The sequence below is a fragment of the Lepeophtheirus salmonis genome, chromosome 5 (assembly GCF_016086655.4).
Source record: "Lepeophtheirus salmonis chromosome 5, UVic_Lsal_1.4, whole genome shotgun sequence".
Lineage (NCBI taxonomy): Eukaryota > Metazoa > Arthropoda > Copepoda > Siphonostomatoida > Caligidae > Lepeophtheirus > Lepeophtheirus salmonis.
This window is the reverse complement of record NC_052135.2, coordinates 15803799-16092156: the sequence shown is the minus strand read 5'-3', so window position 1 is coordinate 16092156 and position 288358 is coordinate 15803799. Positions and strand designations below refer to the sequence as shown.

The 288358-nt window shown below is 29.5% G+C and overlaps 2 protein-coding genes across 13 annotated transcripts; one reads left to right on the top strand and one right to left on the bottom strand.

The window, feature by feature from the left end:
- Window positions 1-41609: 41609 nt before the first annotated feature.
- On the top strand, window positions 41610-46232 carry LOC121118920 (steroid transmembrane transporter SLC22A24). Its single transcript, XM_040713517.2, has 9 exons — window positions 41610-41951; window positions 42017-42123; window positions 42838-42945; window positions 43005-43263; window positions 43315-43486; window positions 43564-43690; window positions 43780-43888; window positions 43960-44171; window positions 44228-46232. The coding sequence occupies exons 1-7, from the start codon at window positions 41714-41716 to the stop codon at window positions 43876-43878; spliced, it is 1110 nt and encodes a 369-aa protein (XP_040569451.1). The 5' UTR covers window positions 41610-41713; the 3' UTR covers window positions 43879-43888; window positions 43960-44171; window positions 44228-46232.
- A 50414-nt stretch (window positions 46233-96646) lies between these two features.
- Window positions 96647-214312, bottom strand: LpR1 (Lipophorin receptor 1). Of its 12 annotated transcripts, none has more exons than XR_011780025.1 (18): window positions 214029-214312; window positions 208734-208850; window positions 163626-163748; window positions 146786-146914; window positions 133224-133450; window positions 124064-124355; window positions 123809-123999; window positions 122401-122479; window positions 110874-111174; window positions 108008-108226; window positions 107605-107959; window positions 107098-107296; window positions 106840-106971; window positions 103033-103163; window positions 102751-102975; window positions 100967-101012; window positions 97522-97603; window positions 96647-97466 (listed from the first exon to the last, which is right to left on the bottom strand). XR_011780025.1 is itself a non-coding variant. In XM_040712144.2 (18 exons), exons 1-16 carry the CDS (start codon window positions 214093-214095, stop codon window positions 101469-101471), a joined length of 2826 nt encoding a protein of 941 aa, XP_040568078.1. In that variant the 5' UTR covers window positions 214096-214312; the 3' UTR covers window positions 96647-97603; window positions 100967-101012; window positions 101467-101468. The 12 variants fall into 12 exon arrangements, 10 of the variants coding, with proteins under 10 accessions (XP_040568078.1, XP_040568080.1, XP_040568077.1 ...); XM_040712144.2 differs by adding an exon at window positions 101467-101507 and having other exon boundaries at window positions 96647-97603; XM_040712146.2 differs by lacking the exon at window positions 100967-101012 and adding exons at window positions 145251-145512; window positions 145594-145643 and having other exon boundaries at window positions 96647-97603; window positions 145707-146914; window positions 214029-214257.
- Between the last annotated feature and the right edge of the window lie 74046 nt (window positions 214313-288358).

Below are 288358 nucleotides of genomic sequence, written 5' to 3'. Positions count from 1 at the left end.
GTTTATCCAGGCAAACAGGAGATGAACGGCTTCAAGGTTAAAATTGTAACAGGATTGCCCCTTATTTTATGTAGACCAAAGGTTCCCAACCTTTTTGTTTTCTCGTACACTGAATTAAAGTGTTTATAAATTATTATAAGTAATGATAAAAATCCAGTGTAGAATGGGAATTTAAAAAAAAAAGACACCCAAAATTAATATGGTAACCCTTACTATTAGAAGATTTTTTTGGAGGAGATAAAGAATAATGCTCATGACGCAGGCTCACACCCCTTCGCCCTTCTTTTGTTGAATCGTTCATTTGGCAAAAACTTTCCATCGCCGTTCATTCGTTCATTTTTCCGTTGAATCGTTCATTTTTGAATTATTCATTCAATATTTATCGAGTATAAAAAATCCAAACTTCCAAATAATCATTATTAATATATACAACCCTTTTTGTTCCTCAATGCATTAAAATAAGCCTCAAGGGCGTAGCTTACTAAAAGCAAAACAGACATTCCTAGAGGAATAAAATGGTGTTCAATTTATTAAAGATTTTTTTTAACAGTCTCAACATAGGCAGTTTTTTTTAGGGCAGCCTCATAAAGTGTCTAGTGGAATAGCTTATATTCCAGGCAACCTCTTATTTTTATTTTTAACAGCTTCCCTCCTTTATAAAATAGCTGAGCATACATACTTTTTCAGAGTAACCTTATTTACTAGCAATGCCGACCCGTCCCATAAAAAATATAGGTAAATGCTAAGGGTGTTGTTCATTCAGGGAGTGCTATAATTGGTATGAAGAAAAAAAAGGTGAGCCCAATCCTAACCCGATTTTTGGGTTGGGCTCAATTTTTCCACTATCATAATTGAGCCCATAAAACTCGGGCCTGGTTGAGGTTTAATTTTCAATTGTGAGGCCCAGTCGGATTTCATTTTATTATTTTCTGGTTTTTAATGATATTTTCAAAATGCTGTAAATTCCTCCTGTGAGCTCATTTCCCATATACCTTTAGTGGTTTTATTTTGTCTATAGTATTAGCCTCTCCAGAAAGGTAGGTTCTATTTTTATTATTGTTGTTTGAGACACTAATGCTAGACTTTGGGATGGAGGGTGCTTGCCGTGTGAGAGGACAAAATTAGTATCGAATAACTTGTCTATATTTACAGTTACAACCCAACCTGAATGCATTTCCTCGAACCATTTAAGAACTACATTTCTTAGCATGAAAATAATAAGAGCATATCAAAGGTATACAGTATATATATATTCGTGCAGTTGTAATATCTATAATTTATTTAGGAACAATTGTCTACAGATTTCGTTATGTACATAGTTCAACTTTATATTTGGCACTGCATTGATACTGGGTAGCATTGTACGTTTGTACAAAACTAAAATTGTGTTGTTAGAAATAAATGAGGCATAAATTATAGACAGTTCCTCCATTCTGATACATTATTCTGTTCTGACAACGTGAAAGGGAGGACGCAGGAGAGACTCATTTTTAAGAGAATCAGTCTGTCCTGCGTAGTTAAATACCAGTGACAAATTTAACTAATTATTTTGCATATTAACGGATTTCATAGCCAAGCTTATTTAAAGTAACAAGATTTTTGAAATACAACTAAGTTTAGAGGCACTATGGAAACATTAATCCTTATGTAAATAGGGGTCATAAGTACAATTCGACTAATCTCCTATTTTTTGTGGCTATTTAAGTGAATAAAAATGAGCGTTTTCCAAGCGTAGTGAATTTATATCCCTTTCCATTGAACTACCAATAACTTCAGTCAATTTTTTAGTTAGTTTATTCTGTTTATTAATCTTGTGTTGTGTTCAAACGCAAGCCTCTCTGTTCCACTTGAACAATAACAATAGTTCCACTATGACGATTTGTCAATAAAGTACAAATTGTGTGGTTAGACATTACATAGAAAGTAATCAATGTACCTAGTAATTGAATGTTGATCACACACCATCAGATCTATTATTTTTCCATATACACATAAAACTATATTTTAGCCACCATCAAAGATAATAATTATAAATATACACATAATCCAGAAAAGAAGATGTAGTAATCTTCGGTAAATATGGACAAAAAGTGTCCCCTTTTAGACATTAAGAAAATGAATGTCAAAATAAACTCCGTTCATATTTTTCCCCGTTTATCGTTCTTTTTTTCCTTCGTCGTTCATTCGTTCAAAAAATGAAAGGAAAGCTTAAACACGGTTCGATTTTACATTCGGCGTCCAAGCCTGTATTGAAATTTAATTAAATCAGCTACAATCAGCTGTGACAAGGGAGGAAGGAGAAAAGGATATAAACAAGGACATTTGCTAGAATTACTCCGATGTCGATTCCCAATTCTACTCTGAGTCCGACAAGTACTTACAATTAGAACTCTGCAACAAATCCTCAGGGTTACACTCCGTCTTTTATGACCACAAACGAATATTCGCTCAGGTTTTGAATATAATTAAATCTATTTAGGAAAGGATGTTCCCTACACAAGAATTAAATAATAATGACAACTGCTAAGGAAAAGATAATTCATTCTTCGGATTACCTATTCCAAAAACAAGACCAACTTAAAAATACTCCTGATTATAACCATTAGATGTTATTAACTGCAAGATAGCGGGGCAGGTATGATGATTGATGACGTCTCCGGCATATATATATGTCACAGATTGAAATTCGGTAGAATTGTTGATTCTCCTAGGACAAATTACTATCATGATCTCTACTAGGATAATCAATAATTCTACTTGTAGAGATTACAATCCTTTTTTCTCCTAGGACAAATTAAAATTTTACTGATGGAGATAGTAACTTTGAATATTTGAAGAGGTTGCGTGTTTTCGAAAATATGATGCCAAGTCATACACTCTAAAATTCAAATATACAATTTGGTATTTCGATTTTTTGAAGCAATCCGCACTTATTCTCAAAAAATTAAATTTTTTAAAAACTCTTTCAAAAATACTAAAACTAAAAAATTCCAGAATCCATAACTGTTTACAAAAAATATTTTTTTTGGAGAATAATATACAAAACTCCCATCTGTTTGCAAATAATAACTTTTTTTTTTTTAAATTAAAAAATTCCCAGCTTGTCTCTAAAAATAAATTTTTCGGAAAAAAATTTTAAAAATTAAATTTCTAATATAAATTTTTTTTTTTTAAACTTCAAATTTCAAAAATACATAGTTATTCAAAAAAAATTAAATTTTTTCCATCACTAATATATATACTATCATCCATCTGCAGTGACTCGCTGGTAATTCCTCATTACTTGCAGGTGCATACTAAATATTCTATTTCGATTTTTATATAAATATATTTAGTGTGTGTGTTTGAGATATGAATAGATTGGACTACTCTTTTCTAATAAAAAGGATGTTGGAAAAAAACCATTATATGTGATTTTTTATTTATAAAAAACCTTTTATAAGTACGACCTGTGCCATTAAAGTAAATGATGGTATTTTTTTTTACCCTTTTCTTTCATTTTATGTGTTTTTCTTCTATGTAAATCGTACAAATGGTTTCATTTCGTTGTATGGAATGATATAGACAAATCAATAGGAGAAATGGATTGAAAGGGAGGCAGAGTAATATAGATATTGGTTCTATATGCTTGAGTAAAGATGTTTTTAGTATTACAATAATCTTTTCCTCAATACTTATAATATAAACATAGGGTTGTAAATTTTTGAGCATTTTTTAGTGTGCGAGTTTTGCTGTTTCCAACTTGAACATTGTTTATTTATTTAAAAAAAAGCTATTATCAGTAATCTTTCATTATGGAGGAGAAAAATATCAAAGTATAACAGGTGGGGGACAGTTTATTTTTTGGAATTTTTTTGAAAAAAAATCACAACTACTCACAAAATTTTAATTTAAAAAAAAAAAAAATCGAAAGTCTATGACTATTCACCACAAATTAAATTTTTGTTAAAATATATTTGCTGAATTTGATTATTATTTAGTTAATATTTCCATAAAATTATACATAATCACGGTTTTTTATTTTATATTGGGGGAGGTATGGGGGGGGTGAGGTCTGATTGAGTGTCTATGGACCATTAATGCGGTCAAAAATTATTTCAAGGACTATTTTTTTTTTTTTTTTTTGGGAAATACGTATTTTGGAATAATCATTTTTTTTTCTACTGACATCGAATATTTCCCCGAGAGAAATGATTTTATCTTGTAGAAAATACATTTCAATTTTTCCCCTCAATAAGTAATCCAATTTTAATTGACACCCTATTTTGTTCAACTCAAATAATCCATAAGGAAGTGTTTGAATCATTATATCTTATTTAATCATAACACTATCATTTAAAGTTACTAAATATTCATTTATGCTATCATGTTATTTTGACCTATTTCTATAACAAATTTAAGAGAGGGGTTTTTAATTTGTGAAATTGAGCAGTTTAATTTAAGCCCAACTTTTCTAATACCCACAGCGGGACAGCTTTTTACCGAAGAAAAAAAGATTTGCACGTAAATTACTTTTTCAAACCTGAAAGCGTGTTTTGAACCGATTTTCAAAATTTATTATGACCAATTCACGTATGTTGTCATCATTTATGTTCGCTTAAACTTCAATCAATGTGTTTATAATATTTAATATTAAAAATATAGTTGTTGAGGGCATATTAATTAGCAAAGGTCACCAAAAAGGTCCTATCATTAATTAACAATAATAATCATTTATCTGTTATTCATTTTTATTTATGATTGACATAAGTCGATATAATATCCCTTTATATATAAAAACAATACATTGTAGAGGGTGCTCTATTATTTGGGACGTCTTTCAAGGACCAAAAACAGTAATAGGGTATATTTGAATTTCCATATTAATAGAAAGGATATTGGTTTTATTAATATGTATCGTGATACAACCATAGGATAAGTTGTTTAATATTTAACGCAACAATTTAGATAAACGGCTTCAACGCAACCTTTGTTGGGTTGAAGTAAAATTTTAATTTCTTTGCATTACATGTAGTTACTTATAGATTTAGGGTACAGCTTAAGGCTTGCATGCATTGATGAATTGATATAATTAAAGTAAAAAAATAATTGATCCACTTTATTTCTTATGAAAAATTAGTTTAAAATATAAATATATTGAAGTATTCTCAAATCATTTCAAATGAAGAAAGTTAAATAAGTACGAAATAAATTAACTTAATCTTCTTATAATGGTCTAAATGGAAATAATTAACTATATAGAAATACATTCATTAATTATACCCATATATGATTTCCTTTGTAAAATTCATTTATAAAGGAATACATTGAGAGTTCATTTAGGTGCCATAGGTATTGTTGTCAAGATATCAATATTTTTGAACCGGTTCCAGTACAAAAATTAGTATCGCTATTTCAATATATTTCATTTGAATGTTCCTTTAATTGGTCAGATGGAGTTGCAGTTATTAAGTATATGTATACATGAGAGTATTTCAATCTATCCATGTAAATTAGGAATTGTATTTAAAGTCTATAGAACATTCACATAATATATGTAGTGTTCAGCTACACGAGTTGATCTCCAATGATATATTGTACCTTTCAGTTTTACTTTGTAATTTTATATTCATCCAGAATTTGCCCCTTCATATCAGAATAATGCGTGCTGCTTGGGGTATCCTCATGTTCTTCAACAAAGAAATCCAGGACTCCTTCGTGAATCGCCGATATTAGAGGATTATACCTTTCAGACTCCTCCGTGACACGATGCCAATTGAATTGCACTTCGAGGCGCCGGAACCATGAGTTTGGCTTGCTTGACCAGAAGGGACAAATCTTAAATTATCCTACCATCTGAGACACTTCAAAAATTGGCTTAGATTTACTCATTTCGGGGTCACCAGTTTAGTGTTTCTGGAATTGAAGGCCAGCACTTCCTTATTTCAGTATCCAAATAAAACTGACCAAGAAAAAAAAAATCCCGCTGTAATTGTCCATATATATGAAAATAGAAATAGGAATTTATCAATTTCTTTTTTTTTTGTTTAGTATTAATACATCCGTCAACAAAGTTAAACGAAGGTTATGCTTAGGTATTAGTTAGTTTGTCTATTGGTAACCAGGATTTAGGTAAAAGTTAACGATCAATTTTGATCTAACTTGGTACAAAAGATTATTCATGGTCATAGTAAGATTTTGAGAAATCAATAATCAAGGTAGCACAGAATCTTAAAAATACGTAATTCACCATAACTTAGCAACATATTGAGATACGTAGATCAAATTAAAATCCTTATTTAGGTTTTATACAGATGCTTCAAATAGCAAAAAAAAAAAAAAAAAAAAATCGATAAAGGAAAAATTACCATAGGCGAAGGTTTGCATTCTACAGAATGCATATTCTAGTTTTTATATATTAATTTTATACATTATATACAGAGTGGTCCAGATACATTGTGAAAATCTTTAAAGGCTTATAACGAACGAACTATGTAGATGGGATAGAACCATAATTTTTATTTATTTGAAAGCTACATTTCATTGCATTAATTGATTCATAATGAATTTCACCTCTCTTGATAATCTCAGTCACACAGTGCCAGAAGCTTTAGCAGGTCCGGGCGACCTCGTGTGGCTTCAGCTTTGTCATTATAGTTGTTCTGTTTTTAAAATTTTATTTAATCTTAATCCCATGGATGGAGTAGCCCAAGGAAGAAATTACACCTTCCAACAAGACAGTGCACTTGCCCACAAGGCTAAAAAGTGCAAATTGTCTTGTCTTGTCCTCACTCTTGGAGCCCAGATTTTTAGACTGCAAACAGCCCAGACCTGAACTCATACAATTTATCTCTAATCTCTAATGAGGGCCGAGCATGAGACCTGTGCCAAGTATCATTCGTCTGTAGCAGTCAATTACCCGTAGAATGGCAATCTGAACGAGATTGCCCGGCCCATTAAAAGATTCCGGCACCGTGTGACCAATGTTATACAGAATGGCGGATCTCATTATGAATAACTGACCCTATCTAGTTTTTTCATTATCAGCCTTTAAAGATTTTGCAAGTTGATATGGACCACCCTGTTTACTATGGATGTTAACATTTAAGTTTATAATTAGGTCCCTTGAACGAAAATCACACTCATTAAACACTAATAATATTTAAGACATATTATTTAAATATTAAAAAAAACATGAGTAAAATATATTTATAGCATCGAATTTTTTTAAATCAATGAAAAATATGAATACGAATGGAGTTGGCCAAAATGCCTACAAGATTTCATTCATTTTTACACATAGTTTTCATAATATTTTCTGGAAATATACTCCTTTTTTGGAAAAGACTATATGTAGTATATTCACATAATATAGAAACAGACAAACCTTGCTTTATTAATATATGTCAATGATATACATCAAAGTGCAAATTGTATACAGTGATAGTAGAAAGCTGTATTATCTGGAATTACCCGGAGTAATTAGGTGTCAAAAGACAGACAAAATTTACTTCAATAATATAGAACAGGGGTCACCAACCTTTTTAAAGCTGAGGGCTACTTTAAAATTTCCAAAAGGCTTGAGAGCTACCAGCTCAAAAAATATTCACACCAAATTTTGTTAGGCAACCATACTATTCGTAACTTGCCTTCTGCACTATCTTCCTGGAAGAGATCTGCCTCTGTGCAAACATCATATCATTACTTTTAGGGGAAAATTGCCCTCAAACCACATCAACTAGTAGTTTTCTTCTATCTATACTCCTGGGGAGATAATTCTGCTTGGGTCGATCTAGTTGCAGTACACCACCGTTTTGTTTTGTTTTTTTAATTTTTCTGGTGTATCATTTAATTGGTGAGATGGAGTTGCACTGATTAAGTATAAGAAAACATTATAGTATATCATTTACTCTATCTAACATAGGAATCTTGTGTGAAATCCATATACAACATTTATATATATTATACATTTCTTTCCCTAGGAATAACCGGGGTGTAAACCTACGTACATTGGGTTCAAGAGAATAATTTCTCCCTAGCCCGTTGTCCATGAGCTACGTTGATTCCATTTTCGTAAGTTCACCTCTAAATAAAAACGTTCAGAAATTACAAAAACAAATTATATTCGCTTACTCTAAAATTCAACTGCATCATTAATCAAACATCTTACAACAATTCAAAAAATAACTTATTTAGAACTGCCTGTCAATCCATATCCTTTTTAAAAATCAGTGATTCAAAAGCTTTAAATATCCTAAAAAAAGTCATTGAAACAAAACTCTAACTATACTTTAATAAAAACCATTATGATCAAAATGAAATTTCATTTTATTCTCGACAAATATTTATTTATAATAATTAATATATATTTAAAAAATAAAAATAAGTTTAATCTGAAGAAGCTGTTTTGTCTTTCAGTATAATGTTAATAATTAAGAATAACAAATAAATAATAAACATTGAACGTCTTGGAAAGACTCATAATCTCCGTTGTGATGTAAGAACTACTACATGGTATCTTTTTCTTTATAGATATACTGAAAGTTGAGTCTCCTTTTTTTTGATGAACCAGGTAGAATTTTTTTTCTAGAGCGCTCCTTCGATGTGCTTTACCTACACACGCTTTTTGCTAAACTATACTTAAAGTTACATCCTCTTTTTTTTTACTTTATATACCGGGCCCTACAAAATGGATGTACCACTAATCAACGTGAGCAAACTTTTGCTCCTCCTGAGTCTCAATTTAGTCAATCATGATAAATGTCATTGTCATTGATTTTTCAAAAAAATCTCAAAAGTACATGATATATTCTTTTAAAAAATTAATCCAAGCTATCTCTGTTTAAACTTCGTATGACGTCATTGTACTTGAAAATAGATATGTTGTAATGTTATAAACAATTTATCTGTGAAATCGGTGTAGATCGATTTTTTGGACTGACCTGGACCGAATTTTTATTTGAGACTGGTCCAGACCGAGCTTTTTGTTGGACCAAATTTGTTCGGTCCAACAAAAAATATAACGAACTCAGACCGGTCTAGGATTTCCAGACCGAACCCCAAAACTACTGTATATTAAATGCAAATGCCTGTGTTTGTGTGTGTGTATGTTTGTCCGGGAATCAAGCACAAGCCAATCAATAGCTAAAAATTGAGTATTCAATTTTTTCTTTTAAAAAAAACTAAATTTCACAAATTTATAAAAAAAAATATACTCAAATTTTTCCCCAAAATTTTTTAATTTTAAAGTTCGTCAAACCAAACCATAGAATTTTTTTGAAAAAAAAACTCAAAAATTCCATTTCAAATATCAAGCTTTTTGGACATTAATTTCGAGCAAAATTAAATTTTTTAGAAAAAAAAATTGAAATATTAAATTTATTAGGAAAAATTTGAAATATTAAATTTTGTAGAAAAAAATAAAATATATATTTGATTCAAAAAATATTTTTTGAAATTATAGATAAAAAATTTATACATTAAACTTCAAAATTTAATTTCTTGTTGCAAAATTTCAAAAATTCATAGTTATTCACGGAAATTTTAATTTTTGTTCAAAACATTTGCAAAATTAAACTTTATTTATATATTTATTATATTTTTGCTATATACAAAAAATTCCACTTTTTGAAAATAATTATAAAATATTATATTTTTTCCTCTTCTGCATAATTTACCCGAATGAAAAGTTTAGAGTATTAGTGACGAGCGACACAAAGAATACTTAAAGGTATTGGAAGGAATTACTCCAACTCTGAGTCCAATAAGGACCAAAAACTCCTTAGTTGTACTCTCCATCTTTTACAAGCGCACACACTCGTGCTTACTTTATACTTTACTTTTATCTTCTCAAACATTAAAGAACAAGTAAATACTACTTTGAAAAAAAAAACATTTTTCGCAAAAGAAAACAACTTAAGATTTACAACTCTAACTATAGTGCTCTTTCCTTTCTAATCTATATATTACCGATTTTTTTTCGGTCTCACTATGTAGACCAATTTTTATTTTGGTCTCAATTTATGGACCGATTTTGTTCGGTCTCATATAATATGTGAGACCATTTTTTTTTTTCTATATCAACTGTCATTGATTTTTCAAGAATATCTCAAAAGTATACGATATGTAGAGCAAATACTGTAAATATATAAGAGACGACGGGATCGAAATTAATCCGAGCTATCTCGCCTGAAACTTAGTATGACGTCATTGTACTTGAAAATACATATGATGTTATGGTATAAACAATTCATTTGTGAAATCTGTCTAGACCGGGGTTTCCCGAACCGAACCAGACGAAAATTTTATGAGACCAGTACAGACTGAGCTTTTTGTTAGTTCAGCCCAACAAAAATTATAACGATAGCAGACCGGTCTTGGATTTCCAGACCGAAACCCAACACTACTATATACCCTCTGTGTGGGTGTGTATGTTTGTCCGGGAATCAAGCACAAACCCATTAAACAAGAGCTTAAATGTTTCATGTAGGTTTTTAAAGGCTCAAAGAATGATTCCAAAATCAATTTTTTGGCCGTAAAGGCCATAGTGGCCTTTACATAATTTTTTTTCCTTTTTTCTTTTACTAACTATTTCATTTTAAACAAAAAATAAAGAACATAAACATTTACGAGTTATTCTTGTTGCATTAAGATATACACTTTAAAAAAAAGGAGATCATAAGGTTTGGAGAAGAAAAAAAAAAGGAAAAGAGGATACGACAAAAGATTTTTAAATATAGTTCAGCTTGAATATTTTTTCTTCTGTAAACCTTATAATCGCCTTCTTTTTTTTTAAGTACGTAAAGATACAAACCAACATGCAGTGATAATAATTCTTAGAACTTATGTTAGTTATTTTTGTTTTAAACATGAAACATAACACGTTGTTCCCTTTAATATTTCACAGAGACTTTTCCCAAAAAAGAAACAGAAAAAGGCGCAAAATCATCTGGTACTTAGCCAAATAAGTCAGTTATACCAATATCTATTTATCCCTTAAATAATACTAGACTATCATTGTCATATTATATCTTCCACAATTTTTAGAAGGAATTTTATATTCATAATATCAAAATCTTTTCTAATATTTTATTCGATATTCCTCCAAGACTATCGATGTCAGATTATTTATCCACAATTTATAAAATGAATTACATATATATATATATGTATATTTGATAATCCTATATAATGTTTTTATTTTTTATTTGTGTATGATAGCCAAAATTTATTCAGAGAAATAATAAAATTGCCAATATTTCTCTGTATATATATATAAAAGATAATGGTTATGTGTTTAGATGTCCTTTATATAAGTTGCCGTACCATCCAATCCAGGAGGCTGAAATGGGTCCCCCTTTTGAGCTTGGACAAGCTAGAACGAGAGGGGGCATATAAGCCGGGCTTATAGTATATCCAAAACACAAAAACCGTTTTTGCAGCTCAAGGAGACTAGATAGGAGTTTTAGTTATTTATCAAAAAGAGATTTGTGTTTCAAAAAACACCTATACGAATAACCACGTTTTCTAAATTGATTTAAAATTAAAAATGGGTATGGACAAAAAATAAATCGGTGAAAATTGAAATTTCGCTAATTTCAGGTGCAAAAAAAAAAAAAAGAGCTTCCAATGGAATATTGGATTAGTAAATGGAATAAAGTTTGTAGAAATTTGTCTGGAGATTGGTTTTCATATAAATTTGCCAAATAAAAATTGAGGTTTAACTGAAATATCTGTCATTTTCTGGATAATTTTTCAATTTTTTTCATTTTTCATTAAACGTTAATTTTCAATGTTTTAAAAGGAAGTGCAACAAAACAATACATTTTGGAAATGAAATTTTAGAGCTCTATCAACACTGAATAGTATTTTCAATTTCCAGAACATTTATTAAATAATTTTTGCAATATTTGCAAAAATGAACCATGTTTCATTTTGGCCAGACCAAATTCCTGGGCTGAGTAGGAGAAGTTTGTTTTTTCGCTAATAAGTTGATTTTTTTCACAAAACAAGATCAATTCTCCGTTTCAGTTTTTTAAGGTATGGGTTATACATTCGAAAATGCCCCAAAAATTAAAAATCCAAAGAATGAAAATGGGGAAACCTACAAATATTAAATACTAATTAAAAAAGGGAATTATACAGAGGATTAGCGAGTTTTTCTTAGTATTTATAAATAAAATATATAATACGGGTACATACTAGTACTTATATAATACTAGTTAAGGATTACCCAGCGTTACCCAGGATAAGGAGAGAGATATAAATCAGATTGAAAATAGTCAATTAATTAAGAAAATAAAAAATATATTCAAAAAATACTTCTATACATATACTAATAATTATAATAGGAATGTTTCGTTGTTGTCCAAAAAGATCCTAGTAATTCTAATCCAAAAATCCATAGCTATTGACATGAAATTATTTTTTTTGGAAAAAAAAAATTTGAAATTTGAATTTTCAAATATTTAATTTTTTTCAAAAATCTATAGCTATTCAAAGAAAATTAAACTTCTAGTAAATAGAAAAAATTCTTTCATTTGATGGGGGCTACATCCCCTCCAGCCTACCCCCTCCAAACGCCCCTGTTATATTAAAGACAAATATCCTAAAATTTTATTTGCAATTGCCTTAAAGTATTCACACATTTTATTTAAAAGTATCCCTATGGAAGAAAAGACCATATAGAGCGGAAACTGAAGAGAAAAGATTCGCAATATTAGTGAATACAAATTGATTTGGAAAAATATAAAAGATTAAAGAAAAAAAAAAAGTTGCCTATATATAAAGCTCTTTTTATTAGTAGGGGAAAGTAATTCTGCAATTCAAATAAAATTTCAATGTTAATTAATTTTTTAGACTGTTTATGCAAATTTCTACATATTTGAATATGACTGTTAAATACATTGTTAAATAAATTTATTATCCGTTAAGCTTTCTCCCCGAAAAAATATTTATACAAATATATAAATAAATGCATAGATAATGCAGTTTTGATAATATGTAGTTTGTTAGCCATGCGTTAAGTCTATGCGATTTATTGTAGCCTTGAGTAACTGTAAATCAATTTAGTATGTGCATTGTACGGATATACATGCATGGTTCTTCATCAGTTTTAAACCTTTTAATTTAGATTCAATGTTTTTGGTGCCAAAATAAAAAAAGTGCAAATCAGTGTAGCCTTCATAGAGGTTACATCAGAGATGCCTCCATGATTTTTGGTAGAGTTACATGAAGTCGAAGGTCAAGGCTTGGTCCTACGAGTATAATAGTACCCATACTGTGATACGTAATAGAGATAGTATCAGATAAAATCCCCCCCCCCGTTATTTCAAACTAGAGGTGGCTGTAAATTGAAAGCATTTACTCGCGTGTAAATAATTTTGTACTTGGCAATATGAAAAGGTTTTCTTAATTGTTATAATTACTCTTTAACCCTTGAGGAGCAAACGACTAAGTATATGGTAACTATGTATTCGTGTGCTTAGAAATGAAGAAGAGAAACACTAAGAATTTGTGGTAGATTTATATGTAAAACTTAGTGTTGGACTAAAAGTAGAATTCCCACACATAAAACTTTTCTATTCACTAGCAACCTCAACTGATGAAAGCAAAGGAAATTTTTGGTAAAATAGTGTAGCCGTTCGTTTTTTTAATATTCCCAACTATTAACGTAGTAATTATGTGTGGATTTGTTAATATTTCAATATTATCATAGATAAATGAATAATATTCATTGAATTGAAGTCCTTGATTTATATTTATTAATGTAAAAATAAAAATCATATTTAATACCATACTACGTAGAGTTACCTGCTTTAAATCGATTACGACTCGGCTCTTAAAAATTAATGAAAATAGCTGTATTTTGTTTATTTCAAAACTTTAATATGTTTGGGAAAAAAAAAGAAGAACGGGTCTGCACAGGACAAGATTACTTTTAATTCCCATATTAAGTACAACATATATTTAAAATATATTCATCGTAAAAAAACTCTTCCTTTTTGAGAATTTCAAATATAATAATTTTTTTTTTTATTTCAAACACTACAAAATCCCAATGAATGGGCAATATTGGCACTAACTCTTTGTTTGTTACATAAAGGTCCGTAACTAGGATTTTTCTTTGAGAAGAAGACTTCTTGACGTATAGTTTTTTATATTTTAGGGAAAACAAATTTGAGAAAAAAAACTTTATGAAAGAGGCAAAATTTGACTGAATAAACTTATTTTTAGAAACAACAATTTGAAAAATAAATAATAATTATAATTTCAACAGTTAAAAGTTTCTAAATATGATATAACTTTTTTCATCATTTCGACAAAAAGCAAAACACAGTTTTATATACATTTAATGGTTACTTTCTAAATTATTTATAGTGAAATGGGTATAACTCCCCGCCTCACATAAACATAGTTAGAGACTTTGTTGAAACACTGCTTAACTTTGTAAACAGATTGGGATTTAAGTGCAATGAATTTAATTAAAAGATTACCCAAAGGCAATGTATCAAATGCCCATATTGAGCATTAACGAATGACATATTATCCATAAATATGTATGTATAAGACAATTGCTATATATTTTCATGTTATTATTATTTAGCATTATATATAATGCAGATTTCTTAATAAAGTAATGGTGTCTATCTAGTATTTAAACAATTGTAAATTATATAATATAGAATCTATATTATACTTATTTAACAGTTCAACTATTTGTTTGGAGCCAGTTTTCCTTGCCATAAGTTCTTATTTTACCGTTTTATATGTAGGTATAAATATGTTCAATGCTCATGCATACAAAACATATTCTTTGAATATTTCTAGTCGCAGTGGACCCAAGTGTATACCCTTTGAAAATCCCCAAAAGAACTATAACTACTGAACATTCTACATAAATAAATTCAGAAAAATGGAAAATAAAATGACTTAATTTATTTATTTTTTGTTATGCAAACTACAAATTGCTTAAATATTTACTTTGTTCCTACACTTCTGATAAGCCTGCATCTACATTTACAAAATTGAATACGAGCGGCATTCATGTCAGAGAAAGACCCTAAATTTAAAAGTTTTGTTATTTAAACTGATCCAGAGCTTGCCCCTTAAAAGTAACTCGGCTGCCATTCACACATATGTAGATGGTTGCAGACCATCGCTAGTTCCTGATACTCCATTGCAATGATTGAATTAAAGTGTTGGTGCCTTAAAGTTATGCACAATATCGAGATGAAGAGAAAAAACTATTACCTATGTGCAAGATTGTAAACTCTTCTCTGGAAAGATTAATTATGACACACTGATACTCCCACGTGATACTGAAAAAAATGGTGCATAATATATTGGCTATTCGGCCCATTATCTCATTTGATAAAGACATAAGTGCTGTCTGGTCAAAAATATAAAGTAATGCTACGCATATAAAAAAAGATATACTCAAGTACAGAGAATGAATTTTTATTCAAGTCTTTTTTTTATTTATTTTTATGCACATCATCAGTTTAAAAAATGGTGTTTTCATATTCAGCAATGACAATTCCTTTTTTTTTTGAATATATCAACCATATATTTTCTTACTTTTAATGTTTTATATAATATATAAAGTAAGTGTGTACAATATAGGGTGAGTTGTTTTGAAGGGGCTTCTTCAATTATTTTGAATTTTGAAATCAAAGTATCTGGAAAAGGTGTACATTGGTAAAAAAATGACATGTATAAACTTTTTATTCAGTATTGAGGATGTTTAATAACTAATATGCTAGAAAAAAATTGAAATATTATTAATTTTTTACTCCTGGTGTATAAAGATAAAAATAACAGTACATTTAAAAGATAATACCAAATTTGTGAAACTATTTGTTTTTTCGATAATTAACTATTTGATCATTATAGGTTTAACATAGAAGTTAAGTTGTTCTGACCATAATTGTTATTAGTCGAAGATATATTTAAAAATTCACAAGATATGTATAAATAAAGATTTGGCTGAATTGGGGAACTTCTAAAATACGTTAAATCGTTCTGAAATTTGGGACATAATAATAGTCTTTTATGGTATTACAAATTTCCCAGTACTACCCATTAAAATTTATATTATATAATACCACCCATCAATAATGATCCATTCCTTTTAATTATGATTTTGGCCCACTCTTTTACACAATACACAAAATATGCATACTTTTTTAACCACTGAGAAAGAAATAAATGGACTTGACAAAGGTTTTTTGATTGGGAGTTCAGGATAATACATTAAATTAAAGTAGTAGATTAAAATATTCAGTTTGCAAGAATGAATGTCAGCTATAGCAAATGGTAGAAACAAAGATGTGGTATTACTATGAGATATAAATGCAATAACATTTGAATTTTGATTAAGATATAAGCTTGTCGAGTGCAAAGCAAGAGCTTATTCAAATAGTATTGGTGGCAAGATGGATAATATATATTTTTGAATATCCAAGTACTTTTCCCTTTATAATTCATGGCGACAATGGATTCATCCTTTCCTCTTCTTCCCTTCCTCCTTCATTACTTGCACTCAATCCTCTCTTTACTCTAATATCTGAATGTTTTTTACATTAAAATGGCTGGAAAAATGCAAATAAAGGTCAAAAATGCATAAAATGCTAGTAAAGGTCGAAAATGTAAAAAAATGCAAATAAGAGCCAAAATGCAAATAAATTTTATTTGCATAATTTAGACATTACTAGTGATGAGGAATATCATAGAAAACAAATGTGACGTAATATTATATCACTTTTGTTAGCTGATACCTTTGCTCAATCCTTCCTGCATCTTGTCACCTATATGTATTTATTTTTCTCTGGATATAAAATATACATACATGTATAGGAAGTTTTATGACTAGTATACTGAATATGTATTTAAGAAAGAACAAAGATAATAGAAAAATTTTATGGCTTTGAAGTATATACTATTTTTATATACTCATAAAATGACTTGTTTTTGTAGTTTAAATGTATATATTAAGTTATGTTTAATTTATTTGACGATAATAAAATGAAACTAGCACTTTAAATTATTTAAAAGTATAACTTTTTCTTTTCATTTGAGGAATTTTGTTCTAAAGGAGTGTAAAGTCTTGTCTTTAATATTAGATAGACGACTAAATGTATACCTCCTTCAACGACGGAAAAGTAATTTTGATATCAAATTACGGAATTTTTAACGGCTAAACCTAGCAAATTATAAAATACTTGAGCTGACCAACGTTTGGAACTAGCTTTAGTGGTATAATGCCTTCATGTTTGTGGATTAACATTATCTACTCCAGACTTTGTTAATCTGCATTATATTAATAGGGATGTGATTTTTGGAGAGTGTAAGGAGAAAGTTGGATCAAGACTTTTGATATTACTGAATTAAGACCTTTGTTAACATCAGCTGCCTGTTATAATATTTTGAGGAGAGAAAATGAATTATTACTACATTTAAAATAGCATTATTGCAAGGGAAATATTATAGTTATATTTAAATATCTATGCATTATTATTTTATTGTGTGACAAACAATATTTGGAATTAGATATCGCTACCTTGAGTGGAAATTGCAAGCTATCTAAATCTCCTCACGTAACTCACTGTCAATTTAATACTAGACACAAAACTTTATCTATATCTTAATCAATCTTGTAGGTTCTATTACTATAGATTTTTGAAAAATATAATAAAAAAAAGGCAAATGCAAAAGTTTTCCCCCAAAAAATATCAAGAAATATCTATTGAAAAATCACAACTTTAAAAAAAAATCTTTAAATTGTTTTTCCTCTTCTATTCGCTTAACGGTGTTTTTTCTCTAAAAAAATATTATCCCTACATTACTGAGTCAGATATTAATATTGTCAATTGATATGTTTTGAAAATAGTCCGTATTTCCATATTAGTATGAGGTTGTTTGTTGATAAACTGGTAGACTCGTGTGGCATGTAAAGTAAAAAAAAGTATTTTCGTGAATTATTTGACCTCTCCGTCTTTTTAGGTAGAACTGTGTAACTAATGATTGAACATATTGATTTCAAAACATAACTATGTAGTTTCAACATTAAAAAGTAAAAGTCAAAAATTTTAATAAAATACCATCAAGTTTGCGGCTTGTATTTGAAAATCAAGAGTAAAAATGGGTTAAAAAGACCTATTTTAATTCATACAATACTTACAATGTACATGCAATTAAAAAAGTTAGGAAAAAGTATATATCATACATAAGTGATGGGAAGATTAATCAGAATCGGAGAATTGAGTACATTGTATGGAATTGGCATTGCAAAAATAATTTTTATTTGGCGATTCAGATTCTTATTTATTACTTCATTAAGAAATATTCACTCTTTACAAGGAAATTATATATTTTAATTTTTTTGTCAAAAATTTGATATTTAAGGGAATTTTTCATATATTTTTTTTACAAAAATATAATTTTTCAAATTTTATCCCAAAAAATTAAATTTCTATGAGGAATATTGTATTTTTGGAATTTTTTTCCTAAAATACAATATTTGAATTTTTTTTTTGTGAATAGTTGTGGAGTTTGAAGAAATTTCAAATATAAAGTTGTATATTTCAAATATCTTTTTAAAATATTTAATTTTCAAAAAAAAAATCCAAAAAAGTTAATTTTTCACAAAAGAATTTTAATTTTTTGATTTTTTTTTGGAAAAAAATATCCAAAACCCAGGCCTCTCTTGAAAATATAATCCTGTGGAAGCACCTGATAGCAAAATCGTCCCATCACTAATATACATATTATGTATCACAAAAAAAAAAAAACTACTTTTCCAATCGGATTCGTTATTGGATATTGAAGATTTAGGTTTATGTTCTAACAGTTTTCTCTCGTGGAAGTGATCGGATATCTTTGTAGTACAAAGAGTATGTTTTACTCTTGCTAAAAATGCCTAAAGAATATGGTTTAACCCAGACGATGAAGCTCTCGAATGAGTTCGCCAACGTTGTCGGTAAGAAGGAAGCTTTCAGACCCGAGTTCATCTAGTTTGTTCTTAAGAAGCACAATCTCCAGGATCCCGAGAAGAAACAGTACTTTAACCCCGTCAAAAAGATGGTCAATATTTTAAGAGAGAAGACAGCATTTGTGAGGACCAAGTTCCTCAAGGTGCAGCTTTCTGAATAAATATAGATAACTACCAAAACTCCAATGCGCAAAATTGAAGACACAAATTAAACAAATACAAAAAAACAACATCGATTTCTTACTCTCTAAAAATATCTACTTCGGCCGTCGTTCTACCCCGTAAACAAATTACAAACAACAATTTTGTCTCTATTTTAATCAATATATTATAATGATTAACGTCAATCTATATCTACAATAAATATACATTATATGTTATCAGAAAAAAAAAGATTTAGCTTCATGTTCAAACTTGATCCTAGTTTATGTGGTTAAAGAAAGTTTTATCTTATTTTGTTACGTCTAACAAATAGTTTTATTCTCTGAATTTTTAAAGCCAATAAATTATTCAAGGTTAGATGACAAAATTGGTAATACAAAATTTGCTCAACATTTATTGATAATTTCAAAAAAGTTTCTTTTCTATATACAAAATAGTATGTTAATGTATGGCGAGATTGTCTTCCAATAGTAAAATATATTTTTCAGAGAAGTAGTTATATCTGTATATTTATTATTTATGTATGCAAATTATATTTAAAAAGCTTTAGAAAAATTGAAGGACACAGTGAATTTTTATGCTTTGCTATCAAATTATATGGCATGTTTAGAGATGAAATTAAGAACTCGTAGTTTTATAGGTTGATATATACATAAGACTGTTTCAAAATGTGGAGTCACTGTGGAATTTTATGTCAATGATTGTATATTCTTTGTAGATGAATCAGTCTATAACAATGCAGATAAATAAAATTTCGAAGAGGTTGTTATTCACAGAGCGAATTGGTTTAAAGATTTAGTCATTGTGAGATATTAACACCACATTTCAGTGTTCCTTAATCATTCATACTTTTATTATTCATTAAATAATCATTAAAATTCAAAATTTAGTGGGAGCTCTCATGGTCATTTCACGCCATAACTTCCAACAATTTCAAAAAAGTAAGCTATTAACAAGTGTTTTTATGGTATATATATACTACATATTTATGTATGAAAGTATGAAAATTTGAAATCAAACTTTAGAAATATGGCATCTAAATTTAGCAAAATCAAATATATTTTCTAAAAAAAAAAGAGCCCCGAAATTTAATTAAACTTTCACATTTACATAAATAACTCGCCCATTTTTTATCCAATTATGTTGATTTTGAATAATCGGTCAGCAAATAAAAAAATATGAGCACTTTTCCATTTATCCCCGAACAACCTTCTTAATAACCTCGTAGGTGATATGTTGGTTGACAACTTTATTTTATGGGTGTTTTAGTTGTAGATGTACTAGTCTAATAATTTAAAAAAAAAATAAAGTAACGATTATCCAGTTTGTAATAAAGATCTTTTTCGATTTTGAATTATAATTATTTGAAAATCATGAATGTGACTCTAGATAAGATTCGGATAAAAATACATGTGCAGCTTAAGCTCAGCTCGTCATGTTAAAAAAGAAAAGAAAGGAGAGTACATATATAAAATTTTGAATGGGAATTTAGATGAGGTTTAGGAATAGATGTGTGTAGCTAAAGCTACGTGCGTCATATGAAAAGGAGAAATTAAAAGGATTGTAAAGACTAAACAGTTTATAGCATGTTAGTTTTTTTGTTGTTTGCCACATGAACAATATTTTTTAATGTCTCTAGCTGCTATATTCTCTCTCCTCAAAAAGTATTAAGTAACTATGTGCGACTGTGTTTTGAATGACGGGGAATAACACTGATGATTTTCTAGGGAGTTATCTTCTAAATTAATAAAGCGAATTAATATTATAAAAGCAAAATTTGTCTGTTCGTCACCATTTAATAACTCTTAGTAATGCACAGTACTAATAAAATAAAGTTTGAAACAAATAAAGAAAAAAATGTGATTTTCTTTGTACGTTGTATTGCCATTTAGCCATTAGCCATTTAGGCATTTAGATTCTTCAATTGCAATGTTTAATATTATACGAGGGTCATTTGAAAAGTCCGTGATAATTCCAAGAGATTACACTACTAGACCGTATTGATGTTATGTTTAGTTATTAGCATCTCTTGAAAGAACGCACGCCATTTTTCTGCATGATTTGTTCATTTCATTCCGTTTGTCATTGGTTTGAATCGAGGATTCAGAAATAAAGATTATGGAAACTGTCTTTTGGATTCGCGTTATACCTGTACTTTAAGTTGAAGTCTGGAGGCCTTTGGCTAGAATATCCTAATGAAAATATATTAATTCAAAGGAACAATGGGTAGATGAAGGTCTATGTATATACCAGGATATCCATCCAATTAATCAGTAAATTAAAGGACCAAGCCACCAATATATTTAGCATTTAGATTACACTGTCTACATAGAGATACAATACATGCTTCATTTCTCTCTTTTACTTAGATCTCTTTATTTAATTACCCTGGGCATCCTTCTCCTCCTTGATGTTTAAATATTCATTGGTTTGATGTTACCTTTTTTTACTATTTAAATAAAGTTATGATTTTTATAAAACACATTATATTTACAAATTATAAAGTTTTTAACTCTATATGGTTAAAAAAAAAAAAAAAAAAAATTGGTCATAGTTTAAGTATTGTTAAGCTTTGATAGCTTTTCAACTTGATGTATTGTACTTGTCTATCATTGCTTTGGCTTATGAGATATCGGTAATCAAAATTATACTTTTTTCATCTTTAAGACTTCAGAACTCAGAGTTAAATTGAGCTACAGATCACTAATTTCATTTCTAAGATATTATTTAAAAAAAATTGCAAGCCAAATTTAGTAAAATCCGTTTCCTAGTGAAAATTTATCATTCAATGTCCCATTATTCTTCTACATGTTCGAGTATGTATGTTATAAATAAAATAATACGTTAATTTTATTGACCTTAAAGTACCATCAATGGAAATTTTTGGTACTTTTAAATTTTATTTGCAGTGCTTCGAAAGGATTAATAATAATATGTTACCGACAAAAATTTACCTTTGATATAGTAGACTCCGAAATATACTAGTTCTACATATTGATATAGTAGACTCCGAAATATATTTTAAAAGCTTTCAAAGATTTTACAATCCCCAAATTACACAGGGTTGTCCAATTTGTATTTATAGAGTCTGGGATGTAAATATTTTGCAAATATCGATGGATAATACCTAATAACATCACCTCCATCTTTCCATCCAGAAGATCTTGGTTTTGTGTAAAATTCATTTTAAAAAGAGATGAAAATAGTCCTTTGCTTGTTTTTTCGTAATTCTACCTATTTTTTCTTAACACTATTTTATTGTTGTTTTGTCAGTTTCTATAAACTTGTTTACTCCTTTTTTGTCATCGTTTTAAGTGTATTGTAATATTTTGTTTTCTTTTTTTCTAGGAAAGTAATTTTATACTTAAATGTTTATTGTAAGATGCAACTTTTCTAGATAAATAAGGAGGGGGGAAAAGTTAATTAGTTGTTGTATATTATATGAATATCATTGCTACTATTTACATATGTTTTGACACGATTAATATAGTTATGTGTTGCTCTATTTACAATTATCAAACCTATAAATACTCCCCTATATAATTTATCAGTATTTGTGCTTGAGTAACCTCCGATTTCTCAAATACATCTGCCCATTTTCACCCTTGACAATATATGACCGATGATTTTCACGAATAGAATCGATAATTGCAATAGAATCTTATTCTCCCTTAATAGGATTCCGAACTTTGATATGTTTTCCAACTTCAAGCATTGGTATAAACTGAGCTCCCATAGAATTCCTATTTCTAATCTGCTTTCGTTTTCTCTCCGCGATCTTCATTATAGAGTCAGATATTCTTGGATTGGTGATTCATGTGCAGGAATCAAAGTTCGGAGTTATCTTCGAAATAACCACTCTACAGGTTAAAGACCCCCTCCCCCTTGGTGTATTCATCCACTCTAATATTGACGATTTAAATTTTTCTATGTCGACATTCCCATTTCTCCAGCATTTTTTAAGAGATCTTTAATTCCTTTAGCAGCTGCTTTAGCATGCCTGTTGCTTTAGGGATAGTGTGAACTTGATTTCTCATGTTGCATTTTAAAATGATTATAGAATTTTCTGTCTTATATAGATTTGTATTGTGGTCCCCCATCGGTTCTCAAACGGTTTGGAATTCCAAATATCACTATGTGACCTTTCAACGTACCGACTACATTTTTATATTTGGAGCCTTGTGAAATTGGATCCAGGAAGGTTATTCCCTGTATCGATCTACATAAACTTGTAAATATTTCCCTCCATATTCAAAAATATCTGCTGGCGTTGCCTCATATGGTCTCTTTACAAATTCTTCAATAATTGTCTCACCAGGCTGACTATTTCGAAATCGTTGACATTTTTCACAATTCTAAATTTTTTGACTGACATCATTCTAAAAATTGGGCTAATAGTAAAATTTTCTTGCTCTTTTCTTTGCTCTTAACATCCCCAAATGGGGTTTATGAAGTCCTTCGAGCCCTTTGGGACGGATTTTCCTTGGCATTCTAATTGTACAATTGACCATTAATATTAATCTTTCTCTACATTCTTTCTCAACAGATAAAAGGTTCTACATATTCTTGTAAAGATGCGATGGATGAATTCGTGGTAACTTTCTGACGTCCTTTCCTTCTAGTAATGATTTACTAACTATTATATTGTCTTCGTCTTCTTTTACAGCGTTAAACATTTCCTCCAAGACATTGCTTTCTTTTAATATTCTATAACAAATAACTTAGCATTTATTGGGTCTTGAATTTCTTTTGACACAGATTTCTCAATTTGAGCTTTTTTCAATGCATCTGCGATAAAATGAGTCTTTCATTCTAGGTTGAAGTTGTGTGGGGCTAATTTTTTTTTACAAATCTCGATATACGTAAGTTATTGATTGCTCCCATATCAGTTTCATTAATAATACCAAAAGACTTCTTGTGATCCTTATTGATTTTAAATTATCTTCCTAAAAGATAAATTTTGCATTTTTCGATGGCTCGAAGTAAATAAAGTATTCATAAGTTGCTTATCTTGATTCAGTCTCAAGTATAAATCTTGGTTCGCAGAGTACCAATTTTAGACATCGTTCTTCTCCTTGCATAAGTGCATGGCATAATCCATGTAGTCTTGAAGCATCGTGCATTATTGTTACTTGCTTCTTTGAATATAGTGAGTGAGGATTGGTGATGTACATAATATATTTTTTACTTTTTCAAACACCTTTGATTGATCACTTAACCATTGGAATACTTTTTTGTAACTTAATAATCACCCTAATTGAGTCATAGGAAGTACAACATCCTATCTTGGTTTACCAAACCAAAAAATACTTTGAAGCTGTGAAATATTCTTGGGTTTAAGGAATTTAATGATTGCTTCAATTTTACACAGATCCGCTTTAATACCGTTTTTCTTATTATGAAACCCGCAAATTTGATTTCTTTTCCAATTTGTATCTTATTTGGTTTCAATATCATCTCATTTTCTTCATATATGCTCATAACTTTGTCCAAGAGGTCCTTGACTTCTTCCCATGTCTCTCCATATCCCAAAATATCATCAACTATTTTATGAATGTTTTAATACCTCTCATTGCAGAGTCACCTCAGGGGCTATATTTATCTCCTGAAAGTTTAAACCAATTGGAGCTCTTGTGACTTGTTTTTTCCCCAATAAGTAAGAAATGTGGTTAATGCTTTGCTTTTTTCATCCAAAGGAACTTGCCAGTAGCCTTTTGATCCATCCAGAGTGAAACATATTTTTGCATTTTGAGATAATGGTATTTTTTTTACTTTGTTTGGTGTATGAAAGGGCTGAATTAGTCGATCTACATATTTTTTCAATCATCTATAATCCATTACACTTCTAACCTCACCCGGAGTCTTCTTAGGAACAATATACATCGGACTTGTCCTTTATATTGGCTTTTCAACTGGTTCAATGATTCCTTGTATCTCAATTTTGCTTAGCTTAACTAAAGTCTATATGTATGTGGGATTGAACGGATTACCAGTGTTCTAATAGGCATTCCATTGGTTTCAAGCAATCGTAGACATCAGAAAGAAGTATCCACTTGTATTTAATACGGAAGATATGATTTTCATAATCATTTGTATTTACTGATTGAATTGAAAAAACCTAATTATGAATGTGTTTAATATTATTGGGAAATTCCTTTGGTATCACAAATAAGTCTCGATAAATGTCATTAAAGTAACACTTCATCGATAGTAGGGGACACACATCCTATGGTGTTCACCTTGCGGTCTTGAATATCGATTATCATACTCACAGCCCCTTAAAAATTTAAGGGTTTGATCTCCTGTATTTGACCATTTGCCTTCGATCTATATTCAGCTTCGCTGCTTTTTAAAAACTTGATAGAACTAACTTCTCAATTGCTCCAGAATCGGGATTGCATTTAATTCAAATTCTTGACTCACGGTTTTTTGTATTTGATAAATTTTTATTTTAATCATTGGAGTCGGATTTTGAATTTCACTTGCTTAATTCCAATTATTTACATTTTGACAATCTCAGTTTTTTTATTTTTTGCAATTTGAATTTTTCTTCTTATTGTGTTCAAAATGTCCTATTTTATTGCTTGAAAAACATTTTTTATTTATTGGTGGGCACTCATTTTGGCTATGACTCTGACCTCAACATCTTTGACATTTTTGTACTGGCGTTGAAATATATTTTTTATAATTATTCACCTTTGATGTCTTGATATGGATTTGAGTGTCAAATTGATCTTGTTTGATATCTGCACTTTCCCATGATAAAAACTTCTCACAAATATCCTGTAGAGTTGGTTTCTTCAATTTAAGTATTTTTTTAGAAGATTCTTATTCTGTAGTCCTACTACAAGACGAATTCTCAAATGGTCTTCAATAGCGCAATTTTGGAGCTTTTCTTCCTCTGCTATCGCTTTTGCTCGGTTAAAAAAAGAAGCAAAATTTTCCTTTCTTGACTGAATAAATTTATTGAAGTCAATTCTCGGATTCAAGACGGAGTATTTTCTTGGTAATGGCATTCAACCAATCAAAACAAGCATAAACACATTTAATGTCGCCCATATCTAAGAACTGTTCCAGATTACCCCAACAACACGAAGAAAGACAATTATCTAGATATCCTCGCTGCTCATCCAACAGGAATTTAGAATTTAAATTCGTAGAATAGAATCTCCGGAACAACTTCATCCAGTGCTCTTTACATTAATAACAAAAATAGTCCAATTTAATATATAAGGTATGAAATTTAATTATTCCTTAATTTATAGGTTATATTTCCAAAAATTTGATATACGATAAATACTTAGAAGTACTTCCAAAGGATTAATATAAACGCTATTCACATCATCGTGCTCTCTTGTCTTTAAGAATTTGAATAAGAAGCTGTAGATCGGATAAAGAGGTTTAGTAATCCAAATCATTCCGCAGATATCTGGATAGGATTATAAACAGATGGATTTCCGAAAGTTATCTGACCTTACGGATAAACTTTCTGATTTGGCTTCTTGACATTCAGTTGGGACTAAATGATTCATCAGTTATAGCTTTGAGTTCGTTTAGCGTCCTTCATTTCCTTGCAAACTCAATTAAAAAATAGCTAACTCTCGTCATTTCAAATTTTGTTAGGGGATTTCTACATTCTAATTGTGTAACACCAATATTGGGTGTTTTAACTTGGCCATTACTACTTGATTATGCTATGATTTTTTTCCGGCAATAAATTAAAATTTTATTGGTATTTGAAAGTTAGTCAAATGATATACCATTAAGGGATATCATGACCCTTGTACATATTTTGGTATATTTAAGTTAAGTTACCATACTGGTTTATAAGGGTCTATTTAAAAAAAAGTATTTATTGTATATACTATGTAGTATATAATATAAGTTCTATTTAATTTCTATGTAAATTTTTTAAATCCAAGAACATTAAAAAAAATGTGTTTGCTTTATAAAAAATAAAATGAAAGCTATTATCAGTATTAAAATCATATACTCATATTCAAATTTTATTTGCCTAATTTTTAATTTACTAGTACAATTAATACGGAATAAATTAGTATTTTATAAAAATAATCTAATTATCAAATACAAGTGTTAGTACCTGGCATTGCCCGGAGTATTTCGACTAGAGATGGGACGATAAATCGGAATCTGAGAATCGGGTGTTTTTTCTGGAATCGGAAAAATAATGTATAATTTGTGATTACGATGCATATTTATTATCGATATTTTACAATTTATTATTTTTTTAAGTTATGGAAAAAATAGCACCTTTCCCCAAAAAAATTATGAAATTTTTTTGCATCTTACTAGAAAATTGTATCTTTGAAATTGTTTTTCAAAAAATTGAATATATATTTTTTTTTTTTTTTCAAAAAAATCAAATATTTTTTTTTAAATTTTCTTTTTTTCTGCACAGCTGTAGATTTTGGAAATATTTTCAAAAATTATTTTTGTGGATTTGTTTAATTTTTTTTTCAAAGATATTTTTTTCAAAGAACTTATTTTTTGTGAATAACTTTGGATTTTTGAATTTTTTCCAAATATTTAATATTTGAATTTTTTTTTCAAAAATGGAATACTTATATTTTTTTCCAAATAATTTAATATTTGAAATTTTTATCCAAAAAATTTTATTTCTTAAGAACAGCTGTCAATTTTGAGTTAATTATATATTAAGTAAAGCTTATATTAAGGGTGGATTTTGTAATTTTTTTAAAAATAACTTTTTTGTGAACAAGTGTAGATTTTGCAGTTTTTTCCAAAAATTCAATAATGGACTTTATTTTTTTGAGCAGTTGTAAATTTTAGATTTTTTTTTTCCAAAAAAACAATATTTGAATTTTTTCAATAACATTTATTTTTATTGTGAATTTTAGAACTTTTTTTTACAGTTGTGGATTTTTCAAAAAATTTTAAATATCAAATTGTTTGATGTATTTGAAATTTTTCAATTTCTTTTCAACAAAAAATTATTTTTCTGAATTTTTTTTCCAAAAAAATTCTAAAAACGGAGCCCCCTAAAATATTTTCCTATGGACACCTCTGATAGCAAACCCTTATTTTCTAACTATTATTTACATATTAAAGAATCGGAATCGGCATTTCTAATTTCTACTATTATTCCATCGGAATCAGCATCGCAATTACTTTTGGAATCGTCTCATTATTAATTTGAAGTAGACTAAATGACAAAATTTGCTCCAATAATCAGGCTAGGAGATCGAAAGGAAAATTAATGAGCTTCACGCTTTTCGTAAATTTTAAATAAATGAACGATGAACGGGAAAAAATGAACGGCGTTCATTTTTATTTTTTCTAAATATAATTTTTTTAAAAGATTATTATAATAACCTTGATTAGGAGTATAATTATTATTTTTTTTTGTGGGTGCTTGGAATAAAATAAATACATATTGAATCATTTTTCAAATAAAATTTATCAATTTCTCATTCATTTATTGGGACCTTCAATTTTGACGACATTAAGTACTATTTACTGCACACCCGAGTAGCTAAAAAGAATATTTTTTTTATTTTTGTTTTTGTTGAATGAAGTGGAATTTTCAACTTTCAGGCGTTAAACGTTTGCTAAATAACAAAGCGAAACTTCTTTATAACTTTATAATTTTGATCTCTTAAGATATACATGATCTTTACCCTTCTTGTGGCTTAACACTTCGAAAGTACATTATCTACTAATAGATTAGTAAATCCCAATGCCAATAATTATATGTTATTGAAAAAAATAAGACCTATAGAAAACTTATTACAACTGATTTTTTGTGTAATATCACTTATCGAAAATACGAATGTGCAAACGTAAAATATTTGCCAATTTTTATGAAATTCTTGAGTTGTCCTCAGTATATCAACCCTTAAGGCTATGCAAATGGCCAGCAAGATCGAAAGATGTTGGGACAGAGGTACAAATTACCTTGACCCCCCAAAATGAAATGGTATCTTACTATAAATATACCCATATATCATCTTTATACAAAGTTTTAATGAAATTGTTAGACCTTTAGAAACTTTATTCGTAATCCTTTTTTACAATCAAGAAATAATAGTCACTCTTTGGAACTTTATTTAGAAAATATAACTATATGTAAATACTCAAAATATAAAATATGCAGCATTTTATACGCAATTCCTATAACTTAAATCCAAATCAGGTCATCTTTTTTGTAAATTTATTTTATACACTGTGTTGTCCTACTCACATAAAAATTACAATATATACATTTCAGTTGTTGATTTTTCTATCACTTATTTCCCATATTATTTCTTTGAATTGGTTTGTGTTGTGGGCTGTTGTAGATTATTAATATTTAACTTACATATAAATAACTACATAATTAATGTATATTATATTTTGTAAAATTTTGTAAGATAGAATATATTTTGTCAGTTTATTAGAGAACGTCAAACCCATCATTACATGGCACAGCTGGTAGTGCTATAAAGCATATCTATTAGCATCGTGAAACTTGTGGTTCAAGAATAACTCCTATTTGAAAAAAACATTCAAGGATGACATATAATAATGAGATCAAATTAACCGAAACCCAGAAGTCTAGAGAAGCACAGTTAAGATTATTTAATGCACAAAGAAAATATATAGATGAATGAAGAAAGATCTAAAAGATATTAAATAGACGCTAGGAGATATACTTATGAAGTGGAAATCATATTATGACATCCATTCCAATAAATTAATGGAATTAGTAATAGGAATTCCCGTCTGAGTAAATCATCCAATTTCAAAGTTATGCGACAAATTTGTAAAAGTAATTTCACGGAAACACCGAACATATAAAATTTATATGGAAAACGGGAAGGTATATTGGATGATTAGACGGTTTTTAAGAGTCGCCAACCAAAGTGGAAAGACCAAGGAGTGACTCCGAATATACCAAATAGAAAAATAAATCTCGATACCAACCCAAAAGTATTGTATATAATATAAATTTAACTTGAATTATTTATTTATTTACAATGGAAGGAGGAGAGGTTGTTGTATATTATTAATATATAACTTCCGTATAAATAACTATATAACTAATGTTTATTATATTTTGTAAGATAGAATCTATTGTCAGTTAATTAGAGAACGTCAAACCCATAATTACATTGATATTAGTCCTTGTTGAGTTCTGAACTGTACCCTACTTATGTAAAACAATAGTTCTATGTATAAAGGAGTAAAAACTTGAGTCAATTCTCCTCTTTTTTTCAATATTTGTATTTAATTACCCTGCGTAACTAGGCTAAGGAAAGAGCGGACCATCACATTCACAATGGTCAAAATAATTGAAAATTTATTCCATTATAATAATAATTATAATATGAATGTTTCGTTGTTGTCCAGAAAAATCCTGATAATTCTAATTATTTTCTCTTTAAATTATTTAATAAAATGTTTGGAAATGGAAAATACTTTTTAGGATAGGTTCGAATCTAAAATTTTATAAAAAAATGCATCGTTTTGTGACATATCTTCAAAAATATGGAAAATTGGCGTTTGATAAAAAAAAAGAAGAAGATACCTCATGAAAAAATATATTTTATTAACGAATCCAATATTTCATTGTAAGTTGATTTTTTTGCGCCTAAATAAAACATAATCGTAATTTTTACAGATTTCTATTTTTTGCCCATAACTTTTTTGATTTTGAATAATTTTAGAAAAAGTTACTGTTCGTATAGTTTTTTTTTTTTTTTTTTTGAGATGCTCATCACTTTTTGATCAATAACTCAACTCCTATCTAGTATCCTTGAGCTGAAAAAAATGTTTTTTTGTGTTTTGGTTATAGGATAAGCCCCCCTTAAATGACCCCCTCTCCCAAATCGTAGCCCCGTCTTAGCCTGACCAGGTTCAAAGAGGTACCAATTCAAAATGTCAGCCTCCTAGGTTCAACTACCTGGACATGCATAAAAGGCACAAACAAATTTTATTTTATATATATAGATAAGATTTAGCTATTTGTTAGTATATTAGTTTTTTTTTTGTTTTTTTTTACCAAATTAATTTTTAAAAACGTATTTCATACGAATAGAAGGCTAATTGCACCTTATATAATAGATTAATACATACCCTACTTTTAAATATTAAAAAAAAAATCATATTTTTAAGCAAAAATTATGCGAATTATTTATACAAAAAGAAAACATTTATTTTCTTTTTATTCGTATTCATTATTATATTATTATAGTATTATTTCATTATAAGGCGTGAATTAAGATATATACAGATTTCTAAGATTTTTTATTAAATACCTATGTGTGATGTTTACTGTATGCCTAAACCCATGATTAATTTGATATGCCAACAATTTGTGGTAGGATAAATCATATACACAATTGATAAATATTTTTGAAGTATCAAATTATTTTGTCTTCATGCGTATTGTTTTATAATATCCTTTTTGAATGTTCTATAACTTGCTATGGACTCATTTCAATTGAATCATAAACTAATGGTAGTACCCGGTATTACCCCCAGTAATTAGATGTCGAATGACATACAAAATTAGTTTAACTAACATAAAAGATAACTCCCTGACAAATCCTCAGCGGTACTTTCCGTTTTTTCATTCAGCTGCTCAATACTTTTGGGATTTTTAAAAAAATATGATGTGATAAGGCAAAGACTAATTTAATCTCTAGAGCTCTCACTAGGTGTACTTTATCTACACATGCTCGTTGCCAAATCTCATCGAAAGTCACATTCAAATGTTGATGAAAAAATGTTAGATAATACCACATTGGTCTGTATTGCCCATCACAACTCTGAATTTGGTAAGAGCCTAAAGGTTAACAGTCATACAGTGTAAAATGTCATAAAACTTTTGGAGGATTGAAAAGCTTTGGAGAACGGCTTTGAAGTGTTAGACCACAAAAACAGCTGCTAAACATGCATTTGATCTGGTATTTCACTCTTCTTTTCTTTATTGATATTTCATATTTTATACAAACCTTAACATATACTGTATATGATTTACATCAGGGAGCACAATAGGGATCATTACATACCTTTTTTAATGTGACGCAATGAGAAATGGGTACGTATACTCGTTGCTAAAATGAGTTTTGGTAAGACAATCAAGTAAATAAACAAACAGAAAAATGGACAGCTTTGTTTTATTTATATAGATGACTCAAGAGAAATTTAATTAGATGGTCAATGTATTTTTTAATTTGCTGACTTGCTCAAAAAGATCAGTTTTACAAGTTTCTAGTAATTTAAGATTGTGTTATGTAGACTTTATATGGTGCTACGTGATTTAATTATAAGCAAATTCATTTTTTATTCCCTGTAAAGTTCATCCCTGAACAATTCATTCTCACTTTGAAGAGGGATATTTAGTGACGTCATACGGTTTATGTTTCTAAACTAGTTAGTAGTTTTTTTTTGTAGGGACGTAGAGGGAGTAGGTAATAGTCGATAGTCGACACTGATGATGAGTGTTGGATGGGAGACGGATAGGAAAGACGTATGGTTTTTATGGATTATGAATGACGTCATGATAAATCGATAATAGGAAGTAGGAATGGAATCCCGATCCGTGTATATTATTAATAGTTTGGGAAATATAAGTAAATTCTGTCTTCCTTTGCTTCATCGTCCAGCTCCTGCTCCTTCTCATAAATCCATAATCATCAATTTCATCATCACATTTTCTTTTCCTTTCCTCTTTTCACAATTCAAATCTACGAAACAAATGGCAATATGCTCGTGCCCCTTACTCGCTTATCTAGGATCACGTAATCTCACTCTGGATTGAATCATATAACAATGGAGACGAGGATCATCATCGTTCATAGGATCATACTGAGCCACGTAATGGATCCATAGAAACCTCATTCATCAGATTCACATCCAATCCCAATTTTTTAGACGTTAATATCTAGGTTTTTAAGCATTGGAAGAAACCCAGCGAATACTACTGCTACGGTCCGTTGCGAAGAATCATTGGTATTCATATGCAGTCCATTTCTTCATCAAAGGCAATGAAGAAATACTGAAATCTTTACTTGTATCAAGGATTGTGCTAGAGTTACACAACAAGATTAAGATGGTGACCTCGTCCATTAAAGTCTGCATTTGTTAGTGAATGTGATATATAATATCTTTACATAATTCATTACCTAATCACAATAATAGATTGTGTTGTACTCACTTCGACGCTTCCTTGTCCCTCAGGAGTAAATTATCTTGCACTCTTAGGTGTTTAAATATATTTCCCTTCTGTATTTGCAATATATGTCGATAACATAAAGTTATAAAAACCTTAACAAAATTAAGATTTAAAAAAACTAAAATATCTTTTTTTATGTATAGAAGTCTATTTTTGTAGGTTACATTAAATTATACTTATGAACACATTTAAATTATTACCCAAAGTCTTCTTAAGTGAGGACAAGTACTTCATATCACTTTATTTCATGCAATCTTTTTTTGTCATGACTAAGTTATGACAGGCGTATGATTATTTTTTTCATTTTGATACAAGTTATTTTAGATTATGTAGAGTAACAAAGACTGTGAGGGAAAATGCCTGAAATAGAAGTCTTTATTCATTGGAATAACAAATATACTTTAGTCTAAGTTTTTTAAAAGTTTTATCCAATTTTTTTTTAACATAATTTACATCTGAATTAATTTAATTTCGGATTGTAATAGTAATTAATACTTGGAAAAAAAAACATTTACTACTCTTTTGTATGCGAGGATCAGTCTTCAAAGAGGATAACTGTATATCTCTTACTTACCAAAATCACCATAATAAATAATTATCAAACAATATCCTATATATGAATATTATTACATTTGAAAAACCAATAAAACCAACAGGGTCGTTCTATATTATTACAGGGCTATCTGTGTAGGGTTCTAGTTCAAACACTGGTCACATAATAATTTGAAATACTTGAAAAAATCATTTCAAATAATTATTGATGTTATCACATAATCTTTAAATTTGATATGTGCATCTAGAATTACGTAGTAAGGAGGGGTTTTAATAAAAAAATATACTATAATCTATTTTCTGTTTTTTTTTCGACATTACATTTACCCTATGTACTTATCGTGTCAGTGATAAATTGTATAAATTCTATCCATTATGCCACACATATCTTTTATGACGCGCAAGAAGCTCTGGAAGCTTGAATGGTAATTTCTTATGATCACACCTTAGAGTCTGGACCTGACATTAAGTGACTATCACCAGTTATTTATTAAGACGTCATTTATAATCCATAAACACCATAAATCATTCATATCCGTCTCTAGTTCATAGTTCATCTCCAGTGCCGACTGCCCACTCCCCAGCACTCCTTCTACAGCACTAAACAAAAAATAATAACTCATTTACAAACATATTAGGTAATACGTCACTGAATATCTCTTTTCATAGTGGGAAGGAAATGTCTGGGGATGAGTTTTACAGAAAATTAATTTAATAGGAATGAAATTACCGGTCACCCTTCATACACGTAATACAAACTGATGAAAATCCGGTGTATTTTTCAGCTTGCCCGTTTTTTTAGAATTGGTAATCTGAAGAATGAAATTTCTTTTCATTAGCAGTTGTCATTATAATTTAATTCTTGAGTAGTAATCGATTCAATTATATTCAAAACTTGAATGAACATTCGTGTTTGCTCATAAAAGAAAGAGCATAAACCTGAGGATTTGTTGCAGAGTAATAATTGAAAGTCCTTTTTGGACTCAGAGTGGAATTGGGGATCGACATCAAAATAATTCTAGAAAATATCCTTGTTTATTTCGTTTTTTTCCTTCTTTCCGAGTCAACGCTGATTGTAACTGATTTAATGAAACGTCATAAATATTATTCTTTCTCTCTTCCAAAACATTCTTCAAGTTGTCAGGGTTTTCATATTGATTTTTGGTTTCTTTTTTCAAAGTGCCCATTCTACGTTGAATTTGTATCATTAATTATAATGATTTATGAATACTTTAATTTTAATGCAATGTTTGTTTTATATTAATTATATTTTGCATATTTATTTTTGCCATTTTCTCGGAAGTTAATAAAAGTGAACAGCATTAAATGCATCAATATATGTAGTAGATCAAGAAAAAATGTAATGCTGTTAGAATTATTACATTATAGTTTGTTTGATTTTTGCTTTAAGAATAACAATATATTTTTCTTGTAAACTTAAATCATAATACATAAATGACATACTTCCAGCTTCCTTTTAAGATTTTATGTAAGGGATTGAATATTTTATAGACATCTATATTAAAAAATTTCAGCGAAAATAACATCAAATATTGTTCGAATGGTTAAGAAATGAAAGTGAGAATTGAGCTCAAACAGTCTTTAAAAGTCTTTGAAAATTAAATTTATTTTACCAGAATAATAATTAATTAATTAAGTTATTGTAAGAGGTTCATTACAATATTGTCTTAATTCAATGTTATCTTTCATTTCATAAGTCATAACCAATGGAGTACAGGGTAGGGCAGCAAAACGTGAACTGTTAATTAATGTTTATTTTTTCATTACTATGAAAAGGTTTAGTGATTATTTTTTGATATTCTGTTTCTGCCGTTCTTTTTACATAAGCAAACTAAACCAATCATTTAGTCATTTCATCATAATGAGGGAGCAATAAGCAAAAAGAGGGCGCATCTAAGATCTCCTAGATGCTGGAGATGATGTGATGAATATTACGCACATTGTTAAGTGTTCTAAGATCCTGTTTTTTTGTTGTCCTTTATTGGCACGCATTTAAACATTTACAATCTTATTATAATTTACACAATATACTGAAAAATAATTCGTTAAAACATGTAGACAAACCAAAATTAAAAAGACCATTATAAAATATGGCACAATCAAGAATATTTAAAATAAATATTTTAGAACAAACATCAATTGGACGATGAACTAAAAAAAATAAAAGAGTTGAAAGCTTCAATAAAATATTTGCATAATGATTAGCAATATTTAAAATTCCATCGAAATTGTCTGTTTTTACTGTCCGTAATTAATAGACGGTATATTACGTTTTTATAATAATCACATCAACTCTCTCATTATTTGAAGTAGAGAGGAAATCTTCTTTACCCCAGTTGTTTATTGAATAATGTACTAACCATTTTAATAACTTCCCTATAAATTTTAGATAAATATTTACATTCCCACAAAATATGATCGGGTGTCTCTTTTGAACATTGACAGAAGAAGCAAATTCCCCTTTCGTCATTAAAATACTTAGAAGCAACCTCGAGAGTCCCGGAGAATATTCTGTATTTAAACCATCTTTCGTTCGAACTAAAAAACTTATTCGTGTTTGCCTTAAGGCTTTCATAGATATGTTTCTTAATGCCGCGTCGTTCCAAATATGCGTTGAATGGTGCTAGGTATGGTGTGTACACACGTTTTTTTCAAGTAGGAAGCACTTGTATAACATGATTTCTGTCTAAAATGGACAAGAGGACGTTTTACTCAAAAGTTTGTTCCAAAAATAGATGAATAAAAGACAAAAACCATTTCATTCGTTAGACAATCTATCAATTTAACATCTGCAGCAATATCGGAGTTTATGGTACACACAGCATTTTGGTTAATGCAACCTCTAGTTAGCATCTCCCATCGTAAAGATATTTCAAACTTTTTAACTACATAGTAGCACCATCACAAAAATTTTTAAAACGCTCCGAGTATACTGACAACACTTTAAAAACATCCAAATGTCCCAAATGTGGGCTAAGCTGAAATTCCACGTGGTTTAGCTTAAATAATTCATTTAAATGAATTTTCCAATAGTCTTCACACTCCTATAACTTTCTAATCCAATAGAAAGTTCAGAGTTTTCCATAGAAAAACTAAATCCTCCACACCGAGGTCCCCAAAGTTTAATCAATTATAGACTCTTTGGTAGTTTATGTTTTTTTGGTCAATAATTTCAAGTAGGAATCTTCTGGACATAATAAATATTTCACTAGCGATACTTTGGTTGAAATGTGTAACTCGGAAGAGGTGCGTTACTTTAGGAATTATACAAATATTCCATGCCCTGATTCTATTCCATACTTTTAAATTGAAAGAAGAGAAATAAGAAGCCGCCTTCCTAATTCTCTTATAAATCTCTTTCCCATTCATTTTGCAACTTCCTTGTTCTATCCAAGATCTCAAGAGTTGTAACTTTGATTTCAATTTAAAATGAAGCTAAGATTTTCCATGTATCCCGTTATAAGGACTGATAATTATACTTTCCTCTTCATTCAACAACAGACCAGATAATTTAGAGAATGAAAATATGACCCCAAACGTGTTTTTTAATTGATTTTATTGTCTTATACGGACTCCCGCAAAATATATTCTTTAAGTCGTTTGCATAAAATAGACATTTCAAATTTGTTTGTGGCAACTGAAAGGCTTTTATTCCATCTCTAGGATATATTTCTTGTATTAACCTATAAGGTCTATCAAGGCATATAATAAAAAGCATTGGGGACAGATAATCTCCCTGACGAACGCCCCTGTTGTTCGAAAAATATTCTAATTCGTTTTTGGATTTAATCATTGTACGAGTACACGCTAGGATAACTGCAACCATAGGAATTATAAAATCACCAAATCCTTTCCGGTACATCGTTTTAATTATGACTCATGAGACAAAGTATCAAAGGGCTTGGCAAAATCCACTGACATCTGTTCTACGAGCCTGGTTATTAAGTTGGCAAGATTAAAAAATGGAGAAGACTTTTTCAGGATGTCAGGAAGTGGAGGCCATAATTGAAAGAGTTCCTTGTTAAGTTGGGAGAAGAATATAAAGGAGGATCCCACTAAGTCGATGAATCGCCTCTTCAACGACTTCTATGTGGCTCCTAGGACCATCAGGAGAGCTATAAAGTACAACTTAGGATTAGTTTCTTTCACAAAGACCCTACGCCATCTTCTGGCAGAGAACATTAAAGCCAGGAGAACCTCCCCACCCGTCTTGGACACGTGGCTGGGGGTCTTCAGAAGTGTCTTCCAAGCAAACAACCCGATTGTTCTGTTTGTTGAAGATGGGGTCTACAGTGAATGTTTTTTTCATCCGAGAAGAAGATCACATGGTTGCCATGATGCTTCCGTTCGTTTATGAGGTGTTTGGCCGCTCCAAATGGACATCTTGTTGCTGTTGAGACATTCCACGTACCTCTGGGACTTTTCCACCCGCGGCCTTGATCGCCATGGACAAGTTGGAGGGAGCCACTGACTTGGCCTCAAACACCTTCTTGGCCACTTCTGGGGTTCAATTGTCCTGCCTTCTACTACTCGGCTTGATTTTAAGGTTTCCCCTCATTCATGAGCTTTGTTACCTTATAGACGGCGTGCTATCGATCCCAACGATTTTGACAATTTCAAGTTTGCAGTAGCAGGTGCAAATCAAAGCAGAAACCTGATTTATTTTTGCTTCCATTTTGGTTTACAGAAATGATATATGTGATTGCAATAGCTCATTCGAAAGCTTACAAAATCAGCTGTTGCGCGAAATATTGGAAATTTACACATTACAATTATTATACCTCGATCAATTAATCTTTAGTGGTGGTACATAAATTTCGTACGACCCTGTATACCTCGGCAACTAGGTTGTGCACGTAGTCAGCAGGTCCCTAACGTGGATTTAGAGAGCCAGATCAGATACATTGAGGTAGGTCTTTACAGGTCTTCTAAGTTTGAATTTATTTTTTCCGTAGATTTGTACATCCAAAAGATTTGTATCTATATTTGAATATTATTATACATCTTTGAATGCATCATTATTAACTCTGATTTTCGTCTATATTGTTCTTTCACGGCAAAATATGGCTCTGAATCGTAACATTATCCTAAAAACGTGATTTTTTTAAATGGTTCAATATACCAAATCTAGATCATGGAAGGTTTTATTTGTCATTTTCGTATTTTACTACTTACCATCAAAATAATAAACATGTCATCATTTGAATTATGTTGTTCCGCTTCATTATTAGAAGGGACATCTTAAATGTCAAAATAAAAATTGAAGAAAAAAATTAACCGGGGGCCTACAGCTAAAACTCCCGAGGCTTAAACATTGGGTTGTCTTTACTTTGATCCACATTTTTTTCTATTGGTTAACCATTTGAATTAATAAAATTTTAAAAATTATAATTTTTTTCTTGCTTAATAATGTATATTAATAAGTATGTATATTTATCGGTGGAATTGGTAGTATTGAGCCGATTCCAGTACTTCAAAAAAAGGCTGATTCTTGCCAATTCCGATGCATTACTACACACCTAATATATATATTAATAAAAATGCAAACTAACGGTTTTCTTATTGGATGATAATTGGTTAAAAATGAGGACCTTTATCTTAAACTTTTATTGCATATATTTATAAATCCTTCTTTTTTTCATATTGAAAAACGAGTTGTAATCTTTGATATGTAACAAAAATTAATTTGTTCAAGCCAATAACAAAATTTGACAAAAAATACTTTTAATGTACTACTTTTTGACATAAAAGTGAACTTCATGACTTCCATTAGAACCCAAATAAAAAATAATGGTGTTGCATTATGATTTAAAAATATTGATTTGATTGCAGAAATATGTCCTTTTATTTCGGAATTTAGGAAAAACAATTAAATTTTGTATACATATAAACTGTTTTATAATTGAAACTTGCTCTATTAAAGGCATTTTTTGATTAATAAGAAAAATAAGTAATTAGCAGAGAGGAAGAGGATAATAAAAAATATTTTCTCCTCCGTTAGATGACACTTGAATACTTATAATTATAATCCAAAGGAAATAAGCCCTTTTATTTACGTTTACATACGTGTACCTTTTAGATTTGATTAAAAGACACATTACACTATGCAGTGAAACTAGTATGTTGTGTTACCTCATTTAATACATCTTGCAAGTATATAAACAAATAAAAAATATTATTACTTTTATTATTATCGATGACTAATACTGTACATTTCAATAGCCTGTAGTTCCTTGCCAACAATCCTGTTTTAAGTTAGTTCCTTACTTTGGAATACTCACTACGTTCAACACTTAAATTGCTGTACATTTGTGTTCCTATTTCACTGATTTACATAATCCACCTTTGCATAGTCAAAATCTATGCCAGGATAAATTGTAGAAATTCAACTATGGGTTTAACCTCTACTACGGTTAAATTATTTTATACATTTACGCTGCACAGGTAGTAGTATCCTCATTAGTAAAGAGAGGATCCTAATGAGGGTTTTGAGAGTGAATTTATCTGATCTTTATTACTCATTTGTAGGGGCGCCACTGGGTGAGGGCTGAAGGGGATCTAGCCCCTCAAATTTTAGGAACTTTGCTTGTACAAGAAAATTCAATATTTGAATTTTTTTACAAAATATTTAATTTTTGAATTTTTTTACAAAATATTTAATTTTTGATTTTTTTTTCTTAAAAATTTAATTTAATGCGAACAACTGTAATTTTTATTTTAATAATTGTGGATTTTTGAATTTTTAGCCCAAAAGGTTGATATTTTACCTATTGAATATTTTTTCCAAAAAAATTGGTTTTATTTGAAGAATTGTGGATTTTCCAAACTTATTTTTCAGAAATTTAATTTTTTTCTTTAAAGATGTGGAGTTTTGAAATTTATTTCGAAAATATTTGATTATTTGAATTTTTTTTTAATTCATATTTGTTTTTACAAAAATTTAATTTTTTGATTTTTTTTTTTCAAAATAATTCAAAAACCAATACCCTGTTAAAATATAATCCTGCAGACGCCTCCGATTTGTGATCTATAATATAAATATTATTACATCTTAATTCTTAATGTTCTACAATAAATAGTTAAATAGAATTCAAATTTTAAAAGTTATCTGTTCTTCAAAAATATTATTTAGTATAATTCTCTTAAGATTTGACTACCACTAGATTTTTTAACTGCTGCTACCGTCTTTGACAAAAAAAATCAAATTGACATATGACGGGTCGAATTCATATATAATTATAAGAGTAATGACTAGTATCATATATTAAATCTTAATAACTTCAAACAATAGCAAATATATGTAGGTGCAGGGTTAGGGGAAGGCATGCTTACTTTCTGAAATTTTGTAAGAAAAAAAAATCCCAAAATTTAAATTTTTTGGGTAAATATTTCAAAAAATTAATTTCAAATAAGAAATTAAAAAAACAAAACAAATTAAAATATCCATAGGTATTCACAGAAATTTACATTTTATGGAAAAAAATTAAGAATTTTTTTTTTTCCCTGTAAATTGGATATTTGGGGAAGGCTACTGGTATTTTGGAAACATTTATATGGATAAAAATAAATTTATTTTTTCTTTCATCATGTTGGTGAATATTTCAAGTCTATGGATTTAAAAGAAAATCTCGTTTATTCAAAAAAAAAAAAAGATGACTGTACCTTGTGATAATAATTACTGCTTGCATTATTCACGGAGGCGTGAGTACTCTATGCAGCTATGGATAATGCAAGTAAAAAATGGGTACTCTAACAATTAACTTCCTCATAAAAATGAAGATATAGTTTAAGTTTAGTAACAAATAGTAATGTCACAAGGAAAAAATACAAATTTTGACTTCACTAAAAAAGGTGATGAAGATTGCAAATCTAAGATTGATGTTTCGAATCCAGAATATCTCATGGACTTGGCTGGAAGCTGGAACAAATATCAATTTTTTCAAACTACTATTTTTGTCATTGTTGTCATTTTCTTCACGTATAGCCATTATCTTCCAATTCTTTACCTATACGTTCCTGAGCATTACTGTTTGATCTCTGGAGGAGGTAAAACTTTCTTATAGTAGAATTGAAATATTGAAATATAATACCTATTGGAGGTTCCATTTTAGAGAAACATAATTTGACTCAAGAAGACTTGAATAATATTTTTATTCCAAGGATTAAAAATGAGTCCCGCTACGAAAATTGTCTGCAGTATGACGTGGATGTGCTCCGGGTAAGATAAACAAAAGTTCATAAATAAATACTTCTAAAAGTGTTGGATTCGAGCTCTAACTCTACAGTTCGAGTATTTAAATATTGAGTTGAGTTCAAGTTTTTCTGCATTGAGTCCAATAGAACTTGAGTTCGAGTAACGCCATATGGCAAGGAGCAAATTTTTTGCATTGGATGATTATAATCTAAGCTAAGCAGTTAAGTCAGTTTGACTACCTCAATAAGGCATTCCATCAATTATTAATCAAATAATATAGATAATTTTAGAAAATATGTATTTAGAAAATAAGAAATTATTTCAAAAATTGTATTTATATGATCACAATAAAGCATAAGTTAAATTAAGTTAAGTCCTTAGCAGCAGTAAAAAAAGACACTCTCGCTCAGGACTGAAGTTGCTGGATTGTAAAAGTATTTCAATGTTGATCAAACAATTTTTGAAAGGCCTTTTTTCCTTCTCAGTTCCGTCACGTCAATATCCTTTAATGCAAGGTAGTTGTAGAAATGGATGAAATTAATTTTTTGTGGTGTTTAACATATACTCGATTATTTCTAGTTTTAACCGTTCGAGTTTAAGTTGAGTCTTGTTTTTCAAATAAAATTTTGGGAAAGGTAGAGTCATTTTTAAAAAATGTCTTCCCTATTAATGTTGATTTTTTGAATTCGAGTAATAAACGAAGCCAACACTTATTTCTAATGTATCCTTGAATAACAGATCCTTGAAAATGGAATTCGAGAGCCCAATTCTAGTTGGCCACTGGTTAGCTGCCAAAACGGATGGCATTATGAGTTTGAAAATTACTACAATTCTGTAGCATCGGAGGTAAAGATAGAAAATATTAATTAATATGATATGGGAAAAGTAAATGACTCTCTATGAAGTTTAACTTTGTTTGCGAAAACTCTTGGAAAGGACCCTTGACCGAAACAGTTTACTTTGTTGGATCTTCACTCGGAATGTTAATGTATGGATGGATTGGAGACTATTTAGGAAGATACTGGACTGTTATCTTAAGCAATTGGTTTGTTTGCTTATGTGGAATGGGATTAGGATTCTCAAATAGTTATGTTATATATACGTTCATTCGTTTTCTAATGGGAATATCTACTGTCACAACCCTAACGTCTTTTTTTGTTCTGGGTAAAGCATTTTAATTATAGTATAAACCAATTTTATTTATTTTCATATCAGCTATGGAATACGTTTCTAAATCAAAAAGGACTTTCATCGGAAACTTTTCTCTTGGATTGGGAATTGCAATTGCGGGTTCCATTATGCCAGCATTGTTTTATGTTTTAAAAGATTGGAGACTTGTGAATCATGCCATGTACGCACAAGTTTCACTCACATTCTTGTTACCATTGTGAGTATTATGTATTGCCAATTCTATTGAGCTCTGTCTACTAATATGTAGGTACTTTGATTCACATTGTGTTTTAGTTTTATTCATGAATCTGTTAGATGGCTCCTTGAGCGTGGGCAGTACAATAAGGCTGGTAAAATTCTCGAAAAAGTAGCTAAATTCAATGGAAGGACATTGGATAAAAATATTATCCTGGAGCTCAACGTGGGTTCTGTTTATACTTTATTAAGATATTTTGTCAATTCTTCCATTTGATTTTTCGTTGTTTTTTCTAAATAACTATACATTTTTAGAGTCGTGATAACGAAAACGATGATGAAGAGACAAAAAAGTTACCAGTATCCTTGAATTGTTTAAAACTCCAAGACTTCGAAGGCACATCATTACTATGATAGTACTTTGGTATTATTATTTTTATATAATATACATTATACATTGACTCAATTTTGATTTTTTACCTATTCAACTTCTAGGACACTGGTCAAGGTGTTATTTGAAACACATTTACGAAGTATTAAAAACTTGGAAGTTCATGTTTACTATAGTTTTGCATTATCTGCCTTACTAGAATTTCCAGCGGACTTACTCATCATCTGGACAATGGAGATGTTTGGTCGAAGATGGATGTCAGTAATTACACTTGTTCTCTCCGGAATACCAATGCTGATAGCAGTTTATTTTGAAGGTTTTTATTTACATAACATTAAATGAGTTAAATCTTTTGCTTTCCACTATGTATAGTCAACGAAGGAGATGCACTAATTCTGATGGTTCTTAGTATGATTGGAAGATTCTGTTGTACCATGGTTATTAATGTAGTTATGCAATTCCAATTTGAAATATGTCCAACAGATCTAAGAACACGTGGCTCTGGACTGATATTATTTGTAGCAGAATTTGTGGCTTTACTGGCTCCACTCATAGTCTTCTCTTCTAGCATATATAGTTTTCTACCTAATCTCATCATGGGAGTTGGAGGAGTAACTGTTGGATTTTTGGCTCTAACCCTTCCTGAAACTTCAGGAATAGAATTGCCCGCCAATGCTAAGGAAGGAGAAGATTTTGGATTAGATCAAAGTTTTTTTGATGTTCCTATTTTTAGGGGAAAATCTTAATTATTATTTTACAATAAGGCTTCCTTCTAATATTAAACCTTTTCTTATTTATCAAGGATCCCCCCCAAAAAAAAAAAGTACATATTCTTTTAGTTTAGACAGGAGATGCTAAGATATGAAAAGTGCGTTATTTTTCTTTTTATATATATATTTGTATCCAAAATTCATATTTACATATTTCAATTAATAAAAATAGATAAAAAGCCCCTCTAATAAACTAACAACAATTGAAATAATACAAATAGATTTTAAATATTTAAGGCGTTTTCGATTCCTCAAAGGCATGATGTTAAGTCTTTTTAAAATATTTCCTTTCCCAATCCATATTTCATGGACTTCCTCATTAAAGAATTATCGATTAAACTCCATAACTTTATATTCGTCAATTTTTTTTTGCGATAAGGTGTACGGTTAAATGATATTTCACAGCTTTAATAACTTTAATTTGCTTATTCTTCTTACTTACAAGAATAGGCTTTTTTTTTTAAATGAAGAGCAGGTTCTTTTATAAAATTTGACATTTCTCTCCAACTTTTCTTATATATAGTCTTCGTTTCTAATTGCAGCGATCCTCGACTTGGTAGATACTATAATTCCAAAAAGGGATGTCGAGTGGGTTACCCAATTATGAATTTATGGTAGACACCATCAAATGCTTTCACAAAGTCAAACATAAGTGTCTCAAAGTCTTTATTTTCTGAACAGTCAATGACATATTGGATTGAACGATGAATATTTTCTATGAGACTTGATTTAAGGATATCTGTTTGATTTGGGGAGGTGAATTGTGGGAGTAATTTGACTATTCTATTATTTAAAACATGTAGAAGATATATAAATCTGTCATCTTTTATTTCTTTAAATTTCCATCAACGATTTTTCTATGGGATCAGTGCCAGAGATCCGGTGCAGATGAAATCTGGAACAAATCCCCTTTTAAATATATCTTTATAGACCGCTTGAAGAACAAGGCTTATCTGTGTATTAAATGATTTATAAAATTAAAAGGGCATACCTGAGGGCCCTGTAGACATGTATTTTTTATTTTAGTCGCTGATAAAATTAGTAATCTCAATTTGTGTAATTGGGTCGTCTATACCCTTAAATTTACAACTACTTTGATTATCTGGTTCTTCATATTTAGGTCCCAAGGAGCATTGTAAACCACTTCAAAGGTGGATCCACAAATCAATCTGTAGATGTGATGTCTGCATGTCAGTTTTAAAACTTGACATTGAAGATTATTCCGAATTCTTAGTATCATTCCATTGTCAATTCCGCTTTTTAGTGAAGTAGAATAAAAAAAAAATCTAGAATATAATTTAAATTGACACCCTATCCTTTAGAAAATAATATATAATATTCATTATAGATGAAGTAAAATTTTTTAGTGTTTCAATAATGTAAATGAAAGGACAATGATAATTGATAACCTGATTTGATTTAAACAGAAGAATATAGTTGGGAAGTAAATTTTAGTAACTCTACACAATAGATTTGTAAAATTTTATTTGATATCTTACTTCTTAATTATAAAGTTAAGATAATGTGTAAGTTTTGTTTCTCGAGGACTAAATCATATACTACCTACAAATAAAAAATATATGGTATTTATTATATGAACGATGACAAAAGCAACCAATTTCATAAATGTTCGATATTGTACAAATTTTTTGGTATTCTTAATAATCAATTGTATGATACCATTGTGCAAAGATATTTAAGTGTTTGCCTCACATAAGATTTTTTTTTAAATCTTAAACCTATTCAAGTCTAACAATTATCATCATATATACCTATCATTAGAATGTATTTCCTACTCTAGAACCAAATTGTTTGTTCTAATAAAATGAAAAACAAATGGATAATAAATTTATGTCGACACTCAATAACTATCCTATTTATGCAACATAATTTGTTTAAATTTAGAAACATTATACTTATACAAACAATTTGTGGAAAGTTTTATTTGATGATATAATTATACATAATATATTTATAATTTTTTATTACAATGAGATATTAGTTTTGAATCTTATATGCTTATTATATTGCTCTGATATTTTCTTTTATCAAAAAAGAGGATACATCTTTTGAGATATTTAAGGTGGAAAAATAGGATCCATTTCCAGGGGCGTCCGCAGGGTGTGAGCTGGAGAGGTTTTAGCCCCCTCCATCAAATTAAGGAATTTTTGGTTTTTTACTATAATTTTATTTTGATCAGGATGAATAAATTGGACAAATTATGCAGCAGAGCAAAAAAATTAATATCTAAGATTAAATTTTGAATTTATTTTGTCAAAATATTAATTTTCTGTGAATATCTATGGATTTTTGAAATTTGTCGTTAAAAATTTAATATTTTAATTTTTGGCAGGCTTGGACAGTGAACGGAAAAACAAACTGTGTTCACTCTTTCTATTCATTTTGTAAACGAATGAACGACGAACGAAAAAAAAATGAACGAGGAAACGGGGAAAAATATGAATAGTGGTCATTTTGACGTTCGTTTTCTTATTGTTCATAAGAAGTAGCCTTTAGACTATCTTTTCCAAAGATTACTACATCATATTTTCTTGATTATGGGCTTAATTGTAATTGTTATCTTTGATGGTGGCTAAAATATAGTTTATTTAGTCTTTTTTTTTTCAATCCGTTCCTTCGTTTAATTATACAATATGAAAGTACTTTTTTAAATTTTTAACCTCTCTTTTTTTTTCAATAATTATCTTTTACTATTTAGAGAGAGTCCGAATATAATTGTATACTCGAATTTCCTACACCAAAATCTGCAATCTATTAAAATATGATATTTCAATAAAACAGCACAACTTTCTTAAACATCAAGAGAATTGAATGACATTTTCAGGAATTTCAGAATACAGTATTGTTTAAAAGTTGACATTTTAAAATACCTGCAATTAATTGTATAATATGAAATTCGAGTATATGAATATCTTCCCACGCTCTCCAGACAATTGATGATGGATATTGAAAAAAAGCAAATTTTAAAAATGAAGACAAAGTACTTTCATATTGTGCAGTTATAAAGATTGAAGGTTTGATTGAAATTGAAGTACGTCTCAGGATCAGATTAAATAGAAAACTTTATAAGATATTAGATAAATAAATGTTTTTATTCCATTATCCCCTTATTTAATCCATTACAACATATTTGTGACTTTGAAGGCTATCTTGACATGATTTATTTTCTAGTGAATGGTGCAATTAAACAAAGCAATGGATTGAATTTTTTTAGACTGGGTGAAATATTAAATATAAAAATATAAATGACATGAATTTGATTTTTCCCATTTAAGTAAGGAATGGGAATCCCCAAAACACATCTATACTTCCATGCACGCATCTTACAAGTTTTTTCTTCGTAAATCGGCATTTTGTAACATACCTACTTTATTTGCTCTATTTTTTGGGAAGGTATTATACATATATAATTGACACTTACATTTACATTTTCATCGTGAACTCCAATCCAAGCTACACTCCAAAACACTATGAAATCAAACCGTCATATATTTGGGAAGTTGCCCACCAATAATTATTTAATAAACTTAGAGAGATACATATATCTTTAAGGCCTGGTAGCATACACAGCTTAATTAATGGGCCTAGTAAGCCGTGGAGGATTTATTATTGCATTATTAAATTCAAATCATTTGTCTAAAACTATAATCCGCAGTTGCGAGTCTTTGAGTACCTACATAATTCTAATCGATTTTATAGCTTCATCTTCGAGTTAGTTAGATTTAGTTACTCATTTGTAGGCATCAGGCAAAGCCAGTTGAAAAATATAAAATAAGTTAATGGAGGACGTTTGTATTTAAATTTCAATTATATATTATTACGATCAACCTTGGAATAGAATAGGGCCAATCCGAATCAATATGGTGCCCTATGCAAAATATTACCCAATAATATCTATATTCAATATTATGCTGTTACACACAGCTCAATATATTAATTGCCATAGAAATTTTCGCCAATGCAAAATATAAAATTGAACTATGAACAAAAAGAAAACTGTAGACAAGTGTTACAAAAGAAAAATATTACAACTCCACAAATATATGTTTAGTGGATACCGTTGATATGCACTTATTATTTCCATACTAAGAAATGTAGTTATTAACTGGTCGGAGCAGTGCATTCAGGTTGGGTCAAAAATATAGACAAGTAATTCGGTACTAATTTTATCCTCTCACACGGTAATCACACCAAAGTCTAGCATTAATGTACCCAACAATAAATAATAATGGTAAAAAAAGAACACGCCTGTCTGGAGATATTAACACTAAAGATCAACTAGGACCACTCTGGGTATATCAGAGATGAACTCACTGGAGGAATTTAGAACATTTTTAAAAAATCAGCAAAACAATTAAAAACCAATCAAAGGCCTCTCCAAAAAAAAATCAACCAGAAAATAAAAGTAAAATCCGACTGGGCTTGACAATTTAAGGCAGACCAGACCCTAGTTTTATGCAACTTGGCTCAACTATAATGTTGGAAAAAATAAGATCGGTCTGAAAGTCGGGTTAGGTTATGGGTCACCTTTTTTTTCCATGCACCCATTATAGCACCCCTCAATGAACAGCACACATATCATTTGCATATAGCTTGTCTATACCACGGGTCAATCTTTCCATTATATAAAGTTACTTTCATTAAAAATATGTCGGTTCAGATATTTCATAAAGGTGGGAGGCTATTGAAAATAAATTGGAGGTTGCATTGAATAAAAGTACTGCCTTTATTTTGAGGATATTAAAAAAAAAAAAACAATTTGAAGGAATTGGTCACCATTTTATAAAATGGAGAGTATCATTTTAGAACCCCTGGGATTACTTTCTTTGCTTTTAGTAATTTATGCCCTTGAGGCTCATTTTTATATATTACGAAACGAAAAATTAATTAGTATCTCTTTAGGTTGGACTTAATATTTCATTTATTCATTAATGGAATAAATAAAAATTCAAAAATGAACAATTGAAATGGAAAAAAAAATGAAGGAATAAACAGCGAACTAAAGTATTTACAAAATGAACAATTGAACGGTAAAAGAGTGAACGGGTACAAAAAGTTGTCCAAAAATTTCTGCCCTTTTTCGAAAGATCTTAAGGATGATAAGGGAAAAGTAAGGCCATAATTGGAATCAATGGATCCAATTAAACCATTACGATGTTGTGACATTTTGGCATTTTTTTTTTTTTTTTTTATCCTGATGGTTCAGCCATTTTTATAAAAAATATTGAACTATAACAAAAGAAAAAAAACAAATGATTTATAATTAATAGGACATAAGATAGCTTTAAACAATAAAAAAGGAGTCCACAATTCCTCGTTGGGATGCTTCTGTGCTTCTTCTCTAGTGCTTTCAACCAAATTTTTGGTTTTATAAGAAACTTTGTAAAACTGTGTTGTCGAGTAGGAGCCATATTCTTTCATTAACTATATCCAATTGATATGAGGAAAAAAGCCAGGCGACATTTCAGCGGCTCCAAAAACCTCATGTATCCATCCATTTGATTAATCATTAGTGATATTTAATTGAAAATAATAAATTTCTTGCTATGGTCACCTCCCTGCCTCCTACTATAGGTCCGAAAGTCCATGCCCTTACCCTTAATTTTAATTTCGTAAGGATCTTAGATGCAAGATGCCTTAAATCTTTCCTCATTTCACACGACGTATAAATATGCAGTTGCGTGTCGATTTCACTACATTTAAAAGAGCAAAACCTTTCCTCTTTGTTTTTACCAATAAAATTATTGCATTAAAGTGTCTTGCAGTTTATATAAGCTTGTAGGTTTCTAGCTACTATGTCTTTAACACTTTTTAAAGATTGAAAAATATTTAAGATTTTTTCTTGTCCTTCTTTTTCATCTAGTCCTGTGCAGTGTAATCTAAATAACAGACATGAGACAGTCTTACTATGGTAAAATATTTTAAACTTTAAAAATCTCTAAGCCATTGCTGCAGATCTTGGTAAGAATATATTAAAAGATGTTGCCAATTTAACAAAAAAAAAATGGATATTCAGCTTGTTTATGATTTTCATAATTTGAAAGGCTAGGAGTTTATTAGGCCCGTCTTCCTTTAATTTGACCACAAGATCCTCATCTTTGATGATTCCTTTCATTATTGCCTTCCTTTCAATTGCTGCCCTCTCCTCTGGTCACACGATTTTTCTTCCTCTCCTCTTCGCCAAAATCTCCTCCACCCTCACAAACAAAAGGGGTGTTTGTCTGTCTGCGCTTTTTGGCCCATATAAAGGTTTCCTCCAAAGTATGGAATGCCCTAAAGTTCCAATCCAAACGATAAAAAAGGTTTTCAGATCAAAATAAAATTAGTCTTAAATCATGTTTGTATTAGAAATTTGTCATCCAAGGCCCATCCTCTTAAAAAATTCATAGAAACATTTTAGAAAAGATCTTCGCAATTATTCTCTCAGGAGAATTGAGCCCAAAACCCAAAACCCAAAACCTTTCCAGTCTCCAGTTACGTAGAATATGAACTTGGAGTTTACATAAAAGTTCCACCAGCATACCCTCTTGGAGAAATTCATATTTGAAGCTTTGATTATTTTTGCTTTGCATTCAATCTTTCTCATCTTTTCCATTAAATATTTCGTGTCTGCTCCTAGACTTGAGAATGTTATCTCCAACTGGTTTATATGGTCGACAACCTCACATCTAGCCATGGTTTTTAAATTACACTTATTGGATTCAATATCAAGTATTTTTGTTTGATCTTTGTTGATATTAAGACCAAATAACTTTTTAAAACGTTCCTACAGTCTCAGGCATAACCTTGCTTTATTCTTCAGTTCATTTTCCAGCATTTTGGCTGTTGCACAGAGTTGGTAATTACTGCCTTTGTAAATGCTATTTTTTGTAGTTTTTCTTTTTTTTAAATTATGCATATGTACTGGTCTCCAGATGGTTACACCATCTTGTGGTTTAATTTTTTATTGATTTACTCACACCCCATTGGTAAACTGATGCACTTTACTATAACATTAATGATAATGATGCCTTCCAGAGGGCGCTTAGAATTTGGGGCTTTTCAAGGACCGATAACAGAGACGGGACAAGAAATATTATGCATCTTCACTAATTAAAGTTATCTTGAATATAAATTAGGGACATGTAATTTTATAATTATGACCCAAGTCTTTGGAAGATATTTATAACGGGTATATATGTAAATACTCATTTCAAAACACCATTTCGTGGACTCAATACCAAAATTAGAGTAAAAAGTTATTTTTTGACACATATTAGATTTATGTCTCACATTAATTACCGACAGAAAAATCTACAATAGAAAACATTGACCCTGTATATTTTAAAACAATTATATTGACTTTTGTTCCAAAGCATAATTGTATATGATTATTATTTATTTAAAACAAAGTGTTTAAAATATAAAAAGAGCTTTCTTTGAACTTGCTCATGACTTTTTTTCCTCCCATAAAGAAGAAAAAAAATTTGCTCATCAAAATCGTTATTCATCAATTATGTATTTTTACAAAATAGTTCAGGATGGCCCATTGAAAATATATACGTTTAAAATATATGTCTTCTATTATGTATAAGAATGTTTGATGGTGGTACTGTATTAAAAAGATCTCATTAAATAAATTCTATCAACAGCTGTTTAAAGTAATTACCTACCTACCTTACTCTAATCGCATCTTTAAAAGTGTCAATTTATCTTTTCTTTTTTTTTATAAATATATCTGTTGACAGGATTTCAATTATGTGCCCCTTTATATTTTGTTAATCACAATCATTCAAGATATTTATAAAGATTTTTCAGTAGGTGGACTATTACATCGAATATAAACGTATTTTTCCTTGATATACATAGGACAGGTAAAAGATATGAAACGTAAAATACTTACATATATGACATCTCAACATAAAAGCAGCCTGGTATAAGAAAAATACATAAGAAAGAGTCTTTTTATACCTATTATACACCCTTACATCTGGAAAATCTTATTTGTTTGTATGGGGTTGTTATAGGTAAGGTTTTACATTTTTCATTTTTTGCATTTGCTTTTTTTAAATCATAGTTTATCTATTTCTGTGCTATACATTCTATATTAAATTTTGGCTGCATCTAATTGAGGAATTAAAACCGTGGCTTACATCCAAAAAATTTGTTTGTATAATCGGAAGAGCAGAACTTAATCGAATATTTAAGCTGATAGATTGATTTTCACGCAAACAATTCCAGCTTACTTTTATGTTGACACGCCACATATGTTATATTGATTATAAATGGTGGGTGTGTATGGAAGTAAACACTTGCACAAGTAAATGTTTGAAATTAAAGGGGTACATTTATATAAATATTTGCTTTATGACTTTTCTTCATTGAGATTTATATATTGCTTTCATGTGATCTCAATATTTTTAATGCTTGCTTTTTGTGGGCCTAAATAAACAAATTTTATATTACTACTTTAACACTTTTTCATTAAGATTAAGGAAAATGGAAAATTACTACATTTTAGACAATATTCCGATTTTTAAACATTCATTAGTTTATTAAATCTCTAAATTTTTTGTCAAAAGAAAGATATCAAAAGGGGCTTAAATTTGTATTATGTTAGTATGAGCTGATAATAACATTTTTTATTTACAATTTTGCCCTTGGCATACTGTTTGTAATGTTTAAAAATCGGAATATTGTCTAAAATGTGGTAGTCATAAAAATGCCTTCAATAATGTCATAAAAATATTGTACCTAACTTTAAGAGAAGATATATTTGCTGACAAATATCACTATAAAATATAGTTATCCTTGCTCGCTAATACGCTATAATTATCAAAATAGGGAGGTATAATTCATATCATGCTTTTAATAAGATATGATTTTTTTTTAAATTTAGGGACATTGCAATTTAGTCAAATTTCTATCCTAAATAATGTTACCTACTTTTTGTAATTGTAAGAGGTTTATTAGATTTATTTTGATAAATGTACCGACTAATTTTATTCAATGAAATTTAACCTCTGAGCCTTTTCAACAGAATAGTTAATTACATCAATTTACTTTTTGTCAAAAAGAAGATATAAAAATACCTTTATTAGTTAGTAAATAGATAGCCAATTACTGTATCACTCATCTTTACTTAATAGTAGGAAAATGTAAACAATTAAACAATAAATAGTTTGAGTTTAACAAATCAATGTTAACTACATCAGTGACGGAACGGCACAAATCAACAAGAGAGATTATGCGTAAATTTTACTATCTCTATGTTAAAGGTTTACAAAAATCTATTTAAAAAGTAGTTATTTGTTAGGGAAATTTCGGATTTAGCATTTTTTATTAGAAAAATAAATTTTAGATTTTCTCTTTTAGATAGCTAACTTATTATCGTGCATAAAAAATAATTAAAATTTTGCTGAACTAATAAAGATTTAATCAAATATCTGTGAAAATGAAGCCGTGTAGAAGGCGTTTTAAAACATTGGAAGTTTTTTAGGAACAGGGCTGATTTTAAGTACTATTATAACGATTTATACAAACCTGTTAGTTATAGAATATATATATATTCAATTGTTTATCTTACTACTTTTTGCTACTTTAAGTTTCCTCAAAGTTAATTTACTAAATTAAATCTATATCCTGTTAAGCTGTCAATAATGGTATCCATAATGCAATATACTTAAAAATGTACCGATGCATCGATATAGGCACTTTTTTGAAGTATTGTAATCGGCTCAATAATGCCCATTCCACCGATACCTATGTATAATTATTTTTATGGATAATAAGACTTATTTGAGCTCATTTTTACGGACAAAATTACGGTTACAAATCAATAAAATAGCTTGACTGGACGACGTCCTTCAAACTAAAGGACTCTAGGGAAAGAGCGGTCTAGGGAAAATAAACAGTTCAATCTAAAAACAAGACTTTGTTCATAACACCAACATATTCGAAAAATACATTAAGGGGGAGTACAAAGAAAGATTATACAAATTTGCAGGTTTGTAAAGCAAATTTACTTGAAAATAAGAATATAGAAATAACTATATTTTTAGTGCCCCATACATTTGAATTGTATCATGAGTTGTTCAAAAAGTCCGTAGCGGTAAGAGTTGGGTTGAGCGGTTGGTTTACTCTGAAACCATTAGATCACTTTTACTCTAAATATTTCTTTTTTGTATGTTTGTTGAATAATATTGTTTATAACAGAACTGAGGTCAAGTCCATATTTTCTGGGTCAAGTTCGAGTAATCAGTAATCGTCTTGGGTCCAATAAAAAAACACGAGTCCAGACTTGAGCACTGGTTTATATATATTTCAATTCCTAGGGCAAGCTTATAAAACTCAGTTAGGAACTGGAGACAGTTCAAAACTTTTTGATCTTAACTGAGCCGAACCAGTAAAACAATAAACAATATCCTTTTTTTAGTGTTCAAAGATTTTTTTTTTTATCAGAGCGGCAAGGAGCGATGGGTGAGGAGGCTAACTTTAAATATATAACAAAGAAGTGGTGTCAAGCTCCCTATTATGAGCCAACCAAAAATTAATTGACTCTTGAGCACAGAAAATAATTAACTTTTTATATTTTAAATTTATTAACAACTAATTATGATTGTTAAATTTATATATTTTTTCCTTTCCGTAATTTATAAAAGTTAAACTTCAAACAAAGTATATAATTTTGTTATTTGTTAATAAAATTCCTTTATACATAATAAGGAATCAGTACTAGAATTGTCCATAAAGATAGTATCAGAATCAGTTGAAAATTTGGTATTGGTGCATCCCTACTTATAATGAATTGTCCAACATTTGTGGAAAATAAATTAATGGGGTATGAACGCTGTTTACTTGCATTATTTTGTAAACAAAGCGGCATAGAGTGACGTCAACTGACGCTATTACAATATAACTTACTTGAAGATGTTTTATATAGTATATGTAAGCTACTCACATGAAGGGTAGTTTTTAATAATTTATGTTGCACCTCTAGCTACAAATTTTCACAGCACTTTGCAGATAACATTTTTTTGTTACTTCAATTAGTTAAATGGAGTGGGATTGATTAAGAATAAGTAAATATTATAGCATTACAATTACTCCATCTGATCTAGGAATCGTCTTTAAAGTCCATATATATTAATTTCCTTCTTTAAGACGTAAACACAATGAATTCAAGAGAATAATTTCTCCCGAGGGTATTATCCATTACGTTACGTCGTTCCATATATTTTTTTAGTTTGTCCATGCCTATTACAAAACTACTTACCTTGAGTCCTTTTTCTTTCATCAAAGTATGATTAGAATATTCAACAAAAAACTAAGCTGGGATGATTTTTTCTTAGGGTTTCTATTTATTCATTTATATCTATAAATCATTCGGAGGTGTCGTAAATTTCAAAAAAATTCGCGTTTCGTGATTCTATTTAAGATGCCAGATCGGAACTAAGTTAATAGTCATATATTAACTAAAGGCTCCGTACTGTAGATAATATTTCCAGTTATATCAATTCATCCCTAAAATTAATCATATGAAGCTCATAATTCACCGAAATAAGACAATTAAATAATTAGCCGTGTATATTTAGTAAATAAAATAATACATTGGGAAATTTTCTTTTTGTTAATTTTTGATTAAGATACACATGGACGTACCGGAAGGGGTGTCAGGGAGCTCACTTGACGTCCCTGGCGTCGATATCATTTTCCAAACGGAAAAGGCGGGGGGAGGCAAGAAGAAATGAGGCTTGCGAGCATTTGTTACTTTATAAATTCTTGATATATATTGGTTGCATAATTTAGTGTTGCATAAAAAATGTGTACAGGGCAATAAAATATTTTGTTTTGTTCTGATTTTATCAACAATAAAACTAATTCATATTTAACTGAGTTGTTCATTTTGTAATTTGAACAAATACACTCATACACGTATGTGATTTAGAATTTCTTATTTTTTCATCACCCGGTACATGAATTGTCGATTTAGATAGTCGTTGGGCTTAAAATAGGGAGTGACGTCCTAATGTTAGAGTTCCAGTACGTCTATGTTCTTGAATACTTATTAAATTTAGTAAAGCCCGAATTATTCTAACAAAGAGAGGTTGAAAGATATAATGTGGATTTACTCCTGAGTGTCTGCAGGATTATATTTTGGTGAAGGCTAGGTTTTTTCAATTTTATTTCAAAAAAATTCAAAAAATCAATATTTTTGTGAAAAAAATTTGAGAAATTTAAGTTTAAATTTTTCGAAAAAAAAATCAAAAAGTAAGATTTATTCATAAAAATTTAAATTAAATTAAGGAAAAAAGAATCACAGCTATTCACAAATGTTATAACTTTTTGAAAAAAAAAGATCAAAATACAAAGCTGTCCAAAAAAATTAAATTTTTTGGTAAAAAATTTGGAAAATTAAGCTTCAAATATTAAATTTAAAAAAAAATCCAAACACCGAATAGTTTTTCACAAAAAATTAAATTTAAAAAAAATATTCACAGCTATTGACAAAAGTTATAATTTTTTGAAAAAAAAACAATCAAAAATTCAAAGCTGTTTATAAAAAATTAAATTTCAAATATTAGATTTAAAAAAAAAAAAAAATTCATCATAGTTTTTAAAACTATGCAGTACATCCAATTCACCAGAACTTTATTTGCAATCCCTTGTGCTAACGATACAAATTGACCATTTTCTTACGTTATATTTACAACTCTTTTTTTTTTAGCAAATGAAGTTCATTTATCTAAAAAAAAAACTCACTAACGAATTTCTTATTAGTTATATAATAATTGTTATTTAAATTTTAAAAACTATACTTAATTATGCACCAACTTTTTCTTTGATAATATATGAATAGATAAGAGAACAACGAGAGAAGCAAAGAAACCACTCTCACACACAAAAACCCAAATTGATAATTACTGACTTACTTAGGTATGTGCATTATTCATATAAAATAGCAAGCAAAAGGGATTGAAATAATACTAGTGTTGGGTTTTTAGTGGGCCGAACTAATTTGGTCCCTGAAGTAGTTTTTTCTGACCCAGTGTCTCTATAAATGAACTATTGAATACATCATGTGTGTTTCAAAACTGTTATCAGTGACCCATAAACCTTCATATGAAGTTAAATATGTTGTTAAATCATATTTGAACAAATCAGAAATCAGGAGTGTGGAGTAAATTGGTCTATAGATTGAGATAAAAAAATCGGTTCATCTTTTGAAATTGATTAAATTTCGGTCTACTTTCTCAACCAAAATATCAATTTGAATTGGTGTAGAATAAAATCACAAGAGACAGAAACAACACTAGTAGGTACCTATTTCTTTCATCACTGTTGTTAAATATTTTAAAAAATGCAATGGACATTTGCAAAAAAAATCTTCAAAGGATTATTTTACATTATATGATATCTGTATTTATTTCTAGAGTTTTTTTTGTTTTTTTTGCATCTACAAAAAAAAAAAAAAGAGTAAATATGTATATATACTTAAAATATAGAAGTGTTTTACGGTGTCAAAATAGGAATACCGAGTGTGGAATATGCCGTGTTTATTAGCTTCATTATATATTATATGTTATGTATGTATTTATTTATGTCTGTTTATGTTCTTATTATTTGTTTATCGGCATCTCTGATGTTTGTAGGACACGTGTAAATTATAGAATAAAGTTAGTTAGTATTAAGTAATACAAGACTACACATGGTGTCAAGAGTAAAACGAAAAAAATCAAAAAAATTTTTTTTTTTTTTGCGAATTAGGAGTGCATTGGAATTGTTCCGGGACAGAATATGGTTTCAAATAGTAATAGCTTACCTCCTGCGAAGCCATTGGATCCCTCTGGCAGTGCTAGTGAGAATTTCAAGATGTTTCGCCAACAATACAGGATTTATGTGGTTGCCACAGGATTGGACAAGGGGTCCAAAGAAAGAAGAAGTGCTACCAGGACACAACCCATACGTGAACCTCTGAAATCTACTATTGGATGGTATAGGGCCCAGAGCAGGAGAAGGCGTTGGAGGATATAAAGAAGAGTCTCACTAGTAAGCCGGTCTTGAAAATATACGACTCGTCGTTAGAAACGAAAGTCTCAGCGGACGCTTCTTCTTATGGATTGGGAGGAGTTATCATGCAAAAACATGAGGATAGATGGGCGCCAGTGGCGAACGCTTCCAAAAGTATCTCAGAAGCCGAGCGAAGATATGCTCAAATCGAAAAAGAAGCTCTAGCGTCAACTTTTGCGTGTGACAGATTTTTAGATTACATTCTGGGTAAAGACATTTTATTAGAAACTGATCATAAACCGTTGATTCCGTTATTGTCGACAAAGGATTTAGATCAACTTCCAGTAAGGATTCAAAGAATGAGGATGAAGCTAATGCGATATTCTTTTACGCCAATACATGTTCCTGGTAAAAATTTGAATACAGCTGATACACTTTCAGGATCTCCAATAGATAACAAGAAAGAATATACTTTTTACGAAGAATTGGAATTATATGCAAATCATATACTAAAGGAAATACCTATCACCAATAGCAAGTTGGAGGAAAGTATACATCATCAGCAAGAAGATGAAGTTTGTAGACAAATTATGATCTATGCATCAGAAGGATGGCCTGATAAACATCTTGTTAAAGGACTTGTTGGACTATATTACGCTTATCGAGCAGAAATGACAGTTGTAGGAGGGTTGTTAATGATGGGAACTAGGGTAGTGATTCCCTCTGCAATGAAATTGGATGTGTTAGATCGAATACATGAAGGACATCAAGGTATTGTCAAATGTAAAGCTTTGGCTCGGAACACGGTATGGTGGCCGGAATTCATGAAAAATATTGAAGAACTTATTGAAAATTGCCGGAGATGTCAAGCCAACAGGAAAAATCATCCGGAACCGTTAATGCCAACAAAGCTTCCTCAAAGGCCGTGGCAATATATCGCTACGGATGTTTATGAAGTAAATGGGAAACAGTATATTGTTCTTGTGGACTATTATTCAAGATGGATTGAGTTGGCTACTTTACAAACGACAACATCGAAGGAAGTCATTGATAGGATGAAACGGGTATTTTCTAGATTTGGAATCCCAGATCAAGTTAGGTCCGATAACGCCAGTTATTATACATCAAAAGAGTTCAAACTATTTACCAATGAATATGGTTTCCGTCATCTTACAAGCAGTCCTGGACATTCATCAGGAAATGGAGAAGCAGAGAGAGCAGTCCAAACTGTTAAAATACTTTTATCAGGCAGCAAGGACACTTATTTAGTTCTATTAAATTATAGAGCTACGCCTCTCTCCAATGGATATTCTCCAGCTGAGTTAATGATGGGAAGAAGGTTAAACACAAAAGTTCCTGTAGCTGCATGCCAGTTATCTCCCATAGTAATACCTAGTCAGGCTCCTTATCAGTTGGAGGAAAATAAAAAGACGGCACAGAAGATTAATTTTGATCGAAGACACACAGCAAAACCTTTGATTACTCTTCAGAAAGGAGATGAAGTTGTAATACCAGATAGAAGACAGTCTGGGATTGTTATAGGAAATTCAACACCACGTTCCTATATCATTGAAACGGATACTGGCTCGTATAGAAGAAATCGGGTCCATTTAAATAAGATGCCATCTCCTCGCCTAGAAAATTCTAAATCTACAGAAATTAATCAGGACGCAAAAGATCTAGGTCCAGCAGTTCTAAAGGAAACTGTTACTAAGTCGGGACGGGTGTCTAAGCCCCCAGCGATCTACAATGATTATGTTTAAGGTTGAATTCATTCATAGAAAGGGAGATGTGGAATATGCCGTGTTTATTAGTCTCATTATATATTATATGTTATGCATGTATTTATTTATGTCTGTTTATGCTCTTGTTATTTGTTTATCGGCGTCTCTAATGTTTGTAGTACACGTGTAAATTATAGAATAAAGTTAGTTAGTATTAAGTAATACAAGACTACACACCGAGTGGTTATTAAAATCTGAACACTTTGCATTTTAAAATAATTTATTAATTAACAATTGAAAGTCGACAAAATTAATACTATAAATATATGTGTGTCTGAGCTCTCTTAATCATTAATGCAGCCACCCTTAGTGGCAATGGCAGATTCCAGGCGGCGGAAGGCCTGGCACAAGCTGTGAATGCAGGGTGGATGGTTGGGGGGGGCTTGGTCTAAAGTATCAAAAATAGTTCAAAAGAATTTAAAAGACTCATTCAAAATAATAAGGATATGAATTTTTTTCCTTGCTGGTGTCAAAAGTGACCTCTCCACCCTGACGAGGCTTTTTCCTCCCACTTTTTATAGCTCTCTGAAAAGTTTGGTGTGAACCCCAGAATAACTTGTATGGGGCCTCATAAGCATGAAAGGATTGGTGTGGGCTGTTTCTTTAACTCCTCTGGGTCTAGTTTGGCCTTTTTGACAGAGCTCTTCCTTCTTTCCAACGTTTCGGACTTGATGACGGTCGTCCTGCTTGAAGTGCACAAATGAAAATTCATCGATCAATTTCAAGTGTCATTTTCTCAACTTATATGTAAGCTAGAAAGCTCAAGTTTGTTTTGTTTTAGAATTCATTGTTAAATATAAATTAATTTCAATCCCTAAACCTTCATTAATTATTAAATTTGTAAGGGTTCAGATTTCAACGGACAACCGGGTAGGTATTTCGGTACTTTTCGATAATTTTTTAAAATATAAATACATTAAGGAAAATCACATTGCAAAATGCACATTGACATTCAGATAGACTTGTTAATCGTGAGCATTTTCGTTAAATAAAAAAAAAACCCGAAAATTATACTGGCAACCCTAACAGTTTGAAGAATATTTGAGAGGGGAGCAGCCTAGGTGTTATGACAACTAATTGAATTAGCTACAATCAGATCTGAGGTGACGAAAATAAACACTAGCCCAACTCCTTACCAAGCAAGAACAAATGCAGGAATTACTCCGTTTTCGATCCACAATTATACTTTGTGTCCAACGGGGGCTTAAACTTATAAATCCTAAAGAAATCCTCAATATTCATGAATTCATGCACTTGTGGCTACATTTTATACTTGAAGGATCTCTTTTTAAGGATAAAAGAATAATGATAACAGATTTATTAAATAAAAGAAACCACTCTTCAGGTTGCAAACAAAAAAAAAAACATCTCGTAACTTTACTTATATACTTACTTTAGTTAGAAATGCAGGGAAATCTACAAGGGTTACGCTGGAGGGTCCCTCCCCAAATTAAGAAAATTTTGCTTTTTAGAATAAAATTTCATAAGCCGATCCTCCCCCAAAAAAAAAAAAAATATATATATATATATTCCTGCAGACGTCCCAGAATTGGGACTAGTTTAGAAATTTGATGACGTTTTTATTATTCTAAAAACTATTTTTATTATTGCTTTTTAAATATATAAGCGATGATTTTGTTTGGAGTAAGAGTGGAGGCTCATAAATTTGAGTTTTTTTTTAATAACGTAGGGGCACATGCAAGTACCGATTCAATCACTAATTTAGTACAGTATCGTTCTAAATGTTTCAGTACCGCGGTACCATTATAGTACCGGTATACAGAACAACACTTGTAAGTATTCATTCCTGTTTGATACTGTGTGATAAAAAAAACCATGCCTCATACTTTTAGACGTCAATCTTAGTCTGCAAAGTAGACTTGGCCTGACATTAGATAGTTTTCATTTGGTAGTTTATTTTTCTAATTAAACGCTAATTTCTAAAGATGTTAAATACTAATTTATATATATATTTTTGAACCTGACATTATATATAGTTAGGTATAAAAATTACTTCATTAATTAGGATATACACTCTTGAGTATTATTGCGTCATCATTGTTAATACTCTATTATTACGTGATTCAACTCACTAAGAGGTTATTAATGAATCAATAAATTATTTCGAGAAGAGTTGATAAGAAACAAATAATGGCCAATGGATATGATACTTTAATTTAATAATATACCTTTGCTCATTAAATATGTTTACCTATGTAGGAAGTAACAAATAATTAATATTTTATTTTTATACTAAAATTGACGTCTATTCCGAAATAGCTTCCCTCCACAAAATTTGAAATTTTATTTCCAAGGCCTACAATATTAATTTTTATAATCATCGGAATGGTGCCTAGACAAGTTTGAGCACTTATAGGACAAAACTTTCGGCTTCCCTCTTCACATGACCTTAAACTCCTTAACATTGTAATGAAGGGTATGGTCGAATGGGAGCCCAATACAGTTTTTGCTCTGCAGGTACTTCTTGATGGCAGCCACGGGGGTTGCGTGAGAAAAATATTCTCGAATACTTTGTATATATTAGCTACAAGTTCGTGACTAGCTTTCTTCAGTAAGTTTTTAAATAATTTTATTAAAATTGAGAATAATTTATGCCGATTTCTAACAACAAATTATTCTTAATAACCCTTTAGAGATGTTGCAATTTGCATTTGAAATAGTTGAAATAGATTACCATAATTTAAGAATATGAAATTGACAAATTTTATTTGAAAGATCCTATCGGTCACAATAATTTTTTTTTAAATTGAATAAAGAGTGATAACTTTAATTAACAATTCATGTGTATATTCATTTACCTCACAAATTAGAATGCAAACCCTATCATTAACTAAATATGTATATGAAATGTAAGTATGTATGAGGAAAAAAAATAAATTGGGTGATTCTACTTTTCTAGATTTGTGTTCAAGATTGTTTTTATGTTGATGCACCAAAAATGTTTTTATATTTGATACATAAGTATGTAAAATTAAAAAGGGTTTCACTTTAGATGTGAAATATTGTGACACTATGAGCCAAATGCATGGCTATTTTATCTTTTAATATAGTTTTATTTATTGATATATAACTTAAGTATATGAAGAATAAAATGTGAAAAATTATGAATAAAAGAAAAGTAAAAGGGAATTTTACCAACTCGAATTTTAATAAATGAAGAACCTATATTGGCGAGTAAATATGTTTTGCATCACCTCTTTAACTGTATTTTTTAGACAACAAGAAAATTTTAATCACAAAATTGGACACATTTGTGAAAATCCGTTGTTGTTACTTTTCAAACAAGATATTGCAAACAAACATATTTTATTTCAGGACAAACAGGTTAGAAAAAAGGTGAGAGATTGCAACGTTCACCTACGCCGGCCAAGTCACCTAGCACATCATCTAGCAGGTCAGGGTCAGCCGGCACACAGAGCACGTACCTCAGCCCGTTATACCCTGGCAAGTGTAATCCAAGCCTTACCCACTCTACCAAATCAACATGGCCAACCTCTATCTGGTATAAGGGGTGGAATAAGGTTCAGCTACATTTTGTATATACATGTGGCTTACTGACCCCACTTGGAGGCTATCATTGCCGCCAATGTCGGCCAAGTTCAAAATTAATGCCTCTGTATGATGTCTACCAGAGAATACTAAAACAATTCGAAGCGCGGCTTCAAATTGTATTCACTTTGTTTCCACGCACAGAAATAATTATTATTTCTTAGTAGAACAAAGGGAACGTGGTTCAGAGTAGTTAATTAATTTTATATTAATTGGTTTAGTTATTAACTAAATTAATAATTTATTATGGTGTAGCAGTGTTCTGCTTTTGAATACAAGTAGGGCCTGTATGCATTTCAAAGGATCTTGAAAGACTAGGCTCGTTTTTTCCTAAATTACACCCATCTCCTTGTAAGACTTGTCAATTCAACTAATTTAATACGTTTCTCGTCAAGTCTTAATAATATTGTTATAAATACGGAAGTGGTTGAAAGATGATGATATCCCATCAAAGTGGTCCAGTCTGGCAAGTTACCTCTCATCACCAACTCCAAGACCAGAACATATATCAACTAGCACCAAAAAATTGCAGTTGGAGAATGAGAGGCAAAAAGCTCTGTGGTATGCAATGTATACACATCGGTCAATAAGTCCCAAACTAGATAGGAAAGCAACATTTTTTCGCCAAATTCATTTTTATTCATCATTATAATCTTCTTTTAGAACGATAAGGTCATTCCAACGTTTCTCTAGCTCTTTGATACCACGGGTGTAGAACGATTTATCGAGACCTTGAAAATATGCTTCAGTTTCGACAATCACTTCCTCATCTGATATATTTCCCCTAGTTAAACCTTATAAAATGGAATTTTTCCACAAAAAATTGCATTGTTATTTTTTATATTTATAATTGTTTATTGTTTTTCTAAGAACACTAGTTATCTAAAGCTATCAAATGTAATACTTAAAGTTCATAAATAAAATAATTATTTTTTTATTTGATAATTTTAAAATAGGTAACAGTAATTTAGTATTTTCCCTCTCTGTTGTTCAATATCTTGGAAAATATTTTCATCAACTTGCAAATCTTTTTCACTGTTTCTCTACTTATATTTCTAAAATTGTTATTAAATTTTTCAACGATGTCATGAAGAATTTTGCAGTGCTAAGAAAATATAAAACATTTTCCATTATCAATACAACAAAAGAAACATTATCAAAATTTATTCGACTGAATGACTTTATTTCAAATATTATATTCTTATCATTCCATACGATTTAAAAGCTATTATTTAAAACTAATGTAAAATAGTAAATAATATGCTAAAGGAATATGGAACGTAATATATTGAAAAAAATGGTGTAATTTGTCCGAGTATAAAATGAAAATATTAATTTAAAGTATAAATATAATTTATATTAAGGTAAAAAATCGATTAATTTAAATCTTAAGGCATTTTTTACGAGTTGGATAAATTTATCCATCAAGGTTTGACTTAATCATGAAAATCCAGGGTAGAATATGAATGTTAAAAAAGAAACCGAAAATCAACATGGTAGCCCTGACAATTTGAAGAATTTTTTGGAGGAGAGAAAGAATAATGCCCATGAGGTTTCATTAGATCAGCTACAATCAACTGTGACAAGAGAGGAAGGAGAAAAGGATATAAAAAAAGGACATTTGCAAGAATGATTCCGATGTCGGTTCCCAATTTTACTTTGAGTCTAATAATGAATTATAATTATAATTCCGTAACAAATCCTCAGAGTTATTCTTCAGACTAGAGGTGTGTTCACTGAAGTACTTACTCACAATTTAGAACGCATTTATTCTTTCTATTTATTATTGTTATCCTTGACTACATCTATACTGCGATAAAACCTTTTTTCTGAATACCTTTTGACAAAACCACTCCTTTTCAATAAATTTAAGTATTTTTTTACGATATTTTATCTTAAAATGCAACAGTTTCATCGATTTAGCGTGATTTACTCACAAGTTCGAACCGAGGCAATTAAATACAATTGTTATCACCATTACGTCATATAAAAACTGAAGATAAACAAAAATATCAATGATTACTCATATCGAATGAAATTCAATTATGATTTTTCGTCGGAAAATAGACTAATATTTTCGTCGCTCTTCGTTACATTCATTCAAGGAGCACTATATACATGGAAATTTCATGCATTCTCTGAAAACTCGTTGATTGATATTAACAAATAACAATCCTCTTTAGTCTTTCTACATGGCTAAAAAACATAATAAGATTATGGGTATGGCTAGTGATCTAATTACTTATTCGACCAAACGACTTCATATTTGGGAATCTGTTTCATGCATTCATGGAAAACGTTCGTTTGCCATAGGGAATCCATCTATTCATATTCTTGCTTCAAATCTTCCGTATTTTCGGAAAGAGTTCCTTGATGAGGCTCGACTGGCTGTTCTCATCTTCACTTAAATGTTGTTGTTTTTTTTTATTAAATTATCTAGCCATTTATTCTTCTAAACAATAAGAGTAGTTTTGTAATACGGTTAAAAACACATAGAAGAAAATATTACATAAACAAAAAAAATAATTAGCATTCAATATATGAAATAATTATTTATCCTTCCTTGCCCTCTTCAATATATTTACATATAACATATAAAATCGATCCCCCTGATTTCTTGTGTAATTAAAGGAAATATTGATATTTTAATATTTTTTTTGTAAATTTCCAAGTATTTCTGAATGAGACACTTTTGGAAAACTTTGTTCACTGAGCTAACGTCAGATTTCTGTGTAATCTGAGTTTACTGTATTTTGAGGCTAATCTCGTTCAGAGTCATTTGTCACCTTGAAGTAAATATGAAAAATAGAAATATATTTAATAAAACTAATATAAAAACTTTTAATAGCTTCAAAAACTTTTTAGAGTCTCTGTATCCTGTATCTAAATTTTCTATATTTCCAATATATTTTCTAGTGTGAAAATTAGGAAAAACTTAATTGATAATGATAACTTAGTTATGATTCACAGCAAAGAGGAACAGAATACTTCATATACTTAAAGTAACACAAATTTAAAGTAGAATAATTTAATGAATGAAAGCAGGTTTTATTTTTGACTCTTTTTTCTGCTCGGTTGATGGGGACTCTGTCAGACCTGAATAGTTTCATGTGAGAAAAAAAAAATCACTGCTGGGATTTCTTTCTTGGGGTTGAGAAGATTTTTTAATATGATGAGTCTTTTCTCCTTTGTATGGTAATTAATCAAATGTCTAGCATTCAACTATTCATGGTTTTTGCTGACATTAACAGGTTCCTAGGGATCCTACTGATCATACAGTGGGAATTTCGTGCAATCCTATCTTTGGTGGCCTTCACGACAGCCTTTGTACGAATATTCCTCTTTTCATTGCCCAAGCATTCACTGACGTTCTGTTGATGGACAAAGATCAAAAGAGGTCTAAGAATTTGTCAGGCTTCAAAATGTCAAACATATCCCAACATGAAATCCCTGATGTTATGTTATTCTTGGGCTTATTTTTTTTATGTTATCATGAAGTCCTGAGAAGTGCAATTTAAAAGCTAAAAACAACCATATTGAAGGGTATTTTTTTTTTAAAGTTATAACGTTTCCATTTTTAAATTTTTTTTCGCCAATGTAAATTATGTTAAGTACAAAAAAGTAAAGTTTCCTTCACATGATATTATTTAGTTCAAAAAGGTCTAGTTTAGTATCAATATTGATTTTTTTGAAGTAGAAACCTATCGAGGTGAAATTTTAAAAAACCTATGGTAATGACTTATATCCTATAAAAAAAAAAAAAAAAATTTAAATATAATTAGGTAAAAAATGAAGTTTTTATAAAGTATTTTATCAACCTTTTATTGACTTTTCTCTCAATAAAATTAAGTTCAAATCTGTAATGTAGCTGTTGCAAACCTTTTAAAACACTAAATAAATGAAACTTTAATCATTTATCCTTCAACTGAATTTACTTGAAGCATGAAGTTGTTTAGTGTAAAAACAATAGAAAAACCAAAGTGTTTACCTAAAACCTTCAAAATAATATTTTTTAACATTTTCAATTCGGTATCTAAAAGTTGAATGATTACATATGAAATATAAGCACATATTTTAAGATAACATAAAATTTTGAAAAAAAACAAACTATTTTGTATGTGAATCTTTGATTTTCTTTCATTTTCAAAAGTTAAAATACACAAAATGCTCCAATATAAAATTCTCAATTACCAGATTTGATACGAAAAAAAAAAAAAATGATAGTAATAAAAATTACAGATTTGTGATTAAAGCACAATGTACTACTAAAATTGAATATAGAATTCAAAGGATATTTTTTATTGACTTCAGTAATCAATGGTTAACGGTTTGTTTAACTTTTCGGAACAAAGCATTGTGGCCTCCTTAGCTTCCCGATTCTTCAAATATTTTGAGCATAGTTAAAATAGTTTCGAAACATTCTGTGATTAATAGAGTAAACATTGGATAATCTTCCGAGTAAAACTATTTGTACAGTACACACTATATTTCAGATCCGTTCTATGCAAAGGTAGTAGTTATATAGAATCTGTATATTAAATGCGAATGTCTGTGTGTGGGCTGGTGTCTCCAGGAATAACGCCCAAACCAGTGAATGGATTTGGCTGAAATTTTTCATGTACGTTCTACAGGCTCAAGAAAAAGTTCTGGTCACAATTTTTTGGCATTCAACCCCATGAGAGTCTTACTATAGCATTTTTCATAAATCAAAGACCGTAAACTCTAAAAACTATAATTCAAGACCGTAAATTCTAAAACCTATTATTGCTGCATGTTGGTATGTTCTTCGCATACTTTTTTAAAGGATCTGGTTTTTAAAAAAAGGAAGAGAGAATAAGACAAAGTATTTTTACCATAATACGAAAATTGAGCAAACGACAGTTCAACTTGAATTTTTCTTGTTTAAACCTTATAATCTTCTTTAAAAAGTGAGCAAAGATATACTCAACATGTAGCAATAATAATTCTTAGAACTTTACGGTATTTATTATTTGTTTTAAATGTCGTATAAGCGTTTAGATTTAGCTATTAATTTCTTAATGTCCCGGGCAACGCCGGGGAAACGTACATAAGTAGTTTATGAAATATCAATTATAATTTAAATATTGTCTCTAACTGTTATTTTTACAAAGAAATTTCTATTAACAATATTTATTTAATTATTTAGGATATCCGAAATAGTAAAGTACTTCAAACTAATTGCTTTCCAACGCCAGTTATATTATTCTTGATTAAATTGTGAAGCTATAAATAAATAAACTACAAATATTTGTAGATTGGTGCAATAATTAAAGTAATTAATCAAATTCCTAGACGTAAAGACATTATATTTTATATATATATGTAAGATATCCGTTTAATAAAAAGATGAGGGACATAAATTATATTAGTAATTAAATAGAGAAAGCTATCATACTTTCTATTATAAAATACGTTTTATATCCTTATGATCTATATTTAAAAGTGATCAACAGTGACATTACTTGTGCCTTTTTGTAGTAGCGGAGGTGGGTTCAAGCTCCTTTACTAAAGTTTCTAAATCCCCCACCTTCAATATATATATATATCATGTAATGATTAACTTTTTAATGTAGCTATTAAAAATATTGATATTACTTATTGAGTCTTATCGTTCAAATTGATTTACATCAAATTCACATGCCATGATTAAACTGAATTAGCTTTCTATAAGAAACTATTCCCATATTGTAAACTGTATGGAGTCGTTATGTTGTTTTTATTTATGATATTAGAACATAGTTGACAAAGAAAGTTGAAATTTATATATTCCTCATTCTAATATTAAAATGCCTTGGTGTCTCAGATCCTATACAATAGATACTAAATTGCTGGCGTTATGGGACCTCTGTATTCAGTCTAGAAAATAATGCTGTACTTTGGGTGAATTTCAACTATAATCATTACTGATGAAAATCAGGTGTATGTTTTAGCTTGCCCGTTTTTTAGGAGTTGGCAAACTGAAAAATGAGTTTTGTTTTTGTATGCTGTTGTCATTAAAATTTAATTCCTGAGTAGTGAATCTCCTATTCAACTTAATACAACGTATTGCTGATTTATACGAAACCAGATTGAACATTTGCGTGTGGTCATAAAAGACGAAGATTAACATAAGGATTTATTTGTAAGTTCTTAATTCACTCGGAGGATAATTGAGGATCGACGTAGAAGCCATTCTTGGCTATGTCCAGAGGCATACGTAGGGGGAGGGCTGGAGGGGCTGTAGCTCCACCCCACCCCACCCAAAAAAAAGAAGAAATTTTTGATTCTTACTTAAATATTTAAAATTTGATTTTTTTTTAAAAGATTTAATATTTAAAATTTGACTTTTTTTTTAAAGATTTAATATTTGAAATTTTTTTATTAAAAGATTAAATATTGGAAATTAAAGTAAATTTTTCAATTTTTTTACCAAAAAATATTATTGTCAGTTAATAGCTATGAATTTTTGAGAATTTTTTTTCAAAAAATTTTACAAAAGTAATTTAATATTTTCGATAATATTGCATAAACATACGATAATGAAAAAGAGGGGTATAGTGTGTGAGTGTAGGAGGACCAAACTAATGGATTTGGTTTAGGTGTATTTCAGTATATTAGAAGGAAAGTAAAATTTAAAAAAAAATCTCTGTCGCCCCTTCTCTGAGCAACCAAAGACCCTCATAATATCCCAAAATATACACCTGCTCTTAGATTGTACAGCTGATTTACTGGGCCTCAAGGTAGTTTAAACTGCACCGCTGCTGCATTTCTAAGCACCGAGAACCCCTTCGTATACACCTCACCCCATGGGCTGTGTATACTGGTCCCTGAAGCAAGTTAAAATCTTCTACCCTGAGCGTCAAGGATAATTTTTAAACATTTTTTTAAATGTTCCTTTTGTTAAAAAAATATCTATATATTAAATGGTTGTGTTTGTGTTACATGTGTCACGGCCGAACCAAAGGAAGGGTTTTGGTGAAATTTTTTATATATGTTTTATAGCTCCAGGAACGGATCTGGTGACAATTTTTTTGGTGTTCAGGGCTTTGGTAGCATTTCAATAGCATTTGTTATTATCTGCATGTACAATCTGAGGACCAGGTTATATTTTGGATATTAGACGGGTTCTTTGATGCTCAGGTAAGTGCAGTGGAAGAATTTAACTTACTTAACAGACCAGCAGCCCAGAACCCGTAGGAAGGGATATTATAGCATATTTGAAGAGGTCTTGGTGGTTAGAAATACAGAGGTTGTAGAGTTTAAACTGTATTTTGCTCAGCTCTTCCCTTGTACAGCTTGAGGGTGGGGGTATATTTTGTGATATTAGGAAGTTTTCTAAAAGCTCAGGACAGCGACTGCAGAAAAATTTAACTTGATTCGGGCACAGCAATTCGCCTACACAAACTGTGGGCTGGGATAATTATAGCACATTAGAAGGGTTCCTTGGTGCCGAGGAACAGGGCAGCGGTTAAACTGTATTTTGGCCAAGTACTTGTATTTTTGAATATTAGAAGGTTTCCTTGATGCTCTGGGAAGCAGCTGAAGGACTGCAAGTTCGGCGTCTGATACAAAATGAAGTAACTACTACCTCTTCGTGTGAACGAACATTGCCTATATAATGCTCATATAGGTATTTGTCACTCATACTCATGAAACCAACATGAGAATAATTCTTAATATGTTATGTTCTTTATTTTTTGTTTTATATTAAGCAGAAGAGTTTTTAATTAATTTTAATTTCTTCCTGTCCCCGATAACTCTGGGGAAACCTACTCTTGTCTATATATTAAATGTGAATGTATGTGCATGTTTTGGTCCTCTAACACGGCCGAACCCTCAATGGATTTTTCTGAATTTTGTCTATGAAGGTTCGTAAGGGTCCAAAAACAGTTCTGGTAACATTTTTTTTGTCTTTGTGGCCATGGCGGGCTTTCAATATCAGTTTATAGCAATTAACCTGTACAACCTGAGGCCCAGGGTGTATTTTGGATATTAAAAGAGTTCTTTTATGCTTAGCAAAGCGGCGGTGGAAAAATTTAAACTGTCTCAGGGACCAGCAGCGGGGATATATTCTAAAATATTAGCAGGTGTTCTTGGTGCTCAAAAATGACGGCGCGGTACAGTTTAAATTGCCTTGAGGCCACTTGCACTACCTGAGAGTCAGGTTATATTTTAGGATAATAGGAGGGTTTTTTGATGCTCAGGAAGGGGTGGAGAATAAATTTATTTTGTCTCATTACCAGAAGTTAGCCTGTACAATCCGTGTGCTGGGGTGTATTATAAAATATTAAAAAAGTTCCTTGGTACCTAGAAACACGGTGGTGGTAGAGTTTAATCTAATTTTTGGCCGAGCACTTCACCTATACAACCTGAGCCGGGGTATATTTTAGGATATTAGGAGGGTTACTTGATGCTCAGAAAATCGGCTACAAAACTGCGAGTTCGGCGTATGACACAGAATAATATAATTACTTCCTCTTCGCCAGAAAATAAAGTGCCTATATAGTTCCTATATATTAGTATACTCATACGATAGTATACAAAAACGAACCATGATTGCTACCTTCTAGACATTTTTGGCTTACAGAAACAGGCATTTCATCAAAATTGGTATGATAAATATAGATTGTTAGAATATTCCTTAAAACAACTATCAATCTCTTGTTTGCTACTCAGGATATTTGGTAAACATACAAATCGTGATAATTTTGTAAGAAATGGCTGTAAAAACTGAGAAAAAAAGTTAGATATATTTAGCAAACATGAAGTCACAAATGTTCACAAAAATAGTTTTATTGCTTGGTGATATTCTCTGTCCATACAATTGAAAAAAAGACAGCAGAGAGTATCTATGACTATTTTTTGTTATAACTGCTATGGTAGGTGGAGAAGGCCTCTCTTTTTGCTAAAATAATAAAGAAATGTATAGAAAACACAACGAGAATTGAAATTAATTTCATTTATTTTTTTACTTACAGAATCATGATGCTCAATCCAATGCTTCATATATTTCTCCTTCATCCCAAAATGAAATGATTGAAACCTCTGCTAAAAAAACTTTATGTAATCACTTTCATTCACAGTCTTACTTGTTAGAGTAAAGCCAATACTATTATTGTAAATCTTAAACATGTCACATTTATACTTGAAATGGTAAACTTCATACAATTTCATTTCAAAAAAGTGATAACTCTAATATATCATAATTCCGAATGAAATTAAACATAAAGTTTAAATTCATTTGATGTTTTCTATATCTTGACAGGAAAAAAGTTATTAAAATAAATATTTGTCACCAATAATAAATTATTTATTTGAAACATAATGGATTACTCTTTATTTTTCAATCATAATAATTACTGCTTTATAGTCACAAAGTTACAGAAGGACTTTACATAATCATTTGTTAAGGATTTGACATATTTGGTTCAAGATGTAATTATATTAAGACCAAAGATGACGTTCAGTATCATAATAATTTTTAATTGCACATTCCTTTTCTATAAATTTTAGCATTTAATGAAAAATAATAATCCGAAAGAGTAGAATTCACAAGAAGCAACTCTAATCACTAACCATAATTGCAAAACAAATTCTTTTAAAATACTGAGGTACTTATATATAATATACGTACTTTAAATAGATCAAGTTCAACCCAGAAGGATATCATCACAGTATCCATCAATCTTTTATTCAAAAAAGAAACTAAAAATCAGTAGGTAATTAGCAGAGATTTGGGTAATTTTTATTATTAAAATTATTAAATTATTATTTTAGTATACTCACAAGTTTTTATTGAAATTTATCATTAAATGAAAGACAATATGAGCTTTTTCTAAAGTTTTCAAAAGATAATCACGGCGCTAAATACAATTATACAAATTGTATAACTAAAAATAGACTGATAATTCTTTTTTGAGAATTATTGAAGAAAACATTATGAGCCGTAGTTTGTTATAGTATATTTATATAGTATTAATTGTTTATTAATATATTAATTTTTATTGACCTCTGTCATATTTTTCGAAAAAATAAAATGTTCCATAAACATCTTTTAGATGTATAGGAGGACGAATTTTGGAAAACATATATCTATAAAAAATCATTATTATATTTGGAAAAATAGAATGGTGATTATATAATATATTCAAAATTGTTTTTTTTCTTTTTAGGGTTATGCACTAATGGATAAATATCCAATTTCTTCCTTACACAACGTAAAACTTGACTTTTTGTTACCCACATATTCCCAGATGACAAAATATATATTATTCATTCCTCAAGGAAATGGATTTGACTCAAATTAGGTATGTGATATTATTAATAATTGCCTTTCCTAGAAATGAAATATTGTATCTGTAACTCATCCAACTCTGAGTTCTGAGGTTTGAAATATGAAAAATAACCTTTTGTGAGGATTTTTTTATTACTTATATATTATTAACCAAAGCCATTGATAAGCAAGTATAATACATCTTTAAAAACCATCAGTTAGCCAAACAAAACTTTGTTATGTATATATTTTTTTGATTTTTGCTATGAAACCTTAAATTTTCACAGTTGCTACCATTTGATTTAAAAATATTTTAGCCATCCAAAGGACTCTTAATTATGTTTTTTTTTTTTTTTTTAAAGTGTAGATTGGTAAAGTTATGGAATTAAGAGTATGAGATGACCATAACTTTATTTATATTAATTTTATAATTTACAAGATAAAGCCTTATTTTTTTTTTTTTTACTATAATTATGAAGTAAGGATTTTTATAAATTACATCATTACTCCAAATTCCGCAACTTTACCACTCTACACTTCTTTCAACTATTTCATTTCTTAGTAGGACTATTATCAATGATACTACACACTAAATTTGAGTCAAATCCATTTCCTCATGGAATGATCCATACATATAATAGGATAAGTAAAACTTTCTGAGCGTTTTTTCGCTTTAGTTTGACAATAAAATTAACATAGTTTGGATTATCCGATTTAGATAAAATATGTGCCATTTTGTTGAATAACTTTTGTCCATTTTGAAGACAGTTTTATGATCTTGCCATTGAATTTTTTTTTCTCCCTATGGGTAAAAAAATTGACCAGCTCAATTTCAAGAGGCTCTCCTGAGTCCAGTTTTGTACGATCAAGAAAATTTTGCAAATCCTTGAAAAGGTAATAATCGTTTGATGCCAGGTCTTGACTATACGGCGGATGCAATAGACCCTACCATCCAAGCTCTCGGAGCTTCTAGTGCGTCGTTAAAGATAGGTGTGGCCTGGTGTTACCTTGATGGAATACAACACCCCTTCTACTGGGAAATTCTGGCTGCATCTAGTCGATAGCCTGCTTCAATCTGGTCTGTTGTTGAGAATATAAGTCCAAATTGAGTGTTTTGCCCGATGGAAGCAGCTCATAGTGGATGATTCCTTTCAAATCTCGTTAGACACAAATCAGAACCTTCTTGGCCGTTAATCCGGGCTTGGTGATAGTTTGATCCGCTTCTCCATGTTTTGATTACGATCTTTTTCCCCTGTTGTTCTCGTATGTGACCCATGTTTCACCGCCAGTCACCATACACTTCAAAAATGGATTCATGTCGTTACATTTCAGCAAAGACTCGCAAACAACAATTTGATCCAAACGGTTTGGTTGCATCAATTCGCGAGGCATCCATGCATCGAGCTTCTTCTTAAGACCAGCTTTAGAAAAATGCCTCCAAATAGTTTTTCTATCTAATCTTCAGTTTCTGAGCAATGGAATAAGTGCTCACATGTCGGTTCAACTAGAAGATTTCCATTGTTATATCAACATTTTCGATGATTGGCTTACCAGAGCATACCTCATCTTTGACGTCCATATTACCAGAACGGAATCGTTGGAAACACCGCTGTGTTTTGGCATTCGATAATGTATTAGGTTCACAAACAACACAATTTTTTTGTAGACCTGCTCCCCCTTTTCACCTTGGTTGCAGAGATACTGAAGAATGTATGGAATTTTCACTTTTTTTACTTCCATTTTGGAACGCTGTAACACACAACTGCCTTCATTAAACACAAAACTGTAAATGAAGATTTTTTAAATGTAAACTTAACCTTGAAGCATAGTTTTAGCTTTTTTTTTATTTTTTTTGATACAAAGTATTAATCATGAGATATAGTTCACCTAAGACATCCTGCGAAAAATGCTCACAACTTTTTATTTAACTTAATGTATGAATATGCTTTCGATTTTGTAATCTCCAAATGGAAAATATTTTTTAGTGAACTGATTCACTATTTTGCCGGAAATACCTATTAAATCAATTTTTATTCGTTAAAAATTATGCATTAAGAAAAATTGTTTCAAATTTTAAGTCTTGCTAGTTAACCAGTTCCCAACTATGCAAAAATTATTCATAACTTATAAGAAACTAATTTGAATTCAACCAATCAATGTTTAGAACTCTGATAGGAGGAAAAAAGTTGAAAAAATGACAATTGAAAAAAAAAAAAAATGCAATGTCAGTGAAGTAATGAATTGTATTTTTTTTTTTTTTTTGTCAAGTCAATTTTTTTGCCTTTTTCCCCATTATTGTTAGTAAAACGGGGTACCAAAAGAGAATATTCATTTGTTTGCAGGATATTTGTAACTGAAACACTCATACCTAGAGGCAAGTTAGAGAAATATTGTAAAACTATTGTTACAAAATATATATTTTATCTATAATACTTAATAAAATAAAAATCCTGTAACTGTATTCAAATCGAGAATTTTAAAGAAACAACAACAAAATTTAATTTTTCGTCACTTTACTGCGTTTGAAGTCAAAATACATCCATGAAGGACCATTTTTTCGACGTTGGATGGTTATTTTCTTGTTTAGAGGAATAAAATACTAAATAAAAATATCCGGCGATACCAAATTCCTAACTTCGGTCTCTATGGTACACCATAATGTCCTCGTATTTCTGGGTGAATATGTTGGTTCAAAACATATAAAATAATTTGTATCATCTGAGCAACTTACAAATAGGTATGTACATACCATGTACACTTATTTATAAAAGTATTTTGTTTTCTAGGAAGGAAAGTGATCAAATAGTTTTAGCAAATAGTATATGTATTAAAAAATATTTGAATTAAGGTATGTTTCTTTAATAAAGCATATTTTTAAAGCAAATATCATATTTACGTATGTTATATAGGTATAATGTGTATGGGTCATTCCATAAGAAATTTTCACGAAATAATGGATTTGACTATGTGGCAATGCTGACCGTATACAAGTTCAGAAATAAAATTTAAACTCAATGTTAATCTGAGTTTTGAAGCCTTTAAGATGAATAAATTAGAATTTCAATGAATATTTGAATAGCGATATATCGAAAACCAATACAAGTAACATATAATACATTATTTAAAGCTATAAATTAGCTTCACAAAAGTTATGTTAAATATTTTTTTAAATTTTTGTTATAAATTTAAGAGAAAACAAAAAAAGACACCATGACCTAAGTTTTTGATTTTAAAATTTTCAATATAAATGTTCTTTTTTTAATAGCAGTAATCATATAAATATAGAACCTATATAATTTAAATAAAAAAAACTGTTGAATGGAAAATTCATGGAATTATGAATAATGTTGTTGTTTATAAAAATCTTAACTTCATTTAAAACGCGTGATACACATTACTAATGTCATCTATAAAAAATAGTTGATTTTTTTTACTACTCCTATTATTTGTTTTCATTGTCATAATGCATATTTTTATAATAAATCCACTAATGCAATAATCTATTCATATTTGTATATCTAGAACAAATTTTCATTTCTGCATAATTTATCAAACCATACATAGAATATATTGTTTAGATGTCAGCAAATTTATTGACGAAAAAAATGTACATTATACATATTGCATTGTTAAATCATTATTCTTTCAATAAACAATTAATTATATGAAAAAATAATCCTCCTTCATAAATATCTTACATTGTTTTTCAATCTCGTAAATTATATTTTAGCAAAAACCGATATATACATTTAATATTTAAATTATGAAAAAGTCCTATCAAATGTGAACACTCGATTAAGAGCATGAACTAGAAAAAAATAAATTTCTGTTAATGAATAAATATTGAGTGATTTTCATTATAAAGGTACCAACTGATCTTGCACAGAAAAATGTTCTGTCATTTACTCAAAGTTGCAGAGCAAAACGTAGAAAAAAGTAACAGTTTTCAGATTCATACGCAGGATTATCTATTGCCGGCCTTAAATTATTTGAATTTTTTGGAAAAAAAAATCAAAAATTACAATTTTTGTAAAAGAAATTGAAAAATTGAATTAAAATTAAATTTTTAGGCAAAAAATTTCAAAAATCTACAGGTATTTACAAAAATTACATTCAAACCCTTAACAAATGATAATTTCGAAGAAATTCATTTATAGTCCCAAGTTATACTGGGTGTATAATATCAAGATTGGAAATTGGTGTAAAAAATGTGAAAAATGCCAACACGAAGAGGTGATAAAACTCCGTGTAGATCATTTCATCCCTCCATTAAAAAAACAATGCGATTCAAAGACATTTCCCATTAAAATCGTTGAGTCATCAAAACATTGACAAGCCACACTGACAAGAAACATTATCAAGAGTATTGTTGAAAATGGGACTTCTCCATCTATGTATTTCCTCATAATTTAGGCCTTTGAAGTGCGTGGTAGAAGAAAATCCACAAACTCCTAGAGAACTAACTTATTAAGTAGAAGTAAACTTTATAGTATTTCATTCAATCCATTTGACTAAGGAATGTTCTTTGAAGTCCATTTACATTAAGTATATTTCTTTCTCTAGGAACGACCGAGTATCAAACCTACCCACATTGAGTTTGGAGTTTAGTTTGATCAACAAGAAAAATAATGGGACATATAACAAAAAACTTAAATTTTACTTTTTTAGTTGTATAAATTTAGATTTCCTATAAGAACCAAGAATCAAAAAACGCATAATGAAAGCGAAAGATTCCATCACGTATGTATTCAATTAAAATTTTTGAGTATAGTCAAATATTTATTCTCACTAATTAGAAAATTAATAGGAAAAATGACTTCTTAATCTAAAGAAATAAGAGTCAATGATTGATACATCAACGAAGGAGACTTGAGTTTGATAACTTGAGTCACATCAGATCTAACTGAGACATGAGGGGAAAAACAGTAGTTCAAGTGATAAAGGATCTATTTTAAAATTGACCTAAAGTAAGTTTATGTTTTTTTATTTTTTTAAAAGTTGAAAGAAAAACTAATTTCAATTACTCAATTAATTAAAAGTTTAAGTCAATCTTAATCACGAAGACCGATCTTAAAGATCCAAGACCAAATGTTTTTTTTCCAGATTTGGTCCGAAGTGATTTTTTCTTACCCGACTTTGATAAATATTTTGATCCACATCGTAATCTGAGACTGAGGACCGAATTCTAATCGTTTTTAAATCATGTGAAGATTATTTGGTCTCAATATATTGATATATTTTTTTCAGTCTAAGTCTATAGACGAATTTTTCTCCAATCCCAATTTATGTTTCGTAAATATATGATTTATGCACTAAATTTTTCTTTAAATGACGTAATTTGGTAGATGTTAACAATTTGAAATTCAAACGATTAAATAAATAATTCATCTACAGAATCCATCTATACCGATTTTTTATTTAGGACCGATCTATAACGATTTTGTCTTTAAGAACAGTGCCAAACGAACTTCTTTAAAGGTCCAAAGTTGTTCGTTCCTCTAAATCATTAGAGTCTCGGACCGGTTTCAGATTTTCCGGCTGAAACCAAAGACTAGTACTTATGCTAAAACCATAAACAATATTATAAAATGCATATTTGGTTATTTCGAATAAACACCAAATCCCAGGTAATCATCATCAACAAACTTTTTTATGGAACCAGGATGACAATCGATTTTTTATAGATAAATAATAAGATAATAATACTCTAAATATAATTTTAGCCGAGTAAGCCTAGACGGCTCAAAAAACCATGCGATGTAGCTCAGTGGACACCTCCCTCGGGAGCAATTACTACCTTGAACTCTATGTTCGTAGGTTCGATACTTGGTCACAACATGTATATGCACTTCAATGATATAAGATGAAGTAATTGTAATTCCAAAATGTTGATTTACATTTTATCAGTGCAACTCTAACTGCCCAATTAAAGAAACATTTAAAAAGTAAAGTCTAATAGGCCCCCAAAAAACATAATAGCCCAACCCCTATATATGTCGATATTTTGGAAAGTATATATAATCTATATCCTTAAATATATTTATTAAAATAGTTTCTCAAAGGATTATAAATAAAGACTCAAGCGTATATATAATTTTTATAAATAGCTTTAAAATTATAGGTATGCCCCATTAACACAAAAATGACCTAGAATGATTTTTCTAAAATTAAGGATGGATTATATGGTATACTACCAGTAAGTATCGTCATTTTATATCAACAATTTACTCATATTGACCCTTTAGAGGCGTCTAAACTGGTACTTAAAGTAGCCCAAATTGATCTTTATTATGAAAAAATGAGAAATTGATAGATTTTATTTGAAAAGTGTCATATCGGGAGAATATAATTATTTTAATGCACACAAAGTTAAAGCTAAAATTCTTGAATATTTTACCTAGTCTCATAAATTTGAATACAAAAGCTGTAATTGACTCAAATATGCATGATAACTATTGGCCTGTATGTATATAAGGTATACAAAAATGTATTAATTTTCTTCTTTTATAGTTTTTTGTTCAATTTTTTTAAATGTTGATATATCACAGGTTTGAATTTTGCTATAAAAAATCAACATTTTACAAAATATACCATAGATGGTCAAAAATGAATAAATAAAGATTATTACAATCTAGTTTTAAATTTAATGGATATATTTATATACATCAAAACAATTTTGTTGTTCTTTTTTGAAAAAAATTGGGATTATTGGTTTATTTATTACCCAATTTTACTAAATATATTTTTAAAAGTTCAAAAATAAACTTAATATCATATATTGCATTAATTTTACAAGTTTCTTATTTGTGATTTTAAAAGTGTACAGTATGTCCAAAAGTTAATGGTGGTTTTATTAAATAATTATGAAATAACCTAAACAAGTGATTTTTTTTGGCGATAAACTTTATATACTTCCCAATATGATTACCTTTAAGCTTAATACATTTTTTATGCGTTTTGGCATCCCTTCATACAGATTGTTCAAAGTATACAGAGAAATTTTTTCACAAGCCTTTGCCAGTTTTTTTTAATTCATCCACTGAAGTTGCTGGCGCATTTTCATTGAGTTCCCTCTGGACCAAGGCTCACAAATTTTCAATGGGAGACAAATCAGGACTGTTGGCAGACCATGTGTCTTTGCCCCAGAAGGAATCCAAGTTGTCTGAACACCACTTTTGTGCCTTTTAGTAGTGGTGAGCAGGGACACCATCCTGCTGGAAAATGGTTCTTGATGTGTCAGACAACATTTTCCTCTTCAATGGAGGTCCAGTTTCTTTAGTACAAGACAAAGCTGATATCAGAGACTTGCTCAGGATCTCCGTTACATAGTACTCGGCCGTCACTGTTTGGTTTCGTGGAATCCGGTGAAGATCTGCCACTGCGTGGTGGCTGATAACAGACTAAACCTGAGTTTTCAGAGGAAATTTCACAGTTGGAGTGGGTTCCACATTTCCCTTATCTCTTGCCCAAACCCGATCTGTTTGGATATTTGGGACATGAAATATCTCAAATGGACTTTCATCACTGAAGAGGATATATTTCCAGTCATCTGCAGTCCAGTGTTTACGCTCACGACAGAATTGAAGCTGGGCCTTCCTTTGGTTTTTCTGAAAGTTTGGGGTGCAGACGAGGTTTGTATGGCAAACCATTCAAGGAGTGCCTCAGGTAGTTGTGGACAGATGACTTGGATATTGGATAGCCCCTTGAATTCAATTTTGCTGCAAGTTTCCTTGTGGATTCCCTCTTTTGGTCAAGGATTTTGAAATCACCAGTTTGGGAGCTAGGCTAATTTTTTTCTTCCTTCCTCGACCTTTCTGATTTGCAAGGGTTTGTCCATCCATGCTTTTCTTACAATAATTCTCAATGGTCCTGAGAGAATCTGTAACCTTTGAGCAACGTCTCTCTGGCTTGATCCACCCTCTATCATGCCAACAGCCTTGTCCCCGGTCTCCAAAGAGTGATTTCTCAATATTTCGGATTTTGAATTTCAACTAACATCCTGTGGTGTTTTTAAGACCTTTTATACTGATGTATGGTGCAATAATCGGAAATTATTGCACGAGAAAAATTCAATATTGCCTAATGATTGTATCAGCCAAATTTAATTTTATTCAGACCAAAAATATTTTTTTACTACAAAACGGATATTTTTAATACCACCATCAATTTTTGGACATACTGTAATTGTACAAACAGGATACAGATTGGTTATGTAAATACAAATATTTATATTTACATACTTATTATATTCAAAACATATTTCAAATTTTCACTAAAAATATATTGTACTTCTATGACTTTGAAGTATCATTCAAACATGAAAACGATGATATCTAGGTTATTAATTTTCTTTTAAAAAAATGTAAAAATATATTTATTATCTAAAGTTAATTATGGGCCTAGGTATAACTATAATGAATCATATTGTATAGAGTGGGTATCAATTTTTTTAAATTGGATATCATATGAGAAAATATCAAGATATCCATTGTTTCAAACTTTAAAACAAAGTTATGCCAATTTTTAGTTGATCCTTGTTATTTATAAAAACCATACTATAGTATGACCTTTTTCAAGATATAACCTCTGTTTACAGAATCACGGTGCATAATCAGTCACCATTTTCGCTACTGAGTTTCTGTTATTAAATAATAACAAAACGAGATACTTCTTGAATTAATGATTGTACGTTCCCTTAATTTAGGAACTCTACTCTTAGACCAGGACACTGATAGAAAATCTGTTAGCTGAAATATTTTAAAACAGGGTAGTTAATTCATTTTTAAGAACAAACTCTCAAGGAGCTTTGATTTAAGATTTTGTTCGTAATCTAAATTCTTACTATTTTATAAATGAGATGACGCAGTGTTTTAAAATGACTCCGATTAATACATTATCAAATACAATTAAATAGCTTCACGACTTTAAAAATATAACGTCCATTAATGCATCATTTTTTGGACAGAGATAATAACAAAAAAAAACATTTTAAATAATCTAAAAATAGAGCAGTGCTAATATGTCATCCAAATATTTATAGCATTTTTTTATTTTTGGAAAAAATTAAATACTATTACAATATATGTATATTGATATATACACTAAAAGTACATTACAATAGACATGTCTTATTTCAACGTATGGTTACTTTTCATCAAATAGGTTTACATTAAAAAATAACAAGATTTTAATAGAGTCTATGATTTTTGTAGGATAGAAATGTAAAATTTTATAAGTTTACAAATAAAAGTCTTTAAAAGCTTTTCAATTTAGCAAATCATGTATTCACAATATTATAACATAGAATCATATATATATATTTCTACATATATATGTAAGTATATTTTAGAAGTATCAGAGACGGATGTAAGAATTCATGGTTTTTATTCAACTACTCGTAGCTACATCAAAATTTAAAATAACATAACATATGTGTGCTATTGTTTAAATTTATTTAGAGATTGTACCAATCAGTAGGCTAATCACAAATTGCATGATGAGACGCCTCGTTTAATGTTGTAAAAAGTAATAAAAATCAAGTTTGGTTAAAAGTTAAGAAAGTTACAGTTAATAATATCAGAGATCAATAAATTTTTTAGATATTTATTCATCAAAAGTATTATTAAGTGTAATCTTTTTATGGTTTGAGTTATTAACTTTCAATGTATTACAGTATATTTTCTATAATAAGATTTATATTATAGATTGGAGAAATTAATCCTCTTCAGTTTCTTTTCCTTGCTGACAGACCTGCTTGCTGTGAAAGATGGTTATATAAATAATGAAGAAAAATAAGAAATGAGAAGAAAATGACATAATGGAACATAGATGGCGCTATTCCGATTAAATATCTCTCATTTTCAGTTAGTAATAACCTTCAAAAGTCAGCTGTCAAAATTTTATGACAATCCCTTCTTCAGTTTGTGAGTTATTATGCTAAGTGTGACGCTATTTTTGTTATTTCCCAAACAATGGATCAAAACAGTTTCGTGTTTTAGTTTTTCACTGCTTTTTGATTGGAAATAATAGCGTTCAAGCTATGCAAAGGCTTGAAAAGTGTTATAAAGACTCTATTGCATCGGAACGCATTGGACATTCAATCGGTAAAAACAGAAAAAAATCAAGAAATGGTTGGAAAGATAAGTTCTGTGAGTTAGCCGACATTGTAAAGATATCAAAGAACTATGGAATCTACGTAGTTCATGGGCAATGTGCTCGGGAGAAATTTATGCTCTTGAACTCAATGTGCGTAGGTTAGCGCCCTGGTAATTCCTAGAGTACCAAATATACTTTTTGTATATGGACTTCACATGTCAGATGGAGTAAATATAATACTATAATGTTTACTTATACTTAATCATTGCAACACCATCTAACCAATTAAAGGAACATTAAAAAAAATTGTTGTCTTTATATTATATAAGCATTTGTCCATGAGGAAGCTCTGTTCAAGATGGGTACAGAGCGTTTGCTCACTGTTGACCAAAAAAAAACAGAAAAAACATCCTGATGACTCTGAGCAGTGTTTGGAAATGTTTAAATGCAACAAATCATAATTCTTGCATTGCTTTGCAACACTTCACTCTTGAATCAAAACCATCATCTGAGTAGACAACAGCTGGTGAACCTCGTCCAATAGCGTCCGAAAGCACAACAATCAGATGGAAAGGTTTTGGACTCTGTATTTTGGTATGCGTATGGCATAATATTCATAGACTACCTTGGGAAGGGAAATACAATTAACATTGAATATTATATAGTGTTATTAGAGCATTTTAAGGACGAATTCACAGAAAAACAGTCTCATTTGAAGAACCAGGATAACGCACCGTATCACCAGTAACTCAAAACAATAGCAAAACTACTTTAATTGATCTTCGAATTGCTTCCAATTCCCCCTTACTCTCCAGATTTCTAACAGCGACTACTGCCAGACCTAAAAAAATGCTTTCCGGTAAGAAATTTTGCTTCAATGAAGAAGTCATTGCTGAAACTGAGGGCTATTTTGAAGCAAGAGATAAATTATTTTATAAAAGTTACATTGAAATGTTAGAACGCCCCTGGAATTATTCTGTTGCTCTTGATGGAAATTAAATTGATGAATAAGTCTATGTTTCAACTGTCCCCGGTCTTTCTTGTATAACAATTTATATTGGAAATTGTTTTTCCTGTTACATTGTATTTACATATAATTTCCTTTTATTCCATCTATAAAAAACCTTTTAACCAGTACACTTTTTCGATTTTTTTGATTGATTATAAAATTCATTGGATAAAAACATTGATTCTTCAAGTTAATAATTTTTGCCTTTTTCATTAATATTATTTTACATTATTTCATAGAATCAGGTTATTTTATTTACTATTCAAATAAGCAATACATTGATTACATTGAGGTACATGTCTTGATTAATGGATAACTACCAACAGTTATAGAAATATATCTATAAAAGTTGTAAGTAAAAAGAACAGCAAACATGCATGCAAATTATGGATATACATAGATATAAAGTAAACTTCACTCGTCAAATTTTGGACACTTCATTAATCTTTACAATAAACACTCATACAATTTAACAAACATTCATACAATTTAACAAACAATGAAATTAATTTAATGAAAAATAATTGCATTACTGTATCTTCATAGCTTTGTTCCTAACTAATTTGTCAATGTCAATATCTTTATTCGTCGTATGATTACAAAAAAATTGTTTTTCTATCCCTACACATGATTGATACTACATTTATAGTAAAATTTATGTATTTATTTGTGCTGGGTTTCGGTCTGAAAATCCTAGAGAAGTCTGAGACTGTGATTTTTTTTAGTGGACTTTAGTGGCCCTTAAAACAAGTTCCACTTGGATCAGTCCCAAGGAAAATTCAAAAAAATTAGTCTGGATCAGTGTCTTTTAATATTAGTTGTAGACCGATTCTATTCATAGATGATCTGTTGATGACGTTTGTTGTACGAGGGTGCTCTGAAAAATTTCCGACCTCAATTTGAAGATAGCAGAACTCGTAAATAAAAGCTAGTCACATCTATTTAGCAGCTGTTGAAAGTTATCATAATTTTTTTTTTTTTTGAAAGGGTAACCTTTAAATAGATTTATACACTAGCAAACATATAAAGACTTTTGTTAAAATTGGACGCGTCTAAGTCAATCCAACTTGGAGTAATTAAGCCAAAAACAAAAAGTGTTTCGTGAACGACTATTTGGCCAAAAAAAACCGCCAAGTACTATTTGGACGGGTTACAGAGATGGAAGCATCACTGGGAGAAGTGTGTAGAGTTACAAGGAGACTATGTTGAAAAATAAATAAAAATTCAGAAATAATGTCTTATATCTTTGTTTGGTAGGAAATTTTTTAACCACTCTGCTATTTCAAAACTGTTAGCATCAAAACCAAAAAAATTAAAGTATTAAATTTATTGGAAAAAAAAGAAAAATTAAATTTAAATATTAAAATTTTCTGGGAAAAATATTCTGAAATTAAATTTAAGTCATAAAATTTTTGACAAAAAATTTAAAATCAATAGCGATTCTTCAAAAAAATCAAATTTTTGGAAACAAATTTTAAATATTAAATTTTTGGGGGAAAAATTTTAAAACTCCACAGCTGTTTGTCAAAAATTAAATTGTTTGAAAGAAAAATTCAAAAAACTTGTTTTTAATATTATTTATTGAGAAAAAAAAATTACAAATAATAAATTTTCTAGTAAAAAGAAAAAAATCCTCAATTTATGGAGAGCTACAGCCCCTCAACCCCCCTCCTCCTGCGGACGTCCCTACAATGAAGAACAATTAAATTAAAAACCTTTTCATGAAAAATGAGCAAAAATGTATATAATTGTGGAAAAACAAACGGTATTTTTTTTATGCGAGGTTTTCAAAGACTCAAGGAAAGTATCAGAAGGTTAAAAATAGTTCATGTCATTTGATTATATCTTTTACTTATCTAATATTAAAAAAAAAACACTTATATAATCAAAAAATATATATAATGAAGGTTGAAAAAAGAAAGGAAATAAAGAGGATTTATAGACTATATTAAATTAATTGGACTAGGATAATTTCTTCTTTTTTAATCATATCTATTTTATCCTCTTTCTATAATGATATCATTACTAACAAAAAGAAAGTTGAATTAATATGTTAAGCAAAGTATCCAACAATGGATAATGGTGCGTAATAACTACACCACATTTAGAAAATAAATGACATAGTAATTGAATCCGACTTCCAAAATATTAAGAATACATAAAAGACTTGAGTTTGTAATGTATTTTTTTTTTAAATTACTAAATTTTGTCCAGAGCTGTTATTTCTATGCACTTTTTGTTATCCGAAAACAAAACTAAAAGAATAACAAGGAGTGGGATTTGTATTTGTTTCCTTACTGTCATAGGTTCTCGCAGCTAAGATAATAAAATGTCATGACAGCGGAGCTGCTTTCCTTCCAAACATTCTTCAAATTGTTAGGGTGAACACAATAATTTTGATATTTTTTTAGCATAACGTCAAGTCATATTTTTTACAACTATTTTAATTTAATAAGGAACAAGATGAGGGGAATAAACACTCAAGATACACTATACTAAGATAGTGTATTTGAGTAAATTCCTTATTGGCCCGATTAATATGAAGCTGCCTTTTTAATCTACAATTTCAAGTGCCTCAAAATAATGTAGCTGTATTATTTTCAATAATGATTGAAAATACTCCGGAAGGATCTTCTGCGTTCCATGTTTTTACTAAATGGCTGTTATTGCATCTATGAAGAATTTTTGGTTCATGGAACAATACAGAGTAATGCCTCCCAAAAACACATCCCTGGCATAATTATTTTTTCCCCGTACAAAAGTAGGAAATATACATCCGTGAAGGCAAATAAAATCGGGTTTGATATTCTAAACTCTAAGTTTTATATTTGAAAAAAGTTAATGTTGAATGAACTAATTATTGAGTTAAGATGTGTACTTATTGCAGCTACTTCAAGATATGTTACATGCCATTTGATTTGAAAATTCCAACGATACCTCAGTGTACGGTAACTCTGTGAATAATATACATTATTAGCCGGACAACTCTAAAACAGTATATCAAAATTTAAAATTGTATTGTAAAAGTTTTCAATATGCATTAGAATAGGACAATCCAAGATGCTCTCATTTAGATTTTTTAGACTATATTAATTTTATAGACAGATAAAATTATAGAACTTCCATTTATTTTTAATTGATGTGTTGATTATTCCAAATTATGTATTGTATAGAGTTGTGTACCAACTTTTGTAATTGTCTTTTGGGAATGCTTTTAAACTATAATGTTTATTGATTTTGTATTTTCAAAAAATACTACCTATAATTAGCTGATCTAAATCCGTCGTCGATATATCGATCAGGAACAGACATCCAAATCAAATAAGGGATAAGTAAAATTCTCAAGAGTTGATACTCTTGAAAATCAATCTTTTTAATTTTCTTATATTAAATAATATTTGCCCATCAATCCATCATTAAATATTTATGAAGGCCTATAAAATATCCCTATTGATCTATGAGTATGGTAGATTGAAAAAATATTTTTCTTCGGTTATACATAGAAACTATTAACAAGATATGTTACACACAAAGTGGAAAAAAGAAATCATATTTTGTGACAATAAATCTGAGAAAAAAATGAATGTACGTTCAAATGTCGTCGACATATGTTACCCTCTACATATATGTATGTTAACAAAGAGTAAACAAGTAATACTTGTATCATAAATATTTGTTACTATTATGGGTTTGGGGCTAGAATGACCCTTAAAAATCAAATTTTTATTTGTGTTACTCTTTTATTTTGTTCCTTTCATAATAAAATCTCCCTGTTCAAAATATTTTCTTATTTAATGATGGTCCTCATTTCTTGCCCTCTATACAAAAATTAGCCAATTTAATATTCGATATCTCCAAATTTTTGATAATGTTATAAAATTAGAATACTAACTTTGTCTGTAAGCAAAAATAACTCTACTTCCTGGTATCGTAGTTTGTGTAGTTTCATTCTTCCATCATTTTAAGCATGAATTAGATTATTTAATATTTATTGTATTACACGAACGAACCATTATTTAGTGCACTCTTCTCTTCTGGGCAGACGTAAAATTTTAATTAATTAAACGTTTCATTTCTGTTTAAAAATAAAAACTATGCAAATGTTGAAAAACTAACATTTTAAGTCAAAAGTTTGAGAGTCAATGACTGACATCTCTGAATGTCGCTTAAATGTTACAACTCTTGTACAAGGAATATATTTTCTCAATTAAAATTGATTGAGAGGGTGAGAAAATGAAAATAAAAATATTTTAAACGACACCCTAGTATGGGGTCCCGGACATACATGGATGTAGATTATACATATATTTCAACTTTTCTACCTGAGAGACGTGTCAATATAAATCATAGAATATGACAATGAGTAAAAAAACCAAAAAAAAAACCGCATAAAATATTTCAGACATGTTTTTAGATATGTGGTTTACAAAGGTAAGACAATGACTTTTTATTAAAATTGAGTGGGAATTAAATTTGTATTCATCTATCGTCAATTTATATCAAAAATTATTCTATCTAACCCTTTGGAGGCGCTGTAAATGAAAGTATCCAAAATTTATGGTAAAAATAAATTGAAAGTCCATCCAATAAAGGTTCTAAAATATAGGTAAAATTCTTGGGTATCTTAACTCATCTCATAAATTTGAATATAAGTCTATAATTAAGTAAAATATGTCTGAAATATTAGGCTGTACGTATATATGATGTAAAAAAATAAATTGGGATTTTCTCATTTAAATTCCCGCCTACTTTTGATGTAATTTTTTGAAACACATAATAAAAATAACAAGAAATATAATGTCAGAGTATTTTCTCTTCACTTATACTACTTCAAATGTATGCGGTTCTCCTCTCAATTACATTTTTACCACCGAAATAATAAAACTAGTAGCTGATGTTAACATGGTATTCATTCAGTCGTACTATATGTTTCACTACCACCTTCTTCTTTAACTCTATGAAATATCCACCCCTAGTTATAAACTATCTGTTATTCTCACATGATGATAGACCGAAAAGCTGCTCAGCTGTAGTAGTATGCCATTTCAAGGAATACCTTCTGTCTTCAAGAATGATAGCAAATCAGTTAATCAACTAAGTGATAATTTCACCTCTACAACATAGCCTCATATAAAGATACGTGAACAGTTTCTTGACTTTTTGAGCCTATTCTTCCTCATGTATCTAGACACGTCCTTCCTCTACAGCTGATTATGAGAGATACTTCAATATAACAAGTGAAAAGTAACCATGGTCCAAGTTTTTTGACCTTCACCCTCTCAGACCTTATAATATTTGAGTTAGCAAACTCCTTCATTGAAAACTTTGATACTATTTCATATACTCTACTTTGACGTCAAGACAAGATTATAACCCAGTGGACTAATTTATTGAAGAGTAACAGTGGATCTAAAAAGAGAAAACTATCTTAATCTGATGATCATCCAAAAAAATAAAATAATAATAATAACTAATTTAACCATTTCAATTATTTTACAAACGGGCTGCGGCAGCAAAACGTGTTCTCATTAATATAATAAGGTTTGCTTATTATTTTTTACATTCTGGTTCTGCCATTGTTTGTGGACAAACAAACTATAATAATCATTTTGTGTAATTTTGTCATCATGAGTTAGCCATAATACTTAGAGATGTCTCTAAGTATCTTGGAGTGAGTAAGAAGCCAAAAGGCAGTGCATCTCAGATCTCTTAGATGCTGAAGTTGAGGTGCGGAGATTATGGATATTCTAAGTACTCCAGGAGACTGATTTTCAAGATCGCCACGATAAATAATGATGGAAAAGACCTCTCCAAGAAAGCAGAAATGGAAGGGCACAATTTAAAGGGGGATCCAGAGTCTCTGTCCAGCTTGGAGAAGAAGATCAGGGAGGAGTCCACCAAATCGATGAACTGCAACTCCAACAACTTCCCCAGGGCTTCTAAGACCATTAAGAGGGCTGTGAAGGGCACCTTGGGATTGTCCTCATACACAAATATCCCACATCACCTTCTGTCAGAGGTAATGAAGCCCAATATTGGAGAGTCCACGGTTTGCTGTCCAACCATGTATAAAAATAGATATAAAGGAACTCGCCACGTAGACTTGTAAACATAAACTAAACGCATTTCAAAAATTATTTTACAATAATGTAAGATAACTTTTGGATTAAACTTGTAGATTGGTAAATAATTTTTGCATTAAACAGAAAATTTGAATTGTTTAAAATGTCACAAATCAATTCATCAAAATTATTCAACAATTTCAATTTTAAATGCTTTAAAAAAATTGAGTTATATCTTTGTTCTTAAACAGATGTTGTCACCATTTATATCAAAGTCTTAAAGATGAAATATATGTTTTGTATATTTCAATATATTAATTAATGTGTTTCAATGTATTTATAGTGAAATACATATTATTTAAATATATCTAAAAATGTTATATTATTACAATAATCGTTACCATTGCCACTATAAATTTTGTAAAAATTGAATCCTGTGCATTCAACTTTCTAATTGTTGCATAAATACAAGATGGAATAACTCTTCCTGTTACGTTTCCTGCGTTTTACTTCTTAGCCATGTGGAAATATAGCATACATGCTCGTGCCTCATAAATTATCATTTTGTTCATGCTAGTCATATAGAGTTTGTAAATGAACAATATGTACTTTTCTATGCATCAAAATATTTCTCAAAGATGGGAATTCAGTTAAATATTTTTCATAATTTACTATCTTTAGCTATGTCTCTACTTGAACCCAACTTTGTTCTTTATATGGAGTAACTACTCACTTACACTATAACTTTTACTATTTTAAAAGACATAACAATGCCTCAGTGGCGCCATTTATTATTCATTTTTCATAGAAAAAATGGCTCAAATTAAATTCAGTATGAAAAAACATTTCAGCTTTTCTCATCTTACTGATGTACGAGTACTAATCTTCCTATGACTAACCTTGCAAAATATTTGAGTATCTGAGACCTTAGGAGTCCTTCAATGTATGATTAGAGTGAGATTTAATAGAGATAAACTTCACTAATAAGAGGGAAAATTAGCTAACAAAGGAAATAAAGTAGATCTCATTTCAGCCTGATTTCAAGAGACCAACAAAACCTGTCAACTAAAAGAGTAATCTACTTTATTCAATTAATGACATATTCTATTATAACTAATTTGGGACTTTCGTAAATATCCTATATTCTTATTAAGCATTTACGGCGTACGTCTTAATCGGGTTCTGCTGTTTGTTTTTAATAACCTTTTAAGGATACATTGGATCCGCTAAATACACAAGGGAAAGACCAGACCAAGAAAAAATCAACAACAATGACATAAATTTATGGGGCAGAAATAAGTTTCTCATTTACACATTCAGGGAGTAATTTAAATTATTATAAAAGTGGAGTGTAAACAGTTTTCAGGAATATACACATACATGTAAATCCGGTGTGTTTTTAGCTGGCCCGTTAATTTGTAATTTGTAGTATAAAGAAGCAAATTTATTTTACTTACCAGTTGCCATTATTATTTAATTCCTGAGTAGTGAACATCCTTTCCTAAATGGATTCAATTATATTCAAAACCTGTTTGAATGTACGTGTGTGCTCATAAAATACGTAACCCTGATAATTTGTTATAAAGTACTTGTTGGACTCACAGCATAATTGGGGCTTGACATCGGAGTAATACTATCAAATGTCATTGTTTATATCCATTTCTCCTTCCTCTCTTGTCACAGCTGATTAGAGCTGATCTAATGAAACGTCATGAATATGATTCTTTCTCTCCTCCAAAACATTCTTCAAATTGATAGGGTTACCATGTTGATTTTCTGTTTCTTTTCTTTAACATGCCCATTCCATACTGGATTTCCACATTTGAATACACAATATGAACAGACAATAGGTTGTATTTTTAACACAGGACAATTATATTGATAATTATTATAAGATTGTTATCATTTAAAATTTGTCATTTCTAATCAAATATTTGGAGAACTGTTGGCATCCTCATCATCCATTTTCTTATGCACTTCATCTTCCTTAACTATGAAACTTTATGAATTGTGTAAATATCAAAAATAACTTCAATATAATTCTCCCTAATCTTTGCTAACATTATAATATTCAAACAAGTGATTCATTAAACTTGAAATTAGCCAGAACTCGTGGAATATCAAATAAATAATTTCAATTCTAACTTAATACAAAAATATAGGCTAAAAGTTTAAATGGATTTCAATATAAAAAAATAAATTTGCATTGCCATTGCTCGATATCATCATATATTTATTAAATTTTCATATTCTATAAACAAAAAATAATCAAATCGATGCAAAGTATAAGTAAAGAGTATTTAACTTAAAAATGCTTTTAATATTATTTATCGTTAATTTTAAACATCGACATTTCCTTCCATTACCCAAACAATCTGAGGGCTCTGATAAACATAGTATTTATATTTTTACAAACTGTATAAAGAGAAAGTTTTCATAGTTGTTCATATGTTGTATTTCCCTTTAGTTAGGAGTCAAAGAGTAGTACTTGGATAATCTAAATTATCCTTAGTCACATAAGAGACATAATCGGAGGACTGAACTTATTCACATTACCATCTAAATGAGGATGATAGTCAGTCAAAACTAATCTTGGAACTCTTTCCGAAGAAACAGGAATACTTAGCCAAGGAGAAAAATATTGGAATCCTTCTTGGCAAAGGAACGTTTGAAAACATGAAATGCATTCCCAAATAAAAAGTTTAAGATAAACAAAAGTTTTTTTTTTTTTAATATCTATTAATGTTGAAATTCTTACATGCAATTGTATTATATATCAAACTCTACATCCTTCTGGAGACGTCCTCCGAACTATTATTCCCAAAATGAGTCTAAAGCATAATTTAAGTACAAAAAATGAAAATATAAAGCTCAATGACATCTTTCTAAAAGTATCAATTAGTTTAATTTTTACATCCCTCACATAGTAAAAAAATTGTTAATTATATTACTTGACCAAACTCATGACTTTGGTTGGACTCTAATTAGCACGTTTAATGGCATTGCTCCAAAACTTCTTTATATTTATGTCTTTTGGAAAGGTAAACGAGAGGTCTAGAGACTTTGTATCTGTAGCTGATCTATACTTATAGTACACTGCACTTCACATTTGACATTACCATTATGAAAAATGTATTGCAATTACTGGCTATTTATAACAAATAATTAAATTCAGCCAACAGAATAGAAAATTAAACCCATCCATAACCTTTCAAATAAATCTTATGACAGTAGATAATTTTAAGCCAAACAGAAGGAAAAAACATGCTCTTTATCTACTGAGTATCCACTCTTTCCCTTGAGGTTCCACCGTTTTGACATTCGATTCGATTTCGTCATAAATCGTAAAGACACGTCCGAATCAGACGCAATCTTAGTTCTCTGATGATATATATATATCTAATAGTAATAGATTTTATAGCCTATATGAGTCATTTGAGTCTATAGACTATAAATATAAATCTAATTTATGGCTATAGGTAGTTAAATTAGTTAAATGTACTAAAAAATTGTGACACGTATTAAGAAATTTGGAATTTAAGATATTGAACAAGATGAACTACGAATAAAATGAATCGAAAGTTTTCTATTGCTAATACCTTCATAAGTTTCTGAACATATTTTATGTACTCGTAACCAAAGAATAAGAATACAAACAATCTCTTGCTGAGACGTGACTTTTTACTCTGATAACATTAAACATTCAAAAAACTAAGTAATGAACTAGCATGGGTAATAGTTATACTCTATCCAACATAATAATTTAGAGAACTTAAAAATGGGTCAACTTTCAAATTTTATAAATTGATAGTACTTAATACCTTTAATTGATAACCATTAACGAAAATACTTTACTAACAATAAATGTAAGTATTAGATTATAAATAAGTTTTGTTTAAATAAATTATAATGACTTTTGTAGCTGGAGTCGGTACAAAAATTTCAAACTCCTAGCTCTGAATCCACCAAAAAAAGCACCGACTCCACACCCCTGATCTTTTACCAACATCAGCAATTCCTGTTATATTTCCGTCAGCTGAAGAACGACATACTCTTTCACCTTTTAATTGTACGTTGAACATACATTTTCTGAACGTGAGTTAAATCTGTTGAGTAGTTAACATCTCTGACAACAAAATGACGATATTGGCTAATATGGCTCAAGTGTTGCTTAGTCATTAGTAGTTTGTTTACATACCCGAGGGTAGTGCCACCATTTTGCATTGATTATATTATACTAGCAGTTTCTATACTTATTTGTTTTTTACAACATTTAAGTACGTCTGAGCCATCTTGGATATATTGATATTCTTTATTTCAATTTGCTCATTCCCTAAAACCAAGGTTAATAAAAGTACGAGGTTATACCATAACACATGTTTGACTTCCACCACGCTTTCAATATTGATGTCATATTAGATGAAAGGTTGCATGCTTTTCATAATCTGTTTTTCCTGCCCAACAGCCGGTACGATGCATTAAATTGAAAATTCTAGCAATAGTGACGTCATAGACTATGAGTGGTTGCGTATTTTGTCAAAATATGCCTGTCTTGCCCAGCAATCGGTTCAATACATCAGATTGAAAATTCTAGCAAGCACGATTGCATGATGGTCTAGCCTTGTATTTCTATTAACATTGCATAAAACCAGTTTATTTTGAGTGCCTTTTTTCTATGGCTTTTGAAGTGAAAGGTTGAGATATATAATAAAAAAAATTACGTCACGATATACCATCATGACACAATAGGAGTTGGGCGGGAACTAAAAAAAAAATCAATATCCGCCAGATGATGCAGATATACTAAGTTGTGGAAATATAAAAATAAGAATGCAAAATACCAAAAAAGAATAACAAATCAAATATGTCAGGACTATCCTCGGATTTATAAGAGTGATGTACGCTCATGCCACATTGCTATTATCTCCATTGATGCAGTTCTCTGCTCTGATAAGCACCTTCTCTAATATAAGATAATCGGAGAAAACATAATAACATACTAAAAATAAAAACTTGAAGTTCTTCCACTGATAAAGCATCTGTTTATAAATCAAGACTCACCGCCCAGCATATCCGCATTACTTGTAATAATTTAAATAATAATGACTTCATTACAGAGGGGATCAATTATGTAATTTTTTAAAAAGTAAATAGTATATTGTATCATAGTAATGAACTAAATAGTAATAATGATAATAAATAAATAAATGTCTAGAAATTAAATGCATCGCATATTACATAAGTAAAAATCAATATGTGCATCAAAAGAAATTTGTTATTCTGGGAAAAATACATAAAAATCAAAATAAATTAAAAATCAAAAAATATATACAAATAATTTACTCGTATAAATAGCTAACAGTAAAATGAATTGACTATAATAGAATATATTTTTGGTCAGAATGCAAGGCCTGAATTAAACTAGAAAGAATGAACTTAAGTAAGAACGGGGGGGATATTTAGGGGAAAGTAACTGACTTGCAAAACCAAGGAGTATGATTCAATTGCGTAAATATTAATTATCAAACAATATAGTTAAAGTACTTGAAAATGAATGATCAATAATAATAATAATAGAAAAAAATAGGAAACGTTTTTCTACAAAAACTTATTTATTTATAGCTGTTAATTACTAGTATTATTTTGAGTGGGGCGATTCTGGTGCTCTGTTTTCAACCCACTATATGGGTAAGGGGCGCCATATCCATTACCATTTTATAAAATATCTACTTTTGGTTTGTCGCTTACAGAGAGAGAGAAAGAGCAAGATAGAAAAAATATCAATTGAAATCAACGCTACATTTTTCTTTCCTTCATAATTATAACAATTTGAGAGACAAATAATAATTAATTTAATTCTAATATGTAATTGTATTTATGTATGTAGATAAAAAGGAATCACAGCCACGCAGAAAATAGATGCTCTAATCTATGGGTAGGTGGTAGAAGAACACCAACCAAGAGACGACGACAGCATGATCTCTTGGTTCACGACAATCAAGAATCTTTCTGATCTTGGAAGAGTTTCTATTTTCCTTCTTATAAGACAGAAAAATATATTATATGTTTACAAATATATGTAAGTTTATTCACTAGAAGTTTTTCACGAATTGATGACCTCCTCTGATGAACACATGTGTGTGTCGTTACTATTTAAGGGTTGTATTTCTGTCGCCTGAAAAAGATAGGGAAAAACATTAGTCATATTTTTGTAGGTATTTTTTTCAATTAAAACGTAAGGAGATAAAGGTTTTTGAGGTATACAAAATGACCAATAAATTAAAATGATAATAATAAAGGGTACGCTACCTATTAAGACTGTCTTAAATTCAAATAAAATATCTAGAGAAGACCCGTCAATTTTGGTCAAAAAGTAGCAAGGGCGTCCATAAGGGTGGGCTGGAGGGGCTGTACCCCCTCCCCAATAAAAAAAGAAGGAATTTAATGTATATATTTTTTTAATTTTTAAAAAAAAAAAAAAAAAAAAAAAAAATCTCCAAATAACTATGGATTTTTCAAATTTTTCTCATAAAATTTAACAATAATAGCAAGTTTTTTTTTAAAAAATTAATATTTAAAATTCAACTTTTGAAATTTTCTTCCAAAATGTTTTATTGTTTTATGAACAACTGTGAAATTTTGAAGTAATAATAAAAAAAAATTAATTTTTTTGTGAACGGTTCTGGATTTTAAGAAATTTTTTCTTAAAAATTTGAAATTAGAAATTTAATTTTTGAATTTTCTTACCAAAAATTTTAATTTTTCAAAAAAACAAACAAAAAAACCCCCAAAAATCAAGCATTTTTTATGTTGCTACTATTGTTAAGAATTTTTCGGTTTGATATTAATAGATTTTTTTAATGCCGATTTGGACCAATATTTCAGTATCAATCCCGATCATAAACTTTAATCGATTCAAAACTTGGACCAATTGTCTCCTATCTTTATTTATGAGTCGTACAAATATGATTGAAGTAACACATAGATTTATCTTTATATAACGTTAATGAGCCGATGTTCACAATTTTGAAACACACGCGCCATTACTAACAATTCATCTTTAGTATAAGTATAGACCACATTATAAATCAGACCGATACTAACCTAATTTGTTATAGGGACTGATGTAAACCTACTTTTTCTTTGAGATTAGTTCAGAACACTCTTTTATAAATCACTTAATTAGTTCGGTCCACTAAAAATCATAGTGGTCAAATACCAGCCTAGGATTTTTAGACTGGAACCTAACACAGTCCATCTCCTGCAGACGCCCCTGAATATAATGACATAGAAATAGATGTAGATTTTGTAAAATTAATATAATATATAAATGCTAATTATCAAAATTCTACTTCCTAAAATCAACTTTAAATTAGCCGTAGAAGGGAAATAAAAGTAACATTTGAAAAAGAAGATAGCAAATGAAAATTAATAAAATAAAATATTTCAAAACCTAAATCGACGTCTCAAATAATAAACCATGCATAGATTAACATAAATTCTGAATCGATTAACTCCCTCCTCATTTGGTGAGCAGTAGAAGCCAGCTTTTACTTAAAATGATGAATTTAGAGATGTGAAAAATACCAATTTCAATGCACGTACCAATCATACTTGAAAGCATGTCAAAGAAAATATCGTGTCAGTTGATATCAGAGATAAAGTAATACATAGATCAGACTCTACCAAAATTACAACAGCGACTACGTGTGTGTTGTAAAAGGCTACACCTCCTTGAATAAAAATTTACACAAAAGAAAAAAGTTTTTTTTATTTAGTCTTTTTTGTTGTTGTCATAATTTGAAATAAATATTTCCTGCATTCAAAATTATGACTCACTTTATCAATTTATTTCTAATTGAAATTTTGTTTCTATTAAAACTTTTTAGATTTTTTTTTTTCAATTTGTCGTCCCTCAAAAAAAAGTTATTTGTCTTTTGTCACTCATTTGTCTAATTTGCCATTCATATAAAACATTTCTTCAATATTAAAAAAAACACCCACCTAGAAAAACCCTAGTCAAGGCCTTGAGCATGGGCCGTTTGCCACATTCATTATTATCGATTATGTCAATTGAAAAATTGTCTTTGTTTTTAACAACTGATAAAAAAGTGAGAAAATATGATAAAAAGGCCTACAAATTGAAAGTTTAAATTTAATTTATAATCTGGACATTTTCATTACGAAAAAAATAATATATTATTTTATTGCTCCTAGAAAATTGCAGCTGTCGCTTCTCACTTATTGAATGACTTAGTCTAATCTTCTTAATTGTTTTTGCTTCTAACTTATATGGTTTCGTGTCTTAATTAGGGAGGGAATGGAACAACTGTTATTATTTTGTTGCTTCATCCGAAATTAGAATTATATTTAATCCATTTGATTATATCGCCAATTAAGAAATCCCTTCCCATAAAATATGTATTTTGTAGTATTTTTTCACTGTCGTGAATATGTTTTGTACACTATTTTAACTCAATTATAACACTAAAACATATTATTTAATAGCTTTTCCTATGACAGCTTTATAAAAAAATAAGTATATAATACAGCTTGCCAACTAACATGATATAAGAGAGATCCACGCCCTTCGAAAATAACTATTTTTCACATCTCTAATGGTAAATAACTTTTTATCTTTCCTTTTCCATGCAACAAACATTTGTTGCTTCAAAAGCCATAAAATAACAAATATACAGAAGACGTCAGAAAAAAAATACAAAATAACTATTTGATATCTCAGCATCTTTTATGTGTATATATAAAGTAATATTTCTTCTTCAAAACACATAAAAGTTTTTATTTTTAAGGAGTCATCCAATAATACTAGAAATAAGAAATATATACAGTTGTAGAAAATATGACCTGAGATGTGTTCTATACTTTTTTTAGTTGAGATTCTAATTAGTCTTTATCATTTTCCAAAGCATTATTTTTTAATTCTTGAGGAGATTACATCTAAGTAAACATAAATGCGCTCATGGATAACAGAGAGTAACACTGAAGATTTGTTTGGGAATTATAAGTGCAAGTCACTGTTGGGCTCCGGTTTGTGTGTGAGATTTGAGGATTTGAGTTAACTTGAACATCGACATCGGAGTAATTCCTGCCTTTGTCCTGGCTGGATACGGAGTGGGATCTGTCTTTAATTTCTTGCTATTATAGCTACTTGCAGCTAATATAATGTAAGGTCTCGTTTTTATACATTCTTCAATTGTCAGGGTTACCATATCATTTTTTGGTTTCTTTAGCATACCGATAGGTCATATTATCTACAACTCTACTAATACATTTGTACAAGATACAGAAAGTAAAAAACAAACTCCGAAAATAAAGTTCTCTCAAAGCATTAAAAAAAAAAAGAAGATATAGGCATTCATCATGCAAGGCCACTGAACACGACTTCTAATGCGTTTACGTTATAATTAAGTAAACGGCCCATCAGAGATCGTACTCAAATATGTATACAATTATGGTAAAATGTTATACGTTTATAATAATAAGTAAAAAATAAGTAATTACACTTTGATGATTATACCTTAAGCATGCAATTGAGGAATCAAGTACATTGTATCCAAAGAGTACTAAATAAATAAACAAATAAAGAAAAAGGGTACATTGAGATGAAAAAGGATATACAAGGTGGAACTTAAATACTGCAAAATAAATAATCGTATATAACTTTTTTGTTCCTATAATTAGAAACCTAAGATTTTGCATGAAAGCTACTGGATATCATATCACTAGAATTGTGACCTTTCTCAGAAATTAATCCCATAAGTTAGCTGTCACAGACTACCTCAATGGCTCTCTTCCGTAATTAAGGAGGATTTCAGTGCACCCAAATTTGGATGGAGGCTTCTTGCAGAACTTCGGATTCATTTCCAGAATGATGGAGGCTAAAATTTCCTGCTCCAAAAGCTAGGAAATTTTGTTTACATTAATATATTTGAGTTATATAAGTTGAAGATTTTTTACAGTATTTATGCTCCACCTTGTCAAATGATAAAATAATAAATTTAATTTAATGTTAAGTACCTCTAAGTGAATGAAATCAAAGGGTCCCTCAGAAGAATACCCTATGTAAGTGTAATGGTGAGTTGTTAATATAGAAAGGTAATGAAAATTAGTGTGTTATTTATACCTAGAGGAGTATCATAACAAAATTATTTATTTGGAAATTTTGTATTAATATCTACCAATTGTATTCCACCTCTCTCTTTAAAAAAAAAGCTTTCACGTGCTTTCACTATACATTTTCAATGCATTTATTGAATATGTAAATGTCAAAAAATAAACATATGAGATTCCCTTAAAATTACATATATCAATAACTATAAATATGTATAATTTTTTTATTAAAAAAAAAATCAACGTACAAAAAGATTTCAAAATATAATATATTATGAATTTTCTATAATTTGTCAATCCATAGAAATGAAACTAATAGGGCATGAGCATAGAGAAAGAAATACATAAAGACGATAAAGGGATTTCGATCGGCAGTTCGGTATAGTAAGGCTGTAATAGATTAAAATCTTCCGTCTGCAGCAAAGAACGTCAGCTTAGCAAAGGGCAGAAACAAAGATTTACTAAGACTTGAAATACGAGTACCACAACATACGAATTTATATAAAAATATGAGATGATCCAGAGTTGGTAAAAGAAGGCGAAAACCACTTCAAGTTGTTTTTTTTGGTTATTTCTTGTGGAATAAATTGCTTTGACTAACTAACCAATTTGTACGTCAGGGTATAACTGTATATTATTTTATCTCCAGGTGTAAAGGTGTATTATAATTTCAACGTCAGCTAAATGGAATAATTTGATTGGTTAACTTTTTATTAGACCGTCACAGTTAAAATAATTTCTCTAGTTGGATTTGCTAATTATTAATGAAAGGAAAACAAACTAATGTGACATCATATTATGCTCCTTTGTCAGTTGATGCCTTTATTTAATCATTGTTGCATCTTATCCCCTAAATGTATTTGATTGTTTGATTAATAGTGGTTCGTTTACATACCCAAGAAGATTTTATTATTGTTTATTAGTAATTTATATACTTATTTGTTTATAACGATACATCTGCACCATCTTACGCATATTGATGTTTTTTTTTAAAATCTGCTCATGCCTATTGAATGATTATTGCTCAAAACCATTGAAGATATCAAAGATTTTATATAAGTCTACAAAATATATTATTTTTGTCCCCAAAACTCCTCTAGTGAATAATTATAGAAAAAGTGAAACGTTATGACTACCACACAGTGTCATTAAACACAAGATGCTTTTGCATATAAGTAAAATCTATCTTACCTCTGATATGTCCGAACTCAGTGTTAGTGTCGTCAGATTCCTTTGCGGAAAAGAGCTTTGTTCTCTTTCTATAGTCATCCCCAAAAGTGCAGCCCCTGGCGATGAAGAGTTTCGACCTCCACGAGATCCATTGCCTTCTTCTGATGCCTTGCGATATACAGGGTTATCAAAGTTGATTGATTGAAGAGATTTGTACCAAAAACAACGATAGATCGCCATGAGTACCTGTAAATACATGTCATATTGGTAAGAGTAAAGCGGAAAAGGGTTATGGATACGTACTAGGAAAAGTAAGAGTATGACGCCAGCCCCAATACCGATAGCTACTCCAGCCATGAATCCGGCAGTCTCGTTATTCCCATTTGGCAGGGGGGAGACCACCTGCGAATTTTTTTCAGACTTTTTATAAGTTTCTGACGAATTATGAAAGAAAAGAATATGAATTAATTAATGTTATTAATATATTGTCTTTGTGTGTAATTTGAGATAGTGAAACAATAAAGGTGATTCACCTCAATTTAAGGACTTATTGTTAAGATAATGAGACTAATTAAAACTACAAATTGTAGTAAGTTATCTCATAATTTAACTTGTGTTGTATAAATATAATCGGATCATCCCCTAGTTTAGATATCTAGATAGAGATGTAATATTCTTTCCTTGTAACTTTGAGTAATAAATTTTATTTTATCCTAGGGGTTTTACGACGTAAAACGATAAAAAATATTACATTCATATATATATAAAGAAGTTAGTAATATATTACAACTCCGATCATAAATTAATATATTTTTCTTACTATTTTTTTTATATTTAGAAAAATATATTCTATACATAAAATATATTTATAAAAAAAGGAAATGAAATAGTTATTTTGATAAAAATACTTCTAGTAAAATGTAGTAAAGCCTTCAAATATTATTCTTACGTCACAAATAAAGTCCTAATTGAAAGCGAAACCATATTACTGACTCATAGTTGATATCATTATAAAAAAAAATTATAAATTAAAAAAAAAATCTTGAATAAACTGCCCTAAAGTGAACAAATACTAACCCCTTGTATGAATACAACTTAATGTCAATGAAAATGGTGAACTATAATAATCGGTTAGTTTATGTTCTTTAAATTTTATTAACGATTAAGTTTATTCATTGGGTGAAAACTGTGGTTTATAACTGCGTTATTACGTGTTACCGAAATTTAATGCACACAATGTTTTTGAAAAGAATAGGATTGGCTTTAATTAAAACAAACAGCGACTTTTGAAACCTTACATTTTAAATGAGGATCATCATGAAATAGCTCAAAGCCTTAGCTAAAATAGCCCCATACCAATAAATAACACTTTGCTAATATAGAAGTACATTATGGGCTGTAAAAAAGATAAAATCCTTTCTTATGAAGTCAACTAGCCACGACAAGAAAAATCCTTCTTTTTTCAGGTTCTACTTTTTTATTCCAGCATGCTTTTATGTTACCACGTGTGTTTGTTTTTTCACAACATATATGTACATTACTTAATAACTTAAATTATAGATGTAAATTTGCATACATACATACATCAAAGACTAATCGTAAATTGTATAGCATACATTTATTTATGCAGTAATAGTAATTGTATTCAACTAATGAATTATTAAATTTTCTAACATTAATATGAAACTTCATTAAAAAGAAAGACGCAGTGCTGTAGAATTAACCTTCTGTTATGTTAAAATAAAAGAAACCAAAAAATAACACGGAAACTCTCACAATTTAGTTGAGCAGCTAAGTTGTTATGTTTCATTAGATCAGCTGCAACCAACTATAAAATGAATGAAATATCACAAATCCCACTTTCATTCTTGCTAGATCATAAGTACGGAATTCTACGATGCAGATCCTCATTTATACTCCGAATCCAACAAGGATTTACACAAATAACTCCGCAACCAATCTTCAGTTTTAGTCTTCGTATTCCCCCACTAGTTATAATCTTATACCGGGTGTAGAAAAAGTGAGAACTGCTTCCAACTAGTCATTAAAATGCTCATAATTATGAATCTGGACAGCATCAGCCTCAATGACAGCATCCGTAACCCTTTGCACACATTGACAACGTAGTTCTTTTCATGATCCTCCATTGCTGGTGAAAGGAGGTCTTCAGGTTATCAATATATGGGTGGCGGACCTTTGGAGGCATTTTTTCTCCACTTGATACCACAACTCCCAACATCATCACAGAGACGGGATATTTGGTCTTTTGACTGTCCTGATCATGCGTCGCCCTTGTCAAAACATACAAACCGTTCATTTTGCTTGTTGTAGACGGGGTCAACAATAAAGGTCTTTTCATCAGAGAGAAAAATCTGATACTCTGATATCTTCATTGTTGGGTTAACCTTAAAGGTATACATGATGTCTTAAGGCTTCACATTGGTGGGTCTTTCACTCTTGGGGTTACCGTGAAGGATGTTTTCATCAAGCCAAACGATTTCTGATCCGACAGACAGTAAGTGGCCTTGCTGACATTTAAGGCCTTCATTATGTCCGAAGGAGTCCTCCAGGGGCAGATTAAATTGCCACCATCGCGACATATACCTAATTTTTCTTTACAATATGTAAATCAATCAAAGGTATAGAATCTTAGCTATTCAAAAATAATTAGAATTTTAAGATTTAATCAACTACACCTATTCAAAACTGTATTTTTAGAAGGTCTCATTTCTTTTTCTACAACCGGTACTTCCATGTTTTCTCCTCAAAATGTAAGAATACTGATAATAGCTTTGAGAAATTAAAAAAAAACTCTACATCTACAAAAAGTGTCTCGTTCATTCTGTAATATTTCCTACAATTTTATATATAATTGTAAAAAATAAGACCTTCGACGAGCACAATACTTTTTTAGTTGCAAAGATTTTATCCTTATTCTTTAAATCTTGATGAGGAAACTGGAAACATTTAAGTACTGAGTGCGTGTGCTCATAGACAATGGAGAGCAAAACTGAGGATTTGTTGGGGAGTTATAAAAGTAAGTCCTCGTTAGAATAACTAAGAATAAAATTGAGGATCGACATTGCAACAATTCCTGCCATTATCCTTGTTAGATACAGTTGGGATTTGTTTTTTTTTCCTTCCTCTTACGGTCGATTGTAGCTTATTTAATAAAAGTTCATTATAGCTAAACTGCTCTTCTCCCAAACATTCTTCAAATTTTCAGGGTGACCACGTGAATTTTCGTTTGTTTTTAATATAGTGACAGGTAATATTTTTATAAATATATCAATAGCTATATACAGTGCCGTAACTACGAGGTAGCATTAGAGGACCATGTCCCAAGTTGAAATATAAATAAAAATTTCAACATTATTAAAAATTTCAAACTAGTGAAACACCCAAAATATAAACCCTGGATTGGTGTCAACCCAGGGTCCCCCAAAGAATTTGGAATGTACTTTGAATATAGGTTTGGTCACTAAGAGGCAGAATATATATTTTAAAGTGTTATCTCACCAACACAAAAATATAAAGTACATTTTGTAGTCAGCAGTCTATTTTTCTGTTTATTTTTTCACTATTCAGTGTTTGGTTGAATCCGAATTAGCTCTTTTTAGTCTGTGAGCAAATTTCAACAATTATTTACGAATAATTCCATAGCTGTGAAGAATGGATCAAATGCTAAGAACTGATTTTGGACCTTTTTTTTTTAGAAAAGGCTGCAAGATCCACAATCAAAGTAATAGACGTGATATATGTATAAGTACTAATCCGATACAATCTCCCGTAAATATGCCCCAATTTCCAGATTTATCATTTATCTTTACTCCATTTATTTTAGAGTTACGATAAAGAAAAACATGATCCATCAAAGCAAGAGGCACTTAACACCCTTTAAAAAAATGTATTGATTGATGTTGATACATTATGCTATATATATAAATAAATGTATTTATCATTTTTTTCCCCCCTTCTTCAAAAATGGGACTGTGGGGAGGAGGATAAAAATGAGGGATCTAGCAAATGGTTCATTCCTTTTCCCGAAATACTTTTACAATAAAATTTATGTGCATTGTGTTAGTGATACTGTACATATAAATAGATTACCATTGAGAGATGATCTTGGACCTAAATAGTATTCATTATGATTAAAATATTTGGAAAGATGAAAGGAGTCATTAAATCGACTCTTTTCAGAAAGCTTAAACAGGCGAGAATCACGATGAGGAACATAATTGGCTAAAATAAATGAAAAAAAGAAGAAGTTATCAAATCATAAAATAATAAGCTAAAAGAAAGCAAAAATAAGAATAAGAATAGAAACATGCAATCAATCTGTAATAAATGAATATAAACACAACTCACGATCATGGACGCAATTCAAATTATCATGTGATAGTCTAAGTCCGTTTGGACATACACAAGCAGTCTTTGCCGAATCTTTAGTGAACTGTGGTGCAGGAACACAAACATGCGAACAACGACCATTGAGAGGAAGACAGTGATTAATGGAATCCTTTTGCCTGTATGGATGATAGACGTGGATGACCATTGGGACTTGCTTCTGCAATAATGAAAAAATACACATTATGTATGCAGTTGTATATATTAAAAAAAAATGATTTTTTTGCAAATTTCTATTAACATAAAAAATCCGAATATTGAAAAAAAATGTGCTTCCTACATTTGCATATAACAGTAATGCCTTATAGGTATAACAGGATTTTTTTATTCAATATATATACACATACATATAAATATGCAGATATAAACAAAAATATTTATATTTACATACATACATATTCGGTTATACCAATGCCCTTATGAATCAGCATTTTACTGAAATAAAAATTAATATAAGTAAATTCTTACTAAATGGAGTGACGAAAGTGGTTCTACGTCCTTTCCATTAAATTTATTAGCTCTAAAAATAGCCTTCCGCTCCCAGTCTGTCCAATACATCCAGTCTTCAAAGATACTTATACTAAAAGGATGCTTCAAATTCTGTTTCGAGTAATATACAACACGACTATTCGATCCGTCTAAATCTGATGAACCCACAATATTAAGTTTTGCATCGATCCAATAGAGCTTATCCAGAACGAGGTCCAATGTAATCCCATTGGGCCAACGCAATGTTTCACTAATGATCGTCTCTCGATGAGATCCATCCATACCTGCTCTCTCAATTTTTGGATCCTCACCCCAATCCGACCAAAACATCCAGCTGAAAATAAAGGTGAAATATACAAGAATAGCTATGTACAAAACATACCCTTTAGCAGGATGTAATGCAATGGATCGTGGCTCTTCCAAATCATCAACGATGATGGTGGAAATGAGACGTCCGTCAAATTCGGCTAGATTAATTGAATTTGTTCCCGTATCTGTCCAATAGATGTGATTATAGATCCAGTCGCATGCAAGACCATCCGCTATGACAATGTTGTGGTCCACAACAACTTCTTTCTTATTACCTTCATCAATGGGTGCTCTGAAAGGATATATAATTTAGAAAGGGAAAACTGATCTATTTAGATACATTTAAAAAAAAAAAAAAAAAAAAAAATAGGTAATTTAGAGGAACTATTTAAAAAAAAGGTGATGGAAAATTAAGAGTCGCGCTAAAATATATATTATCTCCTATAAACATATATAAATACGTATAAAAAAGAAAAATCTACACAAATAAAAGACATTCGTATGCAAATCGAGCTATACTTTCCATTTAATAACATTTTACTTACATAATATGTATACCTATAATGGAAAGGATTAGTACATCACTAAAGGAAAGAATAAGGAAATGAAATCCATCTTGAAGAAGATAAAACAAGACAATTGGACTGTGAATTTCAACGACTTCTCTAGATACATTGAGCTGATATGTACATCTAGGGGTTAGAAAGGTCCTTATTTAGAACTAAAGACTGCAGTTACGTACCCTCCAGCTCTGTTCTAGAAAGTTTGATACTTGATAAAGTTACTCAACTTTTTTTTTTTTTTAAATCAGTTCTACTACTGACAGTCTGACAGACTGAATAGTTTAGGACCGACATATGTATATACTTATATAAGCTGTGCTTCTGTTCGTCCCCCATATTGAACCCATCATTCAGAATGGAAGAGGACACAATGAATAAAAAGTTGAAAAAGTTGTTGAATTACCAACTTTTGCTTAAAAAGTTTGCCAAAAAAATGGCACAAATTAAAAAGTTGTAGAAGTGAAAACGGCTTTTAAAATTTTCTAATTTTTGAGTCCTCACCCTGAATATAGACTTCAAAAAGAAGATTCCTAGGTCAGATGTTGTAAATGTATTACTATAATCATTACTTATACATTATCAGTCCAAATCCATCTGACCAATGAAATGAACATTAAAATAAAAAAAATAATGACACGGCATTTTCAAACTACAAAACTTTATTATAATCTTCAAACCTTAACAAGAAACGATTTAAATCACAGAACTTCTTAATTGTGAAAGAAATAATTGTTAAGGTTTGAAGATTATAATAAAGTTTTGTAGTATAAAATTGCTTGAACAGTATGCACGCGTGCTAGAGTGGTTATAGAATTAATGAAAAGTTGTCATACTAAATTTTCGGAAGAAAATCTATGGTTACTCTTTGATTTATGTTACTACATATTGGAATAAAAAGGGTTTCCGTCTTGAAGGATGACAAGAGATAATAATACAATATACAATAAATATGTATATCCCAGCACAAAAAAAAAAAAAAAAAAAACCCAGAAGGGATTGGATACAATATATATATATATATAATTTCATAGTAGATTATAGCAAATCATATGGTACAACATAATATATAAACGAAGTATCATTTATTGAAATAAAACTTATAAAATATCAATGAAAATTGCAAACTCATATTGTACCTAGCTAAATTAATAATTTCTACTTTTTCAAACAGTTAAACAGCGTACTAATTAGCCCCTTCAACTACATATTAGGGATTCTCTAATATTTGCCAGGAAATCTAGCATTTCATAATATTATAATCTTCCTTTATTGATTCATTCAATGAAAATTTTAATATATATTGAAGATTCACTTGAGTTTTTAAGTTATCCCACAGTTCAAATTATGCACAGTGACAAAAAATGATGGATTCAATAACAAAAGTAAAAATGAATATTCAATTATAACATCACCTTTAGGAAGCATGAATTAAAATAAGGTATCATTTCAAAGTATTTATAATTTACTACCCATGCCGGAATTTCAGGGTTCCCAAGATTAAAAAAAAATGGTTCCCTGAGATCTTGCTATAGAAATGAGAATCACTAGATAAATACATCTTGAATCCGGAGTACCAGATGTAGGATATTTTTTCTAATTTTCCAAATCTTAATAATAAAAATACCTATCTTTATCATAATTTAGTTATTTTTTAATCGAATGATTTTTTTTATTCTTTTTTGATAAAGTTCCATAATTTTTTGGGTACTTTTTCCTATTTTTTTTTTTTTTTTTTTTTTTTGTAAAAAATGATATTTATATTTTTTTCTTAAGACTCCTTTTAATATAAAATTATATTTTTTATTTCTGCAAAATACCCCTTTTCATTTTTTTAAATATTCAAATAATTTTGGAGATTTTAAAGAGACCAAAAATTCCGAATGACATCCCATTTTCACAACTTTATTATTCCCTAACCCTTGTATTTTTCCAGAATATTTCATTCCGTTCACTTCTACCGTTGATAGTATTGAATGATTTATTTTCTTTATATGTACAAATCAGTAAGTTAATACTAACGACATGATTGTAAAAATCCTTTTATGTTTAACGAAGAGCCTCATTCAAAAGAAGAGTAAATGAAATATGTATGAATGTATGTACAAAAAAAAAAAAAAAAAAAAAAAATGGGTCAATCGGCTAAAAAGAAAAATCTTTGATTGCAGGAATATTTCTCCCTTCCTTTCATAAAATTCCACAAACAATATGAAATACCTATATACAACCATACATATGCATGCACACAAAGCCACAACAAAATGTGAACTGAATAAATAATTTGCCATATTTTAATCATATTATTCCCCCTACATCATCATGTAAATAAATAAATTAATTAATCACACTACTCATTAAAGATATTATCTCTCTACATACTTATATATTTTCTGCGTGACTTCATCTGACCAAAAAATCATTCCCGTTCTAAAAACAAAGTCCAATGCACACGAGCTTCGAGTTGAGTTGACAATGGAGGTCATATCATTACGATCCAGAGATATTTTACGAATATCCACTTTATGTGCAAACAGAAGAGATGGATGCCCTTCATTGGCTTTACAACGAGTAGAATCACGAAGATCTCTAGAATATCCTTCTAAGCAATCGCATTTGAAGGTTCCAGGACGATTGTAGCAGATTTGTGAGCATGTTCCAGGCGTTAGGCAGTCATCCACGTCTGTAAAGTAACGATAATAAATATTTATTGTATTTGATTAATGCACTTTCATTCTAAGAATTTCTTTAAGGTTGTTTGATTTATAATTAAAATTTATGAAATTTTCAATCAAATATCCCTAAAACTTATAACGTGAAAAAATTCAAAATTTTACATATTCAAAATTAAAAAAGAAAAAAAACAATTAAAAACATCAAATTTTTTTTATTGAATTTTGGTACTATTAAGGTTAATCATTAAGGTGTACCCATTGTTCTAAAATTAAAAATATTTTAGTGGTGTCAAAAGTTAAACAATTTTAACTTCATATGAACAAAAAAAAATATATTCTGTAGATTTAAATACTAATTACTTTCAAAAAATTAATATTTGATTAAAATATGAATTGTGTAGTGTAATAATTGATGGTGAGTAAAGACAAAAACCGTTTTGAATAGAATTCAACAAAAGGAAAAGTGCCATATTTATTTTTTACGTCATATATGTAAACATACAGCTTAATACTTAATAGACATATTTCGAGCAATTACACTTGTCAAGAAACTTTTGCCTTCGTAATGAAATAGTGTGTTGTTCTTGGCCGCTTTTTCCTCGAAAAATATGTAAATAATATTTATAATTCAAATTTTCTTATTATATGCGCTATTTAACTTTTTTAGATGATTGGTTTTATTGTTTTGAAATTATGTGTCTTCATTATCTAAAAAACTATGTTTTTTTTTCATTATGATCAAAAATAAGGAATTTATTATACTTTCAAAGGAAGAGTCCATTTTTTGTCCTTTTTTTTTTTTTTGTAGTTACAAGGTATCTTCTCCGATTAAAAAACCTATATTTTGTACTTTCCTTCTTTTATTTCAGTCTTTCAAGGCAAAAAATAATGAACATGTTAATGATCTTTAGTGGAAACTCAAATTGAACCATCGTGTGAAAGCTCTAAAAATCAATGACACATCATGTAAGACTTTTTTATATACAGATGATATCAAAATAGTCAAATAAAAAAAGTCACTTTAAAAAAGAGACATATGACTGTTGTGTAGATACATAAATATTTTTACACATTGTCATTCAAAGTTAAGTCATAAACAAGAAAATGAAAAGAACAAACAACACCAGGTGGTTTTGTGTAAGGGGTGTTAACACTCTCAATGAAATGTTTTTAATTAAACTTTGTTGTTGGTAGGTTGCTTGTTCATGTGTCCCCTCTACTACTCCATGTGCTTAGAGAAAGAAAGAGAGAAACATACAGTGAAGAATAAAAAACTTTTAACATTACCTTCTTCTCCTCATCACACACCCCTAATAAAGATTTTTTTTTTCACACAACATATATATTTATACAAAAAAAAAATCACAAACAAAGTTTTATGTCATTAAAAAAATATGTTTTGGGGGAGTTGCATAATTTATCTAGTTAAATATAGATGTGTTCGTCAGTATTGTTATAAAATATATGACCTGCCGTAATGTAAAAAAAAAAAAGAAGAAAATGAATATAAACGTGGCCGTGGCCGCTCTGACAATTTGAAGAATGTTTGGGAGAAAAACAGTTTAGCTGTCACGACGTTGCTTTTATCAGCCGTAAAAGGAAGGAAATAAATAAAATTCCCACTCTTTATTTAGGCAGGAATTACTTCAATGCCGATCCTCAATTCAATTTATACTCCGAGTCCAACAAAGGGTTTACTCTTATAACTCCCAAACAAACACGCATTAGACATGAGCTTACACATTTATACTTAGATGTTCTATCCTCAAGAATTAAAGTATAACAATAACTTGAGATATGAAAATTGTCAAGCTTTATTTTTTTTTTTTAAAGTATATGGTGATAACTTTTAAGAAGTTTGTGTTCGTATTAATTGTTTCTGGTTATTTTGAAAATTCAAAAAGATAAGCGAGCAAAGATTACTATAGTTTGTTTAGTGATCTGTTTGAGCATATATGTTGACAAAATGTACTTTTCTTTTTGATTTACACTCAAGAGTATTTAGACACTTTTTACATGCACAATGATATCAGCTACATATATTTTTCTTTTTTTTGTTGAGACTGCAAAATGAGTGTGGTAATCACAGTTTTTTTATTGGGGTGCCTGATTGAAGTGCTCGTAGATGACTCACCTCTAATAGGCCAATAAATACTAATACAAGAACAACTATAGAGGCCTATGTCCTCCTAGTGATTACGACCCTGGTACGAATAACTAAAAATACATATATTGGAAAAAAGTAGATTTGATTTGAGTATTCCTCAACTGTGGGTGGGGGATGTTATGTTTAGAACGATCTAATAAATACACTTCAAATACTTGGAACAGACTAACTCTTTATTTCATATATTAACACATACTTCCATTTTACAGGTTGATACTTATAACCCGTCTTTAATAGAGGCAAAAATTTCCTAAAAATTCATCAAGCTCGCCAGAATTACTTTTTTTTTTGAATGTTTTCAAAACATCAAGTATTGATAAGTCATATTTCTTTTGTTATTCAAAAGCACTTTATTAAAAAAACTATACACGCCCTCTTTTATTAAAAGAAGAATTGATACAGAAAAAGGAAAAACCACATAACATATATTACGGAAATTTTAAAAAACTAGAGCTCAAGATTGGTATCTTGTCCTAATACGATCTCGACCGAATTCTACTTTTTTTACTTAAATCTAACACTGGAAGAAAGCAATTCATGAAAGAAGGAATAATCCAATTTTTCAAGAAAGTTTTAATACAAAAATAAATAGTATGTAAAATATATCCATTTATAAGACTGTATCTTTATCAGAAGTAAATGTACAAATGTATGTACATTTATGTACCTCCAAGCAAAAAGTAATTTCAGATTTTTTTTCATTTTTTTTTCCAAAGAAAATAAAAAATGAATTACCATACCTTTGAATATTCAAATAACATTTTATTTACGTCTTCTTCTAAATTTATGGACTGTCGCATTGATACGTAAATTGGGTACCTTTGAAAGTTCCGGACAATGAAGGAAATCTATAGCTTTTATTTTTCTCAAGTAAATGGAATTCCTTTTGTATAGATTCAGAAGGGAATATATTAAAATAAGTGAATATATGTTTTATTAAATTTTGAAAATCTTTTTAAAAAGTTGTTGAAGAACACAAAAAAGAAAGAGTCTTTGTAACCTTTAGAAAGCACTCCATCTTTAAAAGAAAAATAATACAATAGTAATAACACATACATCAATAGTAATGTAAGTCCTGTGAATTTTTTACATGCCCGGATTTTTTGAAATTGGTAATCTGATGCATGCTTTGTTTTTTCCTCAGCAGTTGTCATTATTATTTAATTCCTGTGTAGTGAACAACCTTTCCTTAATAGAGATTCAATTATATTAAAAAAACTGATTGAACTTTCGTATGCACCCATAAAAGACAGAGCGTAACTCTGAGGATTTGTTGTGGAGGTATAATTGTATGTCTTTGTTGGACTCTGAGTAGAATTGGGAATCGAAATTGGATTAATTCTGGCAAATGTCTTTTTTTATATCATTTTATCCTTCCTCTCTTATCACAACTGATTGTAGCTCATCTTATGAAACGTCATGAAATTGTGAGGGTTACCATGTTGATTTTCGGTTTCTTTTTTTAACATTTCCATTTGGCACTGGATTTTCATCATTAGGCATAACCTTGTATTTGATTAACCTCGGAATAGAGGAGAAAATCAGTTCATAGATTGAGACCGAAAATAAAAAGTTAGTTGCAATTGTCACAACGGATTGTAGCTGATATGTTGTGCCGCTTAAGCTGATTCTTTTTGCAGGTTATCCCAGACTAATATCATAACTGCAGCTTCAAAGGTGTCCACTACTGTAACTTATAGGGCAAGAGCATACTAAAATAAATATATTCTCCGCGAGAGGATGTGATAGTCTGTAGCATGATGACGAAAGATAATTTATTTTACAGAGTAATCTCTATGAGTAACATATCGGTATTATATATTAAATAATACTATTGTTCAGGGAGTTCTATTCTTTTCATGTTAATTTATCTTCAAACACTTACATGGTGCGACAACATTACTTCCTTTTCCCGAAATGCAAAAAAACAAGTTTTATAAATTAGAAAAGTTTTACTTTTTACTTTCATAATGATATTATACATTTAAAGTTTTATTTTACATAGTTTTGAAAATCATATCAGATAAATAACGTTCCCTACTTTGGTATTTTAATAACCGTTTTTTTTTCATTTCTCTTTAAATACATTTTTATTGAGAGGATTTATTAAATGGATAATAATGTCATACAAAAAGATGCATAATTTAATAGGCAACATTTCTTTTTTTTTTTTTTGCTATTAATTGATTCATCATTATATGTGAAGTGATTGGGGTTCAAAGAATTTTGAAAATTTCAAATTATAAAAATTTATAGAAAAAATAGCCTTTTGTACAATTAGAAATTAAAACAATTAACAGATGATCATGAATTGTCATTAGTTTAGTTTTATAAAGTTCTTGCAGGTGTTCGTATTATCTATTTGTTCCCTAATTATTTTAGTAATGCTTTAAATAACTCCAGAATTTAGTAAAACTCAACGATAGGCAACATTTGAATTTTTTCCATCCTTTTGCCCATTATAATTAAAATAATTAGTAATATGATCCTCCTACCACCAAAATGAAGATACATACAAAGACTAACTTACTAATTTTCTTCCTAATTCTCTTTTAATTCGTATTCAACATACGTTTGCCTTTTTTTGTTAGTAAAGAATTTCGTCTTTTTTTTTTTTTTTTTTTTGGACATTTTCGAATCGACAAACTGTGCCTTAACAAACTTGGAGATACGGGGAATCGATTTTGTTTTATTAAAAAAATCAACTTATCAGCGAAAAAACAAATATACCCAGGAATCTGGGCAAAAATTCTGAACAACTTTTATTTTATGTCTAAAGTATGTATCCATTTCCGTTTTTGAAATAAATACCCTATTCGTTTTGCCAAACCATTTTTTGGCAATATTTATTTTTGACGGCAAACACACGCTTTTCACTACAGCAACCTTTGAGATAAATTGGTTCTATCACCAATAAAACTCTAGAATCTCGCCTTTAGAATGAAACTACGTTAACTTCGCTACCCTGATTGCTATGAATGATAAAAAAGATGATATGTTGCCGCGCCTTGTGTAAGTAAACAATGTTCATGCCTCATTGACATATATTAGTTGTGCAACTCTGGTGGTTCCATAATTAACTTATATTTCATTCAAAGCATATTTAATAGCTTTGTACCCAAATATCAATGGTACCAAAATGAAATTGCTTCTAGGCGTCGACTAAATTAAGATAATGTGGTGAAAATATTATTGAAACATTAAAAACTGACATAAATTATAATTGATTGTGACTATATTTGTTTTTGTATCCCCCCCTAAACGACCCCAAGTTATGCTCTAGAAACAATTCTAGTTTGTCCCCCCTTTATTCCGACTCTAATCAGAAGAAGAGACTCCCTCAAGATCTATAATTGACAGAGAATATAGTTAATAAAACGTGGAAAAATTTGTTAACCTTACAAAACCAGTTTATCCAACTTTATTCGCACGGAACCTCTTTTGGTAATGAAACTTCCCTACGAAACCTCAAAATTTAACGTAAATTTATAGTTTATTAAAAAAATAGCATATGATATGTTAGTAGTGGCAAAAAAAAATGTGATGCAAAAATACGGAATTACCATAATATTTAAAACAAAATCGATGAGGAAACAAAATTTAAAAAAAATGTCAAAATAATGGATATCATATCTATGGACTAGATATAATTAAATTGCGTACACTCAGATCAAATATTTTTCCTTTCCGATATGTGCATATTGGGCAATGCTAAATGATATTGGCTCTTTATTTTGCCTTTCAAATGATCAGATACCTGAAGCTTATGGGGCTCAAAGGATACGAGCATAGAACTTCTTTTCAATCAAAAGAAAGACATGGCAATGACCAGAGATATAAAATCTATATATGTGTAAGTATTAGTATTGAGGCACTAATAGTTAACTACATACGAACAGCCAACTATATTCCTACATATATATATGTTCACATCATTTATAAATTCTCCCACAAAATCCATTTATTACACCTTATCGCCATCACCATGTCACTGGTTATATTAATGTAATCATAATCAATGTTTTTCTATTAATACAGGCCTTTTTCATATATAATACGTATATATTCCAGTTTTAGGTAGGACAAAAAAAAAAAAAAAAAAAAAAAAAAAAAAAGATTAATGATGTTTCTTAAGCTATTTTCAATATCAAAAATGTACATCAGGAATCATTACTTATATTATATTTTTTTCTAAAAAAAGTTACTTCAAATGAAATAAATAAATAATTTATATAATCATGTCATATATATATATATATATAGGTAAAAACTTATAAAAACCTAAACTTAACATAAAAACTGCATGGATTCCAACTGTACTTAACTTTTCCGATAACACTTAAAACATACCAAATTATATACTTTAAAAAATTCTACGCATTCGCAATTGGATATATCTTTGTACTTTGCTTTCTAATGTTCTCTAATCTTAATAAACAATTATAAATACAAATAAAAAAAAAAGAAGATAATATCAGGTCCTTAAAAGGGCAAGGGATCAAAAGGTTTTATTTTTCCAAGAAAATTAAATTATGAAATTTAATACAATCTAAATACGCATGTGGGTCCATATTTAATTAATTATAGATATGTGGGCCGTTAACAAAAAATCAAGCTAGAATGATTTATCTTTAAAAAAGAGTGTAGATTACATTTGTATTTTTCAAAAATGCATTGCCCATTTCTATTCAGAAAGTAAATTTTATTAAACCTTTAACTGCACCACAAATTGTGCTTAAAGTAGGCAAAATTGATCATTACAATCAAATAACGAGAAATTGATAGATTTAATTTCAAAAGCCATATTGTAGAAAATATAATTTCTTTTAATCAAATACAGGTTATAAACCAGAGATCGGATAACTTTTATTATCGTTTCCCTGAAAAAACTAGTAGTCAAATTGACTAACCCCAAACTAGTGCAGAGGCGTCCGTAGGATTATATTTTGAGGAGGTTGGTGGCTAGGTTTTTGAATTTTAAATATTAAATTTTTAAATCTCAAAAATCCTCAGCCATTTTCAAAAAAGTTAAATTTTAGTAAAAAATTTCAAAAATTACATTTTAGGAAAAATAATTTCAAAAATTCAAAGCTATTCACAAAATATAAAATTTTTATCCCTAATCTCGCGTAAAATTTTATCATCCTGACAAAAAAAAATCTTTTTTTTTTTTTTGTGTGTGTGTGTGGGGGGGGGGGAACAGACACTCCAGCCCACCCCCTGCAGCCACTCCTGTAGTGGCATGTTCTTTATTTTATTCAACACTAGGAAGTAGTACTCCCATTACTCACAAAATTTCTAAATTACCCCATTTGGGATAATTTAGAACTTAAAATTCTTGAGTAACTTAATTCATCCCACAAATTCAAAACAACCCTATAATCGATTCCAATATCTCTAAAAAAATGTGGGTTTATATCTACATATAAAGTTAAAATATATTGGGATTTTATCATTTTCTTGATTTTTATTCAATATTATTTTATGTGGATGCACCAAACATTTTCTTTTGATTTGAAATGATTTACATAAAAAACTAAAAAAAAACTTATTCCATGTAGTTGGAAAAGTCATTTACAACAACTGTGAAAGTATTTGATAAATCAATTTATAATACATGAAAATAAAATAGTGAACCAGCAATGCAGATACCATATAAAAAAGATAATTTAATATCTACCTACCTAGATTTATACTTAATATACCGTGGACAAAGTGGTACTTGAAAACATTCTATGCCGGAAGGAATATGATAATATAAAATTGCATAGTTCATTCTTTGAGATTTATAGCTCATAATATTATTTTCATCTTTTATTTATTACATTCATTTTTGTGTAGTAATTGCTTAAATTTTATTTATTAACTCAAAATGTTCTTAACGATAAAGAAATGATCAGCTACTCCATGATTTACTGGTCAACAGTTTATTACTTTTGATTCAATATAAATTTATCATATGATCATCTAATTGTCTCTATATTTCCTTATACGTTTCATTTGGATCTTATTGAACTTTCAGTAATTTTTTTCTCAGAGAAATGAAATAACTATACCATATTTATTTAATAGATGTACTCTCCAAAGTGTAAATTTCGTTTCATTTAATTTAGTCCCGTATTTGCAAAATTTTGTAGTCTCGTCTTTATTTTGTAACGAAACAAAATATTTGCGTAAATAAGACAAAAGATTAAGAAAAATTGTTTCCTTTCGATTTTGTCTCATTATTAGTATATAAAAAACCAAAAAACTAGTTAACAAATAATTTTTTGTTCGTCATAGCTCAACCTTTAAAACAAAGAAACAAAACGAAAACAGTGTGATCAATATTTGTAAAAGACAATGGTTGTGGTGACACTTTTTTCCCCCGCTAAGAGCTCTGAATATTATTCAATATCTTACCAAGTAGAAACCATGAATTCACCCTTTTAATCCTTTGTTAGTGAAATGGGATTTTATGCATACCAATTTTGATAAAATTGTTTATAATATATTTTAATGCTGGAAGCAGCATTAATATGTTCTTGAAACATATTTAAAAATGAATGCAACTTTTTTTGCTACAAAAATGTATTTCCTTTGAACTATTTATAATTTTTGCAATTTTTAATCCAAGTTTGGGTAATTTGATTAATTTATTTGCTTCTCAGTCTTTTTGTCTATTTCTCTTTTTTCTATTGGTAGCAACAAATGTAATATCAGCTTTTATCCCATATATCACACCCAAGTCATCAAAGTTAATGACTACATTTTTAGTACAAAAAAATAGTTAAAAGTAATTAGCGATTTCCTATAAGTTTTTTATCAAAAGGAAATCATAATACTTCAACAATAATAAACACAGATTATATGTGGATGATGACCATAGCTTATGTTATTATGATTAATTAGAGTAATTTTAAGTTTATGTCAAATATGTATCAAGAAATAAAATTTGATTAATATTTCCGTTAACGTTAACCCCAATTATCTTCAAAATATGATGTTCGCTAATAGAGGGTTAACTAAATGAGGAAGGGTGGAAAGGGAAGGGAAGAAAAAGTTGGATATGGAAAAATAACAAAAAAAAACGATATTGTTACGTCATCTGTGACATCATGAAAACAACGCTTGCGCGAGGGAAAATATCCATCTACGACCAAGTATCTACTCAAAACAAGAGGGGCACTTCATTAATTTGCTTTTATGCTTTAGTCATAGGTATCGAGAATAAAAAAAATGATAGCATTAAAAACCAAAAAAATAAATTCCACAGTTTGCCAACAAAAATAATTAGTCAAGGCTTTTATTTACATCTCGACATATAAGTGAGGGAATATTATTATTAAAATAATAATAAATAGTCAAATGTTGGAAAAAATATACAGTATTAGATCTCGGCAGCCTTTTTACTTATTGATAGTATCTTATAAATATATCTACAAAGTATATACTCATATGAATGTACCTATGTATATAATGGCAATAAAAGGGTTTTATATATATATATTAATGTATTATCTTTAAATGTATCTATATATAGAGAAAGCGTTGTTTTCTTTTTAATACTTGATGAAAGAACAGCAAAAATACTAAATATTATAGAGATGTGTATAGTTACAATAGATAAAGGAAAATCAATTTTTAGTAGGAAAACTTCAGTAAAAACATTTTTCCATATCCTTCTGAAAAAATTTTTTACGTTATTCTATATCCTATCAGTCTTTTAATTACATCATATCCAAAATGAATCAATTGTATGAGAAGATTGAATTATAGGCGTTCTAGACATATTTAGAGCAGTAATTTCGATTTAAAAAAATTTATATACAAGTTTAGTGGTGTTAGGTTTCGGAAGGAAGATCCTAGACCAATTTGGGACCCTTGTGATTTTTAAAGGATGAAACTAATTTGGTCCTTCAAAGTAATTCGGTCTGGACCGGTCTCAAAGAAAAAAATCCGTTTGGAACGGTCTCATTTAATATTCGGTCAAGACCGATTACATTAATGAATTGCTAAGGACATCAATTGTGTTTCAAAAATTGTGAACATTGACACACAAAAATGTCAAATAAAGTTAAATATAAGTCATATTTGTTGAACTCAAAAATTAGGGCAAAGAAGAGAATCGATCCATAGATTGAGAACAAAAAAATTGGTCTCGGATTTCAAAATGATAATACTTAGGTTTAAGGTCTTGGATCCTGGTTGTACCAAATATTTGTCTAAAAAAAAAAGCTCAGTGGACAACACGCAAGGGAAAAATTATTTTCGCCCCTTCCTAGATAAGGAAATATACTTAATTTATATGGACTTACAAATACAGTTCCAAGGTCAGATGGAGTAATTGTAATACTATAATATTTACTTATGCTAATTCATTGCAACTCCATCTGACCAAATAAAGGCATATTTAAAAAAATATATATTTAATGATGAATCGAATGTTCGTATTTACGATTGGCAATACAGCCACATTTGCATCTGCAGTTTGATAAACTTAATTAACTTTTATTTTATCATTCTATCATGGGATAGAGACGGCGTGTAAGCACAACCAACCCCCTTGGTTTTCCATTGACTATAGTTCCTTTTGACCTTGGCTGCTGAAACTAGTGGATTACTTGGATTTGATAAATATTCGTATCCATAACCGCATTGTAAATTTCTAAAAGTGCATATCCATAATAACACATTATTAGATATAATATTCTACATACATTTATACTATGGGATAATGAGCACAGTTGTAAGACACATTTATTTTTTTTTTACAAATTATATGTGAGAATAAAAAAATTACTCACAAATGTACAAATTTTACTTTATTGATAAAAAAATCAATTTTTCTTTCAGATATTGAATAGCAACTAATTATTTTATTGCTCTCATTATTTAAATTATTGATTCATTTGCTATTTTTAAAAAGTTCAGTCATGATCGGTTCAAAGGAAAGGTTTTACGGTCTTATTTAATATTTGGTCGAGACCGAACCGAAAAAACAATTTGATCTTGCACCGAGTTTCAACGCTAAAAGCGACTATGCGTTACTAACTCTCACAAAAAGGTATAAAATGTATGTAATTACCTTCACATGTATGATTTGAAGTTAGATGATATCCGGATTTGCAACCACATTTGTATCCAATTGGTAAGTCTATACACGTCTGTAATACAAAAAAAATAAATTATAACGTATATATTATTATCAAATGTATATTTTCCCCTTGCTTCTTATAAACATAATGAGTTTTCAAAACAATTTCTAAGAAAAAACAAAGAAGCTTTAAATTACTTTGACAAATTTCAATTTCCTTTAAAGCTGTATTCACCAGGGGCGTTCGTAATATTATATATATTTTTTTGGGGGGCGATTTGGTTTTCGGATTTTTTTAAATTAAAATTTTGTAGAAAAAAATTTAAAATATTTATTTTTCCATATATTTTTTCAAAAATCCTCAACTATTCACAACAAATTATTTTTTTTGGAAAAATTTATTAAATTTTACCTTTTTTGAAAAAATTTATTAAATTGAAACCTTTTTGAAAAAATTCATTAAATTTAACTTTTTTTGAAAAAATTCAAAAATCCCAAGCTGTTCTCAAAACATTAAATTATTTTGAGAAAAATTTATTAATTTAAATTTCTTATATGAAATTTTGGAAAAAAAAAAAAAAATTTTTGTAGAGAAAATTTCAAAAATTCATAGAAAATAAATTGTTTTTGAAAAAAATTAAAAAATTGAACGAAACATCAAATGTTTTGAAAAAAAATTATAATATTATATTTTCTAATGAAAAGAAAAAATTCATGACTATTACTTTTTTTTTTTTTTTTTTGGGGGGCACTACTCCTCCAGTCCAACCCCCGCAAACGGCCCTTTATACATATATATGTGACTTGTCAACAAAAAACATGCTGTAATTGATTTCGTGAATATCGATTTGTAACTTAGAGTAATCGATTCAGTTATTTTCCTTAAATTTTATTGTTAACTTTTTTATTCGAAGAGTTGAAGCCTCGGTTTTTTACTGCCTTATTACGTGTAACCATAATTACATATGCAAGGTTTAACATAGAAACATTAATTTGTTAAATTTTTAATGATGAGAACCATGAGAAAGCTCGATGCCAAACATATAATTAGCCCATATTAGCAAAAAATAGTTTGCAGATATAAGGGTTCAAAATGACCGATAAAAAATTACATGATTCTTTATGATGAAGTAAAATAGTTAGAAAAATTAAACATTTTTTCTTCAATTTCTTCTTTTTTATCTCAACTTTGTGTTTATGTTGACTTGTCATAGTCATAAATTTGATATTGTAGTAAATTAACTAAGAAAGTATTAAATTTACTCCTTGGAGTGTGCCTCAAATTACCAGTTGGAAAAAAGTGATATCTACACAACTAGATATTGAAACCTAATAACTTTTGGAAAAGTGTAGAATTTCTTTTCAAAAAGTTTACAACTTCTCAAACATTTATGATTACCTGATCACATCCTCCATTATTGGTTTTACATTCGTTGATATTACACTTCTCATGTGACTCATCCGCCCAGTTTCCACAATTATTCATTTTATCACATACCTGTTCCAAGGGGACACACATTCGACCATCACCTACACAGTCAAATTCTTTATCTGCATCACATCCAAGGGAGGACTCTCCATTCGCAAAGTCTAGTAGGCAAATAATACATACATAACACATTAAAAGTATCTAAAATAATCTCAAAAAACTCACTGCAGTTCTCCTCATCCGAATTGTCAATGCATTCAGGCGCTCCTGAGCACTGTAAATGCCCAGGTATACAGTCCCCATTAACACATTTAAATTGATCAGTTCGACATTTGTTCCGTGTACCACATTGTTGAACAGATTCGTCAGAGCCGTCTGGACAATCTGTGTCCTTGTCGCAGAGCCAGGTTCGATGTATGCAGTGATTACGACTCAAACATTGAAACTCTGTGTCCTTACATTTAACAATAATGTTCTCATCACTGAAATTACCACTGGAACTGATTTCGGGACAGTCCTACGTTAAAAAAAATTGTAAAAGAAAAAGATTATAATAATTTATGATATCAAACGAAGTATTAAATACAGAAAAAGAGAGAGAAAAAACAACAACGAGTTGTAACAGTTTGTATTAATGCAGGATCACATTATTTTATGACCTCTTATTCTATAAAGGCAAAGTGAAGTAATAAAAGACATTAAAAAAAAGTATTGGAAGAGAAGCTAAGGATAAAAATATACCTAAATTGTTAGATCCCATCTCTTTTAAATAGTCAAACAGGACTGGTATTAACTAAAGAGACTCTTAAAGAAAGAGGCGCCATGCCATTTGAAATGATAATAAATAAATATACATGTTTCTTAAATATGTTCACTCATTAACATACCTCTAATCAAAAAATGACTAGTGATGGAACATGTTGTAGAATTAAAATGTAATATTTATCTACAAAAATCCCATCCCGAACGAATACACGAGAGAAAGGAAGAAAACATAGCCAAATTTAAAAATTTTAAGCCTATCAGAATTCAAGGTGATTTTTTTTTCAAATGATAGGTTATGTCTGACGCCTCTTTCTCTAGAGTCTCTTGTATGAACCACTACATGAAAGACATCAAAGAACGCTATTTTGTATTGTCTAATCCAACAGACATCCTTCTATCATATTATAACATTATTAGGACTAGAAACATTCTTCATATATTTTTCCTCTTTATGTAATAATTGTACTGATTATTTATACTACGGGAATTTGCATTAATGTATTATTAAATATGTTCCTATACGAACATGTATCTACCAATTGGAGAACCAAAGCACTTTTTAAAACCGTTTTGTGCAACAAATTTTTCATTGTTTTGTAATTTTTTATGACGCACTTTAAACAAAAATACTAAGTATAGCTACATAACGTATCATGCTTATTCACAAATACAAACTGTAATAACTCAATAAAATTTTTACTAAATAAGTATAAAGCTGTGAACAAGCTGCAGACTTACCAAATCCATCCCAAAACTTACTATTCATTTTTTTAAATAACCGTACTATTAAATTAATAAAAGAAACGTATAATTCAATGCAAGGGCTCTATGCCTGAGGTCCAAATATCTATATCTTGAAAGATGTACAGGCTTTTATTTTTTTGATCAATTAATAACCTACCGGCTGATCTCTTGAAATCTGAACACTTAACAATTCATTAACTAATGAAGGTTAAGTGATTGAAATTAATTCATATTTTGATATATTAAAGCCTAAACAAATAGCTACAGAACAAAACAAACTTAAGCTTTCTAGCTTATGTACAAGTCGAGAGAAAGACACTTGAACATAATCGACGAATTTCAATTGGGGCACTCCAATCCTTGGTCAACTCCAGAATGTCCAGAGAACTATTAAAAAATCATTCGGAAAAAGCTTTTTGAATGAGGGTGGAGAGGCCACTTTTGCCACTAGCAATGAAAGAAACCCATCTCCTCCGCAGCAAGGTTATTTTGAACTCTTTTGAACATTTTTGCTCCCCCCTCTCTTGGAGCCCTGATGGCAAACCCCTCCTACACTACACATTTAATTAATTAATGATTAAAAGAGCTCCGACACACAGCTATTTATAGAACTATTTTTGTTGAAATTATATCATTCATTAATGAATTATATCATGTTGAAGTTTATATATGAAAGTGTTCCGATTTTAACGAACCACTCGGTAATTGTGTTAGATTTGAGAATTACTCGCACTAAAAAAAAACATCTTATCTTTACCCCACAGACAATTATCTGAAAATTACAAGATCTCGCCGGAAATATTTGATTTAGTTGAAGTCTAATAATAATCAAAACTCCAAATCTTCGAGTTTTAATAAGTCAAATTTCTACCATTACTCTCAAACTACAGCTGCTCATTTCTTAATCAAAGAAGAGTTGATGTATAAAAAAATAGATTACATATCATGTGGAAACTCTAAAAAAAATTGAACTCGACTGAATTCCATCATTTTGACTCCAATTGAGCTACTACTTTTTTAGATTTTCAAAAATTCAAAAAATAAATGACTAAACTGATAAAACTTAATATATATCTACTTCTGATTTATGTGTGTCAAATTAAACCAACAGATTTCGAACCTTTTCATCACTGTAAAGCCCCTACACGTATTCTTTTTTTTTTTTTTTTTTTTTCAAGGGGGTCTGCTAATTTTACACGAATGTATTTCATTTCTTGAGAATGTTTAATGACGTTGTTTATAAAGTACATTAGTTGATTAACTTTATTATAACTACGCAGAACCTTGAATAACTACTCTAATGCTTTGAACACCTATAAATAATTATGCCTATATTAATGTCAGGACAATTTTTAACAAAAGATTCCAATTAATTTATCATAAATATTTAAAAATATGTTGAGCAATAATGGTATAATAAACAATAATTTATGAGATTTTATTTTTCTCAAGACATGAAAAAATTAATAAATTTAAAAAATTGGCTTTCCCATGAAAAGGGAGAAAGAAATGTATACAAATATAAAAAATGGTGTTCAAATTGGGAATGTAGTAAGAACTAAATAAATTATTATCTGTTGTACGTAGAGTTTTATAAGCTCAAAGGTTTGTAATTACATTAAATAACCATCCAGAATGCACCTCACACATAATCAATTAGATGAAAGGAAAATATGAATTGATCAAGAAGTTTATTACTGTTTATCATATATGTGGTACTTGCACACATAAAATCCATCTTGTACAAAAATAAAGGAAAGGAGAAAACCCCAATATATTTGTTTCTTCATATATATATATATAGGCCAATATTTCTTAGAGATACACTGGCAAGAAAAAGTTTGGAATTTTTTTTTTTTCCGTCATTTTCATGAATATTTTTTTACTTTAACCCGATGAAAATTTTTATGAAAAAAATATATCCATAAAATATTTTTTAATTATTTGTCAGTAAAAATCTAGCTGTTTTGGGAAGGCTTTTTTTCATATTTAATGTTTCTCTCTGAACGATTGGTATTTAACTCCTTAAGAATGGTAATCATTCTATCCTAAAGACGCAAGCTATTCCTTCTAGACAGAGATTAATTGGAAGGAAGTTTGTTTTTCAACAAGACCCAAAACATAGATCCAAGCTCTCCAAAAACTTCTTGGAAGAGAAAAAAACCCCTACCATCTTATTTTTTATGCAATAGCCAACTCAGTCCCTGATTTGAACCCAATAGAGCTATTGTGGGAACACTTAGACAGAAAAGTTCGGGAAAAGTGCCCCACATGTAAATGGAACATTTTGAAGAATGCTTGGAATGATATCCCACCTACCTATCTTGAAAAACTAACAGCAAGAATGCCAAAAGTCCGTAAAGAAGTTATAGCGGCAATGGGAGGATTTTTTGATGAAGCAAAAATTTTAACAAAAATATTTTGATATTTTTACAAATAAATGTTTATACCCATATTGAATTTTAATTTTTCTTCATTTCCATGAACTGTGTTACCTGATGATAAAGTCACAAGTAATTGGAAAAATAATGAACTTCCGTTTTTTTCAAAACTTTATCTTGCCAGTGTATATGAGTTAATGTTATACTTATTATTCAAATTTGTGGAATAATTTTATGACACTCAAGATCCTCTCCTGTTTAGAACTTTTATTTGTCTTAAGAGACTTATATTGAATAATAACCTTTACTTATAATAAATCAATTTCTATTTATTTTATAGTGACAATCAATTTAAGTTATTTTAAATGCAATTTGTGCGTTAATCAGTATAATTTGTTATAAGAAATTGAAATTATATTTTAATTACAATTAAAAATCTAATTCACACTTGAATTATCAGACAAGTCAAACTTTTAGGATCCTTCATACAGAAGAATAATTTGCCATTATTCTTTAATTAGACCTAATTCAAGTCTAAATTAGATTTATTAAAATTTGTACGCTACAACATGTTTTTATTGAAAAAAAATTTAAAAAAAAAAAAAAAAAAAAAAAAAAAAAAATGCAAGTACATATTTGTTGTGAAAATGGGACCTTATCCCTATAAAGGATTGTTCACATGACAGGTAAATAATATTATTGTAAACACAAAAATTAATATTATAGAGGTTTTCCTTAATTTAAGAAAATATATAGATAATAACCAAAAAGATATTATTAATAAATTCATTTTTTCTAATAGACAAAATAGTTATTACATTTGGTACTACTCCTTAAAATATTTGACGTTAAACTAATAAAATTATTGGAAATACAATAATAATGACATTTATTTCAAATATTTTATCAGATAAAATATTAAAAGGTCCAACCATTTTGTTTTAAAATTTTCATTATTGTTTTGAAGAAAATTAAGAAATGTGTATTTTAGATAAAAAATTGCATCTAGAAAAGCTCAAGGCCTTTCTACATAAATTGATGCACTGGTGTATCGTTCGTAATTAAAGAGTTCCTTAAAATATATCTTTATATGTTAGGGATGGGTCTGTATAATATCTATATCCAAAACCTGAGTGTATTAATATATGTATTATCCACAAAAACAGAAAAACCTGCGGGGAATTACTTATTAAAATTTAACGAAATATATTCGAATCGTCATTTATTAATTAGTACTTAATTATAAATCGAGTATTAGTCATGTATCAGTAGTCACTTTTGACTAGACATTTCGTGCATTGCTCTTTTTGCATGAGTAATTATATTACCAATAGCTGAGCAAACAAAGTAGTGTATAGTTTATATGACGTCATCATGTGACTTAAAAATCATATTAGATCACATATTAGATTTGTGGTCTCCCAGTGCGTTTTAGTATCCCTTTAGAGGTCTGGACCAATTTAAATGTTGGAGAAATGGACAATTTCACAAAAATCACAATGACAGGATCATTACTTTTTATTATTAATGTCTTTCAAAAAGCGAGAGGCTCATTGATTTCTTAGGCTCTTCCCTGTTTCGGCGCTTATATCATTACTAGGGATGTGAATATGGGCTAAATTGAGATGCACATAAAAACCAAGCCAGAGACAATGTCTCTCAATATAGGTACATTGAGAGACAACATGTCTGCTGACATAAACCACTATAAGATAGAGTGATCCTGGCTCTCTGATACGTTAGAGTTTTTCAGATAGAAGTGAATAATTGATATGAAATACTTTCAGGTGATATTTAAAAAAAAAAAATAACGATATTCGCGAAAGAAAGACATATATATGGTATTACTGAATTACAACCATTCTTAATATCAGCTGCCTATTATATGATTTTGGGTGGAGAAAAATAAATTAGTGGTATAAAAAGGAGAACCATCTATATTTAAAATAGCATTAGTACTGGGAAAATATAATAATTATTTATAAATCCATACATATTTACTTCATTATGCACTTTTATCAATTTACACCAAAGATAGGCGATAACTCTACTTTTAGAGGGAAATGTTATCACCCTCACCACCTATTAAATAATGAACAAAAAAGAAGAACGAGCACATGCGTCAACCATTTTTCATTTTTCCAATCGCTATATTTATTTTTTTCTTTACACAGATCCCTTCTTTACTCATACGTAACTAATGTGCATTATTTATTTCCAAATTTATTAAAATCACTTGCTCTACTCAATTCTGAACTACAATTAACCGTATCTACTCGGTTCGAAAAATAATCATTACTAAAAACACATCCCTAGTATGTATGAGCAAGTACACTCATATGTAAAAGATAAGGGCAACTCTACAGGCTCAAGAATAATCAAATATATTATTCATATAATATGAACATAGTTAGTATTAAGAATGTAATATATTTTTCATGAAAAAGCAGACTCACAGAGCCAGATGATTTTGTAATTTACTTTTCATAATTTATGGTTAATTTTGTCTATGTATGTAGATTACGTAGGTATATATATATATATATACCTATGTAAATATGTTGTTCATCTAGACATATTTTTATAAGGTAATAAGTAGTTAGGTGTAAAGATTAAGTAAATGTTGGGGAAAGAAAGGCCTTAGACTAAAACCCTTTTTGATCCTTGAATCATCTTGTGGACATGTTTATGCATGTTTCAAAGGACGTTTACTGTGTATGATTATATGTATCATGTAATATAAACCTACCAAATATAATTTTCTTTCTCATTTACCAAATGAACCTTTTATTTTTTACCAAAAAAAGAATTTAAAAAACTTTTCTTATCTGAAAGGGACTAGTCAACTTTTATCATCTTTTTTCATTAATAATATATATATACATATTTAAAAAAAAAAAAAAGTAGCAGATATTTAATGTTAGGAAATGTAAAAATAAATTAGAGCAAAAATATGTGTACGTACATACATAGATAAAGAACTAATACCTAATTAATATGATGACTTGCAATGAAATAATTCCTACAAACTTTTTATATTACATATGTGACCCGTCAACAGAAAAGCAAGCTAGAATGATTTTTCTCAAAATTGAGTGTAAATGATTAAAATTATAATCTTTGACAAAGGATTATCCTCAATTTCTATTAACCTATTGGGAGTGTCACAAATTGCACTTACAGTAAACCTAATTGATCGACACAATAAAAAAATGAAAAATTGATTTTTTTTGAAGCCATTTTGTGGCAAATATAAGTCTCTTAAATCAAGTCAAGGCTTTCAATATGAACTACAATTCTTGGGTATTTCAAGTAATCCAAAGAAAATTCAATGGAAAGTCTAAAATGGACCATAATATATTAATGAAATAATGGCTTGTATGTATGTAGATGTAAAGTATAAATTAGGATTTGCTCATTTTCTTGATTTTTGTTATAGATTGTTTTGATAATGACGCATCATACGTACTTACAAACACCATCTTGACATATGTACAAAGAAATATGCATTCCGGATTTGCATAATTTTCAAAAATATATTCACAAATAAATACACCGTGCGAGGTAAAATCATGGATTTCTGATAACGATCAATTATCGTAAACTTTTGCAAAAATGAAAAGAAGTAACACATTTAGGCATTTCCATAAAATTCTTTCTTGATATATCTTTCTATTTTTCAAAATGATCTCCTTGGGCTACCACCATGGCCTCCAACCTGAGCCTAAAGTGCGCCATAGCACATCTTGATGAAGGTGTCGAATATTGCCGCCCACTGCTAATCAGCAGAGGCATTAAGTTCATCCAAATTTCGATGAAGGGTAGCAAAAGCTCTCTTATCGATACGTCCCTAATGCCGTAGTCGAGGATGGAACAGTCTGGGGGAGGATGGTGGCCAAACCAAGGTATAGATTCTAACCAAGCACACAATTTCTGGTCTCTTGACCCGGTGAGTCTTGGTTGCTTTTCAAAACAGTTGCCGATGTAGTGGCACATTAGAAGCCTTCCCCAAATCCTTCACAGACATTGATAACCTAGGTATGCTGCCTCATCGACTTAGCTGGACTTCTGGCGATTGCAGTGTCCACGGCGATTTGCTGCGTCTACTGCTGCCATAGGACCCTCTTAAGTTTTTGACCTTAAGCCACAATTTTTTTAATCTTGTAAAGAAGACTCCAGGAGCAACCTACGCCCTCCATGATATCCTCAACACTCGCTTGGGCGTGGAGCAAATCAGACACACTTTGCCTTTTTCCCTCGATGCTCACAACTATTGATTTTTGAAAATGTTTATTAAACGGAATAGTCCTTACTTTTAATAACACAACCTTGTATTTTCAAATATTAACCCTAAAGTACTTCAGATTGATTAAAAATCAACTCCACAATTTTACCAAGTACACAGTATTAACCGATTTTGTTGGAATAGGTTTATTATGAATAAGCTTCAGGAACTATCCTCCCATATAGTATGTCAGAATATTTTATAGAAGAACAAATCAACAAAATTTTACTTTCTTTAAAATCTTTTAAATTCCATATTTAATTCTAACAATAGTTGATGTGCTGATCCCAAATATATAATTAGTTTTAATTGTTCTATAATTAACCGAGAATTTAGTGCGTTATATGAGTATTGATAAGCAACTATGGACTGTGAAATTGAACATTAAAAAATTATTCATATACATAATTACGAATACTATTTACTTAGTTCAGAAGGGGGTCTCATTACATTACTCACAATCTCTTATATAAATTAAAATGTATACTTTTATCCAAACTAATAATTATTTGCCTATACAACTTTTGATTCAACTTCTGTTTCTCTCTTTAAAAAAATATTATTGTGGGCCTGGAACCAAAATCTAACAAGTTTAAGTAATCTAAATATTCATAACTAACGTTGATGTTACAAAATATATCACAACAACATATTTCACTAAAATAATTGTCAAATCTGGAAAATTATCAATTACACTATATAATTCAATTCAGATCTTAGAATAATGACCTTGGTCTGAGACCCGCATTTATTATAATTATATAAGATACAAAACACAAAAATTTCAATTAAAACCTTATACAAACATAAGTTTGACGATTAGAGCCTTTAAAAAACCCCTGATTTAAAAGTATAATAACGATTCAGAGCCACATTTCAATATGAAAGAACCGTATATTTGACAATCAAATTTAATCAGAATTGTTTGAAATATCGCAGCATTTGAAAGATAAATTATTTATTTGCTTTATCTTGAGTAAAATTTTCTAAAAAATGTTTCTTATAAGGAAAATTGAATGAAATAAATGTTCTTTTTTTATGGTTATTTTTGTGTTCTTTCAGCTTAAATAACAAAGATAAATGTGGGTTTAAGACAATAGAAAAATATATATATATTTTTTTTTACAAAGAGTGACTTGCCGCTCATTTGCTCTGTACCCACAATATATACATCAATGAATTGAATATCTGTATTAAAATACTCCCTTACCCGCTCATCGGATGCATCGGGACAATCCACATCCCCATCACATCTCCAATACTTTTTTATGCAATATCCATCTCCACATGAAAACTCGTTATCCGCATTACAACTCATATCCGGACACGACTTTTCGTCACTTCCGTCTCCACAATCATCCTCTTGATCACAAACCCAACGATTTTGAATGCATTTGCTGTTGTCACATGTGAATTCATTGGATATGCACGTACGATCTGTAAATAATGAAACAATAATAATTAAGAGAGTGACAAAAAAAAAAAAATTCAAATAATTATCCAATACATAAATACGTTAGATTTTCGGGTAAATATCTTCACCTCCCTCTACAAAGACACTTTCTGCTTGAAACAATCACTTTGGTAAAGTTTAAGACCTCTCATGCTATTTTTTAAAGTGGTAATTTAAACGAAAACTAACGCGGTCCCCTGACAATGAGCAAAAATATTTTAGAGGAGAGAAAGCACTTTAGCAGTCATGACGCTTTATTAGATTAGCTGCAATCAGCCGTGAGAGGAAGAAAATTAACGCGAATTCTACTCCTTATCTAGCATAGGTAAAGCCAGAAATTTCTACAATGTCAATCCTCAACCCTACTCTCTTGAGCTCAATGTGTGTAGGTTCGCGCCCCGGTCATTCCTAATGAAAGAAATATACATGACGTATATGGACGTCACATAAGATTCCTTATGTTAGATGGAGTAAATGTAATACCATCACTTATACATAATCCGTGAAACTCCATCTAGCCAATTAAAGGAACAATAGAAAAAATCTCACTCGCGTTAAGATCATATTTTTTTACAACTGTACATCTAATAACAATCATAATCTTACTTTGAAATGTTAGAACATACATAAAACTTGTAATTAATTTTTAGTTCTTTCTATTTTCATACCCATTATTTTTTTTTTCCAAGTTTAATTTATTAATTTTTCTTCAATCATCACCACCTACTAAGGAAATTCTTCAAGTTCTTTGTACTTAAAGTTTTTAGTTGTTTTTTACTATAACAATTATTTCTCCTTGTACATCAAAAGAACTTAAAACTCATATCGAACTTGTTTCCTTCATAGAAATATGCTATGCCATTTTATTTCAATATTTGTATACTTCATATTATATGTAAATATATGTCTACATTAGGGTGTGGATGATGTCCCAAATTTGCCCCAAATACTTAACTTTTTTTTGTTCCTTTTATGGGTATGATGAACAACACATATGTATAATTTATCTTAAGTAAAAACTCAATGAACTAAAGAAAAAAGTGACAAAAACTATAATTTCTTTTTTTTGGGGGCAACTATGTAAGACCAAAGTGTAGAATTTTATACATAGCTAATAAAACTATTTTAAATATGAAGTACATATGAATGAATATTTAATATGTTTGAACTATTGTTTATGATAATTATAAAAATTGTTCAAACATGATAAATATATATTTTTTGAAATATAGTCAAAATTCTAAAATGGCACGCCAGACATGACTATTTATTTAGAGAAGTTACATACAAAAAAGAAATATATATATATATTTAAACATTATAGTTTAAAATTAATTCCCTAATAACCAAAGTCAAACAATTTGAAAAAATTCCTATCTTTGATGTTAGTTATGAATCCATTTGGAACAAAAAGTTCTTTTCTATAAAATTCGACGATAAATAACCAGAACAAAGCCACAAAATAGGTAAACACTTCAAAGAATTTCTTATAATTGTGCATTAAACGGCGAAAGAATTTTAAGTTTTTATCTGACAATGAGTGGTAGTTGTTTAATATGCCCCGGTTGACTGATGCGCACTAGGAATTCTAATGGAGAAGGCAGAATATCAGGCTGTACCTGGGATCAGAAAAGCTCTGATTTCTTCTACTCTGATAGGCTCCACTACTGCCAACTTCTCTGCAATCATGCTTTTACAGCTTAATAAGGCAAACTTTACAGCTTTTGTTTCTTTAGGAGCACTTTGAATTTTTAAGGAGAGACCAAATCAAATATTAGGTGACATAAATTGTTCTGTAATTCCAGCAATGCTCAGTGTGATAAAATCTCTCAATATCTGGAGTGCCAGAAAACTAGCAAGCGCATGAATATCTGTGTTGAACATTTTGCCACAGTCCTTAAAAAATAGATTAATGCTATAAAGAGGTATCTTTTAACATATAAAATAGCATTTATGCAGGAAAACTATTGTAATCATATTTAAGTTTTTTGATTTTATTATGTATTTTAAACAATTTACACCAAAGATAGCAATAAGTATTTCTTTAAATTACAAACATTTCAACTCTTCTTATACCACGAATATTTCATAATTTTTAGACTGTAAAGTATGACATTACGTAGTCCAAGGGGCTGGATACAGATGATTTTATCTTCTTTGTACAACAATTAAGTCTCCTTTGTAAAAACTTTTTCAGGCATATCTTTGTTATGTTAATACTAATTTTTAAGTAGTAGTCAGGAAATATATGTAAAAAATTTTATGAATAAAAAATAAAGTTTTTATTTAAAAAAATTATCCTTTCCATAAAAGAAAGTGTTCAAATTTGGATTAAAAATATCAAACTTATGGTATTAATAAGTTAAATGTATCTAACAATACTTTTTGGGATTTATATATCTTAGATTAAGGTATTATAATTAGTATAATTTCGTCAAAACAACCACTTCTTACAAAAAAAAAAAAAAAAAATGGAGGCAAGTTTAAAAAAAATATCAATATTTACTTTATTACATTTAGTAAATAATATTAATATTAGTATTGGTTTCTGTTTGAAAATCCTGGATCTGTTTGAAATGGTCATTATTTTATTGTACCAAACTATTTGAATCATTTAAAGATGTTCGGTCAAGATCAGTCCATCCCCCCCCCTAAAAAAAAAAAATTGGTCTGGATTGTTCTTATTTAAAATTCGATTATATAGATGAGTTTATGACGTCCTACATGCACCCCTAAGTTGTAAACATTGTCACAACTTAAATGTATTGCACAAGTCATGTTTGTAAAACTCAGAAATCAAAACAGGGAAGAAAATCGCACCATAGATTGCGACCGAAAATTCTGTTCAGATTTTGAAAAAGATTAATTGGAAGTCAACTGTCTTTTATCATGGACTGGGCCGATTTATCAGTCCAAATTTTTCGAGAAAAAATCACCCAAGACTGAACCAAAACAGAATTCGGTCTCGGAAAGAGTCTCAACAGTAATTAACATATTATTCTTTTGACTAAATATAAGCACTATTTTAGAAGGGAATTTCCAACTCATTTCTGTAACATATTTCCATATGTTTGCCATAGTTTCAAGTCTTAAGCATTATTGGTCTAAATTTAAGAATCTGTTGGCACAGGTCTCACCCTAGTATACATATAAGAAAAAAAAATATGACATAGATTAGAATAGATTACATATTATACTTGCATATTAGAGACAAAAAAGGATACCACTTTATGATTTTCTTATATATAAATATATAGCATATATATACATATTTCTGTCCTAGCGGCTATTAAATATAATATATGACATAAATCTTTATTTTTTAGAAAAGAAGACAAAAAAGAGGCATATTTATGCATAAGGTACATCAATTATAAATTTGAAATTTTATATTAAATCAAAAAATACTATTTATATGACAATAGAAAATATGAACAAAGAATAATTCAGAGCCTGTACAAATGGCAGGAAATTTTAACATAATAAACATGTCAAGAGGATATGAGTGAGCATTAGGGTGATGCAGTTGCCCTTGAAATTAGAAATCCTTGTCAAAATCAGTGGAACACAATTTTGGTACTGCAGCTAGGTAGGTTTTCTTAGCAAATTTGGTTAACTTCTAGCACAATTGCAATTTTTAAACACCTATAAAGCAAAAAATATGTGAAGAACAAAGTCTGTAGAAAGCGTCATCCCCATGTTACTTTATCATGAGGCCGTGTGTTGCTCTTAACCTACGACAGGAAGCTGTCATTGCCATCAAAGAAGGTCATAAAGGGTGATTCAAAGCGAGCGGTTTTTGGATTGTAGAAATAAAACACATAAAATATTATATTATGGTCAAAACTTTATTATGAACCAAAAAACAATCCTTTACAATTATTTCTAGAAAATAATCCACTTCATATGTTGGCTGCAACTGGCCTTTAAATTGTCCATTGTTTCGCCCCAATTTTCGATGACGCGTTCGAACATTGTGACCAGAGTCTCACGAATAACTCGCTCAATATTTGCTTCCAATGCTTCAATCGTGGCGGGTTTATCCACATAGAGTTTCCCTTTTACTTAGCCCCAAAGAAAAAAGTACAAAGGTGTGATATCACACGATCTTGGTGGCTAATTCACCGGGCCAAAACCGGAAATTAATTTATCCCAGAAATTAATTGATCACCAAAATGATGTCCCAATAAGTCCATTGTTACGCGTGCTGTGTTCAAGTGTCACCGTCTTGTTCGAACCAAATATCGTGGAGACCATGTGCTTCAATTTGAGGTACCAAAAAGTATGTTACCATGGTACGATAACGTTCGCCGTTGACGGTAACGTATTGGCCGGCAGCGTTTTTGAAAAAATATGGGCAGATGATTCCACCAGCCCACAAAACACAACAAACTGTTGTTTTCAATGGATGTAATGGATGCTCTTGATTCAATTCGGGTTGTTCTTCACCTCAAATACGGCAATTTTGCTTATTTACGTAGCCATTGGGCCAAAAATGGGCCTCATCACTGAACAAAATTTGGCGCGGAAAAACGGATTTTCTTGGATACGTTCAAGAACCCATTCACTGAACACACGACACAAACGAAGGTCTGGCGGCTTCAATTCTTGCACGAGCTGTATTTTGTATGCCTTTAACCCCATATCTTTCTTCAAAATGCGCCAGGTTGTTGCATACGACAAGTTGCTGCCCCTTCAAATTTTTCGATTATTCTGCAAATGCTGGATTCGGAAGGTCGATTATGTGGACCATAAGTTGGGCATAATTTGCCAAAAACTTCTTTCAAAGAACGCTGATTTTCATAGTACAATTGAACAATTTGTACACGTTGTTGTGGTGTATATCTTTCCATGAAGAATTGTAAAACAATACTGAGTAAAAATGACGTATGAATTTGACAGAACTTGCGCGCAAATTTGAAATCTTATGTGTGGCAGTTATAATTGGCTTCACCAATTTAATAAAGGACCAAATTATTTTGTTCCAACAAAATCATAACCTACTCAGATAGGTCTAGGATTTCAAAACCGAAATATAACTCTGATAGTTGGGCTCCCCCAAGCTTAAGGCAAACCAATGTTCCATAATCTTTTCTCTTTCTATCTCATCTTCTTCATCTTTTTTGTTGTTCTTGTCGTTATTTAACTAATTTATTTTTCTCATGTTATAAGTGTAAGTCCACATACTCCAAGACTAGTTCATGAAAAGATTAGGGAAATACATGGAGACGCTGAACACAGAAATACAACGTTTCACTTACATAACTCACATCATCAACGGATTGAGTACTTTATGGTCCTCGCATCATTGAAACAAACAAAATTGAGCTGAAAATAATGATTTATTCTTCAATGGACATTCTGTCAGACAAAAGTAATATCCATCGCTGTAAAAAATAGACACGATACTGATGACTATGAATTAAATTCACTCAGATTATGAATCCCTCGTTGCCATTGAGAAACCCCAAAAATTAAAGAAACTTTTTAGAAATAAAATAGTAATTTGACCTCAATCAGCATTGAGTAAAAAAAAAATCGTCAATCACTCAAAATACTTCTAATTATTATGCCTCTCATCCACAAACTAAACATATTTTTGTAGATTTAAACAATAAGTATATGTTTTTTTTTTTCCGAATGTACTAACACAAAAAAATCTAGAATACCTAATGTACCTTACCCGCGAAATTTGAAAAGTAACCTTACTTTTTGAACACACCTTGTATATATATTTTTGTGGAAAGAAAAAAACAAAAACTTTGATTTTATAGTTTTTACTATCTTTGTTTGTTGTTAGTTTCTTGAGTTATTGTTGTTTTACAAGTCTGTCATGTTCATTATATTATGTATACATACAATGTACTTGTATACTATTGTTGTACAAGATTTATTCTCAATATATTCCGTGTTATTTATAGGCACTTATGTGGTTGTGAGAAAAATGACATGATGCAACCATTTCCTACAAACATATACATACATACAATTGGTCAATATTACTTTTTTCCATAGGGAATTATTCTTTCCCTCTTGTCCAGATATGATGATATTTTATAGGCGTCGTAAAATCATGAAGGAGAGGGAGAAATATCCAATATTTTATATTTTTTCACTTTATGGGTAATTCTACTCAACTGTTATTATTCTTATTATTAACTAGTGGTATTACCCAGCATTGCCCAGAGTTATTAGGGATCGTCAAACATACAAACTTTGCCTTAAAAGTATAGAAGATTATCACTTTTACTTATCATTTTTCATTACCTACTAAAATGTAGTTTTTCAATATATTGATGTTCTCTCCCCAATAATGAAATAATAATATAAAGAGCTTGAGAAAAAAAAAATTAATAGGACGTGATGAGCCAGGGAGTACTTAAGCCTCTGGAACCCTACTTGTCTGAGCCTTAGCACACACGTTTGTTGTTAAAAATGAGTCCTGAATTCATATTTCATAGTATAAAGTTGTATGAAATAGGACTGGGCGTAAACGCCTGAGATTTCATTCATTTTTACAAACTTTTCCTAAACAACTCTATACATAAATACTAACTTTTCTTTTTTAATATGATTCGATACTCATGCAAAACGGCTGCAAGATTTCATTACTATGACTGCAATGTCAGATCAAACGTATGTTGATGGTATACATCAGGGATCATTATTAAGAGTACATCCCTTGTGCTCCATGCTACATGCAAAACACATGTAAAATTTCGTTAATATGACTACATTGTTATTTCTTAAATCAAAAATGATTGTATTATTGAAATACATTCATACATGAAGAAAGACAGACAAAGTTTTATTTATATATAATATATAGAAAGATAATATGTTAGTTTCAATGATATCGCGTATAGTAGGTCCAATGAGATATTAGTGATCTTATTAATTATGTCTACCTACTTTGACGATTCAAATGTAGCACAACAAATTTCATATTGATCTCTGCTAGCAGAAATGTCGTCAAATTGCATTAAAAACTGGACACCTGTAAGCTTGGGGTCAGCGCAGCAGCAACAAAAGGTGTAGAAGAACTGATAAGTTAGTACAATTCCATAGCATAAGTTCAGATGATTATTTGTCATATTTTTATGGAATAGAAATAAATATATATAAAGAGTCATGTTATGATATTGATGTTATATATTCGGCTATTTATATAAAATAAATATTTTTTCAGAAGAATATAAAATATGGCCATACGTTAAGTCATTGTAGTATAGAGCCGTAATTTTTGAGGGTTGGGGAGTCTTGGAAGACCACAATTAATAACGAATTGTGAGTCATCCATTGTCACTCCAACCAGAAACCTCAACAAAAAATTGGTACTGTAGCAATTTCTCAGTTCTTCTAGCCCTTTTGTAGTGGGCGCCCTTGAGCCTACGCTTACAGGTCTTTCGTGTTATTAGAGATGTGAAAAATGTCAAAATCAGTACTAGGAAAACTGCCCGTATTTTGTTCAAACTTCATTATAAAAAATAACTCATTATGAATTCGCTTAACATAATTTATGAGAAATACGGCAATTTTCCTCCAGGGCAATCTTCTACGGGCAATTTTTTCCATTGTAGTTATCTGCACGCGGTCAAAATAACTGTGAGTATACATTTAAAAAGCAGTATGTAGGTAACCTGCATGCTCTTATAAATGATTGCTTCCTTCTTTGAAAATTCAAATGTATTTGCAAGCAAAAAGCTACAATTTCGTTATTAAAGTTATCTCTGTCAGTAGATATGTCGATTATCAAAGTTGCTAACAAATACCTTTTTTTTTATTTACACTCATGAGGATTTATAAGATTTTCACATTTATAAATATTAGACAGATAGTGTAATGAAAAAAAAAATTATTTAAGGTTATTACTAGTGTGATATACAAGTATATCAGGACTTTTTATGAGCGTCTGGAAAATGTATAATACCATACAATGAAATTGCCTTTAATAAAATAATTGAAAGGCGCATCTGTGTTTCCGTCGTTATGTTTCCTCTGTGTATTATTAAAAGTACATACATACCCATCATGGTTGGTTTATCAAGTTTGTACAACAGGGTGCATTAAACGCTTGGATTTATTTAAGTATTATCTCTAATGTGAAACTTACGTCATATGAACATGCAATAAAAAATCAAGGAAAGGTACATGGCTACTGAGCGCTTAAATCGCATATATGTATTCAGGCCATAAAATAAATATTAGTGATGGAATGATTCTAAAAGAAAATAATTCTGATGACGATTCCGATGCAATTCTAGTAAAAATTTCCGATACCAATTCCAATTCTTCAATATTTGCAATAATAATTAAAAAATTCAATTTTGCTATCAGGGTCTTGGTTTTGGATTTTTTTTTAAATTAAATTTTCTGAAAAAAATTTCAAACATACAATTTGATATTATAAGTTTTTTAAAAATCTATAATTATTCACAAAAACTTAAATTTTTATGGAAAAAATTTCAAAAATCCATGGCTATTTTGAAAAATTAACTATTTAGGAAAAAAAATCAAAAACCCACGTCTGTTTACAAAAAAATATAATTTTTGATGAAAATTATTAAAATTCACAGTTGCTTTCAAAAAAAAAAAAATTTTTAATTAATTTTCTTATACATTTTTTATTTGAAAATAAAAAATCAAAAAATTTTTTTTTTGATAAAATATTCAAAAATACGTAATTATCATAGGAAATTCTTTTTTTTTTTAATATTTAAAAAAAAAAATTAAATAAAGAATCGTGATTGCAAATTTAACATTATTTTCCAAATACTTTTTCCCATTTCGATTTCAGAAAAATCCCCCAATTAAATAAATATCCTTAATTTCCTTATTTTTTCTCATGTTTAGTGTTATGGCATATTAAATATGATTATATTTGTTTCATTCACACCAAGAGCTTGAATCTTATATCGAGCAGAAGGGAAAATAAGAAAGTTGAGGATTTTTGCGTAGTGACCAAGTGCCCAGGACTAAAGATACTTTAAGAAATGAAACATATTTATCTCGAATTTGTTATTCATTCACATACCCTCGACTAAAAACCACAAGGAATGGGGCATTTGTAGTATGCAAGGAGAAAATAACTGTAATACTAATAAGCAAAAATGAGGCAAGACAAAAGATGAACATTGCGCACTTACAATATTTTAAACCTATCCGGGTTCACAATACAATTTTTTTTCTCCATTAATATGTCAGTTGCCACTTTCCTGACAGTCTCTTTACCCAAAATCACCTCCAATTTCTTTGATTTTTTGCATACATGTTTTTTTTTTCACCAATGCCACATTAGAGAAAATATTACTTTTGGGTTTCGGTCTGGAAATCCTAGACCAGTCTGAGACCGTTATATTTTTCGTTGGACCAAATTAGTTTGGCCCAACAAAAAGCTCGGTATGGACCGGTCTCTTTTAAAAAGTCGGTTTAGATCGGTCTAAAGGAAAAATTCGGTCTAGTTCGTTCCTAAAAAAATCGGTCAAGACCGATTTTAATTATAAATTGTTTATAACATGACATCATATGTTTTTAAAATACAATGACGTTATACGAAGTTTATACAGAGATAGCTCGGATTAATTTTGATCCCGCCGTCTTTTATATGTAAACAGTATTTGTTTAGAACGTATCGTGTACCTTTGAGATTCTTTTGAAAAAACTAATGACAGTAGATCCAGAAAAAAAAAGTTCTCTCATAATGCATGAGACCAAACGAAATCGGTCTATAAATTGAGATCAATAAAAAATCGGTCTAATAAGTGAGACAGAATAAAATTGGTCCACATTCTGAGACCGCGGTTCAGACCGAAAAATCGGTCTAGGAAAAATCACTTCAGACCGAACCAAAAAAAAAATCGATACTGGACCGAGTCTCAACATTAGAAAATATTCAAGAAAATCCATCAAAAATTTAAAATCATGGGTCGTTGAATGTACACTAATGTATAATTTATAGAGAACATAACCTTTTTTAACCCTTCTCATATAAACAGATATGTACATACATACCTGCAATTTTTTTTAAAATCTGAATTGCTATTGAAAATGTAAAGTGAAGAAGTCATCTTTTTTATTTGTTTTATTTACTTTTTATCATAATGCAGATATAGTCTGCTTCAAATGGGGTTTCGATTAAGAAACTTTATTAAATATAAACATGTACGTATATAAACAAACAAAAATAAAAATGGGTGTGAAAAGGATTGAGTGTGTTAATGTCCTACGTATATAAAATACATACATAGATGTACTATATAGCATAATTACATAAGCATATGTGCAAGATGAATTGTTTTGTATCCGTCTTCAGGGATTTTTCTAGACCAATTTTTCCCCATTTTTTAGGTCTCAATACATCGATCCATTTTTTCAACTCTGGACCGATTTTCTCTCCTAATAAATTATATGAGCTGAATACAATTAAATTAAATTTCAGAAATTAAGTTCTGAGTCAGTTATAGCTATCAAACATTCATTTTACAAAGAAAATGGTTCGGGTAGGGTGGCCCCCAAAAAACACATCAGGATTTGTGTCAATTCCAAAGAAATACAATTTCAAAGAATGATTATTTATGCCTTTTTTGAAATAATAATAAAGTTATGAATCAAATTATTTTTATGTAGGATTAGTATACATGTCGACAATAATCTTACATCTGGAGCATATTTTAACACATCTTCTCATATGGCGGTTCCCAAAGTTACAGGGCCACTGATCCAAATTATGCTTATGTGTATCATAGAATTTGTGAATGTGTGTCTTTTTGGGGTGCCCACGGTGTTGGTCATATAAGGCAGAAACTTTGCATCTTTGCCTCTTTAGAACATGGTCAGGCTAAAACAGGGGTGCCATTTTTTTTTTTTGGGGGAGATTATTCAATACCCAAAACACAGAAATCGTTTTTGAAACTAAAGGATACTATTAAAAAAAGTAACTGGCATCTCAAAAAACAATTATACGAATAAGGTCTAAATTTATTAAAAATCAAAAAAGGTATGGGGAAACAAAAGAAATCAATGAAAATTGCAGTTAAGTTTTTTCAGGGGCAAAAAAAACGAAAAAATGGATTTCCAATGGAATTTTGACTCGTAATGTTTATATAATTTGTAAACATTAGCCGGGAGATTCGTTCGCATATAAATTGAACACATAATAATGGATGCTTTAACACTAGAATGGCAACGACCCCCCTTAAATGACGGTGGATATTTAAAACTATGCCCATTTATTTTTTCATGTTTGTAACTGTTAGAGGTTGATAAAATTGACAGTAATGTGTTACGCGTCACTTCTCTGTACAAGATAACAACATTTATACGAGCAAAATCCAAAATATTATAAAAAACTTGTAAAGGTGAGTGAAAAGACATTATCGTTGAATAAAGTACGGCCATTTGATCTAGAAATATCAACTCTATACTTAGTTTCATTATAATACTCAATTGATACTGGCAACGTTTTTTTCCCTTCAAGACTCTTACACATATTTTTGTGAATACAGCTCTAAATTATGACACTTGAGTTCTTTTTTTTAAAAGAAGAAGTCAATCTTTTACTATCTACAAACAAATCTTGAATTTAGGGCCTTTTTGGTAGCCTTTCGTCCAAGAGTTATTTCTTTGCGAGAAAGATTCATCGTTCCTAAAATACTGGTAACCAAAATTCAATATCAAATTTATTAGGGTTCTTAGCAATATATTGAGTTAATACATACTTAGCTTTTGTTATGAATATTTGCTCATTAATGTTAATATTTTTACCTGGCATGTACGCTCACTTACAATTTTCAACTAATCGATACCATAGCGTTAAAATCAAGGTTGAACTTGTTGTTTTGGCGGCTTTGTGATCTTGTGGAACAAATATCAAAGCAGATAAATCTCAATAATTTATTATATCTGTCGCATAGTATTACGAAAGAGATTGATTCCTAATTTTCCCCTTTGACTCAGATTCCTCTCTCATACAAAATAGCAATTAATTGTAGTATTTCTTGTTTTCTAGTTGTCCATACATCAATCCAAAGTTTGGAACGATCCGAAACTATTGTACATTTTACAATGTGATTAATAATTATGTTATAAGAGTTCAAAAGTTGATAATGTTTATCTGTAATGGTGTTACATTTTAAAAATGATGACGGACCTTGGACTTTCTTCAAAATATTTTCTTGTCTAAAAAGGATTGAACCAATTCAATTTTCAATTTTTTTTGGTGCTAGATTTTATTATGCTTACCGACAAACAATGATTATTTTAATAAGTTGGTTGATTTATGTAGCTCAGTAAGGGGGAATTGAGTCGTCCCTTGATTGTATTCTAGCATTTTTTGAAATGTTAAATATACCACTTAGTCGTAGACAAATATATATAGCGTCTACCAAAACTAATAAAGGTTTTCAAGAAGTATTCAGAATAGTCATGAGAATGTAGTTGATTGAAGTAGTTCAACATATTCTTCATCTGCTTCCAATTCGAAATCCTCACCTTTTCAATTGGAGTACGATGTGGACACAAGATAGTGTCTTATTTCTTAAATTGATAATTTTTTCTTGGACAATAAAAGGTGGAAACAGAATGGTTAGTTCAGGAAAATATAGAAGATTCCTTGGTAGAACAAAAATATATTGGAAATGATTGAATATCAAATATGATCACCACGTCTGTCTAGGTAGTATAACTACATCAACCAAACGATTACTAATTTTAATTTTGTTTTTTGTGGTTAATATAATAATTATGAAACTTCAAGAACTTCTAAACATATACAATAAAGAAGTTTCTTAACATATTTTATTGAATCCCAAATGGTTATCAAAAATGATACCCTTCTCGTTCTAGTATTTATTGAAATATATGTATTTTTCAATTTTTCTATCTGTTTCTCATTAAACGTCAATTTTCATGAAGAAATCCAACAAAACAATGCATTTTCGACATGAAATTGTAAACTTTAACAATACATAAGAGTATATATTAACAGAACATTTTATTACATGATTTTTGCATTATTGGCAAAAATGAATCAGTTATACAGGGTAATTTTTTCTCCATATTTTTTTTAATTTTGCAAGTACGGAAAAAGTTTTTTTCTTTTCACAACTTTTTTGAAAAATGAGTGCAGAACTATTTTTTACAATTTTTTTAGCGAATTTTGATTTGACAATTTTTTGACAGAAATAAAAGATGGATCCCTTATCAAGACAAATTTATTCAACAATATATATTGGTTATTTTATTTTTGCGAGAATAACACATATTTTATATCTTCATAATACATATAATACCTATTTAAAATAAGCAATAAAAACACTTACTGCAAATATCCTCCTCATCTGAATGATCCCCGCAGTCATTATGCCCATCGCATAACCATGACAAAGGAATACATTTTGTACCATTCGCATTGAGACACCTCCACTGCTCAGCACCGCATGTTTGATTTGCTGTAAAAATAATAATAAATAGATAAGAAATAAATCAAAATCATTGAATTAAATATGTATGTATACATTTTACTCATCAGATAAATCAATATATTTTTTCCAATTTAAGCTGATATAAACATATAAAATAAGGAATCTGTACGTACATACATTTATAAATACTTTTTTTTGGAAGGCTTTTGTTTTTTGCTCATAAAACAACTACGTGGCAAGAATAAGCGAAAGAGCTTTCTCTTTCTTCCATTTTATATTATATATTTCACATCCAAATTAAGCCCAAAAAACGGAAGAGTATGTATAGAATAACATCGAAATATGTATTTGAATAAACATATGTAGAACACATCTTGGATTATTAAACATTTGAGGATACCATTCATATAAAAACCTAGAGGCAATGCGAAACATCTAAAATAACTTATTGGTGACATGTCCTTTTATTTCACACTTTATTTAAGAAAGCCAGTTTTATTAATAGCATGTACGAGTATTTGTTATACAACTATTACAACAAAAAATGAGGGGTATTTTGAGAATAGTTTTTTAGAAAGCCTTTTATATAGCGGGTATTTTATAATTGGCTTTATATTTTAACAAATGTAAGTCGTTCTATTGTTGTGGATTATGTAAGAAACATTATTAACAATGACAAATATCATTTTTGATATGATGATAAATACATTTCAATCTATATAAATATCAATGGCATCTATGAACCCGGCAAAATGTAGTCGAAGACTTTTGTAGAATTTCTGGATATACTCCAAAATCATGGAGACCCAGGTTTTTTTGACATAATTCTTCATGTTATAGAAGCTTTTATCTTTCCCCTTGAAGGCATCAAGCTTCATGTGCACCTGGATTAAAAAAATCTTGAAGATCGTCTACATCTAGGGTAGATTAGCTTTTGGGTGTCTCCAGTCTTCTTAGAAGTCCCTTTATTTTTAGCAATCTCGCGATTATTTTTTTCGTATTGTTCAACCAAATTTCAATTTAAAAATATTTAATTTGTATAGAAAGCTAACAATATGTTCTAATAGTAATTGTTTTAAAACTTTTAAAAAGATGTCTAGACATATATTTAAACTTAGTGACAAATAATAACGTCTGGTAGATTCCCGTTGATATTTTTTCTCTCCTGGCTTGAAAAAAACAACAAAAAAAACACACCTTTTTTTTGTCGACATTCTTGTTGAACAGCCTCATGGTTATATGTATATTCCAGAATAATAGCCTATTTACAGCTTAAGATAGGTGCATATATGATAATGTGAAGTCATTTAGTGAGTATACATATAGTCACTAATGAATTAAACCAGGATTACCCATACGAAAAAGAAAGGATTAAGCTTTCCATTATCATCTACATATATTTTTTTTAAAGCACAATATATATTCATATATTCGCTATTCAAAGGATGATGTACATACATACATCGATTGAAAATAATGATAATAACTGATTCAAATGCAAATGAGTGTTTTATTGAGCTGAAGGATATGCTGCATTCATAGAAAGCTTGCTTATATATACAATATACATTGTGCTTAATTCATTTTACTGCCTCTTTAAGTGAAAGCCATTAAAAAAAATTCTATGTAAGACAACTACCAGGAATCTATTTTCTTCTTGAATGTTTATATCAAATATCCGTCTCAAAATTTTGAAGTCCCGTCCTAAATCTTCAAGACACGTCCAAATCAACCATCCTATATAAGAATCCCTACAAAATGACGTCATTAAATATATATATATAAATCAACCAATCTTCACCTTTTTTATATGAATAAAATAATATATTAATTAGGCCTTAATTAAGAATATTGACAAACTATTCTCGTGCATAAAAATCTTTCAAGTTTTACTAAACTAATTTAATAGGTAAACTGTATTTCTTTACTACAATATGAGTAAAAATAATGTCTTCTAGAGAACACTATGCAAGAGGAACTTTATTTAAAAGAATGAGCTCTAGATATGGCTGTATAATATGTATCCCGTCAATATAAAAGCATCTTTGTAGAAAAATCAAGAAAATGAAAATATATTTTTTTAAACTTCGTCAAGTTACAAATGTTTCAGTCAATCATGGACTTTAAATTCCACTTAAAAATATGAGTTGAGGGTTATGCCCCCCCCCCCATTGTCCAGAGAAGTTTTTCTCAAACTAATGCGCATTATAAAGTCATGATAATAATTTATAGAGGGGATGGACGGTTCTTTCAAATAGATATAATCTTATTTTATATTTTAATTGTGATGAAGAATATATCAAATCTTTAAGTGTAATTTCTAGTCTCTCTGTAGCAGAAACACAAATAATTAATCACAGTTGATTATGATACAGTTATGGTGTTATGTTATATGGGCACATTAAAAAAAAAAGATTATTTAGATTAGTTACCAAATCTACAATGTATGTAGACGCAGTTTATTTCTAAGTAGTTTGCTTTTTTTAATTCCATCAAAATAAAGAGGTCTGTGGTTTAAAATAATTCTTGTTTTGGAAAGAGAAAATGGCAATCTAGTAAATTTGTGCTTCCAAAATTTAGTTTATTCTGATATTTTCATTCCTAAAAAGAAGACACATTTTAGATCACAAACCCCTTTATTTGGGTACTGAGAGCCAAAACCAATTTATTAGTGGGACGCCTCCAAGCTACATAATAAAGGATGAACTTCTTTTATCAATATTGGTGTGACCAATATAAGAAAGATCAAAGTATGAAAAATACGCATACTATGCTTAGTAACCAGAAGTCGAAGTGTATCAAGCTCGGAAGAGAAAAATGGAGACTCATTGTACTCATTGGCTACACTGGACATGGCCCTTTTCTAGCCCACCTAACAAACTGGAAAGAAATAGGCTCAACATGCAATGTGTGTATGGAAGAACTACAAAGTGCCAACCATCTCATCAATAGATGCCCCGCCCTTTCTTATGAGAGACATCAAACAATGAATGAGGTAAAGGAAAGCTTTTGTATTTTAAAATTTATGAAATGTAAAAAAATAAAAAAAATTATTGAACAAAATTTTAATGTAAGCTAGGTTTTAGAATATGTTGTAGTAGCACAAACATCTCGCTGTGTGGTAGTGTTCGTTGCCTTATATTTGTAAAATTATATATTTTTTGAATGTATGGCAAGCAGTAATAATTTTAACTAACTAAACCCTTTACTTTGCAAGGAAAAATTGTAGAAATTTGAAGATTATAATCTTCAAAGTCCTCAGAATTAAATTATCTATACCATAATAACGTGTATAGACATGATATATGTAATAAACCACCTTTTCTTTCATTTATGTTGATGCGATGTATCTTATCGAGTCTCCAAAAATCTTAACTCAGCTCATTTCCAAATTAATTTTTTAATTAACTTTTTAGACTCTGATCACAAAAGCACAATCTTATTTTGTTATTCGTATCCATTGAAATATGTTGATATATTAATATATGCACGTACACATAGAAAAAAATCAATTCAATAGGTTTTATTTTTGAATAGACTACAATAGGCTTGCTAACAAACAACAAAAACAAAAACAAAACAATGGCTTTGCCAGCAATCCCATTCATTGTTGAAGACATACACGAATATATGTAAAAAGAAGTAGAAAAACAAGAAACATTCAAAGGCTATTAGAAATAATGAATAAGTCAGACTTTTCTGAATGAATAAAATGTATAACATTGTCTATGGACTGATTAATTGATACCGATGTACTCGGAGGCAACTACAAAACGCAGTACTGAATTCGTGTTTCCAGTTTATTAATTAGTGATGAAGGCCTTATTATCTTTAAGTGTTATTTTAGGATATATATGTAGATAGGCGTATTATATGACATTATAGTTTTGCGGCTACAGTTTTTATGAAAAAGAAATTCTATTTTGTGTTAACTAATTAAATATTTTAATATATATTTTTTTCTGTGTAAAGAATAAAATTTATTATTTAAAGGTCTTTACTCCATATTATAAAAATATAAAAAAGAAATATTTTTTTTTTGCCTTTAATTAGGATGGTGTGTTCCAGATTACTTTAAACCCAAAAAACATGAAAAATATCTTGATAATCCAAAATTCTGGTTTTGTGGCCTACAAAGTATTTTTATGGAATTTTATTTTTTCCAAATTGACATAACTTAGTGTCATTTTTTTCTTGAAAGATCAAAATAAATGAAAAAAAGTATAAAATATAGTTCGTAGATACATGTTTCCTAACACACAAAAACAGTATTATTATTTTGGTATCCTTTTTAAATGGAAAAAAAATCCATTGTAATTACAAAAAAATTGATATTTTCTTTGAAAATACAATAAACTCCTCATTTTTGAGAAATTATATAGTTCATTAAAAAAAGTAAACATAAAACCTCAAAACACACCCAGAAAAAAAAAAAACACTTCATTTAATATTTTAAATGTTATTTAAGATTTTTAAAGTCTATTTGTTCCATATCAAACTCTTTTTGCCAGTCAGCAACATATTTGGAAGAGGAAAAAATACAAAAAAAAAAAAAATTCTTTAAAATATAACATATTTATAGCAAAATGTAATGTTCGTTTTAAATATAAACACATATTTAAAATATGAAAATTCTAAGAAATAGACAAATTCAGAGGGAAAAGTTGATCTTTAAAAATTATAAAAATGTTTTCAAAGGAGATGAATACATTTCTGTTTTTTTATTGTTATTCAAAGAATTAGAAGCGTGAGAAATCGACCTTTTATATTGTATAAATAACCTCTAAATATATGCGACCCGTCAACACAAAAGTAGGCTAGAATGATTTTTCTCAAAATTAAGTGTGAATTACATTTTCAGAAATTGGCTGAAATATTGTCAATTTCTATCTACAAATTCTTCTTGAAAGGGCGTACCTTTTTTTCAATATTAGTCTCTTAAATAAAATAAAGGTTTTAAACTACATATACTTCAAAATCTAGGGTATTTTAACTTATCCCACAAATTTAAATACAAAGCCTATAATTGATAGAAATGTGTATCTTAAATATTAACCTCTATGTATATATATAAAGTAAATTGGGATTTTCTTCCTTTCTTAATATTTGTTCAAAATTGTTTTTATACAAATATATAGATATTTAATTTTGACTGCGACACACATAAAAAAATCCTCAAGAATGTTTCATTAATTAGTCCTTAGTCGCCTTGGACAAGAAATGAAAAGTCTATAATATTTTTAGCTAAATTGAATCTATGTACTAATTTTGTGATTTTGGTCTGAAATCCTAGCTTCAGAAGACCAAACCAATTCGGTATTTTAAAAAAGTTCGTTATGGACCGGGAAAAATATTGATCTAGGATTTGAAAAAAGATTAAATTTTAGTTTACGCTCAAAAACCCCGTTTCGACTGAAATATCGGCCAAAATGAGTCTAGAAAAAATCCCTTAAGGCGAACCAATAAAAAATTTGGTCTTTGACCAATTCACAACATTACTTTGTGCATTATATTGTGTGTAAAAAATAATGGAAAGCAGGCGAGCGTAGATTTACCACAAAATATCTGTACTAAAAAGAGAACTAGTCTTCAAGTGCCAGCAATTCCGAATTCACAAGGTTTTGTGTCCAAATCACAGTCTGAGTACATGAAAAAATCACTCCCTTTTTGAAAAAAAAACCCACTTTCAAATAAGTTTAAAAGTGTTAATTTTAATTTGGGGATTGTTTTAACGGTAAAAATGACTTTGAACGATAATAGTCCCAAACTACTATAATCACAGATATTTAAAAATTCAAATGATTGAGAGAAAAACGGTGATCCGTTTTAGATTCTGGACTAATACATAAATTCAATTATTGTATCTAATTCATTTGTACAAAATTTCCCCCACTAATTGTTCCCCCGTCTAATGAATACAGACACAAATAGCTAATGTCCCGACCCCGTATATTATAATCTGGTAGTATTTCATAACGTTGATTAAAGTTCATACTCTCAAGAAATGAGGGAATCACAGCTAGGAGAGAGGATGCAAAAATATATTGCACTTTAAAAAAATGCATTTCTCCTACATTTGGTGGCCCTAACAAACCAATGTTTTACTTTTACTCATCTCATCCTTTCATTTTGTTTCCTTCATAATAAAACTTTGCTGTGCAACATATTTTTTACTTAAATAAATATTAAGAACATAAACTACATCACACACTTTCTCTGTAAGCATATATATATTTTTATTTTAATAACAATACATTGACTGGTTTAGAAGTTTTTGTAAATTCAATATTCAATCCTTTTTAACATGATCAATTAAATGGTTTAATATTGATTGTATTACAAAGTAGTTTTTCTACCAAAAACCATTCTTTGGTGTACTCTTCTCTTGTCAGTAGAATACAATTTTTAATTTATTATACATTTCATTCGTAATTAGGCAAATATCGAGAAATTTTAACCAATAATAACTCATTAATCAAAAAACAACATCAATATTTCCTCAAACTTAGCATTTGTTCCTTTCTTTCTCTCATCATCTTAAGATATCTACAAACATACAAAATATTTGCATGTGCATAAATAGTAAGGATAAAAATGAGTATTCAATTCATATTTTTCTACCTTTCTCTTCTAATAAGTACAACCTTTCTAAAACTCATTTTCTTTATTCACTCCCATTATTCGATAAAATCATACTTTTCTGTCCTAAAAACATCCTTAACCCCCAATTTACTTAATATAATATAAGTAAGTAATTTCCTAAAAAGCCAATTTAGATATAAACTGAAATAAAAACCTTATCAATAATATTTTGTGATGAAAGGATAAAAAGGCCTATAAAGAATAAGTACAAATACATAAATATAGATTAAATGACTACTGCTTGGGCCATACTTGTCCTATTAATAATGTAAAACAAATAATGATCAAAATAACTTATCAAGTTTCTTAATAAAGAATAAGGCGGCCTTTACACATCAATTATTTACTTTGACTTGCCTCGCCATTCAACTTTCATAATATATAACTTCGTTATTTTTGACTTCAATTAATATTCGATGGTGACTGACGATGATTTGATGATTTACAACTTTATTCAAAAGTTGAAGAACCAAGGAACATCTCTGAATGTCGGTCAAATGTTACAATTTTAGGGAGATAAATATATTTTCACTGTTTGAACCGAGAGAGAGAATGAAAAATAAATACATTGATTTTTAAGTGCAGACACAAATAAGGGCCGACCGAATAAAGAAAAATGACAAAAAGGTATAAATCATAATTATGCAACACAAATTTAAGAAGGAAAAATTATTATTCTCCTTACTATGTTGTATTTTACTCAACAATCATACTTAATATGGGTAGGGACATACGAGGAGTCTTCATTATTTGAGTTACATATTTATTTATAATGTATGCATATTGTATAACTATATGTAACTAACTAGAGCAGTGGTCGGGGAATAGGGGTAAATTACCACAAATGGGGTAATTTAACAAATTTTGAAGGTAATGGGAGTACTATTTCCTAGTTTTAAATGAAATAAACAACATGCCACATGTTTTTTGCTTTAAAAAAATTGGTTCGGATAAAAAAAAATTATGGGTAATTACGGTTAAAAAGTTTATTTCTTGTGAATACCAATGGTTTTTTAGAAATTTTTCCCCAAAAATTTAATATTTGAAAGCTTTTTACAAATATAAATTATGTATACCTATGCATTTTTACAAAACAACTCCCCCCAAGAAAAAAAAATAAAATAAAGGAATTTTTGCTTTTTACAAGAAAATATTCCTTATTTGAATTTTTTTTTTCATAAAAAATATAATATTTCAAATTTGTTTCCGAAAAATATCAATTTTTGGTTATTTTTTCAAAAAATTCCAAAAACCAATCCTCCCCCCCCCCTAAAATATAATCTTGTGGACGCCTATCAAAATTTTATTATTAAACTATTATTTAAAATATAAATGATTCAACGTCGGTGATGATTTTTACAAGAATCGGCATTGGGATTTTTTTTTATCTTCCCATCACATGTAATTAGTATCCATCTTACAAATATAATAGAAAGTTCATTAATCACTATATATCGCCTATCGAGTGCCGTAACTGTCCATTTATTAATCCTTTGTCGTGTTTAAAAATGATGAGAGATATACCTTGTCTCTAAGTATCTTGACCCATGATGGAACTAGCCCCCCTACGTAGAAGAGAAATAACGCATCCCTAATAAATAAATAAACAATTAAAAAGGAACCACTCTTTTATAGTTCTCCCAAGAGACAAAGAAAGAAAAGATAAAAACCATTTGACTTTCAGTGAATCCCAGTAGATATTTCTAAGCCTCTTATACAAATAGTACTTAATACATATATATATATGTACTACTAAGTATTATTTTTTTTCTTTTTATAAAATAGAAAGCAAACATCATAATATATATATATATACATATGTATGTACAAATATACATCTGCTAACAAATGTTTAGTTATTCTTACAGAAAGAAAAAAGGATGTACTTGTCTCTTCATATTTACCAAACATAAAAAAGAAATGTTTAATATACAATAATAAATGACAATATCATTGTAAGTACACTATACAAACAATATGCAGACTATGTTAGAATTTATAATTTCACGGGAAAAATACATTTTTAAAATTGCAAAATCCCTGGAAATATCCCAATCCCGTTAGTAAATAATGAATATGGTGAAATGTATGTATTTATTTATATATTTTAAGAAGAACTAATAAATGTTTTGAGCAAGTCTTACCTTAAGCTTTCAACCAAGTAGAGAATTGTGGACCCACGTAATCAATAGCTGAAAATGTACTGGCTCACAGAAACTTTTTTTCTTCGCTAGAGGTACTTTTTAGCAATTATTTGGAGATTTCCGTCATCCAATATTTTTTTACTTTTTAAAAGATGTTCATTAGAAGACAGACATAACTTAACTAGAGAATATTTTTAAAATACGAAGTTTTGTGAACCCATTAATTTGTTTATTTTAGTTCAAAGATTATGATGTTGATTCTGGGTCATTTTTTAATATATAATTAATGTAAAAATATGTATATTTGATGTTAGACTATGGAGTCCAGGTCAAGTCTCGAGTCCAATTTCTCACCTCTGACAATGATTGATCATTGTTTCTTAAATCATACATTTATTATTATAATAACAATAAATAAATTGTAAATGTAAAATTGAAAACTCTGGCCTCTTCACTTTAATGGGAAATTCAAAAAAGGAAAGATCAAAGAATAAAATAATTCATTCTTTCAAAGCAATTTTAGAGGGAGGTAGGCGTTCATAAATCACTCTTTATTTCATCCTAAATGCACTGATCCCAGCCTACGTTGGTAGTAAGAAAAATGGTAAAGTGACGTCTTATGAAGAGCGACATCTTGCGAAGAAGTGTAGAAACGATGCACCATTGTATTTCCTCAAGCTAATGGTCACGTTTTGCTACTTGGTTCAAAGCTTTAGTCTTACTTAAAGAAGCTCTAAGGAAAGAGGCGATTTACAATGTCTAAATGCATGGGAGATTGGAAGATAATGTAAATCATCTTCCTCGAGGCTCCAGTCCACTTCTCGATGACCTTCTGGGGCAATCCGGCCCAGAGGAGCGCTGCTATCTTAATCATCTTCTCTTACTGTGTGCTCATAGTGGCGAGTAAGAACAATGTTTTTCTTAGCAATCGACAGTTAATTAAATTATCAAAAAAATGACTCTTAACCTTTCAAAATTTACATAATAGAAATGAGTAAATAATAACAGTTGGTCCAATATGAAGTTGTCAACTTCCTCTATGAACATCTTTTGACTCGCATTATTGTTAGGGATGGAATTTTTGTAGCTAAATATTTCAGTTTTATACAAATATATCCATTTTCTAGTCATTTTCTGATCGAAAGTGGATGAATAAGCGAGCTTGTTTGATGTACATATTTTTTGATTTTTTATTATTTTATCATTAAAGTCTCTTAAGTATTAACCATTCATTCTCAATTCTCATTTTATCATTATAAGGGATGTAAAAATTATCAAAATTATCATGAGCATACCTTTGAAAAAAAGGTACAAGTTTGTAACATTCAAAATATTAGTGTTATTATTAATTATTTCTACCGATTTTAAAATTCAAAACGTATGAGCGAGCAAGAAGCTGCTCAATAATTTTTATGCTGATCCCTGTCAGCAGATATGTCGTCTATTAAAGTTGCCTACATATACTTTTATCTTTGAATAACGCTCACGAGGATTTAGAGAACATTCACATCCCTTCACATTTTCACTATTAGAGCTTTTTTAGATCCTTCAGAATCCGATCCTACTAGCAATAAAAAATAGTGAGTGATAAAATAGCTAGCTTTTGGTGAATCTGAGCGTTGTATACTTGTGAAATACACAACCTCACTCGCAAGCTTAAAGTAAACTATGTATGCAAATACCACGATAATAATTAAATCAAGATTATATTTACATAAATTCAAAACATTTTTTTGCGTGGGTTTTTTTTTGTTGTCATTGGCAAGTGGAACAGGTCCCCCCCAAAGCTATAATAATTAAATTTGCAGTGATAACATATAAGTATAAAGTCATCACTATTACATAAAAGACAAAGAGTAAAACTGATGATTTGTTGCAGAGTTATAAGTGTAAGTCCTTGTTGGAATTGAAGTAGAATTGAGGATCAACGTTGAGGTAATTTCTAAAAAAAATTGCAAAATACGTAGTCGTGCTTGTGTTTATTTCCTTCATCTAATGACTGCTCGCAATTAATCTAACGCAATTTCATGCCAGCAAAGCTGCTCTCCGCTCAAACATCCATTGGTGTAAAAATCCAAGACATAATAATTCAATCTTGTAATGTTGTATAAACATGATTCAACATTTTGTAAGGGAGTTGTCAATGTTACTAGAAAATATACATTGTCAACATGATATTTGACATTTATAAGCCTTTCCAAAATAATTTTGTTGAAATTATACTTTTAAATCAAACCTCATTAATATTTCATATGATGTTTTACATGTTAGTTGGTGTTTATATACATACTAATAATTTTTTTTTTCTTAAGAAAAGATTTAATACCCTTGTGGTATAAAAATAGAAAAGTTTTATGAATAAAAAACCAATAACAGCGTAAGTTTCCCTCAGTAAAATTGAAAACTAATCGACTTTGCTACTGAAGTACACTTTTTAGAAAGAAATGTTTTTTAATAAAGAAAAAATTAATTGATCATAGTTCAAATGATTCCCTTTGATTATAAAAATGAATACAGGTTGTCATTTTTCTCCAAGAAAACCCCTGAAAATGTGATTCTTTAAACACTGTTTTCCCCTAAAGTTGGACAATTTCACTTATGAATTTATATTTATATAAATAGTTAAAATTAACATATAATCTTCATTCCCTAAAAAGTTTGCTTTCAAAAGCATTTAAGTACTCGAAACGTTTCGAAAATTCTTTCAATCTAATTATAGATTTGTTGGGATCACAGCGTCGTGCCGACTTATATTACTCGAGCCATTTTCTTAAGGATTCAAATTTAACATAGTCTAGAAACCATACGATTCCAGAATGTTAATAATTCAGCCTTCAGTTGAAAGTTATTTTTGAATAGTTTGTCATTTTAACACATATATTTTGTGAGAAATGTACACTTGCCTGGAGTCCAATGTTTTTTATACACGGTTGTACAAGGACAGGCTTAGATATTTAAATAAAAAAATTAAGCCTGTACTATAATTTATTTTCTTACTTCTTGTGCAGGTCGATCGGGGACTTATTAATGTTATATCTGTGTTTTTTTAATTCGGTTGGAATAAAAATTAATATGTGAAATACTTAGATCCAGTGTTGTGTTGGTGTAATTTACTCGGTTCAGTCCAGCCTTAGGACCCATCTTATAGGTATGTATGACTGTCAGTCATTGCTACCATTCCTTACAGCTGTCAGTTCTTTTAGTAAAATTGTGGCTGGTTTATCAAGCCAAATAAGATATGCAATAAGAGCATTGCAAAAAATACTCTTGTTTTCATTATAATGTAATATAATACGAACATATTATATTTTTCCTTAGTAGGACGTATCCGTATCATATATTTCACTTCGAATGATTTAATTAATGCTTTAAATAACTCGATAATTTAGTGAAACTTGTCGATAGATAACATAATTATAAGAAATATGTTCCTTTATCAATCATAATGAAGATACAAACGCAGACTATCTCGTTAATCCTCTTCTTACACTTTTTTTTACTCCTATTCAATTTACGTTATCCCTTCCTCTGTTAGTCAAGTAATTATTTTTTTGGATTTGTTACTTTTTTGGTACATTTTTTAATCGACAACAATCGTTTTTATGAGGAGACATACATGCATGCAACTACAATATTATATTGTAGTAGACATATATATAATTTATTCTATTATGTAATTGAATAATTAGAGAAGGAAACATATCAAACTCAATGACGACACGAAAGATCAATTTTAATTTCTTTAACGGCCGACGAGTAGGACTGGACTAGAAAACAGTCCTAGATAAGGACTGATACCACTCTACTTAGACTTGTAGTACTCGAGGCTTGACTATGGATTGACTTGGACACATAAATGTTGGATTCGAATGCATCTCTGGCGTCAAGCAATACTATGTATAATTGCATATGGAACGTATGATATTTTCGAATCAGTTTACTTTTGTTGCCGTAGGTCTTCATTGATAAATCATATTGCAAAAGAATATATAGTTACTTCATGTATTTTTCTCATAGGGTGCCACCCCTTCAAAAAAGTTAATATTTAAATATCTTGATTCACTACTTTATTAATCATTATCAGGTCCCACTATCTTGCAAATGACCGTAAATGAGTTTTGCTTATGAATTAAAAAAATACTTTCTTAGTATCATAATACGTACATTTTCTTAGATATAATTATGTACAACAAAAAACAAAATGATCCTGACAATTTTGTAGTTGATACAAAGAATAAATAAGGCAAAAAAAAAAAAAAAAAGGGGTTCAAGTGTTCAATGCTTTTATTGGAAAACGACTTTAAGCTTCTTCTTTTCTCCTACCTAACACCATTAAAGGGGGACTTTATTTGTTTTGTTATAAGAGAGAATGAGTTTGTCAAAACAAGGAAAAAAACAAAAACAAGATGAAAGCACTTTTTCGTCTTCTTTACTTTAATTTAAAAAAGGAATATGATTAATATACAAGCACCCCGGTAATTTCATTTGTTAAAGAAAGTTATATCATTATTTATTGACGATGTTTAATAAAGCTATATATATAATCGAGTACATAGTATACTAAATATTAATTACTTTATTTAAATATGTATATAAACATTTCTCAAATTTCTTAAAAGCTCAGGTGTGTCTCTATCTAATAAAAGTAAATAAGTTACGAATTAAAAAATGCAACTTTTCTTGTACAAAGGAAGTTATTTTTACATAATATTTTTTTCCCCTCTTCACAATTATATTTTTGTAAAATGCTTACATACATCTGTAAACTTAAAAGAAAGCTGCAATGATTTTTTTCTCAAAATAGCGTGTTGGTTACATTTGCATTCTACGGCAAAAATTATTCTATTTCTATCAACAAATTCAACATCTTTTCAAATGTATATTTTGTAATAAAGAAGTATCCAAATCTGAATTTTGCTGATTATAAAATAATTACAAAAATTATACAATATTATTATTTTTACTTTTGGCCGTACTGATAGTATGTTTTTATATTATATGTAGCAATAAATATTATAAATTAAATTACCCTTCTTATCCCTTGGCTTAAGTCGAAAATGGCACATAAAGTAGCCATAATGTATATTCACAATAATAGAATGAAAAAATGACACATTTTATTTGAAAAACCATATACTGCTCCAATGCAGGTGTGCACGTCTAAAACTGAACACTCCTTTAAATGTTACGTCATGCACATATTCGTATTTTTAATGAATTGATACCGGTTTATACTGCAAATCAAGGGTATTGACTAGTTATAAACAAAACTCCAGCAAAATTTAAATAGCAACAGTGAAACAACAACCGATAATATGGAGAGACGTCGGCTAGTTAAGAAAGATATTGGCCTTAAGGCCTACAAGAGAACCCTTCGTCAAGCTCTCAAGCCGTAAACTTTAAAGGAGTGTTCAGTTTTAGAGGCGCACACCTGTATAAGCCTCTTAAATCAAATAAAGAATTTTGATCTTTAGCTAAAATTCATTGGCATCCCACAAATTTGAATACAACGTCTTTAATTGACTCATATAATTAGAATTTTCTTCTTTTTTGTTCAAGATTATTTTAATGTAGATGCACCACATATTTAAATTCATTTACAATTCTAAAGTCATTTGTTATCTCGGTTCAGTGTTAACCCTTTCTCTCGTAACGTTCACTTCAGAAAATAGGCTCTATTATCAAAAAAATGTAAAAAGTTACTTCAAGAATTATTGTGTTCATTTGTGTTACGGGACAAATATTAATGCATTTCAGCATCGAAAATACAGGATTTTACCTGTTTCACGATTGTTTCAATCCTTTCAGTTTCAATAACCTTTGTATAATTCTGTCTAGATTATTGCAAGTAAATTATTTATAACTAGAATAATAATACAAATTGTGTTTTATGAAATGAAATATCATATTAAATAAATAGAATGTAAAGTAAAAATAATTTTACTTTTTCAGCAATTATGCTCCTTAACTTCATAATGTTGCTTGAGGACAACATTTAGTGATTATTGTCCATGATCAAAAATTAATTTCATTTTCATGGGGTATGTTTCTTATACTCAAAGGATAGCTAAAAAAAATAATTTTTTTATTTAACCTAATTTTAATTAATAAGAGAAAGGCTTAAGGATGGGATTTAATAGAACAAAAATCCTGTCCTTAAATCATACTATTCATTCTTATTGTTATTGTATGGGTGAAATTAACTTTACGTACTTAATATTTGTTTAATTATTATTTCATTTGACAACAGTCATCTGGATTATATCATCCTGGAGTCTCATTCGATAAGCCTTTATATCAATTTATGTTTTTGTTTCTATAGTCAATCCAAGAAGATTTTAATGTAAAAATTGAAAAGTTGAGATATTAAATAACAAGTTAAACGAACCCACACGTTTTTTCCGTAAAAAAGAGAACAAGTATGTGCTTTTACAAATATAGTTTACCTATATTTAAAAAAATATTTATGAATTTCTAATTTTTTAAGCTCTTATTTTAGAAAGTTTACAACTTTTGTAAAGAACAAAAAAAAAGAGTCATTTAATTTGTCAAATTTTGTTTATGAAGTGATTTATATACATACATATTTTATAATTTATAATATATGTACATACTAGGGTAGCCCTTAAAAATAAAAACTTTACTTTTACATGGATAACCCTTTTATTTAGTTCATCTCATAATAACATTTTTCTATGCAAAATATTTTTGAGTTTAATTAAGATTTAATGGTGGCCTTCACTTCTCAATTTTTTGCCTTATATTGAAAAAATAGCGGAACAAAAATTCGATATTTTCAATTTTTTCTATGAACATAAAGTTAAAATACCAACTTTGTCTGAAAGCATAACTATATTTTATTCCAATACGTTTTGTTGTTTGAATATTCAATACTTTTTAACATCAGTTATAATATTTAATATATATTGTGTTACAAAGTATTTTATCTATAAAATGAATCATTATTTGATGAACTCTTCTTTTCTCGACGGTCGCTAAGTTTTAATAGATTTTAGGTTTTATTTGTGTTTAAAAGTAAACATGTTCACGAATGTTGATAAATTTACAATTTAAGCAAAAAAAGTTTAAGATCCAATGGTGTCCACCTCTGAATGCTAATCAAATATTACAATTTTGGGCATATTTTTGTTATTATAACAGATTGAGAGGTTGAGAGAACGAAAATAACAACATAGTTTTTTTACATACACACTAAGAGGCAACCTAATGTACATACACATTTATGTGTGGCGATAACATAAAAGCAAGATGGGATGAATTTTCTTAATATTGCGCCAGTATGATAAACGTATCTGCTGATATGAGTACTATAATCAACATATTAATTCAAAAAAGTGACAAAGTCCTTAGGAGCCGCGGTTTTTAGGGTTAATTGAATATGATAAATATCGGTTATTTGATAATATTGATAATAAAAGATAATGAGCCGTCATGACGTCAAAATTATTTTTAAAGAAGAGTGTATAAGTATTCACGTTGCAAGACTAACAAACAGAAGAAAGGGATTAGCTGGTGAAAAACATGCCACACCAACTGAAATTGATTACATTCATGACATCAAAATTCGATTTCAAGTTCAAATACCACACAATCAAATTGACTGAATTTGTATATAATATGTTTATGTAAAAATTTAAACAAATATCATTCATATTAATGACTTGTTAAACAGTTTTTCAGTGGTTTAATATTTTATTTAGCTCTTTAAAAAATTCCTCTTCGGTTTTTCATTGAAGTAAAAAACTCTCCGTTTCATCTTAAAAAATTCGAACTCTCTTTTATGTTATTGCCACACATATATCTTTTATTCTAAATTTTTAGGGGGAGAGATGATGTATAGTTACAATTGCATTTAACGACTGTATCTATAAGTATGAATGTATGGTCTATATATGGATTTGTAAACCCAAAAAAAAGGTAGTCACACTTACAGCAAATATCCTCATTTTCATCACTTCCATCAATACAGTCTTCTCCACCATCACACTGCCAATTTTTTGGAACGCAACGGATTTCATCACATCGAAATTCGGAGTCTGTGCAATTACTCTTAACTGAAAAAAAAAGAAAAAGAAGATAAAATGGTGCAATTTAATAGTAGAGTATGTAAATTATCTTTACAAATCATTTTAATAAAGAGTGACAGTTAGAGCTGTCTGACTTAAGTACAAGGAAGTGTTAAAAATATATAATTCATACTCAATTTCATAAACAAAAGAATACAGCAGATTATATATTACAAGCATTTACTCCTTCGATAACTTAAAATTTAAGGAAGATGTTAGAGGCTCCCTACTTACATTTTAGAGGGATTCTTTAATGTTATTAATGAACTAGCAGGTTTTAAAATATAACACAAAGTTTTTCAACACCTTTGTTACTCACATTCATCATCTAGGACCTTCCCTTTTTCAACATTAACTATGAATAATTATGCCCAAGTTTTAATTAAAGTATTAAATTATTTCATATAAAATTCAAAAAATATTTCATATATAATTATAAAGACTTATTAATATTCAAACCACGGATCCTAAACGAATTCTTTTTTTACCCATATTTGTTGTTCTTCCGTCTTGCATTAAGTTATATATTACCTTTTTTTACTATCAAATAAGCATCCGAAGTATAACTGACCATGATTTTTGTTTATATTAATATATATATATATAAATTATCTTATATTTAAAATTTTACACGGTAAGCGTCACGTACGCTCGTTGCGACTTTGGTATCTTTTAGATCTAGTAGTAACGCAGTTCTAAAGTATTCAACACGCACTCAAAAATGAGTGCTTAACAGACAAACTTTGTCTGTTAGTATAAGGTACATAATAACTGGCCCTTCAACACAAAAGCAAGCTAGAATAATTTTTCCCAAAATTGAGTCAGGATTAGATTTGTAGTCTTCCACGAATTTACGTCAATTTCTATTATTAATTATTCATACTAACCCTTTGGAGGAACTGCAATTTGCATATATAGCAGAAAAAAATAAAAAAATAATTGATGTTATCTATAAGAACATATCGGAGTCAAATTAAGGCACATAAAACAAATGAAGGATATAAACATTCTTGAGTATCACAACTTAGCCCAAAATTTTTAATACAAAACCTACAATTGATCGAAATATTACGCTGTATGTAAATAAATAAACTGGACATTTCTCACTTTGTTTTTAAGATTGTTTTTTTGTTAATTGGTGACATATATAGTTGTACAGCAATGTTGATATCAGCCATTTTGGGGGCCTAAACATCCGAGTTATATAAGAATAAAAACCTTTTTTCGTTAATATTAAGGAATATAGACGTCAAAATGGGACCAAAAAATGAAAGGACTTAAACCTGACTATCAATCAAAATATTATTCATATATTACCTAGTTTTATCATGTATCTGACCCTCATATCAATTAAAATATGTTATTATATCTTTATACAATCATATTTCTATAATGTGGTCTGTTAATTTACTACTACAATTGAAATATTTAAAAAAAATCACTCATTATCCTACTTTTCCCTCTTAGTCAATAAAATAATACAAATTTTAACCATTTTTGCGATTTTTAATACATATTAAATTTATTATATATTCAAATTTCAGTGCTTATCATTGGCATCAAGTAGTGTGCAATGAAGCTGTTCAGTTTTCTCTTTATTCTAAAAGCCATTTGATGAAGTTTCATACAGACTTATTGGAAATTGGTCTATTTGTACAGCATAAAATGGACATATTTCCAATAAATCTTGATGAAACGTATTGCTTTCTAATGTTTAAAAACAAAAACAAAAAAAGTAACAACTGATTGAATGTTATTTTATGCAAAAGATAAACTGTGATATTATAATTATATCAAAGTAAAATATACTGAAACTCCCTATAGAATGGCTTTATTGTAGTATTTTTATTGTTTGAAAAATTAGGAAAAACAAAAGTAGAATCATTAGAGTAAAATATCTTCCATTATAATTTTCAACTTATTGTCTACACTATGAAAGCAAAATCGTGTAACGATGTAATAAAATAATTTATCTATAATTAATACATAATAAAACTAACTATTAGAGGGATCCGTTTTTGATAGATATAAAGGTTTAAGTCATTTTACTCCTAGGTTTCGTTTTGACGTCCAATAATTATGTATTTTTCGTAATAGTAAGGAAGAAATTAAGTTCAAATTTTTATAAAACTCGGCTGTTTAGGCGCCAAAATGGCCGACATCAGCAATACAGACGTCACATTAAAAAACCTATATGCATTTAAAGGCTCTATGTATATACCTTTATCAAGCTTCCATCTTTTATTTAAATGCTTCTTTTCCTAATTGTCATGAAATGAATTGACATAAATTCGATATCTTTTAAGAAATTAATGTCAAATTCTGCATTTGGATAGAAAATGTTAAAAAAAAAAGAGCGCAAGAAAAGGATATGAACCTATAACATATAAAAAAATCAAATATATTATATTTTCCAAGTCATAATACGCTCTGAAGTGTAAGTTGCTACAACCAAAAAATGTGTCATGAGGAATAAAATAAACTTAAACTAAATATATGTAACTCTAAAGTAGCACGACACGATTTAAAGAACTTAATATAATAAGAACTACACATATTAAGAACTTCAAACTTTTTTCAACAACTTTTCTTGTTCAAAATCAGGAGCTTCTGTGGAAGTATAAAAGTCTTATTTACCCCATAAATTAGTACGTCAACATAAAAACAATCGTAACAAAAATCAAGAAAAGGAGATAGGCCTTTTCTACTTTTTTTTTACTTCATAGTTTACATACAGCCTAATACTTCATTGATATTTATGAGTTAATTATAGGCTTTTATAGGATGAGTTAAGATTCCAAGATTTTTAGCAATGATTTCAGAGACTTATATTGGCCACAAGTTGCCCTTTCCAATAGATTCAATCAACATTCTCTATCTTTTTTTGTTTTTATTAATTTGCTACTACTTTAAGTCAATTCGCAGGCCACCTAAAGGACTTATAAGAATAATTTATTGATATAAATTGACAAATATTTGTCAAGGAGTACAAATGTGGTCCACACTCAATTTTGAGGAAAAAAATTCATATCTTCCTTTTGTTTTGACAGCCCCCATAGCTTTCAAAGGGGACGCTATGCAATTACAAATTCACTTAGAGAATGGAAGAAAATCGTCACTTTTGTTAATATAATTTCCTTCCAGTGGCAATTTCCTTTCATATACAATACATACATACAAATAAGTTTAGTTGTCACTTAACCACTTGTTTTTGAATGAGGATGATGAATGTTTTAACAAATCAAAGTGGTTCTTAAAAAGTGTATTTCCCTAAATTGAGAGAAGAAAGTTAAAAAAGTAATAAAGAGCATACAAGAAAAAATATATGAACTCCACAAATCGACGACCTAATTCGCATAATTAATCAATTTATGTAAGAAACGTATTTAAAATTAGTATAAAGTAGTGGAAGTACATTGCATTGCTTGGAGTATTATGTTTAAGTATAACTCAAAGTTTTTCAACCTCTTTGTCCGCCTAATTAATTTACTTGTTAATCTGAAAAATGTCAATGCTTTTATATTAATGCCCAAGTTTTGGTTTGGCCATTATTAAAAAATATAATTAATATATATATAATAAAAAATAACTTGATTATAAAATTTTAAAAATTGCAAACACGGATACGAAAGTACTTATTTTTAATAATTTTGTCTTGTATTTAAGATATATTAGCCATTTTTACTAGAAACGAAGCTCCAACGTATAACTGACAATGATTTTTATTTTTAATAAAATTTCATTTTTTTTAATATGCTACACACACTCATTGATACGTTATTATTTTTTCTTAAATCAAGAAGACACTAAATTAGATTCTAAGCGCACACTCAAAAATTGATTTTCCATAGACAAACAAACAAAATTATATATATAAATTTAGATTCCTACAAATAATAGTAAAACTTTGAGAGCTCAGGAAAAATGGAATACTATTTTTTGACAGATTGATGCACGAGTACAGTATTCTTCTTGAATAATATAAATATCTTGTTTTAAATATCATAATTGTTAGATTAAACTACTTTATATATTGATGAAATTATTTCATTTAGATCTATTAAAATTACTTAGTTTTGATATATCTAAGAGTAATAATCACAGCTGGATAAAATAAAAAACAATCTTCAACCAAAAAAATGGTACTCTAAAAAATGCTTAGGATTTACAACCATACAACAATATATACTCTTTTTTTTTTTCCCCTTTTTTCAATGTGAAGTACTGAGTTTGAACTACACACGCTCGTTGCTACATTGTTATTTGTCCAATCTTAGATACAGTCAGAACACATACATACAAACTTTACTTTATAAATATAGATTTACATGTAATATAACTGTGGGTATTTGAACTTTTAATGCATCACAGGATACTCATATATTAGTCATTTTAGTCCAAAATTGTCCAAAATTACACCAATGATATATTATAAATCAAAAAAAAAAAATCCTTTATTCCATTATCCTCATCACAAATCTACTTTCAATTCATTATCTAATTGTTTTTACTTTATACAGCTTGAAAAATAGCACCTTTTTTTCAGTTGAGAACCAATGACTGACGCATAAACCTAATTTCTGGCAAAATTATGTAAGATACAGAAAATTGTTGTAACTCTAGGCTAATAGATATATTTTACCATAACTGACGAAATTATAGAATAAAAAGGATAGAAAAATAAACATCATGCTGTAAATATTTTGAAATAGTGAATAATTCATTTATAGCAAAGTTTGTCTGAATGTTTTCAGTACATACATTTATAAATGTATCGAGGAACTATGTCAATACAGGATCTAAGAAATTATTTACAAAACAGGTCTTTTGAAGCTCCGACTTTAGAACTAATATCAATATTTTCGATTTAACAGTCAAACCTGTATTAAGCGATCAGGCAATGCAAACAGAAAAGTGACTGCTTAGTGCATGTGATTTCTTAAACCAAATGTCATATTTTGAAAACTAAATAACACCTTTTTGTGTAGGGGTATACAAGTAGCTCTTAGACCAGGTGTGACTGTATGTTAAAAAGTGAATAGATGTCGTTGAAGAACTACAGTCCCTTTTATAAGGGAATGAATGATTTGATAACATGAATGGCGAATTAAGAAATATCCAATTTCTGTCATTAGGAAATTTTACTATTGGGTTAGTGTTCTTCGAAAATATACACATATTTATGTATAGTCCGTAAAAACAACACTCAAATATGTTATATATTATGTACGTACGTACTAAAGTCCAAGGCCGAATTTTGTTACCGGTTTAAAGTTTGTAATTTTGTATATCTTGATTTTTTTTTTTGGTCTCAATCTATGGACTTATGATACAAGTATGAGCTATGTAACACATTTAACATTTGACGTTATTATGCCAAGGATCATAATTTTAAAACCTAAATGACGTCATCAACAATTCAAATACCGAATCGGTCTAGATCGAATTTTAAATGAGATCAATCCAGACCAAATTTTTCTTTGAGATGATTACAAACCGAAATTTTTTGAAGGACTGAATTGGATTGATGTACTCAAAATCATAACGCCCTCTGACTGGTAAAAGGTTTTCATACCAAAAACCAACACTATGAACCTATTGTATATGCTCCAGCATAAGTTTATTAAAGAAACAGTAACTAAAGTTGTAAAAACTTTTAATATGTGTATAAAATATGTCAGCAAAAAAATATCATCATATTATTTGAAATCCGTTGCATGGGGTGGGTGTGGCACACATAATAAATTAGAACGAAATGATTATATGTGCAAAATGTCAAGCCAATTGAAATGCAAGTAAATTATTATTGCAGAATAAATATATACAGTTTTGAGGTCATCAATATGCAGGTAAGCTCCTTCAAACTCAATAAACTTTTCATTGATTATGGATTTAAAAAAAGTATTCTCCGTTACCTCTCTACATAAAAAATTATCTAATATTTTGTAGTCAGTTGTTGATTACTCTGTTTCTTTTCCCCAAATCAGTGTTCCGTTGATTGGTTGAATTCGAATCAGCTCTTTTTAAGCTTTAAAACATTCCCAGAAATAATTACTAAAAAATAATTCCATAGTCGGGAATAATTGGCTAACTTCTACCAACTAATTTTTTTCGGAAAAAAAGTTGTGTGATACAATAACAGCAACGTGTTACAATAAATTTCGTTAAATGTCTCAAAAGTACTTATGTATACTATATAACCATTCATTTTTTCCAATGTATTTTCAAACTTATTCAAAAAATACTAGAACAACTAAATAATTAATCAAACATATTTAATTGTGTGTTTCACAAATACTCACTATGAAAGACTATAATGACTGTATACGATATCTATATCTGCTTTTCTGAATAAATGTGCTATGCCTATAAAAAACAATTTAATTGTTTCAATATTTCTGTTTTTTAAATACATATGTTTAGATTGCAAGTTCTACAAAACTTTATTAAGTGAATCGTTCACACGATATTCTCCGAATTCAAGCTTATAGTCGTCAGTAGTATACATCTTACTTGTCAACATAAAAACAGGCTGAGATTATTTTTGTAAAAATCGAGCAATATGATAAAAAGGGTGTTTTCATTTATGCTCTTTAAATTACACTAATAAACTTTTTTGATTTGTTGAGTGGAATCTGCACTTTCTACAATGTAACTTGAAAGATAAATTCAAACTCATCTTTCTATCTTTTTGTCACAAAATGCTGTGGATGAATGACGATAGGCGAAGATTATTAATTAGAATGACGTCAGCACTTCCGTGGTAAATACCGTATCACACCACTTCTCATGAATTCAAATAATTAGGTATTTCAAATGATATTTGATGTTTCAAAGATATTTTTAATTAATTTCTTACTTCATATCCCAGCCTATTTTTATGATGATAAGTCACATCCCCCCCCCCTTCTTACAATAGTAAGAATAGTACTAATAGTAACAATTTTCTTAAGAATAAAAATTGTCATATATATCAAAGAAAATTCCTCGAATTTATATGATGGCGGGCCCACTTGTGTTAGCATGTAAATTGCCCTGCATGACATTTTGTGAAATATTTTTACTCGAAAAAGTATAATCGAAAAGCGCCGAAATACCAATACCTATTTTGATACCTGTCACAGTACAAAATTATTAGTATTGTGTCAATATTAATGTTGTAAGTTAACCTTCTTATAACATAATATATATATTTTATATAGAACGGAGTTTTCCCATCGCCTTTGGTCCATCCTGTTTCTTATAGCAATTTTTCCACTATTAGTTCTCGCTCTTTTATTTTTAATACAGTTCTTAATGAACAAAAAATATAAAAAAATAAATATTTTTTTTTTTCCCCCCTTAAAAAATATATACAAAAGATTTTTTTGGTTCTTTTCATTCATTTCTCTATTAAAATTTTTTTTTACTCTACAGGAAGTACATATTGATAATATACCAAATAAACATATATAATATGCCTACTCTAAAAAATAAGTAAGTATATGTATGGCTACAGTTGTATAAATCTAAGCACTTTCGATATATATATATATATATAAAAAGAAGAAGCAAAATTTTTAGGCCTGAGATTTTGAAGAACGTTTGTAAACAGAGCAGCTTAGTTGGCATGATGTTTTATTAGATCAGCTGTAATCAGCAATGATGGAATGTAATGCTCATAAATCCCACTCCGTTTCTAGCCAAGATATATTTGGAGAAGGGCTTAGTTTTTGGAATTAAAAAAAAACTTCCCAATATTAAAATTTTTGAAAAAAAATCAAAAATCAAGCTATTCACAGATTTTTTTTTTTTTTGAAAAAAAAAATATCAAAAAGAAAAAAAAATTATCCATATTTTCGCATAAATTTTTTGATTCTGACAAAAAAAAATTATAGTACAAAGCAACAATTCTTTAATTTGAAGTGGCTGGGTGAACAGCCCTCTCCAGATTATTTATATTTACACGTTTTTTCTTCAAGAATCAAAGAAGAATGACAACATCTTTACAAAATAGAAAATAAATCGTCCTCATACTGCCACCATGAGTTTTTTATATCAAATTTTATACATAAGTTTGTAAATCCTAAGATTTTATTTTTTTGATGGGGAGCTTTTTTTTTTTTGTGTTGGCCAATGAAGTGTTTTTTTTCTACTTCCTAAGATGTCATCTTCTTTTCTTTTCTTTCCATTCTTAAAAATGTTATAATTTTTTTTTTCATTATTTAGTTGAGAACATCTAACGATTATCTGTCACCACGAGTGTGTACTCATTAATGACGAAGAGTTATGCTGAGGATTTGTTGGGGAGTAGAATTGAAGATCGACAACCTATGCTCTTGCTTGATGCGGAGTGGGACTTATATTTTTCCTCTTCACCGGAATCGTAATCGTTGAATTTTTCTTTATGGGGTGGGATAGAGCATATTTTATTTCAAATTTACCGACTGATATCCCATTTTTTCCATATGAGATGTTGGAAAATTAACTATGAGCCTTTTCAGTTTTCTCAATAAGGATTAAAGGTCCTTCTTAATAAATCGTTCTTTTTTAATCTCATGAAGTTTTTATATTTATATAATGACATTTTTAAGAAATTATATTTTTCCTTAGGTTCTTAGGTACTTCTATGGTCTATCATATATCCTTTTTTTTTTTAACTTCAAAAACTCCATAAGGGGAGAGGGGTACATACCAGGCTTGCTCACAGCTAATTTAAATAACCGCCATGCCAGCTAAGCTGCTCTCCTCTAAAGTATTCATTAAATTGTCAGGATTACTATGTAAAATTTCGAGTTTCTTTTTTTCTTTATGTACCAAAAATGCTTACGATTTACAATCTTATTTATCTTATTCTATGTAGAGTAGATTTATACAAACTTATCTGAGGACACCCCTTTAAGAGTGAATTTCACAATAAATACATAATGGACATGAAGGCTAAGTAATATTGAGGGAATGTAAATACATAAAACAATGATTGATGGATATATACCATCAAATAAACGTGTGTGTGTGAGAAGGGTCAAATGACATGACAATGAGATATATAAATATATTATTTATTTATCAGTGACAGAATGAAGATAGATGACCTTTTTAAAAATGATAACACATTATCAGAAAAATCATTATAATTTTTTATAAAAAACATGCTCTGCTACGAGCATTTAGTGTCCTTCCCAGTTCCCTTAGTGACTGCATTTATGTATAATTCAAAGTCCAAAGAGCTCTGTATTTTTCTTTTTGGTGTATTTGGGCGTTAAGAAGAGCACCAACATTTCATAGTAGGCCTTCTCTCAGCGCCATTTTTAAATCATTTTATTTTTAAACAAAAACATTTTATAAACAGTACTTTATTTCATTTTTATAACTCAGCATCATATCACTGAAAATAAGAACATTAACAACATCGTGAGGCCCAACATTTTTTATTATGCACCTTATACTTTATTAATAAATGTTTTTTTTTAAATAACAATGACAGATGATTACCCAACTAACTCACACCGTCTGTAGAAAAAGTAATGAAACCTTCTAAAAATACAGTTTCGAATAGGTGTTGTTGAATAATTATTACATTTACGATTATTTCTGAAAAGCTTAGATTCTAAGTCTTTGATTGATGTACATATTCTAAACAAAAATTATGTATATGTCGCGATGGATGCATCAACTGGAGAAAAAATGCCTCCAATTTGGTTTCCTGTTGGATACCGGTTACTCGCAGCCAACAATCAACTTGATGAAACAAAGAAACTTTGGTCTCTCAGAGCCCAGATCTGAATCCACTCGATTACTCCATTTGGTGGAAAGTTGAAAAGAAGGCCTGCAAAACCCGAATATTAATTCCCAGAGGACCTCTGTTAACCAACAGTGGAGGATCATGAAAAAGGACTACGTCGGCAATTTGTGCAAGGGGTTTCAGAGGTGGTTGGAGTCTGTAATTGAGGCTGATGGTGGCCAGATTCATAACTAATGTGCTATGTACATCATCATCCAGATCAATTATGATTATTTTGATAAATACTTAGAGACAGGTCTCAGTACTTTTTATACAAGAAGCATATACGTTACACATAAATGTATAATATATGTTAATGTGTAGATATGCAAATCATGTGAAAACAAGAGCGTACGTACACATTCATAGAATAGTTATGTAAAAATATCAACTTTATAGTAAATGACGATGAGATTTAAAAAGTGGATAAGAGACAAAAGAATAGGGAGAGAAGAAGACAAAATTTTAAATCATTTGAAGAAATTAAAAATAAAATATTATTTTATTTCCTTCTTATTTCTTAGATATATTATAAGTCGTGCACGGAAAACTACCCGGGAGAAAATTGCCAAATAGGAAAACTACCCGGGAAAAAATTGCCCGTATTTTGTTCAAACTTCATGATGAATAATAACACATTATAAATTCACTTAATATTATTTATGTCAAATATCTAAACATATTTTTTTGTTCCATCGCCCAAGGGAGTAACCTGCAAGTGTTAGTAATATTATTGCAATACAATTTCCTTGCATTTTTTTTAAATTTAATCCAATCTCCTAAGAAATGGATGGAGAGGATTGGTAAGGAGGGGAAGGGGGATAAATACCTTATGGCCTCATAAAATATTGTTCAATACCCTACACCCTGGGATTGGCCCCGATGGTAGTGTGGGATTGCAAAAAAACACCACTATTTTTTTGGTATTAGAGGGGTTCATTGGATATATGTGATGCTTTGACGTTGGTTTTTAGCAATCCCACATTACCCCCTGTCTAATCTGAGGGCAGTGGGTACTCAATTATTCTTTAAAAGCCCATAATCTATTTATGACACCCCACCCTCTCCTTACCAATCCCTTCGATCCATTTCATAGAAAATGAATTGAATTTAAAAATATGATATTTGTTATAAATAATATTATGTGAATTTATAATGTGTAAGTTTGAAGAAAATACGAGCAATTTTCTCCCGGGCTGTTTTTCTAACTGGCAATTTTATCCCATGATAATTTTCTCCAGGGCAATCTTCCCCAGGGCCGTTTTCCTAGTACCATTAAAGTATATTCATATACCCTGTACTAGGGTGGCTTTAATTGTGTAATTAAAAGTAATTTTTTTTTTGGTTTTTTTCATTCTCTTATCATCTAATGGAAATATATTCAGAGGTGGCCAACCTTGGCATTGGCTGACTTTTTTATATTTAAACACAAATGAAACATAGAATAAATAAATACATTTTTTTTTACGCATATTGTAAATTTATGTTATTAAAAATTTTTTTTTAATTAACATCATTTTTTTGGGATGATCTTTCAATATAGAAGAGAGATTTGGAAGCAAGAGCCACCATTAAATATTAATTAAAGTCAAAAATATTTTCCATAGCGAAGTTTGATTATGAATGGAATAAAGTGGAAGGGTGGAACAAGTGAAATTACTTCATTGATTTCTAAGGCCCACCCTACCTTGTAGAAAGATTTTACAAGAGAAGCAGGGTAATTGAATGATACTACTGCTGCTAATCAAACGAGTCAATGAGTAACGATAAGACTTTCTCTGACCCATGTATATATATATATTGCATAAGAAATGAAACATTAATCTTCTGCACAATTAACCCTTTATATTTATTCAAAAATAAAAATGAAATAGACCCTTTTTTTCTTTGTTTAAGGGAAAGAGCAATGACTGAGCAGAGAAAGAAAAAGGGATGTCATCACATGTGTATGTAGATGGAATTCTAAATATAGAGAGGATACTAATTACTACCAATGAATTCTAGAACCTAGTTTTAATTGGCACATGGACATACCAGAATTCTTTCCAGTATACTTATTCAATTAGCCGTCAGTTTAAAATGTATTCCTATGATTAATGGAATAAATTTCACTTTACACAATGTAGCCAATATGTAATATTTTTTGTGACTATAGACAACTCATTTGATTTGTTTCAATTTTTTCATTTATTTATCAAAAAACAAGACAAATGAAACTGACTTATTCATTCGACTAATTTCATGACTTTCTAATATTCAAAGTATCGTATATAAGGAAATTAACAAATTTGAGTGAACGGATATCAAATTACCTTTGCATCCAGTATAAATAAACTAAAAGAAAATAGCTTGCGATTTAATCAAATAAAGATGCATTATATAACAATGGTATAAGTAAAAAAAAAAATACTTCCGACATAATGAAAGTTTCCTGAATTTTTTAGTCTTCAAAAACGGATTAAAAAAAACTTACTCCCTATATAATCTGTGGTTTGAGAACAAGTTCCATATTAAGAAAAGTTCTTATTAACATACCCTTACCTTTAAAAAAAACTTTAAACTCTCTTCCTATTAGAAAAAGAAGCTCAAAGTACGACAAAAAGATTATCCAAAACATAATATGTATAACCAAGTCATTATGGGGAAGAGATGAGATGAGGGAGGGGAGATGTTGAATGAATAGTTATAATATTAATTAAAAAGTTAGTTATTTTGATCAAGAAGAAATTATAGAGAAGCATCATTATATTGACAAACAATATTGAAAAATTGGTTTTCAAGAGCCCTTATCAAAATAATGTATGAATAGATAAATGTAGAAAAGGGAAGGAGGGGATGGTATGAATAAGTAGGGAAGAATATAGGGTTAAGGATCCCCCTTAAACATATACACATACTCATATATGTGGAATATCAAAATGAAAGCAAGTTAGAATGATTTTTTTTAATAATAAAGTAGACTATAAATGATTATCGTCAATTTATAAAAATTATTCTTCATGACCATTTGGATCGTCACAATAAATTGACCAAAATTAACAATATTAAATCAAATAAAGGTTCTAAATTATAGTTAATATTATTAGATATATTAATTTATCAAATAAATTCGAAGACAAAGTCTATAATGAAATCAAATATCTCAATGAAATGTATCTATGTAAATATAAAGTAAAAAAAAAGAAGAATATTTTCTTATAGTCTTGATTTTTGTTCAAGATTATTTTTATGTTGATGCAACACATATACTTATTTTATTGCACAGCTTTCACTTTTTAATAGACCTATATATGTACATATGAAATAAACTTTCTTCTTGTTAATGGATAATTATAATTAAGAAATAATGTATTCATAATTAATAAGAATGCACCTTATTTATAACACCCCTTATGCCTGCCTCGAGTCAGTATATGATACAATATGCGTAGGGTTGTAAATCTTAAGCATTTTTGGTATGTAAAAATAAAGAAAACTGAAAAGTGTCATGGTAGCCCTCACAATTTTAAAATTGTTTTAGGGAAGAGCAGCTAAGCTATCATGACAGTTTATTTAGTGATATGAAAATTAATCCGGAATAGGAGAATCGGGAGTTTTTTTGGGAATAGATATCGGGAAAATAATGTTTAATTTGCGATTCTTATTAATTATTATTTAATACTGGTATGCAACTATTGATTAACTTTCTAAAATATGACAAATAAATAAACCTCCCCCCTCCAAAAAAAAAAAAAACCAATTTTTGTTTTTTTCTGAAAAATTTAATACTTGAAATTAAATTAAATTTTTCTATTCAATTTTTTTTTTCAACTATTATTTAAAATATTAAAGAATTGGCATCGGGAACTTTTACAAGAATCGCATCGGAATTGACATCATGATTTTTTTTTTTTTTTGGAATTGCCCAATCACTAGTTTCATTGAATTTGTTTCACGTCTTAGCTGTGAGAGGAACGAAATAAACAGAAATCCCACTCCGTCTCAAACAATGACAGGAATTAGTCAGTTTTTTTTTTTTTTTTTTTTTTTTTTTTTAATGTTCCTTTAATAGGTTAGTTGGAGTTGCAGAGATTAAGTATGAGTAAACATTATAGTAATTATAGAATAATATTTACTCCAACTAACCTAGGAATCTGGAGTGAAGTCAATATACATTAAGTATATTTATTTAACTATGAATCACATGGGCGCGAAACTACGCACATTGAGTTTAAGAGAATAATTTCTCCCAAGTGCGTTGTCCATGAGCTACGGGAGCCACTACTTTTTTATTTTCAATTCTACAACAACAACAGGGACTTAACCTAATAACTCCCCATCAAATCATCAGCGTTACTTTCCGTCATTTGTGAGCACAAATACTTCTGGTTACACCCTACTCAAAAACACTATTCAGCTTTCCAACAACGACAACAAAACGAAGACACACAAAATGGTTTGGACTTTCAACCCACAATATATATCAATCTATATATAATTTTTGAATATTTTTACTCAAAATTACAAATTAGAGTCAACTTTGGAGCAGGGAAAATTAGTAACCTATATAACAATAAGTCTATTCTGAGCAAAATTTTACGTCAGTCTTAAATATGGGCTTATATTTAATTTATGATAATAAAATTATAAAAAAATCTCATTTAAAGGTAAAAGGTTAAGACCAATTCATTTAAAATGAAATATCGAGCTTTCCAAATTATTATTTTATTTTAAGAAATCAATAATTACATTATTGCACAATGGAGAGCAAGGGCTTTAAGGAGCGAATTACATGTACATACAAAATATTTAAAATTTTCATTAGTAACCTACTACCTTTTCACAAAATATGGGGGAATTTGAGGAGGAATAATTATGCTGATAAGATATTAAGAGAACGCTGTCTTAGAAATTCAATATGAGTGACAAGATATGTAGAAGAACTCACCCGTTAAATCATTCCTTCTACCATGCTCCAATAATCAATGACTTTGATAGCATTAAAAGAAGAAGATTGACACCATATCAGACAAAAGTTTTATGTCAATTTGATTCAAAGAATGTATTGAACATATACTCGTAGATACATTATATATGAAAACTACTGGTAGTGTCACATGGGGCTATAATGAAAATTAATGATAGTACATTAATAATAATATATATATATATTAAATGGAAGATATCAAGACGAGATTCAAGAAATATAAAATAATTATTTAATTTCATATTTCTTTTAATGTAGAAACGTAGTGGGGTCAAATGACGTTGATAATAAATGACATATTTTTTTAAATAATATATATGGTCTCTCTTTTTCTTATATATATCTCAAAGTATAATACTATGGGGAGAACAAAAAAAAAAAAAAATGATTAAGGACCAAGATCATAAAAGCTGACATAAAGAAAGAAAAAGCAGAAAAATCGGCAATTGTCGTTCATCAATACAAAATCAGGCTAGAATGATTTTTATCAAAATTGAGTGTGGATTGTATGTACTTGTATTCTTTGACGAAATATTATCAATGTCCATCAACAAATTATTCTTATTCACCTTTTGGCGAACCCGAAAATTGCAACTAAAGTAGTCAACATTAATATTTACATTAGAAGAATGAGAAAGGGTTGGATTTTATTTGAAAGGGGCCTTATTATCTTTAAAATCAAATAGAAATTTTGAACTAAAATTCTTGGGTATCTTATGGAATACTGGTTTCTATGTACATATGAAGTTATTTGGATTTCCTCCTTTTCTTGACTTTTTTAAAGACTATTTTTATGTTGTGACGGATTCATTTCCAAATAATTATTCATTAAAAAAGAGGGAAGGGAGAATTAAACTACTTCTCTTCATTAAATTCGATGATTTTTCTTCCTCTTCTCTCTTTATTACTCATTATTTTAGATAAAGAAAGGACATAAGAGGAACAGAGGAGGACATCAACTTTCTAATAACTTTTTTTTTTAAACTTAAATATATATAAAAATCCATCATTAATTATTTGTAGAATAATTTGTCAGAAATGAATAAAGACCTTGGAATGAAGAAAGCAGAGAGAGGAAGGAGTTTTTATTTTCAATAAATGTCTTTTCTCAAAGACAAAAAAAAAGAATCACCAAAAAGAAACAAATATAAATTCAATCACCGCCTTCAGTACCAGAAAAAAAAATAAAGGGGAAATGTTAAGATACAAATATGTACAACGTTTTACATGGAACATGGAATGAGATTTTCTCATGTTTAACGCTCTAAAAAAAGCCGTGCATGAGAGAAAGTGGAATATAAAATGTTATTAGATTGAAATCATTTTTTAATAAACATAGTATATATGTGGTGCGTCAAAGTAAAAACAGTCATGAACAAAAAACAAGATAAAACATATTTGAGTCAATGATAGGCTCTGTATTCAAATTGGTGGTGTAAGTTAAGATACCCAAGAATTTTAGCTACAGGTTAAAATATTCATTTGATTTAGGAGGCTTATATTTACCAAAATATATTGCTTCTATTGTAAATAATAATATATATATTAATGTAGCAAAAGTTGCATGTCTTCCGACGCGTCATTTTGGGTGTGTACTTTATATCTTGAAACTGCATCACAACTTGATTGAAGAAATAACAGTGTAGCAAGGAACCTGTGTTGCTAAAGCTCAGTGCAACGAATTAAAATAAAAAAGTTAAGGGGCCAGCGTCAATGAGCAATGGGCAGCCATGGAAGACCATTATATCATCAATGTGTGCAAGGCCTTCCGCGGGCGCTTTGAGGGTGTCATAGCAGCTGATGGAGGTTATATTCAGTAATTATATTAAATTTTATACCAGAATAAATTCTCTGTTATATAATTCTCAAAAAAAAATACGTCATACGAATTTTATTACACATTTAATTATTTGCCACAAATAGTCCGCGTATTTATGCAACTACCGGTATATACCTGATTTGTAATAGTTAAAGATATATTTTTATAGAACATGACCTGTCCATTCAAAGAATAATTTGAAGGAGAGCAGCTTAGCTGTCATTAAATTGTATTAAATTAATTGTAAGCATCCGTGAGATGAATGGAAAAACAAAAATGCCCCTCATTGTCAATGAAGCAAGGACAATGATAAGAATTACTCCAATGTCGATACTCAACTCTACTACAAGTCCAACAAGGAATTAGATTTATAATTCCTCAACAAATACTTCGTACTACTCCCCGTCTTTCATGAGTACAAGTGATTGTCAGCTATTATAAAAATCTTGCACGCATTTTATAACACTGTAATTTAGAACAACTGTTCCATAGTATCATATATATCCCAATCCCCCATCCCTCCAAGAAATTGCAAGTCCTTATCTGGTTTTCAAAATGTGATTAATATACAAATTCATCAAATGACAATCAAAAGTGTTAGTTATGATTATCATTTGTATGTTCAAATAAATCAAGTGCATAATTAAATATACACTCCTAGGATGAAAAAATAATACATTTCCAAAGGAACCGTGTGCATATGGAAATTGTACATAATATATGAACGACACTGTTGCATATGTATACATGTATAATTAATTCATTGGTGCATCAAAAACTCCGTATGATGTAGAATACTCCCACAACAATATGCATAAGTATACTAATGCAAAAAAGGACAAGAATAAGGAGGGGGGGTAGGTTGTCATACTTTCACATAGAATGAGTGATTAAGTATATGCTTATATAAAAACAGTCTTAGTTCAAGGTATCTTTCAAGTTTATAAAACGCAATCATGTTTCATTATCTCATAATTGTAAAATGTTGGTTATGGAATGACAGTCTACCTAATAAGAGACAAACAAGACCATAGATAAACAAATATATAGAAACGACAAATAATTTTTGGTGGCAGTTTGTCAAAGTGAGGCAGATTTCTTTTTCAATACAAATCTCGGGTTGATGAATTAAACTTCTATAAAAAGAGAGAGCTTGAAGAACAAGTATGGACTATTCATGTTAACCCTACTCATTTTTTTACGACAACTGAGTTATTTGAATAGATTAAACGATTGGCCAAAACAATATCACATGAGGACAATAAAAATTGTCTGTCGATTGATGATGAATATGCATGGTGAGGACTCAAAAATTTGAAAATTTTATAAGCCATTTTCAATTCTTCATATTTTTTTTTTTCAGCCATTTTTATGGCAAACTTTGGAAGCTAAAGTTGGCAATTTTCTACACATTTTATACAATATGACCCTTCATTCTAAATAATGGCTTCAATACGAGGACGAACAGAAGTAAAGCTGACCTTGTTGAAGTTCGAGTTGTTCCATTTCTCCGTAATCACGGCCTTCAGGGCATCAACATTTGCGTGAGAAGTGGAGGGCAAGACGAACAACATTTTATACAATACGACCCTTCATTCTAAATAATGGCTTCAATACCATGTTGTAAAATGTTTTGTTCGTCTTGCCCTCCATTACACACAAAACAGCGGGTAAGGACGAAGGCCTGAAGTCTGTCGGCCAGAAAAGAAGTCATGCTCTTGCTGCAGAAATGCTGCACCATCTTAGACGTGTGTTCCGAGGCGCCGTCCTGGACAAATGCATAGTTGTCCTGAGGACCTTGTATCAGACGTCCATGTTGACTTTCTCGTTGGGATTGAAGAAGTAGAAATGCATCTTGCTGCCGTCAGACGCCACGACGCCGAGAACTATACCTGAGCTGGATCTTTGGTCTTGAAGGTTCCTCAACCTGACCTCTTGATTCATCCAAGAAGCGACCATTTCTCATGTCCAAAACAGCGTCCACTGTGAAGATCTTCCTGTCGTAGATCAACTTGTGCGCGGAGATCACACATCCTCTGTGGTTTTACAAGTTACTCAGACATTTTTGATCGCACAAAAACAGAATTAAAATCAAATTGTAGCTTTTTTCAGTTCTTTCGAATGGTACCAGTACAAACTTGTCAGACTTTGAGAACTGATGGTAGACAGCCTCCAAGAGGATTCTAATTTTTGAGGACTCACACTGTAGATGTAAAAAATATGAACTTAAACGAGAGCAAGACATTTTGTGGTTGCATCCTGAATAGGTTTTTGGTATCTTTCAAAGTAGTTTTCATTATTCCTTTATTCTAAAGGAGGGGACAAAATAGAAGAATAAGGTGCGTGAGCTCATAGATAATGAAGAGTTCCACTGAAGAATTGTTGGCGAGTTATAAGGGAAAGTTCTTGTAGTACTTACGAAGGGTAGAGCCGAGGATCGACATTGTAGTAATTCCTGTAGAACCCCTTAATAGAATCTGAATGGCATTTTTGTTTATTTCCACCCTCTTGCGGCCAATTGTAGCACATCTATTAAAACGTCATGACAGCTCCTCCCAAACATTCTTGAAATTGTCAGTCTGACATCCTTAGTTTTATTAAAATCACAAATTACAATTTATCTCACTAAGTCCTATTTAATTATAACTACAAATTAACTTCATTTTAATAATTAACTATCAATTGATATTATTATTTAACTTTGATGTATTAATAATGAGCGATGAAACTAAGAGCACTTGAAATATGTATACATTCAATGTGCCATGGAATTCTTATTAATTTTTAATCGAAGAAGTTTAAAGTAATACAGCAATTATAGATTTATCATCTTAAAAATATTCCATTATTGCATTTAAAGCCATGGGAATGTATGTACGCTATTTTTTGGCATTTTTTGCTAACCCCATTTTCGCTTTTGGTAATTTTTTTTTTTTTTGTTTCCTTCTTCTAAGAAATATCTTTTCAACAGAAAAAGAAAATTGATATGGTCATCCTAACAGTTTGAAGAATATTTGAGAAAGGGAGCAGCTTAGCTCTCATGACAATGCATTAAATTAGCTGCAGGTAGCTATAAGATGAATGAAATATAATATTTTGTTGTTGCAAACTCAATAGGTTTTTTTGTATTTTCCAAAGCTGTTAGTATTCTCTTATTTCTGAGGTTAATAATCATTAATATAGCCGCCTTTAGCTGCAATGATAGCTTTCAGGAGGCGACGAAAGACCTGGTACCCTCTGCAGATGTAGTCCTCTGTCCCAGTACTGGCTGACAGAGGCTTTGAGAGACTCAGTATTTGGATGAAAGGCACTGCAGGTCTTTTCCTCGACATGCACCCAAGAGGTGTAGTCCAGGGGTTTGGCATCAGGGCTGTAGGATGACAAAATTATCAAAAAATAGTTCAAATGAATTTAAAAAACTCATTCAAAAGAATTTTGAAATGGAGGAGATGGGTTTCTTTGATTCCTAGTGTGAATAGTGGACTCTCTACCCTCAAAAGGCTCTTTCTACCCACTTTTTTGATAGCTCTCTGTACAGTCTGGTGTGAAACCCCGAGATCTCTTGCATAGACCCTTCATGGACTTGAGGGGATTCACCTGGTTTGTTATGTATAACTCTTCCAAGTCCAGTTTGGCCTTTTTGACAAAGGTTTTTTCCCTTTCCAGCGTTTTTGGACTTGCTGACGCCGAAGACGGCGGTCCTGGAGACCCCCACTCCGTAAGTAACTGCTTGGAGTGCAGGAACGGAAATTCGTCTATCACGCTCAAGTGCAATTTTCTCGACTTGTACGTAAACTGGAGATCTCAGGTTTATTTTGTAACTAACTGTTTATACTTTAATATATCAAAATATGAATTAATTTCAATCACTCAACCTTAATTTATTAGAGAAGGATTAAGTGTTAGATTTCAGCGGACCACCCAGTACAAGGAAACATTAACATAATTGAGTATCCCTATATTTTCTGCCTTCAGGTAAAATATCTTTATTAATAACCATTGATTTAATAGAATGACTTAGATACGACAGTCCGTCTTGTCAGTAATATATTTCAATTGCGTTTAACATTGATTTGCAAAATATATGAATGTAAGATTATTAATTACCCTAGCTCTTAATCAACTGTCTACTCCAGAAGTCATCTTTTAATTAGAGATGGAGAGAACAAAAAAATAACATAGACATATTAACAGAGAAAAAATCAATTGGCTTTTATGTTTTTCTATAGAGAAAAATTGATGTTACTAATTCATCACTGAACATCCCGACATCCCACAAATGAAGTGTGAAAACAAGCCAAACTTAATTATAAACATATATAAATGTAACTATGTAATAGGTACATAATACGGATATTAGGAAATAAAAGTTTGTTACCACTTTATATGACATAATTGAAGTTTGAAAATAATACCTAGGAGTTATCTTTAGTTATATTTTAATGGCTTTACTTTTGTGATAAATAATTTTATTACAAGATGAAATGAATGTGCAAACAAAAATAATGTATTCATTCAATTTTTATACATTACACAAGATTTCATCAAGTATCCTTTTCATTAATTGCTGCATTGATCTTACCAATACAAAATTCTTGTATGGATAGTATCAAAGAATGGTTTTTATATTATCCTGATGGGATATTTAATATTTGTTATAATCTAATAGAAGACTATCTCTTAACTTTGAATGTATAACACTAGTTCACTTTTGGTATTCCCTGAACATCGAGAAAAGTGAAAACAACCTATATAGTCAGAAATCTCTGTTTTACTTTATAAAGGTGATTTTTTGAAGATTAATTTTTTTACAAAATCTACATGATTTCGTGTTATTTGTCGCATTGAAGGACCTAAATAAAAGACAAAGAAAAACATAAAGTTTTTATATACATGTTTATGGATTCAATATATATTTTAATTATTTCTGCATCGAATTCAAAATCGGAGAAAACGTCTGGTACAAAATAATGGAAATTTTATTAGAAATCAAATAAATGTATAATTTTTGACCACAATGATAAAAATTATTGTTTGTTGTACAGCAAAGATACATCGTGTTTTGAATAATATATTAAATATTTTGAGGTAAAACAATCAGGGACACACTAATGAGTCTCTTTGGAAAGTAACGACAAACATATGAATGAAAAAAAATGTCGTCTTGAATACGGATAAGTTTAAAATCATTTATTGCGCTATGTTCATCTTTTAACACACGTAATTTATAAAAGGTTATGTTGAATATAACTGTTAAAGTCCTGGTTGATTAAAAACAAAAAGGCTTTCAAACGAGGTGCTTCATATGGAAATCGGAGTTAACTTATTTAAGTTACGAGCAAAAAAGTAAGTAAAACGTTAATGTATAGTATGTATGGCTTTCTTGGGCAATAGCCATAAAACCAAAGACATATGCAAGACGTGGGTCAGACCCTTGCATGCAAAGTAAAGTAAATTGTGGAGTTACAAGAACCCATCGCAAGTCTGAAGTCTAGCCAACCGTCCAATTTCATAAACTGTTTATTATGTATAGATAGTGGCAAAAAAATAGATTAGTAGGGACCTAGTGTCATATATGGTCTGTAATTGAATTTTGAATTTAATTTTTCATCCTAATCTCAAGGTCCAACTAGATGTTTGATAACAACTAATGTGACATTATTTGAAAAATCAACTTACACTTTTTTTAAATGCATTATGAATTGTCCTTGTATTCTAGGTTTTTTGGGAAGTTATCATTTTCAGTCAATTTTTATGCGTTTTTTAAAAGTATTATGTATAAGTGTGTTTTATTTCTCATTTTTTTCTAATTTCAATTACGGCTAGTTCGGAAAATGATAAGAAAATATCCTATGCAAAGTTCATTTTTCTACTATGTCAGAAAAATGATTTAAGTAGAACATATTGTTCAAAGTTTGAAAGGAGACGAAAGTTCTTTATTTCGCCAATAAGGATTAAAATTCAGCATTAATTAATTATGATACATATTATCTAATCTAAAAAAAACAATAAATTTTTTTTAAAGCTACACTATGGAAGAAAAAAAATGCGCACAATATGCGGATCATCACTTTTTTTTTTTTTCTTCCATAGCACAATTTTAGGAAAAAACTGTTTTTATCACTTTTTATAGGTTAAAAAATGTCGATAAAAACTATTTTGTGCACAATAACGAAAAATGTCCTCTTAGTATATATATTAACTAAGTAATGAGCCTTTTTTTCATAATTTGATCGATATATGGGGACCTAAAGATGACCACGTAGGGCAATGCAATTTTTTATAGGTCATTTTCATACCGTATGACAGCTTTTCCGCACTAGCCGTAAACGAAATTCGAAAAAAGTTGAAAATCAAGCACATGTACTGTACTACATATTTATGGTTTAATTATTATTTCAACTGTCTTATCTCCCCTTTCATTTGAGTTTCTTTAGGGTACACCATTTATATCGAAGTGCAAAATTTATTGACTGGAGTAGTTACAAAAAGAAGAAGATCTTTTCATCTAAAAATTATTTAAATTCTACTCCTAAACGGGGCAGACAGTACATTCATTTGTGATATGTGTGAATTATAAGGCTTCCTTAAGCCTTCCTACATAAAACTAGTTACTACTCAATTTAAAAGTATGAAAAGCAAAAACTTAATCAAAAGTCTGTATATATAAGGCAAAAAAAACTTTTACAACAGTCAATAAAAAAAAGAGAGATAAACACTTTTTATTATTTATCTTTTTTTCATTTTCTTCTTTTTTTTAATATTAATATACCTTTTTTGCAATTCCTATAAATACATTGCAATAAAATACCTTACACATAATATAAGTACTTATACATTGATAAAACAAATGTTTAAGTTAAGTGATAATGGCATCATATTCTAAAAGCAATTGATCGTAATTCAATTATCTAATGAAAAATTACATATATTAATACATAAAAATGGTTCTTTTGATAACGTAGGATTAATAAATAAATATAGATTTATCGATATATTTGTCCATAATGGTATACATCATTCTATTACCATATCTAAAATACATCCACATTGTGTGTCTAGATCTGTCTTACAAAAAATTCAGTCTAGACCAATTCTACACTGAATTATTGATATTGTTAGTTGTGCTCTGAAAATCGGAACAATAACGTCATATAAACTTAAATGTGTTCCATAAATCATATTTCTACATCTCATAAATCAGAAAAATAGGAGAGACAATCAGTTCCTAGATTGAGACCAAAATAAATAAGTCTTGATATGAAACAGAAAAATATTAGTACACAATTTGAAAACGGTCTAGGGTATGAAATCGGGGGTTGGAACAAAATATTGGTCCAAAACAGTATATAAAAATTGACTTTGGACCGCACCAGGGTGTAAATTATCGAGTAACGTAGCTTAATGTACAACGTGCATGGAGAAATTATTATCTTGAACTCAGTGTGGGTAGGGGTTCAATTCACAATTTATCATAGAGAAGAAAATGTACTTCATGTATATGGACTTCATAGACAACAATTTCTAGCTGAAATAGAGTTATTCTAATACTATAATATTTATTTATAGTTAATCAGTGCAACCCCATATGAAAAATTAAAATAACAATTTTAATTTTAAAATTGTTTTTCGACTGAGTCTCAAGACTTTATTATTACCAACTGATTTTTGTCTTTCTTTACTTTGGAAAAAGGTTGAGGGATACAATAAAAACCTTTTAAGTAGATAAGTGTGGATCAGAATAAAAATATCCTGGAATTTTAAAGAGAAAAAGGAAAAAAACTTCATATTTTCTTTTCTAATGATGATTACTTAATAATAAATTACAATGATAATTTTCATAGATAATGAAATACACTTGCCTAAAATTTACTTTTATTCGGGTAAAGTTTTTTATAATTTAAAATGTTTTTCATGATTTTATTCTGAAGAAAAATTGCTTAATAATTTATGATCAATGTTCAAATATTATCCTAAATGGAGGGTGCTCAATTAATTAATGAAAAATATCACTTTAATATAAAGAAAAATGTTATTTTTACAGATTAATTTCTCACAAAAAGTGTTTCCTGGATCTTTTTATGCTGCTTTTACACACATGATGAATTTTTCTAGAAAAAACAACCGGGTTTTTTTTTCTACATCTTCAAAATCAAATGCAAAGAAAGAACAAAGAAGACAGTCATCAAAGATAATCTTCTTCTTCTATATAAATACTCTTTTTTTAATAAAATAAGAAAACAGAAGAATTTAATTATGAAATAAAAAGATTAATGAGGTGTCAAAACAGAGTTCCGTAGAGGATTGAGAAAATAGAACAAAAGTTTTTTTTTCTGTCAAAACATATTTGAAGAAATGGTGAAAATGATCAAACCTATACAAGGTAATCCCTTAAGCCAATAATATTCACTTAGATTGTGGGGATTTTCAATCCGGAATACGGAATATTTAAAGATGTTGTATGTATATTACAATTTATTTCACAAAATTAATTCAGGAATTAACAAATACTTTGGGTTAATAGTAAAACCAACCACCTCCAGCTTCAACCACAGCATCCTTACATAGGCCTTAATGTTGAACTCCTTATCCATGTTGGCCAATGCCTCAAGAATGAAAAATCACAAGGTCTCAACAGTGTTGAGTGCACGTTTATTGGACTCTCTCCAAGACACCCCACACATAGAAGTCCAAGAAGTTCAGATCCGATGAGCTGGGAGGCCACAATCCCTTTCTCTAAAACATTTCCAAATTGTCTTAACACCAATTTTGGACAAGATTGGAAGTGTAGGCCAGACCCCATTTTGCTGGAAGACATATGTCCTTCCAACAGCTGCCAAGTTCTTCCAGGGGTTGCACACATCCCCCAGGACATCCAGATAGATGTCCTTGGTAAGTGCCTTTTCAAGGATTTCCTATTTTTTATTTTTTTTACAGATTTGTAAGCTAAATCTGATGAACACACTGGCATAAACATAGATCTCAGGGTTGCCAAGTAATTAAAGGTCTAAACTTGTTCTGGGTTTAAAATCACGTAAAGTCTAGATTGGTCTGAAACCGTTATAATGCCAATTAGTTCAATCTGAACCAGTATTATAGTGAAATCGGCTCCAAAAATAAAAAATGACGGGATTTAAGAGAAAATATATTTTTAGGGAAAAAATGATAGCTATTATATTTTGTTATTCAAAGAAAAACACAGCTGTTATGCTTTACCTTTTGAAAGAAAAGGAATTTTAGGTCTACGATTTAGATTTCAGTGCATGATGAATTTACAATTTAAATTCGGCCTACGGTTTCAAACTACGGTCTTCACTTAAATATATTTGTATAAATTAATCTTGAATAAATCGCTTTAACCAAACCGGGTAAAATTGGTATCATATATAAACTTAAACTCTGTGTAAATATTTATTAATAACCAGTATAAATTTCAAGTTTATTTAGACAGGGCGAAGCAAAAGCTTCCTTTTTTTTTTTTGCACTTAATTAGCCTTTAAAATTTAAAAAAAAAACACAACATATTTTGCTTTTATATTAATATATATTAATAAAAGGAGCTTTGAGAGAGGTTAGCATGATATGAAGATTGTTTTATATGTTATTGTTATTTTTTTTAAAGAATGACACTTTTAATTGAGCTCACGAAATCTTCCATATCTCTTTTTAAACATAGGATATTGACTTTTAAATATAACCCTCATATCAGTTTTTCCTTTTTCAAAAAAATCTTTTATAAACTAAATTTTTTTAGATATTTAATCGATATTTTTTTTATTAAAACGTATAATTCATATTCAATTACATTAACAAAATGAAATGATCAGTGATTGGTTGATATAAAAATTAAAAAGTTAACAAGTATTACATGGTAGAACTATTGATCTAATTTTGTTGATTTATTCCTTATATAAGTTTAAATTTAAGGTGGATATTAGAGGTCCCTACTTACATTTTAAATATAAATATTAAACTAGCAGAGTTGTTCGTTAAACTATAACATAATTTTTTTGAATGCTTCGTTACCCTTATTCACTGTTACAAATTATATAAAATATCACTTTTTTTAAATCCATTAATAATTATGTATAAGTTTAAATTTAAACATTACTAAAAAATTAATATAATTTAAGGAAAAATGAAAAAAAATTATTATATAAAATTCTGAACAATCATTCAATATATACCTCATCATGATTTTGTAAATCTTGATTTTATATATATATATATATATGAAGGATCGTTTAAAAAGCATGTGCAAATCCAAGAGACTACTGACGGGTATCGAGGTTATAATTAGTTAATTATATCTCTTGTAAGAACACACACCAACTTTCTGTCAGATCAGTTTCTTTCTTTCTGTTTGGCATTTGAATTTTTTTGGACAAAAAAATTCAAAAATCCACAGGTGTTCACGAAAAATTAAATTTCAAATATTAATTTTTGGGAGAAAAATTCAAAAAATCCATAGCTATTCATAGAATATTTAATTTTTTGGAAACAAATTAGATTAAATTTCAAATATTAAATTGTCTAGAAAAAAGCAGAGTTGCTATAGCCCTCCACCCCACCCCCTGCAGACGCCCAGACATCTGCAATAATTATTTTTCTTCCAACACTCCCGAATCCTTTAGATATTTGCAAAGGCTTATACACTTATTGATCCTCCGTCTCTTGTTGACTTCTTGGTCACACCAATTACATTCCAGAGAATATTTTTTTCTAAAATATATTTAGAATACGTTTATTGCATTGTGTTTTCCCCTATCATATGAAAGGTTTTATATATTTCTAATAATAGTGACCGATACTTTGTACCAGGGCAACGTTTTGTTTGTAAAACATGATAAATACATAAATAATATCCCCCTAATCATTATATCAAAGAGTCTTCCTTTACAGACAGCTAATGTTAACATGGGTATTAATTATTTCTTCAATCAATAGTACCAAGATTACTTAATAGTACCTTAATAATAAAAACATACAGTATATTTTTGTGGTCAGCTATCGATTTTCTTTTTCTTTTCATCATGTCAGTATTTTAAACGTTCATTAGTTTAACTTACATGCACTTTTTATAAATTGTGACCCATTAACGATGCTAGTCAACATTTAATAAACAATAACTCAATAATAAGGAAGAATTAGCAAACTACCAATTGACTGTTTTGTTTCTTTTTGAAGAAAAGGTTGCGAGCGTAAATAAAATATACATAATGTATTTTTGGTTACTTTAAGAAAAATCATATCTGCTGACAGAAATCACTATATTTTAAAATTCTTGTGTATCTTAACTCATCCCACAATATGAAGTTAGAGCCATATTATTGACTCAAAAATGTGGGTGTGTATGTCGGTATATATGAAGTAAAAAAATTAATATGAATTATTGTGATTTTTGTTCAATATTGTTTTTGTGTTGACGGGTCATATTTGTTCTTTTTAGCCGTAGATGTACAATACATATAAGTTTTATAAACAAACAAATTTAAAATGAACTTTCCTTCACCACAAATTTTGATTATAGACGTACATATAAATCAAAAAAAAAAAAAAAAAAAAAAAAAGAGGGGGACGCCTTCAAATAATTGTGTACAAAAAATAAGGGATAGAAAGAGGTCATATTGAATGGACAAGAGAATTTTATTTGTAATTACTACTTCATACTATTTTGAGTTGAGAGAAAGGGAGAAGAAGAAGAAAATTAATGAAAAGAAAGAAGGTGGATTCACCTTTAAGAGCCCTTTATGTTCTTCTATGGAGTAAGGAGAATGCTAAAGTAAAACAATAGAAGTGATTTTGTAAGGAAGGATTCTTGGACTTTTTGGACGTACGCTTTTTGATAATAATGAGTGTGTCTACATCCTTTAAATATCATATACTGGGTGCTTTGAAAAAAAGGATACACTAACATCATAATTATATAGCTTTTCAATTTATTGGTAGTAAAGCCAAAGACAATGAATATTCGTTGCAAAAAAACAAAAAACACATAGACCCTTAAAATAAAATTGTTCACACATTGGCAACGATATATCAAATGAGTAATTCACAAATTAAGGATTCCATTTTTACTAGATACATGGGAGCCAAACTTTCAGCCCTCTGTAAAGATCAAAATGTCCATCAGCTTAATGCTTAGCCCTTTGAATCTAAAGCTGAGTGAGAGCTTGATTCTTAAAAAATGAAGGTACTATTAGACCCTTCGATCACAATTATCAATAGTGATGCAAAGCGTTAGCATTTTTTAGATCTTCCGTTGTGGGTGTTTTTGTACTGGCAACTTGAAGAGTGTTTTTTTTTCTTTCTAAGCTCCTATCATTATTATTTTACTCCCGAGGGGTAAACTTCCTTTTCTATTTCATACAATTATATAACCGTAAGCTCTTGGTGTACGACTCAGTAGAATTGAAGATCGACATCAGAGTTATTCTTGCCCATGTCCTTGTTTATTCCCTTCTCCCCTTCGTCATAGCTGCGTACAGTTGATCTAATGAAAACTCATGACAGCGAAGCTACTGTCCTACAAAACATTCTTCAAATTGTTTTGGTTACCATGTTGATTTTAGATTTTAGATCGTTAAGTGAACTGGGATTTTCTGCTCCCGAAATTTAATAAAATTGCTTTAAATCTGTTTGAAATAGATTATAATGCTGAAAACAGCATTAGTATGTACCTCAAACATCTATCAGAATAAATACAACTTTTTGATGTTTAAAAAAAAATGTCTTTTTTGGAACTTTTCGCAATTTTTAATGAATGTTTGCTAAATTTGTTCATTTTTAAGTCGTTTTTTTGCTTTGTCTATTCAGCCTTTTTCAATAACACATTGCTATAACTGTAGTATCATCATCTGTTATCCCATATATCAGATTTAATCTCATGAAATTTAATGAGTACCTTTTTAGTACCAAAAGTTCTTTTAAAGTAATTAATATTTCATTGAAGATGAAATGATAGTATGTAAAAATTATAAAAACAAATTATATTTTGTTGATGCCCAATTCTAAGGTTGTAATGATTCATTAGCTTAATTTTGAGTATATGTCAACTGTGCATTAAGAAATAAAAATCTTTCATATTTGGGTCAACGTTTCACACAAGTTGATACAACAGAGGGTTTAGCATCCCCAAGATGCAAACAATTTTCCTCACCAACGATCAGCATACCCAGGTATAAAAAGCTGAATCGTTCAGTGCCGCAATAATACTTTTGGCGCGGATTAGACAAGAAAATTGCTCTGAATACAATACATGTGCCCAATGATTAAAAAAAAAAAAGTTTATTTTTACAAGCAACTTTAGAGAGAGACAAACTGTGACGGAAGTCGAAGGACTCTTGGCTAAAGGCCCCATTTAATTTATAACATTTTCAATCAATCCTCGGAGGGATATGAAACTTGTGTAAATAGAGTAGAATTATAGATGCAAAAATCAAAATAATTTATCATGAAATGAGGTAATAAGAAGTAATTGCAAAATTACACAGACAGAATATCATAAATAAAAGATAAAAATTTAATGAAACTTTCTCTGATTACCCAAATCTATCCTTCCTTTTTCTTATTCACCCATAACTCAATTCTCCCTTTTCATCTAGTTATACAATAAAAACAAGAAAATTAATGACCCTCACTTCAATTCTTTCGATTTAATGACGTTAATTAATCAAATTATAGTCTTAATCATATTTTTTTGATTGGGTTAAAAATTTTTGTTACTATACATAGATATGTAAAGGGGAGGGGGGAGAGATGGAAGATGAATAATATATTATTTGAATTCTCTATTCTTATTTTCCCAAAGGAAAAAATAACCAACTTCTAAGTATAGTAAAAAAAGTAAAAAATAAAAGTTTTGTGATTCCTGGGAATCTTTACTTATGTTTAATTTTTTTTAAACAAAAAACTTGAGCATACATAACATCATCCTATTTCCTCGCTGAAAGTACTTTTGGTATTCATCTTTTGGTTTTGTTTTTAATATTATTTAAAATTTGTAATTTAAAAAAATAAAGTTTAACAAGAATTCATGAATGGGTTTGTAGGGTGGCTCTTTTGTTCAATTAATAAATCAATACCCATATTTTCATTATCTCACCCTCTCCATTGTCTCTAATAGTACCAAAAATTGTAATATTTGAGCAATATTCAAAGATTTTAGGCTCTTGTAAATTTGCAGACGTTTTTGTTTTGGAATACAAACAAAATGTTGAATAAATAAATAAAAAACCACGACCCAGAAGAAAAGAGTGCACCAAATAATGGTCAATTTTGTAGATATTAGATATACTTTGTAATACAATACATATTGAATTATCTAATGGATGTTAAAAAGGGCTAGATATTGAAAAAACAAACACTACTAAATCAGTATTGGTATTGCCATTTAATTTTTTTATACTTACAGAAAAAGTTGTTATTTTTAAGAGCTATCATTAAATATTTATTCAATGTTAAAAATATTTTGCTTAGCAAAGTTTTTTTTGTTTTTTTAATTAGGGAAGAAAATGGAAAGGGTGAGACAAGTTAAAGTGTGACATTGATATTGAAGGTCCTCCCCTACCTTGTACAAGGATTTTATAAGAAAATCAGGGCAATTCAATGATTATCAAGTGTGCATAAAACAAGTCCTAGAAAGACGGAGTAACTTTTCTATTTGCAAATCGAAACAGTGGTGTTTATTTTCCAAAGCTGATATAATTATTCTTCAATTATTGAAGACAGAAAATATATGAATAAAGTAATCACTAGTGTGTGTGCTCATGTAAGACGGGAAGTCACACTAAGGAGTTATAAAATGTTAATTCATGAAAAGCTACATTAAAATCTATTGTCTTTTTCCGAAAATATATAAAGAGGCATAGTTAATTCGTATCATTGTACAGAATACGCATTAGAAAATTGGTGAGTGTAGTGTTGATTAGTATCATACCAAAGAACTATCGATAAGGAAAATCTTTAGTATATCTTTGTATTCAAGGAAAGTGATGAAGGAGCACCCAAAAAATCCTTCCTGTGAAGCTTTCTTTTTTAAAAAGTACAAAATATGTAAATAGCTTTGATCTATGTCAAAAATGGTTCATTAATCAAAGCTTTACAGTCATAATCTTAAACAACGAAAATGATCGAAGAAAATACCTCCTTATTTAAAGATCTTACTTCACGAGGACCCATCGATCAAACTGTTTGAATGCCATCATACTAAATAATTTTTGTAAATTCTACCCTCCACAGAAAGCTTATAGAGATAAAATCCAATAAAAACCTTAGTTGGTCCTGATCTACTTCTACAACCTCAGTTTGAATCCGCTCAGGTAAGTGATGATATTTAAAATCGTCATTTTTCATGTAACTGTTTACTGTATAAAAATGTCGCTGAAATTAGCTGAAATATTGTGTTTAAAAAAGTTCAATTTGAAAATAAAATAAAACATTATTTTGTCAAATAAAATAAAGTCACTTTTTGAAATATAGTGAAAATAGTTTTTTTGTCTTCTAAAAATTATATGGAAAAAAACCCCAAAAAGTTAACAAATGACCCCTATGCTGGTCAAACCATTTATAGTTTCTTCATTATTGTTTTTGTGTTTTGGAAGTATTAAAAAGGTTTTTTTCTTATATAATGTAAAAATAAATAGAAGAAAAAACTTTTGTCAAAATAAAAGTGAATGCAAAGAACAAAATATTAATGATAACGATAATAAATGTTTTTGTTTTTGTGTATGTGTGTGTTCTTGTAAAGAAAAGTTCGCACATTAAAAAAACTAATTATCTCTATGTATTGTATAATATGTAAAACAGAATGCACGTCACTTTTTTTATTTATTCCAATTAAACTCAAAAGAGACAGCTTCAAAGTAGCTGAAGTTTTGCATTGATTGCCAGAAGTGTATAAAATATATCCTAGAAAGTAGTATTTGCTTTTTCTATTGAGCAATCTGAGCAGTTTCCAATGATGTCGTCATTATTATTTAATTCCTGGAGACAAAAAAAAGGTGCAAAGTAATAATTAATTTGTTTGTTCATGAAAGGCGGAGATGAAGGTTGGCTTGGAGTTGTAATTGTTTGTAGCTTGTTGGACTCGAAGTATAATTGATCAACATCAGAGTAATTCCAGTATAAACTGGCAAGAAAAAGTTTGGAAAAAAATGAAATTTCACTTATTTTTCTAACTAGCTATGACTTTATCATCAGGTTAGACAGTCATAAGGTTAATAAAATGAAGAAAAATTAAGATTCAATATAAATATTTATTTGTAAAAAAATTGAAGTATTTTTATTCAAATTTTAGCTTCATCAAAAAATACTACCTTTGCCGCCCATAGCTGCTTTACAGACTTTTGGTATTGTTGATGTTAGTTTTTCATGATAGGCAGGTCTGATATCATTACAAGCATTCTTCAAAATGTTCTGCTTTCTTGTGGGGTACTGTTACCGTACTTTCCTGTCTAGGTGTTCCCACAATAGCTCTATTGGCTTCAAATCAGGATATTGAGCTGGCCATTGCATAATAAATAATATGTGCGAGGCTTTTTTTCTTTTCCAAGGAGTTTTTGGATGTATGTTTTGGGTCTTGTTGAAAAAACAAACTTTCTTCGAATTAATCTCTGTCCAGAAGGAATGGCTTGCTTCTTCAGGATAGAATGATAACTATTCTGAAGGAATTAACTATCAACCTCTCATACTTGCCAGAGAGAAAGATTACATATGAAATTAAGCCTGCCCAAAACAGCTGTATTTTTACAGACAAATAGTTAAAAAAATATTCTATGGATCAATTTTTTTATAATAATTTTCATCGGGTTAAAGTAAAAAATATTGAAAAAATGAAAATGAATAAAAAGTATTTTTTTCCAAACATTTTCTTGCCAGTGTATATGTCCTTGCTATATACCAGGGCTTTACATTAACACTTTTCCGACCTTCTGGGACAGAAATATTGTTCTGTTGGACAGGTTAATACAGTATATATGCTGTCCAAACGGACAGGTGATCCCAATTCATAAAGCTAAGCTCGTTTTGACACAGTTTTATCAACTTAACAATTATTGGTTTCTGTTTCTTTTTAATACCTTTACATCGACAGCCTTATAAATCTGGTACATACGTAAATACAGCTTTTCAAAATGTAGTGGAAAAAAATAATCAAAACTCTGTATATGGAAAAATTTTTCCTCCTCTTACGGCTACTTGCAGATGATCTAATAAAACTTCATGACAGTTAAGCTGCAAAATAATTGTAAATTACATTCTGAACACCGTTAACTAAGAAAATGAACAGAAGAAAAAGTTGAAATTGTGGTGATGTATGTTGGAAGGGGTGTCAGCGGTGCCAGACGCAATTCAATGGTCGGGCCACTTTGATAAAAATGATGCCATACATTGATGTTCACATAATCATTAATCATGCAACATGGAATTGTGTTCTGTTTTAATCAGCAAGAGGGAAATAGCACACTATTTTGGCTCCTATTAAGAGGCGGGAAACTACAGCTAGTTATATATTATCTGAGTGACAGGGGACTTGATCCCCTTACTTTGAAACCTCATGGTCTAGAGGATTAAAATGTAAGGGAGAGTGAGGAAACTAAATAGAAATAAAATCTTTATATTTAAAGATGTAAAAAAAACTAAAGATGGATCTTGAGTATAGAACCGAAAAGAAGATTGGACTCCAGTTCCTGGCTTTTATCAAACCTGTAAAAGATCCTAAATTTTGATTCAGAACCGCAGAATTCGATATCTTTGGTTCCAGACTCGTCAAATGGTAGGAATTGTACTTTTGTTGTAGAAAAATGATAAATGTGTTATCCTTGCATGTTTTTGAGTTAACGTCTAGGCATGTAGTTACTAGTTCTGAAAAAAAGTAGTCCGGTTAATGCAGTAAATGTAATGCTATTATGTCTACTTTTACTTCATCAGTGCAACTCCATTTGACCAATTAAGGACCATTAAAAAAATGTTAATAACCTGGTTAATATTAACTGCCTGTAAGATAGGAGAACCATCAAATTCACTATATACCATAGAGCATAGCGTCTGAAATATATCCCAGCGCCGATGAGGCTACAGCTTTTATCGCCTATCAGGCGTCTTTACAGAAGGATAGCGAATAGACGTATTTGAGCACTAGTTGTTACAAATTAAATAAGGATGAAAGTAAAATGTTGCACAACCTGTAGTCCACTTGATATTTTGAAGAGAACCAAATATTCACACAAACAATATATAACGTCAAGTGTTACTTTTTAGTTATATAATCCCCTTTATTGTAATAAAACGTAATGAAAAAACAAAATTAAGGAGTGTTGTCCAATTTTTGGAATTTTGAATTTATGTAGGCGTTTAAAAGAATGTTGTTTAACTTAATTAGAGCTCTCCTAAGTGTAAATGTAAACATAAAAGTAAGCTATAATTATTTTTCTCCAAATTGATTATGGATTATATTTGTAATCCTCAAAAAATTATCCTCAATGTCTGTCAACAAATTAGTCTTATAATTTGAGTGTTGCAAATTGCAATTAAATTCATAAAAAATGTATAATATTAAAAGAGAAATTGATAGATTTTATTTGAATGGCTATTTTGGAGCCAATATAACTTTCTTACCCCAAATAAAGGTTCTAAGCTATTGCTAAAAGTCTTGAGTATCTTAACTCATCCCAGAGATTTACATACAAAGCCTATAATAATTCACTCAAATATTCTATGAAATGTAGGGTCATTTTCTATATATGAATTTAGTACAATATATTGGGATTTTATCATTTTCTGTTCCAGATTGTTTTTATGGTGAGTTACATAAAAAATATATTTTTAACTACAACTGGGTCCCATTTATGAAAAAAGATTAAGACATCCCTGATACTAGGGTTGTATCAGTCCTTAATAAGTGTACTAAAATTGGTGTGTCTCTATTATCGATCCTTGAAACATCCCAATTTTTAGAACACCCTCAAAAGAAATCATTTTCATTAATATCAAAGTAAAATACTTCAGTCTACTAATTGAATTGTGTAATTAGGTAAAACTTTATGTATCTTTTATGCGTGAGAATAATTTGCCATTATTCCTAATGTAGGCTTAATTAAAGTATGTATTATTTTTTTAAACATTATTAAAAAAGGATTGAGGATGACGTCATTAACTGAAAGCTATTACCTAAATTTAGCTAAATATTTTTCTCTTGGGCTACTTTTGCGTCTGATTCGGAAGTTTTTTTAAAGATTTAAGACAGGACATCAAAATTCGTCATTTATACATTCATGTAAAATTGGAATGAAATTCTTTTGAAGAGGCATAAAATGAATTAAGCACAATGTATGAATGTAAGATACATTTATTTTTTGAAAATAATGAAGCAAGTGCCCTGCTGTATGTGGTATGTCAACATAATAAAAATCTTGAGCACAAAATCAAGAAAAAGAAAAATGTCCAATTAATGAAGTCCAGATAATTCGTCGAATAATACAAATGTAATCTACACTCAATTTTGAGAACAAACTTTTGTGTTGACGAGCCACCTATGCATCTAAGCAATTCAAACAATACAATTGTGAAGAAGAAACAAAGAATATAGTGTAATAAGTATGTAGAAGCAGAGAAAATTGTTACCAACATTATATATATATATAAAGTGAAAGCTTTACTTGCGTAAGAAGATATTACAAAATAAGCATGCTTTTACAACTCTTGAGAATAAAAATGTATGTAGTAACTTTAACCACAGATAAAAAAGTTGTGGAATAGGGGTAAAAAGTTCCAATCAGAGAGGGAAAGAGAGTAAATGAGGTTTTAGAAAATAACTTTGAATAGAAAGTAACTACAGATAGAATATTCAAATATCCAAAAAATGAACCACATACCACTTGGAAATTAGGAAAATAATGTTAAATTTTCCAAATATCTACCTACAATAGGGAGGTTTGTTATTCAACTTTATATGAATTTTGATTACTGCTGGTGGAGAAAAGTGGCCATTTGGAAAACCAAAACATTATTCGTTACTTTACGAGAAAAAAAAAATATGTAGCGATGTAGCTCAGTAGACAACACCCTTGGGAGAAATTATTCTTTTCAACTCAATGTTCGTAGTTTCGAATCAAGGATCGCTCCTAGAGAAAGACATATATATTATGCACAGTATGGACTTCGATGATAATTCCTAGGTGAGATTGAATAGCTGGTAGAGTTGTAAATATTGGATAAATTGAGGTGAACGTAAATTTAAAAAAGTATTTGTTTGTCAGAAATGCTTATATTTATAATTCCTTTATAAAGCTTTAAAACAAAGAAGTGAAACGCGGCTGTTACATGGTCGTGAAGATATATATTTTTCTACCGCAAGAATTCGCTTTTTATCATACAACAGATGACGTGACTTAATCATTATTTGTCATTTTCCTTTATATTGTATGCAATTTTATCTTCCCTTGACAGAATTTACCTTGTTAATTCAGTTAAAAGGGTGAATACATGGAGGCTGTGTAGTGGGTATGGTTTATCTAGTAATAGGTATTCAAATATATACTCGATGATAACTATCAAAGAAAAAAATTGTCGCTACTATCACTTCCTTCTACAAATATTGATCACGTGGTCTTCGTTGTACTTCTTTATTCTAAAGCTTTATTCCTCCCTATTTATAACTTTATAAAGTATCAGCGAGCAAGAAACACAATAGTTTATAATTATAGTTGTAAAAAATAAGACTTGCTGATTTTTTTTTTTTTTAAACATAGTAATCCTGACAGTTTGAGTAATTATTGGGAGGAAAACAGCTTAGCTGTCATGATGTTTCATTAAATTAGTAGCAAACAGCTATGACAGGAAATAAATAAACACAAATTCTACTCAATATCTAGCAAGGATATAACCATAAATTACTACATTATCGATCCTCGCTTCTATTGTTTGATTATAAGTAGGATCCAAGATGAGCATTCTTAGTACCGCTGTTTGGGACTAAGTTAGGTCCTATGCTAAGGGCTCAAACTGAAGGCATTAAAAACAAATTATTTTAGGGTTGAAACTTCAGAGAATAATCATCTCGAAATTCACAATTGTTTATTCATAAAATCCTCATATAATAAATTATACAAATCAATATTTTCTAATTACGAACAAGCTCAATAAATTAAAATCAACATATACCCATAATTTTTGGGTGGGTATTTACATCAATAAATCATAGTATATCGTTCATATGTGTTAATTTAATTAAGCCAATGCCAATACACTATATATATAACACCATATTTATAATATATCACAGTCCCTTCACACATACACTCCCCCCATCCCCACCCACCCCCACTCCTAGCTATTGTGGGCGAGAAGAAGAGAAAACTAGTGGTGACTAGCGTGCACAAGAATTGTCGGACATACTGCCTCATTTTTTCTTTCATAACAACAATTAACACGTATAACGCCCAACAAACCTCAGTATTATGCTCTATTTTCCCTTAACTACCGCACTTTATACTTAGATGTTCCCTTCTCAATAATTAGATAATAATAATAACAGCAACACCCCAATTTAGACAATATTTCCATCGTTAGTCATATTAGTAATATAAAGTTTACTCAAACTGTATGGGTGCAAATCCATCTGACCAATTAAAAAAGGATTTAAAAATTGTTTTGATGTTGTTGTTTCATGTTGACGCACCACATATTACATATATTAGATCATAGTACTACATTTGTAAATGTGAGTCCATGAGTTCTATTCAGTGGATGTCGTCGACTAATCTCATCTACAGAAATCTAGACCAAGACAAACTAAATGGGCACAAAATTAAGTTTAAATAGTATAATAATGTAATAAGACTGGACATGCATAGTGCATATGACAAGAGCATGCCTCAAAAAAGTGTCTTATCTGCGTGTATAGAAAGAAGTAATTAAAGCATAGAAAATAAGCTTTTTGTTTAGTTTTGCTTTACTTTCTTTGATCAACTGCTTAATTAGATAGTTGGAAATAAACAAACAGATAAGACATGCGCTACGTCCACTTAAAAACTATCTTGAACCAAAATCAAGTATAGGAGAAAATCATTGCGATAACGAGTGAATTTTCGTTTATTTTCCTCAGTTCATAGGTCCTTGTAGGTAATCTAAGGAAACGTGATGACAGCAAAGTTGCTTCCCTCCCAAACATTCTTTAGAATGTGAGAGTGGCCACATATTATTTGTATCTATGAGTCTCTACATCATTTGTTTTATCAATAAGAGTACTTCGAAACATAATTACAATTGTTTGATACATCAGACAACACAAGAGCCTCTCAAGAGCAATTTAAAAAATACATTACAAGTGGAAAAAAAAAAAAAGATAAGTAATATTAATTTATATTCATAAGTAGTACAGTACATACATAATATAGAAACACAATATTCATAGAAAAATTGAATTTCTTCCTATATATTTTTTTTTATGTAAGGACAATAAAAGATATGAATAATAAATTAATTGAATGAAGAAATAGTGTGTTGTTTACTTTTATAAGTTTGTAAACAAGACGTGTGGCGGGAAAATAATACAATTATGATAATAGCAAATAGGGCATAAGCTTTGATTACTTAATTGTATCTTGACAAACCCCCCCTTTAAACATTCATATATCAATCATCCCCTTCCCTCCATAGAACAAGAAATTATATTTAATTGAAAAGTTGATGAAAGAGACCTCATACAATCCTTGACCGGAGTTGAGAATAAACTGTGATATTGAAGGAATCCAAGTAATTAATTAATCAAGACATAATTTATTCTTTACCAAGGCGGAGTTAATAGTACGGATAAGAATCTTGAGGTTCGTGTTTCCAGCCTATGAGGGAGGTGTGTCTCTTTCTAATTCTTATTTTATAATGGTTGAATGTTACAAGGGCGTTGTTTAATTATTTGTTTATTTCTGTGACGAAACCTTGCAGATAATATATATTTTTTAGTTTGCTCATGTCAACTTGCCAAATGCTTAACTTCGTAATCTGACTATGGAAAAAAAAGTATATTGTTTTAAATTGGGACTGAAACTATTTTTTCGCTCAAGTATAATAGTTGACAATTATCAGTAGCAACAACCCACAGATTCTATGACTTGGGCTGTAAATCGTAAGCATTTTCTATGTGTAAAAAAAAAAGTTAACATTGTTTGAGAGGAGAGTTTCATTAGATTTAGTATTTCCAGCTATAAGATCTAATATTTTTTTTTTTTCAAATAAGAGGCATAATATGCATCTCTTTAGTCATTAAATCACATCAAACTGCACATCATTACAACACAGGTGTGTTGTTCTTAAATAAGATAGATGTATGTATATATAGTCCCACGTTGAACATGCCGGCTTTTGTGGCCTATAATTGTACCTTCAGAGCGGGAACTTCAACAAAATTCTTAAAATATCGGAACAATTCTCGAATAAATCATGAAGATTGGGACCCCAGGCAAGAAAAAATTCCAGAAGCTGATAATTAAATCGAGAAGGACAGTGGGGAATGTTCAAACAAGCAAAATAAATGCTTTTTCTCCTAAGTATTTTAATATTATGATTAATTTCGGTCTATCAGGAATGTGAATATTTGTATCATAGCTCTAAAGGATCTTTAATACTTTTTGAATTATCCCTATTAAGGATAATTGACTTGGGTTATAGTTTTATAAAAATAGTATACATGGACTAAGTCCACTTGATTAATCTCATATTTTACTAAGAGCGTACAAATTATATATCATTTGGGAAAACGTGAAACTGAGAGGATTAAAGGATTCTTATTCGTCCTTGGCCATAATTATCCTTAATTCTCAAATCCCCAATGACATTGCGATTAAATATTTGTTTTCTCCAAAATATACACATAATCTGTTTTGTATCGTTTGTATTGTAAATAACTTTAAGATCTAGATAAAAAACAAATGGCCATTCTTCCACATGAAAAATGGAGGTATTTTTGAGGAAAATTGTCAATTAATTAAATAAGAAGAAGAAAATTTTAGAAACTCATCAATCAAATCTCCTATCGATAGGAATCATTTTGTGGATACAAAATACTGGCCAATATTACTATATGGAGTTTAAATAAGTGAATAAAAGTATGGATAATCACATTCCGGTCATCCCTATCATAAGATCAGAACTGGTACTAGGATTTTTCTTTTTTTTGGGGGGCGGGAAAATTGAATATTTTCCAATTTTCGGACAGTCATTTCATTTTTTCCGACTATAATATGAGACATCTTCTTTTTTAAAATAAAATATAGGTCCTATCATTTTTGCCGTTCTTAATAAATAATTTGGTTCATTTTTAATTAGATGACGGTTTTTATATGTTTTATTTAATGTTTTATTTTATTTTTTGGGATCCCTTTTCCTAGGCTGGTGATTTTTATCTTTACTATGTTTTTTGTTTTGTGCTTTTAAGTTCATATTTCCATTTATTTTCTATATAAAAATGTATGTCATACATTTTTCTAAAAGCTCTTATTTTAATTTTTCTAAGAGGTACTACGTAAATAACACTAACCAACAAAATCATACATTTTTTTAATGCAAAAAAACAGCATAAGCTCAACTTAGTACAATTTTATCCCCTAATTCCAAATATGGCCTCCATGGACACAAGATGACTTGTTGCATACGCGTAGTGAGTGAGTGATTCAAAAAGACAGTCACTCAACGGAGTACTCGGAGAAAATCCTACTGGTCAGGTAAAGTTCAGCAAGGATTCATTCTTGCACATGCACTCTTCTCCATTGATGAAACCCAGTACCGAATACGGAATTATACACTTATGGATTGCATACACCTTTTTTTTCTTTTCTTTTTTTCCTTACCTTTTTTTCTCTCTTGGTTTCTGTCTCTTTTCTTCTTCTCTCTCTTTGTTTCTATCTCTTCTATCTGGGCCGTACCAATACATATGGACTTTTATTATGAGATCAATTCAAAAATGAGTTTCATCCTAAAAATATTGTCGTGGCCTTATCCCCAAATGACAACAATATATAAAATTTTTGGGTAAGCTCTTTTTTTTAAATCAAAGTTCATACTTTAAGCTATTCAATTAGATACTTTTAAACTTTTTGAATCTATACGTCTTGAAGCTATGAGCCTCTGAATAAGAAGCACCTATTTTCCACTTTCAACAAAGACAACTCGAGTTATAAGTATAAAGCAGCCATTTTAAAGATGGTTTTAATTTTTTTTAATAATCGGCTTTAAAATAAATTAACATAATTTATCTTTATCTTCAACTCCGAAGGCTTGAATCAGCTTTGAACCTAAAAAATGGCCATAATAATAGAAAATATATGGCCTTTTTCTGAAGGCCACGAGGCTATGAGGGAAAAAATAAGTCTATATTTGGAATTAGGGGATCAAACTGTACTAAGTTGAGAATATGCTGTTCTTGTACTATTTTTGCTGTTGGACAGTGTAATCCAAAATTTCGACTGACATCCGATATTCTCTTACCCTAAAATTAAAAACATGATATGATGATAAGAACTAAATAAATGCATTGGGGAATATACCTACAATATTTTTGAATATATGGAATATTGTATAAAGTCATGTCAAAAACATACAATTTTTGTATGTTATTTTGGGGGAAAATGCATTTTAAAAAAAGTGGTTAAATATAACAGAGAAAATCAAAGATATTGTGGGAGTGCATAGAAATATTTGTTCAAAAAAAGGGTCGAAGAAAGTATATACCCATACAGTATAAAATATTGACGTCACATCCAATCTTGACCTCAAGCTTGAAAACACATTCGAATGGGACACAAAAGGCGCCCAATCAAACTGACAAAGGGAAAGAAAAAAATATTCTGTATTTTTTTACTACCAACTGTTAATTATTATTTATGTTGAAATAAAAAGACAAAAAATATATTTTGCTTGACCTCGATGTGTGTGGAAATTTTATTTCTAGATGACGTCATCATAGATTTGAGCCAGTGACGTCAATCTACCTTGTTTATTTTGGAGTTATTAACATCCAATATTTATAAGAAAGATAAATAATTCAATCAGGCATTAATTAGGAAGAGTAGCAAATTATTCTTGTTCATGAAAGGTACTTAAAGGCTTACTAAACGAAATCAAATGGAAAGACTAACGTACGCGAGGCCCTATGCCAATATTTGTCATAACGATGCCGTGTAGAGGGTATTTTAAAATATGATACATTTTTAAGGTCCAATTTTATGACCCAAATAGGTAGACTCTCATACTGAAATGATAAGGCATCACGCAGTTCTACAACATCAAGAGGGAAAAGAAACAGAAAATTTATTAAGAGGATATTATTTTTAATCCTTCCAATGAAGAATATATATGTATGTATGTATATTTCAAATATACTTCTACGTCATTAATATTTTTTTCATATGGAATGTTTGTCAAATCTAAAGGGATTTGGTGAGAGAACAAATATTGAAGTTTTTTGTTTTTGTTTTTATGCAAACACTTGAGGATTAGAGCAATGATCAACTATATAATATATGTACATACGAAATGTAATATTACAGGAGTAGTGATGAAAGTAGACCTGGAACTTCTTTTTCAAATATTGCCAAATAATACTAATGTAAAGACTCGATTCAAGACAAATTTTTTCGGTTCAGTCTTAAGTCATTTATTCTTGAATAATTTGTACTGAATTTTAGTACAGATCGCGATCTCAGAGCGTAGACCAAAATTTAAACGATTTCAAATCATGAACGATTTTTTTCCTATCTTGATTATGAACTTACAAATATAATTTATGCAACATATTTAGCTTCATAAAACGTTATTGTGCCAACCTTCATAACTTTTAAAAATACATGACGTCATCAACAATTCATCTATAGAATTGACCTAGACTGAATTTTAAATGAATCAGATTTTTTTTTTTTTTGCAGGACCGATCCAAACATAATTTTTCTTTGGGACTGATGTCAGACCAAATTTATCTTTGAGACAGGTCCAGACAAAATTTCTTTAACCCTCCATTAGTGAACAGTATACTAATGGGGGTTCCACAAACCAAATTAATTCGGTCCACTAACACTCTCAGACTGGTCTAGGATTTTCAAACCGAAACCCAACACTAAAAATAATACATACTATAAAGTTGTTCATATGTTTTTTAAAAGGAAGAAGAAGAGGACATTAAATTAAGTATTCATTAACAAAAAATAGTGATTTAACTACTAATGGCTTTAGTGAAATCAGAAATAGATAGCCGACATAAAAAAATGCGACATAAATCATGTCTTTCATATCCTTTCATTTTAGTTCCTCTCTCCTCTTCTAATACTTATTGTCTTTTTTTCTTCGTCTTTCACAGGCTTAGCTTTCTAAAAAGCAAAAGACAAATGCATACATATAGTATACAACAAAAATAGGGCGTCGTATAAATTGTTTTAAACTTAACCCCCTTCTCCCTCACTCCCCCCTTTAACACTACATGGACAACATTTAGTGTATACCTCCTTCAACGACGGAGATGTCATTTTGATATAAAATTACTCAATTTATTACTGGCAAAAAAGCAAGTTATAAAATACTTGCAACTGGACAAGGTATAGAACTAACTTTAGAGGTGCATTTTATCAATATTATCTACTCCAGATCTTATTTTATTATAATAAAGACAAAATTGGCTTTAAAAATATAGAAAAGGCCTACTTAAGAAATCCTCAGTGTTACTCGTCATCTTTCATGGGCACACTCACGCATAGTTACTCAATACTTAAGATGTTATCTCCCCAATATGAAATAATAACAGCCTGAGAAAAAAAAATATGACTCTAAAGCACTACGTGACAGAGCCTTAGTTGTTAAAAAACGCTAGTTGTTAAAAATGAGTCCTCAACTCATATTTTGTAGTATAGAGTGGTATAAAATAAAAACTGACCCAAACGCCAGCGATATTTCATTCATTTTTACATACCATTCTTATACAATTCTATACATTAATTATAACTTTTGTTTTAATATGATGAGCACACTCCATGCTACATGTTAAGTCCCAAAGAGATTTGTAAATTTCTGTGAATAGTACTTAGAATTTATACATTTTTAAAAGGGTTTCATTGTTCAACTGTAAGAGTCGTATGAGAATATATATTCAAAAAAGACATTATGTAGAACAGTATATATATAACAACTTATTGAACATATAGATTTCAAAACCTAACTATAGAATTTTGAGGATTAAAAAGTTAAAGTAAAAAAGTTGTAATGAATTACAATCAAATGTGTGCCTTCTATTTAAAAATCAAAAGTGAAAATGGGTTAAATGACCTATCCGTCTTTTTAGCGCTGATAAAGCTTGGAATTACATTGTTTACTCAATTAAAAATTCATTAGACATAATATATAGGCCATATAACTAATTTGCTCGATAGAAAGTGAATACAGCCTTACCAATACAATTCACTTCATCTGAGTTATCCATACAATCATCCAGTCCGTTACATCTCCAGGATTGTGGAATACATTGCTTATTGTCACATTCAAATTTGGTTGTCAAACAATGTGACCCTGAAAAAGAATAATTAATATTAATTTTTTTAAATTATAACAAAAAATAATTTTCATGAAAACAAACCAATTAAAAAATGTGAGCGTTTGATTTTCTGTCTAATACAATGGTTTTTAAACTCATATTTAAAAAAACCTTCTGCCCTTCTTCTCTTACTAAATTGAGCTGTCTTATTTTCGGATTTTTTAATAGTTAAGATAAAATATACAGTCAAATACGGATATAAGTAAAATACGTTTATAGTAAACGTTCTATCAGATATTAACATTGAAATATATAAAATACTTCGCATAGATGAACCACGAAGTAAAAATTCTTTTTTTTTTTTTTTTTATATAAAATTCGTAGGAATTCATGAGAATGAAGATTTCCCATGAGGATTATTCCTTTTTATAGGTACAAATCGTAAGCTGGCCCCTGGATTTATGTTCTGTATGTTTCTTTATAAATTCATTTCACAATCCTTCTCAAACAATCCCGATACATATCATGAATACCTCCCAAAAACACCTTCCACTAAAAGATAAACTAAAAATCCTGAATGATTTGTCAAAAAGAGGATCTAATTAAATACTGGTTGCCTCGAAATGAGGAGTTTCAAAATTGACTTATTTACATAAGTATCCAAAAATTGTGGTTTCTATACACTTTGGAGTTTAAAAAAATCCGGAGATGGTGAATTTTTCAGCTGAAAAATAGCAATTCCCTTGATCCAGATTTGACTGTAATTAAATAAATACATTGTACAATTATATTCATGGAGTTGTAAAAATATGCCCTGCTTGTAAGGATTTTACATTTACTTATCTTGCCCTTTAATTGTGTTACTCAACTAAACACTCATTTTCTACAAATGAATTCAAGCCAAAAAAAAAGATTTTATCCTTAAGCACAGAATCCAAAACTGATTTCCGTTTTATGAAATATCTGGGATTATTGTAATTCGGGACTATTATCGTTCAGAGTCGTATTTTAACCTTAAATCAATCCCCAAAATAAAAGTAGGATTAATAAAATTGATGTTTAAATATGTTTATTTTTCTTGATCTTGTTCTAAACTCGATATATTTCTATTTTTAGGCGGAAAAATGATGAAAAACGACACTATTCTTTAGATCCTGATAACTTATTCATAATTTATAGTGATGAGGAATATCATAGAAAAATATTCAATGTATAACTTTAAAAAAAATCTATTCAAATAGTATGCGATTAAATTTTTGTTGTATTTTTTATTTTTTAGTGATCTCATTTTGAAATATTAAGATTCTCTTCTGATCGCGAATGGATCACTTTATTGTTTCGATCCTGGTATATCATTCCCAAGGAAGGAGTCCACTCTACTTCCTTACAAGGTATGATAGTTTTCTTCGGATGAATTCTCCTCGCGTCGTCCCTCGTGGAATTCGGAATCCCAATTCGAACATGTCTTGAAATTGATTATTTAAATATAAGGATCTTACTTCGATTGCCTCGATCTTCCTTTTACGACGCATGACGTAATGCAATTGACATTGAAATTGGAAAAAATATTTTGATAATTTTGACTATTTGCTAGTATACCAGCATAAAAAATGGGATCCCTACAAAATGGAACAAAAATTGTTAGAGATGGATATTTTTTTAAATTATATATTGAATTTTTTTTCTTGAATATAAGTTATAATATTCTTCATCACTTTGTTTTATGAATATAAGGGTCTAAAGAAGATTGTCGTTTTTTATCATTTTTTACCCTAAAAATGGAAATATATATCGAGTTCAGAACAAGATACAGTATCAATAAAAACACTTTTACATAAGTTACTTTTCTTAATAATCTTATATTTAATTTGGGGGTTGTTTTAAGAGTAAAAACTGACTCTGAACAATAATAATTCCAAATTACTAAAATCTCAGATATTTCAAAATTCAGATGACTGAAAGAAAAACTGAGATAAAGTTTGTATTCTTTGCTCATAGATAAATTTAAATATTGTTTTCTTTTAGTTATGTGTACAAATTATTTTTTTATAATTAACATAAATTTATGTACAATACCAACTTTGTCTGTAAATATAAATATATTTCAGGACAATAGCAACCTTTACTGACAAGTTTAGTAGTTTTTCTAATTTAAATATCCAATCCTTTTTAGCATCAATTAGAATATTTAATATTTATTGTTGTGCAAAATAGTTCATCTATAAAATGAACCCTTATTCTAGTGAACTCTTCTAGGTAGTGGTAAAATTTGTATTTATTGTACGTTTCATTTGTATTTGAAACTAATAATGTCAGCAAATGTGAGTAACTTACAATTTTATTCATAAGTTTAAGGCGTACCACCTCTGAATGGACCTCAAATGCTACAATTTTTGGCACAAAAATATACTTTCACTATTAGAACAGCTTGAGATACTCAGAGAATGAAAATATAGCATTGATTTTTAAGTACACAATAAGAGCTATCCTACTGATGTTATGTCAAAAAAAATTACAGAATGATATGGTAACCCCCCGACAATTTGAAGAAGATCAGCTCAGTTGTCATGAAGTTCCATTAGACAAGCTACAAGTAGCTTAGATAAGAAAGAAATATACACAAATCTCATTTCGTATCTAGCAAGGGAAGTTATGATTTATTCCTATCTAAAATCTCAATTCTACTTAAGTCCAATGAGGAATAACACTTATCCCCATAAATCCTCAGTGATTGACGCTTTCATGGGGTTACGAACTTTAATTATTAAGGATTAGACATTTAAGAATAAAGAAATATGATAATATATTCGGAGAATCAAAGACATTAGTCAGATTGCAAATTCAAGTCAAGTTTCGCGTCTTGGAACTCGATTCCGAATAGTGTCGCAAGTCTTTTACTTCAATTCGAGTATTAATTTGCAGTTTAAAGAGACAAAAAAGTCTTATTCAAGTTTTAGTCCCAAACTCTGATTTTGTCATCTTCCATATTAATATTCCATGATATGAAAATATAAATGACACCTAAATACTTAGAATGATTTGAAATGATGGTTTTTTGTAACTGTTGAATATAATATGTCGTTTAAATTAGATATAAACCCGCGACTGGTGTCAGAGTCCCGAGTATTGCTTGACGTTACATTTAAAGATCCACAAGTGAATCTTATAACAATAGAACACATACATTGTCAAATAAAAATGTAATTTCAGAAAATATATTCTGTATTACAAATAAGTATACAAATTTGCATAATAAGTGGGATAATCTATCTATAGTATGTAATTTAAGCAACTGAACAAAATGAGGTAACATGAAATTTTAAAAGGTGTACAGCTAAATAATCACCTATGACCTACATATATAGGTAGATGAATCACACCGTAAAGAAATAGTAGATTAATACTTTTAACTTGCAATTAAAAACTAGAGTGCAACATCTGGGGTAAGAAACACTTATCAAATTAATATGTGAATGACCAGTTGAAAATGAAATAACCGTATTATATATACATGCCGGCCAATATTTCATAGATATATTTTTTGTCAATTATAGGCATTGTATTCAAATTTTTGGGATGAGTTAAGTTAAGATACTCAATAATTTCAGTTTAAAGTTTAGAACCTTGATTTGAATTTTAAAAATAATATTGGGCCCGATATGGTCTTTTAAATCAAATCAATCTTATTCTTTGATTTGTTGCAATCAATTTAGTCTACTTCAAGGCAATTTGCCTACGCCTCCAAAGAGATAATAATTATTATAACTAGATGATAGAAATTGACGATAATTTGTTGAAGAATACAAATATAATCCACACTCAACTTAGAGAAAAATAATTTTAACTAGCTTTTATGTTGACGGTCGCAGTTATTTGATCTAAGATACAGTTTTGGAAATACGAAAAATATCATATTTTTTGCATATAGTATGTTGTGTGTAAGTTGATACTTGTATAATAAGCAAATTGTACGAATTGCAATTAAAGAATGAGATTAATAATTTTAAATTAAAAATTAACCATACTTGTAATGAAGATAAAGCAATAATAGGACATTTTTTAAATGGTAAATATATTGATGGTGGAATTGTTCATATAAATTACAAGTATACAAGTATTTTGTAATACATTATAAAGTTCAAATACACACAGCTATTTTACCCGTAAATACGTAATAACTAAGTAATTTTGATGAATCAAAATGAAATGATATCATTGACTAAAAGTTGGTAATTAAATTGACGGAGTTTTCAATTAAATAAGACGTTATGAAAATCCACAAATTATAACTTGGATAATTTGTTTATACAAATTTGATCTTGCACTAAAAATATATTTATTCAGGGAAAATCACACACTTTTATTAGTTGGATAATATATGCACATTATGTTAGAAATGAGATTTGCCTTGATTGATAGATCAATGGTTGAGTATTAAGAATCATCAACCTACTCAAACGGGAGTTTTACAATCATGACAATTAGAACAATTTTCGATAAATTTGCACAACGGATGAGCGACTGTTTTCCTAATTGACTAATATGTATGTATATAAATTGATCCAAGACAGTTGGGCTACAACATACATTTTAAATTGATGAGTTAATATTGAATATGTATGAATATAAATTCTATTGACGTATTTGACTGAGGAAATCCGTTAGCAATTAGGTAGGTTTTTGTAGAAAAAAACCAATTGGAATTTCAGTTGTAATATAGATATAAAAATACTCAAACGCATCTGTCTAGAAATAATAGAAGGGGAACTAAGAACATCCATAAACAGCCAGAGTCCATAGGAATTCAAAATATGGAAGTAAACGCACAACGACAAATGGTTTCGTCTTAGAAATATATGTCATAAGCCAATTTATGATGGAAATACTGCCATGTATTTATAAGAGATCTATATATAAGACACAAAACGTAGTTTGAATTAGAGGCATGTGATTTAAATTACGCAATAAATTATAGTTTGACGTAGGTAAGTGCTACAATGTGATAAACATTTGTACGTCATCAAAGATGGATACCATTCAATGGTGTCTTGTTATATGTAACTATAAATTTCTAAACCAGATAACTTATGTTAGGAATTTATAAATCTAACAACAGTATTTTTATTTTCTATACAAGTATGATATGTTATGGTTAATTCTTCCTCTTTTTTTTCCTGCCTGCTTTATTTTACCGGTGCATGACGTTTTTTTACCTTGAGACACGCCGGTTTCATAAATGAAAACGTGGAAGAATAATAAATATGTTGAGAAACGTATCATTTCTCAGTTTTTATCTATTCTGATGAAATGATCCGATGAAGCACTTATAAAATCACTGAATTTTCTATTAACAACACTCTGAAACAAGTGAATTCTTTTCAAACAATGATAAGAATTAACGCAACGAGGACTTCTCCTCCACTGTGTCAATAAATTGAAACTGTTTAATAAATTTGAACATCATATAATTCAAGGGGGAAAATATCGTACGATGACTATTCCACGCATTCAACGTGCGCTAAAATTGAATAAAAAAATACGCGCCCTCTCTCTTTCGCTTTCTTTTTCCTCACTACCCCATCTCGTCCTTCCTGTAAAATTATATTTCTGTTTCTAATTTTTTTTTTCTCCTATGGAACCCTCTATTTAACTACAAAATGGGCTCTTCCAAGAGTCACAATAATTAAAAATGTTGTTAAAGTTATGTGTGTAGATAAATTTCCTCCTATATATTCATTATTATTATAAACAGCAGCTAGGACTATCTTATTTATTTATTGACACTCTTTATTTAGGATGAGGTCCATTAGTATGAATTAAACTATTACATTACCACATGTGAAGAGTATAAGATTTCCCCCCTCTATACCGAAACTTTGCGAATAATATTGGGATTTCCCCATGAATTTGCTTTAATAAATAATATTATATTAAATTATTTTCTCCTCATTACAAAATAGTTTTCTTGCAATGGAGTTTGATGTTTCGAAGCTCTATAGAATAACAGTTAGAGATAGAGATAGGCTTTGGAAACTGCCTCAAGGAATAAAAAATCAGTTATCCTCCGATTTCTTGTACAAAGTTACTACTCTACCAATTAGAGCCTGAAAGTGATATTTACGTACACTTAATAAAGTGTTTTCACTCAAGTCATAAGCTGCACCATAATTGAAGTAGACGCCATCATAGGACAGGGCACAAAGTTGAACAATGAAAATGAACAAATTTCCAATTTAATAGTTCATTATTTAAAATATGAAAATAAGATTGTTGATATGTGGATAAGGATTTAATAACAACTGTTTAACACATATTAAATCCTATTATATAATAAACTTGGTAATAAAGGTATATTTTATGATAAAAATTACGGATTTATGTCCATAATTTTCCTCAATCCATTTTGAAATCCAAGTACATAGCAATAGTGCACTATTTTGCTTAATATAAACAAAAAGGATATTTATTGTTATAAAACATAATTGTTTAGCCCCCCAAAATGGTCAACACCAAGAATGTTAACGTAACATGAAAACCCTCAATAACCCCTATCTGTTGGCACTTAACATTTGTAAGTCTATGTAATTTTGTTCGGTTGTGGCTTGACCTAAATTCCACTATATATTATGTTGTACTGTATTTATTTTCCCCATCTCTCCTTCTTCCCCATTTATTTAACATTTGATATAATACGCCTTTTAAGTGTTGTATTCTTAAGACATTCATATTTCTTAGTGTTGGGTTTCGGTTTGAATGTCCTGGACCGATCTGAGAACTTAATGATTTTTTTGTTGACTGAACTAATTTGGCACTTTTATTTCTCTAAATAAAATAGGATCCGGATTACGGTTACATTTTTAATTGCTGATTGTTGATACCGAAACAATAAATAACCCAATTTTATTACATTTAAAACATAATTATTAGTTATCTATTGTAATTTTGATTACCTTTTTAAATAAAAAAGACTTTTTTTATTTAAAAAAATCCCCCCAAAAAAAAAAAGAAAAATAATAATAATAATAATGATATAACTTTGAGCATCCATCTTTTAATATATTTAATAAATAACATTTTTTTTGGTTTCGCTAATTTGGTTGACGTCCTTAGCATTTGACGTTGCAACTTTGCATACTAAATACATAATTTTTTTCTTTTTACTTGATAAAGACTATAACGATAAATTGAGTAAATTGTCATCAATTTATGACGTGATTGAAAAGAAACTGTCCTACACTTTGAATTGGTTTCAGGGTCTCTTTAAGCTTATGTAAAAGTAGTTCTGTTGTTTTTTATTCTAATGAAAATATCATAGCCCACACATTAGATCGGATCTAGGAAAAATCGCTCGGGGGAAGACTCGCCTTCTTTTATTTAATGTAAATAATAATCTCACTTATATAATGACTAATTAATAGATAGCAATTTTTTTCTCTTTTTTTTATAAATTTTACAAAATTTGCGATCCCATGACATTTTGTTTTTAGTTCATTTTTGTATGGAAATAATTTTGATCTTACTTATAAAAACCTGTATAAAAAATGAACTTTGGCCTTTTAAAGAAAAAAAACCTGAATTATTTTTTGGTTTTTTAATAATAATTTTTTGAGGAAGAATTATTTAAATTTTATTTCCCCTATAAAAAGTGATGAAAATCGTTAGCATTGCAGCTGTCACAAGCGGGGGAGGGGATTATATTTAAGGGCACAGGCAAGAATTGCTCCGATATACTCCGAGTCCAAATTATGACTCCTCAAAAAATCAGCCTCAAGGTTACTCTCCGTCTTGTATGGGCGCATCCAAATATTCAATCCTAGTTTTGTGTATAATTGTACAATTTGTATTAGAAAAGGAGATAATGTAATAACGAAAACAGCTTAGAAATAAAAAAGTCACTCTTCAGTTTGCCCACTTAAAACAACAGGCGAGCTAACAAATGCTAACAAATCACTGCTCTTAATATTTGTAACATAACAGTGTTACAAGAGCTCTCTTTAATGGCAAGTGGAAGGGCAAAAAATAAAATGAATACCTTGATAAAATGAATGGTGTGAAAGGAACCCATTTCTTTAATTAGAGGTTATCCAAAAAGTAGGGCATTAATAAAAAAAAATTCAACATTCTGTCAAAAACTTAAAAGTTTTCCCCTTATTTTTTTAGAGGAGTTTTATAAGTAGGGATGTTAATATTGGGTATTTATTGGTGATCACAAATCAAAATGAAAGTATTTGTAGATTAGAACAAAATATGTGTGTTTTTTTTTTAATTATTCCTCTCTATTTTGTAAAATTCTAACGTAAGAGCGAACAAGGAGCACTCTAGATAGAAGGATCTCTGGCATAAGATATGTCGTTTATCAAAGTTACTATATTTTTTAAGACACTCCCTCAGACATGGGTTTTACTCTCACCACAATTTAAACAATAGCAATGCTTGTAGTTTAGTCATATACATCGAGATCTTGATATTTTCTCATGAATTACACAATGTAAAAAGTTCGAAAATCATTTCCATATACATGTTTTAGGTGTGACAGAATCTCGGCCACCGCACCAATAGATAAGAAATTTTTGAAATCAATTTATACTCACAAACCTATATATAAATCGTTTATTTTTTTATTTTTTTTTATAGAGCACACATTTTATCACTATTTCATATAAAGACAATTTTATTTATAAAATATTACGAAAACTTTGTCTCTTATGCTTGTTTATGCCTCCTAGATGGTAGTTTTCAAAAAGAATGAAATCTTGTAAAATTTTCAATCCGAAACGTTACTCGTTACAAGAGAATGCAGAATGTTTTTTGTGTGTGTGTGTGTGTGCTGACATTTGTTTTATAAACGCCAAATTTGACAAAAAAACTTATTTGAAAAATTTAAGCGTTAATTTTTTTCCCAAGCTACTAAATTTCAACAAATAACCTTCTTTTTATAATTGGAATTTTGTTTTGAGATAGACGCTATACTAGCTATGAATATTAATTTATATATATATAACTGTTTTAATTGCTGATTCTATAAACAGCTCGTATGCCGGTAAATTTTATTCTAATACGTATGTATGGTGCATACCTTTGGAGTTTTATCACTTTCAAGAAAGATATGAAGCGGGAACAATTCAATTAAACAGTTGTATAAAAAAACATAAATATACCATTTAACTTAATATAAATTTGTTAAACAAAAAATATCAGAAAGTTTTTTTTTAGACATAAATTCTTTTCAAATAAATCAACCCCTCCCAATTTTACTCGAAAAAAAAATCAAGTGATATTATAAGTAGGTCCCCAATAAATATATTTGTACATATACACACATGAAATGATGTCAAGGCCATTGAAAACGCATAATCCATTACAAAAATACAAGGTCATATTAAATTACCTAAAGCAATGGAATATTATGTAGTATTAAGGTTAAGATTGAAGGAATTCATGACTTAAAAAATAAAGTCCTACATAACAATATAGTCAATACAATTTTATTCGTATGCTTCTAAAATTGTTTTATAAATTATGGTGCAACTTGATTTATATGGTTGATTTTTAAGGAATATAATTAAAAATTACAATTTGGTATTTACCCATTTATTTAAAGACTTTTTGAATCAAATTGATTTGTCTTTAGAACATTAAAAACGAGTCATATATAGAAATGGGACACTTAACATAATGTTATGAATCAATAATTGCAGAGTCAAATTATGTCAAAGGATATATACATAACTACTTGTGTTGGGTTTCAATCTGAAACTCTAGACTGGTGTAAGACCACTAAAATTTTAAGTAATTTGATCTAACTTCGATCTAGACTAGTCACGTTGTATAATATAAAAATGTCATTTTTTTAGAAAAGTAATTTTTTGTTCTCGGTTTGCATTTCAGTTAACGTAAATTTCAATCAACGGTCTGAATGTCGGTCTATGATTTGAATTTAGGTTCAAGGTCTAGAATAAATCACAAAGGACCGAAACGGAAAAAAAAATCGTGTTCGGAATGAATTTCAGCACTAATAAGTATTAATTACAGAGCCGGTATAAAAAAAATTGGGCTCCACAAACATACAATAATAAATCTTTTCTAAAAAAAGGTAATTTCGCATAAAAAGAGTATCGCATATAAAAACAAGACAAAGTTAAATCAAATTAAAAAAAAAGTGAAAAGGTACACATACGTTTATTTTTATCTTAGGCTACAGTTGAAATAAAAACAGTACTGATTGGGTACAAAATCTACCCTTAAATAATAACCCAATTTTTTTTTCAATATTACGTACAAATGAATAAACGACAAATGCAATCCATTTGAAATGACGTTACAAATAATCAAAGAAGACATGTTCAACATCATTAAGTTAATTGCATTGTTGATGGTAATGTATACACACATAGATACCCATGAAATCAATTACTATATCTGCGTCGTCAATGTGGAAATAATAATCACACCAGCAGTGATTGAACAATGACTATATCATTTCATGAAAAATAATTCATAATTGTATATAGTAGTACTATATACGAGTATATAGCCTGTCAACTCAAAAGCATGCTTCATTGACTCTTGAGGCAAACAAGAACTCTTGGACCATTATAAATTTGAACGTGTCGAGCATCCTTATGAAGGGTAGACGTCACAATGGGTGAGTCTGAGGGTTGCAAGTCTTTCTTCATATACTTTATAGAAATATGTATCAACAATTTGTAACTGTGTAAATATTTACAATAGTAGAAAAAAAAATTCCAATTGCCTATTAAACCAAAGACAGAATCCATACATGTAAATCCGCTGTGTCTTTTAGCTGGCCCGGTAATTTTTAATTGGTAGTATAATGAACGAATTTTATTTTCTTTAGCAGTTGTCATTATTATTTAATTCTTGAGTAGTGAACATCCCTTTTATAAATATATTCAATTATATTCAAAACCTGATTGAACGTTCGTGTGTGCTCATAAAAGACGGAGTGGAGTGTAACCTTGAGGATAATTAATTAATTGAGGATAATGAGTTATAATTGTAAGTTCTTGTCGGACTTAGAATAGAATTGGGAATTAAAATCGAAGTAATTCTAGCAAATGTCCTTTTTATATCCTTTTTTTCCTTCCTCTCTTGCCACAGCTGATTGTCGGTGATCTAATGAAATGTTATGAGCATTATTGTTTCTCTCCTCCAAAACATTCTTCAAATTGTGAGGGTTACCATGTTTATTTTCAGTTTATTTTTTGTTTTAGCTTGCCCATTTCACACTGGATATTCACCTCTAGCAATATCTCTTTGGAGTTTCCCTGGATTTACTATTTAGGAGAGAAGACAAGGTGACACTTTACTTTCGTCATTTCAGACGAGTGTTTGTTCAAGATAATGAATGGATTTATACGGATGGCGTCTTGTCTGGCCCAAGTCTCTTTACTCCTTTGTCCACTATGCAGATAGGACTCTCATGCTTCAGATCCTCAAACAAGGCTTCCTGATGTCCTTTTTTGTAGATCCATAACTTCAATGGCTATACAAAACTGTGCTGGGGGTCCATGAGCTTGGTTTTCAAACTATTTACATAAGCTTCTAATTTTATTGACGTACAGGATGTTTTTCGCATTTATCAGAGCTTTTTAATTATTAAAATACGTTCTTCTTCTAGAACACCAAATGAAGATTTACTGGATCACCTGCAGCCTTTCTTTTACTCCCTTTGAACATGGACCAAATTTGAGTAAGTGGGTTATACAAGGAACTACTATATATGTGGATACAGCGCCCACAATAAGGTTTGAATTGCTCTAAATACCAAAAAAATGTACTTTTATTGTTTTGTTTATTCCTAATAATGTTCTGGAGTCTAAGTATTTTATGGATGGAAAGAATCTTCCTCAATTTATAATTTAATATTGATAGCTTTATTATTATTTTTTTTTTTTTCAAGAGTGTATATGGATTAAAATTTGTGTTCTTGTCCAAAATATCGTCAATTTATATCAACAAATTATTATTATTATTAGCCCATTGGAGGAGCCGTAAATTGTAATTCAATTTGCCAAAATTGAACGTCATAATAAATGAAGAAAAAATTAATACCTATATTTTTAAATAAAAGGCCATATTGGTGTCAATATAAGTTTTATAAATCAAATGAAGGTTCTAAACTAATAGCCCAAATTATTAAGTACCTAATTCATCCTACAAATTTGAAGTTAAAGCATATAATGGACCCAAATATACTATGAAATATTAAGAAAATAGTTGTACTTTTTTTTTGTTCTAGATTGATTGTATGTTGACATATCACATATTTGATATTATTCATTGATTATACATTTTAGTTATTATTTAAAAAATTAGCTATGTATCCGTTACTCTATTATAATTTATGTGGAATGACAACATATTCGTTGACCTTGATACATGTAAATTGGCATGAAGCCAACTTCGATCTGGTCGATTAATCTTTTTCAAATCAGGATTTGATTCAATGTAAGGACATTTATAAAAGAATATGTCATTTCGACAAAGATCTAATGTGGGTCAGGAGTGCTCGCGTTCGGAAAATTTGTACTAGGATTGCTCGCATTGGGAAAATTCGTATAGGATAAAGTTCGCGCGCCGAAAGACTTGTCTTCTTTTATTTAATATAAATAACAATCTCACTTATGTAATGACTAATGTCATCGAACCGGAGCCAAAATATTGATAAATATATGATTAATGAAAAATAAACAAACACGACAGAATTTGAATAGATGGAATACTAATTACTTAATTATCCATTAGCAATTATTATTAGACTTTCAACATGATGTATTATTGGTGGGACGCCCAAGCATAACATCATAAGAACAGTGATTTCCCCTTTGTTGTGAGCCAGGATCTTTCAGTAGAAAAGGGGGTTAAATGTGATGAGGCAAATCACTATGAGGATTCGAGGAGGCACTCAAAGATCGGATCGTAGGAGAGCAGGAAGAAATGAGCGATGTAAGGGAGGAAAAATGCTCAGTACATTTGCAGTAACCTGGAATTGAACTTTACAGCTGTATTATGTACATTTTGATTGATACTCAATGTTTTCTCCATCTTCAGATCCGTAACTACCGGTGTGTGTGGGATCAAGGTTGTTCCCTTATCATTGTTGCAGTTGAAGCAATTCCAGTTCTTGAACTGCTAGAACTGGAACCTTACAACGACGAACTAAGACCGGAACTGAGACTGCAATATATGTATTATCGGTCTCGGTTCTTGTGCTTTTCTTCCTATAAAGAAAATACAATATATATAATAAAAATAAATTAACTTAAGTCAATAAGTCAATTTTCTAAGTTATTTTTGTGTAATTGCAGCGTTTTCCGATGATTTTTTTCGTCACCAGGGTGATACAGTTGTATCTTAGTTCCAAATAGCTAAGGGCTTCTTATGGATCTGTCAAAGTGATTTTATGTACATGACAGTGTAAATAAAAAAAGTAAGGGGTGGGGTTGATTATTGATCCAGGTCCGCTACAAAGCTTGTCGGGGCCCTATAATATGATAACTATAATATTTCTTAAGCCAGTGTTTCCCAAACTTTACTAAGCCAAACCTCCCCCTACACTAATAAATTTTTAGCTGAGACCCATTTATATTAGTTTTCGTTACCCCTGTTGGAACTTAAGACACTACTCACTCTGCTTATAAGGTAGCTGTGGCCCTGTTTGTATCGAACATCATTTCCTGGGTCCGAATTTTCTAGCGACGCCCCTTGTTTTAAGTGTCTATAACCAAACGGATCCTGTATAAAAATGAACCGAGACCGATAAAGCTGAACCGAGACCAAAATCGTTGAAATGAAAACCCCGAGACTGGGACCGATATAACCACTGAACTTGAACCGGGCACAACCTCGTGTGGAGTGCTACATCTACCCCTCTAACTATAGGCTTGTTATCAAATTTTGTCGAAAAAGAAAAAGATTTTAACGAAAAAACTTTTGTTGTTATCACAATTTTTTAATTTACAATGTATATTATGTACAATATACATATTTTGTTAAAGACTTATTGATAAATGAAAATAATAATGTAGAAGATGGAGCTGAATTTGGTAGTAGCTTCGAGTATTTTTATTTTTTTAATTTCCAAAGCTGTTACCATTATTCTTTGATTCTTTTAAGAGATAACATATTATTAGAAGTGATGCTAATCCTTAGATTTTTTAGTTCGCCAGTTTTTTTGGAGTTGGCAAACTAAAAAAATTGTCTTTTCTTTTCTTAAGCTATTATTTAGCTCCTCCTGAGCAGTGAACTTCCTTTTCTTCAACATACAATTATATACAAAACTAGATTGAAGATTTTTTTGTGCTCTTACAAGACGGAGAAGAGAGTAAATTTCAGGATAGTTTGTGGAGTTATAATCGTAAGTACTTGTTGGGTTCAGAGTAGTATTGGGATCGACATCTGAGTATCTCTTGAAATTGTCTTTGTGTATTTCCTTCTCCCTCATCATAAATGATTGTAGCTGATCGAACGGAACGTCATGATAGGTAAGCTGCCAGGATTACCATATTCGATTTTTTTTTTTTTAGATGCTTAAAAAACTAATGATTTTAATTACTAGTTATAAGGTATCTCAAATTAATTAGAAAGTTTATAGACTCTTTTATTAAAAAAAATTTTTTTTATAAAAAATTGTTTGTCTTTTCTATAAAAAAAAGAAAGAAGTTATTTATCAAATATTGTTCTTTGTCACTTATTTAAGATTCTATTTGGCATTGCTAATAAAAAACATTCTTTCCAATTTTTTGAAGATTTATCAAAAAGCCCCCCAAAGAAAAATTATAGTCACTGCCCTAGTTCTCATACAAAAACTGCAGTTTTATGTATACAAAACTTTAAAATCTGTATGAAATACAATACTCAGGTATTTGTATACATATGTACAACGTCTATATCCCTTAGGTCGTGTCATACAATCGCATATCTTGATATACGGAATAATATCTCCCATACTTAATAATATGTCTAGTATAGTAACTTTATCTTTTAAAAAAATAGAAACATGTTTATTAGGGTGGCCTTTAAAAATGAATATTTTATTTTTAATTTTACTTTCCATTTTGTTTCTTCATGGTGGCCCTTGCTTTTTGCCTAATATTAAAAAAAAATTAAAGCAATTTTTTTGTCCATATCTCCAATTTTTTCTAAATATATACACAATAACACATTTTTCTGTAAGCATACATTAATTTGATGCTTATCAATAATAATAGCTTAACAGCCTACTTTAGTAGTTTTTCTAGTTTTAAGAACTCATTTTTAACGTCAATTAAAGTGTAAAAAATTTATTGTACTATAAAGTAATCTAAAAAACCAACACTTTCATCTTCTCACTAGTTGTAAAATTTTACTTTATTCTACGTTTTCTTTGTGTTAAAAATTAAAAAGTCATCAAATGTTGGGAAATTTACAATTTCAGACAAGTCTAGCAACATAAAATCTTTAAAATGTTACAATTTCACGAAATAAGTATACTTTCACTATTGGAACCGATTGAGAGCGTGATAGAAGGAAAATATTTTACATTGATTTTTTTTAAAGTACGAAATAAGATCCACTCTAATGTAAATGTTTTATGTTAAAGTTTTGTTAATTTTTTTTAGTGATTGCATTCTTTTAATTATCTTTCGGGAGTAATTGCAGTACGAAATAATCATTTATTAAAATGCTAATCATACGTTTTATAATGGGTAAATTCCACGATTATTTATTGATGAATGATCAAAATCAAATACTCATTATTTGAAGAAAAAAGTCGATAATTAGTTTATTTGAATTGTCTAATGATATTAGCCTTAGGTAATAGGTATATCTCATATAGATTAAAATTGTATTTAATTATAAGCATTTTTTATATATATTGTGGTGAACATATAACCAGAGGTGTATAAAATATGTCTTAGAAGGCGGGAGCGGTTTTTCCTAGTTGGACTGACAGAAGAATTAGGGGCTGATATCGTAGTAATTCTCCCCTAAATATTCTTATGATTTACGGAGTGGGGTTTGTATTTTTTCCGCTCATCTCACACCTGCTTACAGCTTATCATATAAAACTTCATGGCAGTTAAATTGCTCTCCTCTCAAGCATTTTTTAAATTGTCAGGTTTACCACGTTAATTTTCATTTTTTTATCTTTACGTACCGGTAGAACATATTATATGCGTCACTGCTTATGAACTCTTAAAAATTGAATTCATTTTGAATATACTAAACTTTGATCCAGGAAATCAAAATCAATGTCTAAGTGATATGAGTTATAATCTTCTGGAGATCATAGATATACAGGGTAGGGCAGCAAAACGTGGACTGTAAGTTAATGTTTATTTTCTCATTACCATGAAAAGTTTTAGTGATTATTTTTTGATATTCTGTTTCCACCATCCTTTTTACATAAACAACCTACACTAATCATTTAGTCGTTTCATAATTCTGAGCGAGGAACAAGCAAATATGTAGCTCATCTCAGATTTCCTAGATGCTGGAGTTGATATGATGAAGATTACGGACGTTGTGAAGTATTTTTAGGAGGGTGGTTTTTAATTTGTCCCACGTAATAAAAACGGAAAATACCTCTCCAGGATATCAGAAAGTGGAAGGCATAATTTACAGGGATAAGTTCTTGTTAATTTTGGAGAAGAATATAAAGATGCATCTCACTAAATCGATGAATCGCCTCGCCAACGACTTCTCTGTATCTCCTAGGGCCATCTGGAGGGGCATAAACACAACTTGGGATGGTTTCTTTCTCCATGACCTTGCGCCACCTTCTGACAGAGGGCATGAAAACCAGAAGGCTGGAGAGGTACAAGAAAATCCTCACATGGATCAAGGAAAACGTGTCAATTATGAAAAAAAAATTGGAAAAGAAGATTTTCACAGTGGATCAATTCCACAACCATATGAACGATCGCTGGCTTGCAAAAACAATAGAAGAAGTTCAAGGGGTTCACCACACCAAATATCCGGCCCAAATAATGGTTCTTGGCGATGTGGCCTCGGATGGAAAGAAGATGCCTCTGTTCTTTTACAATGGTGGTCAGAGATTGGGCAGGAGGCCTACTATAAAGTTCTTAGGTACACCATCTTGCCATAGTTAAAGACCAATTATCCGGAAGATAACTACGTGCACACTCAGGAGGGCATCTCTTCTCACACGGCCTCCAAGTGCTATAAAGTTTTACGCAGATAACATGGCTCGACTCTGGTACATAGAGACATGTCCCCTTCCTCACGAGATTTGACCTACTGGACATTTCGATTTGAGAGAAGGAAACCAACAGGACCTCACACCCAAATGTGGACTCACTGAAGTCTTCAGGTGACGTCTAATGGCTGTGACTTATGATGAAGGTGGCCATATTGAGTAAAAAAAGTATCGCAAAGAACTTTTCTACATGTTTTATTAACATTATTTATTGGTCTATTATTGAAAAAATAAATTTATTAATGTATTTCTAAATCCGTTTCTCGAGTCCACGTTTTTCGTACCTACTCTTACATAACTATACCATAATTGTGAAAAAGTCATTAATTTTTAGGTCCTAGTCAAGTATCTACTGTTTAAAACTTGAGTTGTTAAATCGTATTACCAATTCGAGTAAACACAGATTGTTATCAAATAAAATCACATTTGATACCTCTCATTCCCTATGATAAAAACTTATTTCTAAAATCATGTATATTGTATCTAAAATGCATAGTATGGTCAAAATTATTCAAATTGATATTATATTGAGTAATGTGCTTCAATGCTTAGTTTGAGCATGGCTGCATGTTTTGATAGCTCGTTTGATATTGATAATTTAGAATACGTCAAGTTGTGAACATTGCCAAAATCTTCATGAGGATATATTTAAAAGTTAATTGGTTGTAGAGTGCAAGATATTAGTAAAAATTCAAACATATCAACAAGCAAAAAGCACAATAGTGCATATAGTGATCTCTGTCGGTTTTAGAGAATTAAAATTGTCGATATATTTGTGACCATACATTTGAAAAAAAAAGTGGATACCTATAGTAAGTAACCTATAGTATAACAGTACTCGTATTAATTGTTTCTCCGTATTTTAAAAAATCAAACGTATTAGCGATTAATAAACATCATAATTTTATAGTAATCTCTATCAGCAGATTTGTCGTCTATCAAAGTTGACAACATATACTTTTCTTTTGGATTTACATTCAAAAAGATTTTAATAATTTTTACATCTTTAAGTATGCGAATGAAATTAGAAAATACATTTTTTTTAATATGTTGTTTTATTGATTAAGAAAGTTTTGATGATACATTCGAAAAAAAAAGATGGAATATTTGATTTGATCCGAGTCCAAGCCATGCAACTCGATTTTACACCTTTGATATGAATATACTAATTAATATGATATACATCCCTCATGCGTTTATACTTTAAGGACCCAATATTTCAATTCTTAGAAGGATAAATTCCAATTTAATAACAAATTTGTGATATGAATTCTTTTTCTTAACCAATTAGAAATATTGTACTAAAATTATTACTTTACAATATATAATTATCGAACAACTATAAAAATAAAAGTTAAGGCAATTTAAGACAACAAATGTGTGCTAACCGGATATGCTTATTACAAGTATATAAATTTTTCCTTATTCTATTGTTCTGCATTTATCGATGATGCCATCGATAATGCACTATTTCAGTAGTTATCAAACTTTTTTCAGTGTGAACTTGTTTTTCACGTATAAAGTATCTTTAATAATTTATTATATATTTCTTCATTGAATTTGCCATTACGTAAGTTATTAATAAAAGGTCTTAATCCGTTCAAAAGAATTTGTAAAAAAAGTCGAAGCAACTCATCCTCTGCAAATTTTATAGTTATAATTTATTAATGTTTATTTAGTTATATTAAACTGCTGCTTCCGATTTTGCATTCTTCATTATTGTTAATGTGTAAAAAACTAAATTCTCTACTCTTATCAAGGACTAAAAATAATCAATGATTTAAAAAAGATGCTAATACAAAAACATGCAGCAGAAATTATTCTTTGAAGGGTAGGACTGTATATTAATTTACAAATATTCACTATCCATTGTAAAAAAACAACTCATCGAATTGATTGTAGAATTGTGCTTCACTTAAGAGATTCTCGTAAAATAAGTAATATAAAGTGAAGTAATATTATTACTCTTGATTCTAAGTAATAAATACTATAACTAAATTACTTTTCCTTGTGTAATATGTAATAAGTACCTTAATACTCAACTAAGTAATATTATCCAACACTGAGTATCATTATTATGACCAAATTGAATAAACAATAGCAGAGGTTTCACATAAGTATGACTTTCCTCAATGGAACACTAGAGGGATCTCATTACGTTTACCACAATTTGATGACCATTGCACTATTTTAATCAATACGAAACAGTATCAGTGATAAATTTTTTCATTCGACAGAGAAATTTGTTAACCTCTAAGCCATTTTCTTTTGGCGTAATAAAATATCCTAACAGTCTGTACGTATGCACTAGTGTCTGAAAGTCCTAGGCCACTCTGATACAATTATGATTTTTAATGAATCAGACTAATTTGGTTTTTTAAAGAAGTTTGTTATTGACCGGTCTCAATGAAAAATTCGGTATGGATCTGAACTGGTTCAATGGATGAATTGTGTTTTCATATATCATTATATATATATATAAGATAGTGGAGAAAATCGGATCATATTTTGATACCAAAAAAGATCGATCTACGGGTTTGACAGAAATATCAGTCCAAATCGGTCTAAGAAAAATCACTTCAGACCGAACTGAAAAAAGAAACAAAAAAATTCGGCCTTGAACCGAGTGTTGACACTTGTATAAACCTCCCAGCAATATCAGATCTATTAAATTCTATCAAATCTATTCTTCCCAACATTTACTGGTTCCTTCTAAGTAATAACTATGTGTAACTCAGGGGGTTTCCTTAACTCTCCGTTTGAGATCATCTTTTTTTTTTTTTTGCGTAGCTATTGAACTTGGGTTAAACGTTTACACAATTTTTATTTTTTGGTAAACAGTTGACATAGAATTAAAATTACGCTAATTAATCATAACAACATTAGATTTGGGCTTCAACCAGATAAAATTTGCAATTATTATGGTCGAAATAATATAATTATATCTTCGATAAAAACATCTATGAAACTAACTTTTGGTATTAAACATGATCTCATTAACTTTGATGAGATTGAATATATTACATTTGTTGCAATGTGTATACCTAAAATTGAAAATAGGAAACAAACGAAACAAAAGAACGACTTAAAAGTGAACAAATTAACCAAACCTTGATTTGAAATTGCAAAATTTACGAAAAGTTCCAAGAAAACACATTTCTTCAAAATAAAAGTTATTCTGGAATATGTTTCAGGAGCATAATGATGCTGTAGCGACCATTAAAATCTATGTTAAACAAATTTTATCAAAATTGGGGTGCAGAAAATCCTAGTGCATTAACAATAGGTTAAATTATCTGTCAAATCTAATCTGGATTAGACTGTATTTGTGGCTTATAAATGTTTGTAATGTACATAATATTTTGTATATTTATGTCCAATTATTTTTACATGAAACATGTCTGTAAACATATTGTCTGAGACGTATAATGTGTCATAATGATAATAAATAGAGTCTATTCCTGAAGTGGTATTTAAAAAAAAAAATAATAATATTTTTCTTGCAAAAGTGATGCGTGTAATGTTTTATTGCATGTCTAATAAGAAAAGGACAACGTTAAATTCTATTGATTAAATTACCAATTTACATACCTACGTGAAGAAAAATATAATTTGAATTCCTTTCTATGTTTAGTTGGTGGAGATATACATAATTAGGATGTGATTATTGTATAGGAAAAACATAGTTTAAAGATTCGAAAAGGAAAAACAATTGGTGCGTGCTATTTTTTCTTTATTACTAAATCGATATTTTTTTGTTAACATCCATCTTTGTAGGAATAATTCCCACTTATCTCTTGTGTATTACAAAGTAATAATAAATCTACTTTAATATAAATCCTATTACAGTTGTATGTATGTTTGCTAATAAAAACGTATAACTAGTGTATTTAATTAAAAAAAGGGAGAATTACGTACTTAGGGCATTGTTTCATTCTGAGCAGAACATATTCCTGGGTTCTAGAGGGGGAGATTGTTTTTTTTTTGCTAATAAATTGTTGTTGTTTTTTCTTTAAAAAAGGCTGATTCCCCCGTGTCTCTTAAGTTTTTTAAGTGTTGTAGATTCGAAAATGCACTAAAATAATTGAAAGTCCAAAGAACGAATGATTGTACTAACGGAAAAGGGGAATGTATATTTAATAAGAATTTAAAAGGGGGGAAAGAGGATTAGCAAGTTAGTCTTATTATGGTTGAAGGAGGAACATGTGTCTAATTATCATGGCCAAAGGGATGGAAGAGCTTCAAATGCTTTCCATCGACAAGCTTGACTAAATTCAGGTGATACTTAAATCATTAATGAAGTATACAATACAGGTAAATATTAGTACACCAATAATATTTTCCTTACACTATTTTCCTATTTTAAATTTAAAAGTTTCTCCTTTTTATAGTAGTAATCCATTTTCTTCGAACAAATTATATAAAAGATCGTTAACAAGTTTGATTAAGATTGAAGGTTCATACTATTAATAATACTCAGTCAAAGACTACGTTTTTTTCAGTTCCGTATTAATTGATTTTTTCTAGACCAATTTGGACTGATATTTTGATCCATAAAAATATCTAAAATTTAATAGTTTTCAAATCGTATTCTCATTTTTTGGTTTCAATATAAATATATGGAAACATATATATATTGTGGTTATCAATCTATGGTAGCTTTTCTCCTCTACGCTGATTTAGAATTTGTAAAAATATGTTTTATTCAAGCACAATTTATATATAGAATGAGTCAAAACCGAATAAAAATGATTTTACTTAAATATTAATAACCCTTTAATTTGTCTTATTTTTTCATATTTTGCTATTACAATTTTTCATCATATTATTGATTTTTTTTTTTTTATATTATGGAATAAAAAGAAAAATAGATGTCTTGATTTAAAGAACGTTGAAAATATTTGGCAAGACGTATGGCAAAACATAATAACTGAGTCTAGAGACTTACAAAAAAAAAGGCGTTGAGGACATGAATAACTTAATAATGTAAGGAATGTATGATATTTTTCTACAAATATATCATTCTGCAGCTTAATACAAGCTTAATCTTCCACCCGATCTACTCTTAATTTTGTATATACACAATTTATATCTAATGGTTGTCTAAGCCCTGATAAATTTGAAGTGTCATATTCAATCAAAAACTTTTGCGACATTAATTTCATTTCATCAATTTTCCATTTACACCTCAGCTTAACCATTGACATAATGCTATTCCTTTTGTTTCATTGTCACTTCTGTTTTTAATCTTAAAGAATGTATAGAATTTTTCTTAAGATAAGTGTTTTTAGTTCTCCATTTGTCAATTTACCTTTATGTTTCGAAATCTACAAGTTCAAAATGAAAAGGGAAAGCAATATTTTTAGAGCATTCAAATGATTTACCATCTACATATACAATAATACTTCTATAAAAAACTCATAAGACATTACAAGAATAAATATCTGATACTTTTTACTAGGTACCTAATGAATTGGTAAATTGATTTCCACTTATTAAGAATTTTTATATTTATGTTGGAAATTTATGCGAAGAAGTTCTTAATAAATTATCTTTGAGATTTTGAATAGATGTTTTTTGTGATGTAGCAACAAGGAACCATACAAGTTGAAGGCACATTTCCCGTCTAGAAAGAATAATTACTTTCAATACAAATTATAAATTTATTTTTAACTGATTGACGATAAACTAATATTCCTTATTGAACTAAAACAGTTATGGTTATAATAGAAAGGCTTATCCAGATCTTAATTAATCCATGGTTATAATAAAAGCACCTCTTTATATCCTTGTCAAGACGTCCAAAAATTTCAAAAACAGTCAGTTGTTGTTTTTACAGAATGTATATACTGCTTAGGTATGAAAATACAGAAATCAATTTTTTGATTAGTTTCAAAGATATGGTCATCTAAAGTTCACAAAAATATCTATATTTTACCACTTTATCCATTCTGTAAAAAGAACAGCTAATTGTTTTTGGAAAATTTGGATGTTTCCACAAGGACATAAAGAGGTGCTTTTTTCAATTACATATATTACAAATCTTTTTTTAAACGTTTATCTTTATTGAAATTCCAAAATTTGGAAATACTAATAGAGGTAAAAAGTTGAAGAACTACAACTGTCTTAGATGAACATTTAAATCAAAGCTGACAAAAAAAAAGTGGGTTTTTGATGTTTAGGGAATACCATTGTCCGTATTTGTCCCATTTTTCCTATTTACAGGCACAGATTTTTAAAGTAAATAGTTTAATAAGTGGAAGTAAGTTTTTTTAATTGAAGGGATTTGTTCATTTACAGATTTCTTAGGGGTTAAGTTACCTGTCTGTTGAACTGTTGGACACTATGTCTGCTAAGCCTGAATGACTTCTTATAAGACAAAATTACTGATGGCCTTAATTTCAAAAGGTCGGGGAGATGTTTTGATCCGGTGAGCCTTTTTCTGTTGTCAATGAAATAAATAAAAAATCCTTATAGTCTTAGTTCAAAATTCCACTTTTAATATCATATTCATAGTTGTTGCGGACATACCAATACTTCTAGGCATCCCTCTGACCAGATAGTGAGGATATAGTATAATCCAGTCTTTGATGCCATACACGACAAGCTTTTTACGATTATTCATCTTTCTTCCTTGGCCAGGAATTCTAGTAACATTTTTACGAGTTTTATAGTAGTTTTTTATCCCGTAAAGTAACGTGTTGTTGGTTGACAACTCCCCACTAATATCCAAGAGAAATTTTCAGCGAGCAGATGTTTCAAACACACCTTGTTTATTCACTTCTATTTTGGTCATTTTGTCTATAAAAAACATATTTTTAACTACAAACAAACCTCAATTAATTTGTGGGATGAGTTAAGATACTCAAGAATTTTAAGTATGGGTTTAAAACCTTTATAGGATTTAAGAGACTTAAATTGGCTCCATTATGGCCTTTCAAATAAAATCTATTAACCAAATTAAGCAAGTCAAAAAATGGTTTGAGATGAATTAAAATTTTACACACTTTTTTGAATGTTTTTAAACACTTCATGCTAAATTTTTAGCAAAATTGGATCATAAATTTTCAATATATTTGCACGTAGAAATAACTACGAATCAGCCGTTAAAGCCATAAAAAAATTAAACGACTAAAGGGAAAAATGTATTTTCTTAGCAAACTTCTATTAACAGATATAATTTAAATATACCAATATTAAAACTAATAACTATAAGTTGTTTATTTATTTTTTCTACTGAATGTGATATTTTTTAAAACATTTCGGATGCAGACCAACTTAACATTTATCACACATAAAAGGACACTCCCTTTGCATTCTTTGCAAACTTTTGTTTTCTCTATGTGACTTATTCAGTAATCTTTTCTGTCAAATTTGGTGTTCCTCAACTTTTGAAATAATAGATGGGTAATGTTTCTATAAGTTCATTTTTGTCATTTTTTTAATTGATAAGTGCTATTGTTGACACCATATAGGAAAATATTGGCCGGCACCATCTTCTTTTTTTTTGACGTATTCTGGCTCGATATGCTCGTATCATTATAACCCCTTTGACGGTTATAGTTTTTGATACATTCAGGTACAGGAATGTACTATATATATATATATTTCTTCTATTCGATCCTCGACATTATATTAAAGACAAATCTTCAAAATTTGTACCAATATTGAAATCTTTGTTATCTTTCCAACGAACGAGCAAAATGTTGTTTGATGAACGAAAATCATAATTCCCCCATTCTTTCTTTTATATGGTATTTTTTTTTTTCTATAGGACATTTTTTTCTAAGGTTGTCCCTCCATTTGCCTGATACTAAATATCCTTTAGATGATATTAATTCCATTAAAGAAATGCTTGTAAAGTAGTTTCCGAAAATTGATAACATTCATTTTCTGTAAGTTTTGCCTCTCTCAATCCATTTTAAAACAACTTTTCTGCCCAATCCAACTTTTGAGACACTCTCTGTTACACTTTGTCGTTCCTTACCCAGATATAAATCAAAAGAATGGAAATGCCCAACGCTCTAACCCATTGCCCCCATTTTGAAATCAAATCGTATGAACATCTGGAATATATTGCTTGGAATCATGCTTTCCAAAATATGGGATCATAGTTTCGTCAATTGAGACAAATTCTGGTATTTTTCCATATATTAATTTTTTTTCCAAATTTGCTTACCATTAGTTAAAAATAAATAAAATTTTAATATTTTAATTACTTTTTAATATACATTTATATTTTCATAAATTGTTATTTTTTTATGTACAAACGGCCAGGAGCGTAGATATATCGACGTAAAAAATCAATTTGGAAATAAATTCAATAAGAAAAAAATCTTTCACTTTTGTACCTTAGTAATTCCAAATTATGATTAAAATTGAAAATGACAGATTTATTTATTAAAAGTTGTACAAAAATACATAAATTATATTGACCCCTTTGATAAAGACGTTTTTCTTCCGAACATTATTACAAACTGAAGGAATATATTAAAACAAAAGTTAAAAAAAAACAAATTTATCTCTTTAGTTATTGTATAAACATATAAACGAAGGAAAAAAAAAACATCCTTATACTGTCCAAAATTAATATTGCATCAGAAAAAAGTAGAATGTGCGTAAATCTACGCACTTTTCTTAATGGACTAATTTATCATTTTTTTTGGAATGATCAATTTTGGTTGTTATAAGTACAATTTTGTTGGATCTCCAAAGGCTGAATAAGAATAACGTCATTATAACGCAACCTCATCCATAACAAAATCTTCTTATACTTATGCATTTATTAAATTTTAAATATATGTTTTTATATATATACATATAAAACATGGGTATATTCTAATAAGATAACTCATAGAATGCCGAAAGTTTAATCCAAAAGAATGGATTCACAAATAAGTGAATGCAAAATATACATATATTTTAAAAAAGTGCAATAAATAAAAAGAGAAAGGAAATTGATTTATATCCTTTAAAAAAATGCAGAAAAAACAAAATTGCAATAACTTTCACGTGTTGTTTTCTTTTCCCGTTTCAGATTATGCAAGAATGTCATGTAATACCCTACAACATATTGTTATTTATATACATGACTACATTTTTACATATATATATATAAGACAAATTCTACACAAACGGCTTGCAAGATTTTATCTAAAATATATATTGTACTTCAACGTAAAAACAATTTTGATCAAAAATCAAGAAAATGTAAAAATTAAAATATATTATTTTACTTCATATTTGGGGGATGAGTTAAAAAAGTCAAGTATTTTGGCTATAGTTTAGAACCTTTATTGGACTTAAGAGACTTATATTCGATCCGATATGGCCTTTCAAAAAAAATCTATGCATTTATCATTATTTTATTCTGACTATTCATTTTGGTTAATTTATGTGCAATTCCAGATTCTTAAAAAAACAAACGTAAATCGATTTCATCAATACTATGTAATTGTATGATTATGATTAATTATTAATAATTATTATAAAATGAATGTTTCGTTGTTGTCAAGAAAGATCCTGATAGTCTGATCCTTTACCCCCCTAATTATTGGATCTTGTAACCTTAGTACTATTATTATGACTTTTGGGTTTAAAAATATTGTGTTACAAACTTAAAATAAAATACAACATATATGCATAAAAAAATTACAAATATGATTCGTTAAGAAAATCGCAAAAAACTTTTTGCACTATTTTTGCTACAAAATAGTTAATAGAATTTATGGGCATTGTAAAGAGGAACATAAACTTATCAATATTTATTCCGTACTTGCAAAAAAAAGTTATAGAGAATAATGTTGTTGAAATAATAACCCTTGATAACTGCATCATTTTTGCGAATATTAAAAAAATTATTCGATAAAATGTTCCAGAAATTGTAAATACTCTTTTGTAGTGTTAAAATCTTAAATTTATTGTAACAAATCCATCGTTTTCTATCATTTCTTCTTAAAAATTGATGTTTGATGAAATATAAAAAGAGAGAAGAAATAAAAAAAGTATTCAGAAAATCGCAGATATTTCGGTTAAAAATCAAGTTTTATCGGTAAAAATGTAAATGCAAACGAATGTCTAGACAAATTTATACAAACTTTATTTATTTAAGAATCCAATATTTTGTTGAAACTTAATTTTTTTTTTTTTTGCACCTGAAAAAAAAACAAAATTGCAATTTTCACTGTTTTCTTATTTTGTCCATAACTATTTTTAATTTTAAATTAATTTATAAAAAGTAGTTGTTCGTATAGTTGTTTTTTGAGACACCAATCACTTTTTAATTTATAACTCAACCCCCTATCCACTCTCCTTGAGCTGAAAAATGAAACTGTTTTTATTTGTTAAGTAAACCATAAGACCCCCTTATATGAACCCCTTAAAAAAAGACACCCCTGTTATATCTGGCCAGGTTCAAAAGAGTCATTTATACACACCTTATTTTTTATAACAATAAAATTTTTTAAATAACGAAAGAAAATTGTAAAAATGTGTTGTTTTGTTTGGGCATCTGTTATTATTTGTTGTAGAAATGCTTTACCATAGTAAATATTTTTATTAAGGCATATTCATTGTATGTAGTTTTAAAAAAAAAACCCGAATGTTATTTTAGTATTTGTGCTGTACTGTATGGACGTACTGCTAGAGTACCTTGCCCACGAACGGAATTTGCGTCCACAAAAATAATTATTGAGTAGGAGTATCAAGGTTAAATCATGTGCAATTATTATTTCTTCACCAACTTTTTTTTTTTTTTGTATAAAAGAGAATGCAAAATGGTGTTTTGGCCCTTTTTGGTTTTTTTTCTTTTCATAATTTGAGTATGAATATAACAATTTTTTAATAAAATAAATGTAGCTTCCTGTAATGTATTAATAAATATATTTGTTGACAATGTTTGCTTAACACTAAATCGATGTTTTTAATACCGTTTGGACTTTTGTAAAGTATTAACGAATGTTCAATGTGGTTTCGGAGCCATAGTCTTTTTAATTGTTCTAAAAATAGTTTATACTACTTCAACAGACAGTGGAATTATTTTTATTATATTATATATACATACTAATTTAATTTAATTTTTTGCTTGTTCAAAGATGTCCTTAGACATCTTTTGAGTCTGTGTTGATCAAAATTGTTACAATACATTTATTAAATTCCCCCTACACATCAAACAGTTCTTGGCTATCATAGTTTTGAAACTTTGGCGGGATTATTTTTGATATCAGCAGTCAGAGAAGGGAGTTGGTAGTGTTAAAGCACATATTCATATAACCTAAGCAACCTAACACTGGGGATCACTCATTTTGTACAAATGAATTCAAGCAAAAAAAAAAAAAGAAGGAATTTCTCTTTAAGTGCAAAATCCCAAACTGATCTCAGTTTTTTCTCTCAGTCATCTAAATTTTAAAATATCGGGGATTTTAGTAATTTGGTACTATCAGCGCTCAGAATCATTTTTTAACCTTTAAAAAATTCCCAGATTAAAAATAGGATTAATAAAACTTATGTTACTGGGTTTTTACGATTAAAAAAAGTTTTATTGATTCTGTATCTTGTTGTGAACTCGATATATTTCCATTTTTAGCCTAAAAAACGACACTCTTCTTTAGAATCTTATAACTTATTCATCATACAAACTTGAACATCTATTGAGATGGTTGATCAAGTTAGAAGTATTTTCCTTCGATTCCCTCAATCTTCTTGTTATATGGCATGATGTCATGAAATTGATATTGAAATCGGAAAAAATATGATGATAATGTTGAATATTTGATAGTATACCCCCTAGAAAATGAGAAAAAAATCCTTTGAGAGACTTACTTTTTAAATTGTTCTTTTTTTAAATTAAGCATTGAATATTTGTCTAGAATATAAGCTATTATATGCCTCATCACAAGGTATTATGTTTGTTTTTGTCTGAATACCCTCGCTCTGAATCGGCCGAAAAAAAAGAGATAAGCCCAATTTCTTCCCCATATCAAGGCAAAGAATCTCCTTAAGCAATTGAAAATCTCCACATCTTCATGATCGTTTTGTCTAAAAATCAGGTTTCTAATTTAGACCTACGTCTTTTTTCTTTGTTCTTATATCGGCATGGTTATAGTTCAATTTATCTCCCGGAGCAGGATACGGTCAAACTTATTTTCCCAAATTATTTCATTCTATAGTTACAACTGATAGTTCCATTCAGTCACTTTTTGATGGAGATGATCTATAAGAGAGGTGTCCACTTTTTTTTTCTAAAAAAAATATAAATACAGTTTGTACAAAATCATATGTGGGAGTCCGTGACTGGTATACAATTTGTATACAAACTCTTTGTGATTAACGCAACGAGAAATCATACAATTCTTCCAAACAATTATTAACGAACAAAGAAGTCATCCATCTCTAACTATTTTGAAAAAAGGTCTCAATGTTAATCTTGACTCCACGAAAAAAGTGAAGAATCAATGATATTCTAAATCAATATGTTTTTACAGCTTACTTAATCGGAACTATTGGTTATTTGTATCCAAAACTATCTGGAACTAAGGAGATCAGTATTCAAAAAAGGACTTTGGATTGTTGCCACCTCTTCTATTTTCACAAAAAACAACACATTTTACCATCCATATCCTTACACAGTTTGAAAAATGATCCCTCATCTCATTTTTTTAAACTACTCTATACAATTTTGAAGGAAGATAATTTTAAGGAACTTCTTAATGGAAAACTAAAGATAATGATTAAATCTTGTTGTACGACTGCAAACGCAGTCCACATACTGACATCATAGTTCATGTCTTACGTTTATTAAGAAGAATCGGTAAAAGAGAAAAGCTTTCCATAAAGCAATTGAGGAAATCTTGGTGAAAGAGTTCCTGAGAATATTTAAGCATATTTAATGCAGTTAATTTATACAAAATATCTAACATTGTTGAAGAGGAAAGGAGGAGAAACGTTATAACAGAAAAGGATCGTTCTCATAAAATATAAGGCGACGCATTCTGCCTCCAATGTTAATAGAGTAATATTTAACAAAAGAGTCCATGGAAATACGGAAGATATTTATCTCCATCAACGAAGTTGAGCCCAAATAATGCTTTTGCCTCTGCTTGTTTAGTCATCAAGATTGCACAAAAGGTTACAGATAGATTTTGATCCAGCTTGGTAAAAAATTATAAAAAGTCACAGTAAGAAGCCATTAAATTTTGAGAGGTCAACGTAGAACAAAACATTAAAAATACAAAACTCAACATAACTTTGGAAAATATTGAGATACACAACTCAAATTGGAATCGTTATTTGGGTTTTATACAGATGCTTCATATAACAAACAAAAAATTAAATTTGGAAAAAATGTCCATAGGTGGAAGTTTTAGTTGTTGTAGTTTTAAATTTAAATGATCCCAGAGTCATCATCATTCGCAAAAATAGTAGACTAGTAAAGTCAGGAATTCATCCAAAAAGTTCAGACTAGGATCAATGATGACCCATTTAGAAACTTCAGCTCCATTGCTGAGGAGTTGCGGACCAGGAAAGTCACATGAGAGTCTGCGTTTTGGAGGACCTTAGGTGCAAGAGCTACCAGAGACACTCTAATCAGATTCTCAGTCAAGGATTGGAAACTGCTGAAGTCTCCAAAACTGTTCAACAGGTTGAAGGACTCAAAGGAAAAAAAATGAAATGGTTTTTCTCTGATGATAATAATTTCTTGCAAGATCAATTCCACAGCAGGAAGAATCATTGCTGGATTGCAATGAACTCAAAGGTTGTTCCATGGCAATGAAAAAAAAAGGTTCCAGTAATTGTGATGGTCTTTGGGGCGTCTCAAGTGAGGGTGACGACGTGTGTCCACACATATTCAAAACTATTCTAAGGGTAAAAACATGTTTAGTTAAATCATTGGTTTAATGAATGCTTGAAAGTCCATAAAAATTAAACTAAGTGGTCATTTCAATAGCTAATTGTTTGAAGTAGTATAATTTGAAGATGGACAATATTATATAAGTATTATTCCTTATATTTGGAAAAAAAAAAAAGTTAAACCTCTCATGTTGGTTAAAAACATCTTCTATCTTCAAACTATTCTGCATCATTTTTTTAAACCAAACTCATCATGAAAAAGGGCTTAGAACTAAAAGTTAGATTGAGTAACAGTTCTGAATTTTCATTTATGATTTACCAAATAATAGTTTATTTGAAATATTCTATTTGAATTCAAATTGGATTAAAATAATAAAAAATTGTAAATTTGCTATAGGAGGACCCATATACATACAAGTGAATAATAAAATGATATTGCAGTCGTAGTTGATGTTGTCATAATGTCCTATGGAGCTCAAATAGATATAGTCAGTATTAAAACTATATTTATAAAGTAATAAAATATTTACATTATCATACTCAATTATAATATAGTCATGTTTTCCACACTTTTGTGGATATAATCTCAATGTCAGAGTAATAATCATGATGATAAATGATAATAATCAATCATCAAATGAAACAGTATCCTCTAAAAATTCCATAAATAATTAGTAATTACTCCTTCTTTATACAAAATAGTACCGGGCCGTGCAGAATTATTTACCGATTTTTGTTCAGAACATATTGTGGACAATAATGACATTTCGAATGACTTGAGAAACAATTTATTCATACATTTAGAATAATAAAATAGTTTGTGATCAAATTTAATCAATGTAGCCAGCATTTGACTCAATGACACTGGTCAGGCGACGTCTGAAGCTGCCACAGACTTGCTGGATGTAATCGGCGTCCATGTTGACAGCAGCCTTTAAGGCATTTATGTTCTTGTGTCGTTTTTTGCAGGCCTCGGTCTCCACGTGCGCCTAGATAGAAAAGTCTAGTGGGTTCAGATCTGGGCTCTGAGGGGGCCAGTAGTCCTTGGACAAAAGTTCATGTTGTCCTTGAGCCACTCCTGAGCTTTTTTGGAAGCGTGGGCGGGTGCTCCATCTTGTTGAAAAAGCCAAGGAGCGTTGCCGACTATGGATTTGATCCACGGAAGGACCTTGGACGCCAGAATCTTCACATAATCCTCTGCTGTTAATCTGAGCCAGTGGGGAACCATACCAGCTTTATGGCCTTCCCGTTGGATCTCCAAACATCTCCAACGCTCTCAACACGGTCATTTTGCCTGTTGAAAACAGGATCGACCGTAAAAGTTTTCTCATTTAAAAAAAATGATGATGCGTCCAGATGAGCTCTTGATATCATTCAAGATTTTCTTTGCACGCTCAAGTCTGACTTCTCACTGACGTTCAGTTAGCAGAGGGCGTTCAGTACGCCTCAGGGACTTTCCTCCAGCCCTTTTCAATGCCATTGAAACAGTTGATCTCGACGTTCCCATCTTTCCGACCATGTCGGCAATGGACCTGTTGGGAGTCCTCTTGAGCACTGCCTTTACTTGCCTTGTTGAGACAGTGGGCTTCCTGCAAGCCCCAGGGGAATGCTTGAGATCACCCCCAGCCTCCAAGCACTTGGAAACGTTGTAAATTGTCTTCAACGAGGCCCCAACCTGTTCCTTAATGTTGTTATGAGGCATTCCCGCTCGGAGGAGGGCTGCAATTTCGATCCTCTTTGTTTCCTGATTGGACATGGTCTCACGTGTGGAAGTTGTTACGCTCTCACAGGAAGGTTTTTTGTTTATTTTAACAGTAAAAATACGAAACAATCAGATTGGTTGCCACAAAACCTCTTAAAAAGTATATTTACATCATCGGTAAATAATTTTGCACGGCCTGGTATATATAATTAACGAAAAAGTCAAGATCCATTAGATCCAATATTCAGGGTTGTACTTGTGTCCACCTTTTTAGATCATCAGATTAATTTCTTATTAATCAGAAATTAAGCAAACAAACAAATAACTTAGAAGTGAATTAGCTATGTAACTAGGAGTCTCTCCTGCTATTCCATCTTCCACTTTTTCTTCGGGTGAAAGAGGAAGAGGTATTAGAAAAGGGGTGGGAGTGATGTTATGAAGGAAATATTTTGTTACAAAATAAGCGTCCTAAAGGAAGGGATGTCTTTGGTATTTATATGTTCATAGTAGAGGCAGAAAGAAAAAAAAAACTCAGGTCGGTAAGTTGTCTTCCAGTGTTGTGTAACTTTAACACTTGAAAAAACCTTATGTAGAACAGTTCTTAGAAGTATAATACTGTCGACTTTAACAAAGTACTCTGCATTGGATCTGAAGATAACGGAAATCTCTCGTGGTTCGTGGAATTTTGCTCACAAATTGATTTCCTATCATCAATTGTACACGTGATTAAGTTTTCTACTTTAAAGGGTACTGTTTTTGGCTATGATAGTCAAATAAGAAGGGAAGGAAATTGATTTTTATATTTACATATTTTTCAAACGTATACGTATATCTTCAAAATGTTCTTATTACATTTTTTATTAATATATTCTTTCTACCATCGATTTTATTTCCAGATTTGAGAATTTTTTTAAGGAGTGTTGTTTGTTTATTCGTTTTGAAGTTTTATTTATTTGTTTGTTGTGAAGGATTTATATTTTGAATTTGATAAATCCTATCAAATGAATAATAGTTGAGCCAGAGACACTACTTTTTCCTTAAAAAGTCTTTTAGGGAGGTCATATTTTAAGATATAATGTTTACTTATTTACAATACATTGTATTTCTTCCCTTGGACTCTTTTTGTATGTTTTCTACAAACCTTATTTGAATAAATATCTTGTTTTCATGTATATATATATTTAGTATAGAATTGAATAAAGTATGCGTAGATGGTTAATTTTTAACAGGGAGGGTGTGGAGATAAAGCTCATATTAAAAAAGAAAAGGAAAGGGAAGTACATTATATAAATAAAAAAATAATGAATGAGACGTTATATAGGGTTTAGCAAGGAACGTGTGTAAGCTCATCTCTTAATATTAAAAAGAAAACAAAAACGGAGTACATATCTGCAATATATATATTGTTGCTAATAGTATTTTTTGCGAGTGAGTTTTGGTTGTTGTGGTCGGCAACATCAAAAATGTTTTTTATTTGTCAAGCTGTTATCATGGTTATTTCATTCTTGAGGAAAGGACATCTAGTACTTACGGGTGAATGAACTCATTAAAAGGATGAATTAATATTTAGGATTTCTGGGAGAGTTATTTTCTATATTATTAAGGTAAAGTCTGATTGTTTGTCGACGTTTCATATCTCCGGACAATACTATGGTCTACCGCTAGTAAATAAATAAATTAGAAATATTAAATGAAGAAAGGGAGACTAAAGAATCATTAACTAATATTGATTAATTTCAATCAATCCAATCTCTACATTATGAAATAGTTTTGGAGCATAAATTATCCTGAAATATATTTATTAATCTTTTCGTCAAATTGTCCTTTTGCAAAGTTGTCATTCTTCAATTTGGCCACAACCGACAAAAAATTAGAATTCAAAAACGAATATTGGATATGTACCTAAAATCTCTGATTGAAGGCCTCAATTTTCCCTCTAGTACTTCTATAAGAATATGAAACAAATACTGGTTTTTATCTGGTAAAATCTACTTTTAATATTGTTATTTAATCCATAGAATACGAAAATTACCATTAACACCCTTCTACTGCTATATAGTTTTATCACTTAAAGCCCTTTTGTAAATTCAACTTTTTATGGTACAATTTCGATTTAGACCCATATTTCGAAGTGAAATAGCAATATGGATAAACATTAAATGTTTAAAGAATGAATAAAAAAACATTCCAGGATACGAATGATAAAATATTTCTTAATTTATTTCGAATATTTTTTCTACAAACTGTGTCCAATCGTACAAAAATCAAGTAAAGTGATTAGTCATATTTAGAAACTAATGTTTGTTTTTTTTGCATATTTTTTTTTTCAATTGCTTTATATTATTGATAAAACTCAACAATAAACTTTATATTATGACTTAAAAAGATTTGGTGTAAAATAAAAAAAAAGATTAATTTTGATTGATCTTTTCAATTGAACTTTAATTTTCTTATTGAATATTAAGTAAATAAGCAATAAAAAGGTTGAATCAAAATTTCCAAAATTGAATATAAGTAAGACGATTACAGGATTTACAGGTAATCAATCAATACTAATCAAATATGGATATGAAGCATATTGAAATTGGAGTTAATCTTTCTGCCTTTCAAGTATTAATTGCTATTCCAATTAGTCAAATAATCGACTTCTTTAGAATGTCTTATCTCTTTATTAAAATTAGTACAGAGTTGTATGCACTCCGCTTCTATATGCGTGAACTCTAATTGAAAATCAATTAGTTTATAATATTTTCTATATAATAGTCATTTACAGCCTACAAATTTCGTGTTTATTACTGTTTGAATTTCACTAAAAATAACACCGAATCATGAATATGTTTTTGCTCTGGACACTCATTTCGCCTCGTTTAAATCTAGTAAATCATTTTTCAATGTTTGATTTCCCTTGTCCAGAGTCCGAATAATATTGATGAAGTGAAGTTTAGGCTTATAAACAAGAGCTCATAATTAATTTTAATTTCTTAATGTCCCAGGCAACGCCGGGCAAACCTACTCTATCTCCTTATAAAAAGAGTGAAAATAGACTTACCAACATGTAGACTGCAGCGAGAATAGTTTTTAAATTTTTACGGTCTTTATTTTTTGTTTTATATTAACTAGAATATTTCGTAATTAACTTTAGTTTCTTAATGTCTCGGCAACACCGAGTAAACATACTCTATTCTATAATTAAATTAAACTTATATTATGATATGATTAAATGCTTGATAGTACTACCTTTAGGTATTAAACCCCGAGAAATCCCGGGAAAACGGGATCTGAAGAGAGTAATCTTATTACATTTGTACAAAGAAACACTCGTCGGTTGATATTTAGTTCCGACCCAATCAAGTTATATTAATTGATATACAATATTGACCAGTTTGATATATCATTTTTTATTGCGAATAGTTTTGTGAAAGTGTATTGTTGGATGAAAGAGAATCACTGTTGTGGGGTTCTTTTTATACATATAAAAGGGAACGTTTGTATTCCTTTTCAGAAATTATTAATGTAAACAAATTAAATAAGAACTTGTCGTATGAGCTAACTATGAACTTTGACAATATAAAGAAGGATATCCGGATGCAGTAAGAAAAGAAAAGGAAGAAAAACTTTATACTAGAAAAAGTTTTTGTTTCCCCTTTAATTATCTGTCCGTCGTTGATAGATGATATAATATTAAGAATAATAGATTTCTTCAACTTTTTTCATCACAATTACATCAATAATATTTTATATCTGGCTATAATAAGGGAAAAGGTTTAGAGCTCTATTCAAAGAGAATACATCATCTCTCCACTTTTGACATTTTAAGAAAATAAAATATATCTCTTAATAAAACACCTTACTTGAAAGGGATATTTGAAGACGTTAGATCATATTTCTTAAATCAGAGGAGGGGAACAAAATGACAAAAAAGGTTTGATCAAATTTATTTTTCATTTTAGGATTTATAAGATAAATATATCAAAGGATATGACTTCACTCTACAAAGTAAATACTGCAATAAAAAGTAAAGAATACGGGGGATCATAAATAGTTTTTACTAGATAAAGATCTCCTTTGCATCTCTTAACTTTCCTTTCTAAATGATAAATCAAAAAGAGCCCTTAACCAAAGTGGCATGAACAAAAAAAAACAAAAACAATATTTAGTATAGTAATAAACAAACAAATAAAAACCACAGTCTGACAATCACTCCTTGGCTCCCCCACCCCCTTTACGTTCAAATCTAATATAGACAAATAAATTAGACATAAAAACATCCCTCAGATTTCAAATTATATATTTTTACACTTTCCTGATTTTTTCTTCTTGGAACTATGAGCCTTTTAATAAAACACACCCATTCTTAACTTTAAACACAGATAACTCGAGTTCTAAACAAAGTAAAGACATTTTACAAAAATAACTTTATTATTTTTAAACATTAGGTCTCATTAGGTTAAAGGATCAAAATCTACCAAAGTTAGTATATTTTGTTTTTTGCAAAATTTTTGCTATAGAACATTATTTAATTATTAATCAACTACCCTTGTCTCCTTGTCATTTCTATTTAGTTCTTTATTAAAACACTAAATAAGTATAATTAAACGTATAAACCATAAATACAATAGGTGTGTTACATTATATAAAGGAAGTATTAACTATTCAATAAATATTTGATATTATTTAATCAAACAATGGAGAAGTTTTAATGACATTTTAAATATGAATAGGAATGAAATATTAAATAAAAACGGACTCAATCCACTTTGTGCTACAATGTGCATTAAACATAATACTATGTAATGTTTGTCCTAAAAAAGAATAACTAAAAATGAAACATTTGATTGTGTAATAGGAACCAAAGTGAATTCAGGAAGTTTGAGTTCCGTATTGTACCCTAGTTTATATATAAATCAAAGTCTTTTATTTTTGTACATCTTATTATAAATTGGATTAAACGTCTGTGAGAGTAAAAAAATCTTAGATCTTTCATTTCTAGTTGAGGGTAACAAAATTGTGCCTACCAACGTGATTTTTGCCAATAAATGTAATATTGGATCTTCCAGTCCTGTATTTGAAAAGATGTTCAATTGGAAAAGAGACAAAGAAGGATGATTAACTTTGTTCTTTCTTTTATCAATCGAAATTCCAATATTCATTTGGTTCCTTGGATTAAGGATTGTATTGTACAATATTCCGTATTTTTGTACAAGCTTGAAAATTTAAGATTTTTATAATATTGTTCATTTTGAAGAGGCCTCCAATGGGGACGAAATCAATAAAATTTTAGTGATACTCTAAACATCTTCGTTTTATTGTGTTGGTTGAGTCAAGTCCGTTTTTTTCAAAGTTCCCCCCCCCTCTCAAATCCGGCTCCGAGCATCTTCTTGAAGATCCCAACCTTGAAAACAATTGTTATTGCAGAATGAAAGTGAGCGAGAAAATCGTTTTCAAGAACCTACAGAAATGCTTATAGCACGTGATTCTCAAACAAGAGCTATTCATGCTTCGATTGGGGAAGCAAAGCTAATGGGTTGAAATGAAACAATCAAGAAACCCCAATCCAAATTAAATAATTGCCAATTGTTTGCAATAACTTATTATCTGCAGCTCAATCAAAGCTCATCTATATTTCACAAACATCGTAGTTGCCTACAAGCAAAAGAAAAAAAAATCTCTGGGATTTACGTTTAAAATTGGTAGAATCAGACAAAATCAACCCCTGGAATGAGTAAACATTGAATTGGTCGCTCGTGAAATTTACTGTAAAACAATTTCGTTTAAAAAAAACAAACTTTTATCGTAATTAATTATGAATTTATGTGAGGTTGCGAACCTGCACAAAGAAATATTCCAATATTTTATTATTCATATATTCATGTGTATATTATTGATATATAATTTTAGATATACCTTGTTTTTAAATTTTAATGTTTTTATTTTATGTAAGAGCTTGGAAATTTAAGATTTTTGTGATATCATTCATTCTGAAGAAGTCTCCGATGGAGACAAAATCGATTAAATGTTAGTGATCCTCTAAACATCTTCATTTTAATATGTTGGTTGAGTCAAGTCCATCTTTAGCAAAGATCGTATTCTACTCTATCAATCTCTTACATTTTCTTCTGATTCTGTTTTTCATTTAAAAAGCAATCAAACACTCAAGGACCTTTTATCAAGTGATTAATTTAATATAAATAAACTCAAATTCTTTAAAATTGGACTCTGCTGGGCATTGTTATAAATGGAAGATGAGAAGAGATAATTGAAAGGGATAATTAGACCTGAATTTTACTCTTTTAAATTTCCTTTTCTATCTTTTCATCAATTCGAGGAAGAAGAAATTCCGTCAGGATTGCTTTATTATTAAAAGAGTTTTGATTGAAATTTGTTACCAAGAGTCAATCAACTATCTTAAATAACTTCTCAAGTGAGTTTGTGATACATATTTGTATCAGAATCATGATTTTCTTAACTTCTGGAGTTTTTGGCTTTAGGAGTGATCAAAATGAAAATCCATACTGAGAGTCTGGAATCTCGACTTCATGGAGAAAAATCATTGCCAGTCCAACAAGCAACTTAGATTTTGCATAACTATCTACTAGTGTCAAATATGAAAGTAGTTTCAGTGCTACGAAGATGATAAAAACGGAACTCTCCGGCAACCAAAGTTGTTAGATTATCTACTAATAGTTGTATTGAAGGACCATCATACAATTTTAGTTTGAGATTCCGAACAAGCAACTGAATTTTTAAATAAATAGATGCGTGCTGAATAGCATAATATCTTTTACTAATTATTAATCATCTAAATCACAAAGACTGTAAGAATTCGTCTGAATTGGAAAATGAAACACCCATTCCCAATTTGTATAAAGATTGAAAAGGTATGATGAAGAAAAATATATATACAAAAGAAGAAGCTTTTTCGGAATTATTCAATCTTTTTTCGCAATTAATCATTCCATGATTAATTTTGGGATAGAGAGGCGCTTTCTTATGAAAGAAATGATACTTTAAGAACATATAGGGAACAATGATATGAATCAATCTGATACTGATTTCCATTATAGATTATTGCATATACCTATCTACAAACTAATTCATGATAGAACCTATTAATTTATCCAAGGATCGATCTTGTAATCTTGAATGATTTTATGTTCGAGTATCAAAATAAAAAGAAAGATTTATCCCGAGGTTTTGACTTATTTCAGTTTTATTATATATACTTGGTTGAATTCATTAATCCATATATATGTATAATTGAAAACATAAAGGAAAATGGTATTAAGGTCTTTTACATAAATCTACGTTTATTTCCTCTTCATTTTAAAAGATTAATTATTTCTGTTTCAGGTCACTTATTTATTTTACAATAATAAGTAATTTTCTTTTAACCTTCTGTTGCTGAACATCCTTTTTTTTATTTAAATAATCAATGAAAATGAATTAAACGTTACCTCTAATGTTCAACTAATTTTATTTGTGATTCAAAGTTGACAGACTCATAATTACGAAAATTAACAGCATTACATTTGGGCATCAGCAAGATATAATTTGTAATTATTGAAATTAAAATAATATAATTTCATTTTTGATAAAAACTTTGATGAGATTGAATGTGATAGACGGAATAACAGCTGATATTACAATTGTAGCAACGCCTCTTTCGTAAATTGAAAAAAAGGAAATACACAAAGCAAAACAACGACTAAAACATGACCAACTTAATCAAATTTACCAAACCTTGATTAAAAATTGTAAAATTTGTGAATAATTTTATGAAAATACATTTTTACAATAAAAAAAAGTTGCATTTATTCTTAAATATGTTTCAGGAGTATACTAAAAGTTAGCGTCTTTAAAATCTATTCAAAACCAATTTAAAGCAATTTTAGAAAAAATGGGTTGCAGAAAATCCCGGTTCACTAACGCAAGGTTAAATAAATGACATTTTTATTAGATAATTCAAATTGTATAACAATAGGAGTAGACAACATGACAAATAGGATTGCCGCTGATTTGGAGAGATTTCATAAAATCCCTTGGCTTGGATTATAATCCGGATAGAACAAATAGATTGAGAATGATGAATCAGATATTAGATGAATCCGTGGTAATGATTGCATCTTACGACTTCAGTTATATTTTACAACTTTTCGAGACGAGTCGGAGTCACAGTTGTGAATCTCTGGGAGTTTGCTCCCTATTCCTTTTGGGCTTGATGGCTGAACGATTCCCTCTGCATCATTCTAGTGCAAATTTTTCAGGATAGCGACACTTGTGTGCCTTATATTTTACTTAACATGAGTCTTCATTTCGATTCTACTTGCTCACATTACCTCATTATTTCTCCCAGGATATATTTAGGTATTGTTTCTAAGTTGACCACTTCATTGAATCCTCCTGCACCCTCCCATACATGGTTGCCATGATCAGGGAAATGTAAGGGATTGCCCAGGGAACTTATCCCAATGCAGTACTCATCACAGACTCTAACCATCACTCCAATCTGTATCTATGGGCTGATAAAGTAGTTCGAGAAGTGATTTAAGGTCATTGGCCTTGCACCCTTTCAGTTCAATATTAAAAGAAATAACAAATCAATCTTTTATTAAAACTCTTATTTCATTAAAAAATCTATAATATATCGGGGAACAAACATGTGGACTTTCTAATCCAAATCGACGAAATTGTTTTTTCCAAAAGATTTTTTTAATGTTGACTCGTCAAACTGCCATTACAAAAAGAAAAAAAAGGTACGCAATCATCTGTATGAAAATCCAATGGGGGGGAGGATGACTCAATATCTTCAATTATTTATATGATTTAAAAAGTATTTATGCTATTAAACTGATCTATACGAAGCACTAAAAAAAAAAGCATATGTAATGACTTAAACTTAAAATAATCAGCACTTTATCATTTATACAGTATCTTATCTCAAATAAAAATAAATTTATTAGCAAAAAAATAATTCCCATGGTCAAAAACATACTTTTTCATGGAGAAATAAATCAACATTTGGAATCTACTTCTTTGTATTAAATTATTCATGACTATACAAAATTAAAATATATATATATATATTTGCATATTTTCATACTGAATGTATGTATCCCTACATTTTAAATTTATTCATCCTTATATAATCATCAACTGATCCATTATTTTTCAACATATCAATATTTTTCCCCAAATCATGAATAACTATATTTGAATACATAATATGGCATTGGCCATTGCAACTCTTATTCTGTTTCAAAGGAACATCATTTATTGGAAAAATCCCAGGTACATAACCCCACAAGGAAAAAATCGCCGATCATAAAAAAGTTTACTCTACTTAGATACTTTGTCACAGTTTTGATATAAGTAATCAATCATTATAAGCCTTTGTAGCGTGTAAAAGAAATGAGGCAAATTTTAAGACCTCTCCACGATAGATTTGCTGAAAAAAATTATTCATAGCAAATTCAAATGATTAACTAGACGTTATAAACTTAACATTTGTATGTAAAGACTTAAGTAACCCTTTATTTAACTAATTAGTTTTTTTAAGAAAAGGGTCCTCTTTGTTTTTAAATTACATGTAAAAAACAACATTATATTAATATTTTTGGAATTTGCTTACATTTATCAACATACAATTGAGTGTAGAAATTTAGAAATATTTTTGAAGTTCTTAATTCATATATACTTTATTTTATTTTCCCACCTTCTATAATTAAAAAAACAAAAAACTAACACAGTACTTGATGAAATGGTTCATCATATACCTGTCAAAACCCTCCCCCAAAAAAAAAAAAAAAACCAACATAATGATCCAATTTGTAAACAATATCCAATCAAATTGTATTAATCCATATATTAAAAAAGCCAAACTTATCTATACTCATAAATATGAATCTTTGAACCAAATGACAGCATTTTTGATGTAAAGCATAACTATGAAGTAAAGGTATATCTCTCAGTTATTGAGCATCTGTTTTAATTTTAACTGAATGTTGTCGGTTAAGTATTTGTGATATATTAGTGTTTTAAGCCAGAGCTTCTGAAAAATTGGCTCAATGTAGTTTTGGCAATTTGACACATGATTTTAAAAAGAAAGAGCAATCCGTTTTATAAATTTGTTGAGTGTAGAAAACAGCTCATTAACCCTAGATGTTGAAATGGTTAGAAATGATTAAATAACCCCAAATAAAATAAACATATTAAATTCATATATTTGTGATATATTCAGTTTTGTTTCAATGATACTGATACACACTATTAATTTGTACTATTACTAGGACGCACCCACTATATATTGTATATTTTATTTGAATTAGTTCATTAATGCTTTAAATAACTGAATAATTTAGTAAAACTTGTGGATAGGCAACCTAATAATTAGAAATACACTCCTCCTTTCACAAAATAGAGATACATACCAGGACTAACTCGCTAATACTCTTTGTAACTCCTTTTTTTAAATTCGTATTCAATATACGTTCTGTTTTTTCCGTTAGTTCAATAATTCGTTTTTTTTATTACATTTTCGAATTCTTAACCCATACCTGAAAAAACTTTGAAACTCGCAAAATTGATCTAGTTTTATGAAAAAAATCAACTTAATAGTAAAAAACAAACTTGTCCACAAGAGACTAGGAATCTGGTCTGATCAGAATAGAACATAACCCTAAGTACCTAACTCATAATTCCAACCAACTTTTATTTTATGTTTAAGACCTGTATCTATCTCCGTTTTGAAATAAATACCCTGGTTATGTGTATTTATTAGCAGACATACATACATGCAACTATAATCTTATATTGTAGTAGATTTATTGATAATTGATACTCTCTTAACATGCCTCATCATTAGGGACTAATTATTTACGACATTAAAATTGATAATGAAGCTCAAGTACCATTAACTATAGTATGCAATGGATGCCAATAGTTCCATATCGTTTTTGAACTTTTCTAAAGAAATAACTTAAATCTCTATATTAATTCTACAACTTGAATAATATTTAAGGCAGAACATTTTGGAGAGCGCAAGAACTGGCTGTAAAAAAAGTAATGCAACCTTCTAAAAATACAGTTTTGAATTGGTGTTGTTGATTATATCTTAAAGTTCCGATTATTTTTGAATAGATTAGATTCAATCCTTTGGTTAATGTTTTAAACAAAATATCTGTATATGTCGCGATGGAAGCAAGAATACTCATCATAGGCAATTTAATCTGCTCCGTAAGGAAAACTTTGGACATTGTGAAGGCCTTAAACATCAGCAAGACCATAGTCTGTCGGATCAGAAATCGTTTGGCTGATTGGGACAGCCTTAAGGACAAACCCAAAAGTGGAAGATCCACCAAAGTGAAGCCTGAAGACATTATGGAGGCCTTTATAGTCAACCCAACGATGAAGATGTAAGAGTACGCCAAGAAGAAGAAGGTACACTGGAATTATATGGGCAAGAACATCAGAAAGGCTGGAGGAAGGTCGCATAGAAGAATTAAGAGGTCACTCCAGTCCCAACGTCAAAAAAAAAAACTCCGTCTACAGCAATGTCAAAACTCTTGAATGATCTGAATCACAGCAGCAACCGAATGATTTCTTTCTCGGATGAAAAGACCTTTACTGTTGACTCTCTCTACAACCAGCAAAATGATCGAGGGGTATGCCTTGGCAGGGCTAACTGCAGCATCAGGACATTCACTAAGACCAAACCTCAGCCTCTGTTATGATGATGGGGGTTGTGACATCAACTGGAGAAAAAATGACTCCAATTTGGTTTCCTGTTGGTTATCGATTACCTGCGGCCGACTATTTGATGGTGTTTAAGGAAAATGGGATCCAAAGATCACCAAGACCATGAAGAAGTCCAAAAAGACCACGTTTGTATTTCAGAAGGACGTGATCCTGATCCAAACTGAAAACATTGGACAAGAGTAGCAACATGAACTTGTGGTTCCAGAAATTTTGGCCCCTCTTAGCCCTGATCTGAATCCACTGTATTACTCCATTTAGTCTAAAATGGAGAAGAATGCCTGCAAAGTCACTCATCCGAATATTGATACCCTGAAGATCTCCGTTAACCAGCAGTGGAGGATCATGAAAAAGGACTACGTTGCCAAGGGGTACAAGAAGTTCTGGAAGCGGTTGGAGGCTGTCATTGAGGCTGATGGTGGCAGGATTTATAATTAATGTGCATTATCATGGTAAAAATATTATAAAGTAAAACTTTCTATGCACATGGCCATCCTGACCAATCAAGAGAATTTTGATAACTACTCAGAGGCAGGTCTCAATATTTTTTCTTTTACAACCGGTAAAACGAGGGAGCGATACTTATAGGACTATTGAATTAAGACCCTTGCTAACATCAGCAGTATATCACATAATTTTGGGACAAAAAATTTATCACTTCTATAGAGGCCCAAAAAAAGTTTATGAATCCCCCTTCCACAATTTTCATTATATATACTTATATTTCTTAATAAGTAACTTTATTTATTTGTGTATTAATTTTACTACGTTTTTGATAGTTTTTAGGTATACCCCCGCCCTCTTAATGATGAAAGCTAGCATAGCTTCTACAGATGAGAGCTTTCAACATTCATAGTAGCATTAGTGTAGGCAAAATAATGTTAAATATATTTGAAAATTCTTATGTTTCGAAAAAAAATTATACCAAAATTCGACAGGAATTTGTTATTCAGAAAGAGATACGAACTCCACGTCGATCTATTAAAATTAGAGAATGTATATCAAATTCAAAAGAATGGATGTACTAACCAAGGTCTATGTAATAATGTCTTGGAAACACGAAAAAAAAAGGAGTGAACTTTCGCTGTGAATAGCATAAAAGGAAATCAGTGATGTCTCTGGGAAAAGAAGACATTGAAGTCCACTACATAAATATAATAATCTTCAAAATAAAATTATTAATCTTCATTTATTAATTAAATATAGATCTTCTGTGAGAAAATATATTTATAGATCAAGAATAGTCATGGTGAGAATGAATATTCTTATTCTTATTTATAAATTAAGTGTACATTTTGTGCTTAAAAAACATCCATCTATACTCATGTTACTCCAAATTTAAGAAGAAATTGTGACATAGCCAGCTCCTCTAGTCCAAATGGAGTTTCATATCATTGCTTTCCAAAAGATCCAGATATTCGTAGAATTTGGATTTGTACATGTAAAAGGGGTACAAATTCGATTCAAATGCATCTCAGATTAGCCAACATCATTTTACCCCAGATGATTATAAAGGAAACCTGAAAAACGAGTTACTGGGGCTTCTTCAAGTTAAATGACTGAAAACAAAATCATGTCCCAAACTTCACCTCCACAATGACTTATCCAAAGATGACCTTATAAATATATTTTTCCGAAAGGAAGATTTAAAGCCCGCAAAAATCGAATTATTTTCAAAAACCTTCGAATAGATTATAACGATGCGTTCATCTGTTCCAATAAAGGGAGTCCAGAAAAATCGAAGAACATTCAATTTCGAACGAACAAGAAAAATATCATCAATGGTTTGAACCTATAATAATGGGGTTGGCTAGAGCGAGGAAAAACATAAGAATTATATCATTAAATAAAAATCTACAGCTGGATATTGCATCCAACAGAATAAGGAAACTAAAACAAATTGGCAAATTTACTTATTAATCCTTATGATTAGATGATTTTTATAAAAATTGTTTTGATGGTTAAAAATATAATGATATATTATACGACAGAAGGTACGAGGGTTAAAAAAAGTTCAAATATCATTTATAATTAAAATGGAAATGAATTTTTCTAATTCTGTCTCCCTTATGAAGTATGTTGATTTTTTTCCAGAGAAACAATTAGTATGTTTTTACACTTTTCCATCTTTAAACCTAAATTTTATGAATATTTGGATCTTTTTTTATAAGCGATAGGGGGAAATTGTCTTTGTAATGAAGAAAGTCGGAATAGGCAATAGCACACCTTTTATTTAAATTGGATGACTCCAACAAATTTTGGAAAAAAAGTATTGAATATGAATATATACTGATGCTTATTGTTTCTCACCATGTTTAAGATTACTTAATACTAGAATTAAATTGCATATATCTAATTAGGTACTAAGAAAACTGACCTGGGGAAAATTCCCCGTGGAAGATTGCCCTGCAGGAAAATTGCCTTTGGAAGATTGGCTCGGAGATAATTGCCCGTATTTTGTTCTAACTTCATGATGAATAATAAAACATTATAAATTCGCTTAATATTATTTAGGACAAATATCATTTTTTAAATTCAATCTAATCTTCTATGAAATGAATCGAGAGGATTGGTATGGAGGGGGATTAATAGGTTAAGGCCTTTTAAAAAAGTTGAATTCCCTCCATCCTCAGATTGTACCAGGGGTAATAACAAAAAATTATTTCCATGCCCTTGGGTTGTACGGGGTACTTTGATTACCCCTGGATCCTTAAAAAACACCACCAAAGCATCACATACATCCAATGAAACCCTTTCTATCAAAAAATATTTTCAACCCCTTGGGTTGCACAGGGTATTTTTTTTCTTTTAGACGCAAATTTATTGAAATAAATAGGATATAAAAAGTCATGGAAGTCTACAGATAACTCATTCAAAAACCATTTTAATCCTACGAAAAAGGAAGAAAAACCAATCATTTGAAAGAATTGGTTATGACAAGATCCCACTTTCTCCTACTCATCAGAACCCCTTTGATTTCCACAGATTTTGGAGTGGCCTCCTTTGACTCACTGTTCTCATTCATTGCTTCCCTTGTCTTAGTTGGCTCCTCACTAACATCCACCTTGGGACCGGTAAGAGGAGCACCCTTGGGCTGCCTCCCCTTTCCTTTCTTCTTTTTCTTAAACTTGTTTTTATTTTGCTTTGGCTTCCTCCCTTGACTCACTGACCTCGACATTGTGAGTACCCCTGGATCCTTAAAAACCACTTCCAAAGTATCATATATATCTAATGAAACCCTTTAATACCAAAAAATAATTTTAACCCCCTCTGTCCTCTGGTGGTTTTTATCAATAGCACATTACCCTCGGGCCAATCTGAGGGCGAAAAGAGTTCAACTATATTTTATGAGGCATTAAGCTATTTATACCTACCCCCCCCCCTCCTTACCAAACGTATCGATCAATTTCTTAGATCATTGGACTGATTTAAAAAAATTGCAAGGAAATAGTAATGCAATAATATTACCAACACTTGAAGGTACTCTCTTGGGGGAAGGAACAAACACTTTTTTTTTTTATATTTGTCATAAATAATATTAAGTGAATTGATAATGTGTTATTATTCATCATTAAGTTTGAACAAAATACGTGCAATTTTCTCACGGCCAATCTTCCAAGGGCAGTTTTTTGGGAACGATGTAATTATATCTAATATAATTAACATATTATTGGAAGATTATATAGTGAATTTCTATGTCTTCTTCGCCCACTGACGTCACTTGTTTCCTTTAATGGTATTCACTGCTACGGTTATCTCTTTTTATTGTATTGCTCAGACCTTATAATATAGATCTTGGTACTAACCGTGTTTACTTTATAATCTTATAACTGTTATTTTTGTCTACATTTTGACCTGTTTGACCATTCAGACCTGTTAATGTTCTTAAAAAGTGGAACTTTTTTTCAACTTGTCCATCTCATTACTTAACATTAGTCGTTATTTTTTCTAACTAGTCATTGCCTATTTGTCAATGTCATCACAAATGTATCTAAAAAATGTATAAAAATGAAATAGTTTTTCTTTTTGCAGTAAATGTGTTTGAGATTAATAACTATTTTCTACAAGCTGAGTAAAGTGAATATTTTCATGATCACAATTATGATATTACTAGCGGTGTATTTTTTGCATTCATTATATGGTCAATTGGGAAAATTTCTATTTTTTTTTTGTATCTATGAATAATGATGCAAAACAGTCTTAATTCAAGCATGTATTAAAAATTAAATTAAAGATATGTTATACGAAATAAATATTTAATTTAAAATTTAAAAAAGATAGTAATAAGATACTAAATCATTACTTTTTCAACAATAGTTTTAGTACCTCAGTATTGCATTAAGATATGTAAAAAGCCTCTTTATTATCAACTCTGTTGTATTCAACTTATAACGAAAAATTATTATTTTTTTAACATGACGCGCTGAGCTAAAGCTACACATATTGGTTGCTAACTTTTTATTTCAAATGATCAAAAATTCTAAAATATTTAGGACACACTCAAAAATGATTCCTCACAAACAAAAAAATAGAAAAACGAACTTTCCTTTTTAAATATTAGTGATGGGACGATTGAAAAAAAAATCCGATGTAATTCCGATTATAAGATAAAATATTTTAAATAATAGTTAAAAAATACTATTTTGCTATTAGGGCGTTCACAGGAATATATTTTGAAGAGGTTGGTTTTTGGAATTTTTTTGAGATAAAAATCCAAAAAAGGAAATGTTTTGAAAAAATTTTTATAAGCCCATGGCTATTTCAAAAAATTACTAAAATCCCCAGCAGCTCACAAAAAATTATAAAAATCAACAGCTTTTCACAAAAAATAAATTATTTTATAATAAAATTTTAAGTACAAAGCTGTTCACGAAAAATTATTTTTTTTTGAGAAAAATTTCCCAAAGCTACAGTTGCTCACAAAAAATAATATAATTTAAAATTTTTTTCTGAATCCCCAGTTGTACTTAACAAAAATACATTTTTTTGGAAAAAAATTTCAAATATTAAAATTTTTTGCTAGAAATTTGTAAATTTAAAGTTTTAAAAAAAAATCCAAAATTCACAGCTATTCACAAAAAAACAATTGTCTTATACATTTTTTTCTTAATTCACAGCAAAAAAAAAATATTTTTTTTTGGAAATATTTTTTCTAAATCCACACCTTGTCACAAAAAACAAAAAATGTTGAGAAAAATTTTCAAAGTCTACAATTGTTCACTAAAAGTAAAAAAATTGAAAAAAAAGTCAAAATCCCTTGCTGTTCTTAAGAATATTACTTTATCTTGAGAAATATTTCAAAATACATAGCTTTTCACAGAAAAATTAAATTAAATTACAAATATTAAATCTTTTGAAAAAAAAAATCAAATACTAAATTTTCAAGTAAAAAGAAAAATTTTCTTAATTTTGGGAGAGATTTTTTTTTCATAACTTACAAAGGTTATATTTCTCGGATTCTGATTAATCGTCCCATCACTACTAAAAATAGATGAAATATGAATGAAAAGTCGAAACTTATTATGTAAATTAGAACATGAATTTGAATTTTCTATTCATGTACTTGGTTAGTTATTCAACAAATTTGATTAAATGATTCAATTAATCAATGGTACGACGTATTATATTAATGTGCATGGATGTCATAAAAATGATATATCATGGAAAAATAACGTGAAACCTTTTTTACAATCTTCATATGTACAACTATTTGTTATATTCCTAAAAAAATATTAGTTATTTCTAAATTACAAGTAAATTTACACTTCCAAACAAATTGATATTTTATTATTGTTGTATTCAAGTATTACTCGAATAAATAACAAATTCAACTTTACGAAAGTAGAAAATTATCTAAAATAGTGATTGAAAAACTAATCCAGACACGAAATCGAATGATTAAAACTTGTAAAATTCGAGTATAAATTGATCTCATCTCTAGTTGTTTTTAAATTTTCATTAAGTAGTTTTATTATCAAACTTTTGCCTGGAGGTTGTTCTTTACTAAATTAACACCTAGTTTTTATTGAAAATGGAAGTAGTCAAATTGACTTAATTATTGAACTTGGATTTTATCAATTCAATAAAGAAATAATTTTCTTTGCCTGATGCCTTTAATCAAACTCGACTTGACTCAATATTCAATTACTCGAACTCGATTCCAACACTAAATGTTATTCCTAAGAAGATTCCACCAAATATAAATACATATAAATTATACTTAAATTAAGAAATTTGGAAGAAACACACAAAGAATTAATTTTTGCAAATACAGACTAATGAAAAACTTTACTTGTAAAAAAAAAAGAGTTGATGATTCTATGCAGTAATAAAAGACGAATATATATTATTATTTAGGTAATAATCAATAATATATTTATATGGCTCTAGCTAAGGGTGATTAATTTTATCCTTTTTTGATTTGTTTGACCTACAAATATAGACTTCCAATAAGTCTTTACATACTAGACTGTCCCTTTTTTTAATAATATTTCTCTCCCACTACACAAAGACCTTATCAGCTGGTGACAATAAAAAAATACTTTTGAAAGTTGCAGGCATCTTAAGCCATTTTTGTCGTGGTACAGGTCATTCTTAGTTTTTATTTAGAAAAAAAAGGTTATTTTGGGTCAAAATTAGGATCTTTTGGGCCTCTGGTACTGTAAAAAATTATACTTTTTACATTTTTCAGTATCCGACTTAGTAGTTAGAAATATGGTCGAACTTGCTTTCAATAATTTAAGGGCCCTAAAGTGTACTCTATGAATATCAGATTCCCTGTTTTATCAAACATATCATATCAAAGTGTAACCCTAGTTGAAGTGATAGTTGTTGAAAAAAAAGGAGGAACATTATCTTGTGCTGGATTTGATAAAGTAGGGGAGCCGTCAATTATTGAGTACATCATAGTCATAGTATCGTATTTGTGACGGTATGAGAGGCATAACATGAACAATTTTTCACCTAAAAATACAGTTTTTTTCTCAATTAAAATGCCTTGTATTACAAGAGATGTTAGAGGCCTCAAACTTTCCGAAAAAGAGTTTTTTTATTATTCCCAGCAGAATTTTTTTTTGTGCAGTAGAGAAAAATATGTATCTAAAATCGAGACAGTCTAATACATGCATAAGATCGTATGATTGTAACTACACTTATTGATCGTTCGATGTTTAAGTTCTATGCATAGTAAGTAATCATGAATAGTATAATATGGGTATGTATAAAATTAGTTCGTTTGTTGATAATGGAGGAGAGGAAGTTGAATGAAGGCATTTAAAGCCTTCCTTCGTGGATATTACTTCCTCTACTTTAGTCTCTATATACATAGTTATTGAAATGAAAATTACATTAAATTATATATAATTTTTAAATGTAGAGTCCGATTTTTATTAATGGTTAGTTTAAAAAAAAAAAAAAAAAAAAAAAAAAAAGGTGAATGCAATTTTTAGTGATACATTTAATTAAGGAATTAGCATAAAATTAATTTAATTAAGTTAAAATACCCTTGCTCTCACAGGTTCAGAAAATACAATCAATATTATCAAACAACCATCTTATATGCAAGCATTTATATACGTATATATTAGTATTGTGCGGTATACCGGTACTATAGTGGTACAGAGACAGTAACTTAAAGGGATGCTTGACAAACTACATTTATATAGGGATCGTATGATACTCTTTTAGTTGTAAGTTCTCATAATGAATGAATATAAAAGGTATGGAATTTGTATATAAATTAGATCACAAATCCTACAGAAACGGCCTTCAAAATATATATTTTTAATTATTTTAGTTAAATTTGTATTGTGACATCATTAAAATGGCTAATGGTTCCACAACTGTATATGATGTCACATTGTTGTTTGTCTCGTACTATGTATTATATAATACAAGCAGTCAAAAATGGCATTGGATGATTTATCTTAGTCATGGAAACATAAAAATATGTGAAAAAAAGAAGATAGTTAGCCAATTCATTCCGGCTATGGAATTATTTTTCCAAAAAGTAATGGGACTCGTTTACAGCTTAACAAAGAACTAATTCAAATTAATCTAATCATTGTTCAAAACACTGATGAGAGAAAAAAAAAGTAAAATAATTGACAACTAATAACAAAATACATAGTGCTAATTGTAGATTAGCGAGATTCCACAGAGCTATACACTAGTTCTTTTGCATCATCTAAAATCAACCATTTCAAAAATAAAAGAATGAACGGACAAAACGAGCAACGAATAAACAAACTACATACCGAGTGTTGATAAATTACTGAACCCTGTCTCTAAGTAGTCATTAAAATACTCATAATTGATCAGGATGATTTTGTGCATAGAAAATTTTATTTTATAATATTTTTTGCAATAACAATACACATTAATTTTGAATCTTGCCATTATCAGTCTCAATGACAGTCTCCAACCACCTACGTAACCCTTTGCACCTATTGACAACGTAGTCCTTTTTCATGATCCTCCACTACTACAAAACGGATGTCTTGAGGGAGTCAATATTCGGCTAGAGGACTTTGAGGGCCTTCTTCTCAATTTTCCACCAAATCAAGCTATCCAGTGGATTCACATCTGGGTTCTGAGGGGGCCAAAAGTTCTTGGACAAGAAGGTCATGTTACTGACCATCCATTCTTGTACAATATTAGCAGTATGAGGTGGAGCCCCTTCCTGCTGAAAGATGTAGGTGGCCTTGTTGGACTTTTTCATTGTTTTGGTTATCTATGGTACCATATTTTCCTTCAACAATATCAACTAGTCGGCTGCAGGCAACCTCTATCCAACAGAAAACCAAGACGTGATCAATGCTCAAGGTCTTTTCATCAAAGGTTCTTTAAGGTTTTCCTCATCAGCCACGATTTCTGACCCGACAGACTGTGGCCTTGCTGACGTTTAAGGCCTTCATGATGTCCTAGGTAGTTTACCCGACCGGGATTAAATTGCCTATGATAGCTCTTCTTGCGTCCATCCTTTTATTTACGGAATTTTTGTTTACAACATGTACATCAATCAAAGGCTTAGAATCTAAGCTATTCAAAAACAATCAAAACTTTAAGATTTAATCAACAACATCTATTCAAAACTGTAGGTCTCATTACTTTTTCTACACCTCGTACTGACATATTACCAAAGACGTCATCTATCGCAGGACATGAAAGAAAAGTGGTAGTTGTTGTATTTATTTAGTAAACATGACACAGCTTCATTACTAAAACGTGCTGTTTACTAAATAAATACAACAACTACAATTTTTCTTTCATGTCCTTAGTAGAAGATGTCTTGGATATATTACGAGTATATAAACATTGATTTTAGTTTCAGGTTGTGTATTTTGAAACCTTAGTTCTTACAAAATCCGTTCTTTTATCAGTTAGCGTTCATGTTTTTTTACACACTGTATATCAGAAAAAGTGTCTTCCTTAAAAAAATTTCAAGTCTCATACATTAAATTAGAAACTTACGCAAATTCACCCTTTCTCACGCTATTAAGCCACTCATATTTTTTCAAACATAGAAAAGGTAAACTAGAATAAAATAAAATTTTAAGGCAGAGGGGGAAAATAACTTAATGGTTTAATATGGCGGATTCTGTGGAATAAAAGGTTCTATTGAAAAACGTTACGTCAGTCTAATTACGAAATTTGAAGGTAATTTCATCAAAAACATTTTAAAATATGAGTGAAACGGCTTATTGAAAAATTTGTAAAGAAACTGCTGTCGAGTACCCTTTAGGTTTTTTATTGTAATTTGTTTCTTAAAATCCGGAGGAAGAAACTATTTGTACCTTAAAGGTCCCCATTTTGTTTGACTTGCCGATAAAGCAAAGGCGAGAATCCTCTAAAAATCGAGCAATTCATTTTGTTCTCTTAAGCGCCTAAGCTCTTATTGCCAATAAGTTGAAATGTAGAGAGACAATCAATAGAGAAAAACTTGAGAGCAATAGTTTTTTCCTCAGAAAATACCAAGGATGAGTGTTGATTTCTTGGACTAAGATCTTGGTGAGATCAAATACAAACTGTCAAATTTGGCTTCATACTTTACTATTCTAAAAAGTAATTGTTTGAGGGGGGCGGCGGTGACGATATCATCAAGAAAAAGCAAAGGATTAATGACCATGTTTTGAATTGTTTATTTGTATTTTTTTTTTACTATTATTAGTTGTATGTCTTGGTTAAGAACTTTAATTTTTAGCTAAAATGCTTATTCATGATAGTATAGTACAATTTTTCCTAGGAATTCATATTATAATAATTTAATGTTTTGTATAAATCTGCATATATTATATCAATAAAAATAAGTATTAATTGCTTTCGGGAACTTTTTTATAGTATTTAAATTAAACTGGAACAAATGGTGTAGGTCGGGTCGAGCTGAAATATAGAATCAAAAGAGACTATACCCGTAGGCTCTAAGAAATAAACCAAATGGATATAATGTTTTTCGTACTGAGGAACACGGCTCCTTCCTTCATAATATTAAAATATTTTTAGTCATCTTGATTATTTTTTTATTATTGACTAAATATTTCTTCCCATATTTAAGGCAACAATAGTTTTCCCTTCTTGAGTATATCAGTATGTAAATATAATATAATATCCTTCTCATCTCGTTTAAGAATATATATGTCTTTCTTAATAAACCAATACTGAATACATCTCATGAACTGATGTAGAAACTTTGAGCACCTTGTCAGTTGAATGCAAGTGGTTGTTTTTAATAAAACCCCCCAAAACACACCTATAAATTAGGGAAATTTATTTAAATAAAAAAATTTATGATTTTAATAAAAAAATTTGCATTAATAAATTTATATTTTTTTTAATACCCAATTTATAAAATGAATCATTCAGGGTATCGGAAAATATAAAAAAACTAAAATTGTTTTTTATTCTTCATATCTCAAATAAAATGGACGTGTGACCTCAAGGTCGACTCGACTCATTCAATATAAACTCAGTAAGGGTATACATTGTATCCCATTCAATTTTCTCCTTAGGATAGTGGATGGAACTTGATTATAAAAATAAACAAATGAGGTTTTTTTAAATAAATTTAATGAAACTTCACACTGTCTTAGAAAAAATGCAAAGTACATTAATATCGTCATATCAAACTTGAATAACCTAGGATTGGTCAAGAAGCAATCTTGAAGAAATAAAATAAACCCTGTTCCATTGGTTGTGTGGAAAATATTGCTTTGGAAATACATTGTACTTATGCTTAATGGTACTTCTTCGATTGTCTTATTGGATTTTTCAGAGTATAAAATACATAAATTATAACTTGAATCTTTGCTTTTAAGATTTTTAAAGCATTTCAATCAACCCAAAACTATGATAACAACTTGTGTTAAAAAATAAATTCGGTGTATATGAAATATTGGAATATCTGGATAGAATTCGCCTTTATCGAATCACCCAAATAATTATGCTTTGAGCTGTTCTATAGCTTTTATGACTGACAATCTATTTCTACAGGTTATTTACATGAATTTACCCTAATTTTAACCTAATTTATATAAATTGACTCTGTTGATAGGTTTCCGGGGTTTTTAAGCCAAGTAAACAACAGTAATGACGTAATCGGAAGCATATTTTGTTATTTTTTCATGGCAAATGATAACGTAACCAATAAACTATCAACAACTTTGTTAGCTCAGTCATTACTTGCACAATAGTACTCATACAAAAAGAAAAAGACTCAAAATTATCAGTCAATGGGAACAATAGATTACATATATCCGGATAAAAACGGATATTTGTCAATAAATAAAGATCTGAATATATTTTCTTAAATTTTACCCATCGATAATTACTTAACAACATCGTACCCATATTGCTAGTACGATTTTGTTACATTGACATTCTAAGTATTTATATAACAAATTATCTTGTTTTGATTTCAATATTAAGTATTTTTCCACACTAGCTTTCCATAAAACTTCCTTTCCTTTAAATTATTTGATCTTCTCCAATTTGTAATTAACCCTCTGTCTAAATAAACTCTCAATATTTCCGATCTAAATCATCCAAAAAATATATATTATAAGTAATTAAGGTTAAAAAAAAAATTAAAATTTTCCATCATTATTCTCAAACATGAATAAATTTGAACAATCAGTTATATCTATATGAATATTATGTTAAATGATTTTTTTTCTTATTTTCATATCATTAATCATACTAGTTTAATTTATATAGGTAACGCAAAAATCTTTTATTTAAAAAGCTATATAAATATTTCATGAGGTGCAGAAAAAATTGAAAAAACATTTTCCCGATGGATTACTTCGTTTCTGATACATACTCTTTATTGTGTAGATTAGTTTTCTTACAAAAAAATATATATACATTAAAACATTGCATATTTTATGATAATTTATCATGTCAAATACTTTATTTTTGGAAAAAAAGAGTATATTTAACATTATGCAGGGTATTTTATATCAACTCAACCAATGGACGTCACCATTTATATCTTTCTAGCTTCTTGAAGTGATATAAACAGGTACATAAGAATAAAAAAAATAAAGAAAGTCCATTAGTAATGATTGCTAAGCACCTCAATAAAAATATATTGCCTTAATTAATGTATTATATATATAGCTATTTTACAAAATGCCGATTTATGGAGAAAAAAAACTTTCAGGAGGCGTGCGAAGAAGTCTAAAGTTTTTTTGGGGATCCCCCTAGAAATACTAAATTTCATTACTTAAATGGGGGCAAATCAATTTTACGTCATTAATATTTAATGTAGATGAATTCTTAATCTTTCATCTTGTTTATAAAATCTTTTAATACGTGGCTTTATTAAATAACACAATTTGCTGGAACATAAGTCATATCAAAATAGGGTTTTAAATCAGAAATAACGTGTGATGGATCAAATAAGCTGCATAATGGACGTTAAAAAACTTATTTTTTATTATGTTTTAAAGTTTTTAAACAATTTTTTTATGCAAAATACATAAATTTTAACCCAACATTAGCACTTTCAATCTGTTTTACTGTGCAAATGAAGTACTTTCTCTTTATTTTTATCTCTCTTTTTTTCAATAATTATCATTTATTGTCTGGAGAGTGTAAGAAGATATTCTGATACTTGAATTTCGTATTCAACAATTCATTTGCAGGTATTAAAAAAATCCTCTTTACCTGATACTGTATTCACTAATTACTCAAAACTTCATTTAATTTTATTGATGTTTAAGTAAGTTGTGTTGTTTTATTAAAATATCATATTTATTAGATCACAGATTCTGGTGTAAGCTATAACGTAAACATTACAAAAAAAGGTGTATAATTTTGATCATAAATTTCTCATAACTTCCTTAATATTGAAGCAAAAGACATGATTTTGATAACAAAATGTCTTTTGTACCATTATCTATTAGATAAAACAGATTCTTAAGGAAAAAATTGAATTTGAAGTTTTTTGTAACATACCTATTATATGACCCATCTAATTTATATACCTTTTGTGAGTGTTATATAACATTACATATCCATTTTGTTCAATTAAACAATTAAAGATTTAATTCACTAACAAAAAAATACCACTGTATTACAAACAAAGTTAATGTATTTTACTTTAAAAATATTGAATACTTTGAAAAGTATTTTTAAATCATGAAGAAAATGGTAGTCACTCTAAAGTACAATACGAAGCTTATGGATAACTAAATAGATAAGTATCAAAGAAATGCTATGAAGTAAAGTATCTATATATAATAGGCAATTGATATTTATTGGCTAAAAATTTAGGCAAAATTAATCAAATTCCTTCATAGTAGAGTGATACTATTCCCATATCCAAAACAAGTATTTTAATACATAAAAAATTAAAAAAAACAATAAATTATTTCCATATTCGTTAAGATATTCAAATCAAATAATTATACTGCCAATACACGTATTAGTTAACACAACTGCGTCATTTTACTCTGTACTATGCTGAAAGATATTTTAAATTTGTATCAAATAAAAACTTTATTAATATTATTTCTTGATTGGAAATTGTAACTCAGCAGATTTCATGGAATCTACATTTGAAGGACATTGAATAAGATGAAACTCTTTGATAGTAAAAAGAAATAAATAACAAGAATATTGGACAGCAAATTTTAAAGCGTACATATTTTTTTATATTAGTATATGAAGATTTGGTTTTATTTCAAAAAAGAAAAAAGATATTAAATAATCAGATCAAAAGAATTCCTTAAACGAATAAGGAAATTTAAAAAATTGATAACGATAAAAGAAATAAAAATATTTCCGAAAAAAAATAGTTTGTACAGCTTTTTAAAATTTCATAAGAATCATTTTTTGCCTTTGAATTCTATTATTATGTAAAAAAAATCATAGTGAAACATGTTGGGGTTTAAAAATGTATTTCAGTAAATTGTGTCATGTGTCAACAATGCTACTATTTTTATTTTGGAAAATATAAATTGCCAATTATTCTTAGAGGTAACAATAAAAAAAAATGTCTACTCTATAATTTAAAATAGCATGAGTGTTTCTCTAATACTATGTATTTACTCCATCAAACACTATCAAAATGTTGCCTTAACATGGACACTCTACCTAAGTAGCTTTATCTACAATAAATGAACTTTTGTTTAAAGGGCATTCACAAACTATGTGGCGTCTATCCACGTCTATCCACGTTGGGGAGGGAGGAACATTAACTTAAAGCCCGTAGACTTGAATAACGTGCCAAAATGGCATAAATGTCGTCATTGGGAACTTAAAACTTTTGAAAAATACCATAACAGGATTACTCTTTTCTAAAAAAAGGTCGGATGATAAGAAAAATTTACATGTTTTTTCTCTATCACAAAAGCACCCTTTGTATTTGTTGTCAGCTGTCGATCCCCTCTGCTCCCTTGATACGTCATGGCTATTTTACTAATTTATTCTTTTTTATGAATACACAAAGTAATAAGTAATTCTATATATATGCTCTGTTTCCAAAAAAACAGGAATATAATTTCTTGGTGATCTGTCGTTGTTTTAAGTTTACTTTTAATAAAATATTACAGAGCAATATAGTATTACAGTATCGAATATAAATACTTTCTAGATTTTAATAATATGTAATTCCCTTTAAAAATGATGAAGAAATAATATGACAATGATAGTTTGGGAGTATATAAGAGATAAATAGCAGTTGGTATGATTGACTTATTTGGTTAATTACCGAAGGATTTCGGACCATTTTTCTGTTTCTTTTTGAAGGAAAGGTTGCGTGATACAATAACACTAACAACGTGCTGCAAAACATTCTTCAAATTGTCAGGGGTACCATCTTTATTTTCGGTTTCCTTTTCTTTAACATGCCCAAAAAACAACAATTGGTATAATTAGACATGATCTGACTTGAGACTTTAAGAAATGTAAAAAAATCAATCGATAGAAGCAAGTAAATGTTTCAAAACTAAAGTTGGAACATAAAAATCTGTCGAATATATCATGTGACTAAATTTCCAAGAGGTGATATTATCAAAGGCAAAAATGTATGCATTACAAAAATTTTTTGTTAAAAAACTACCTATAACCATTATTCAACTTATTTTGTAGAGCTTTCTCTTTAAATATCTCTTTCGCTTATAGATATATTCGATTTTGGGAGAGCCCACATTTTATAAATTGATTTACTTATTTATGGGGACATAAAATATATATTCATGCCTATGTATATACATACATTCGTTCAGCTTTAAGTAAAACTTATGGTTTTATCTGATATTTAATTATATGAAAATAAAATATTTTGTTAAGAGTATTACAAAACTTTTCGTATAAAATTCAGGGTTCTTTTTATTGAATATTGAGAAAAAGTTGTAAGTCTATGCAGTATTTATTATGCAGGCAAAATGATGAAAAATATTTTTAATACAGCAATCTACAACTCTTTAAAACAAAATAATTGCAACTATTAGCATTTTAATAGTTCAGAAGCGTTTATGATTGTAAGAAGAAGACTTAAAAATTGCTAAGGTATTGATTTGTTACATATAGATAATTAAGTTGATATTTTCAATTTATACAAACAAATTCAGGCTAAACCATTAAGATAATATATGTTAGCTTTATAAAGAAGATATGTTGCCCGTCAACACAAACGCAAGTTAATAAATTTTATTTTTTTAGGTTCAAAATAGAGAGAGAATGCATTTATATTATTAGACGGACTATTGTCAATTTCTAATTCTACTACCCATAGGGAGTGTCTCAAATTGGACTCAAAGTAGCTAAAATTGATTTTCAGAATAAAAGAATGAGAAATTAATAAATTATATTTCAAAGGCCATACTAGGGACAACATAAGTCTCTTAAATCAAATAATGGTTCTAAATTATAAATAAAATTCTTGGGTATCATAACTTATCCCACAAATTTCAATACAAAGCCTATAATTGAATCAAATATCTCTATAAATATTGGGTTGTATGTGTATGTTACGGGCAAGTGGGGAAATCGGGCATTTAGTAAATTACTAGCATCTCTTCAATGACTCTATTTCAACATTTCACCCCGTTTCCCTCAGGAGTAACATGGAAGAACAGTTACTCAATCGTTGATTAAATTCGGTAAACGTGGCATTAACACGCTCATAGTTGCAAAATAAGATCTTTTTAATATTATTAGTGAGGTATCCTTTAAGATGAGACAGGAAGGGTCTAATATATTAATCAAACCACTTCAAAAATATATTTTAACGTTACGCGGAAGAAGGTAATGTTTTTCTTGAGTTATGCGAGAGAGATTGCTCATTAGTTGCTCCACATCTGCAGTGACAAAAGAGCAACGCAGATTTTATAAAGTGACAATGGCATGGAGTTTGCTAACAAAATAATTGAATAGCTGCGTACGATGTAGCAAAACTGCAAACTCATGCATGGAAAGCCCCGGCATTTCCAATCTCAGGGATCAGTTGAGAGTCCAAATAGAGACATTCAAGACCTTTTAATGATGTGGCAGCGTGACAACTCTACTAGGATGTGTACAGACGGACTGTAGCTTAGGTTTTATATGGGATATTTATAATGTTCCGTCAACAAACTAGCATTAAACTGCAGTTTCCTATATCATGCTGTGCTGCACCGCCGATGCCCTATACAGCCTGTGGTCATTAATGATTTTTTGAAAGGTCCTTCAACGGGTCTTCATACAGAAGCTAATATCTTATGTATTGGGGTCCTACTGATGTTTTTTATACCCCAGTCATTTAGGTTAATGAAGACAAGCTGTCAACAAGTATACATTTGAGAGGGGTTTCCTATATCATGCTATTCTACCCCGCTTTTTTAATAGAGCAGGCATTTTACATAATGACCCGGCAATTTGAAAAAAAAAATGTTTCTGAAGCTACCAGCCAACTTCATTCCCTATTAAAAAACAATTTGTGTTTTAAAAAATATTCAACTTCTCATTTTTTCACAAAAAGTTTAATTGAATTGTAAAATTGCTCCACTTTATTTTTCGTGATTATTGTATCACATAGTATATGTTTTTCACTATAAATATTGAGTTAAATTTAAAATGAATAATCATGTTCTATGTAATTAAAATGATAATTGTTTAATGATTAAATTTCATACAAAATTAACTAAATGATTTTTTAAATGAATAAAATATAGGCTTTTAAAGTCTCAATTTACTACATTTAGTTTATAAATATGATAAACTCCTAAGCAATAATATGGCATATTCCTTTTAATGTTCCATAGGCTAATTACCATATGACATTGGGCTTTTTTTTTCTAGTTTTTGATTAAAAAAATGTGAGATACAATAACTTGTAAAAATAACTTACTATAACAATAACTTATTGTTGTATTTTTTTAATTTTCTAAGCAAATCTTTTATATAGGCTATGATATTAATATTTATCTATTTTACTTTATTAAATTTTAGTTATGTAAATAAACATATATTATAATAAAGTAAAGTTGTTCTGTTTGTGAATAACTCATTTTAGAGTGTGTATTTAAAATCTTAGAACTGTATGACTACGTGATTAAAAAAGAACAACGAAAGTCTGTAACACTAAGCTCGTCATATTAGAATACGTTTTTTTAAATCATGCTCAGTTATACATTGTAAGCTTAGTTGATAGTAAAAAGGGTTTATATATCTTAATACAAGACAAAAGTACTAAAATACTATTTCAAAAAAAGAACTTTTGTATATGTGTTTGCAATTTTTGTACTTGAGCACCATTAATAATTGATGAATAATTAAAAAAAGTGAAATTTTACCATTTGACTATACAATGAATTTTGGGCAATAAAGTTGTTCAAAAGCTTTGGGTAATAGTTTATCAAGCAATTCAGAGATGGAGCGATCTAGCTCAGTTGAAAATGCAGTCTTGAAAAATTATTCTCTTAAACTCAATGTGCGTGGGTTCGTTACACGGTTGCTCCTAGAGATGGAAATATACTCTATGTATATTGCTATGAAAGAAATTTTTTTTTCATCAGATGGAGTAACTGTAATACTATAATATTAACTTATACTTAATCAGTGGAACTCCATCTGATTATTTAAATGAATATTTAAAAACAAAAAAAAACTCCAAGGACTGCAGGGTTCAAAAATATACTAGAAGCAGACCAAAAAGTGTACATAAGTATTATAAGCAAAAGACTAAATAAATTTGTAATATATAACTTGAGTATGCACAAAAACAATTTTTTGCTTGGGAAAAGGGCTACAGCTCGTTTAGTTACACTTGCATTTGAAAATTTGGTTGCCTTGGTTAATTTAATATCAAAATAGACAGAAAATTTGAAACCTACAGGAAAATATACAGTTTTTTTATCCAAAAATTATATTTGCAACCCATGTATAAGTAAAAGTCCAACGACTTTCCATGTCTTAAAAAAGAAAAAATGTTTTTTTTAAATTTCAAAATTGGTTTTTTTTATTGCTTTATTTAGTGGAGTTACCATAACACTTTTCTTGGCCTTGTTTAGCTTCAACGGTATTTGTTCCCATCAAGAAGCAGTGTAAAATTAAAACACGAAATTAGTTATTATGGATTTAACAAAAGTAGCGTCATACTTAGCACAATATCTCACGAACTAAAGAACAGATTGTCAAGAAGTTTAGAAAGCTGTCTTTTGAAAGTTGTTACTACGTGAAAATGAGATGAATAAAAAATAGCGCCATCTATATGTAAATCCTGGGACTTTTTAGGCCATGTGTTATGTTGTGTATATTATATATTGTATTATACCTATAATTTCAATAGAATGAAATGAATTTTTACTTCAACATGCGTAATAATCCTTCATGCACTTTGTTAAAATAAGTGCATTCCTAGTCCAAAACATAGTAACCCAATAAATGTTTTGTAATTAATTAATTGATTGTGAAATTGAACGAGAAAGAGAAAGAAAAACAAACTTTTTAAATAGTATTACATAAAATGATTTTTACATATTACGCAAATTAAAATTAATGATGTAAAAATGTTTTATTAGCCTCTTGATATTAAAAGAAATATACTTCAGTTGATTAAATTTATAAATACATATTAAATTTTAAGATGAAACGAATGATATTATTTTTTCAGTTAAAAAAGAAATAATATTCTTATTTATGCAGGTAAATATTTTTTGATGTGGTTTTTTAATTACAAGTTAAATGTAAGATCAAGTTTTGTTTTATAAAATAAGTAATGAAGAGATATTTACCAAAGAGACACTCAAAGGAAATTAGATCATCTAATTTCGTTCATATAAAGTGATTGATTAGGCTTAGTGCTTCTCAAACTATTTATAGGTCTCTTTTAAAAAAGAAAATGATTTTTTTTTATCATTTTTTATAAAGATATTTTAAAAATTTGTCACTTAAAGTAAATATATTTTTGGATTCATTTGAAAGGAATTGAACCTGTATGCTAGCAGGCATCTATTACTTCGGGACATGCTTGGTAAATAATATTTTAAATCATTTAATCAGTTGTTGACTTCGGCCTAAAAATCGCTCATGAATAATTGAGACATTACAAAGGAGATGTAGAATGATAGTTAGAACATATCTTGTAATAGTTTAATACATAATTTTACAGATGAAAGCCACCGAGACAGCTTTATGTTTTACTTATGAAAAATAAATCATAATTTTTTTATTTTTTTAGACATGGGTACTTAATTTATGCCAATATATACATTGCTTATAATAATATCGAAATGGGTTTAATCACAAGTTGGCAAAATCATTTATCTTGAAAGAATACGCAGAATATTGATCTCGAACAACGTTTATCAACAGTTTAAGCCTCATTTAACCTATTTCTTAATTTTCTCCTTTTGATTTACATTACGTTCAAAGTAATTTTGATGTTTTATTTAGTTATTAGATAAATATTGTCTTTTCTTTCTCTATTTTTAGTCCTTTATCTACATCATACAGATGATGGAAATTATAAACTTTTGAAATAAATTAGTGCTATACTTCTTCATTTTATTTTTCTACAAAGTAAAAAAAAGTTTTATAAACTAATTAATAATGTGTATTTTCATGAATAATATGATAGTTATTAATTACTAAAAGGATATTTTCTCCTTAAAATAAATACTTTTTTTTCAACATATTTGAAAATCAACTTTGCAGCTGAGCATACCATTCTGAACCAATTATTTGTTTATAAAAGAAACCATGATTATTTATATTTTAAATAAATTCTCTTTGGTGTAAAAATAATTGAAAAGTGAACACGTTATTCTTTTTCAAAACAACATTCTAAAATATGATATTTTTTAACCTTTAAGTTGCATTTTGCATGGGATGATTGCATATAAAAATTAACACATATTAAAAACTCAATGGGCGTAGTTTCGATACTCACTCGCTTCTATAGAAAAAAATATACATTATGTATATTGACATCAAAAGAAAATTCCTAGATCTGATTTCTCATACAAAATTTGATGTACAGTTTAGTACTACTAGACTTTCTGTTATCCAGTCAATACACTTAATCCAATATAATCAGATAGTTATCCGTGCAACTCAAACTGACCATTTCTAATGGAAAATTTAACAAAAAAATTCAAATGGAAATTTCTTTAAAACCAGATTTGATAAGAAACAAATGGATAACAGATTCATGATCAACGCTTCAAGCACTAATAGAATTTAAAATCAAATTCAAAAGATTTTGAAAAAGTCAAATTTTGTTGACATATGTTATTAACATTTATACAAGTGTACGCTTCTCCTTTTTGGAGAATTTGAGAAGCACTTTAATAGGACTAATACAAAAGGCAGGATTACAATAGGCTCTTAAACCACTATTTTGAATTATATCAAAGTAATAAAAAATATTATTATTTTTTTCTCATACAAAATATGTACCGGGCGTGGACGAGTATCCGGTGCACACCAGACGCAAAACATTAAAAGTGCTTCCCAGGCTACAAATGAATTCGTACAACAACAAGCTTTTTGGTGGTTATTAAGGGCACCTTAAGGATGATTTATTTCTCTAAAACTGAGCCTTTAGCTTCAATGCACATGTATATTCTTGTTCTGAAAGCAGCACAGGCCTTCTTGACAAAGCTGGGAGACATTTTGACCCAGGCTGCATTAACTGTGACCTTTAGGTACTTCAAATTTGGATAAAATTTAGTACAGGCAACCTTCACAATTTCACCCAAATGCTGAAATCAAGGAAGTTCAGGTTTGTCGAAGACGGAGTCCAACCTCTTTCGACCAAACCTCCTCTGACCCAGCTTCTTGGAAAGATATTGCTGAACGGCATTGGATGTATGGGCAGGGGTTCCATTTTGCATTCATATGAAGCCCCCGCAACCATAGGGTGCATCAAACCCTGGAATAACTTGACTCTGAAGTACTTGCTTTTTACCTCTTAGCATTGACACTTATATTCAACCATATTGGAGAAAAAGCTTTTCCATCACTCCCAACCAAACCGAGCATCATTTAGCCGACAGGATGCTTTGATTTGCTCACAAATCTATCAAAAGTATTTGCAGAGACAACTGAAGATGCTTTGTACCTGTCCTTCCTTTGATTATGGTATTTGTCAACCAAAAACGATTTTCGTCGGAAAAGACAACAACGCAGCCCTCAAATTTTTTTGCAGCTTCTAACACTATTGCAGGCTCTTTTTATGCTGATTTGAGGCTAATAATAGAACTTTTGTCTTCCTTAGAGACTTAAGGCTCAAATTCTCGGACAAAAGGTTCCTCATTGTCTTATGTGATATCCTATGGTCTTGAGCAAGCTTGGTCCTCCAAACAGTGTTTATATGGACTTAAATGTCCTTGCGATGCTTTCATTTTCCTCCACGATTTTTTCATGCAACTGATCAAGGGTAAATATCTCAATAAGGAGTTTCTATCAAAAAAAACTTATTTTTTTACGAAATGTTAATTAAGATTTCATGCAACCTCTTGTGAAATTTTAACTTTCTGCGACAATTAATAACAATGATATAGCACACCAAACTCGTGCATCAGCTACTCATCCCCTCCCATTACATTATGATCTAAAAATATCTCATAAAAAAGGAAAGTTATTCTTATTACAAATAGGTTTTTTTGATTTATTGAAAAATACTGCACTTTTACAGAACATCAAGAATCTATTTATTATTACGTTGTACCTTGCCAGATTTTTTTCCATTTAGCCCTTGCTATGTATGTTTTTTAATTATTTAAGGGATCTAAGTGATGTTCAATGTGGTGCAGCTTCTCTGTTTTATCAAGTATAAAAAATTAAACTTTTACCAAAAGTTGGGCAGGTTAATGCAACTTAAATTGACTTGGTTAAGTAAATAAGTTAAGTTAATTAACTTTTAACTTAACTAGTTTTTTTTTTTATCAAAATTAATTTTTAACTTAATAAGTTAATTTTTTAAACTACATTATCTTAACTTTAACTTAACTTGATCAAGTTTAATTAGTTAAAAAATTTTTTTTTTAATTCTCACTTGAAAAACTAAGAAAAACTTTCTAGAAAAAACGTTAAGTTCTCCGACAATTTAATCAAACAATGTGTCAACACTTTCTGTTTTATCTATTTTTAGAACTTGGTCACTCCAATCCAAATCGGTTTGATATTATTTACAATATTTTTATTATTTTACATATAGTTTAAACTTACTTATTATTATAATTCTTCGAACACCCTTATCATTGAAGCTAAAAATGCTTTGAGCTAGTAAGGAGGGACCTTGGGTTAAATAATTATTTTACAAGTAGTACATCGCTAAAAAAAGGTTGATAATTACATGGTCTAATAAACAGTCATGTGTTAAGTATTGTTTTTCATCATATTTGACTGCATCAGTATTTTTATTTATCAAATGTGAAGTTCTTTTAAGTATTTTTTTAACTTTTAAATGTAATGTCAAATCCAATTATTCACTAATTACATAATGTTGTACTACTTTGGTTTAATTTAGTAGAAGCACTAATTACTTTTGTTTTTCGAGAGTTCTGTTAATTGAATCATTTTTTACTTGTTAACAAAGAATCATTAACTAACTACTATCCTTTATACATTTCTAGATGAATAAATAATTATATTTACAGGGTATACAAATAGTCACTCCTCATTTGAACGAAGATTTATTCAGCGAGCCTCTTTTTAATCTAAGAGCTTTGGATCTAACTATAGCATTTGCCCATATGTAAGTCTCCTTCACGAGCTTTTGCCATCGACAACCCAATCAAGAGGGTCATTAAAGAAGCTAATCCATTGACGCATGACGACCTTAATTTAAAGTTAATTGGAAATTTAAAAAAAAAACATCCTTTCACCGAGAATTTTGTTTACATTAGTCATAGAACGATTTAAAAACCAAATCAAATGTATATTCTTTAATATTTTAAGTAATAGCTTAAAAATACCATTTTGCTATAAATTTCTAAGAATTCAAGTTGAAAAAGTAAATTAACTTCCTTTATGTAATGTAATGTTTATTTAATGTCTTTCCGGGGAGCTTTTTTAAGGCGAATTTTCCCATGGCGAGTAATCCAACGGCAAACTTTCCATAGACAAATTTTACAAAAACGAGCTTTCTTACATCCCTTACAAAACTTATTTCCCTAAAATAACAATATTTGCACCAACGGTGTGAGTTTTGAACACTTTTGTTCACGTTTAGTTCGTGTTCAATTTGTTTCTTCTAAGTTTTCGATTATTTTTATCATAAATTATTTTATTAAAATATTGATTAAATCAAAAGACTCAAGTCACAAATTCACACAGTCTTTTTTTATATCTTGACGGATATATTCAGTAATTTTTTTTCATAACTTAGAAAAGTAATAAATAGTTAAATAAAGTCATAAATAATAATACATACATAAGAATTGGTATTGCAAATTACACATAATTTTCCCATTGTCGATTCCAGAAAGAAGAAATAATTTTCCAATTAATCGTCCCATCACTAGTTCAAATATATTAACGCCGGGTTTAAGTTTGCAAATTTTGTACCCTTAATTTTACAATGAGAGAATGATGTGATTTTAAATTGAGAATAATCAAAGAGGAAGCAAAGTATCAAAATTTAATTAAAGAAGTCCTGATGTTCTAAGCAATGACAATTTTAAGTTAACTCATAAATACATATTCACGCTCAAGAGAGCAATATCTATCAATGAGCACTAGAAAAACGGAGAGGTCATTTTGACCCATTTTCAATTTTGATTTTTAAATATAAGCCGACAATTAGATTGTAATTTAAGAAAACTTTTTGTCCTTTATTTTTAATGCTTAAAATGTATGATTCAGTTTGGAAATCAATATACTTATTAATTAATTATATATGCACAGTAGGCTTATTACAATTTTTATTTATATATGTGAAACCATTCACAAACGAGGGACTTTGAGAAAAAAATAAATCTTTAATTTTCCAATATATAACTGTATACGAATATATATATTTATTTTTATAATTTAATGTTTTTTTAAATAATCTATTGAATTAAATGATTTTGACAAAAAAAACAACAACATTATTTTGTTCAAGTTGAATTTTGTTCTATGAACTTCAAATTCAAAAATTATTTTGTTTTTGAAATTTTATGTAGCTCTTTCATACAGTTAACAACTCTTTCCCCATTTTATTTGATATGGGAATGTCATTTATCAATTTCTCACACTTCCAAAAGATTTTCTGGTTCTTTATTGCTTTATATCATAGACTCTTGCAAAATGAGGTCAACAATTCCATAATAGTGGATTTATTGTAATTTTGAGTCTCTAACCAATCAAATACCATCAAAAAATACACAATAAGAATTTTCCCTTTGTAATATAAAAAAAAAATCTGGGGTTTCATTTTCTGGCCTTGTTTTATCACTTTTTTCCAGGTATACCTGACTGACTTGGAGCAGATACATAATATTCCTGTCTAAATATAGTTGCAAGAACTTCATTTGTCTTAAAGGACGAAATATTGTTTGTCCACGTCAATAAAATTACTCATTTTAATTCTGATCTTCTTTTATTTGGCTCGTATTGTGAACATGAAGGCAATGACGAATAAATTTGAATACAGTGTTTGGATTATTGGTCTAAAATATTTGCTAAATCTTAAAAAAATAAATAATAGTAATGATCCTAATGCACACTTCAACCTACAAAGAGGGAGCGGTCAAAAAAGACATGATAATTACTATTTATAGCTAATATGAATTCAATTAAGGTAATTTTGTTGCTGTTTTTATTGTTCTTTATACTGACTTTACCGTATTGTATTTTTAAATAGGTAAAACTAATGAAAGTCTAAGGAAAGAGGTAACAAACATATCAACTTAAAAAAGCATTACCTTCAATTCTGTTAGATTTTAAATGGTCTCCCGCACTACGAGCAAATTCCTCTTTTGAATCGTGTCATTGTTACAAACGCCCCATCCCATTTTTTTCCCAGGTGTGTGTGAATGTGTAAAAATAATTTAGATAGATTTTTTTTTTTCATTATTAATCCTTTGTCTTTTTTCCTCTTTCTTTCAAGTATCTTAAGCAAAACTATTAATTCATATATTTTCGTTATGTCGTCAATAGTTCGTTATTATATAGATGTCTCTGATTCTATAAATTCATTATGCAAAAATTAATTACTTTTAATGACACTACGCATAGAAGTAATTAAATAAATGTTCAAAAAGGAATTAAACCATAATCAAAATTAATTGCTTTTTAAAAAAAAAATTATGTGTGTTTTTCAATTTAAACAAAGAAGTTATTTAATTGCATAATAAATGATGAATTAAATACAAAAATCCTTATCGGACTATTTAATTTGTTTTGTGCTACTTTAATTTATCGTAAAGCTCGATTAGTTGTGAATTATTTAACACTTTCAATATCAAAGTTGACACTAAGAGCTTGGTTTGGATTCTATCTAATATTTTTGGGTTACTTAATCAAAAATATGAAGGACCTAAAAATATTTATAAATTTTATAATTGTTAAATTCTAAGCATTTTAAAGCGTGCGAGTTTTTTTTTGTTTTTGACTGAAGGTGCTATTATTATTCTTTAATTTTTTAGGAGAGAAGATATTAGTATTTAATGGGTGTGCTCATAGAAGACAAAGAGTCATAATGAGGATTATTTGGGTTGTTATAAGAGTATTTGTATGCTGGGCTTATAGTAGAACTGACGATTAATATCGGAGTATTCTTAACCTATATACTCAATTGTTACAGAGTGGAATTTGTGTTAATTTTCTTTTCCTGTAGATGCTTGTAGCAAATAAATTAAAATGTCCTGACCACGGCTATGGACTCAGACTCGCGGATTTGCTAGGTATTCCTAGGACTTGGACTCGTCTGAATTTAGTGCGAGTCCAGAGTCTTTCCTCCTTTTTATTCTATTATTAGCGAAAAAATATTTTATGATAAATTGATAAAAGTTTATTAAGGTTTCCGTCAGTCTGGCATCGAATAGTCTCGTATTAATTTACGAATAATTGATGTTGGGGAAACTAATGTGTAGTTCCATGGATAGTGAACTTATAATATATTTTGTTTTTTTATTTTCATATTGATTATCCGTGTAACCCACTGAAAGTGTATTATCCAATCGGAGTTCTGAAAATAAAAGCAATAGCTTAAAAAAAAAAAAAAATACTAAAAGAGTACTTCTTTTCACTTCAGACTTCCATCTTTGTACATCCAACTAGTTGTATTGCAATTTATTTACCTTCACTTTTGTGAAAATCAAAATTATATTACTTAGGTTTCCATTGTTCATATACTTTTGTATGTGGACCACTTTGTAGAATTTGAGAGTATTTTTTATCTCTTTGTCATAGTGTTCATTAAGATTATTATACATATATCTATCCTAGTGTGCGACTTACCGGATTCGGGACTCAGTCTCAAAGTCAAGTAGGAATCGGGAGTCTGTCTTAAAGTTCATGTCGGACTTGGAACTCGGGACTCAGACTCGCCCTGAAATTTAAGCGAGTCTACAGTCGTGGACCTGACAGCTAAACTCCATTCTTCTCAAAATTCAACAAAATAACAGTGTCGCCATCTTGATTTTCTGTTTAGTTATGCTTACAGACTCAAACTAATTATAATTATTAGCTATACGTATAATTAATTGCTTGTTTCAATATTTTTAACCAAATGTCATTGTGTTTTGATATGTTAATTTCAAATATTTAAAGAAACCTCTAGTTCAACTTTACTTTTACTTATATACAATTTTTTTTTAAATTACTAGAAAACGATTTCAAACTCTTTTGAGATTATGTTTTATCAATAATTTATTTTAAAATGTTTAACAATTAGTTTTTAAATCAATACAATCTTTCCTAATTACGTTACAAATAAAATATTCATTACTTTAGAAAAAATATATATATAAGTTAAAAGAGTATTCAAGGTATTGCATGTTGAAATTCATTTGTGCAAAAACTAATTTCTTAATATGGATAATGAGCACATATATATTCAAAAAGATATTCTTCAGAATAGTTAATTAATACATATTTAAAACTTTAATAATATTTATTACAAGTTGGCAAACTCCATTTACATAATTAGCTTTCTTCGATTTCTTTATTAAAACTAATGTAAGTTCAAGATAATAAGTGCACATGATAAGAACGATACTTTAAAATGCTCATATCGAAGTGTTTACAAATTTATGTTGAGCCTTTGTACCAGATTGATTTTTTTTTTCGATTCAGTATGATGTGATATTTTATTGTCTAACGATTTTCTCCTCTATCCTGATTTATGAGTTGTAAAAATATGATTTATGCAACTTATCAACTTCATATGACGTTATTGCGCCAATGTTCATGATTTTGAGACACACGTGACGCCAGTAACTATTCAAGAATATAATCTTACTAGACTCAATTTTAAATGATATCGATTTTTGGTATGACTCATCTAAACCGATTTTTTTTCATTTCCAATCTATGTATCGATTATTTCCCAAATCCTGATTTATGAATTTTACAAATATTAAGTATGCAACACACTTAAATTAATTTTAAGTCATTGTAAGTCGACGTTCACAACTTTAAAACACACATTATGTCATCAACAGTTCAACTATATAATCGTTAATTAGCATATTTTACACGGGATCGATTTTTTTTTGTATGACCAATCTATAACAAATTTTTCTTTGGCACCTATCTATACCTAATTAATCATTGAGGCCGGTCAAGAACAACTTCTTTAAAGAACCAAATTAGTTCGGTCCACTGAAAAACATAACAGTCTAAAACCGGTCTAGGATTTTCAGACCTAAATAAAATACTAGTACAATTTTATATTGGATAACAATATGGAAAAAATATTTTTCTGATCATATTCTTAATTGATCTATTTAACGGGATATTATTTCTATTTTTTTATTTTTTAAACACTTTTTGCGAGAAATACAAATTAGTAATAAAAAACCATAACGATTGATTTTGGGTTCCACAGTGTTAATTTGATAAATATGTTTTAAATTAACAAGAGATTTTGTGAGCGACAATCCCATCATACTTTCAAAAAGAGATCAAAAAATTTATGATCTATTCCATTTTAATTCTATAAATGAAAAACAGCATTTACATAAAACGTTGCAATTGTTAAAACTGAATTTAATATATAAGTAGTCTTAGCTTTTTGTTCGCTATTGCAATAATTTACAAGAAAATTACATATTCCTAACTAAATTGTTCATTTTTCTATATTTTTACATCTTAAAAGTACATATTAACGAATTTATTGTATTTGAAAAAACTTTTAAAATCAACGTAGAAATAAGATTATATATTTAATTAATGTCTTCTATGCTATAATTTTATCATAATTCATGAATTATCCCAGTGAAGAGAAATTTTAAGATATTGTAACGCACAGCAGAAAGGGTCCTATAATTTTTCTCGCAATCTTTATTCTTTTCATTATTTTACTCAATTAAATTTGACATCGAACATGTTTTTAGCCAGAACAGGCCACTGAAAAGGTTTTGAGAGTGAATTTTACCCAATCATACAGCCCAATTAGAGCTCCATAAAGTTTTATTACTTGGAATTGATGTGGAGGTAGTAATAAAAAGTTGTTTAGATATTAATCAGCTTTTCAATTATGGACATTATTGGGAATTATATGGGATACAACAGGCGTCTTTTATTGAAAATTGACATTCCTAAAAAAATGTGCTTGTTCTTCTATTTACCAATGAGAAAGTTTCAAATTTCAAAATAGGATTGACTTTATAATTTCCTAATTATTCCTAATATACTATATAAGGCAACAGATATTCCTGGCTCGCTGAGAGAGTAATTGACGAAGAAGATCCCTAGCTGAATATGTTATTTCATATATATATTTACACTCAATCAAACGACCTAGATCTCTTATGTTCTCAAGAATACTCCCCAGAGTCTATCGAAAAATTCTAATTGACCTCTCAAGACATCCAGAGACTGAGGGCCGAACTACTATTTTCCTCACGCCAGGTGTCTACATGAGTTATGCTTGAAACAGATTTTATAAATAATAACTTGGTGTAATTATCTCCATCTTTAGTGGCAGGACATAGGATTAATTGGAAAGGAACACCGTCATTCTCGTCCACATCCATAATTTATGTGGGGCAACAGGAGTGTAAGAGAAGTTTTATTTCTAAAACCTCATCGAACCACAACAATTAGAATGGTTAGCCTTATTTGGGGGAGGGGGGATTATCTCCTTTCACGATTTGAGTAACGACTCATTGTTGATCTGTGGGAAATTTTTAATCGGATTTAGCCAATTTTAGTGAAATCAGATCAGAGTAATTATACCAAAAACAAAAAGTGTGACAACTCTCCCGGCCTATATCTAAGTTTAAATTATAGAATCTGCCCCGTCATCATAAAAGGAAGCTAAAATATTATTTTCTTAATATTGAGCACAAATTACACTTGTATTCTGCAACCAATTATCCTTCATTTTTAACAACAAACTATTCATTTTAACCCATTTGGTGTTACGCAAATTACCCTTTAAGTAGCGAAAGTTGAGTATTACAATAGAAGAATAAGAAATTCATAGGTTATATTGGATAGACCATATCTGAGCTTATGTAAGTTTCTTAAATCGAATGCAGGTTCTAATTATGTTAAAAAGTCTTCAAAATATAAGTTCAAATATGTATGTGATATATTGGGCTGTATGTTCATACGAAGTAAGAAAAAAGATTGGGATTTTTTCATTAACTTGATTTTTGTTCGAGATTGTTTTTATATTGACACCCCACAAACATAACTACACATAAGTACATTCATTCCTTAAATTGGGCATAGTCCAAACAATTTATTATTGAGCGTATCGTATGATTTCCTGTACATTTTGACTCCAATGTGTCTGATATTATATGAATTGATGACCTAGATACATACATTCAACACTGCTTAGTAAAGATTTTACTTTCACAAAGATATATTGATATAGTGCATGATTTCAAGATAAAGGTATATTTTTCTTCGTTCAAAATAAACTTTACAAATCTCTCATTATATGGAAAGTGAAAATATACTCTACTCATTTTTATGAAAAGTTCAATCCTGAAATAACTTTCACTGCCAAAAAAATATGCTCTATATTCAACTACTTCCCTAAAAATGTATTTTTTTTTTAAGTAACAACATAAGGCATCTTCCATTTTGAAATACTGAAGTATGACTATGAATGGATTACTTTTACAGCTGATTTAATTATTCCATTATAATGTATTATAGTATTGATATTACCCCGGAACAATGTCTGTTCTTGGAAGCATATTTTCAAATTCAATAAATCATTAATTAATTAAATAGTTTGAAACTTAATATCATCATTTTGTCATATATTTTTTTGCAAAGTAGATGAGTATATTTGCAAAATTTGGACTTATTCCAAATTAATATCTTAATATAAACTGCATTCAGTAAATATAATTTCTTAACGTTCTATGTATATCCCTATGTAAGCTATTGAGGTACTAATACATATTTATTTTTGTTTAGGAGAGAGCAGGCTTGTTGGCAAGTATCTAAATTGGTACACTTCAATTATCCAACAAGTTTCTACGGATTGTACTTCAGACCTTTCTTGAAATAACCACATATTAATTTTGCTTTAACTAGAGTACTTTAAGAGTGGTTAGAACTTCACACAATACAGGGCTGTGATACATTTTCTAAATTTACTTCTTTATAGTAATTGTTTTATACGCAATAATTTTCATCTGTAAATAAGCTATAAGTTTACATTCTTACACAATATACTTTTTATGAAAATATAATTCTTTTAATAGAGTTTAAGAGTTAAATTGAGTGAATCTGTTAAATATTCAGTAATATATTAGTTAGTCGAAAAGTAGGAGATTCAAACTATAACAAAGAGTAGACAGGCCAGTTGAATTAATAATGAAACAAAAAATAAAGTTTATATATATCTTATTTTGATTCACACACCCACGATAAAAAAAATGTGTAGAAAGGGGTCTTTTGTCAAATGTACTGTTGTAATGTTAATTAATGTTTATTTTCTCATTACCGTGAAAAGGTTTAGTGATTATTTGTTGATATTCTGTTTATGCCGTCCTTTTTAAGCAAAATATACTAATCATTTAGTCATTTCATCATCATGAGCTAGCAACAAGCAAAAAGGCAGCACATCTCAGATCTCAAAGATGCTGTACTTGATGTGATGAGTATTACAGACATTGTTAAGTATTTTAGGAACCTGGTTTTTAAGTTGCTCAATATGGAAACAAATCGAGAACACCTCTTCAAGATGTCAGTAAGTGGAGGGCATAATTTAAAGATAGATACGAAGTTCTTGTTAAGTTTGGAGAAGAATATAAAAGAAAGTTCCCACTAAGTCCATGAATCGCCTTGTAAACGACTTTTCTGTGGCTCCTTGGATCATCAGGAGGTCTATAAAGCACAAATTGGAATGATTTTTTTCCACAAGGACCCCACACCACCTTCTGAAAGAGGGCATCAAAGCCAGGAGGCTAGAGAAGTGCAAGAAAATCCTCACATGGATCAAGGCAAAAGGGTCAAATTTGAAAAGAAGATTTGCACAGTTGATCAATTCCACAATCGCCGGAACGACCACTGGCTTGCAGAAATAAATAAGTTGGTCCAATGGGTTTATTAGACAAAATATCCAGCCAAAACAATGATCCTCAGCGTTGTGGCCTCTGATATAAAAAAGATGTTTCCATTATTTTTCAAGGCTGGGTCGAAAATAGGCCAGACGGCCCAATATAAGATGCTTATGGACACCATCTTGCCGTGGCTTAAGACCAACTGTCCAGAAGGTAACTAAGTGGGGACTGAGGACGGCATCCCATCTCACACGTCCGCCAAGTGCCAATAGTTCTGGGTAGATAATATAGCTCGATTTTGGAGATATGGACCCTTCCTCACCAGATTTGAACCCACTGAACTTTTCTATACATGGCACTTTCTAGAGGGAACCCAACAGGACCTCTTACCCAAATGTGGACTCACTGAAGTCCTCCTTATTGCCTGCGTGGGAACTTGTCAGAGGATTTTATCATCAAATCCTGAATGGCCTTCAGGTGACGTGTAAAGGCTGTGATTGATAATGATGGTGGCAAATTTCAGTGAAAAATGTTTTAAAAAACCTTGTTTACATTTTTTGTTAACATTTTTTTGCCTTTTATTGAAAATATTAAATTATTGTTTTTTTCTTAATCCATCGATCGAGTCCACGTTTTCCTGCTCTACCCTGAAGTTGTTATGTTTGTCTATAAAAATGCCACGATAAACAACACGAGTCAAAAGATGAACAAAGCGCACTTACATCATTTGAAACCTATAAGAATGCAAGGTGATAATTTTTTTCTTCATAATGAATGGTATATCTCTTTTTCCTTAGTCTCTTTAGCTGGAACTACTTGGGGCAACTTCAGCCATAATATATAAAAATAGATAATGTTTCATTCTCTAATTTGTTGTGAGTAGAGAAAAGGACCTCAACCATAAATGTTAAAATGGTTGGAAATTATAAGAGGATCACGAACCAAATAATATAAATTTATGATTAAACTAAACTTTGTTACAGTTATACCTATAAATGCAAGGAGATAGTAATTTATCGACAATCACTACTGACCCAACCTGCTTCAGCGCTGTGTCGACTCAGACTAAGGTTCAATTTATTTTAATATGCCATTTGGGGCCATATGTTCAGGTCTCTATATAATATATAAAAAAGGAAATTTAGCTCTAACTAACCCCACTCTTCTCTTATGTTTTATAAGTAGATAAAAGCTTCTCTTTTTTTTAAACAAATTGTTTGATGTATAAATCTACATATGATACACGATAAGAAATGAGATAATTGAAATGAAAGAAGAAAAAATATCGTTTCAGTGAAAAAAAACATTGTTTTCCCTTGAGAGAGATAATATATATTTAATAAAATTGTACTTAAAATGTGTTTTATATCTAAAATATTCTGTATGTGTATTTTTGACCCCTACCTACATCCATTTACAAGAAAATGGAATCATGCATCAAAAACTCTTAGAGTATATGTACAGTGCACATAAAATATATTTTTTTCCCAGCAATTAAATTAAAGCTCTGTTGCTTTGAGCTTTGTTTTTCATTTTTTATAAATAAAAAAATATTAGGAAAATAAGTTTTTATAAATATTTCATTTGAATAACCTCTTGTCACATGACGTTTTGATGTATTTGGAGGAGCGTCCGCAGGAGTTAGTCTAAAGATGTTGAAGCCAAAAAAGGATTTTTTTACTTTTAACAGATTTTTTTTGGGTCAGGGTGAAAAAATTTAACGCTAAAATTGGCGTAATTTTTTTAAGTATTTCTTTCCTTAAAAAAAAAAGTGTTTGGGCAAAATATCCAGCACAGCAAAAAATTTAATATTTGAATTTTTGTAATTGTTCCAAATTCTGTGAATAGCAATAAATTTTGGAAAAAAAAATCAAACAAATTCCAAAAACTAGCCCTAGTTTTCCTTAAAGGGCATGACTCTCCGTTGTCTCAAAACGATTAGCTTGTCGATTTTTTTTTCTTTCCAAACATACCATTTTTTTTAACACAAATATAAAAAATACAGCCGATAATAACAATTTTAAATTATAATTACAAAAAACATAACGTAATAACAAATTTCCTTATTAAACCGTTAAAAGAAGTAACGCATCGAGGCAGCAAATCTTTAAAAATTCAGTGTACACACGGTGGCATTTTTTCTTACAAGATGTTGCTCTTGTATCAACATTCTTACGACAAAATTCCATACATGATGTAAAGAATTGTGACGTAAGAATAACAGGACGTATGATGCATGTTATTAATCTCATTCAAATATAATTTAAATTATCATCCATTCAATTCTACTTACTACATTCTTTAATAATTACGAGCATTTAATTTTATAATAGTTTCATTACTTATAAGGAAGGGCTTCAGGTAAGAGGGAACAAGTTGACTAAGTACAATTTTACCAAATTCTGTTAA

Excerpts from the sequence above, each read along its gene's own strand:
- LOC121118920 (XM_040713517.2), top strand. The coding sequence starts at position 41,714 with ATGTCACAAGGAAAAAATACAAATTTTGACTTCACTAAAAAAGGTGAT. Across the intron at positions 42,946-43,004 it reads ACAATTCTGTAGCATCGGAG|TTTAACTTTGTTTGCGAAAA; the intron begins GTAAAGATAGAA and ends CTCTCTATGAAG. Across the intron at positions 43,264-43,314 it reads AACGTCTTTTTTTGTTCTGG|CTATGGAATACGTTTCTAAA; the intron begins GTAAAGCATTTT and ends TTTTCATATCAG.
- LpR1 (XM_040712140.2), bottom strand. The coding sequence starts at position 214,095 with ATGATACGTTTCTCAACATATTTATTATTCTTCCACGTTTTCATTTAT. Across the intron at positions 163,749-208,733 it reads AGATGAAGTGAATTGTATTG|TTAAGAGTAATTGCACAGAC; the intron begins GTAAGGCTGTAT and ends TTTTTTTTTCAG. Across the intron at positions 106,972-107,097 it reads TTTGAATTGCGTCCATGATC|CCAATTATGTTCCTCATCGT; the intron begins GTGAGTTGTGTT and ends CATTTATTTTAG.